This window comes from Marmota monax, unplaced genomic scaffold (genome assembly GCF_021218885.2).
Source record: "Marmota monax isolate L192 unplaced genomic scaffold, Marmota_monax_Labrador192_F-V1.1 WCK01_AAM20220418_F8-fsc00397, whole genome shotgun sequence".
Lineage (NCBI taxonomy): Eukaryota > Metazoa > Chordata > Mammalia > Rodentia > Sciuridae > Marmota > Marmota monax.
Window position 1 is genome coordinate 433,176 of NW_026692162.1, and position 270,526 is coordinate 703,701.

The 270,526-nt window shown below is 45.5% G+C and overlaps 6 protein-coding genes, 1 long non-coding RNA gene and 1 other non-coding gene across 17 annotated transcripts; 6 read left to right on the forward strand and 2 right to left on the reverse strand.

The window, feature by feature from the left end:
• Window positions 1-3,116: 3,116 nt before the first annotated feature.
• Mapk7 (mitogen-activated protein kinase 7) lies at window positions 3,117-8,115 on the forward strand. Of its 4 annotated transcripts, none has more exons than XM_046420709.1 (7): window positions 3,117-3,278; window positions 3,498-3,798; window positions 4,422-4,587; window positions 5,212-6,290; window positions 6,398-7,065; window positions 7,403-7,536; window positions 7,688-8,115. In XM_046420709.1, the coding sequence occupies exons 2-7, from the start codon at window positions 3,567-3,569 to the stop codon at window positions 7,839-7,841; spliced, it is 2,433 nt and encodes an 810-aa protein (XP_046276665.1). In that variant the 5' UTR covers window positions 3,117-3,278; window positions 3,498-3,566; the 3' UTR covers window positions 7,842-8,115. The 4 variants fall into 4 exon arrangements, with proteins under 4 accessions (XP_046276665.1, XP_046276672.1, XP_046276677.1 ...); XM_046420716.1 differs by having other exon boundaries at window positions 3,562-3,798; XM_046420721.1 differs by having other exon boundaries at window positions 3,117-3,263; window positions 3,562-3,798.
• Mfap4 (microfibril associated protein 4) lies at window positions 8,023-11,533 on the reverse strand. Of its 2 annotated transcripts, XM_046420749.2 has the most exons (6): window positions 11,395-11,528; window positions 11,004-11,085; window positions 10,569-10,723; window positions 9,889-9,985; window positions 9,631-9,813; window positions 8,023-9,283 (listed from the first exon to the last, which is right to left on the reverse strand). In XM_046420749.2, exons 1-6 carry the CDS (start codon window positions 11,398-11,400, stop codon window positions 9,036-9,038), a joined length of 771 nt encoding a protein of 256 aa, XP_046276705.1. In that variant the 5' UTR covers window positions 11,401-11,528; the 3' UTR covers window positions 8,023-9,035. The 2 variants fall into 2 exon arrangements, with proteins under 2 accessions (XP_046276705.1, XP_046276696.1); XM_046420740.2 differs by having other exon boundaries at window positions 9,631-9,985; window positions 11,395-11,533.
• A 19,379-nt stretch (window positions 11,534-30,912) lies between these two features.
• On the forward strand, window positions 30,913-38,693 carry Rnf112 (ring finger protein 112). Its single transcript, XM_046420809.2, has 15 exons — window positions 30,913-31,223; window positions 32,813-33,026; window positions 33,189-33,229; window positions 34,101-34,386; window positions 34,563-34,769; window positions 34,913-35,044; window positions 35,221-35,325; window positions 35,604-35,654; window positions 35,967-36,023; window positions 36,109-36,183; window positions 36,301-36,421; window positions 36,535-36,704; window positions 36,785-36,838; window positions 36,993-37,067; window positions 37,181-38,693. Exons 1-15 carry the CDS (start codon window positions 31,207-31,209, stop codon window positions 37,649-37,651), a joined length of 2,076 nt encoding a protein of 691 aa, XP_046276765.1. The 5' UTR covers window positions 30,913-31,206; the 3' UTR covers window positions 37,652-38,693.
• A 60,246-nt stretch (window positions 38,694-98,939) lies between these two features.
• Window positions 98,940-99,011, forward strand: Trnaw-cca (transfer RNA tryptophan (anticodon CCA)). The gene has a single exon. It is a non-coding gene; the product is annotated as a tRNA-Trp (tRNA).
• Window positions 99,012-123,489: 24,478 nt separating this feature from the next.
• LOC124076382 (large ribosomal subunit protein uL29-like) lies at window positions 123,490-123,831 on the forward strand. Its single transcript, XM_046420274.1, has one exon. The coding sequence runs from the start codon at window positions 123,490-123,492 to the stop codon at window positions 123,829-123,831; it is 342 nt and encodes a 113-aa protein (XP_046276230.1).
• A 1,380-nt stretch (window positions 123,832-125,211) lies between these two features.
• Window positions 125,212-164,478, forward strand: Slc47a1 (solute carrier family 47 member 1). 4 transcript variants are annotated; one of them, XM_058572206.1, is made up of 18 exons: window positions 125,266-125,398; window positions 128,325-128,492; window positions 133,345-133,446; window positions 133,965-134,033; window positions 135,365-135,513; window positions 136,621-136,663; window positions 138,354-138,398; window positions 142,068-142,165; window positions 142,413-142,510; window positions 142,624-142,737; window positions 142,833-142,900; window positions 145,630-145,738; window positions 145,867-145,942; window positions 150,890-150,959; window positions 152,490-152,622; window positions 158,509-158,603; window positions 159,426-159,504; window positions 163,474-164,478. In XM_058572206.1, exons 2-18 carry the CDS (start codon window positions 128,487-128,489, stop codon window positions 163,698-163,700), a joined length of 1,581 nt encoding a protein of 526 aa, XP_058428189.1. In that variant the 5' UTR covers window positions 125,266-125,398; window positions 128,325-128,486; the 3' UTR covers window positions 163,701-164,478. The 4 variants fall into 4 exon arrangements, with proteins under 4 accessions (XP_046276737.1, XP_046276710.1, XP_046276720.1 ...); XM_046420754.1 differs by lacking the exon at window positions 128,325-128,492 and having other exon boundaries at window positions 125,218-125,398; XM_046420764.1 differs by lacking the exons at window positions 128,325-128,492; window positions 142,624-142,737 and having other exon boundaries at window positions 125,218-125,398.
• Window positions 164,479-165,768: 1,290 nt separating this feature from the next.
• On the forward strand, window positions 165,769-238,041 carry LOC124076386 (MICAL-like protein 2). The gene is made up of 20 exons (XM_046420281.2): window positions 165,769-165,927; window positions 166,105-166,206; window positions 172,232-172,300; window positions 175,725-175,822; window positions 222,438-222,486; window positions 224,016-224,157; window positions 225,028-225,215; window positions 226,008-226,123; window positions 226,742-227,527; window positions 228,951-229,213; window positions 230,130-230,223; window positions 230,935-231,095; window positions 231,439-231,594; window positions 232,011-232,075; window positions 232,180-232,303; window positions 232,461-232,551; window positions 232,647-232,720; window positions 233,312-233,426; window positions 234,422-234,477; window positions 234,764-238,041. Exons 1-20 carry the CDS (start codon window positions 165,769-165,771, stop codon window positions 234,838-234,840), a joined length of 2,985 nt encoding a protein of 994 aa, XP_046276237.1. The 3' UTR covers window positions 234,841-238,041.
• Window positions 238,042-251,869: 13,828 nt separating this feature from the next.
• Window positions 251,870-257,060, reverse strand: LOC131423332 (uncharacterized). 3 transcript variants are annotated; one of them, XR_009224736.1, is made up of 5 exons: window positions 256,847-257,060; window positions 255,465-255,719; window positions 254,052-254,169; window positions 253,002-253,103; window positions 251,870-252,624 (listed from the first exon to the last, which is right to left on the reverse strand). It is a non-coding gene; the product is annotated as an uncharacterized LOC131423332 (long non-coding RNA). The 3 variants fall into 3 exon arrangements; XR_009224735.1 differs by having other exon boundaries at window positions 253,002-254,169; window positions 255,502-255,719; XR_009224733.1 differs by having other exon boundaries at window positions 253,002-254,169.
• Window positions 257,061-270,526: the final 13,466 nt, after the last annotated feature.

Sequence of the window (270,526 nt, forward strand, 5' to 3'; positions counted from 1 at the left end):
ACTAATCAGAACCAATTTAAAAATCTAAAAATAAGAAAAGGATCTCTTTAGTTATTGACAGGAAAACTGTATATGCTAAATTTTGTATGCAAAAGGGAAGTTGGGCAAGAATTTATATTTGTATTTCTTTTTTCTAATCTTGGAGTGGGACCAAGATTTTCCACTTTATTAATCTTTTTAGAATTTTGAAACTTATGAATGCATTATTAATAATTTACCCCTACACCAGTTTAATATTAACTCAATAGACTCAATTATTCTCATAAAGAAGTGGTAAGTTGTGGGCTAGGGTTGTGGCTCAGTGGTGGAGTGCCTACCTTGAATATGTGAGGCCCTGGGTTTGATTCTCAGCATTGCATATAAATAAAAAATAAAGACCCATCAACAACTAAAATAAATAAATAAATAAAATTAAAGAAAAAAAAAAGAAGTGGTAAGTTATGTCATATGCAACTGAGAGTTCCATGAGGCAAGGACTAAAGAATGTCCTTTGGGCTTGACTATAATTAGAGAAGATAATTGATGACTTTTCTAGGACAGAATCAGGGCCTAGTGCGGAGAGAAGCAAATTAGCTCATTGTGTTTTGAAAAGTAAATGGGAATCAGGGAGTTTTTACCAGGGAGTGTAGAACTGTTTGCCACTTGTATATCCAGGCTAGATGAAATATTTATTAAGTAGTTAAAGGATACCTGTTTATTAATTTCTTCTGGCATTTTACATTTTATTCTTGGGTCAGACAGGATCATCAGACAGATATCGTCTTGGTCCCCTGGAAAAAAATGTGTTTAATGTTTTCTGGTTTTGAATGCCCTCTACTTAAACAGAGAGACACATTTGGGCCTTGTACTGCACATATTTCAGAGTTAGGGAAGAGTGTCAAATTTCTCATCTAAAGGAAGACTGTCAAAGAAATATTGTCAGACCTTAGTGATAGAAATTGCCCATTTCCCATGGGCATGATTTATTAATGTTTAATGGAAATTAAGTAAGATAATTTGGCTTTTGTTATGCTGTCAGAAATAAATTTACAGTTTAATTTTTTTAGTGTTTTAGTTGTAGTTGGACACAATACCTTTATTTTATTTATTTACTATTATTATTTTTTAAAATATATTTTATTTTATTTTTTAGGTGTAGATGGACACAACACAATGCCTTTATTTTTTTATGTGGTAGTGAGGATTGAACCCAGGGCCTCGCACATGCTAGAGAAGGGTTTTACTGCTGAGCCGCAACCCCAGCCCTACAGTTTAATCTTAACTCAGAAGACCCATATGATAATTTATCCCTACAGTTTACATGTCTAAATACCAAATACTATTTACCCTGGGGCTTCCCAAATATTCCTAAATATACTTTCCCTGATGTTGTGTTATTAAAAAAAAATGCAATGTCTAAGTTTCTAGCTTAACACACAGATCTTGATAAGTCACTTAAAATTCAGTGCAAAAAAAACTCTCAAGCTGAGCAGGTTGGTGCACACCTGTAATCCCAGCTGCTTGGGATTACAATTGAGGCAGAAGGATTGGGAGTTCAATGCCAGCCTCAGCAACTTAGCTAGACTCTGTGTCTAAATAAAATATAAAAAGGAGCTGGGGAATGTGGCTCACTGGTTAAGTGCCTTGGGATCAATGGCTGGTACAAAAAACAACCAACCAACCAAACAAAAAAGCCAAATCACAAAAACAAGTACAGAACAGAAGTAATAACAATATTTTTCAGGACTAGAAATGAGAAGGGACTTCTGAAAGATTAGTAACGTTATTTTTTTTGTTTTTAAATCTGACTGCAATACAGAAGAGACTGGGGGTGAACCTCAGTGGTAAAGGGCTGGCCTAGCAGGCTTGAGGCCCTGGGTTTCACTCCCAGCACCAGGGGTTGGGGCGGTGGTGGGGAGGCCGGAATAAGTAAATGTGTTAACTCTGTGAAGTTTACTGAGTTGAACAATTATATGTGGAACTTTATGTATACTTTATGAAAAGTTAAAAAAAAAAAAAGTGGAGAATGTAAACAAATCACTCTGTTCTGGATCCACCTTTGGACCTTTCATTTGCGACCTAAGGAATAAGTGCTCAATCTGGCACTGACTCAGTTGGGTTCCATCCTTGTATCCGCTGCCTTCCATTTACCGGTCAAAGAATCTGTAAAAAGCTCGTGTCCCTCCACTCTTCGATCTCCACACTTTTACTATCTGCAGGGCCCTTCTATATCATTTCACTTGATGGAAACCAATCATCTCTGGAGTTCCAACTCCCAGATCGCTTCTTACAGCTCTACTCTGAGATCCCTGCTGAAAACCTTTCTCACATAGCCCCGCCTTTGTCTCCTCCGCCCAGAGCCGCAGAGAACCGTGCTCCGTACAGCTGCTCCGTGAAATGAATAAACCACCGGGTTCTGGTTACGCCTCTCCCAAAGCGCTGTCATCACCAGATGAGACAAACGCTCCAAAAGGACCCGAGAGCGGAGACGAGGTTCGCAGGAAGCGATGTGGAGACTAGCCACCGGAAGTCAGTGGAGACATCAGGCCCGTCACTCTAGAATCCCGGAGGACTGGGATCTCAGTGGTTGGACGAGATGGGTCACTCCCGGGACCAATAAAGTGGGGGCACAATGCCATAGGCTTGAGTACTGAGAAGGAAAAAGGGGCCAAAAGGAGAGGGATTTCGGGAGCTAGTTGTCAAGGTAACAGATCTAGCCTTCGCAGCCCCTCCTGGGGGACACGCTATTCCCAGAGTTTGCAGGACTAGCTGCGATTGGCCCGAGGAGGTCCAGCCGATTGACGGGAGCGCGCGCGCACACGTGCAGGGGCGTTGTCCTCCATTCACACGGCGCCCGAGGATCCAGCGCGCATGCGTTGGAGGACGGCGCGGGGAGGCGAGCGCACCCCTGCGAAGTGCAGAGCCCCCTTTGGGCGGCTCCCGCCGGCGAGCTGGACAGCGGCGGGCACGCGCGGGCGCGCGGGCGCGCGGGCGCGCAAGGATGGAGGCGTGGTTTCCTTAGCTGATAAACTCGATTGGGAGCAGCAAATTGAAGGGGTGGGAACCTCCTCGGAGGCTGCTTAGCGATTGGTCAGAGACTGGAGGGAGCGTGGTCTTGGGGGGCGGGGTCGGGGGGGCCCTGGCTGGGCAGCGGGCGACGCTGGTGTGGTGGTGGCGGCCCTTGAACAAGTGAGCGAGCGAGTCGTGGAGACCTCCTCCGCTGGGGACGGGAGGTCGGCGAGCCCCGGGACCTCCATAAGTCTAAGTCCTGAGGAGGCGTGAGGGTGAGGCGCCATTGGGTGAGTATGGCCCCGAGGAAACCCGAGTGCCCCGCCCCTCCCTTTCTTCCTGGACCGTACCGCACCCTCCCCCAACTCGGACCCCGAGCTGGGCTCTGGGCTTCGGGGTTCCAACTCCCGCTGCAGGATGCCTGCTACTTGCCAGCCTCTCTCTTTTGCCCCCTTTGCCGCCGTGCTCGGTTTGGGGAACTTAAGAGATTCTCCGGTTCTGCTTCCCAGCTCACAGAGGGGAAACTGAGGCCGACGGGGGGCGGACCTCTCCTCACCAAGCGTCTCCATATAGGCATCATGGCCGAGCCCCTAAAGGAGGAAGACGGCGAGGACGGCTCTGGGGAGCCCCCCGGGCCAGTGAAGGCAGAACCCGTCCATACCTCTGCCTCTGTTGCGGCCAAGAACCTAGCTCTGCTCAAAGCCCGCTCCTTTGATGTGACCTTTGACGTGGGGGATGAGTACGAGATCATCGAGACCATAGGCAATGGAGCCTACGGGGTGGTGTCCTCTGCTCGCCGCCGCCTCACGGGTGAGCTTCCTGAGCCTCTCACAGATGTGGAAACTGGTTCCCAGAAGTGGTGAGAAACCTGCCCGATCTCAGCCATCCAGGAAGGAAAGCTGGGCTGTGAATTTTTGTTCAATTCAGCACTTACTGACTAGGTGCCAGGATCCCAGTTAGGCACCATTTTCAGGAACTCTGGTTTTGCTATACTTTCAGCCCATTTCTACTGAGAAAAATGATAGTCCGGTTAGGTCAAGATGGAGAGCTTGTTCCTTGGTGTCTAAAAGAGAGCTGTGTTCCAGAGCAAGAGATTGCATGGTGGGAATGGTGAGCTCTGAGATGGAGAGAAAGTGTAGGGAGGGATAATGAGCCCAGGCATTAGAGCCAGCACTCCCACCAACTAACTGTACAATCTACAAGTTACTGGGCCAAATTTTCTCATCTGTAACTTTGAGCTATTAGTTCATGCCTGGTAAGATAGTTGTGAAGGTAAAATTTGATATTGTAAAGTACTTAGCAAGTTCTTTGCATATGGCAGGTACTCAGTATATGGTAGCTGTTGTTATTTGCATCCTAGAAGGGTGGTGTTGAGAGGGGTCTGTAGTTCCTCCAAGGTACCCTCTGGTATCTGTCTTTTCCCTGCTCTCCAGGCCAGCAGGTGGCCATCAAGAAGATCCCGAATGCTTTTGATGTGGTAACCAATGCCAAACGGACCCTCAGGGAGCTGAAGATCCTCAAACACTTCAAACATGACAATATCATTGCTATCAAGGACATCCTGAGGCCCACTGTACCCTATGGAGAATTCAAATCTGTGTAAGGAGTGGGATAGGAGAGGGAGGCATAATTGGGACTGTTTCAGAAGGCCAGGGACCTTATTGCTAAAATTCTGGAAGGACAGGCTAGAAAATTCCCATGGTTCCAGGACCAGTGCTCCTTTAGGGCATTTTGAGGGACTGCTGTTATTCTTCAAGAAGAGTACAAATGTTACAGTTTTATAGACTATATAGGAAGTCAGACATAAGATGTTCATACTACTATTTCATCTTCCTACCCCTGTAGCAGATTGATCACAGAATACTGTCTTACAGAAAATGGACAAATCTTCACAATTTTCAACATAATACTTCAAGCAGCCACTACCAAACAATGGAGTCATCTCCAAAATTAAACCTACTCTCCAGCCCTGATATAGTTGAACCCCATTTTTTGTGGGGAAACTGGAAGGTCTGGGGAGAAAAGTGATTTAACCAAGTTCATGGAAAAGTTGTAGAGTAATCCAAAACCTGGTGTGCTGCTGCTTCTTTACCATGCTGTCAGCTCTTTGGGGGTCCCAGGGTAACATGGTCTGTGTAGAATCAGGAGGGTCTAGTGAGGATGGGGCTTGTCCCTGTGGTGTGGGTAGGCTAGGACATGCCTCTTTCACCTTTTCCTTTTCAGCTATGTGGTCCTGGACCTGATGGAGAGCGACCTGCACCAGATCATCCACTCCTCACAGCCACTTACACTGGAGCATGTGCGCTACTTCCTGTACCAGCTGCTGCGGGGCCTTAAGTACATGCACTCAGCTCAGGTCATCCACCGTGACCTCAAGCCCTCTAACCTGTTGGTGAATGAGAACTGTGAGCTCAAGATTGGTGACTTTGGTATGGCCCGTGGCCTGTGTACCTCCCCTGCTGAACACCAGTACTTCATGACTGAGTATGTGGCTACTCGCTGGTACCGGGCCCCTGAGCTCATGCTGTCCCTGCATGAGTACACACAGGCTATCGACCTCTGGTCTGTGGGCTGTATCTTTGGCGAGATGCTTGCCCGGCGCCAGCTCTTCCCAGGCAAAAACTACGTGCACCAGCTTCAACTGATTATGATGGTGTTGGGTACCCCATCGCCAACTGTGATTCAAGCTGTCGGGGCTGAAAGGGTGCGGGCCTATATCCAGAGCCTGCCACCACGCCAGCCTGTGCCTTGGGAGACAGTGTACCCAGGTGCTGACCGCCAGGCTCTTTCACTGCTGGGTCGCATGCTGCGTTTCGAACCCAGTGCTCGCATCTCAGCAGCTGCTGCTCTTCGCCATCCTTTCCTGGCCAAGTACCATGACCCTGATGATGAGCCTGATTGTGCCCCACCCTTTGACTTTGCCTTTGACCGTGAAGCCCTTACCCGGGAACGCATTAAGGAGGCCATTGTGGCAGAGATTGAGGACTTCCATGCACGAAGGGAAGGCATCCGCCAACAGATCCGCTTCCAGCCTTCCTTGCAGCCTGTGGCCAGTGAGCCTGGCTGTCCAGATGTTGAGATGCCCAGTCCCTGGGCTCCCAGTGGGGACTGTGCCATGGAGTCACCCCCACCAGCCCCACCACCATGCCCTGGCCGTGCACCTGATACCATTGATCTGACCCTGCAGCCACCTCCACCAGCCAGTGAGCCTGCCCCACCGAAGAAAGAGGGCGCCATCTCAGACAATACCAAGGCAGCCCTCAAAGCTGCCCTGCTCAAGTCCTTGCGGAGCCGGCTGAAAGGTACCTTATGGGTTCAGTGACTGGCTGGGGAGTGGGGTGCTAGTGGGGGGCTCTGGCTTGAACATGGCTGCAGGCTCTTACCTCTTACCTGTTCAACTTCCCTGGAGATGGCCCTAGTGCACCCTTGGAGGCTCCTGAGCCACGGAAGCCAGTGACGGCCCAGGAGCGACAGCGAGAACGTGAGGAGAAGCGGCGGAGACGGCAAGAGAGAGCCAAGGAGCGGGAAAAGCGGCGGCAAGAGCGGGAGCGAAAGGAGCGAGGGGCTGGGACCTCAGGGGGCCCTTCCACTGACCCCCTGGCTGGACTGGTGCTTAGTGACAATGATCGAAGCCTGCTAGAGCGCTGGACTCGCATGGCCCAGCCCCCTGCTCCAGCCCCAGCCCCAGCCCCAGCAACAAGGCCATCCCCAGCCCAGCCCACCAGTCCACCCCCTGGCCCCATAGCCCAGCCCACGGGTCCTCCTCCACAACCTGTAGGCTCCACCACAGGTCCTGCACCCCAGCCTCCCTGCCCACCTCCTTGTCCTGCTTCCCATCCTGCTGGCCCTCCGGGACCCATACCTATTCCTGCTGCACTCCAGACTGCCACCTCCAGTAGCCTTCTGGCCCCCCAGTCACTTGTGCCACCCCCTGGGTTGCCTGGCTCTAGTGCTCCAGGAGTTCTGCCTTACTTCTCATCTGGCCCACCACCTCTAGACCCTGGGGGGGGACCTCAGCCTTCTACATCAGAATCACCCGATGTCAACTTGGTGACCCAGCAGCTGTCTAAGTCCCAGGTGAGGGGAAAGACCCAAGCCTTGGGGACACCTGGATCTGGGCCCAGGGAAAATGGGTTCAGGAAGTTGTCCTTGCTCCATGAAAACTGAGCAACAGGGGTTTTTATGTCTCTGAACTTGTCCTCTTGCTAGAAGAAGGAACAATACCAATGAAGAGGTTGTTGGGAGACAAAATACCTTCTGGGAAGTGCCTGGTCTTGAGATGGGCCTTAGCTGGCACTTGGTGATTACTGAAACTGGGATACCCAAACAGGGTGGTCTGCAGCCTCAGGACCAGGGTGCCCTGCACACCTCAGTCTGCCCTTGCTAGTTTGTAACCTGCCATCATCCCCCACAGGTGGAGGACCCCCTGCCCCCTGTGTTCTCAGGCACTCCAAAGGGCAGTGGGGCTGGCTATGGTGTTGGCTTTGACCTGGAGGAATTCTTAAACCAATCTTTCGACATGGGCGTGGCTGACGGGCCACAGGATGGGTAAGATGGCTGGATCCAGCTCTTGGAATGGGGTGGTGGGGAGGGGCTCCTGGTGTGGAAGAATTCACTTGTGGGATGGGGATGGGTGCAAAGCTGGCTGAGGCTAGCTGTAACCTTTCTCTTTTCCATCCCTGATTCCCTTTCCCTGCAGCCAGGCAGACTCTGCCTCCCTCTCAGCTTCTCTCCTTGCTGACTGGCTTGAGGGCCATGGCATGAACCCTGCTGATATCGAATCCCTGCAGCGTGAAATTCAGATGGACTCCCCGATGCTTCTGGCTGACCTGCCTGACCTCCAGGAGCCCTAAGGCCCATAGCCTTTGCCTTGCCACCAGCTCCGGGACCCAGATTCAGGGCCCATGGGAGCAGGTGAGGCTCAGCTTGGATTATTTTGTAGGTTCATCTCAGACCCACCCTTCAGCCTTAAGCAGCCACCTGAGCCATCACCGAGCCATGACAGGATTGGGAGACCCCTACTCCACCCAGCAATCCTTTTCAGTATGGTATTTTTATTATTGTAATATTATTACACAGTCTTTTTGACATCAAAATGAGGCCTGTGAAATACAAGGTTCCTTTTAATGCCTGACTCCAAGTGTCATTTTTGGAGATGGGGACAGTATACCACCAATAGGGGTATAAGGAGGAGCCAGTTGGGGACCCAAGCAATATTTTTTGTGCACAAAGCCAATTTGTTTAGGTCCATGACTGAGCCTTGCATGCCCTGCCCACTTTCAGCCCCACAGATTGTTTTCTGTGTTCTCACATGGCCAAACCTCAATCCCTGGGGGCAGTTGGGGGACTTCATTTCCATGCCTACCTTGCCCATGTCTACTTCAGGGTGACATACAGTACCTGTGGTGAATACTGTTTTGTCATTGAGCTTTGCAGGGGCTGGGACAGGCAGGTGGTAGAAGCAGTATGGTTGTGAGGTCCATGGTGTTCACCACAGGGGAGAACATTGGTGATAGGGAGGCCAAGGATGGAAGGTACTCTGCAAATAGCCAGAGGGGGTGCCAGGGTGTGGCAGTGGTCATGCATGAATGGCCTGGCATACACCCAGGGGTGGTCAGATTACACTGCTTGGTCTAGAGTATTCCCAGACACGGGCCCACAGTAGAGAAGCTGGCTAAAGTGGGACACACAAGTGCATTCCTGGGAGGTGGCTCCTGGCTCTCAGCTATTGGGACAGGGTGTAGGCAGCTCAGTCTCATGGAGGCTAGCCAGGTCCAGGCTGGGTGACTGTACCTCAGAAAAGGGCTGGGTGCTGCTGGTAGCTAGCTGCAGGTGGAAGGGAGCTCCCAGGGCCTGGCTTAGAAATGTTTGCCCCGGGGTGTGTGATAGGGATCAGCCATGGCTGAGAGTCAGAAGGCCTCTCGAGAAGCTGGTGCTCAGGGAGCAGCAGAAGCAACATAGTGGGGTCCCAGGGCATCAGAGGTCAGAGGGAGTATTCATAGTGATGGGGTTGCCAGGGAGGAATGGAGCCTGAGGGGGCCAGCCCCTCAGGTCCTGCGGATTTTCATCTCGGTGCGCTTGAGGGAGTAGTAGAAGCCCTTCCACTGGGCCCAGTTGATGCCGTTGGCATAGGAAAGGTGGGAGCCACCCAGGTAGAAGCCGTTGAGGTTGGCAAAGTGGCAGCTGCGGAACCAGAAGGCTCCTGAGGACAGGGCTGCACAGTTCTGCACAAAGAGGTCCTGGTCCCGGTCGAAGGTGGAGAACTTCTGGCCGCTGTGGTAGGACAGGGAGTCACCTGGCAGAGAGGAGGAAGTACGGGACTGCTGAGGCAGGGAGCTGAGCTCTGTGCTAGCAGGGAGAGGGTGACAACAGTGAGGGACATACGTGGCATTATGGTGGGACGGGGGCACCCTCTCTGAGCCAAATGTTGGGTAGATGGGCCTCTGCAGCACAGAGAAGCAGCTGCTCCTCCACAGGGTTGCCTGGAGCAGGGCCAGGGTGGCTGAAGCACACACTGGCTGGAGTTGGCTTGGAGCCTGCTGTGGCTCTTCCAAGCCCAGGAGGGCTGAAGGAGGGCCCTGGAGGGGGCCGGCCCAGCCATCTCCCCCAACAGTCCTTGCTAAAGCTTTCAGGAGGGAATACCTGCACCACCATCCTCAAAGCCCGACACATAGAGGGTGTAGCCATCCTCCTCAGCGCTGACCGCATTCGGGGAGATGGAGAAGTCGACATATTTGGCATAGGCTGTGTTATTCTCAAAGTCCTCCAAGTCTACCCGCAGCTCATACTTCTGCTTCAGGGTCAAGAGGTGCATGTTCTGCAGCCCTGTGGGGGATGGGAGCTGGTTAGCAAGGACCTGACTGTGGAGCAGTCCCCCCTCCCACCAGGGCCATGCCTTACCCAGCCAGTACTCCCCGTCTGCACGGCCAAAGCCCAACTTGTAGTCATTCCAGCCCCGGAAGAAACTCACTGAGCCATTGAATCTCTTCTGGAAAACCTGGAGCCGAGAGGACAGGGAAGGGGAATGATTTGAAGGTCCAGTGGGTAGGGGCCTTGTCCTACCCTGCCCACCCAGGCATGGACCCGGCAATGTGAGACTAGCTCATTAAAGGACTGAGAGTTGGAAAGGTTGTTAAAACAAGGTGCACACTGCCACCAGGCTCCTCTTTGAGGGAGGGCTGTGCACTGGCACCTACTTGGGCCCTTCACGCAGTCTCACGAGAGTCAGGAAAGGTAATCAGGGCTGGGGGTGTAGCTCAGTGGTCGAGCTCTTGCCTAGCGAGGGATGTGTGGGTTTAATCCCCAGCACTGCCTAAATAAATAAAGGGGGGTATTCTAGAATTCAAGTGCCTGGGTGTGAGTCCTGGTATTGGCTTCATGATCTAGGGCAAGTAACTTCACCTCTGGGCTTTAGTTCCTCATCTAGAAAAGCAACCACCAGGACTATTGTGATGGTCACATGTGTTAGTGTATCTTAAGCAATTGGTGACAGCTACTCACAAACTGTGCCTTGGGTATCATCATCCCCATTTTTAACAATGAAGAAACTGAGGCTCACACAACTGGGACCACCTACTCACCGTCCACTTGCCACCCTCAGTGGTCATGTCACAGAAGACAGGCACGGGCACGCTGGGGCCTGAGGGGTAGATGAGGTACACACCATCTGTCTGGTAGCCCTGGGCATAGATGTCATCGCAGTCCAGGGGCTGCTGAAGGCAAGACTTCTCCAAAGCTAGGGGGAGGAGTGTGGGAACAGTGAGGCTTACAGCATAGAGAATACCGTAGCACCCACAGCTTTTCCCAGTCCCTGGGGCTAGGGGGCTTTGTTAAATCATGAGATTTGTTTGAGGGGGGACTGCCCAAAGATCATTTCATCCACCTGCCCAACTTTGTGGAGAAGGAAACAACCTTGCAGAGCTGGGCCTCAGCGCTGAGGCCTGGCTTTCCGAACAGCCTCTTCTAGCCCAGCCTATTGGTCACGGTGCTGCATCTGTGACTGGGGGGCTGCTTACCATCTCCCCGGATCCCAGAGGCCTGGGGGGCGCAGGGAGGTGTGGAGAGCAGCAGCAGCAGCGGCGGCAGGGCCAGGAGGGCCTGGTGGCAGGAAACAGAGTCAGCTCAGCCCTGGCCCCAGCCCCAGGCACCCCCTGTTCTCTTTACATTTGCACCATTACACATGCCACTCCTTGCCTGAAACCTTTTCCTGTCCTTTGGTCCCTCTTTGTCTTCCCAAGCAACCCTACTCTCAGGAAAGGCTGTCTACCCTTTAAGCTTAAAGAATTTCTTGCAAGAGATTCTCCTCTGCTTTCACAGTCCCCTCTCTGGCATATGACTTCTTCCCACGAGTGGCCAAGTGGCTTTGGGCCCTCTGATGCCACGAACCCCCCACCCTGGTCCCAGTACCTTCATGCTGTCAGTTCGGCTCAGAGCTGCTGGTGTCTGCGTCCCAGACTGTTAGCTGCCTCGAGTTATGTGCTGGGCCCCTGGCCAGCCGCCCCAGCCCCGCCTCCCGAAGCTGCAGAACCACCCCCCTTCACACACACGACCAGCATCAGCTTACACTACCAGGGGCCAGGGGACCACCTGGGTCTCATTAGGCCTGTCGGCAGAGCACTGCAGACCAGACAGTCAACTCCCTCCTGGCTCGGGCTCAGACTGCTGCCTGGATCCCACTCCGCCAATGGCCGGCTGGACCTGTGGGCCCCTGGCACCCCCAGCTGGCCCCAGCCTGCCTCAGTCCACCCCGCTTCCTGACAGGCCCCCCTGCAGATGTCTGTTTATTCTCTCCCTCCTGTCCTGGGCTGTTTCATCAGCCATTCAGGGGGAGGACTGAGAGGGGAGGTTGGGGGTGTAGGTGTGCCTGGGTTCCAGGAGGGGCCCACTCTAGGGGAGCAGAAGACTGGGGGTGGGAGAGCTTCAGAGCTCCCTGATGTGGGAGTCAGCGTGGGCTGGTGGGGGACAGGGGTAGCAGGGGCCAGGCCGTCTCCTGGCAGGACTGGGACATTTCTAAGCCATGAGCACAAGATTGCAGGCGGCCAAATGCTCTGTCTGCGCCAGCTTGAGCCAGGGCCCCTCTCCAGCCCCACTCCCCTGCTCTGGCCACTTGGGCCCCCTCCTTTCCCCTTCCACAGTTCCCATCTGGGCCACTGTTGTTTCTCTTAGCCCCACCCCTCCTTCCTTTTTCCAAACCCTCACTTTGGTACCCACCCTGAGACCTCAGCCTTGCTCCCAGGCCCCTCTCAACCAGTTTTCTATTTCTTCCACCCAGAGAGCCCACCTCTTCTTTCTTGCCTTTCATCAAATCTCCATCTCTTTCTGCCTCCCAACCATCCTTGTCTCCCATTCCTTCCTCTCTGCTTATTGCTCCAGCTTCTTTACAGATCTCTGTGCTTTTACTTTTTTGTTCTCCTTCCCTCCTCTGCACACCAGAAGAGTTGCCCTAGATGGCTGCTCTGTGTTCCTCTGCTTAAGCCTTCGGTGGCTCCCTGTTGCCTCAGAACTGAGGCTAAATTTTTTACCTTGGGCTTGAAAGGAATGTCCAGTCTGGCTCTGACCTACAGCAGGCCTCCCTTCAGGACTTCAGGATCTTATCACTTATTGCTTATGACAACTAAACAACACGGGTCACACCCAAATCCTCATCATCAGGTCCCTGTGTCTTTGCCTACACTGTTTCTGTGCTCACCTGACTCCATTTCTTCTCCATGAGTAGCCATGGGCAGGATCTGTGTTTCTCATATGTGCATGCCCAGTACCCATCCTAGAGCCTGGCACAGAGTAGGGCTGATGCCAATTCACTCAGAACAAGTATTTTTTGAGCATCTACTATGTGCTGTGCTTTATACCCACTGTTGGGGGATACAGTTTCTGCCCCCCGCCCCAGCCAGTAGCAAACACAGGCTTCAGACAGTGGATTGCAAGTATAATATGTGTTATGAAAAAAATTAGTTGAGTATATGCACACATGAAATATTCAGAGCAAAGTGAGACAGCAGCTCTGACTTAGGTCTCCTCTCTACTCCTGAGTTAGTAGATAAGCCACTTAGAAGAACCTCAGTTGGCCTCATTAACTTGGTTCTCTGATTGTTGGTAGGAGATACCTCTGTTCGATATTGTGTCTTGACCTAGAGATTCTAGAGCCAGGCTACCTGTATTCAAATCCAGGTTCTGCCACCTGTTAGGGGTAGCCTTGGGCAAATTACCTAGCCTCTCTGTGCCCTGGCTTCTTCTCTGTGCAATGATAGTAATAGTATCTATCTCACAGGGGTGTGGTAGGGATTACATAATACATGTCAGGTGCCAAGAACAGTGCCCACAATTACTTGTCAAGAGGAAAAATCTTAAACTAATTAAACTCAACAGAGTTTATTTGAGCAATTAGAAATGAAAGAGAACAAAGCAACACAAAACAAAAATGATTTGTGAATTGGGCAGTTCCCAGAACCAAGGCAGATTCAGAAAACTCCCTCCAATAACATACTCTGACAACATTGATAGGAAACAAAAGTGTGGTGTAGAGACAGCTTAATTGGTTACAGCTCAATTGGTTAATTGGTTACAGAGCCTCTTGCAATTAACTAAAGCTCAGATATTGTGGTTAAACTCCATATTGATTTGGTCTGTTAAGCTTAGTGTAGGAGTTTAATTTGAATCAATGGCCTCCCACAGTATTTAACCTACTATAGTAATTATTTAGAAAAGATTAGCTAATCACTGTCATCATTATAAACATCATATTGTTCTCATATGAATGTCTTTCTTCTCTTAGTCCTAAAGAATAAGATCCTGATTTTTATCTGGCTCATGTCTAGCCTCCCGTGTGGCTAGATGAGGTCTCAGTTTGGGCCAATAAGATGCAAACTGAAGTGTTGTAAAGGTAGGTGGCTAGCTCCTCTTCTTCCTTCCCCCTGTCCCACAGCTTTGGCTGCCACCTTGGACAGTGGAGCTGAGTTCTCATCAGGATGACAGAAGTGATCAGGGAGGAGCTGGGTCCCTCCTGAATTTATGAAGTTGCTCCAAGACCAGCCCTGGGCTACCCTTCTCTAACCCTCTCTTTGTGGAAGAGAAAGAAACTTCTCTCTAGTTTAAGCTTCTGTTTTTTTTTTTTTTTTCCCTTGTAACGCAACTACAGCTAATCCTAATCTCTTCTTTCAGCAAATGCCAGATAATTTTAGTACAAGACTACAAAAAGAAAAATAATGAAAAAAAAAAAACATCGGTTATCAAAACATAATAAAATGTGTCCAAAGTCAAATATGAGAGAATTTTGGAGAATACAATAAAGTAAAAAGCACGGGGAAAATAAGAGAAAGAGAGCATGAGAATTAAGCTGTGAGTTATCCATCATATTCACTTATTAAACTAGTTTTAAAACTTTTCAGTGGTAATATATGCACACATGGAAAAGCAGACCCTTTGTTGGTTGTAATTAATTTAACTCTTTGGGGAAAGAAATTTGGCAGTACACAAGAACCAGTAATCCTGCTTTGAAGATACTGTTTAAAATCACGTACTTGAGCATATTGAAAAGGTCACGTGAATAGTGTGCAGACATTACTTGTTGGCTACTCAGCATGGCAAAGCTCCCAGGTTTGGGGGGGCTCCCCTCCTAATTAGAATGCTGATTCTCACTTCCCAGGTGTTCTTGCAGTTCCCCATAAGGCAGATGACCTTGGTATAGCCAGAGAAGTCACTGCCCTGGACTTCATTTTGGGCAATGATGATTTGAGAAGCAGAAGCAGGAAAAAAATCTATTCTTGTGGTGGTGATCCCAGTGGCCTGGATCTTAGGGTCTCTGGCTGATTGGTAGTGGCTTTGCATATGTACTACTAAGTGGTCCTGGCTTGGGGCTCAGATTGTAAAATCCTGCCTGAGCTTGGTTCTTAGTTTTCCTGACAATTGGTTTGCTCTGCCCATTATTATCATCATTTTTATTATTATTATTTTTGTGTGTGAAAGACTCCAACTCATGCATGAAATTATTTTGTTTTTTGTTGCTGGGGATTGGATCCTGGGTCTCAAGCATGCTAAGTACATACTCTACCACTGAGCTACACGGCTAGCCCCATGAAGATTTTTATCTCAGGTATTATAACAGGTTTAAATCAGAATTCTTTCATTGCTGGCAACAGATGCCCACCCTGACTTTGTTGGGAAGCTTTGCTGGGAGTTTGCACTGGGGCTGGATTTGCACTTGCTCTGGGAAGCAGCCCCTTGGTGGTGAGACAGTGTTAGGGTGATGCTGCTCCATGGACAGGCCTAGAACTTTGTTAGTCTGCCAGATTGCAGAACAGGAAAACACCCACCTCCTTGGCCTTGTTTGGGTTGTTTTGTGCACCACCCTGGCTAGGGATGCAGTTGGACAGCTTTCATTCACCTGTCCACCTTTCTCCATCCTGCTTTGTGCCCCAGGTGGCTGGCTGGTCTCAGCCCTCTGACTTCTGATTGGGTCAGGTCAATGAGAAGGCCCAGCAAGATTTGGAGGGAGGGAGGCGAGTAAAGTTATGTATTCATTGTCTCTTTTTGGGTCCCAGTAAGCTGGCTTGTTCCTCAGCTAGAGATCTCAGGTCCTGGAGAGTAACCTTTCTCCACAGTCCCCAGACCCAGTGTAGGCAACAGCTTCCTTCCTAGGCCCCTTCAGATCTATGGGTGGTGACAGCTCTGGTATTACCAGACTGGAGATAAGGGACTATCTCCTGTTATGACAATCTGCTTTTTGTCACTGTGACCAAAATACCTGACCAGAACCATTTAAAGGAAGAAAGTTTATTTGGGGTTTATGATTTTAGAGATTAAGTCCAAGGTTGGCTTACTCCATTGCTCTGGGCCTAAGGGGCGGGGTAGAAGGGAAGGGCATGGCTGAGGAAAGCAGTTCAGGACCTGGAGGCTGGACAGGAAGTGGAGAGAGAAAAGGCGGGACAAGGTATAATCCCTAAGGACATGGCCCCAGTGACCTACCTCCTCCAGCCACACTCCATATACACATATATCATTAGCATCCAGTTTGTTCTTTCAAATTATTAATCCATCCAATGGAACAATCTACTGATTAGGTTACAGCTCTCATAATCTAATCATTTCACTTTCTGCATGAACACAAGGATGCTTGGGGGATGCTTCGTAGTCGAACCATAACACCTGCTTTATGTTAGATTTCTGTTGCTGTGACAAAATGCTGGAAAAAATCAATTTATAGGAGGTTTATATTGGTTTATAGTTTCAGAAGTCTATGGTCATTTGGTCCCATTGCTTTGGGGATCTGTGGCAAGACTCATCACTCATCCTAGCAGACAGCACTTGGGGAGGGTAGAGGGTGTGTCCCTCCAACCCAGGCCAAACAAGGGGGCTCCAAGAGAGATGGGAGTATCTGCACTTGATGGAGGAAAATTATTTACCTCATGGAGTTGGGAAGCAAAGAGAGAGAGAGAGAAACAAGAAGGAGCTGGGGTCCAGTATCCACTACTAGGGCACATTCCCAGGGACCTAACATTTTTCTACCAGGCCCCATCTCCTAAAGGTTCTGCTACCTCCCAATAGTGCCACAGGCTGGTGGCCAAAACCTTTAACACATAAGCCTTTGAGGAACACTCTGTAGTGTCACACTATAGAGTGTTAACACCTCATTATATTGTCCTTTCATTAGGTACTGCTCAAATAGTTCTGATTTGACTTTTATGGGGAACTGGATTGATCCAGGGAGGGGGGGGGGGGCCCTGAGTATAGCACACACATTCTGATGCAGAAAATTAGTGTGAGATTAGGAGGGGAAGTGAATGTAAGGTTTACAAAAAGGACTTCACTAACTACCCTCCATAATATTTGTTATGTCATTTATGCATAGTAATGCCAAAGCCAGATGGATTAGGATATTCTGATGGCCCCTAATTTTTTTTTCTTTTTGTGGGACACCTGCTCAAGTTGGATGGCCCTTGTGCCTGGATTGGGCTTGTGCTGGTTGTTTCTTGCCTTCCTTGATTCACTCTCTACTCTGCTGGGGAGCCACCCTGTGTGGAGTGTACCACTGGGTTCATATGTGGCCAAGGGAAGTACTGGCAAGAAATGGGAAAAGAGAGGGATTGGGGTGTTTCTCCCTGGCTCCTGCCCCATCAGGCACTGCAGTTTTGGCAATAGTTCTCCCAGGCCCCACACCCATACCATCTCCTGCTTATAGCTCTGCCATAACCCCTTTCACTGGCTCTAGTGATCCTGTGTCCTCCCCTGATCCCTCCAGTCTGGCATGGTAATAGTCTCACTTTTGCTAGTCCCAAGATGCTTCAACACCCTGTGTTGCCCACACCCAAGTCAACAGTGCCTTCATTACATTTTCTTAAAAACAAAATAGGACAGCTGAGTTCATCTTCTGTTTCCTTCAAGGACCCTGATTGACATAAGATCTCCCTTTGGTTTATTCCAAAGCACATCAGCCTGTGGAATGGAACTTTTCTGTTGTCTCAGACAATAGCTAAGGGCACATCCCCCACATGTCTGCAGGTGCTGACAGCTCCCCATAGGTCTTGCTAGTAGGCAGCCAAACTCCTCCTTTGATGATCAGCTCACGTTCACCCAGAGTGGAAAGGCACTCATCCAGCAGAGAGCACTTGGGGAGGGTAGAGGGTGTGTCCCTCCAACCCAGGCCAAACAAGGGGGCTCCAAGAGAGATGAGAAGGTCTGCCAGGAAAGCCTTTGGCTGAGCTGCCCAAACCCAGGGGCCCCCTTCAGGAGGATGCAGCTGCGGCAAAATAAGAGACGATTTGAAAGATTGGGGCATGAATGCTGGGGCGGCCTGAGTTGGAGGGATGGAAGACGGCAGAGCAGGGGCCTGGGGCCTGCATGGTTATTGTTTTGGCTGGACAAGGATGTGGCATCCCCTGGGGCTTAGTGGGTGCTGTGGAATATCAGGTCAGATTGGATTTGGGCCCATCCTTGTGACCTCATTTTACCTTAATTTCCTTTTTAAAAGCTCTGTCTCCAAATATAGTATCCCTCTGCAGTCCTGGGGGTTACGGCTTCAACATGAATTTTGGAGGGAGTCAATTCAGCTCATAACAAGTACCTTCAATGCCCAGACACTTTTTAACCTCTACATAGGCGATAGAGAATAAAATACACACTTTGGCCCTCCTACAGCTAGAAAGAAAACACAAGAATAAGTAATGTTAATTTATAAGTACTGAAAAAATTTAAAATAGGGAGTTACAGTTTGGAGTATGGCAGCTAGAGAGGCTCATAGTAATGGTCAGCTCCTGGTCCAGGGCCAGGCACAGAATTTTTGTGGTGGGGAAAATACTCTCCTGTCCTGAGTTTTCCTTTTTCTAAATTGAGGGACGTTAGGAGAGAGTTGATATCTCTTCTCACTTTTTTGTTTTTTAATAGTTAGAAGCGAGGTTAGCTGACAAGAGTTCAGCGTGTGGGCCAGAGAAAAGGCAGGTTGGAGATGAGGAGAGTGTTATTTGCTAGGCTAAAATGTTTGAACTTGATCCTGAAGGCTTTTGGGGTGAAGGTTATGTTGAAATACATAATTTAGGTGCTTGATTTTACTTTGAAGTGTGGATGCTGCATATTGAGAAGAAAACATAGATTTTCTTAAAATAATCAAATTAATATATGTACATGGTTGGAGAGAAAGGAGGCATTCAAAGCTACTGTATTGAAAAAAACAGAGGTCTCCAGTCCTGGTGTTCTACAAACCTTGGATTGGGTCTTGTCTGTTTCACTGTGTTGGCCTTTTAGTAGAGACTTGTGCCCTTCAGTCAGTTCTGGGAAAATTCTTCCCTATTACTGTTTCTTTGGCTATTTCTTCCCGTCTGTTTTTTTTTTTTTTTTTTATGTTCTTGTTCTGATCATTTCATTTGTTAGATGCTGTGTCTCTCAAATTATCCCTTTGCCCCCATCCCTGACATTTCCCATCTCTTTTTAAATTCTAATTTCTAGAACACATCCTTAAATTCTAAGACTTCTGTTGACTTAAAAAATTAGCTATCATGTTATTCTAATTTCTCAGTTGCTCCTTTTAAAAGCCTGTATTGGGTGTGCTTTACATGTTGTAAAGTCTAGCTACTGTAAATGTATGGTTCAACAGTTAATCCTTTTAAAAAATAGACTATTTTCAGCACAGTTTTAGGTTCTAGTAAAATGGAGCAGAAGGTACAGAGATTTCCTATATGCACAGCCTACTCCACTGTCAACATGGTACATAATGGCACATTAGTTACAATAAATGAACCTACCTGGGCACATGGTTGTCACCCAGAGTTCATAGTTACATGAGGGTTCACTCTTGGTGGTGTACATTCTATGAGTTTGGAAAAGTATATAATAAAAATATATAATAACATGTGTGTGCTATTAATGTATACTGCTCTAAAAATCCTCCACTCTCTACCTATTCATCCTTTCTACTTCCTAACTCCTAGTAAGCACTGGTATTTTTAGTAGTTTTGCCTTTTTTTTTTTTTTTTTTTGAATGTCATGTATTTAGAGTCATATAGTATATAACCTCTTCATATTGGCTTCTTTAACTTAGTAATATGCATTTAAGATTTCTCCATGTCTTTTCATGACTTAATAGTCCACTTCTTTTTAGCACTGAGTAATATTTCATTGTCCGTACGTACCACAGTTTATCCATTCATCTGTATATCTTGTTTGCTTTCAAGTTTTGGTAAATGTGAATAAAGTTGTTATAAATATCCATGTACAGGTTTTGTGTGAACATATGGTATCAATTCATTTGCATAAATACCAAGAAGCACAATTGCTAGCTCATATGGAAAGAGTATGTTTAGTTTCGTAAGAAACTGTCACATAATCTTCCAAAGTGGCTATACCATTTTGCATTCCCAATCAGCAATGAGTGAACGTTCCTATTGCTCTGCATCCTTACCAGCATTTGGTATTGTCATTTTTTATATTAGCCATTCTCATTGGTGTATAACGGTGTCTCATCGTAACTTTAATTTGAATTTCTAATGGCTAATGATGTGAAACATCTTCTCATGTGCTTATTTGCCATCTATATATCTTCAGTGAATTACCTACTCATGTCTTTTGCCCATGAGCTAGCATTACTTGCTTTTGTATGGCTGGGATTTATTTTAGATACTAGTCCTTTGTCAAATAAATTATTTGCAAGTATTTTCTTTCACTCCGTGACTTGTCTTTTCATCTTCATAATGGGGTTGATCTTTCATACAGCACACATTTCATTTTGATTAAATATAATCTATGAATTTTTCCTTTTATAGATTGTGGTTTTTGTATAGTGTCTAAAAACTTTTTGTCTAGTCCTGGGCACTAAACTTTTTTTCTAAAAGTTTTATAATCCTACAAATTGTATTTTTGGTAGTGGTATTTTTTTTATATACTGTTGAACCCATCCACTGGACTTTTTATTTTGGTATTCATTTAGTATTTTTTAGCTCTAAAATTTCCATCTGGTTCTTCTTTATAGTGTCTGTACTTTTTTTGTGTGTGCTGAAGCTTTTTATATTTCTATATTTTCATTTGTTTCAGCTGTGTTTGCAGTTGCTCATTGAAGAATTTTTTTCATGACTGCTTTAAAATCTTTATCTGATTATCTGACATCTGTTCTCTCAATGTTGGTTATCTATTGATTGTCTTTTGTCTTTCAGTTTGAGATCTACCTGGTTCTTGATTTGATGAGGGTTTTTTGATTGAAACCTGGGCATTTTATGTTACGTTGGGAAACACTGGGTCTTATTTAAACCTGTTTTGGTTGTTTTCCTCTGACACCCTCTAACAGGAGAAGGGGTGGTATTTGGCTCAGTGCTGCCAGAGGAAGGCAGGCAGAAGTCCTTTGATACTCAATGGGGGGCTCCCTGGTACTGCTGGACGGTATGTGAATTTCAGCTCCCCACAGTCTCCTCCAACACTGTAGTTGGGGGGATCACTTGTCATTTCTGGGAGGAAAGTCTCTGCTCCCTACTTGGCTTCTTCTGATAGCCAACAAGGGGCGAGGGGTGTTTATCCCTTGTTCCTGCTTGCTGAAGGGAAGGTCTGGTTCCCTACCCAGCCTGTGGCATGGATAGGGTGGAGCTGCAGTCTTTCCTGCAGCATTTGACTGGGAGAGGGTATTTATTTTCAAAGGGTTTTTCTGCTTGTTGGGTCGTACTTTTCCTGGTCTCTGGGCTATATAGGAGCTTTTAAAAAATATTATTATTCCTGTCTGTGCCCATTGGTAGTCCCTGGTTGCTGAACCTGGTCTGGGATAATGAGATAAAAAGAAGCCTAAGGAAGTCTCTACCATGTCTATTTTTGGGTCCTGGGTCCCGGCCACTCTGCCTTCTTCTTTCCACCATTTAGTCTTATGTTTGTTTTATACATGACATCCAGGGCTTTTAGTTGCACTTAGCACAAGGAATAGGAAGAAATACACTTACTCTTATCTTCTTGCAAGTAGAATTCCCTTTTAAAATTGTAATTAGCTATAACTTACAAACAGTGCCATGGATCAATTTTCTATGTGTGTACCTGGGGACCATCACAGAGAGAGAAAACATTCCTGACACTCCAGCAGGCTCCCTTTTCCTGGGAGGGAGAGATGCATTATCATTTGCATCTTTAAAAAAGTCTGGCTGCCAAGAATTGGTAAGAGGCAGGAGAAAGGGCGGCAGCCAGAGATTCTTAGGACTGTGTCATCTGTCCCTGAGGTGTATGGGTGGCCTGGGCTTTGTGGATCACTTCCAAGTCTTCTCAGGCCTCTACAGACCATGTCCCTCCTCATTGGCTTGGGTCATCAGTTGGAGTCCAGCAGGCCAGCGCCATCTGATGCAGGTAGAGAGGTCCTATTCTTTCTGTTATCAGGTTCATGGTCAGGAAGCAGAAGCAAATTTCAGCCTTTGGACTTCTGGGATCAGCTCTTCTTTTCCTGTTGCCTAACCTCACTTCACAGTGACTCCACACTCATTTGGTCAACCAACATGCTGTGTAATAGGTTGCTAAGGGCATGGTTATTGCAGCTGCTAACCTCAGTTTCCTAATCTGTAAGATGGGGCCACTATTTCTTTTTTTTTTTTTTTATGTTAATCTTTTCCTCCTGCTCTTCCTCCCTGCTCTGTTCTTAGTTGCTCTCATTATATCAAAGAAGACATTTGGCATTTGTTTTTTAGGGATTGGCTAGCTTCACTTAGCATGGGGCCACTATTTCTACCTTTGGAAGAACAGGGCAGGGAAGGTTGAAGATTCTATCAGATGAAGAGCTTAGTACATAACAGGAGGCCAGTAAATACATGATAATCATTATCAGTGTAATAACCTAATGGGAAGTATGCTTCTTTTTCTGCTGGGCATCTGTCCTTAGACTAACTCCCTAAGGCCCTGCTGCTACAGAACTTTCTAGGGTTTTCCTTTAATAAAGAGGAAGAGGTAAAGTCTTGGGGAGGGAGGTCTGAGACACAAGGCAGGGCCTGCTGGTGACTGGGGAGATCTAGGCACAGTAAAGCAAGTGGTCCAGAAATAGCATGTTCTGAGCACCTGCTGTATACCCAGGCTTTGGCCATGCCCCTGCATGGGAGTAATCATATCTTCAGTTTTATTGCTGAGGAAACTGGGCTTAGCAATGGAAGCAGCTCCGCTCTGAAATGGGTAGCTCAGCTCAGTATTTGAACCGACGCTCTCTGGAGCCAAAGCCTGGGTGTTGCCTAGTGCCCCACGTAATCCTGCTGATCTGGTCTGCGTTGAAGGAGGGTGCAGGCCAGCTGGCTGGTGGAGGGCCATATGCAGAGGCCTGGACTGCAGCTGGCTCCCTGGCTCGAGACCTTCTGGCTATCTGCCCATTAGGCCAGCTGCATGGGACGCCTCTCACTTCAGAGGGGTTTAGAAGGCCTAGGTTCAGCTAGGCAGAATCTGGTGTGTGGGGGGGTGGGGGTGGGGTGTGTGTGTGTGTGGTTGCACCAGAGGGGTCAGCCAGCCATGTTTCTTAACTTCCTGGATGACTGCCTGGGTGTTCTGATCTAGGGTCATGGTGTGCAATGTGGGAGTTGGAATGGGGGGTGGTACTGAGGAGGGTTGGGGTCTGGAACCACATCTCAATTTTTTGGAAAGTGAGAGGTAATGTGTAAGGTTGGGTTGGCTGCCACAGCTTAGGACACCCTCTCCTACCCCTGCCACCAGCCAGTGGAACATCCAAAAAAGTACATAAGGTGGCTTCTAGCTTCACCCTTTTTACCTGCTGTCCCCAACATTAGCTAGTGCCCCCCAACTTGCACATCCGTCTTCTGTCTGCCTCAGAATCCCACTTACATGTCCTTGGTTCCTGGCTCAATTTCCCCATTCCCCATCCCCCATCCCCTGGGCTTTGCACCTCTGAAGGTGGGTACCCCCTATTTGAATTTTGTCTTCCCTACAGTTTTCAATACGCTTGGCAAGTGTTTGAAGGGCCACCCCAGGCTTGATTGTTTTAGCAGTTGAAACTTCAGTGTAAGAAACTGTTGTGAGCATTCGGAAAGTCACTTAAGCTCTCCAAGTCTCGTCATTGTAAAATGTAGGTGGTGAGAGTTATGGGTTGATCTTACCTCAGGGGATTGTGAGTCTTGCTGGGAGAAGGCTCCAGTCTCCTCTCCATATGCCTCCTGTCCCTCCCCCCATCCCTCATACACTGGTCCCCAGTTTTTCTTCTCACCTTCTGATCCCTCTTTCTTTGCAATTGCTACAGCAATTGCTCAAAAACTCTACTGTAATTCTGCTTTGGGGCTTACTGTCCCCTGCCCCCTCCCCCCAAGTAGTTTTAAGTTACAGAGCCAACTTTCTCAGCCTCCGGGGACTTTCTGTCCCTGACACCTCTCCAAGGATCCTTACCCTATCCTTACCGCCTCTCCACATTCAAATGCTAGTTGTCCACTTAGGGTCTACTGAGTACTGCCCTCCAAATCAATATGTTGAAATCCGATTTCCTAGTACCTTCAAATGCAACTCTCTTTGGAGATAGGTCTTTTTGAAGAGGAAATTAAGTTCAAATGAGGTGTTGAGGGTGGGTCCTAATCCAGCATGCTGTTGTGCATATAAAAGATCAGGACACAGACACACATAGAGGAAGGGCCACAGGTAGACTGCCACATCCAAGCAGAGAAAAAAAGGCGACACCTTGATCTTGGACTTCTGATCTCCAGAATTGTGAGAAAATAAATTCTTGTTTGATCCAGTCTGTGGTACTTTGCTATGCAGTCCTAGCAGACTCAAAAGGGTGGTGGTGGTGGGCACTCAGGGTCATAGTTCAAGAACACTGTCTTGGTCAGCTTTCCATACTGTGACAAAATACCTGAGAATAACAGCTTAAATTATCAGAGTTCACTAACCAAGGGCCCCAAATTTAGAGCTTAGACCTTTATTACCAGGCAAATTTTTTTGTTGGTTAAGACATCCATTATAAACTTAAAAATTTGGGGGCTTCTGCAACCTTGCTATGGCATTTATTACTTTATTTATTAATATTTTGGAAACTGTTCAAACTGAAAGCGTCCAAGATCTTCTTTCTGCCTGGAATCCCTATTGTCCCCTTTCTGTTTGTCCTCTTCTTTCCTGGAGATCCTCTATGGATATAGCTCCTTGTGGGGTCTTTCCTTCTCACTGCCTGCATGGCAGAGAACTCTGGTGTTGCAGTCAGCTCTGTGGGACAGGCTGTCAGAATGAGTCCCTGAAGCCTGGGCTGTGTCTGCTTCAAGCAAGGGGCTGGTGGCTGGCATTCAACAGAGATGCCCACATATTCTTCTGTATATGAGAATCAGGAACAGCCCTTTACTTCCAATCAGGAGTATATCTAATTGAATGAAAAAGCCTCTAGGTGTTCACCAAGAAGTTAATCGTAACCTATTTTTTTATAGTTAGACATTGAGGGTGCTTTAATTCTTTCCTTCTAGTTAAAAAACACCCCAACTTCTATTTTTTGGTAACATGGCCGTTAGAAAACCTCAAAACTAAAACAAACTAGAAATACTGAAGAAAATAGCAGAAATCAGCAATTTTCCTTGCTCGGTGATCATGCTTGGTGATGAGGTAGGTTGGCCAATCCTGGCCAATCCTGGAAATCATGCTTGGTGATGTTGTGTGTTGGTGAGGATATCCCTAAATTAGACTCGCCAGGTGGAAAATGGTGGAAGGAAAAGAATATTTATCAGAGCACTGTCTGCTATAGAAAAATGTTAGTGACACTCCTGGTGTCTGTCACTAGAGGACTGGCTGGAGGACTTAGTCAATACTGAAGATGCCTGATGCCAAGTGGTCTAGTCTGGTGGTGGTGGGCACTCAGGGTCATGGTTCAAGAACACTGTCTTGGTCAGCTTTCCATACTGTGACAAAATACCTGAGAATAACAACTTAAAGGAGGGAAGGTTTATTTTGGTTCACAGTTTGAGAAGTTTCAGTCCATGGTCACTTGGCTCTGTTGATTATGGACCTGTGGTAAAACAAAAACATCATGGTAGAAGGGCAGGGCGGAGAAAAACTGCTCTCCTTATGGTAGCCAGGAAGCAGAGAGAGAAGGGTCCCCAGTGACCCACCTTTTAACTAGGCTCCACCTCCTAAAGTCTCTACCATTTTTCAATGGTAGTGTTACCAGTTGGGAACCAAGCTTTCAACACATGAGACTTTGGGAGACATTCCAGGTTCAAACTAAAATAACCCCAAATCTGGTCATATGCATCCCTATTTAAAATTATGATTCCCACTGTTTTGAAAGTAAAATCCAAAGTCTGCCATGTGTGTCCCCATGATCTCTTCTCTGTTGATTGCAACCCCAGTCCCCTTGCCCTGCCTCTGCTCTTCCCTCTTACTAGCTTTGCCCCCTGGTACCTGAACTATATCCACACTGAACCTACTTTGGAGACTCACTGCCAGGCCCTTGTCCATGCTGTTCTGCCTAGAATCCCACCCCTGCACATTTCTCCCAGTTAGCCACCCCTCAACTGGCAAGGCTAAGCCACATGATTCCCAAGTCTGGGTGAAGAGTTCCTTTTGGGCTCCCACAGTTCCCTGGGCTTCCTCCATACCAGCCTGAGTCTCACTGAGGGGGGGCAGCTGATGCTTCCTCGTTTGCATATAGCCTTTGAGTTCCTGAGGTCGGGGTCCACCAAAAGACACAATTACAATATATTTAAAGATTGAATTGGCTTTTATTTGCCGTTTTAAAATCAAGCTGAGCTTGAGGTTGGCTTTATAAGGCAGAAAAGGGTTGAAGAAAGAATAAATGGAACCAAAAGTGGATTGGTTGTTTCAAAGTTAATTTTCTTTGAATGCTTAAAGCAGAAGAGGGGATGACGTTATTGTGTGTACTAAAACTGGCTCATTTGGAGATTTGGCTATTACCTCTCTCTCTCCTGATTTCTTGAAAGATCAGATAAATCTCTTAGTCTCAGCTTGGTGGCGTGAGTAACTCTATGTTTACTTGATTTGTTGGGCTTAGCGCAGAAGCTCAGTTCCGATCCATGGCCTCCTCTGAATTTTAATTGGCAGACAGTATCTTATTTATTGTAGCCCTCTGTGTTAGCTCTTCAGCACTGTGACTAAAATACCTGATTAGAAAAACTTAGAGGAGGAAATGTTTGCTTTTGGCTCCTGGGTTCGAAGGTTTCAGTCCATGGTCAGCCAACCCATAGTTCCAGACCTGACGTGAGGCACAGCATCATGTCAGAAGGGCATGGTGGAGGAGAGCTGCGCAATTCCTGGCAGCCACGAAGCAGAATGAGAGAAGGAAGAGTCAGGGAGACGAAATATAATCCCTAAGGGCGTGACCCCAGGAACCCACCTCCTCTAGCCACACTAAACCTGCCTATAGTTAACCATCTAGAACACTAGTCCTTTCAAGTTATTAACCCTCAAATGAATTAATTCTCTGATTGTCAGGTCGATGAAGGTGACTTAGGAACAAAGCACCAAGCAGCCCACTCAAAAGAACCATCAATCAGGCGTTGATGGAACCGCCTGTCAATCAGCGGGGTCTCCTGGCCAATCCTGGATCTTAGCCAGTTCCCCCTACCAACTCCAGTGGGACAAGGGACTCTAACATCCCCTTTTCCTGCCCCAAGCCCTCCCTTCCTGCCCTAAGCCCCATAAAATTCCAGTCCGGTTGAGCCCCCACGCGGTTTCTCTTCAGATCCTCTTCTTGCTCTGCCAGTCTGATAGAGTTCTGCCTGCGAGCAAAGTCTCAATAAAGCCTCTGTCACCGGCCTTTTAAAATCTGTCTCTTTTTGGTCGCTGCTACAGCCTGACCTTACACTGATCAGGTGATTGTTCTCATAATCGAATCATTTACCTCTGAACATTCCTGCATTAATGCAGGAGCTTTTGGGGGACACCTCATATTCAAATCATAATATCCCCGTGTCCAGCGCCATCTTCCATATATAGAAAAGCATTTTATAATTGAAAAACAAAGGGGAAGAGAGAGAGAGAAGAATCTAGAAGGTTCCCTGTGATACCTCCAGTTATCAGTGAGGAGTTCTGCTTCCTCACGTTGAAGTTTGAACATTAGAGGAGCACGCCGAGGCAAGCATATGAAGCAGGGTTTATTTAAAAAGGGGTAACATAGACTTCTCCTGGGAGGGGGAAGGGGGCCATAGCTGTATCCTGCTATCTCAAGAAGTTGTTCTGCCCTTTTCATATGTCCTAGGCTTCCTTTGTTCTCCTGCCTTTCCCCTCTTATCTTTCTCCTTCCTGAGTTGGTGACTAGGCCCAGGAATGCTGGGTGGGACACGGACCAAGGGTGGGAAACAGGTGGGCTGAAGGGGGAAGGGCAGGATGGAGTAGCCAAGGACATATTAATTAACAACTTTATAGCTCCATGTAGGGAGGGGCACTTCCTGGGATAGGTTACCTCAGCCACTAGTTGGAGCAGGGGGAGGTTCTTAATAAGGATGGAGGAAGGGCTCTGAAGGAATTAACACTTCAGTCCCTCAGGGGACAGTCTCCAACTTGCCAAACTCACTCAAAACTGGCCTCCTAGATCGACCTGACTACCAAAGCAATCATGGGAGCTATGACCTCAATTTTATCTACACCTGTCTATACTGACTGCCTGTCTAATTCTGGCTTCACCTGCAGGAAATCTGAGCCAAGCTGGGCCTGGAGGATGGGTCTCATGCAGGCAGGCAGAGAATAGTGAGGGCCTGCCAGGCATGGGGCGTGGCAGACAAAATGTCTCAGCACACAGTAGGCCAGGGGGAAGGGGACAGCACAGACCTAGGAGTCCAGGTGTCTGATTTTCTCCTTCCAGGACTGTGACCGGAAGGTTTGCTGAGTCTCTGAACCTCAGTTTCCTCATTGGATAAACAGGGATACCATTCTCTGCACTGTGAAAAGTGACTGAGGTCATAGCTCCCATGACAACACACTGTGAAACCTAAATTGCTAAGCGAATGTTGGAAAATCATGTGTTTTTTTTTTTTTTAATATTTATTTTTTAGGTGTAGATGGACACAACACAATGCCTTTTATTTTTATGTGGTGCTAAGGATCGAACCCGGGTCCTGCCCGTGCTAGGCGAGCGCTCTACCGCTGAGCCACAATCCCAGCCCTGTTATTTTTTTTAAATATGTATTTTTTAGTTGTAGATGGGCAAATATCTCTATTTGATTTTATTTATGTGGTGCTAAAGATCAAACCCAGTGCCTCACATGTGCTAGGTGAGCACTCCACCATGGAGCCACAACCCCAGCCCTTTATGTTATTATTATTAATAGTTATTTCGGGAAGTTCAAGACCAGATTGGTGTTGGGGAGCTTTGAAAGGAGATCTGGGGAAATCAAACTTTCCTCCAAATGCTGATGGATGTCCCGAGAAGCTGTAAGCTGGAGTTGGGTAGAAGACACACTTATGGGTGCACTGTCTAGAGCAGGAGCCTGGGCTCTCTACAGCTGTCTCTCGCCCAGCTGTAGAGTTCAGGGACTGACCTCAGTATCCCCTCTACTGATTGCTCCTACCAACTGCTGCAGCTTGAACACCATGATTGAAACTAGGTACCCTCTTGTCATCATGGCCCTTGAGGGTGCATTGTGAACATATGGCTTTATTTGTGAGGAGTCTGAGCTGACATCTGCCTTTCCTAAGTCATGAGGGTTTCAGATATTTGGACTGTGCCCAGGAATGGTCCTTTCAATTCCTGAAAGGGCTGTCCTATGGCAGGACTGGGGCCACCTGTGGTGGGAAGGGACTGAGGACCCCTGGCAGGGACTGTCAGAAGTTGAAACATTGCTTTCTCTTCTCACACACACCAGCAGGAATTCTATACCATACCCAGCTTATCTTGATCTGTATTTGAAATTAAAAATGCCAGCCAGATATGGCAGCCATTGGGATGGCTGGTGCCTACCTTGAATTCTGTTGTCCCTGATCCTAGATCTTGTCCTACTTCTCTAAAACCCACTCCTCATATGCCGGAAGGAGGTCTTATCCCTTTGCCCCCAGCTGCTTGGGCTGGCCTCTGTTGCTCACTTGTGGAGGCCTGGCCTGGACACAGCCATAGTAAAAGACAGGACAAGAACAGAAAAGGCCCCTGGATCTGGGAGCAAGAAGACTGCAGGCACTAGGAATAGACAGCTGCACCTCAGGGCCAGGGTGAGGGTTCAGGCTTGGAGGCAGCCATGTTGGCATGGGTGCTGGGGTGGTTGAGGGTCTTCAGCCCATCTTTCCTCTAGCTCACCACCTGCAATAGCACCTAGAGGCTGTTAGCTTGACAGGACAGTGGACTTCTGAACCCTGCAAAGAGCACTGTGGGCGCAGGGAATGAGGGATGATGCCTCATATATGCATCTATGAGAGGGTCCCCATTCCCTTACCTCTCCTCTCTTCACAAGCTACCCTCCCACTAGTTTATCTTATACTTCTGGGTTACTGCCTGGGCTCGTCTCTCACCAGAAATGTCTGCTCACCCCATGTCTTTGCCTGAACATGTTTTCATGTTCATCCTTCAGATGTGGCTTGGGTAGGAAGTCCTCCCAGTTGCCTGCATCTGAGCAAGATGCCTTTTCTTGATTCTCCTCCTTGTCTCTCCGCTCTCCCCCATCAGAGAGCTTATCACACACTACTTGCTGTTGGCCTTTCTGTCTTTTTTGGTAGACCAGAAGTTCTCTAAAGTTCATCAGTGTAATCCATGGCCTCATATGATACCTGGAGTAAGTGTTCAATAAATATCTGCAGCATGGATGGATGGCTGGAGAGAGAGAGAGAGAGAGAGAGAGAGAGAGAGAGAGAGAGAGAGAGAGCAAGCAATGAGTGCACTTGTGAGCACAGGGGACAAGATGCAGCCCAAAGCCACGCCCACAGTGACCTCTCTCCTTCAGCCACATCTCACCAGCCTGCATTTACCACCCAGTTTGAATTATTATCTAGGAAATGGATTCACCCACTGATGAGGTTACAGCTTTCATAATCTAGTTATCTTACCTCTGAACATTCCTGCAGTGCCTAATACGTAAACTGTTTAGGGGACATTAAAGATCCAAACCATAACAACAGATTTGTGTTTGTGAGTATGTATACAGGAGCGTGTGAGTGTATGTAGATGTGCAAGTGCAGTTGTGAGTCTGTGTGTGACTGTTCAGATGAGTATGTGAGTGCTGCAAGTTAGATACACACACGGTGTGGCGTAGGTGGAATGGTTTGTGTGATGTGAGAACTTACGTAGGATATTGGTGGGAGGTGACTAGGCACATGGATGCTTGTATTTGTGCGTGTGCGTGTGTGTGTGTGTGTGTGTGTGTGTGAGAGAGAGAGAGAGAGAGAGAGAGAGAGAGAGAGAGAGAGAAGCTTTCTCTTGCCCACCTCAGGGTCACATTCTGGGAGACTGTATTTTTGGCTTCTGAAGCTTATTTTTTCCAAAAATGACTCTGTCTCCTCACTTCCTCCCAGCCCGGAAGCTGGAGCCGGAGGTCATGAGGCCAAACGGTTACCAGCCTGGGCTATGCCACCAAGAAACTGTCTACCAGGAGGAAGGAGGCAGAAGGAGAGCAGGCACTGAGAGAGCTCCTCTTCAGGATCTGGAGACTGATTCTGGAGAGGTACCATGGGCCAGGTTGTGTGCTGTGGGCAGAAGGAAGAAGTACTGCATGAATGTGAGGCCTGCAGCAAGTGGCCTCTCCTGCCAGGGAGGAGTTCTGTCCTGCCAGCTGCTGAGCTGTGGACTAATGGGATACACAGCGGTTTGCTCCGGCCCTCCTTGGGCCCACCACACAGATGTGTGCAGGAACAGTGGATAACAAATAACGGCCAATGGGCAAACAATGGAGGTGAGTGGTATGGCTGGCCAAGCAGGCCCATATTTCTCGGAGTTAGTACAAGTTTTTGAGGGCAGTTGCTTATGGCCACATTCCTGGCACCTTGCACGACTCTAACCACTATTTGTTCGGTAAATGAATAAAAGAATGGATGAAATGATGAACAAGTCTATTTCTACAGCCTCAAATTCCCTCCCTCCTCATAGGTCAATCTGCCTTCTTGAAACCCAGGAGCTCCTTCCCACAATTCTCCCCATGGGTTCCATTCTCACTCAAGGCATCTCTTAGTCCTCAGTGGCCTGTGTACCTTGCAGGACCAGGCTTGGCTCAATGTGGCCCTTCCTGTGATTGTTTTTTTTTTTTTTTTTTTTGAGTTCCTGGGGCATCCCTGCCTGCTGGGGGTTGTCTCTACAGAATTTCTCCAGGTTCTGAATCCCACCCCACCCTAACTCCTCTGCATCCCAGCCCTTAGGAATTGCCAGTAACTCCCCTGCCTGGGCAAGTGATCTTAGAGCTCAGAGAGGCAGATTAAAATAACCAGGGCCTTCCAGCTGGTAATCTGGCTCAGATCAGGCAGCCTGGGCTGCACCAAACCTGTCCCAAGTTAGGTTTCCAAGTCATAACCACCTGAAGGCACATCACATCCAGTTGGGAGGCAAGAAGTCTCCAGGCACCTGAACTAAGTGTGGGCAGGATGTCTTAGGAGGGAAGAAGAAGAGCAGGCAGAGGGAACACGGAGCAAAGGTACCAGGGCAGGGTGAGAGGTGAGAGGATGAGAGAGAAGGCTAGAGAGGAAGATTCAGGCCTGGGGGTGCAGGCTGGGTAGTTTGAATTATAATCTGATGGTAGTAGGGAGCCATGGAAGATGTTTGAGCAGTGTGGGGTCACTGATGTTGGGAGCATCTGTGCTGGTTACGTACTGCCGAATGGATGGGAGAAGGTGAAGGGTCCAGTCCAGAGGCAGGTAGAAGGTCCAGAGGTGGCTCTTCACCAGCTTGAAGCAGAACAAAAAACACTGATAAGGAAAGACACAGAGAGGATACATGCAGCGTCCAAAGGTACTGAGGAAAGCTGCATCAGTGATGTAAGCTTGGAGGAGGGTGGTGGGATGTACAAGCCACATGCAGCGTGGTGGCACCGTGCAGCTCTGCACATAGTTGGTGCTCAGTGAAAGTAGGTTATACGAATGAATGGACCAATAGCCTCGCTGTCTCTATGTCGTTCTGGTTGCCCTCTCTCCTGTGTCTCTCAGCGGCATCTCTGGGCATCCCGCTCTGTGGCCCTGAAGGACCCCAACTGGCCCGGTAGGGGCAGTGCTGGCCCATGATCCCACTCCGAGCCCCTTTCCTTTTTGCCAGTGCACCCACATGGCTTCTCTCTCTCTCTCCGTCCCCCTCCCCCTCCCTGTCCTTATCTTTCCCTTCCGTCTCCATGGCGACTCACCACCTCGGCTCGCCTGCATCCCAGCCTCTGCCAGGGATTCTGAGCTGGGCTCTGTCCCTCCCTCCTCCAGAGCCCTGGTACCCGCAGCCCTGTCTCCTCCCCCTGGGGTGAGTCCAGCAGCAGCCTCCTCTTTCCGGACTGTCACATTTATTCTCCAGCTCTGACAGGGAGTCAGCTCCTCTGGGGAAACCATCCCTTGCCCCACCCTCCACCTGCCACCGCCCAGCAAGCCCTCCGGGAGAAAAGCCATCCTTGCCTCCGGTGAAGGTCTTGGTGGGCCTCTCTCTGCGTTGGACCCCCTCTCTGTTCCAGCCTCCCATGCCGAGGCCCACCTTGTCAGTCACTTCCTTTTGTCATCGGCTTGGCAAACGGGCAAGTCTTCAGTCCTAAAATCTGGGGAGATTGGGTGGGGGTGGGAAGCAGCCACCTGGGATGGGGGATGGGCCTGGGAGGGAGGGGGAGGGACATCCTGGAAACCCAGCATGAAGACAGGAGTCTGGATTCTGTCCTAATTTTTGCCCCCCTCTCTCCAAGGAGAGAAAACGGAGCTTCATGGGAAACAGCAGCAACAGTTGGTGAGTGCTGGGGCCTGCTGGGCAGGGGTTGGTGCAGTGGGCCTGGCAGGTCAGCTGGAAAAGGCTGGTCCAGGAGCATGGAGCCCTGCAGCTACCGGCTGAGGCTCCCACAGGGCTATCCCTAGGGAAGGAGTGCCAGGCTGGATCTACCAGGTTGTGGAGGGAGGGCAGGGAAAAGCAGATGGGTGCTGGGGAGGCAGATGCTCAGCTCAGAGAGGGGAAGAAATCTTGTGAGAACCAGATCCATCTGCTCAGCTGCAGAATGGGCTGCTTGGGTACCAGGACCTTGCCACTCTCTCTTGACTATCCCAGCAGCAGGGGCTTGTAGAGTTTCTTACTTCTTGGGGGGCTTGCTGACCTTCTTCGGGGGGGGGTCCCTGTTGCAAAAGGTCAGCAGAGAGGGTTTTCCTGAGCTTTGGCACCAGGCACGGAGCAGACTGCTGCTCACCTATCATCCTGGAGATTATCTCCACACCCCATGAGCTTGGGACTCCTAATCTCTCCATTGGGACAATTAGGAAATTGGGACTCAGAGACGGGAAGGACCCTGCCCACAGTTGCATGGCTGGGAACTGGCAGAGCCAGGGTTCCATTCAGGTTTTTTTTTTTTTTAATCTTGGGTGTTATTTTACGACTGTTCTGCTGTTCCCAGTTTGGGGCTGCCAGAACCTAGGGTACAAGTGAGTAAGGAACAGATAGATCTTGGCCTGTCTGGGAGCAGCTCCATAAGTCCATGGAGAACCCTGAGAGAAATGGAGGTGACACAGAGAAACCTTCACCCCAAGCTGTCAGCCTGCCCCCCCAAAATCTGTGCATCTGATAAAATATCCTGCTTTTGAATGTCATGTCCTGCCCCCCCCACCCTCCCCAGGTCCCATGCACCATTTCCCAAGTTGGAGCTGGGCCTGGGGCCCCGTCCCACGGCACCCCGGGAGCTGCCCGCCTGCTCCATCTGCCTGGAGAGACTTCGTGAGCCCATCTCACTGGACTGTGGCCACGACTTTTGCATTCGGTGCTTCAGCACACACCGGGTCCCAGGCTGTGAGCCGCCCTGCTGCCCCGAGTGCAGAAAGATCTGCAAGCAGAAGAAGGGACTCCGCAGTCTGGGGGAGAAGATGAAGCTCCTGCCACAGCGACCTCTACCCCCTGTGCTGCAGGTGTGGGGACTAGGCCTCATGGGTGGGCGGGGAGTATGGAGACCTCTGGATCAGATCCAAGAGGCATGGGTGGCTTTGACCCTATTTTAGAGTATCAGGATGAAGCACCAAGTTTTAAGCACTCCAGACTTGGGGTCCCATTAAGACTGCTCAGGGAGCCTTCTCTCCCTTCCCAGGAGAACTGTGCCGTGAGGGCGGAGCCACTTCTCCTTGTACGCATCAATGCTTCTGGAGGCCTCATCCTTAGGATGGGGGCCATCAACCGCTGCCTGAAGCACCCCCTGGCCAGGGACACCCCTGTGTGCCTCCTTGCTGTCCTGGGGGAGCAGCACTCAGGGAAGTCCTCTCTCCTTGATCACTTGCTCCGAGGCTTGCCGGGCTTGGTGAGGGCAGGGCTGGCAGGCAGGAGGTGGAGGGCGGCGAGGTGGGGGGTCCCAGGTTGGCTCTGGGAGAGGAGCTGAGTCTGGAGCCTCGTCTCTGGGGACATAGAATGGACCAGCTGATGCCCCCCCTTCTCTCCCTGCAGGAGTCCAGTGAGGGCAGCTGGCCCAGAGGAGGAGAGGGTTTCTTGCAGGGATTCAGGTGGGGTGCTAATGGCCTTACCAGGGGCATATGGATGTGGAGTCACCCCTTCCTGCTGGGGAAAGAAGGGAAGAAGGTAAGAGGAGAAAGGGCAGAAGGGGGTCAGGGAGGAACGAGGGGGATGGACAAAGAGGAGGGGAATAAAGACGGAAATCTTTGGAGGTGAGGACAAGAAGACTGGGTCAGGGGAAGAACGTGAGGGAGCGAGGCCAGGCTGAAGCCTTAGCTTGTCCTCCTCAACCCCCTGTGTAGGTGGCTGTGTTCCTCGTGGACACAGGGGATTCGATGAGCTCTGAACTGAGCAGGGAAACAAGGATCAAGCTCTGTGCTCTCACCATGATGCTGAGCTCCTACCAGGTGAGAGAGGTGCTGGGAGATCAGGTCTCCCCACCCCCATGTGCCTTTTCCAGCTCAGCCCCCTCCAAGCTGAGGGCATCTCTCAGGCTTTGGTGTCTGTGGTCCCTGCATGTTCTGGGGTTGCCCACGGAGAGGGGCAGATGTTCCCAAAGGGCTGACAGTCCCTGAGGGCAGCGGAAGGCTGGTGGAATCAAAAAGACTTGCTGGAAGATGTGAGATATCTGGAGGCAAACCCATTCTACAGGGCCCCTGGCATCTTATTGTGCCCTTGCTTGTAGATCCTGAATACCTCCCAGGAGCTGAGGGACACAGACCTGGATTACCTAGAGGTGAGGAGGCCTCCAGTATTGAAGGCGTCACCCATATTGCCCATGGAACCAGTGGCTGGACAAGAGGAAGTCAATGCCCTTTCATTCTGGTCTAGAATTTTATGACACAGAAACTAGGCCAAGAGGTTCGAGGGTAGGGGTGAAGCGCGAGATGCCTGCTTTGGAGAGAGGCAGGGGGATCTTGGATTGGGGAAGTGGCAAGATTGTTTCCGATAGCAGGGCAGCCCGGGGTGGGGGTGGAGTGAGAGGACCTGAGAACAGATGGGAGCTTTCAGAGAGTGCCAACCCTGGTGTTCTCTGTGCTTATCCCAGATGTTTGTACACGTGGCCGAAGTGATGGGCAAACATTATGGGATGGTGCCAATCCAGGTAAGACACCCTTTTCTGAACTCATCAGCCCAGCCCCCCCCCCCCCCACGCCCAGCTTGGGTGTCAAGGGTGTATTCTCTTCTAGCATCTGGACCTCTTAGTTCGTGACTCATCCATCTCCAATAAAGCAGGGCAGGGGCACGTGGGTGATATCCTGCAGGTGAGTGGTGCAGAGGGAGGGGATTGGAAGGGGCCACTACAGGGTGGAAGGCAAAGGGGCTCCAAGGGTCCTGGAAGGGAACTCACCGTGGAATGCTCTCCTCAATCCTTCTCTCAGAGATTGTCCAGCAAATACCCCAAGGTCCAGGAGCTGCTGCTAGGGAAACGAGCCCGTTGTTACCTCCTGCCCAAGCCAGGGAGGCAGTGGGTGAACAAAGGCCAAGGAAGCCCAGGAGGTGGTGAGTGTCCCGAGGGACAGAGACCTCTCAGGGGCTCCCAAGCTTTCCCAGCTCCCAACCTCTCTCCTTGCAAACTCCCCAATCTCCTAAGCATGAGGAATTTTCTTCCTCAGATGCAGATGAGGATTTCTGCCACCTTCTTCAGCCCTACGTTTCTGATGTTCTGAGCACAGCTCCCCAGCACGCAAAGAGCCGCTGCCAGGGATACTGGAGCGAGGGGCGCACAGTGGCCAGGGGGGACAGACGCCTGCTCACGGGGCAGCAGCTAGCTCAGGAGATCAAGGTGTGAAAACCCCCTCGAGACCCCAGCTCTCTCCGCAGGCCCCTGCTCTCCCTGACCCGGCGGTGGTGGTGTCTCTGCAGAACCTCTCAGGCTGGATGGGGAGAACGGGGCCAGGTTTCAGCTCTCCGGAGGAGGTACGGAGCCCGGGGTTGGATGGGGGGGGGGTCTGTGAGGGAGGATGGGCAAGGGGTGGGGGGACTCAGATGCCCTGGGAGTGGAGATGAGGAAACAGGTTGCACCCTGGCTGAGGAGGAAGGAGGGAGGCAGCCTGGGCTTTCCCGTGGACAGATGGCTGCTCAGCTGCATGACCTGAGGAAAGTGGAAGCTGCCAAGAAGGAATTTGAGGAGTATGTGAGGCAGCAGGTAAGCCCCTGGGGCTACAGGGGAAGCTGGGGGCTGGCCAGCAGGGCCCACAGAGGGGAGGGGGCACCTGGGTCTCCTGATTAGGACACCTTTTCTCCTCCCCATTGACACAGGACATAGCCACCAAGCGCATCTTTTCTGCTCTCCGGGTCCTGCCTGACACCATGCGGAACCTCCTCTCCACCCAGAAGGATGCCATCTTGGCCCGCCATGGCGTGGCCTTACTGTGCAAGGAGAGAGAGCAGACCTTGGAGGCTCTGGAGGCTGAGCTGCAAGCCAAGGCCAAGGCCTTCATGGACTCCTACACTATGCGCTTCTGTGGCCATCTGGCTGCCGTGGGGGGTGCCGTAGGGGCCGGGCTCATGGGCCTAGCAGGGGGTGTGGTAGGTGCCGGCATGGCTGCAGCTGCGTTAGCTGCAGAGGCTGGGATGGTGGCAGCCGGGGCGGCAGTGGGAGCTACAGGGGCTGCCGTGGTTGGGGGTGGTGTGGGCGCTGGGCTGGCTGCCACTGTGGGCTGCATGGAGAAGGAGGAGGATGAAAGGGTGCTCGGAGGGGACCGAGAGCCCCTTCTCCAGGAAGAGTGACCAGCCTAGGACATGTTAAAGGGCAGGAGAGATGTGAAGTGGGGGAAGAAAGTAGTGGGGGTGGGACCGATCCAGGGGTTCTGAGGGCCCCACAACTACCATCCTGCCCCTGTTGAATGCTCAGTGTCCAGGTAGCTGGCTGAGCTGGGGACTCAGGATGGTTCCAGGAATCTGGAGGTGCTTCCTGTGGGTCAGGAGGCAGTACTTGGAGGCAGTGAATAGAGCATCGTGCCTGTGTCTATAATGGTTGCTGATTTGCTGCCCTCCTAGTCCTAGGTAAACTTGACTCCTGTTTATTTCCTTGGACGATCCTGGATTATAGGAGGGTTGAGCAGATACCATCCTAGAAGTCTACCCCTGTCCTTTCCTAGATGGGAGAGGCCCCAGGATGATTGACCTTGATGTTCGGGAGGCAGGAGCACTAACAAGGGGCTGGGAGAGAGGAAGGGGATGCAGGACTGAGCCAAAGAGGCAGGGTATAAGAGAGAGGCCTAAACCCCTGAAGAGTCAGACTTGCTTTCAGGACTCTTCCCATAGCTGCTGCAGCTGGATTAAGGTGTCTGCCTGCCCTCTGCTCTGTGGCTGGATGTCTGTCTGTGCATCCTGAGCCACCCCTGCACCCAGCCCTCTCTGCAGGCCTCTCTTGGGCTTATGCCCTTTGTCAAGCCTATTCAGACGGAGAAGTGCCCATGTTCTTTGTGGACTGCCCTCACCACAATCGATTAAATGCCAAAGAATCACACTTCAATCGCATTCTGTGCTAATAAGTCTATGCCAGATTCTGTCAAAGTCTTGCAAAGGAAAACAAAGTGTGCAGATTCTATCCTTAAACAGACACTTTCTCCCCTGAGCTTGTGTGAGAGGCCACTTTATTCCATCTTTGCAACTCCCTCAATGTCAGGCCCCACAAGGAACATGAGAGCAGGAACTTCTCCCTGGGGGATGTAAAGTCCTACTAGGAAGACTTTTGGGCTATTAAGCTGTAACGAATGCTGAGAACATGACCCTCTATTTTATTAAAAATAAAATGTGTGTATCTGAATGTCAGCTTCCCAGTATGTTACTGAAATAAGAATTCAGATCCTAGAGCACTTCAGGGCAGAAGGAGGCAAACCAAGGAGTTCCATTATTGAAACTTGCGGATGGGAAAAGGGACACTAGAATTCAACAGCAATCTAACAAGTGTCGGGGGTCCCTGCTTGGTGGTGGCAGAAGTGCTCAGAACAAAGGCCAAATGCATTGGCCACACCTTCGTTGGCTTGTCACTAGGACTTAGGGTCCTGATCTTGTCTTTCTTCTGAGTAAAAGCCCCTCAAGACCCTGCCAATACGCAGTCAGTTGCCATCTGTCTTAGCAGAGGGCCAAATAGAGGCCACAGCAGGGAAACTCTGGTTAAGACCCTGGAGGAAAGAGGAGCCCAGGACCCATTCTGTAGGGCTCAGCCAATTGAGAGTTCGCTGGCCTGATTCTCCCAACTCCAGCTCTGCATCTCAGAATGACAACAGTGGTCACTGCAACCAAACCCTACATTTTATGGATGAAAACCCAGAGCTGGGGCATCTCAGATAAGACTGTCCAGCTGGCCAATGAAACAGCAGGGGAATCCTAAAAGTCCAATCTGGTGCTATCCTCAGAAATCAAAAGACAATGCTGTGCTGTTAAGATCAGCTCTGCTGAAATTGAGATGCTCCTATTCAGATTCTTTTTCTGACTGGTCAGGCGCAGCTCTGGGAAACTGCGGAGGTGGCAGAGGTGGAAGATACGGTCTGGGACAGATGGCTTAACAGTTGAAGTTGCAGTTAACGGGCTGGGGACAAAATATATCATGCCAAGAAATCCCAAAGCTTAGATGGGGGATGAGTGGGTAAAGACAGATGAGGGTGGAATCAGGCAGGGTGGGGACAGGGTCTAGACTTTGTGTTGTGTTTGTAGAGAAAGGCTTTCTGGAAGCTTCTCTCTGAGTCCTTTCATTGTCATCTGGTGGACATCTGGTGAGCTACTAAGCCTCCCAGACTTTGGGGCTGGCAGGCTCAGGACTTGAGGGCCTCCAAGGACTCACAGAGGGAGGGTGTTGTGGTGCTAGAATTCTCCTCCCCCAGAAGCACTGGAAGGAAGTTCCGTGGTCAACTTCTTGTTCTCTGAACAGATGGGGTGAGTTGGCTCAGCCAGAGAAGCTTCTGCAGTGATATGATGAGTAATATTCATTGGTATCTTCTGTCTTATGCCTTATACCTTTCAAAGCATTTTCCCAAGTATCATCTCCCTTAAGCCTTAATCATCTCATGCAGTATGGAGAAGACAGGTTTATACAGAGGAGGACACTGAATCCCAGAGAAATGACGTGTCTCTGTTGAAACAACTAGTCAGAGATAAGCCGGGACTTGAACCCAAGACTTCTGATACTAACTCTTTTTCTCAGCAGAGCCCTCTCCCTGATTCTGACCTTGAATATGTGGCTTCTTAGGTGTGTGATTGCATTTTTCCTTTCTATAATGAAACACCCATGACTAAAGAAAAGAAGCTTTTTTTAGCTCACAGTTTTGGAGGTTCAAGGGTATGCAACAGCATTGGTGATTGGCATAACATGATGGGAGGGAGTGCAAGATGGGGAGCTCACATAGCAGCCAGACAGGAAGCTGGGGAGAGACTGGGGTCCCATCAGAATTACATTAGTCACCTCTCTATTTTTGTGATGCTGGGTATTGAACCCAGGGCCTCACACATGAAGTGAGCACTCTTCCATTTAGCTATACTCTCGACCTCTTTCTAAAAAAATTATTTTGAGACAGGGTCTCACTAAGTTACCCAGGCTGCCCTTGAACTTGTGATCCTCTTGCATCAGCCTACCTGGGATTACAGGAATGTGTCACTATGCCTGGCTACATCAATCCTTTCTCAAGGCAGTGTCCCCAGGGCCCTATGCCTCACCTCTTAAAGGTCCCACCCCCTGATAACATCACCACACTGAGGACCAAGCCTCCAACACATGAACCTTTGGTGCCACACTTAAACCATATTAAAAAAATGGTATTGGGCTTTCATCTTTATATCTATAATTCACCAGGACTTCTATGATCGTAGTCTCCAAGATTCTCATGTGACAAGTTTCTGAATTAGAGATTTGGTGACTTACCTTGTAATCCTACTTCTGAGCCACCTTCATGTTGAAGATATCAGTTTCAAAAAGCAAACTAGACCAGCATCCTGAAATCCCTTGACCACACGGAGTGGGAGTCCCTATCTCCACTGACCTGCATCAAACCATGTGTTAAGCAAGAGAATATTCTCTCCATCAATGTGGAAAAGAAAGAAATAGTTCTGTTATTAAGCATGCATTTAGCCAGACCAGGATGTGTCACCCGCACTGTGCTAATGAGATTACAAAGACAAAAGAAGTCCCCTCATTCATGTGGCCAAGCAGATGCAGACTGTGACATTCATGTTCTCATGCAGGAGGACTTGTCCTCAGGTGAGAGGATTTCATAGAATTGTTTGCTGCACATGTTGTCGTAGTTCACCCTAAATCATCTGGTCACTGGGATGGCTTTCTGTGATAATTAACTGCCTATTTATGAAAAGAAAAATAAGACATTTTGTATTAGACAAGCAGGTAATCAAAAAACCTTCCTTGATATTTAGACTTAGAAGAGATGGCTCCTAGTCCTTTGGAAAAAGTTCTGGGTTTTAATTCTGGAAAGAGGTTTATTTATCTCTTAAAAGTTTGCATAAATATCAAAGAATCAGAAGAACTGGTATTGTCTTTATGGCTTGCACCTCCACATGATTACCTGCTTCAACACAGTCTGCCTTCTGTAACTGAATCTATACTTGCCTGTTTTGGTTCCTCTGATGATTGTATTGAATAAGCCTTTTAAAACAGTCCCCCTTAGTAAGCACACTCCATGATGGGAGATCCCAGGGGTCTCAGTTCCAATCATGAAGACGAGTAGCCCCTCAGGCATTTTGTGATACATTTAGGGCTTGAGTATTGGGATGCAATATTAGTTACATTCCCCCCAAATTATTTATGAAGATGGTCCCACCGTCATTCTGCCAACAATCAGATCATGGACTTTTGAGTCCAGACCACGTCCATCTAGGGAATACAATATGGCGTCAATAGGCACCATTTCTGGGAGTACAGAAAGAAAAAACAGTGTTATAAATAATTTTTTGTTTTCATAGAAAATCGTGAGTCTTAAAGTAATTGAAATCATTGCTTCTTGAATAAGTCATTCTAGGCTTTGGATAAATGTCCCCCAAAGCCCACTTTAAAGGCTTAGTCCTCAGCTTAGAGTGTTATTGGGAGGTCCTGAAACTTCTAAGAGATGGGTTCAACTGGGAGGAAGTTAGGTCGCTGGGGCTGTATACCCTTGAAGGGGATATCGGGAGACCCTCTGTTCCTCGGATTTTAATATCTCTGACCAAAATACCTGACACAAAGACCTTGGAGGAGGAAAGATTTATTTTGGCTCACAGTTTCAGAGATTTCAGCCCACAGTACAGTTTCCATTGCTGTGGTCTGCAGTGAGGCCGGACATTATGGGTGAAGGGCATGGCAGAGGACAGCTGCTCACCTCATGACAGTCAGGATGCAGAGAGAGAGAGAGAGAGGAAGCGACCAGGAAGAAGATAAACCCTTCTAGATCATGCCCCCAGTCATCTACTTCCTCCAGCGAGGTCCTGCCTTCTAGTAGTTCATTCAGTTATCATCACTGAGGTCAGCCACCATGATCCAATCACTTCCCAAAAGCCACACCTCTGAACACATGAAATTTGTGGGGGGGTGGCATTTCAGATCCAAATCACAACAGACTCCTACACCTTACTCTGTTTCACTTCCTGGCCTCCATGAGGGGAGAAGTTTTGCCTCACTACATGCTCTGCACTGATTGTATTGCTTTACCCCAGGCCCGAAAGCAAGGAGCCAACCACCTATGAACAGAAACCTCTGAAACTGTGAGCCAAAATAAAGATTTAAAAAAAAAACAGAAAAAAGCTTGCCATTTTTGCCTTCGTTTTTTTAAAAACAATTGTAGATGGACAAAATACCTGCACTTTATCCATTTATATGTGGTGCTAAGGATGGAACCTAGGGCCTCAGACATGCTAGGCCAGCTCTTCACCACTAGCTCCAAACTTTCTTTCTTATAAGTTGGTTTTTCTCAGAAATCATGTTACAATAATGGAAAGCTATCTAACCCTGGCTATGATAACAGTAAGTTCATTAGAATGGCTCTTTTTAGTTGAGTTCAGTTTTGATATTAGTTATTTGAGGAAAATACAAGTCTCAGGTCCTTTAGGGAAATCCAGTCCTGTCCTCCTGGGTTGTTTCATGGAAAGCATTAATCCAACAGAATTTTTCTTTCCATTTGATAGACACATCCAGACGCTTGAAAGAGTCCCTTTCAGTGTGATGACGGACCATCATTCCTCTGGAGCACCTTTATGTTCCTGAAATATCCCCATTGGTTGATAAGAGTGGCAGACTTCCCCTGGCCTGTCCTTCTGGGTCCTTCCGACTTGTCTCAGGGTTTCCAGGGAAGAGAGAAGCTCTTTGAAGTACTGAACATGATCATGAGAGGCTTTGGCTAAATTGGGCATAGGATATGATCTCAGACCCAAATTCATAGGCCTGCCAGACAAAAGTTCAAAGGATCAGACTGTGCTTGCTTGCAGGGCTCACTCTTATTTTTAACAAGGCTACTGGTCAAACGCTGGGCCATTTTAACCCAGGGAACATTTCTGAATGAACTTTTTAGAGTCCAATTTATCTGATCCAGAAGACAGAGGGTGACAGGAAGTGGATAACATGAGTTACATCGTTACTGAATGACAGTGAACCTCAGGCCACTTGGACACCCTACAGAAAACAAAGTCTCTCACCTTTCGTATGCCTTGAGTCTATGGAATCTACCTGTAACCCGGTCTCTGGTGCAGTTGGTCAAAGAAGAACTTTCTGCCTTGGACCTCAGGTAAAGAATCCTATACCTGAAGAATCCTGCTGACTAACAACATGTGTCTTGCGTAATTTGGATAATGCCATCTATTCAATAGGTATGATAGGGGTCCAGTGACTTTAAATTTCTTGTTAAGGATTATTTTGTTGATGATACAATATTACTAATCCAACAAATGTAAACCGCAGTACAGGTATTTTTAAAACTAATTCGCATGGTCCAGTTAAGATTTTTTTAGACCCTTTCTCGCCCTGTTTGTCCAATTCCTTTTGTGATGCACATTTTGAAAATGAACAAAAGTCAGTTGTATTTAAAGTGGGACTTCTACCTGTGGGGTCTTTCACATTCGAACAGCAGCAGTCTTTCCAGCTCTACAGCAAAATCCTCTCCTTTAGAAATGGCACCATTTTGTCCCATGTAAAAGCTGCTGCAGTGGGTGATGAATTGTTAGCCTGGAGACATTTAGCTCTTAATTTTCTATATATGTTAGCTCCTGTCAAAGTCAAGAATCCCCCCTTTCCCCCCAAATTTCCCCTGTTGCGTGACAGATTCTAAATAGATATCACCACTAGTATGCAGATTTGTGTTAAGCCCCGATCCTAGAGTAGCAGATCTAGTAACTGTTATCAATTAACTTGGTTTATGCTGATTTAATTTCAGGTAAAACCTAAGCATTTAGGATTTTATGGGGAGCCATTACAGTACAGGAAGACTTGAGTTGGCCATTTTCATCCTGTTCATGATCCATCATTTTACAAAAGTAAAATAAATGTAAAGCTCTCTATAGTTTTTTTTTTTTGTTATTCTAGAATCAGGCAACTCTTCATTCTATAAGATCATACACTTAACATTGTTCCAAAGATAAGTGTATGAAATTCAAATCTGAGGATTTAATCATTTTTCTTCACTCTTCTTTCTCTTTGTTCATAGATTTTGCATAAATTCTAAGAGATCACTAACTCTTTTTTCTGCCAATTCAAATCAGTTGAGGGCTGGGGATTTAGCTTAGCTGGAGAATACTTGCCTTAGCATATGGAAAGTCCTGGGCTCCATCACTAACACTACAAAAACAAAATAAAACAAAACAACAAAACAAATCTGTGGAGCTCATCTAGGAAGTTTTAAATTTCAGATACTGTACTTTTTAACTCCAGAGTTTCCATTATGGTTCTTTAAAAAATATTTCTATCTCTTTATTGATTATTTTTTATTTGATGCAACATTGTCATTATAGCATCCTTTGCTTATCTCCTACAATGGTCCTTCTTCCTGTGCCCAGTCAATGATAAGTTTTAGAGCTGAGCAAATTATCCAAGTGTGGAAATAGCTGAAGACCATATCTCATCTAATAGGATATCTTGCTTTTGGGGGACTAAGTGCATCTAAGATGTCGTTACATTCATAACCCTTTGGAGCTTTGAAACATCCAACGTTTAATGTATGGTTTATCTTTGTCGCCATGCTTCTACTTATAAAGTATTCTATCCTACTTGAAAGAGGAAATTCTAGCCATTTACTAGCACAAAATGCCAACTTCTTTCTTCTTTACTGAGAAAAGCTGCCTCTTTATTTTCTTTGATTTCTCCTCTCATCCTAAACTTTGGGATATGAATAGTCTCTTCAACAAATTGTGCTAGAACAACTAGATACCTACAAATGAAAGACTGCATGGGAGTTAAAGCTAAAAACTCTTAGAAGAAAAAGTAGGAAAACTTCATGACCATGAGTTTGGCAATGGGTTTGGAGAAAAGCCAGTGTGAATGTAACACATCATCTTGATTTCCTGTTCTCATGAACTGTAGCCTCATAAGCCCCATCCCAGCTGCTGTCCAAAGTCTAAAAACAGTGCTTTGTGATCATTTGTGTGCATTCATGAGTCATCTCAATAGAACCCATTCGGTACAAATAGAACCTACTTTTTTTAACCCTGAAATATTTAAACAAAGGAATGTTTTGACTCTATTTTTTTTTTTTTTTTTTTTTATGGTGCTAGGGATTGAACCCAGGGCCTTGCACATGCTAGGAAAGTGCTTTACCCCTGAACTTTACCCTCAGCCCCTTCACTCAATATTTATGTAGGAAAAGATTTGACTTGGAATTTCAACAGCAGTAATCCTTTCGGCAAGAATTCTCCATAATTAGCTATTAGTAATCACCTTAAATTCTTAATGCATTCTCAGTAGATTCAGATTAAAATATTTACATCTTTTCACTTCAATGTTTTTGCTGGTGAGTTTATGTCAGTAATCTTTCCTGCACCATTTCAGGTCTTCTGGGCATCTCATCTTGACTCATGTAGCTCTGCAGAGCTACTGTGCACTTAATGAATTTGGAATCTGAGAGCATCCACGTTTCATTCATGTATTTCATGCTTGTCCTGTCCCAGGACTGGGCTTCCACTTGATGCTGTGGAAATGCCCCATGATAAAGCCCACACAGTTACACCCATGCTCCTTATTGTGTGACTGAGTATGGTCAGCATTGTATGACTTGTGTGGGATCACAGAGTGGCTGGGCATCATGGGATCTGTGAGAATCTGTGGTGAATACGGGTAATCAGATTTTATGCATGTAATTAGAGTACTTTCAGATTATGGATTATCAGAATACATGTATGGTGGAAAGGTTCATGGGTTTTGGAATCTGAGTGTGTGTTATCAGCACTTGGTTGTGTTTGAAGTGTGTGTGATCATTGTGGGATGTGTGCACAAGCAGTCTGTGTACAGAAGTGGATTTGAGTAACAGAGTTGTTTAGTTTTTTTTTTTTAAACATGGTGCTGGGAATGGAACCCAGTGCCTCACACATGCTAGGTGAGCACTCTACCACTGAGCCACAACCCCAGCCCCTGCTAATTTTAATTTTAGAAGAAATACCTAAGTGTAGAGCTGCTAGCTCCAATAATTACAAGTTTTTACATTTGACGAATATAGCTACATTATCCTACAAAAAAATTTTTGCCAGCCAGTTGGCCATGGTACCATTGGGTGTGCTGGGCCTGGGACCCTGGCCCTTGTCAAGGCCTCTTTAGGCTTCGGGTTACAGTTAGAGACTCCAGTGGGACTAACAATGAAGATGGTGGTTCTGGGAGTGAAGTTGGACCAGTCTTTCAGTTGAAGATTTTCCTGGCCTCTCACTGATGCCTCCTCATTGGTAACTTTGACCTTGGGCACATTCCCATAGCCTTCTGTGGTCCTCAGTTTGCTCATTAGCAGATGCAATGTTGGTCTAGTCACTTCACTCCTTCAGCAGTCATTGAGTATGCAGGTGCTGAGCTCCTCTAGACATCAAGCTCTGTGTATCTTGCTACCTGGTACCATCTCTAGGTGCAAAGAGAGAAGGGAGAGAAAGGGGATATATGTTGTCTTTTACTGGGGTGTTGGTCATGACATGCATACAATGATATCATCTTTTTTTCAGGATGGGCTGATGTGTAGATGAGAGAGGCAAAAGTGGGGCAAGTCCTGGGGTCCCTTCATGGGTCTCTTTTTCCTGAGGTGGTATGATGATCCTTTTTGGAAGAAGGGAGGTCACTACTACTTTCTCATCAAGCCCCTGATCTTGTCGGGTTTGAGCTGGAATACTGGGAGCCGATATATTACAGAATACAGATTCACACTCTGGATTGAGAAGCCAAGGGTAAGCAGACTCTGTCTTACCTGGTGGCCAGGTCAAATCTAGGCAACTGAAAGAACCTGGGCAGGTGATAGCTCCACTGCAGACCAAAGATCTCGGCTCCAGTATTGATTTGGAGTGAGGTAGATGTTTTACATTCTGAACAGAATTCAGGTACTTGATTTCCTTCCGAATAAACCTCCTCCCCTGAAGCTCGCCCACAGGTAATGGTACAGATTTGTTTCTCCAGTGTAGAGTCCAATCTCTGAAAACCAGAATTGAAATAATCACCATTATATCTTCACTGTCAGCTGCCCGTGTAAGGCTGTGACCTATAAATGAGGACGTGTCTGTCCTGTTCTTCATTTTCCAACTCAGTTAATGTTGCTACTGCTCTGTCTTTTCTGAAATTCAGAAATTGAGGGTTTCCAGTAACACAGTTGACGCAAGGGATCAGCATTTACGATGCCCATGTTGGGGACACCTGGCTGTTGCCTCATGCACATATCTAGAGTTTCCCAGGGTCAATTTCTTCCCATTCAGTCATCAGCTCAATCAATGAATATAAATTGTATTGTCCACAGTCACATTCAACATCCCAACTTCCATTCAGTCATCAGCTCCATCAATGAATATAAATTGTATTGTCCACAGTCACATTCAACATCCTAACAGCAAAACATTGATTTCTCCCATCTCCTAGTTCCTTCCTTTCCTCTCTCCCCTTCTGCTGGAATTTTCCTTTATTGTGGTGGAAAACACATAAACATATCCTCTTAACAATTTTAAGTGTGCATTACAGTACTTTTAGCTACATTCACATTGTTATACAACAGATCTCTAGAATTTGTTCATCTTGCAAAACTGACACTCTGTACCCACTGGGTACACATTGAACAACTCCCCATTTCTCTCACTCCCCAGCTCCTGGCAATCACCATTTGACTTTCCATTTCTATGAATTTTACTCAAGATACCTCATATAAGTGGATTGCATAGTATGTGTCTTGCTGTGGTCGGTTTATTTCACTTAGCATAATATCCTTAAAGTTTATATGTGTTTTATTTATTTTACAGTAGAATGCATTTGACATATTGTACAGAAATGGAGCACAACTTCTCATTCCTCTGGCTATCCACGGTGCAGAGTCACTCCAGTAGTGTAGTCATACATGTATATAGGGTAATAATGTCTTGTCTCATTTTACCATTCTTCCCATCTCCATGTCTCCAATCCTCCACTCACTCCCCTCTACACAAACCAAAGTTCTTTCATTCTTCTATATCTCTCTGACCTACAATGAATCAGTATCACTTATTCCACTTATCAGAGAAAACATTCAGTATTTGTTTTTTTGTGATTGGCTTATTTCACTTATCATGATATTCTCTAGTTCCATCCATTTACCTGCAAATGCCATAATTTCATTCTTCTTTAAAACTGAGTAATATTCCATTATGTATATGTACCACATTTTCTGTATCCACTCATCTGTTGAAAGAGTATCTAGGTTGGTTCCATAGCTTGGCTATTGTGCATTGAGCTACTATAAACATTGATGTGGCTGCATCACTGTAGAATGCTGATTTTAAGTCCTTTGGGTATAAACTGAGGAGTAGGATAGCTGGATCAAATGGTGGATCCATTCCAAGTTTTCTGAAGTATCTCCATACTGTTTTTCATAGTGGTTGCACCAATTTGAAAGTCCCACCAGCAATCTATGAGTGTACCTTTTCCCCCACATCCTTGCCAACACTTATTATTGCTTGTATTCTTGATAATCACCATTACGACTGGAGTGAGATGAAATCTTAGAGTAGTTTTGGTTTGCATTTCTCTAATCGATAAAGATGACGAACATTTTTTCATATGTTTATCGATCAATTGTATTTCTTCTTCTGTTTAGTTCCTTACCCATTTATTGATTGGGTTATTTGTTTTTTTGGTGTTAGTTTTTTTGAGTTCTCTATATATCCTGTAGGAATATGTTCTCCTCCTGGGGAATGAGATTAATCAAATTACATTATTTGCATATGCAAATATATTGCAATGAATCCCACTATTATGCATAATTATAATGTGCCCCCAAAATAAAATAAATTTAAATAAATTTAAGATTCAAATAAATGGAAAAACATCCTGTATTCATGGGTTGGAATATAATATTGTTTAAAAATGCCCATACTACTCAACACAATCTATATAATTTATGCAGTTCCTATCAAAATCCCAACAGAATTAATGCTCTATCTGAGGTTCCTGCAGTAAATATTTTTAAAATTATGTTGTTTTTCTTTTTTTGCTATTGAGTTGTAGGAGTGTTTTATTCCACATATTAACCCTTTATCTTATATATGGTTTGCAAATATTTTCTCCCATTCCATAGGCCTCTTTGTTCCCTGCTGCATAGAAGTTCATAAATTGAGTGTAGTCCCAGTTGTCTATTTTTTTGCTTTTGTTATCTGAGCTTTTGGTGTCATATCCAAGAAATCAATGTTCATTCCAATGCCATGAAGCCTCTCCTGTTTTTTCCTAGGAGCTGAAAAAATATTTTTTATTTATGATGCTGGGGATTGAACCCAGGACCTTATGCGTACTAGGCAAATACTTTACCACTAAGTTACACTCCTAACTTTTCCTCAGGAATTATGTTTAGGTCTTTAATACACTTGGAATTGATTTTCACAATATAAGATATGGATCTGTCTTCCTTCGTTTTAAATATAGATTTCCAGGTTTCCCAGCACCATTTGTTAAAGGTACTATCTTTTCCTTATTATGCATTCTTGGTACTCCTTTGGAAGATGATTTGACCACATTTGAGAGGTTTTTTCTGGGCTCTCTATTCTGTTCATTTGGCTTTTTTGCCAATAACATTACTCTAGCTTTGTAATGTTTTGAATCAGGAATTGTGAAGCCACCAGCTTTAGCTTTCTTTTTCAAAGCTGTTTTGGTTGTTAAGGGTCCTTTGTAGTTCCACATGAATTTTAGGATTTTTTCCTATTTTTTTTTTAAAAATTCTGCTGGGATTTTATAGGAACTGCATAAATTATATAGATTGTTTTGAGTATTATGGGCATTTTAAACAATATTACCTTCCAACCCATGAATACAGAATGTTTTTCCACTTATTTGAATCTTTAATTTATTTAAATTTATTTTATTTTTTGGACACATTATAATTATGCATAATAATGGGATTCATTGCAATATATTTGCACATGCACATAACATAATTTGATCAATTTCATTCCCCAGAATCTTTTCTTTCCTTCCCCTCCTTCCTGTGTCTTTAATTCTTTCAGCAATATTTTGTAGTTTTCAGTGTATTAAGTCTCTTAACTCCTTGATTAAGTTTTTTCTTGAGGGGAAGGGAGGGGGCAGGGGGTTAGAAATGATGGTGGAATGAGATGGACATCATTATCCTAAGTACATGTATGAAGACACAAATGGTGTGAATATACTTTGTATACCACCAGAGATGTGAAAAGCTGTGCTCTATATGTGTAATATGAATTGCAATTCATTCTGCTGTCATCTATAACAAATTAGAATAAAAAATTTTTATAAAAATTTATTCTTAAGTACTTTATTATTTTTGATGTTATAGTAAATGAGATGGTTTTCTTGATTTCAGTTTTGGATTATTTGTTGCTAGTGCATAGACAAAACTGGTTTTTGAGTGTTGGTTTTATATTCTGCAACTTTATTCAATTTGTTAATTCATACAGGGTTTTTCATGTAATCTTTAGGGTTTTCTGCATATAAGATTAAACCATCTGTGAACAGAAATAATTTCACTTCCTTTCCAATTTGTATGTTCCATTCTCTTCTTTTTCTTTCCTTTTGCTCTGTCTAGAACTTCTAGTTATGTTGAACAGAAGTCGTGAGAATGGACACTGTTGCTTTCTTCAGGGTCTTAAAGGAAAACTTTCAGTTCTTCGCTATGGGGTATAAAGTTAGCTGTGGGTTTTTCATGTGCACCTTTCATTATGTTGGGATAGTTTCATTCTAGTCCTAGATTTTTGAGTGGGTTTATGGTGAGAAGGTATTGAATTTTGTCAAACTCTTTTTTTTTCCATCAGTTGAGATGATCACATTTTTGTTCTTCCTGTGTCAATGTTCTATATTACATTAATTGATTTTCATATGTTGAGCCATCCTTACATCCCAGGGATAAATTACACTTGATGGTTTGCATAACCAATTAATGTTCTATTGAATTCAGTTTGTTAGTATTTGGTGAGGATCTTTGCAACAATGTTCACTGGGTAGATTGGTCTGTACTTTTCTTTTTCTGAAGTATCTTTGGCTTTCATATCAGAGTAATGCTGGCCTCTAAAAATGAGTTTTGAATTATATCCATATCTTAAAAAAATTTTTTTTGCAAGAGTTTGAAAATGATTGGCCTGGATTTTTTAAATGTCTGGTAGAATTCTCTATTGAAGCCATCTAGTCCAGGGCTTTTCTTTGTTGGGGAATTTTTGATTATTTGATGATGTATCCTTCCTAGTTATAGGTCTGTTCAGATTTTTCTATCTTTTCATGATCCAGTCTCAGTAGGATTCATGTTTCTAGGAATTGATGCATTTCTTCTATGTTAGACAATTTGTTAGACTGTAATTGTTCAGAGTAGTTGCTATGGTTTCCACAAATGTCAGGTACTGGAAACATGTTTCCCAGTGCCACAGTATTGAGAGGTGGAATTTGTGATTGATTTAATTGAAGTACTTACTATGGAGATTACAGGAAATATTTTTTCGCAGTCCATTTTAAACTGTTAATAAGTTAACCACAACTACTTACAAAAACTTTACTCCTAGCTGGGTGTGGTGGCACACGCCTCTAATCCCAGCTACTTGGGAGACTCAGGCAGCAGGACTGGGAGTTCAAAGCCAGCCTCAGCAATTTAGGGAGAACCGGTCTCAGACTAAAAAACAAAAAGGGCTGGAGATGTGGCTCAGTCCTTAAGGGCCCCTGGCTTCAATCCCCAGTATAAAACAAATAAAACAAAACTCTACTCCTTTACATCTTCCCTACGCTATGTTATCAGTGTCACAAACTACATCTTTTTTATATTTTGTCTCTATTAACATAGTTTTGTAGTTTTAAAAAAATTCTTTTACCTTTTAAAATCTGTACTAGAATGAAAGATTATTTATTACAGTTTTGCAAGATCTTGTATTTGTCTTGTTTATTTACTTTTACTGAGACTTATGTTTTCATATGCTTTTATGTTGCTGTGTGGTATATTTTTATTTGAAGAGCTCTCATTAGCAATTTTTTTTTTTGTCAGAAAGATCTAGGGGTCATTAACTCCCTCAGGGTTTGTTTATCTGGCAAGGTCCTAATTTCTCTTCCAGTTTTTTGAAGGACAGTTTTGCTGGGCATAGTGTTTGTGATTGGCATTTTTATCCTCCTTGAGCATTTTGAATGTATCACTCTTCTTTTTTCTACTCGTAAAGTTTCTGCTGAGAAGCTCACTATGTTCTAATCAGAGTTTCCTTGTCTATGACATCACCTCTCTTTTTGACTTTTGAAAGTTCTCATCATAATGTGTTTTGGTGTAATCTCTTTGGGGTCATCCTGGTCGGAGTCCTTTGACCTTCTAAAATTTTGGCGTCCACTTCTTTTGTCAGATTTGGGAAGTTTTTAGCCATTATTTCTTCAGCTAAGATCACTCATGCTTTGTCCTTCTCTTCTGGGAATCCCGTTACATGTACATTGGCCTGCTTGATGATGTCCCTTAAGTCCTTTAGGCTTTCTTTACTTTTCTTTATTCATTTTTTTTCTCTCCCAACTCAGTAATTATCAAATGAGTTGTCTTTAAGTTTGCTGATTCTTTCTTTTGCTTGATCAAGTCTGTTCTTAAATCTGTATGGTGATTTTTTTTTTCTAATTCAGTTGTTGTATTTTTCAGCTCCAGAATTTCTGTCTGGTTCTTTTATATTGTTTTTGTTTCTTTGTTAATACTCTCATTTGTTCATGTATCATTTCCCTGATTTAAAAAAAATTTTTTTTAGTTGTAGTTGGACACAATACCTTTATTTATTTATTTTTATGTGGTGCTGAGGATTGAACCCAGGGCCTCACACATGCTAGGCGAGCACTCTACCACTGAACCACAACCCCAGCCCCCATTTCCCTGATTTTTAATTGTCTGAGTTTTCTTAAAGATCATGAAGCTTGAGACAATCAATTTGACGACTTTGTCAGGTAGTTCATAGATGGCCATTTCTTTGGGGTTGCCTTCTAGAGATTTATTTTTTCCCTTTGCATGGGCTAGGTTTCCCTGTGTGTGTGTGTGTGTGTGTGTATGTGCACACGCACATGGACATATGCACACCTTGTGATTTTTGCTGAGTTTTAAGCATTTGAAGAAACAACCACCTCTCCCAGTCTTTACAGAGAGTCTTGTACGGGGGGAAGACCTTCAATCAGCCTATCTAGAATTTTTAAAGGCAACTGAAATCTGTTTGGGGGATACAATTAAGTTTCCAATTAGATAAATTTGTCAATTTCTGCTTCTGGTGTTTGTCACGTAGTACTACAGATTCTGTGATATCATAGCAGCAAGCCACTTCTCTTTCTTTTGTTCTCAGGCATCAAAGTATGCCAACTCCCTATCAACTCTCCAAGTCAGGTGAGATATCAGTCCCTGGAACAGCTCTCCAGAAACAGACATTGGTCATTTGATCCACTCATCCACCTTTCTTCCAAAGAAGAAGCCATAAAGTTGGGCTTCTCCCAGCCACACACACTGAACCCTGCCAACCTCTGTCTGGATCACTACAGGCTCTATGGAAAGCAGTCAGTTTTCCCCGCTTCCCCTTGCTTTCAGGGGCCCCAGAATTTTCTAGTTTTTTTCATGATCCAGTCTCAGTAGGATTCATGTTTCTAGGAATTGATGCATTTCTTCTCTGTTATACAATTTGTTAGACTGTAATTTTCAGCTCCAGAATTTCAGCCTCAGGCATCCAAATTATGTGTCTTCCAGCAGTTCTTCAAATCAGGCAAGACAGAAACCAGTTCTCTGGAAAGTTGGATCACTGGATGCATATTCCAATCTTCTTTTCTCTTTCCTTGGAGAAGCCATGAACTGGCTTCCCCATGTTGGGCTGGGGAAGGAGCGATGTGAACAAAGAATAGTTTTTCTTACTGATCTTGATATGCTCTTCTTGGTTTGGTCTCAAATGGAGTACTGCCATTTCTTGACTGATTTTTCATAAGGGTATTTTGACCCATATATTTTTTAATTCAGAGTCTCTGTGGAAGAATAAGAACTGGGACTTCCCATTCTGCCATCTTGCCCTCAACTACTCTATTCTTTATCCCAAGATATCACATCTGGTGGCAACACAATGTCTACAAGATGTTTAAGACAAATGTATTCAATGAAAGGCTGGATAAATGAGGCAGATCAATCAAAGATTATATATCTCCTTTAACTAGTGAGGAAATTAAAAATCAGGAGTGTATCAGGTGATATTCAAAGTCAAAGTCCTCAGTAGCAGAGAAGGAATCAGAGACCCAGAGCATCTGCAAACTAGCAGTAGTCTTATATTGATTGAATAGTCATGGTTTGGATGTGGTGTGTCCCCCAAAAACTCATGTGTGAGACATTGGAAGAAGGTTCAGAGGAGGAATGATTGAGTTATGAAAACATTAAACTAATGAGTGAATTAATCCCCTGATGGGATTAACTGGGTGATAACTGGAGGTGGGTAAGATGAGGCTGGAGGAGGTGGGTCATTAGGGGTGTGCCTTTGGGCTATATATTTCCTATCTGGTGAATGGAAGATCTCTCTCTGCTTTCTGATCATCATGTGAGCCACTTCCCTCAACCACACTCCTCCGGTCATGATGTTCTGCCTCACCTTGAGCCCTGAGAAATGGAGCCAGCTGTCTATGAACAGAGACCTCTGAAACTGTGAGTCCCCCAATAAACTTTTCCTCCTTTACAATTGTTCTTGAGGTCTTTTTAGTCACAGCACTGAAAAGGCTGACTAAACAAATAGTGTCCCTCAAAAAGTAATGTAGACTAAGAAGGTGAGTGTACATTATTCCACCTTATTTGGAAATGGGTCCTTTGCAGACGTCATTAAGGATCTCAAATTAAATCATCCTAGACTTAAGGTTGGGCATAAATCCACTGACTGACTAATATTGTTATAAAAGAATAGGGAGCTTTGAGACAGATACTCAGGGAGAATGCTTCGTGAAAAGAAGGCAGAGGTTAGAGTGATGTGTCTCCATGCCACTCAATGCCAAAAGTTGCTGGAAAACACCAGAAGCTGGGAGAGAGGCATAAACAGATTTCACCTCAGACTCACCAGAAGGAGCCAGTCCTACTGACACCTTGATTTTTGAGCTGCTGGCCTCCAGAACTGTAAGAGAATAAATTTCTGTTGATGAAAGCCACTCAGTTTCTGGTTCTTTGTTAGAGCAGCCCAGTCTAACCTCCCTCACAGAACTGTAACTTCTATCCTAAGTCCCTGAAAAGGACTGAAGAAAGGAATGGGATCCCAAGCACCCCAAATTCATGTTGATGGAAGAACAAACTTGTAAAGATATTTTTAGGGCAAATCTGACTGTATCCATTACATGTAACTCTTGCTTTGTTTATTAGAACCAATAATTATATAATTTTTTTTTTTTACTCTGAGGAGTCAGGATGTGTTAGTCAGCTTTTGGGTAATAGGACCAAAATACCTGACATGTACAACATAGAGGAGTAAAAGTTTATTTTGGCTCATGCTGGGCATGGTGGCCCAAACCTGTATTCCCAGAGGCTAGGGAAGCTGAGGCAGGAGGATCACGAGTTCAAAGCCAGCCTCAGCAATGGTGAGCACTGAGCAACTCAAGTGGTACCCTGTCTCTAAAAATAAATACAAAATAAGGCTGGGTATGTGGCTCAGTGCCCCTGAGTTCAATCCCCGGTACAAAAAAAAAAAGTTCTGTTTTTTTTTTTTTTTTTTTTTGGCTCATGGCTTCCGGGTTCAGCTCTATAGGCATAACATCATGGAAGAAGGGTGTGACAGAAGAAAGCTGCTCAGTTCATTGCAGTTGGGAAAGAAAGAGAAAGGGGTGAGGGAAGGAATGGTCTGGGGAGAAGATAAGCCTTTTCAGGAAATGTCCCTAGTGACCTACATCCTCCAACTAGGTGCCACCTCCCAGTAATCCATCCTGCTATCAATGGGTTGAATGAATCCACTGATGCGGTAGGAGTCTCCATGATCCAATCATTGCCTAAAAGCCCACCTCTGAACCTTATTGCTTTGAAAACCATGTTTTTAACACATGAACTTTGCAGGGACCTTTCAGAGCCAAACCATAACATAGGATCTGCAGGAAAACACTTAAGAAATCACACTCCAAACCTAAGACTGCTGCTCAGTCTTAGTGGATCTGAGAGTTCCCTTCTTCCTAGATTTGCTTTTGGGGCCTGCTCTGTAATTTGGTCATTTTGAAAATAGAGACTGAATTTTGTCAAATGCAACAGAAACAAAACTAAAGAAAACTGTGAATCAACCCCTTCTCTACTCATTACAAGAGGAGGTGGTAAAGCCATGAAAGAAAAGAAGATTCAAAAACTGGGAGAGAAGCATAAGAAAAATTGGTGCCCAAAAAACTAATTCTATGTTCATTCATAGAATGAACCTGAAAACCAAGGACATGCCCTTCACAAAAGAATTGTTTCCATATTGGATTAAACGTCTTCAAATGTGTAAGACAAGAGATGTGGTCTTCTAGGTACAGTTTCCAATAGAAACTAACTAGAGGACTTTTCCTAACATAAGTAATGCACACATTTACTTCCTTATTAAGAATGAAATAAACAGAACTTTTTGGAAGAGTGGAAGTTCACCTTCCAGAATTTCATAATCTTTCCTAGACACATTGATCATTAACATTTTTGTATATATTATTATGATGTTGTCTTATTCATTTAATACACTCAAAACATGCCCAAATACATAGTTTAAAAGCAGAGTTTACAATTATTCCACTTAAAAATAGTTTTAAATTTTTGGTGGGATCCCTTAATAAGAAATCTACCCCCTTAAAAAAATTTAAGTGTACTATTGTATTGTAAAACCATAGGCAAAATGTGGTACAGCAGATCTATTACTAATTCATCTTTGTACTTGTTGAATAGCAACTCCCTGTTCTACTCTCTGCTTCATTGAATTTGAATACTTTAGATATTCCATTTAAGTGAAGTCATGCAACACTGGTCCATCAATAACAGGCTTATTTCATCTTACCTAATATTGTCGAGGCTTATTCACATTGTCACATATAACAGTGTTCCCAGAACAACCCATTTCTCGTGTGTGAGAACTATCCTCAAAGTGTCATGAGAACAAAGAAAGAGGAAATCGATCCAGGATTGCACATAATGCAATTTATTGGTTCATTTACTGATGGAAGTGTGGCCCTTGGGTGACAGCAAGACCAATTGGATCTCTGCAATTTGAGTTAAACAAAACTGACTACATCCTAGCTGCAGTACACTTGGTTTATCTTAATATCAAAGAGTTAGGCACAACCTTGGAGCTGAGGTCTGGTTGTCAAGCTCCACCTACCACACTAATGGTTTTGTCTATGTATAATTTGCTAGGAAACTATGCAGGAAAAACTAGGTAGGGTTACTCTGGGGTAATTGTGGTGGTTAAAACCCAAGATGGCTGTAATCATGTCTAGCTTAATCTATACAGACAATATTTTCTTCTTGTTTATAGCTGAATATTTCATTATACACAGGCACCACATTGATCCATTCATCCATTAATGAACACTTGGATTGCTTCCACCTCTTGGATATTATGAATAATGCTACAGAGAACATGGGAGTGCAAATATCTCTTCTAGACTTTGATTTTAATGCTTTGGGATATATATACCCAGAAGCGGGATTACTAAATCATATGGTAGTTCTATTTTTAACTTTTTGAGGAAATTCCATACTATATTCCATAGCAGTTTCACCATTTTACATTCTTAACAATAATGTGCAAGGGTTCCTACGTCTCCACCTTCTCACCAAAACTCAGTGTCTTTTGCGTTTTTGATAATAGCCATCCTACCATGTCTGAGGTGGTAGGTAGCTCATTGTGAATTCCCCTGATGGTTGGTGATGTTGAACATCTTCTCATATACCTGTTGGCTATTTGTATGTCTTCTTTGGAGGAATGTCTGTTCAAGTCCTTTGTCCAATTTTTTTAATTAGGTTTTTGTTTCGTTTTGACAACTGAATTGTGTGAGTTCTTTATAGATTCTGGATATTAAACCTTTACAAGATACAAGGTCTGCAAATATTTTCTTCCATTGGTAGGTTGCCTTTTCACTGTGGTTGATTGTGCAGAAGCTTTTGAGTTTGATGAGCCCCATTTGTCTATTTTCACATTCATTACTTGGGCTTTTTTCATATTCAAAAAAATCATTATCCATTTCAATGTCATGAAGTTTTTCCTCTGGATTTTCTTCTAGGACTTCTATAGTTTCTGGTCTTATGCTTATGTCTTTAATCTACTTTGAGTTCTTCATTCTTTAGCAGTATATATCTAGTTTTCCCAGCACCATTTGTTGAAGAGACTGCTTTCCCCTCTTTGTGTCTTCTTGGCACCTTTGCTGAAGATCAGTTGCCTGGGTTTATTTCTGGACTTTCTATTCAGTTCCATTGGTCATTATGTCTATTTTTATACCAGTACCATATTGTTTTAATTACTGTAGTTTTGTAATATATTTTGAAGTCAGGAAATTTGTTGACACCTGCTTTGTTATCTCTCTAGATTGATTTGGCTATTCAAGGCCCTTTGTGACTCCATACAAATTTTAGGATTTGTTTCTATTTTTGTAAAAAATGTCAGTTGGTATTTTGATAGGGATTACAGTGTATTTGAAGATTGCTTTGGTGACTATTGCTATCTTAACAAGGCTAAGTTTTCCAGTCCATGAACATAGAATGCCTTTTATTTATTTAGATCTTTAATTTCTTTTTCTGTAATATTTTTTAGTTTTCAATGTACATCTCTTTGGTTGTGCTTTAGTGTCATCTTATAAAACTGTAGTTTTATGCCCTTATACAAAAATTACTCCTTCTCTTTTTCCTCCAATTCCTGGAAACCATTATTCTACTTTCTGTCTCTACAAATTTGACAAAACTATAGGTACCTCATGGGTGAAATCATATATTATTTGTCATTTTGTGACTGCTTTTTTGGGGGGCAGAATAATATTCCATTATATGGATATAACACACTTTGCTTATCCATTCTTCTGAGGATGGTTGCTTGGATCACATTTTAGTTATTGTGAATAATGCTGTTATGAGCACAGACATACGCACACCTCTCTGAGACCCAAACATAACTGATTTTTGTATGTTGATTGCATATGCTGCAATTTTAGTGAATTAATTAGTTCTAATAGTCTTCTGTGTGTGTGTGGAGTCTTTAGGGTTTTCTATGTGTAATATCACATCATGTTCAAACAGAGATAATACCTTTCTGATTTGTTCCACTTGTTTATAAAAGTATATTAGGTTTTAAAGCTATTTTCGGGAAATAAAAGAGTTAATCTCAAAATTTTAAAGGTGAGGATGGGGGGGTGGTATAAAAGTTCAGTGGCAGAGCACATGCTTAGCATGAACAGGCCTGGGGTTCAATCTCCAGTCCCTGTTAGAATAAGTAAACTAATATTCACCTAAAAATTAAGAAAATCAAAAAAAGGAATGGTAAAAGAAAACATCAGGAATAAATCTAGAAGAGAAAGAGAAAAAAAAAAAAAGAAAAGCAGAATAATAGTATCTTTCCGGAGTAAAAATGGCTAGTGTCCCATTGAGGAGTTCTGCCCAGAGGAGTCCAAGCCACCCTAAATCTTAATGTCTCAAATAATCAACAAATAATAAAACACAAACACTCAGAAATATATTTACAGACAGTGAAGCCCCTGGTAGATCACCCACATGGGTTCTTGAACTAGACAAAGAGAAAATGGCTCTGGTGATTTATTTATGGGGGAACATCAAAGGCAGGGATAAAGTTTCAAGGACAGAGTCTTGCTTCGTGATGGATTGCAGTCAGCAGGTTGATTGACATCTCAGCAAGTTGCACTCATCTCAGGTGCTGTGTGGGATCTGAGGCAGAGCTTGAGGGGGGAGTTCACCTGTGTCAGGAGGTCAATCCCTGGGGGGTGGGTGGTGCCCCAGGGAGTTCCCAGTGCCAGACTTATCCCCTCAGGAGTCTAAGATGTGCAACATGGTCCATACACAGCCCACAGACAGCTCATGACAAGTATCCTAAGGAATAAAGATTGTGGGGGGCTGATATTTTCCATTGTTAAATTAACAGATGAGTTATAAACTCAATATATTTCTATCTCTGATAGCTAAATAAGTAAACACTAGTGATGCAACATAAGAAACTGCTAAATTAAAACAGAATATCGGAGAGATAAGGTACGACATAACCTCTAAATTTGTAGGTAACAGATGTCAACCTCTTTGTGATGACAAAGGTTCTACATAAAGAATTTGCTTACTGTCAGTGGGAATGTAAAAGGGTGCAGTCACTGTGGGAAGCAGTAGGAGGTTCCTCCAAAAATTAAAAATAGAACTACCATATGATCAAGCAATCCCACTTCTGGGTATATATCCAAAAGCATTGGAATCAGGATCTCAAAGAGATATTTACATATTCATAGGTATTAAAGCATTAGTCCCAACAGCCAAGAGGTACAGGCAACCCAACTGTTCATTACTGGATGAAGGGAAAATGAAAATGTGGTATATACATGCAGTGGAATATTATTAGCCTTCAAAAAAGAAAATTCTATGAGTCAGCCTCTGACTCATAGAGGGGTAGGGAGGGGGAGCATGAGAGGATTAGATGAATTCTAGATAGGGAAGAGGGGTGGGAGGGAAAGGGAGGGGGCAGGGGGTTAGCAAGGATGGTGTAATGTGATGGACATCATTATCCAAAGTACATGTGTGAAGACTCGTATTGGGTGTCAACATACTTTACATATAAACAGAGATATGAAAAATTGTGGTATATATGTGTAATAAGAATTGTAATGCAAAAAAAAAGTACATGTATAAAGGCATGAATTGGCATGAACATACTATATATACAAAGATATGAAAAATTATACTCTATGTATAATAAGAACTGTAATGTATTCCGTTGTCGTGTATTTAAAAAAATAAAATCAATAAAACTAAAAATAATTAGCAAACATTAAAAAAAAAAGAAAATTTTGTCAGATGCTACATGGGTAAACCTTGATGACATATGCTAGGAAAAATAAACCAGTCACAAAAGAAAGAAGGGCCTATGGCTAGCTCCCACTGAGGCCTAGCCACAGCATAGAGAATAGTACTTGGCACATGGCACCTATGAGTCATTGTATTTTGGAGGGAAGGGACATGTGAAAGTCAAGCATAATCATCCTCAAGCAGTTTGCAGGCTTTTCTGTGCCACAGAAACCCAGCTCCTCTGCAAAAGCATTTACTGAACTTTCTTGAAAGTGTGTTACTGGGAAAGGGGATCACTTGAAGTGGTGTTATGGGCCAGGCCATATGGGCAATGACCAAACAGATTCCATTTTACCCTGGGACTCCATATCCTGTAAGAAATGCTTCTCCCATGGGAAAGCCCCACCTCTGTACCCATTAATAGTCACTTAGCATAGAATATTTGGCAACACCAAATAGCAATTCTTATACAATGTAAAATTGTTCTCTTTGGTTTCCATTTTTCTTGGGCAGTGTAGCCTGTCAAAGATTGATTGTCTAGACGTTTGTAACCGTTCTCTAAAGTGGACTGACCTAGGGTCATTTTTATCCTCTCCCTTCTACTTGCTTGCTGCTATGCCAACCTGGAAAGTCCCGTGGGAAATTCCAAGGTACCCATTGCATTGTCTTGCTAACTGCCCAGTCCAGCTTCTGCACCTGCTTGCTGGCAGCTACGTCAACCCAGGTGTGGTTTTTGCCTTTAAATATCCTAAAATGCTCAGGCTCAGGCTATTCCTTGCAGAGGAAGTTATGGGTCCTGTGGGGAGCAGTCACCAGCTGATCGGCTAAATAACATTAATAACTGTGTTTGTGTTTCTTTCTAATGTTAATAACTCTTCAATTTGGACAAAACTGGGACTGGGTGTGTTTTCTGAACAATCTGCCCTACAATAAGTTTTTGCAGCTCATCTGATTCCTAGAATTACCCTCACATTTATCTGGGTAACTCAGAGACCAGTTTCCCTTTCCCTGGTCCATCGGCCTTGGTTGCTAAGATTTCCAAGGAGGAGAATTCATGACGATGGAACCATTTTAAGGCAGCTAGAGCTCAGATTAGGCCTCAGTCTGCACCCGGTGTGTCTCAAGTGCCCCAGTTCAAAGGAAATCAGTGTGCCAGAGCACTGTTTGGAGTGGCATTTCTTGCACTCAGGTAGTAGTTACCAGGAACAGCCCTTTCCCTGAGAAGGTCCTTTCACTAATGCAGATTTCCTTCACAGATGTAACTTTCTTTTGCAAAAAGAGGGCTTTTCGGGGGCTGGGGCTGTGACTCAGCAGTAACACACTTGCCCAACATGTGTGAGGCACTGGGTTTGATTCTCAGCACCACAGACAAATTTAAAAAATTAAAGGTCTATCAACAACTAAAAAATTAAAATTAAAATTTTTTAAAAAAAGGACAGCTTTTCAGAGGTACTCCTGTGTCTGAAGTTTCTCAGAATAACCAGCTCAAAACATGCCAGAGAAGGCTATTTTAGGGTGGCATATTCTAGTCTCCTACAGTCACGTTTGTTTTTTTTTTAATTTATTTTTTAGCTGCAGTTGGACACAATATCTGTATTTCGTTGATTTATTTTTGTGTGGTGCTGAGGATCGAACCCTGGGCCTCACACATGCTAGGCGAGTGCTCTACCGCTGAGCCACAATCCCAGCCCTACAGTCACGTTTTGACGTGTTTTGTCCTGTGACACCCAACATGAGCTTCCTGTGACACCCAAGTATTTCCTGGTCCCTCCAGTCTCCAAATCCTGGGCACTTCATTCATAGTTTTACTTTGATTTGAATATCCATTTTTTTAAAAATAAATCAGAGTTCACAGGCAATCCCATTTGGACACTGTGGATCTGACACCTGCTGAAATTAACATTGGCACATAGAACAGTGACACCCTGTTCCAAAGACCTTGCAGTGTAAGAGGGGCTCCTTTAAAATTGGGAGATTTAGAAAAAGCACCCAACCTTGTACTCTCTAAATTGGTTTTCCTTTGCCTGCTTCCTACAATCATCTCATCCTGAGACTGGAAGCTGAAAGGGAACTGCCCCCCAAACCTGGCATCAATAGAGCCCACAAAACCAGAATCGCTACATCCCTCCCTCCTGGCAGCCCTGAAACCTGACCCCATAAACATATGCATCTCTCTTGGCTCCTCACTTTTGTTCTGTGTTATTCTAAAGCTGTTTTTGGTTCAGGGAAAAGGAAGATTTCTAGACTGGCTGTCTTCCTGGTTTTGGCCAAACCACGAATAAATTCATTTCTTGCTTTGCCGTCATGGTCCTCTTTGTTAATTAAACTCTTAATGCAGCAGCTGATCAAACTTAGTCTGTTAGGACCCCCAGAGTCAAGCCTCTGGCCTGCGTTCCTGGAAAAGTAGTGCATCTCTCTCTAGTTCAAGAGGATGTCTGTGCAGGTTGCTTTGAACCAAAGCTGTGGTTTTCTTTGGTTCATAACTTGTGATGTTCTCTGGCTTTTTGCTTTAACTCTATTCAGCCCTGGATGGTTGACATTGCAGTGAAAGCTTAACCTTGATAAGAATATAGACAAAATGAAAAAAGGAAAACTAAATTCCAGTTTATTCACCCTGCAAGACTTCCTCTAAGATGTTATTATTATTATTTTGCACAACAGTATCCTGGATGCTGCCCGTAGTGAAACAAATTCACAGATGGCATTTTCTGTATGGTTCTCCAGGTTTTGAGGATAGTGGATCTGCAAGGTACAGGTGAGCAGAAAAGTGCTCCCAGTGGGGCTGGGACCCTCCCTCCACCAGATGACAAAAAATAAGGGATTAAGAAAAAAGGGCTGAGGGTGGAGCTTAATGGTAGAGCACATGTTTAGCACGTGGAAGACCCTTGGTTCCATCCCCAGCACAAAAAACAGATAAATAAAAATAAATCAGAAAGGAAGGGTTGGAGGCTTGTTTACTCTCACCATGGAAACAACACTCCAAATGGGGTGGGACTTTGAAGGCGCTGGTCAGAGAATGGTGCACAGAGCCTTGGTCCATAGAACTGCTTTTACCTGTGAACTTTTTAAGATCTGTATAAATTTTTTTTAAATGGCAGGTCTGTTAGATCAGACTCACATTGACTCAGGATAAACTTATGGTCCTGGCAGAGTCTTTTGTGATAGTTATTATTGATCCCTCATGCATAAGAATCCTTTCTTCATAACTTCCTGAAGGTTATTTAATTTTTGGTAGGGCTGACACAAGTGACTCCATCTTGATTCTAACAATTCTCATGCTTTCCTCGTATTTCCCTCATTTTCTTTGTGAGAGTCTCTCTGAAGATATTGCTGAGCAATCATCCTATAGTTAGGTTTTCATTGTTTCTCTTTGTCAGGATGTTGTTCCAATTGTTGGTCTTATCTGTTTCCACTTTGGAGGGTAAATGATTGGCAGTTGGGGGTCAGTGGCATAATCCTTTCAGCCATATCTGAGCAGCAGAGAGGATTAGGAGTGGCTCTTAGACCAAGTTTACCTAGAGTCTAATCTTGTGTGTTTTGTAGGTGATAACTAGCATCCTAAAACATTGGACCAGATCATTTTGTTAGGAACTTCTGCAGAATTTGGAGAGGCAATAGTTACAACATCTTAAAAGGAAAATATAAGGCTGTGGGTATAGCTCAGTGGTAGAGTGCTTGCATAGTATGTGTGAGGTCTAGGTTTAATCCCTGACACAACTACCTCCCTGCCCCCCAAAAAATAAAAAATAAAAAGGAAAATACAAGACGAAACCAACAAGAGCAATCAGTTTGCACCAAAGATAATCAAAGAAAAACCATTTCGTCTGTAAAATAAGTTTAGGTTTATCAGAAGGCTGCATTTGAGAGTATTCATTAGAGTCTTTTTCATGAATTTGGTTGCAAATGCTTCAGAGAATCAAAACTGTGGATGACAGAAGACTTAGAACAGCCATGGTTAGAATTTGATGAGAGCTTAGCAATTGACAAGACAATTCAACTATTTTCATTGCACACAACATTTTAGGATAATAATCATGACTGACAGCATTAGGCCAGGACAATCATACCTTTATAAATATTATACAATCTTTAGAATATTTATATCAATACCATATATCACATATTATTGTCAAATAATAGTTTTTTTTTTAGCTATAGTTATAAACCAAATTTTTAAAAAGTTACATAGTGACCATTTAAAAGATCTTAAGACAGCCAGGGATGGTAGTGCATGCCTGAAATCTTAGTGACTTGGGTGGCTGAGGCAGGAGGATTGCAAGTTCAAGGCCATTCTCAGGGATTTTAGTGAGAACCTGTCTCAAAAACAAAAAATAAAAAGGGCTTGAGATATGGCTCAGTGGTAAAGTGCCCCTGGGTTCAATGATGTCAAATAAACCTTAATTTTTGTAAGATGCAGTTTCCTAAGTTATCAAAACCCTAATAAAGACAGCAGAAAGCACAAGAAATGGTCTTGATAAAATGTAAAATCTTTGCTTCCTATGCCTGTTTTTTTGTAAATTTTACCAAGAGCAGGTTACTATCTTAAGAAAACCTTATTGCTTTAAACATAAAACATAAGATTTTGTTTCACATTAATGCATCAAAGTTTGATTTTTAGAAAACTCTTTATATAATTTTCTTTATTATAGCTAATCTTATCACACATACAAAATCTCTTTCATAAGCTTCATCCTCCACAAACCTTCTGCGACTTTCTCAGAACTCTCTGTGACTTGCTTTAACCTTCTGCTTTCGCTCTTATCTTTATTTTTCCATTTTGGAACTATCCAGTCTTTCACTTTAGGACAAAGTCTTATTTTATCGTGCAAGATCATTTCTCATCCAAAAATATTCTCTTTTCTTTTAAATCTTCCTTACCAAAAACATGTTCTCATATCCATAACTTTCTTCATCTCTCTTTCTCCTACTTACTGGTTCCTTTCTGTTGTGTATCCTTTCTAAAGTTTATATATATATATATATATATATATATATATATATATATATATATATATATAAAATATTTTATTTTTTAGTTGTAGTTGGACACAATACCTTTATTTCATTTATTTATTTTTATGTGGTGCTGAGGATCCAACCCAGGGCCTCACACGTGCCAGGCAAGCACTCTACCATTGAGCCACAACCTCAGCCCCTCTAAAGTTTATATTTTTAATGAATTCTTACAAAATTATGAATGTAAATGATTGTTTTTCAATATTTATAGTCTTTGTATAAGAACATGTATATAGAATATGTATAAGATAATGTATATAGACTTACACATATTAACTAGAATTTAGCCCTTAGTGACCTTACATTTCAGTGAGGACCCAGGAAGTTCAATCTTGAATTCTTTTAGATATATCTATAATCTATTAAAAACACCTATAGTAGACTCAAATATATTTGTATTTTTATAGGATTTCATAAATCATCATTATTTGAATTTTAATTTAGAAACTGGTGTTTTGTATTTGTATTTTAACTTACTTACAGATGATGTAGATGTTTTATCTCTGTTGTATAACTTTAGACTTTACATTAAAAAGGACTCTGATAAGCATTTCTTTCATTACATTTACCTAATTATTTTTAAAATTTTAAAAATATTCTTAAAGATTTTTATTCTTAAGTTTTAGGTGGACACAATGTCTTTATTTTACATTTATGTGGTGCTGAGGATCGAACCCAGTGCCTCGTACATGCTAGGCGAGGACTTTACCAGCCCCTTACCTAATTTATTTTTAATATTTATTTTTAGGTTTCCCTTGAAAATCAAGATATCAGATAAGAACAATCATCATTTAAGTTTTTGTTTTATGTTGTTAGAGAAATCCTGAGTCTAGTGTGGATTAGGACTATAGGCTTGAAAGGGACAATAGCTTCATTTATAGCCCTAACATCCTGTACGAAGTGATATTCTCCAAAGATTTCTTTACAAGGAGTAGCGGTGTTACATTATGATTTGTGTGGCTTGAGCAGAGTGATATTCAAGAATTTTTGCAGTAGAGGCCATATTCCCCAAAGGGCTAAAGCTTTGGAATACTGCCTTTCCAAGGGTATCTGACTCCAGGCTTTAATTTTATTGGATGTGGTCAGAGGTATATTAATGGCATTTCTTGGGGTTGCAGTATCCCCAACTGAGGGTTTTTCTGACTCCAGCACCCTTTGAGGGACACTAGAAGGAGGGACATAATCCTTGTTTAAAAGGGCTAGCAAAAGAATGCCCTGTTCTGGGGGTACTTCTTTCTACCTGAATTTGATTCCCAGCTAATGAGATGCTTCCTCCCAATTTCATCAGCAGGTCCCTCCCTAACAAAGGCATAGGACATTTGGGGACAGACATGAAGAAAGTCATGGGGGGCTGTTTGGGAACCAATTTCATAAGGGAAAAAAATTAAATCATCTTGCTTTAGGCCTAGCATCTACTCCTGGATACAGAACACCCAGCGGATTGAGTCAGGACAGAATAGGGAGCTCTGGTATCCCAAAGAAATTTTGTTTTCTTACTTGCCACATTGAGAGTGACTCAAGGCTCCTCCAAAGTGGTGATGATCTGGGTCCCTAGAGCCAGGTAGGAAGTTGGGCCCCATAATTCCATGGAGTAATCATCTCCCACTGGGGCCAAGAAGAGCCTTTGGCTTGGTCATCTCAAATGGTGATGATGAGGGTATTCCTTATGTCAGTGATCATCCTTGTGACAGCACATTGATTAAGCTTCAGGGGCAGGTGCCTCTCGAACTTCTGAGAGGGTTTTTTCTCTAAGGTCACCTTGAGAAGGCTGGATCAAGGCAGAAAAAAAAGTGTGTTTTTTTTTTTTTAGCCAACCATTTATCCTGGCTAGTCTCCTATGTCCTGTGTCTATCTATTTTTAAATATTTTAAAGGCCTCATTAACAAGGGGAGCCATGAGATTTAGGTGGCCCTGTTTCAGTTGTTGTAATTTTCTCCTGATGTCTAGACTGATGAGTAATAAAATCCATGGCTGTTAGTGTCCCTCCTTCTGCTGAATTAGGGCCTATATTTGTGTATTGTATAGAAGTTTCTGTCAGTCTATTTAGAAATACTCCTGGATTTTCATCTCTTTCCTGGGTGATCTCTTGGGCTTTGTCACAATTGACTGGCTTAACTGTGCACTTTTTTTTATTCCCTCAGCTAAGCAGGTGAAGTGTTCCCTCTGATCTCTACCCCATGACTAATCCTGTTTGGAGTCCCTGGGGCTGCCATTGTGGCTCAATGGTACAGCACTTGGCTACCATTGGAATCCTTGTCCAGGATGGCCTCACTCCCAGTTTTGCCCACATTACTATCTGGATGGGTGATTGTATACCCATTAACTACTTCTCTTGCCTTAGCAATTATTCTAGTTTTCTCATCTGCTGTGCAGCGGTGAAAGACTATCATTCCTTTTCCCAGGTAAGGGAAAGAGACAAGCTTGGATTTATGAATTCATCCCAGAACTTATCAGGGTTTTCTGAAAATGTTCCAAATTTCTCCTTGTGGAGTCCCAGATCTGTCATGGAGAAGGGAGCAGAGCATACACCTTCACAGGGGACCCCCTTTTCCCACTGGGTATTTCCCTCCAAGGCAAGACCCAGCTCTGGCTTCTAATTTTTATCTCAGAGTGGAGCACCATAGAAGTTAAGGCTGCTCTATTGGGATAGGGCAGTGGGGCAGAAAACAGAGGTGCTGGGGAGGCAGAAGAAGGATCAGGAAGTGGCTGCCTGAATCTGGCCTTGGATATGGGGGTCCTCACAAAAGTGGGTCATCTAGAATATCTGTCTTACCTGACAAAAGGGTTTTGTAATCAGCAGAAGCCATACAGACTCTGCAGGAGTTCCTAGGTTTAAGATTTCAATAAAGGTCATAAAAACCTGTGTGTGTCAGGGATCTCTCTCCATTTTCCTTGGCCTTTGCAGTGTGAAATTAAGGGAACCACTGAGAGACTACTCCACTTGGCCATCAGGAGCGTATTAAGTCCCAGTGGTATTAAAGAAGAAAATAAGCTTTTTTTCCTTTCAGGCTATCTAATTTGAATTTTTCCTAATTAGACAACAGATATCCTAAGAGAGAATCTCTTGGAATACTTTTGGTGATTCTAGAATTTTCTATAAATCTGGTATTCCACAATAAGTGGTCCTGTGGAGGGGTGGATAGCTCAGTAGCAGGCATCTGATGATACTCCCCATCTCACAGCCACCCAAGGAGGGGAGCCATGGCAAGTTGGTAAGATGGAAGTTGTGCCTCTTGGTATTTGAAAGTAAAGTAGGTGAGGAAGGGAAAAAAGAGAGAGGGGGCAGAGTGTGTCTAATGACATTTGTTACAAAATGAAACAAATTAAGGTCACCTGTTCAAGTTTTACAGCAGCTTGAATTTAAAATAAAACAAACACCCTGTACCTCTTTTCTCCCGTTTTGGTATTTCTCTCAAATGAGCCTAAGATACCAACTCACAGATGCTTACATTCTGGCTAAGGGTAGCTAGAATAGCACACTCCCAAGTAAATTTGAATAACAAAATTACCTTAATGCTGTTGTAGGGACAGACGAGGCAAGGCACCAAAGATAGCAGGAAACAGTTTTATTTGGCCGCAGCCAGGTTCAGAGGGCACAGCTTTTGCTGTAATCAGTCAATCCCCTGAACCCTGAGTTTAGGGAGTTTCAGAGTTTTATACCCAGCATGTAAGGGGAGGAGCTCAGAAGTTCACAGTCTGCAGAAGTTCATGTAAAAGCAGCTTTTTCTTTCACTGTTTTGGGCAAGTTAATCCTTCAAGGACAACACCTAAGAAGGGGAGAGCTTCTTCTCCCCTTTCTTTCCTCCCCCTGCCAGCTGTTACCATGGAGCCCAATTGGTCACTTCTCTTATCTTAGAAATGGAGACATCTCTGTGAAGCCCAGCTCAAGGTCAGAGACCTTGTTTACACATTTCTACAAACTACTACACTGGATACATGATTGTGAGAAACTAGTAAGGGGGTGTTCAGCACCTGGAGTGCCGATTTCTTCCAGGCTAATGGCCAAATAAAATAGGGCAACATGAAAATAGGAAGTTTATCTACATTGAACTCTTTTGTAAAGACTCATTTGCTGACAGTCCTAAAATCAGCCACGGTGAAGATTTCTGGAGAGGCCCAGTTAAAATTGTTTTGTGAAGAAGGTGCCACTACAGTGTAAGCCAAAGGCAGAAGAGAAAAAACAGAACCATAAACCTTTACATGTTAACCCTGTAATTATAACTTCAGAATGAATCAACAACTGTCTCTAAGAAATGTTAAATTAAGCGTGTCCATCAAACACAAATATCTATTGAGAATAATTTTTGAAATAGACCTCTTAGGGAGGAGAGTCAACTGTGTCCGGTCAAAAAAAAAAAAAAGGGCCAGTCTAAAGCAGGAAGGAGTGGGGACATTGTTATGCTGAGATCAGGGGAAAAGATAGGTTATAAGAACACTGAAAACCAGGGTGCCTACCAGGTATTCTTGGTTTAGTGACCTGGCTATAGAAACTTCTTTCTATTCCCTCAAAAGCTGGAGCTACTGCCAGAGGGCTTTGAGAGTTTCTTTCAATTCCTATGAAGCCAGAACCAGTTTTCCTTGTTAACCTCTAGGTCAATAATCCCAGATGGTAAGAACCTACACAAGATTCAAGAGGAAGAGACAGAGTAGAAAGTCCCTCTCCCATGATTGCACAAAAATATGGCCAAGAACTAAGACTGAGATTTTTTTTTTTTTTTTGGAGGAAAAACAGGTGCACAAATCACTTTTCTGGAACTATGCCCCTCACTAGTGGAAATTACCAGACCCTCGTCCACCCCAACAAGTCAATAAAAGTCGGCAGCTCCATTACCCAATTTTCTCCAAGCCAAATTTCAGTTTTTTTTTTTTTTAACCCTCTGAGACAGAGTCAATAATCCATGCCAGCGGTTGCTTGCACAGAGGGCAATGAAGGGTTGGAGCTAGGAGTTAGGTTCTTAGATCAGTTCTAATTGTCCCCTCCATATAAAACCCCCAGTAGGTGAAAGACATGAGCTCATGTTTTCTTTAGTTTGGAAGGGCCAGATGGTTTAGTAAGTGTTGGCTAGAATCAGAGACCAGAAAGGAGAAAAAAAAAAAAAACATTCCAGAGGAAAGAAGACCAGTGGGATCCTGTGTGGCTGGGGTTTCAGAGATTCCACCAGGTCCCAAGGACAGAGTCAGCCATCACTTAAGTGCCACTTGAAGCTTCACAGCTTGGGGAGTTCCCATCCACCCTAAAAGGGGAGCCATGGTGTATGTTGGGTCAATGGAACTTATGTCCTTGGGCCTTTGAAAGTGAGAAGAGGTTAAAGAAAGGATGAAGAAAAGAGAAAGAAGAAAAGTAGAATAGATCCATGAGGATAACAGATCCATGACCTGTAGGACAGGAAATTCAAGTGGATGAAGGGAAGCTCAAGATTCACCTACTGCAATGATTCTAGTAAAAGGAGGTCCGTACAGCTGTGTGGTTGCATGCATAGAGTGTGCTCCTGATGTTCCAAGCCCAGAAGGTCCTGTCCTATATCCATCTCACACTCTTCCAGTGGAGTTACCAGATGATATTGGAGGTGAGTACTATGGACTCAGTGGTGACAGAAAAGAAATTAAGTCAATTGAGCATGAATATACAGGCAATTCTTCAGCCAAAGTGGGCAATGGGCTCTCTAGCTGAAGGTAGACAGCACAAATCAAGATGGAGACCAGGCTGTCCTCCACACAAAGGAAAATGCAAACTTTTATTGACTAGTCAGGGTGGACGAGGGTCAGGTAATTTCCACTGGTGAGGGGCATAGTTCCAAAAGACATTTCTTCTCGTATGAGCCTTAAACCACCAGGTGGTCACGCTCAACCTGTACTCTTGTAGTAGGTACCATTGTTCTATGCAGACATCCTGGCCTGGTGGTTTGATCTGGGCCATACGACAGAGTGGAAGGACTTTGGATGCTTGGGCTGCTACAGAATATGTTTGGGGTTGAAGAAAACAAACCAGCCCCAACAGGCAATCCACATGCGTACATTAGGGCTGGGTAGAATCCAACCCAAGAGTTAAGGCAGCAAAAGAGACAGACATAAAAAGAAGACAGAGATCCTATTTCAGTCACCCATCAGATATCTGTGGGCCCACGTGAAATTATTCAGCAAAAGCAACATTCGAGTCTCTGAAAAATAACCCAGGCAATCATTATCATCATAACCCACATGTCAGACATGGTATTATCCACAAAGCTAGTGGGACACTAACATGTACTGCCCAGCTGTGTGATGTCAACATTAGTGAATATCTTTTGCCCTACTGGGGATGAAACCCAGGTACTTGCATATGCTAAACAAGCACTGAACCACTGTGCTACACTCCTCAACCCATTTTTTTTTTTTTAATTTATAGACAGGGTCTTGCTAAGTTGCCTAGGTTGGCCTCAAATTTGTGATCCTCCTGCCTCAGCCTCCTGAATAGCTGGGATTACAGGTATGCCCCATCACACCCAGTGAAATTGGTGTTTATTTTTTTAAAGTTGGCTAAAAATAAGTGAAGCCAGAAGGTTTTCTCCTGGTAATAATTTCATCTTGTGCAAACATTCTGCTTCTGTGGTTTTATCAGAGTCTCATGACAGGTCTGGGAAAAGAGCACAAGGGTAGAGAAGCCAATGATTTATTATAAGCAGGGGTTTACTTCAGTGCCCCAGCCTCTGTCCCACCATAGTGCTCCCTAACTATAGTACTTCACATGGCCATATCCATGCTTCTGTGTTTTGTGACTCCTCTCTGATCTAGGTTAAGACTTCTCTCAAAGACCAGTCCTATTCTGATTTTCTTCCACCCTCCATAAGCTTTGACTGTTCTAGAACTTCCTGTTTGTGGACTCATGCCTGTGTTCTCTGTTGTGGAAATCTTTTTTTTTTTTAATTAGCATAAAGGTGCTGCATGTTTCAGTGGTATTTTTTATTGCTGAGCAGTATTCCATCGTGTGGAGGACCGTAGATTGCTTTCCATTCTCTAGTTGGTGGAAAACTGAGATATTTCCATTTGGTGGATGTGAATAAAATTTGGAGACTAAGCACTTTCCGTCATTTATCAGGAGTTTTAAGGACTGGAAGAAAAATCCACACAGGGTCACACTACATGGCTGGACAGCCTAGAAAAGCAGCCTCTAGTATCAGTGACTCACGTCTCTCCCAAGTCTTTCGGTCTTCACAGTCACTTGCAGAGAGTCGGGGTTGTTGGGTTTTCTTACCCCATCATCTCAGGTTCCTCATCTCATTTCCAACATTGGGATCAGCTCCCAAGCCTCTGAGGGGTAGAGAAACGGGACTGGTCTTGTTACTGAGTTCCAAAGGCAGATTTGTGAACAGATGAGCAGCAAACACTGAACATGATGCTTAAAGCAGATAAAGTTCAATTGAGAAGGTACCCCCCCACCCAAAAAAAAAGCCTCAAATCTCTGCCTGACCCCAGCAACATGACTATGAGTTACAGAAGGGAAAAGAGCAAAAGGGGTAAAACTAGTGGTTTCATATATAACTTTTGGTAAAAATCAAAAGTTTTTAGACTTCTTGAAGCTAGGGCATATCAGGTGGGTCATTAAGCCGCCTACAGGTTTTCAAATCAAACTTATAAATCAAATGGTGACACTGTTAATTCATGCTTCTGTAACAAAGATAGCAAGGTTGGCAATTTGTACTTATAGAACAGGAACAAGGAGCCTGGTCAGCTTGATCAGGAGGAAAAGAAAGAATGTGCTAATTTTTTTTTTTTAACTTTAGGGTGGAAGAACGGTTCAAGCTTCTTACAAGGGAAAATAATAATAATTATTGTTATGGGGGCTTGGTTACAGTTTTTCTATTTCACCTTTAGCCTGCCTTAGGCTGTGAACAGGATGGAGAGAGGAAATGAGGTTGAATATCTGACTCATTATGTGAACAGCGGTATACCCCTTCCCTTCTGAGCCTCATTTTTCCCTGTGGAAGTCAACTCCATTTTGGAGTTCAGGATGGACCCAACGGCTTGTGGGTCAACTACACCTAATTAGTGATGGTTAAAGTGGGGGTGTCCCAAGTTTTCTGGTCCCTGGGTGCAGGGGGAGACTGCAGAAGCAGCTCACTAACCTCCTGTCAGGGCTTCCCCTAGGCACTCCTCATTTTCTCTCCAGGGCTTCCCTTCCAATGACCATGTGGTTCTCAGAGAATGTGAGGGAGAATCTGCATAGACCCATCTTGAACTGCTTGTGGTCTTCCACAAAACAGTCACTTTACTGGAGACCATGTTTGAGTATGGGTTTGAGGGGGTCTGAGAGAAAAATGACAGTGACACATTTTTTTTTTTTCATCAAGAAATTTTTCTTAGTTGCTCAGAGACAGAAAAAAGGAAGGATCCATACTAAAGTGAGTTCCTGGGTGCTTTGGCCATGCGTGATTCCCTGAGCAGAATGGACAGGCCAAGAGTAGACACCACCTCAGGATGTAGACAGAGCTTCGTAACTTAGCACCATGGGTGGCCAAGGGCTCTGGGGATGCCCTGGGGTGCTGGCAGATTGTTGAGCCTGGAAATACATGGAGAGAGAGAGAGAGAGAGAGAGAGAGAGAGAGAGAGAGAGAGAGAGAGAGACCTAGACCCCATTACTTTTATCTTGTTTTAAAAATCTCAAACTGCTGGGAAACTTTACCAAGTAGCATGACAGAGTTTCCTCCTTCAAGCAACTGTGTGAACCCCATAAAGTTTGATCCAGAAGTGATCTTCCACACTAACCACCCCAAATGTCTGTTCTACAGAGAAGGAGGCTGTGGTCCAAAGAACAAAAGGTGGTCCAAGATCAAACCATGGCTCAGAATTTAGAAGTAGGAACAAAAGCCTAGGTAAATATTGGATGCTTGTCTTCCATTATAACTTCAGTACAAGACCAGGGGAGAATACTCTTTTTTACTAGAATGTGAAGTACTTTATTTGGTGGCTTCCTTGCTTCGGCTCACCTAGGAGAAAGAAGTGGCAGACCTTCCTGCTCAAAGCTCTGAATTGCTGGACTCAAATTCTGAGTCTCTAATTTCAGAAACTGAAACATCAGGCACAAGATTTAAAAAAAATTTTCCTGCTTCTGGACTGCCCCCTGATGGCTAATTCAATAATAACCACCTCTAATGTTTTATTTTTATTTTTATTTTTGTCTTATTTCCTTCAAGTAGTTTTTCCACATATATTTATTGGTGCATTATAGTTGTACTCAATGGTGGAATCTGTTGTTACACATTTATACATGCACACAATATAACAATATAATTTGGTTAATATTGCTCCCCTTCCCTTCCCTCCTCCTTCCCTTTTTGTCTATTTTACTGATCTCCCTTCAATTTTCATAAGATCCCCCCAACTTTTCTTTTTCCTCTCTAGCTTACACCTATAAGAGAAAACATATGACCCTGAACCTTCTGAATTTGGTTTATTTCACTTAATATAATGTTCTTGGTCTCATCATTTTCCGGCAAATGACATAATTTCAATTTTCTTTGTGGCTGAATAAAACTCCATTGTGTATATACACATTTTCTTTATCCACTCTTCATCCACTGATGGACACCTAGGTTGGTTCCATAGTTTGGACTGTTGTGAATTGTGCTGCTATAAACATGGGTATGCATGGATCACTACAGCATGCTGACTTTCATTCTTCAAGACAGGAAGAATGAAAGTCGGCATGCTGTAGTGCTCCAGCTGGATCATAAGGTGGTTCTGTTCCTCATTTTTTGAGGAACCTCCATACTGATTTCCATAGTGGTTGTACCAATTTACAATCCCACCAACAGTGTAAAATTGTTCTTTTTTTCTCTACATCCTCTCCATCATTTATTATTGTTCATATTCTTTTTTTTAATTTTTAAGCTTTAGGTGGACACAATATCTTTATTTTTATTTATTTTTTTTAATGTGGTGCTGAAGATCGAACCCAGTGCCTCACGCATGCCAGGTGAGCACACTACCACTTGAGCCACATCCCCAGCCTTTATTGTTTGTATTCTTGATGACTGCCATTCTGACTGGTGTGAGATGAAATCTCAGAGTAGTTTTGATTTCCCTAATTGCTAACGATGTTGAACATTTTTTCATATATTTGTTGGCCATTTCTATTTCTTATTTTGAGAAGTGTCTGTTTAATTCATTTGCTATTATGAATTATGGTTTAGATGTGGTGTCCCCCAAAAGCTCACATGTGAAACAAAGCAAGGTTTGGAGGAGAAATGATTGGGCTACATCCTTAATCTAATCAGTGAATTAATCCCCAATGGGATCAACTGAGTGGTACTTGGAGGGAACTGGAGGAAGTGATACACTGGGGGCGTGGCTATGGGGTATATATTTGTATCTGGCTAGTGGAGTCTCTCTGCTTCCTGATCACCAGATGAACTGCTTCCTACTGCCACACTCTTCTGCCATGATGTTCTGCCTCACCTTGAGCCCCGAGGAATGGAGCCAGCCTTCTATGGACTAAGACCTCTGAAACCATGAGCCCTCAAATATACTTTTCCTCTTTTAAAATTGTTCTGGTCAGATCTTTTAATCACAACAATGAAAAAGCTGACTAAAACATTTGTCCATTTATTAATTAGGTTGTTTGCTTTTTTGGTGTTAAAATTTTTGAGTTTTTAAAAATATATTCTATATATTAAGCCTTTGTCAGAAAAGTAGCTAGCAAAGATTTTCTACCATTCTGTGTCAGTTCTCTCTTCACATTCTTAATTGTTTCCTTTGCTTATAGAAGCTTTTTAATTTGACGCCAATCCCATATATTAGCTCTTGGCATTATTTTCTGAGCTTTAGGGATGCTATTGAAAAAGCGTTACCTGTGTCTATGTGCCATAGTGTCGACCCTACTTTTTCCTCTAGTAGCTGCATAGTTTCTGGTATCATTCCTCTTCGATCCATGGATCCATTTGAATTGATTTTGGTGCAAGGTGAGAGATAAGGGTCTAATCTCATTCTTCTACACCAGTTTTCCTAGCATCATTTGTTAAAAACACCAAGGGAGGAGGGAACAAACAGCAACAATAAAAATGGGGAGAAAAAAGATTCTTAATGAAAAAGGAAGAAATTGTCTTCACTGAGGGTTGTCAAAATCATCGACAAGAATGAATAGTCAGTGTCCTTCTTTTGGCTTCTTATTGGGCTACGTACTGAGAAAGCAAGGTCTGGAGGTTGTTAACCCTTTCCTCTTTCTGTGTTGCTCACCAAGCTGACAGTTGGAGTGGCCTAAGACTGAAGCTGGTTGAAATAGCTCTCAGCTTCCCTTCTTGTTGAGAGCCACAGCCGAAGGGGCCCCAGCAAACTTCCAGCTGCCAGCTGATGATTGGCTCACAGGGGCCCCAGCAAACTTCTAGCTGCCAACTGATTGGCTCCTCTGCAGTGATGCTCATTGGGCTGTTTCCCCGCCCTTTCAGACCACTGAGCTGCTCATTGGGGGACTTTTTTTGGCTCCGCCCACGCAACCCAGCCAATAGGCCTCAAGAGCAGGAGGAGTGGGGGAGGTGGGAAGCTGGTGGTGGCAGTTGGGCTCTGAGAGTTGTCCTGAAGAGCTGTGTGGTGTGGTGTGTGTGTTCTAAAAATAAAGTTCGTTTCTTTTGACAAGTGGCTCCTGAATTGTGCCCAGCCCGACTCTGGCACCTTCTCACCATTGTAAAGTAGGAAAATGCTATAGATTGGAGTTTTGTCTGCACAGACCCAAAATCAATGCACTCCCAGATGGGACTGCTGCAGAGTTCTGTGGTGGGAGTTCTAGAGCATAGGGCTCAGGTCTAATGAGTCCTCAGGTGCTTTGTTGGGCGGTGTCTACTCTGGAGAGATTAGATCAACATACCTGTGGGGCCAGGCAGATGCTGATCTCTGCTGGGAGTAGGCATCTTAGGAGCCTTCCAAGACTTCTATCCATGGGACCTGAGAGCCAATCCTCCACATGCTCTCCTACCACGAACACAGACTTCTCAGGATTAGTCCCTGAGTGTATTCATACCCTCCTGTTCAGATTCCTGACCCTCTCCAACTGGTCATTTGAGCTGCCAGACTCAAAGAAAAAGCAAGTTGGGCTCCCCTCCATTTTTCCACCAGGAATCTCCCTGGGTACGATCTTCCCTGTGCCTGTCTCACTCACATGCTGCTAGGTATCCCCTAGGCCCCACGGTAGGCACTTGCCAAGATAGTGTGACAGTGTTTGCTATGATCTTCTGGGCTCTGCAGCAGCAAGCTGCAGCATGACCTCTTCAACATCAGCTTTCTCCTCAGCTCTCCATGGTCAGTAGAAATACAGAGCACTTCTCAAACACCGGTATTTGGTGCGGACTCTGGATCAGCCAAGTTCAGGCAGCTTTTCTGACGTATGGGTTTTTCATGCCAAATTTGCCTGTTGTGTTTCTGTCTGTGTCATCAACAACCAGCTTGGCTCCAGTGTATTCTTTCTTCTTTGTTCAATGCACCTGAACTCCTGCCTCTCTAAGACACTCGGACTATCCAATATGGAATTTTAGGGAAATCCTTCTTTCACCCATCTTGCTAAGAAGCAGTTCACCCGATTCTTGAATCCCAAGCCACAAAACAGCAAGGGAATGTAGCCTTCCTCTAATCCACCATCTTTTTTTTTTTTTTTTTTGAGAGAATTTTTAATATTTATTTTTTAGTTTTTGGCAGACACAACATCTTTGTTTGTATGTGGTGCTGAGAATCGAACCCGGGCCGCACGCATGCCAGGCGAACGCGCTACCGCTTGAGCCACATCCCCAGCCCTCTAATCCACCATCTTGAATCTCACCTCTAATGTGTTAATGGAAGGTGTGCTATTTCACAACATTTAGGGTTCTTCATTATTCTCTGGGAACCTCCTCTTCCTCATTAATGAAGAAAATGTGTGTGTGTATATATATACGTATGTGTGTATCACTAAATGTAATTGCAAATCAATAGATATAAACCATATGTCGCTAAAATTTGCCATGGGAATTAACATTTTTGTCATTTTTTTTTTCAGAGTAGTAGTCTCTGTACGGGTACCAGCAAACCGTGGTGCATAATAGATGATGAATAAATAATCATTGAATGGCTCTATTTCTGAGGTGCTTCAATTAATAAACATTTATGAGTGGATTTCTATGTGTAATATGCCATGATGAGAACACTGCGGATCAAAAACATTGAAGACACTGTTCTAATGGAATTGCTATTTATTATTGCACAAGACAGACCATGTTAGAGATGAGGGGGGTTTAAGCGAAGACATAGGCAAGAGTCAGGGAAGGAAGGTAACGTGTCTTAGTCCATATTGAGCTACTGGGAGAGAACACCACAGACTGGGTAATTTGTCATAAACAGAAATGCATTTGACTCACAGCTCTGGAGGCTGAGAAATGCAAGACAAAATGTTCAGCATCTGGCAAGGTCCTTCTTGCTGCGTCATCCCATGGCAGAAGAGCACAGAAGGAGAGAAAATATGAGAGGATGAGAGTACGTGCTAGGGTGAGATGGGACAAATTCACTTTTATAACAAACCCATTCTTGCAATGATGACATTGACACATTCATGATGCATTCATCCCCTCTCAACACTGCTGCCCTGGGGATCACGATTCCAATGTATGGAATTTGGGGGACATACCATAGCAGTGTGTGAGGTGAGGTGGAAGAAGAAAAGAAGTTTCAGAAGTGGAGGAGGAAGGAAAGCCCCATTTCATCTCTTGATGCTTCATCCCACCCTTGTACCCTCATACCCAGCCCCCAAGGTGGGACTCAGTTGGCTGAGACTTTTACTGGAACATTTAACAGGAAGCAGTCCAAAGGCATGCCACCCAACCTGTGCCTTTAGAAAAAACACTGAGACGAGGGCAATAGAAATAAGATTCAGTTAAGGACCAAATGAGCCCTTGTTGAATCTGAGCTGCTGAGAGAGAGAGAAGGATGCAAAGTGAACTGATCTGCATGAGTCAGGGAGAGAGGTCCTAGGCTAGTGGGCTTTTGAGAAGGAGATTGATCTCAGGGTGGAAGATAGAGTACTTTAAGTGTGGCAGACAGAGGGTGACCTGGTTCAGCAGGACCCTGGGGGGTTCTAGATCATGTCACAGTTTTATTAAGATGTAAGTCATATACTACACAATTCATCAACATAAAGTACACGGTCAACAGTTTTTAATACATTCACAGAGAGAAGTGCAACACCATCACAAGCAAGTTTAGAACATTTGTATTGCCTTGAATAGAAAAGCTGTAAACCTTTAGTTGTCTCCCCAAAGCCCACTCCCACCACATCCCTAAGCACGGCATATCTACTTTCTGTCTTGTTAAGGTTTGGATGTGAGGTGATCCTCAAATCTCCCATGTAAGACAATGAGAGAGGGTTCAGAAATGATTGGGTTGTGAGAGCCTTAACCAAATCAGTGAATTAATCACCTGATGAGATTGAAGGCGGGGAGGGTGTGGCTGGGGCATTGGGGGCGTGGCTTTGGGGTATATATTTGTATCTGGCAAGTGGAGTCTCTCTGCTTCCTGATCATCATGTGAGCTGCTTCCCTCCACCACACTCTTCCACCATGATGTTCAGCCTCACCTCGAGCCCCAAGGAATGGAGCCAGCCTCCTGTGGACCAAGACCTCTGAAACCGGGAGCCTTCAAATAAACTTTTCTTCCCTCAAAATGTACTGGTCAGATCTTTTAGTCACAGCAGTGAAAAAAAAAAGCAGACTAAAACGTGTCTCTATGGATTTGCCGCTGATGGACTTTTGGAGTCATGTACATGTGATCCTCTGTGATTGACAGCCTCCTTTCCTTGGCATAACCTTTTCAAGGATCGTTCATATTGTCCTGTGTGTCAGCACTTCATTCCTTTCTATGTCTGATTGACATTTCTTGTGTGGATAGATCCCCTTTGGTTCATTTTGTCAGCTGATGGACATTTGGGTGGTTTTTAACCTTTGGATATTATGAACAGTGACATTAAGAATGTTCATGGACAAGGTTTTTGTGGGCACATTCTCATTTCTTTCAGGTGGGATCTAAGTGGAATTACCTGACAGGCCTGCGGTGCTGGGATCTCTCCCCGGCAAACTCCTGGCGGTGTTGGTAAGTGGCAAATCTTCTGAGACCTCTGGGGAGCAACAGCGTCTGGAGCTTTCCAGCCTCATGTGGTGTTGTTCACAGGAACATGCCCATGTCACTGAGACTTTTAACTCCTTCTTCCACCACCTGACTTGGCCACTGGGGCCTTTTTACCTCCTTCAGATTGGGGGATCACTTCTTTAATGCTTCTAGGTACCAAGGTAGCGACATGTGGGCACCATAGCCTAGGGGTCCTTCAGGATGGATAATCTTATCTCCAGAAAAGTGTTTGCACCCTGTTTTTGTTCAACTTTGTTCTCCCAGCCCTTGACATGGGCCCTCAGATCCTGTTGTACAAATCTTTCCCAGTTCCTATTGGTCCCTGTGGAGTAGGTCTTGTAGCTCCTTTGAGTCATAGTCCCATTTCAGACTAGCACACGCCCAGTTGGGTGCTATTGTGACTTAATCCTAATTACTGGCCCCCTGGCTGGGTTGCAAAGTGAGGGAAGATCTGAGATGGGTGCTTTCGAGAGGGAGTGGTCTCTGCAAGAAAGAATGGGGATCCAGTTCTGCAAGCTCCGAGGGTTCAGAGAAATCTGATGATTCGAGGTTTTGAGGTCCATCCAGTTCCATCCACGTGTCACAGTTGTATTGTTTCTCAATTGGCACACAAGCTTGGTGTGGCAGACCTGTCTGGAGGAGGAATCCTTCTTTGGGCTCTTTTATTCATGATTAAGTCCTGGTCCTAGTCCTCGGCCTTCTCTGTCTTCTAGTCACTTTACATGCTATCAAGGAGATCCCCTAGCTTTCTCACTTAGTTTTAAATTGTCGGTTAATTATTCTCAGTTTAGTTAGGGTCACCCTCATCCCACTCTCCCGACTTTTCCAATTGTGCATCTATCACCAGTGACTTCTTAACGACTGTACATGTGCCAGGGCGTGTACAGACTCCATCTATTTCCAGTGATGGGTCTCTCTACCAGCCAGGCAATCAGTGATCCAAAGCCAAAAATCCTATCTTAGTCTTTTCCTTCTCAAACTACTAGCACCATCAGTCACAGATCGGGTTTCCCAGAAACACTTTCTGAGACGGAGGTTAGTTGGTGTGCAGGTTTATTAAGGGGCATTCTGGGGTCATCACCCGTTGAAGGGAAAGGATGGAAGCAGGAGATATGGAAAAGGCAATGTGTTATTCAGCTTTGTGTGTGACTGTGGCAAAATACCCGAGATAAACAATCTAAAATGAAGAAAGGTTCATTTGGCTCATAGTTTCAGATTATGATCAACTGACTCCATTGCTTTTGGGCCTGTGAGGAAGGAAGCACAATGTGATGGAGAACACATGGGGAGCACATGGCAGAGCAAAGTTGTTTACTTCATGGTGGCAGGAAAGCAGAGAGAAAGAAGAAGAGACCAGGGTCCCAATGCCCTTTTCAAGGAAATACACCCAATGGCCTCACTTCTTCTACCAGGATCTTGCTCCAAAAGATTCTATCACCTGCCAAGAGCACATCAGCTAGAGGCCAAACCTCCAACACGTGGGCCTTTGTGGGACATTTAAGATACAAATAACAACAGGGAGGAATTGGCAGCATGACAATGAAGGCCCGAACCCCAACCCAAGGATTCCTCTGATGCTGGGAAGGCCCTTCAGAGTTGGCCTGAGTTGGAGGAAGAGGGTTGTACAAACCCCGTGTTAGCTTTCTGTTACTAAAACAAACACCTGAGATGTCAACTTATAGAGTGAAAAGGTTTATTTTGGCTCACAGTTTTAGAGGATTGACTTCATGTTCAGTGGACCCTACTACTTTGGGGCAGTAATAGCACATCATGGCAGAAGTACATGGTAGAGCAAAACCACTCACCTCACCGTCGGGAAGCAAAAGACAGAAAGAAAAAAAAAATCCGCATCCCACCAACCCTTTCAAGGACATACCTGCAATGACCCGAAGACCTCCAACGAGGCCCCACCTCACAAGTTCCATTGTGTCCCAGTAGTACCAAACTGGGAACCAAGCCTTTAACACATAGGTCTTTGGGAGACTTTCTAGATCCAAACTAGAGCAGTCTCCCACTGGATGGGTGTTGCTGAAGGAAATGAGAATACAGTCAGGTGGGTTGACAGATGAAGGCCATAAGCCAAAAAATATTCGCCGCATCTCAGGCAGGAAATCATTTTCCCTTTCCCCTTCCTCCCTCCCTCTCTCCCTTCCTCCCTCCCTCCCTTCTTCCCTCCTTCCCTCCCTTCCTTCTTTCCTCCCACCCTCTCTGTCAGTCTCCCTCCCTCCCTGCCTGTCTCCCTTCCTCCCTCCTTCCCTCCCTGTCTCTTTCCTTCCTTCCTTCTGGGAAATCCTTTTGCACAGGGGATATGGGTGTCCACTTCAGAGGAGGTGAAAGAAGAAGTGGGAGTGGCAGCCATGAGAAACTGGATTCTCATTAACCTCATTAACATGGTGCTACTAGAAGTGCTTCGGGGATTTTGCTATCTGCATGGGGCTACGTTGTCTCCAGGAGTTAGCAATGAGTAAGATTGAGTCTTCCTGAAAATTAACAGGGACCTCCTGATCAGCTGGCCTCCTCAACAAAGATGTTGACCAGAGGACCACAGAATCTGGAAGAATCATGGAGAGTCTCTATGTCAAAACAATAGGCAGGTGGGGCATGGCTGGAGGCAGTAGGTCACTAAAGGTGTGGCCTTGGACTATATTTGATTCCTGGCACCTTCCTCCCGCTCTGCTTCCCAGTTTTCCTCTGCCATACCTTTCCATTATGATGTCCTGCCTCATGTTGAGCTCAGAGTAATGGAGTTGGCTGACCTTGGACTGAGATCTTTGAAGCCCCGAGCCAAAATAAATTTCTCCTCCTCTGAATCGTTCTTGTCAAGTATTTTGATCACAGCATATGAAAAACGGACTAACTCATGAAATCAAAAGAGAAGGAAACAGTTGTTCGAGAACACAGAGAAATCAGTGGGATGAACCAAACCAGAACCCTAAAGGCCAGCTCCTTTTGGATTCTCCTCTGACCATCGAAAGCTGAGTTGGACCTGGTCACACACTGAGCAGAAGTCACATGATATGACAGTCAGAAAGCTTCCCCCTCATATCAGTACAGGCTGACTGGTCTTTATCCAAAATACTTGGGGCCAGAAGTATTTGGATTTCAGATGTTTTCAGATTTGGGAATATCTGCCTATATATAACGAAATGTCTTGGGGGATAGCACCCAAGTCCAAACACAAAAATCCATCTGTTTCACATACATCTCATATACACAGCCTGAAAGTAAGTTTATATAATAATTTTAGTGCACTTGCATTTGAATGCAACCTAACACATGAAAGCAGGTGTGGGATTTTTCCACTGTGGAATCTTACCAGTATTCAAATTGTACTGGACTTTGGAGCATTTGGGATTTTTGGATTTGGAAATGAGGATGCTACTTGTGCTTAGTTGTGGAAATCTCAGGGGGTTCTACATATAATCCTAGGCTCCAGAAATTCCCAGTGAGTAAAAGCTCCTGGACATGGGTGCTGGGGGATGAGGTGTCAGGACTTCAGCTGAGGCTAGGGTCAAGGAAGAAAGGGGACTTATTGGAGGTGCCTGGAGACTAGCAAGGTTGGTATAGGCAAAGCATGGGAGCAGTGGTGGCAATGCTGAGCTGAGAGGCAGAAGCCAGGCAGTGACCATGAGCTTCCAACAGAGTCACCAAGGTTGCAAATGTGTCTGCAACTCGGGTTAGAGTCAGCAGAGAACTGAAAGCTGCCTGAGCCCAGGAGGGTCAGGAATGGGCTTAGAGCACATGGCTTCTGGAGGAAGGTGGGGATCATTGGGTGGAGTGCAGACTGAGTTCTGGAGTAAGGAGGAGGCCACAGAATCATTCTGGAGTTCTCTGAGGGTGGGGTTCAAGAGCCACACATCTCAGGGCCCCCATACTTGTCAGAGGTGTCCCCAAGGTGTGCTTTATTAAACTGAGTTGAACACACCAAGAAGAGGCTTGTATCTTCCCAGTGTGGAGCACTAGCAGAAACTGCTGCCTGTGTCCATACAATCTCCTTTTCCTCTCCACCTGTGAGCTCCTGAAATCAAACAAATGTGTTTGGTTTTTATGTGTTTCTAAACTACCATGGTGGAACAAGCTTAGGCACAGTATTCCCATTCTGAAAGGGAGAAACCAGAAGGAAGAGTGGGCTAATGGGTCCCGAGCAACTCTCAAACCTAGCAAGACACAGTCTGTTAGACTTCAAGGTGGGAGAATAATCATCTTTGGCCCAATGCTTCATCCTCCACATCCTCCAAACCGACTGGTGGTTCATCACCCCCAGGGAGAGAAAAATGAGCTCGAGGACACCAAGCAGCCCAACTCCCTCCAAATACAATGTCTGGACAGCATATGGTATGGGTAGAACAAAACTTAGAATGGTTAGATCAAAACCATAAAACAAATACGAGAGTGAAGGGATGGTTAATGGGAAACACTGCAGGGGTGGGGAATCACTGCAGAGCTGAATTATCAAGTAAGAATATATTTTTCTACATTTTCAAAGCTCTCAGTACTTTTCCATGTATGCATTTATACATGCTTCCCCCCTCCCATTTCTATTCCAATCAGATTAAAATGAAGTTAGGAAAAATAACTAGAAAAATGTATGAACTTGAGTGCTTTTTAAGTATAAATCAGCATCATTACTCAACAACCTATGCAGTTGGATACTTTTTACTCTTTATTTCTTTTACATTGTAATCAAATTTTTAAAGAGTATAAAAGAGTATAAAAATAAAATTAAACTATAACCTTCATTGAGACGGATGATGTCCTGTCTCTATCCTCTCCCCCTCATCTCTGCCATCCACACACAACTTCCTTGGCAGATCCTTTGGAGGTACTTTCTCCACATTTCTTAATCAAATGCATTTTGGTGGCAAACCACTGCACGCCTGTGACCTTCTCCTCCCATCTTCCCGGCATAATTTGGCATGGGGTTAACTTTCTGAGACCAGGCGAATGTTCCTGTATAGTTTTGTTCTTGAGTTGGTGTCTTTCAGAGAAGCTGAGGTGTCGTGGTTCTTGGTGAGAACACAGAGCTGATTGGACGCTTTGAATATGTGAAGCTTTCAGTGTGTGAATTTCACCCTGCTGCAGTCTTATCTGGACCATTTCCTCAAGGCTCCTCCAACGCAACTGTACAGTGAGTCCTCCATGTTCTCCAGTTTTGCGTGTGAGAAGTTAACCAACTGTAGATAGAAAATATTCAGGGAAAAAGTTATTTTACAGATTATTTTCCTTGTCATTATTCCCTAAACAATGCAGTGTCATATTATTTACATAACCTTTACATTATATGAGAGTGTGTAAGTAATCTAGAGATGATTTAAAGTAGACGGGAGGAGTTCATGAGTTATATGCAATTAGGCAGGCACATCTCTGTGGGTACAGGAGAATTGTGGAGGTGTCTGGAGACTAGCAGATTTTAGTATCCTGGGGACAGGATCCTGGAACCAACCCACCCAGATACTGACAGACAATTTTAATTAAGTTTTAGGTCACAGAGCCACTCTGGAAAGTTTATGAATTGTTATCCCCCACTGCTGCTGGTATCAAGCTTGAGTTATAATCCATTTTAGGCAGGATTCTACAGGAGCATGCTCAAGTCACAAGGGATTCCTTTTCATGAGACAGGAAGTGAATAAATGAGAAGAAATGAATAATCCTAAGTAGAATTTCAGGTGCCAAAAAGATAGCAAGAAGATAAACAAGTTATAAGCATGAGTTAGAAGATGGATTTGAGTTCAAGTCTCAACACTGGTTATACATATACTAAAAAACAAGTTTTCTATGTTATGGACTGACTTGTGTTTCCCTCAAATTCATATATTGAAACCCCTAATCCCCAGTACCTCGGAGTGATAGTGTGTTTGGAGGCAGAGGTTTTATATGGGTGTGCCCTAACTGGGCTCTTTAAAGGCATAAATTAAATTAAATGGTGAAATTAAGACCTAATACTGGCCCTAATGTGATAAAAATTCAATAAATGAATCTAGACTCACATGACACAAATGCTCATATTTCACATGGCCAGCATCATCTTGCCACCCACAGAATCCCTGTTGGAAAACCAGAAATGTATCAGAATTGGTGACAGAAAATATGAATCAGAATAGTGAAGGTGTTTTTTATTACTTTATTCCCACCTGCAGTGAAAAAAAGAGCCAAGTAGGAGACTTCTGATTATTCAGTGAACATTTCACTCAAGAAAATATATTATCTATAAAAGGATAATTTAACATAAGAGCAAAATTATTTGAGTCGCTGAAAATAGATTACAAACCAGACTTCAGATACAGAATGAGAAATACATCCCCTAAGGAATTCTGAAAGATGAAGCAAGACTCACCTGCATACAAAAATGGCTGGAGAAGACCTTGAGAATGTAAATAAGTTTCCTAACGCATTGTGATCAGTTGAATAATGATCCCCCCAAAATTCAAAGTGTAATCCCCAGAATTTGAGAATGTTATTTTATATGGCAAAAGGGAATTTGCAGATGCGATTAAGTTAGGATCTTGAGATTTTCCTGCATCATCCCAGAAAACATGTTAGAAGAGGTCACCACAGAAGCAAGCCATTCCAATGATGTGAGGAAGGGCCCACAAACTAAGGAATGCAGCGCCCTCTAGAGTCTCTAGGTTCACTTTCCAGCACAAAACAGGGTTTCTAGTTAAGGGGTGGTTTTCTGTTTGTTTGTTTTTTAATTTATTTTTTAATTGTAGTTGGACACAATATCTTTATTTTATTTATTTTCATGTGGTGCTAAGGATCAAACCTGGAGCCTAGAACTTGCTAGGCAAGTGCTCTACCGCTGAGCCACAACCCAGCCCTAGTTAAGGGGTTGTTAAACTTGGCTTTACACTTGGGAAAGCTTTTTTAAAAATAACACAGAGCTGCATTTGGAAGCCTACCCTTAGTAGGCTTAGGATTAGACTGACAAGCCACATTTAAAAAAAATGTTTTCCAAGGTATTCTGGCTTGCAGGTGGTAAGCATAAATTTGACATTTCCACTTCTTTTCTTCAAAATTCAATGAAGGCAACAAGGAAAAAAATGAGAAACAAATGCAGATCCATGAACTAAGCAATAAAGACTGAGTAAAGATGTGGGGAAGGTGGGAGAGAAGATGTGGAGGAGACAGCTCAAAACAGCCTCCATTATTCCAAGAGAGGGTGGCATCCCTAGTGACACAAGCAAAACTCTGCTCTTCAAGGAGTCTTGACAAGTTGCACATATTGGGGTGGGTATGTCTTTGGGCTCTGACCTGAGAGGGGAAAAAGGGTGTAAGATGGGAAAGGTACGAATCGAATCGTGCTATCATTTCCTAGATTAGGAAACAGATGTAGAAAACTGTGTGACTCAGGAGAAAGAAGAAAGTGCTCAGCGCCCCCGACTGGGTAAGACGTCAATAAACATCTGCGAGAGAGTGAAGAAGGCTGTCTTACATTCAGATTGAAGCCGTGACTATTGCAAATGTGTTGGAAGGCACTTACATGTGATCTACTGTGTAGGCATGCCCGCTGACCCAGCAATCCCAGTCCTTGCACATGTGCCAGAGGAGATCTGGACCAATTGTGTTTAGAGAAGCACTGCTTGTACTTACCCCAAAATAGAAACCAACAAAGTGTTCATCAGAAAAAATGGAGAAATACTGGCACATGTAAAACAGCAAAAAAAGAAAAAAGAATCTCCCAAATCTAACCTTGAGCTATAGAAACAAGGCCCGGAAATCATAAAGCATGAAACCATTTATGTGTAAGATTGAAGGCTTATTTAAAAATTCAATGTATTGTTGGATATTTCAAAGCAATAATTTTTTTTTTAAAGGCAGTAGTTGATCATTACAAAAGCAAGGATAATGATCACCTACACGCGGAAAGTATCCCAGAAACTGATGTTCTAGTTCTTAAGACCAGCGTTTGAAGGAATTGGCCCTCAATATTACCCTTCATACATTCCCTTGAAATACAGCTGAGGTTTGGGGGAGCAGGCTGTGACTTTGGCGGCTGTTTTTTTTTTTGCCACCAGCAAAACCCAAGCGTTGGGAGGGCAGGGGTCTGGAAGGGACGTAGTCAGGAGAGCTAGGGGAATGCAGGTGTGACCCATTGGGTGCAGGGATTCCGGGCCTCTAAGCTGTGTGCTGGACCTCTTGGAAGCCCCAGGCTGTGGGAGGCAGCTCGGGGCTCCTCCACCAGGTTTGAGGAGCTTTTCCTCCTCTGACGGGTGGAGTAATGATGGACAGATCACTCCCTCGACTCTAATATTCTCTCCTGTAAGTCGTAAGTCATCTGATTCCGGAATGGAGGAAGGATAGGTGTTACAGGACGAGAGAGGGAGGCCAGAGCTGGAAGGATCAGTCACTCCTAGGGACAAAGGGATTTCTAGACCAGCACGTGGGGCGGTGCCAGCACTAAAGACACCCCCTTGTGACTCCCTAGGAGCCTCAGCCAGGATTGTCTGGTTAGGTGCGGGGCGGGGCTAAGGCCGGAATTGTACAGAGTCCACCTAGAGGAGGCTCAGCCACTGCCTCTGTTTCTGCGAGGACCAACCCCAACCACCTGTGCTAGGTCACCTGGGTCCGAGGCGTAGACTTGGCCTCATCACATATATGGCCAGGACCGCGTCTTCCCTCCTGCACAAGGGCCGACTCTTGAGAACCTGTCTACCCATCAGGGTATCTCCCCTGCGTTTTTCTCTTTTCACAGCTATGTACCTCTTGGCCCAAGTAGCCACAGTGGTATGGCAGCCTCAAGGAGCTGACATACTGCGGGAAGGACAGATGCCATGTAGCAGTGCCTCATTTAATGCAAAGCCTCCGTCCAGTTCAGGGGCAAACGGCCTTGATAAAGGTCTTTATGTAGCTGAGCATCTCCAAAGCTTCTGGAACATATAGTCTGAAATCATGGAACCTCTGGAAACATCTGTTAGAGAAATAGAACTGGGAATACAAGAACCAAAATAAATAAGGGCCATGCTCTGCAGAGGAAAACAATGGAAAGGGAGAAGGCGGAACTAGACAGGTCTTGGAATACCAGCGTTCCCAGACCCTTTGGACAGACCAGAGAGGCAGCCTTCTTGACTTCAAGCAAAGAGACATTAAAACCTCAAAATATTTGACCCAGCTGTCCCTCTCCCCAAAGACTTAAAAACAGCATACTATAGGGACACAGCCACATCAGTGTTTATAGCAGCACAATTCACAATAGCTAAACTGTGGAGCCAACCTAGATGCCCTTCAGTGGATGAATGGATAAAAAAATGTGGCATATATGCACAATGGAATTTTACTCAGCATTAAAAGAGAATAAAATCAGTGCATTTGTAGGTAAATGGATGGCGTTGGAGAAGATAATGGTAAGTGAAGTTAGCCAATCCCAAAAAAACAAATGCTGACTGTTTTCTCTGATATAAGGAGGCTGACACATAGTGGGGTAGGGAGGGAGAGCATGGGAGGATAAACGAATTCTAGATAGGGCAGAGGAGTGGGAGGGAAAGGGAGGGGGCAGGGGATTAGCAAGGATGGTGGAATGTGATGGACATCATTATCCAAAGTACATCTATGAAGACACGAATGGTGTCAACATACTTTATATACAACCAGAGATATGAAAAATTGTGCTGTATACGTGTAATAAGAATTGTAATGCATTCTGCTGTCATTTATTTTTTTTTAATCAATAAAAAAAAAACTCAAAATAGGGCTCAGAAGAATCTCCAGATCCTAGAGGTGTATGTAGAGAGTGAACCTTTTTACCTTAAAGAACTGCTGTGGTTTCCAGGCCATGCAATAGATTCACGAATCATTTTGTAGAGAAGATGCCTCAATTTACACATCTATCAACTACCACAAGGAATCTACACGATCTGCTGCGGCTCAGTGGTCGAGTACCCCTGAGTTCAATTCCAGGTACCCCCTACCACTGCTGGACCGGCTGTAGTTGGGAGGGTCATGGATTCCTAAATACTGGGTCAGATTTTCATGAAGTGTTTTGGAGAGCCTATACGATTACTATTATCACTTGTAATAGTATTATTATTACTTCAAGTACTTTGGGGAATCTATACTATTCCTATTATTACTGGTAATAAGAATAGTTTTTGGGCTGGTGAGGTAGCTCAGTGGTGGAGCACCTGTCTAGCTTGTGCCAGACCCTGGGATCAATCCCCAGCATAATAATTTATTATTACTATTTTATTCTTAGGAACACTTCCTCCCAGAAAAAGAAGATATTAGTTGTCGGAACAAGAGATTTAAAATTGTTCAAAAATATCCCCATAAAGATGCAAGAGTCCTTGAATATTGTCAAGATGTGAATGGAGCTGGGAGCGGTGGTGAACACCTGTAATCTCAGCAGCAGAGGCAGGAGGATTGCAAGTTCAAAGCCAGCCTCAGCAATGGCAAGGTACTAAGCAACTCAGTGAGATCCTGTCTCCAAATAAGAAAATACAAAATAGGGCTGGGGATGTGGCTCAGTGGTCGAATGCCCCTGAGTTTAATCCCTGGTACCATCCCCCACCAAAAAAAAAAAAAAAAGGTGTGAATGGAAGCCCAAAGCAAAAAACCGTATGGAGGGAGGAGGGGGACAGCAAAAGGCTCTTCAAAGGAAGTTATTCCATACAGAATGGAGACAAATAAAGACCATCAAAGAAGTTAAAACTACATTGAGAGAACTCAAGAATAGATTGGTTGTGAAGATTAAATAAAGTAATGTATGTAAAATATAATGCCAGGGGCATGGTATGTTATCAGTAAAAGGGAATTAACAAATGACAAAGATTCGAGTTTCTAGGCCATGCAGTAGATTCATGAATCATTTTGTAGAGATGATTCCCCAATTTACACATCCACCAACTACTCCAAGGAATCTATATGATCTTGATATAAAAGGGCAGGCAATTAAAGTAGTTAGTCTGGACCCCATATGACCTAATCAGAGAAAAAACAAATATGTGTTAGAGAAAGAAATATAAGGAAGGGGAGAAGAAAACCAACAGTATAAGAAAGTAACCTAGAAAAGGGATCACCTCCACCATGGTTGTCCTGGGCTTATGTGACTCCACTGTAAGCATTAACAGCAAATTTAGTCATGCTTGGAGAGAATGTAGGTTAAAGTACACACCCTACTCCTATATCCTAAGGCAGCTTGAAGTCCTAAAATTGGACATATCTGTGAGTGCCTGATAGTCACACTGATTAGGAAACAAATAATTGTTCTCTCTGCAACCCATGCATTTCCTTAATCATCATAACAAGTTAGATTTGAGAAAATTGTAAGGAAAAAAAACAACAACAAAACATTGAGTGACCTATCCAAAGTCACATAGCCAGTAGGAGGAAGGACAGATTTGAACCCCTGTCCTGACATCTTCCACTCTGGATACTTGCTACCACATTTTTTGGGGAAAGTGGGTCTTCTCATAGTGGCCCTTGTGTATATGGCTGAAGATATTCTAGGTCCTTCAGTTCTGACAAAAAAATAAGGAAAAGTCTGCCCCTATTTTATAGTTAAAATCATTTATCAGGTTGAAAGACAGCGTGTGGGTTCAAAAAAGCATCATGTTCCTCATGGAATTACCGAGTTCCGTCTGCCACGGAGGCCTCTCTGCATGTAGCCCCCACCCATTCAACCACACCATCAGCTGTAATGTGCGGGCATTAGGAAGTATGGCCTTCTGGGCTTAATGAAGTGCTGAGCCCAGATCTCCAGTCTGAAAAACATCTCCAGAGACAAAGTTCAGCCAAAATAATCACATGGATGGGGCAAAGACAAATGGAGTCACATTGTCATATAAGGACTGGCTGAATAGGACCCTTGTCCCTGCTGGCTGTACCCACAGCTGTTTCTGCAACACAGAATTCTGTTTCCCACATTCCATTTCTCCAGTGTAAAAGGCATCCAGGCTGCTCCAGTGTCGCAAGACCACGGAACATACACGACAATCTTCTAATCAGATAGCCTCTTAGCTTTCCGTTGCTGTAACAAATACCTGACATAATCAAGGTGAAAGGAGGAAAGTTTAGTTTTGGATTTTGGTTTCAGAGCCTTCAGCTCATGGTCACTTGGACCCGTTGCCTTGGGCCTGTGGTGGCTTGCTACATCACAGTGGAAGTATGTGGCAGAGGAGGCCTGTTTACCTCATGGAAACCTGAGAGCAAAGAGAGACAGAGGAAGAGAATAGGAAGGGTCCCAATAGCTCCTTCAACTTTGTCCCCGGTGACCTAACTTCCTTCCACAAGGCTGTACCTCCTGAAGGCTCCACTACTTCCCAGGAGTGCCCACAGTTGGGGACCAAGCCCGTAACACAGGAGCCTTTGGAAAATAGTCTAGATCCAAAATACAGCACAGATAAATTTATGTGGGTTTAAATTGAACCATGAACTCAGAAAAAAACAAAGCCCAATAGGTCACAGGAGCTTTAAAAGGCTGACGGACTGAGAAGGAAAATGGAGCGACATTTTTGGATTTCCCCATTTTTTTTTTAAGAGCAGAACACAACCCCAGGAATGAATATTTCTGGCATCCAATAAAAACATCATGAAAATATAAATGCCTAAAGTTCACAAAGTCCTCAAATCTGCATTTTTTAAACCTCTTTAGAGCAGCCAAACTCAGCTTCCATCTCCCTATGGGTTTCTGAGTGGGCTTTTTGTCGGTTTATAAGGAGGTGTAACTTGGTGGAGACTCTCTGCCTGGGGCTGCCACAAAATCCACATCAACTTTCCATTTGTGATAAAAATTAAATATGTTTGGGGTTGGAGTGTTGCTCAGTGGTAGAGCACATGGTGTGTGTGTGTGTGTGTGGGGGGAATGTTGGCTTCCCTCTGAGCAGCAAAAAATAAAAAATGTTCCACCAGTTTCAAAGGTCTTTTCCCTTCTGAAAGTGGAAGTTGTCCTCTGTTGGAACTTAGAAGAAAGATTTTTTTTTTTTTCTGTCACAATGTAAACAGGAGTTTCTTTTATTTCCTTTGGGCTACATTTCCACCCATAAGGAGGTTAGCAGGGAGAAGGGAGGGCAGGAGAAGCTGATCTCAAGACTTGACTTCCAGGAACCTGTGGGGGTTTGACGTACTCATAGGTGAGACTTCAAGTGGGTGCTTCCAGGAGGACACTAAGGATGGGTGAAAAACAAGGAAAGGGGACAATCGGAAAATGGAATGGATATTGCATGCTGTGGGAGACTCCGGAAATACTGCTCAGATCTTCCTCCAAGGAAGAATTTGCTGTCCAACCACAGGAGGGCAGTAAGTGGACAGTCTCCAGCTGTTAAGTAAGGTCACCAGTATCCAGGAGTGACCCTTTTGTGAGCAAGGTGGTGGTGACACAAGGTGAGTCACTTCTATGGAACACTGGATTCCTCTAACAAGCTCCTACCAGCCAGCAGAGACTGGACCAGTTGTGCCTCACAGCCTGACAGTTCCCCGTCTACTCATCCTCTTGCATGCTATGATCCCTAAATATACTAGCTGTTCCAGCAGATGTTTCCAGGGGATTCAGCCTGCAATAGCAACGCTAGGGATATAGCTCAGAGATGAAGTACCTACCTAGCAGGGGCAAGGCCCTGGGCTCCATCCCCAGCATGGGAGGGAAAAAAACAGGCTTTTCTCCAGTTCTTCATGTTGTTGGTATAAACCCACACCACACGGCTTCTTCCCTCATGGTTCACTGGCTGAAATTTGTTAGGTAAGGATTGTGTGAATGTGAAAGATGACATCTTCATGAGCTTTGGGTAGGATGAATAGTTCAGCCTTTTAGAAAACAGGAGCACAGTGGAAAGTTTTTGTTGCTAACAAATACAGCAGTTGCCCAGGTCTGAGATGATACAAAGCAGAGACAGAGAGGCCAATATTTGTGTTTTTCTATGTGATGGGGCAGCCCACTCATAATGTGCCGGATGACATCATCCCATCATCCGTCTTGAGTTTTCACGACTACACCCCTGTATTCCAGGCTCCTTGTGCAATCATACAGTCACGCATTGAGGTAAGTGCTCATCAGGATCAGCTTCTGTGCCTCACTGTCCTGGAAATCTAGGTGGAACTTGAACAGAGCTGTGAAGAATGACTCCGGTGCTTTATTATAGCACAATTTTGATGAAAACAACCTTGGGAGATTCATCTTTGCATTAATCCTCAGCTGTCCCTTTAGTACCTACCCTCTAGAACAATGCTTGGCTTAAAAAAAAGTTGTCACATTACAATCCAAAAAGCAAGTACAGGTTGGCATCCTTTTCCAGTCTGGTGTGAGAATATCTATTTCCCCACACCTCTGCAATGTTGCTAATTATCATCCTTTTTCTGTATTTAATTGGACATGGACTGATCTTAATTTTGGAATTTTCCATATTCTACAGAAATTTTTCTTCTTTGAAAATAAGATTCGGTGTTGTCATATACAAGTTGTGCAATAAGAAAACAGTTCTTAACAATTTCTAGGCTGAGGTGGAACTGTGGGAAGCTACAGAGGTTACAGGGTAGGCCTTAAGATACTCTCCAATGGGCAGAATATATGGGGCTACTAAAAACCCCAGCAATTGATTTAAATTTAAAGGGATGTATTAATTTTTTAATATTTATTTTTTAGTTGTAGTTGGACATAATACCTTTATTTTATTTATTTTTTTTAGTGGTGCTGAGGATCCAATCAGGGCCTCGCATGTGCTAGGCGAACACTCTACCACTGAGCCACAACCCAGCCTGGAATGCAGTAGTTTTAAAAAATAAGTGCAAAAATCCCTGATGAACAAGATACTATACTAAAATTTTAATTAAAACAGGATTTGAGCCAAATGCAGTGGCGCACACCTGTAATCCCAGCAGCTCATGAGGCTGAGGCAGGAGGAGCCTAAGTTCAACGCTAGCCTCAGCAACTCAGTGAGGACTTGTCTCAAAATAAAAAAAATAAAAAATTAAATTAAAAGGGCTGGGGTGTGGCTCAGTGGTCAAGTACCTCTAGGTTCAACTCCTGGTACCTCCCTCAAAAACAAAACAATACAAAACAAAAAACCACACCAGAATTTGACCCTGCATAACTGCAGGCCTATCTCACTTCCCTCTAGTCCTGGTAAGCAGAATTCTACCCTTGAAAGGGACACTTTGGCAAGTCACTTGATCTAATAATTATTCATTTGATGACATCATCGTACTACAGTTTAATGGCATGTCCACATCATAGAACACAAAATAGTTTTTGGTTCCATATTTGAGAATAGAGGCCAAGACATTACAAGTGTATCTACAACCTGAGCAGGAGTTTAAAATTAGAGCATCAGTGATCTTTCCCTGGGTGTTGGGCATCCCTTCCAGGAGATTCTGAACTCCTGACTTTGTGGGAGAGGCACTGGCTCTTCTTCAGTGATTTTGCTGTGTGGTGGATGCTGGAGGCCTTCAAAGGGAAGAGCGGGGAGAAGTCTGAGAGTAACCAGCCCAGATATGATTCCAATACACTCCCCCTACTCCCTGCACCCACAAGAGTCCAATTCGCTCTGGGCCATCAAATGCAATGAGGAGATGACTTAGGTCTTTGGTTACCTGGAGATAGAATCAGTAATCACACAGAGGGCTGGGCTGAATCTTTCGGCCCTAAGGACAGAGATAGAGTCCTCTGGACCCTGCTTTTCTAGACTCTCAGCTAATCCTAAATGCCTGCTCTTCTCATACCTGGACAAAAACAACAAAAATTTGCCACCATTCCTTTTTCCCTTTCCTCTCTGCCTGACAGAGGCAACCTGGGAACACACCCAGAAACTCTGAAATCAGGTGGCAGACACCCCTCCACCCTACAAGCTTCACTGAGAACACTGGTTAGCACGTTTCCTCTTTTCCTTCCAAAAAAACTACCATTCCAGATCTTTCCTCCTCTAAAAGGCATAGGGTCCTGTGAGTGTTATATTTGCTGAATTAAGACTGATGCTTCGTGTTCTTGAACAGACCAGAACAGTGCTTCATCTTTCTTATTTAATAGATTGTTTACTTTAGCAGTTGATTTGCTCACTTATTTAATAGGGAAAAGAAAGTACTGTCCAAATGCGGAGAAATTTAGGACTCCCAACAAGGTGGACAATGAGCCCTTTAAAATATTAACATAATATTAACATAATGTTGTAAAAAATTAACATAATGTTGTGTACAATATAATCCCATCTTAAAAACGAATTTGAAGTGACTAGAAGGGGGATGCCAATGTTCCTCTTTCTTGATTTGGGTGCTGGTTATGTGCTGGCACTTGGTGAAAAATTAAACGTAACTTTTCTGTATGTATGCGAGCCATCCATTGGGGTCATCCATATTTGGTATAAGTGGAAGGTAAAAATCTGGAAGAAGAAACAGCAATGGAAATAGTAGCAGAAGACACTCTGGTGGGATTGTCCATGATTTTAATTTTCTTCCCAATACGTTCTGACTTTCCTCAAAGAAATGTTTATATATATACACATATGTATATATATGAAATATATATGTGTATATATGTGGGTGTGTGATCTTTTTAGGGTGGGTACCAATGACTGAATCCAGGGACACTTAACCACTGAGCCACATCCCCAAACCATTTTTATATTTTTTATTTTGAGACAAGTTCTGAGTTGCTGAGAGCCTCGTTAAACTGCTGAGGCTGGCTTTGAACTCACAATCCTCCTGTCTCGGCCTCCCCAGCCTCTGGGATTAGCGGGGTGCACCGCCACACCCGGCATCTTCTTGGTCCCAGCTGTCTGCCAGCTATGAGCGTCGTCTTCTGCTGTCCCAGCGTTTCTTTCCTCCTAAGGGGACAACGGAGGAGGTGGCCCGGGCCGCCGGAAGCCCCGCATCCGGGCCTCTGAACGTCGTCGGGTCTTGGCGGCCTCGCCGCAGGGTCCTTTGACCCGCACGACAGTGGCCGTCGCCATTTTACAAGACGGGAACGCGGCGAGTGACCACTCATGACTGCCCCCGCCCCCAGGCCGCCTCCCTTCTGCCTCAGGCCCGGACGTCGCCCCGCCAAAGCCCCAGCTACTGCGCGTTCCCGGAGTCCCCTGGGCCCGGGGTTCCCTTCGTGCCCAAAGCGTCCCCGAGTTCCTCCCCCGCCCCCGGCGTCCCTTCGCTTGTCACTCGGAGACGCCGAGGAGGCGGAGCCGAATGTCGGCCGCCAGGTGACGGCTTTGCTGCGGCGCCGCAGTTCAGACCCCGCTGCCTCCGAGGTGTCCAGTTTCCATCCCTCGGGAGGCGACGCTCCTGAGCTCCGCTCTTCCTGACCTGGCCCAGGAGTCCGGGAGGCAACGCGCGTTCCATCCCGAACTTTCACAACCCGGGAGCCGAGCCGGCAGAGCGAGGCCTTTAACGACGCTGAGTCCCCAGCTCACTGTGACCTCGTGGCGCAATGGTAGCGCGTCTGACTCCAGATCAGAAGGTTGCGTGTTCAAGTCACGTCGGGGTCAAGGTTGGCTTTTTTTCCTCGCTAAAAGAGCTGCAGAATGGGACGATTGGGGTTAGTGTCATAAAGCACAAATTAGGCTGGGCAAGAACAGTCGTCCCTTCTACGCCACGAAAAGTCTCGCTTCTTTTTCTTTTTGTTTAGAATATAAATACCAGACTGAGAAAGACAGTGTTTCCTTCTGGTCACCGACAGGAGGCGCTGCCACAAGCCGCAGAGAGACTCTTGAGGGAGGGCTAGCTGACCCAGCCCTGCTCCCACGCAGGCCCCGCCCTCATCTTGCAAGGCCACCACCCACTTATCTCCTCCCCCCTAAGCCACTTGGGCCAGTCTTGGAGAAGGTCTAGGCCCCAGAAGTGGACTGTCCACCCTAGTGTTACTGTGTTTATACGTTTCCTCCCTGTTTGCTTTGAACTTCTTTTTTTCTGCTCCACTTGAAGGGACTCTGATCTCTCAGTCAAAGTCCCTCGGGTGGTCATTTCTCTCCCACCTGGATTTTGACCCCATTCTCAGAAGGCCACAGCCGACATGTCTGGATAGTCACTTCAACATTGTTTGTTAGTAGGTTTGTCAGGACCCATGGGTAAGTTGATGTAGAGAAAAAAAGCAAGTTGCATAGACATTTTAAACATAAAAATAAACCATGTATGTTAATACAGATTGAGTATCCTTCATCCAAAATACTTAGGACCAGAAATGTTTCAGATTTCATATTTTTTCTTAATATTTGCATTTACATAACAGTATATCTTGGAGATGGGACCGAAGTCTGAACATGAAAAATCCATTTATTCATATATATCTCACATACAGCCTGAAAATAATTTTATACAGCATTCTTAATCACCTGTGTTTTGATTTCCATCCCTTCTGTGAAATCAGGTGTGAAATTTTCCACTGTGGCAGGCATCAAAAAGTTTTGGGTTAGGGAGTATTTCAGATTTTTGGATTAGGAATGCTCAACCTATACATATAGATAGTACTTAATATGTATTTATATTAAAAATATGGATGAAAATTATACACACCAACTCTAGGATAATGAGGAAGAAGGGATGAAGGCAAATTCTTCCCTTAAAACTACATTATGTGTACATACTTACATCTGTGTGTATGTGTATGTATAACCAAAAATGTTAACATTTATTAAGTTTGGTTAAGAGTTCGTGATGTTTATTCTTATCAAACATAACTTGCAGCTTTAAATTCAGTCCACCTTTATGACCCAACAAATTATAATTGGTCAACAAATTATAATATTCATATAATATATAATATGTATATAATATATGTATTATATAATATATATATAATATATTATATATATATATATATTATATGGTCAACAAATTATAATTTCCCAGATTAGTAGGACCCATAGTATGCTAGCACAGGTGGAGATAAATTTTTACAGAAAGAAATATACCCTCACATTAGGCCTTCCAAGTTTCCCACTACAAATTCCAAAAGTTCATTCACAAGAAGTTTTAAAAGGAAACAAATTAAGAGGGAAGACCTTATAAATGAGGAATAGCAAAAACAGTAGACAACAATATCAGAACTAAGGACTTCAGATATGGCGATATCAGAAACAAAATACTAAAAGGATATATTTCATCCTGGGGAAAAAAAAGGCAGAACAAAAGCTTGACTGCAGAACAATAGACAATAAAATGTCAAGGTGCATTTTTTTAATATTTATTTTTTTAGCTGTAGTTGGACATAATATCTTTATTTATTTATTTATTTTTATGTGGTGCTGAGGATTGAACACAGGGCCTTGCCCATGCTAGGCAAGCACTCTACAGCTAAGCCACAACCCCAGCCCTCAAGGTGCATTTTAAGTAATTAAAAATTTTAGTAATAAAAGATTTAATATTTGGAATTAGAAACAGAACAGGTATATTAAATAGCAGATTAGATACAGCTGAAAAAAGTACTAATTAAATATAATATTGTGGTGGTTCAAAGTAGGTCCACAAATTTTTAATTCTCTTTGCCTTGAATGTGAGTTGTACTTAATGGCTTGTATGCAAGAAGAATCAGAAATTATGGTGTGTGGGCTGGGTTGTAACTCAGTGGTAAAGCGCTTGCTTAGCTCGTGTGAGGCACTTGGGTTTGATCCTCAGCACCACATAAAAATAAATAACTAAAACAAAGGTATTGTGTCCATCTGCAACTAAACATATGTATATAAAATATAAAAATATAAAATATAAAAATATAAAATATATATATATATATAAAACATATATAAAAGAAATTATGATGTCTGATTCGGACACCAGTTCATAAAGAATACTGTTGCTTCCTGCTTGCTTTCTGCCTGGGTTGCTGGCTGACAAGCTATTATAACACTTAAGTCCTACTGGAAGTTCTCTTTATGAGAAGCTAAAGCCCCCAGTCAATGACCACATGAATAAGCCCCTATGAAGCTTTCAGATAATTGCATCTCTAGTCAACAACTTGACTATGCACCAGAGAGACCACGGACCAGAAGCAACCAGATAAACCACACCCACATTTCTGACCCTCAGAAACTGTGTGAATGGCCGGTGTGGTGGTACACACTGTAGTCCCAGCTACTCTGGAGAGTTGAGCCCAGGATTTTGAAAGCAGCCTGGGCAAAATGGTGAGACCCTGTTGAATGGAAGGAAGAGAGGGAGGGAGGGAGGAAGGGAGGAAGGGAGGGAAGAGAAGTCAAGGAAGGAAAGAAGGGAGGAAGGGACCGGGTGAGAATAACAAATATTTGATGATTTACAATATTGTGTTTAGGGGAAGTCATTTGTTACGCAGCAATAGATAACTAATACAAAATATCAGTTCCCTAATTGTTGTTCATACTGTTCTATACATGTCCTTTTAATTATCCCTGTCCATTTTATGGTTCAATTTTTTTTTCCTTATGAACTTACAAACTGTAGAAGTTTTTAAATTCATTCTGTATTAGTTATCTATTGCTACGTAACAAGGAACTATCAAATGGATATGCTTCAGGAAGAAGCAAAATGATCCCAGACAGAAGGTCTGAGATGCAAGAAGAACTGGTAAACAATAACATGGTGACCATAAGGACATAGGTAACAAACCTTAACCACATATGAATAATAATAATAATAATATTAAAAATTTACGTAGTTATAAAATAGAACTGAAATACTGGACAACAATGACTTGCAAATCAAAGTAAACATATTTTGGGAGTAGCACCTTGTAAGGTGGTTATATTATTTGAAAGGAAGAACAGACTATATTGATCTGAGACCCCATTAAGTATGTTAAAATGTAGGGTAATAGGAGGTGGAATACGAGGGGGGTGTAGCTCAGTGGTACAGTGTCCATGCAAAATGCCCTGGGTTCAATCCCCAGAACTGGAAAGAGGGGGGAAAAGAGGGATAGTATTAGTAACTGATTGATTTGCAGACTAAACAATCAGTTAAAGAGATCAAAATCTGAGTAAGGGCTGTGGGTGAGCTCAGGGGTAGAGTGTGTGGATAACATGTGAGAGGCCCTCATTCACTTTCCATTACCAAAAAAGGAAAAAAAAAAAATGAACAAGAAAATGGACAGGGTTGATTAAAAGGACATGTATAGAACTTCATGAACAACAATTAGGGAACAATATTCTTGGAATATTTTATGAAAACTTGATCATACAGTAGATACAAGGTAAATCTCAACATGAATTTCAAAATGTAAGTCAGGCCAGTTTCTCTGATCAAACTAGAAATCAATAGACTGCTGAACTTAGTCTCTTATATTAAGATTAAAAAAAAAAAAAAAACCTTTTTTTTTGTCAGTGCTAAGGATTGAACCCAGGCCCTTGCTCATGCTAGGCAAGCACTCTACCACTAGCTATACCTCAAGCCTCTTGGAGGGGGATAACACTCCTAAATTACTTCATAGATCAGAGACAAAATCAAATACTTAGATACTTGTATTAGTCCCATTTCCAATACTATAACAAATATCGGAGGCTGGATACTTTTAATGGAAAGAAGTGTATTTAGCTCATAGTTTTTTTGTTTGTTTGTTTTTTGTACCCGGGATTGAACTCAGGGGCACTTGACCACTGAGCCACATCCCCAGCCCTATTTTGTATTTTATTTGGAGACAGGGTCTCACTGAGTTGCTTAGTGCCTTGCCATTGCTGAGGCTGCTTTGAACTCGAGATCCTCCTGCCTTGGCCTCCTGAGCCACTGGGATTACAGGCGTGCGCCACTGTGCCTGGATTAGCTCACAGTTTTGGAGGTGGAAAATCCAAATAGCGTGGCATTGGCTCTGACAAGGACACCCCTGGTCCTATCATATCAGAGGAGGGATGTGTGTGAGAGGAAGAGATCACATGGTGACCCAGGAAGTCAGAGGGACAGTCAAGGATCAGTCTTGCTCTTTTTATAATAACCTCTTCAGAACTAACCAAGATCACGGAAGAATTACATCAATTTCTTCCAAGGGCAGCATGCAGTGACCCAGTGACCTTCTACGAGGTCCTACTTCTTAAAAGTTTCACCACCTCTCAATATCACCGCACTGAGGACCTCCCTTCCAACACCTGAACCCTTAAGGGACATGCTCAAGCCATATCCCAATCATAAGACAATAGAAAAACAGCAGGGGTATAGATATTGCAAAGATGGAGATAGAACTACCACTCCTTGCAGATGATATGATCACATCATTGGAAACCCTAAAAGAATCACCTGTAAATTAAAAAAAAAATGAAAAAGAGAAATCAGTCTGAGGTACAAAATTAATGTACAGAATAGTTTTGTGTAAAATTAACCATTAGGAGTATGATAGCGAAAAAGTAGAAATGGGAACAAAATCTTTCATAGGATATTTTTAATGTAGCTTTGAGATTTTTGTCACAGTATGAATGGATACTGTTCTCCTTGAAGATCTGAAAAGATCTTCCAGCGTACACTTGAGCATAGCTTTTTTCTTTTCTTTTTTTTTGAGTGCAGGGGTAGTTGAATAGGGTCTCACCCCATTTCCCAGCTGCTCTTGAACTCCAGAACTGGATCCTCCTGTCTCAACCTCCCAAATAGCTGGGACACCACTAAGTCCAACTGGCATGGATTGTTTTTAAGGGAAAAGTTTTGAACAGACACAAAGTGCATAAGGGATACAGAAAACCTGAATGAGATAGAGAGAGTACGTTTCTAGAACAAAATCTCTGTCATTAGTATCTAAGGGTGTGATGTGTCCACGGGGCTTGTGTAGGAACTGGCCACAGTCAGGAAGGATGAGGCAGAACAGAGAGGGGCTCCACTAAAGGGCCCTGGGTGACTTTACATGTCAGGCATGTGACCTACATCCCTGACCTTGACCTTCATTATGTGACACCTCTCAGGGGTCCTCCCATTTGTGACATCCCCAGATACAGTTCTCCTGCACATTTGACCCAGGGTGTGACCTGCCCACAAGACTCCTCTGTGAACCTGTCAGTGTCACTCTTGCCCTCTCTGTTTTCTGATTTGACCAGTGTGGAGTGCCAATGAGGGCGTGTGTGGAAATAAATGAAGACCACCCAAATGAGAAAAGCATAGAACTTGTTGTTGCAAGCAGTCAGCCTCCAGCACTTGGGTTTGGCAGAAACTTGACAGTGGAGAGAGGATTGGGAAAGCTTTATGGTGGAGTAAGAGATGGTTTTTGATGTTCCCTAATTGGATGCTGTTGACCAGAAGTGGGGCATCCTATTTGATTAGTTAGGGCGAACATATTTGGCTTCCTCTGGGTGGCCCCAAGTTGGGAGCAGGGATATAAATTAGCCGAATGGGCTGGCATAAGCCTGTAATCCCAGTGGCTCGGGAAGCTGAGGCAAGAGGATCACAAGTCCAAAGCCAGTCTTAGCAACTTAACGAGACCCTGTCTCAAAATAAAATATAAAAAGGGTCTGGGATGTGGCTCAGTGGTTGAGTGCCCCTGTGTTCAATCCCTGGTACAAAAAAAAAAAAAAAAAAAAAAAAAAAAGGCAGCTGTTTCTTGTTAACCAATTCCTGGACATTTCAGGTTTGATTGCTACAGGTTGTTGTCATTGCTGTTCTTCCAGGATTGCCACCAGACTTCCTACAAGTCATATGACTTCCTATGAGGCTGACTTTCTGGGCTGGATCCTGGATGAGGGGTTGGTTTCCTAGACTGCTTGCTCCAGACGGTGGATCAGTGTTCTATTTTTATATCTGATCTGTCCGTTCCTATATTTAGTTGTTCAAAGGGAATTCCCCACTGTCTTCCTATAGGGTCTCTGCAAACTGTGGCCATCACAGACTCATGAGTGACTCTCTCCACAGGACTCTCTTGTCTCCAGGTGCTGGTAACTCCTGCCAGCTCTCAGGTCTGCAGACCCCAGTATGGCCAAGCACCCTCCCCTGGCTAGCCCCAGGGCGCTTCACCAGCCTGGACTGTCCCTGAAGGGTGTTCCCTTAAAGGATCTATCCCATGAGGCCATGCACCACAGGATTCCTGCCTTGAAGCACCCAGTAGGACTGTCAAGAGGGACTCATGACCACATGCTCTCATCCTCACCTCCAAAGAGCTGGAATGAGATTGGTCTTCAGAATTAAGAGTGTTCCTATTGGAATCTGCTCCTCCAACGGGCTATAGTCTGGGTGTATGTTGCTAAAGCTGCAAGAGTGAAGCAGAACAAGCCAAGATGCCGAAGCTGCCTCTGATTCCTCCTACCTACATGCCATCGGTATTTGGTGTTCAGCATGGACATCTCTTGACTAGCAGCCTCAGCCCTGCCTCTCAGGAAGGGCACCCTTCCTTGAGGAGTGACTACAGCCCTGGAGGACTTTCCCTGGCCAGACCTGGGTGGAGGGGTCTCCACAACCTCATATACTTGAGCCACTCATGGGAGAGAAAATTCTAGAAGGTAGATGTCAGAATGAAATGGAGCTACCACATGTCCCTGGAAATACACAGAACTGACAGTGGCTGAGAATAGGAACAACAAGTGACCTAGAGGAAATTGGATATCTTCTTTAAATGTCCGAAGCACATTACAAAACTAGAAGGTAGCATTTGTATAAAATAAACAGAATAATACAGACTCCCAAGCACACATAGGACTGAAGAGGAACATGTCTAATGTTAGAGTGGTTATCTCTGGGTGGCAAGATGACATTTTTTGGGGGGGGAGGGGCAGGTCTTTTTGCCTGTGCTTTTTCATTTTTCTGCAAGGGACAATAAAGAATTGTGTGCTAACAATAAAGAATAGTGTCCTGGTTCTAAATTCTAACTACACATATTATTAATTGTGTGATCTTGGACAATATATTTAACTTCTGAATGCCCATTTTCCTCGAATATAAATAGAAATAATAATAGTTCCTCCCTCACAGGGCAAATGAAAGAATTCAGGGAATGAATTATGTAAAGCATTTTGAACAGTGTGAGGCATGTAGTAAACACAGACACTGGTGTTGTGATTATTATTACTCTTCTTAAGTCACTGATATTTCCAAGGCTAAGACACAGCTCATTTGATCAGTCAGTGAAGGAAGAGAGCATACATTCAGAACGTGGATTAAGAGCCAGACTCCGGGGCATATACCTGTAGTCTCTCAGGAGATTGAGGGCAGGAGGATCATTTGAACCTAGGAATTTAAAATCAACCTGGGCAACATTGTGAGACTCCCAACCCCAAAACAAAACTAAACGAAAAACAGCCAACCAAACAAAAATCTCCCTAAAACTTAGATTAAGTGTTCTGCTGTCACCCAGATTTTTTGTCCCTGAGATTTTGTGTTTGGTACTGTGGACAGATTTTTCAGATTGTCACCAAATTCATCCACTGAAGCCATTACAGGCAGCTTTGGTCTTGTCAGGACTTCCTGGGTCTGAGATTTTGACCGCAATTACAAAAAGACAACAAAGGAAAAGAGTTTTACCAGCTTAAAAAAAAATTCAGATTACCAGCAGAGGGCACAAGTGGTAAACCCAGGAAAAAACAGGAGGCCACCTGGAACATCTTTTTTTCTCTAATGGTGCTAGTAAACTTTCTTGCTTGAGTTACACCTAAAAGATTTTTTTAGAAAACTGTGTAGCCATGTGAGCATATAAAATGGTCACCATAATTAAAAATAGTTTCAAGGGCTGGCACATTGCAAGTAGTAACATTTTATTTATTTTTTAAATTTTTAATTTTTTTTCAAAATATTTATTTTTTAGTTTTTCCGCGGACACAACATCTTTGTTTGTATGTGGTGCTGAGGATTGAACCCGGGCTGCACGCATGCCAGGCGAGCGCGCTACCGCTTGAGCCACATCCCCAGCCCTGCAAGTAGTAACATTTTAAAATAAAACGGTTACATCACTCTTTTAAATATATCCAATGAAGTGTAAACACCACAATAATTTGATACTGCCATCCATTTAAAAAATATAAGAAGAAACTCTTCTTTAACAGTCAGAAAATTTGCTTCAAGTCACTTATTTACCACGCTATCATGCTTCTTGCCACAAAAATACAAATACAAACTGGAAATTATAATGTGCTCCTTCCTGAGACCTTCAAAATCAGGGATAGAACTCAGGGGCACTCAACTACTGACATCCCCAGCCCTTTTTATTTTGAGATAGGGTCTTGCTAAGTTGCTTAGGGCCTTCCTAAATTGCTGAGGCTGGCCTTGAACTCGTGATCCTCCTGCCTCAGCCTCCTGAGCTGCTGGGATTATAGATGTGTACCATCACAGCTTGTGTTAGCAATTTTTCTTTGGGATGAATTATTAGTACCGTGTTGATACAAACAGCACAATTATACTGCAAGGTTTTCACATTGTCAAATTGCCCCTTTTCTTTGGTGCTTGAGAAGTCTTTACACCCTGGGTAATATTCTCTAGTGAGATGCCATGTGGTTGAGAAGGTGGCTTTTTTGGTGACAATAAGAGAATGCAAAAGAAACCAAAAAGAAGGCTCAACTGAAGGTTCTTTCTGAGGCAGGGCAGTTTTAACAAGAATTTTGAGGATCCAGGTACATCAGTTTCTTTTAAGAATTATTTTAATGATTCTCGTCACCTGGAGAACCTTCCCATGTTGGAATACATCTACTCCAGTTTGAAAATGCCATCAAAACTTGCTATGGAGAGAATGGAGAATGAAAAAGCTGAGCTAATTATCCACAGCAGAGCAAAGATGGAAAAGGGATGAATAGAAATTTTTTTTTCAAAATTGTTACCAAATAACATCAATATTTTATGGATAGGAATCACAGGGCAATCATCAGGTAATATTTTAGTTTTGAATGTTATATATTATGTTAAACTGTTTATAAGTGTTATACCTGTCTACATGCTATTTGATTGCCTTATTTTGCACACTGGAAGCATTACACCTCTTTAAATTCCATTTTTTAGCAAGCCTTGGAAGTAAAATTTGAATGGGAGGAAAAAATAATATCTGAAAACCATCTAATTGTTTTTTAATTAAAAAATAGGAATGATTTATCATTGAATGTAGCCTGAGTCCTCTGCCTTTTGAAGATCTTACCCAGTGCCTCTTCTTAGATGTTTTGCAATGGGATAATATATATGTTTATTTTATATATATATATATATATATATTTTTTAACTATAATGAAATACCTGAGGCTGGGAACTTAAAAAGAAAAGAAGTCTACAGCTCACAGTTTTGGAAGCTGAAAAATCCAAACAGCGTCTCCCTGGCTATGGTGAGGTCTCTCTTGGTTCCATTATCTCCTGGCAGCCACCATAATGTTAGGAGTATGAATGTAAGGGGAGATCATATGGCCAGACAGGAAGCCAGAGAACCATTCAGGGATCAGGCTCAGGTTTTATAACAACCTGCTTTCTCCTGAAGTAACTCAGGGTCCCACAAAAACTGCCTTAATCCCTTCTGAGGTTAGTGCCCTCAATGACCTCCTACTAGGTCACCTCACTTCTTATATCACCACACTGAGGACCAAACTTCCAATACATGAATCTTTGGGTTACAAACCACATCAAGACCATAGCAATGTGCATTCTAACAGAAGGAACAGGCTGAATTTTTATTTTTATTTTTGAGATAGAGTCTCATTAAAACGAGGGATGAAGCTGCTTCTGGAGATTCAGAGATGGTATTCTTCATCTATGACCTCTCCCATCTTGAAAATATAGAATTTATTCAATCTGAACGTTTTGTTCCTGAGGGCAGCAGGTGCTCACGGTGCATTTATGGGGCATGCAGAGAGCAACTGCACAGAGTTGGGTATTCCTGTCTCTTAAGTATCTGATATTAAATTATGATTTTTTATTTCCTCTCTGCCTCTAGAATCAGGCAGAAGTAATTTCCAGTCACCTCTCTGCCACTTTGCCATTTAGCCTTGGGCAAGTTATTTAACCCTTTGAATCTAAACTACCCCATCTACAGAAAGACAGTAATAATTCCCTGTCAGATATTGTGAGCGTGGAGTTAATGGCTGAGAGCTCTCGGCACAGCCATGGAATAAGGCAAAGTTAATGCTATTACAAAAGGGAAATGCTATTACGTAAAAATGGGTAATGGTATCGTAATATTATGGATGTCATTATTATTAATAATCCTGGAGACAGGATCAAATAGAGCAATGGTGAGCTATGCACTATGGAAATCTCAGAGAACTCCACGGGTATTGCTGGTTATTTTTACTAATGTGGATAGATGTAAAAAAATTATTTTAATGAAGAACAGCTTTTCAGAGCCATTCCTGTGTCTGCAGAGGTCTGCATGTTCTCTGAAGAACCTATTCAAAATATCCCCAATAGGTATACTTGAGATGGGGTCTTTTGCTCTTCCCCATAGGCATTATCTGGCCAATCCAACAGACATATAAACAAAAGATTTGGATTTGGATTTTAAAAAAAAAAGGATATTCAAGTGACAAAATACATCCATGAAAAGATGACTCCTCATTAGCCCTCAGGGAAATGCAAATTAAAATTACAATATAATACCCCCCGCCTCTTTCACACACATACACACACCTGGAAAGCTAAAATGAAAAAATACCATGCATGTTGGTCAAGAAGTACACAAATGGAAACTTCCTACAATTTCCTGGTAGGTCATAAATGGGTACTAACACTTCGGAAAAATTGATCAAAAAACGTTGGGACCCCAGGGATGTACTTCTTCATACATAGTCAACAGACATGTGTACGTGCATTCACTAAAAGATGTGGACCAGAGTGCTCATGAGGCACTATTCATAATAGATACAAACTGGAAAGAGGCCAAATGTTGCTTTGCAGAAAAGTGAATGAATTAGTTGTGGCATTATCCATAAGGTGGATGACAATGCAGTAGTGAGAATTAATAAACTATAACTACACAGCAGTGTGGGTGAATCTCACCACTGGGATAATGCTGGATGTCAGATGCCACACACACAAAACACGAGTAGTGCGTATTTCCACTTACATAAAATAGAGAATTAGGTATAGCAGAGCCATCTGTGTTATTTTCTGAGGTCACTTTAACAAATGATTGCCATCTTGATAACACAAATTTATTCTTTCACATTTCTGGAATCCAGGGCTCTGCAAACAAAGTGTCCACAAGGCCACATTCCCTCCAAAGGCTCTAAGGGAGGATCCTTCCTTACCTTTTCCAGTGGCTCCACGAATTCCTTGGCTTGTGGCCCCATCACTCCAGTCTTTGCTTCTGTCTTCACGTGGCCTTCTCTTCTGGGTCTGTGTCTTCACTTCTGTCTCCTTTAGGAACACCAGTCACTGGATTTAAGACTCACTTGGTTAATTCATGATAATCTCATCTCAAGACCCCTTAAACTTAATTCCATCTGCAAAGGTGATGTTTCCAAACAAGGTTGCATTCACAAGGTCCAGGAGTTAAGATACAGACATATCTGTTGGGGGGGTGGAGAGTGGGTACCGTTCAACTCTTTTCAATGCTGCTAAAAGTCAGGATGTTGGGCTGGGGACGTGGCTCAAGCGGTAGTGTGCTCGCCTGGCATGCGTGTGGCCCGGGTTCGATCCTCAGCACCACATACAAACAAAGATGTTGTGTCCACCAAAAACTAGAAAATAAATATTAAAAAATTCTCTCTCTTTAAAAAAAAATAAAAGTCAGGATGTTGGTTGCATTGGGGGAGGTTAATGACAGACATGTCACAAGGAAGCCTTTGGGGGTGATGATGTTTTTAATCTGGGTACTGGTTTTTGCAGGTATGTTAACTCTGAAAAATTCATCCAACTATATAATCCGTGTGATGTTATTTATATATGTTAAACTACATATAGAACCCAGGGCCTCATGCATGTGTTCTACCACTAGCTATACCCCCAATTCCAACAATTCTTTTTTTTTAAACAAAATTCATTGAAGGGATTGCTAAAAATTTTCCACATTTCCTATTCTTCCTACCTTCCTAATGAGGATAATCTTGGTATCTCAGAGTAGACCACACACAGGGAAACATGACCAGTTCTGAACACTTTCATTTTTTTCAGAGTGTGGGAGTTTCAGTATAAGAGGGATCACTGAAAAATTATGTACCCCAAGAAGAAAACTTATAGAAATTTCCTTTTGGATGGAAAGAAATATGAAGATTCCTACTTCAGAGCATTCCAGAGCTATCACGGGGAAACAGAGACGACTTAGTATGTACCACTAAGAGCTAAGACTGGCAGAAGGAGGTTTCAGATTTCGCTTAGCATGATAAGCTTCCTGACCATCGGAGATGCATGGAAATGACATGAAGCATTAAGGCAGGCAGAATAGCGCAGTTCTATCAGTTTCTGTCTCATAGATTTTGTTAGATGCACACATTCTCAGGACCACCATATCTTCTTGGAGCATTGGCTCCTTTACCATTAGGTATGCATTCATACCCCACTTCCCTCCATGGGGAATGGAAACCAGAGCCCCATGCATGCTAGGCAAAGTTCTACCACTGAGCCACAGCCCAGCCCTCCACAACGCTTCTCTTTATCTCTGATAACTTTCCTTGTTCTGAAGTCTACTTTGTCTGAAATTAATATAGCTCTCCTCCTTTCTTTTGATTACTGTTAGCATGACAGATCATTCTCCGTCTCTTTAATTGGTATGTCTTTACATTTAAAGTGGGCTTCTTTTAGACAATCGATAGTTGGTTCTTGTTTTTTAATCTACTCTGACAATCCCTTTAATCACTTTAATCACATTCAGAGTGACGACTGATAGTTGGTTTAATATCTACTATATTTGTTACCTTTGCTCTTTGTTCCTATTTTTATATCCCATTCCCTATTCTGCAGTTTATGGCTTTAACAACATGTTCATTATATAATCCCGTTTTCTCTCCTTTCTTAATAAATCAGCTATTCTTCTTATATTCTCTTTCTCCTTAATTTTTTAGTTGCCCTAGTAGTTTGCCATATGCATTATCATTTTCAAATAATAATCACTTCACAGGTAGTTCAAGTACTTTATAACAACAAAATAATCCTAATTCCTCTATCCTATCCTTTGTGTCATTTCACTTACACATTAGCATACTTATTGGCTACATGGTCAAATACATTGTTGCTATTTATTTATTTTTTTTGCATGCTGTGGTCTAACCCCCAGCCTTGTGCATGCTAGGCATTGCTGCAATTTTTTTAATAAATGAAAAATAAGCTTTTCTATAAGATTTTTTTATAAACCCTTATCTGTTTCATTAATTAAGAAAAAGCTTTTATTTTACCTTCATATATACATATATATGTATATGTGTATATATGTGTGTGTGTGTGTGTGTGTATATATATCTTCTCCATTGTTCTTCTTTTTTTTTAATGTAGATCTGAATTTCTAACCTATATCCATTTCCTTCTCTCTGAAGAACTTCTTTTAACATATCTTGTAAGGCAAGTTTACTTGCAACAAATTCCCTTTTTTTTTTTTGTTTGTGTGAGAGACTTTTTATTTTTCCTTCACTTGTGAGTATTATTTTTTTCAGGGTATAGAATCCTAGTTTGGTGTGTTTTTTCCCCCTCAACATTTAAATATTTCTCTTTAAAATCTATTTTCTTCTTGCTTGCATGGTTTCTGAGAAGTCAGATATCATTCTTATTTTTCCTCTCCATAGGAAAGATTAATTTCCAATTGCTTGGTATTTTCTGAGCTTCCTGGATCTGTAGTTCAATGTCTCACATTAATCTGGAGGAAATTCTTAGTCATTATTGTATCAAATATTGCTTCTGTTCCTTTCTGTTTGGTGTTCCCATTACAGGCATGTTACATTTTTTGTAGCTCTTCTACTGGTCTTAGATATTATTCTATTGTTTTCTTTCTGGCCTTATTTGCTTTTTTTTTTTCTTTTCTTTTTTGTAATAATACAAAAAAGTTTCTAGTGTCACAGTCTCAAGCTCAGAGATTCCTCACTCCATTTAGACTATTGATGACTGGAGAGGAATTCCACATCTCTGTTCTAGTGTTGTTGATTTGTCTGTTTTTAAATCACTAGCATTTCCCCCTTCCCCGATTACCCTTTCTTAGAATTTCCACCTGTCGGCTTACAGTGCCCATCTGTTCTTATATGTTGTCTACTTTGTTCCTCAAGGTCTTTAGTATATTAATCATGATCTTAAAAAGTTTCTAGTCGGTTCATTCCAAAGTTCTTGCCACATTTCCTGAAGTCAGGCTTTGTGTAGAACAGAATTGCCTTGGAATTATCAAGATTGTTCATCTTCCCCTCCATCTTCCAGGAACACACAGGAATCTTTCTTTTTATTTATCTATTTATTTATGTGTCTTTTACATACAAGACAATAGTGGAATGCATTACACTCATTATTACCCATTTACAGCACAAGTTTTCGTAACTCTCTATATAAAGTATGTTCATGCCAAATTATGCCATTATACATGTACTCTTTTTTTTTGCATTACAATTCTTAATACATATATACCACAATTTTTCATATCTCTGTTTGTATATAAGGTATGTTGACACCAACTTCAGATCTTCATACATATATTTTGTATAATGATGACCATCACATTCCCCCATCTTTGCTATTCCCCTTCTCCCTCCCTTTCCCTCCCACCCCTCTTCCCTATCTAGAATAATCACCATGAGAACCGAGTGAGGCTCTTGGAGGTAAAACTCATGAAAGTATGGGGCAGGGGCATGCCTGTGTCCCTGTGGAGGTCTCTAAACTAAGCCTCTAGCTACTTGTGAGATACAGCTCTGGTTTCCCTCCCTGATGCTGGTTCCCATAAATTTTTCTGTTTGTGGGTTTTTCCTCTGGTAAATTGTGATTCTCTGTGTCTGCCAGTCTGCCTCATCTTTCAGGGGGTCAGTGTTTGGTCCTGTGACCTCACATGTCTGATACATTAAAAAAAGATTTGTTGAATTTTTAGTTTGTTCAACTTTTCCCTTAAAGATTAAGTGGTGATTTCTAAGTTCCTGGCATGAATTAGAATTAAGAAGTCCATAATGATTTTTTTTAAAGTATTCCTCCCTCCCATCCCCTTCCCTCTGGCAGCCCCCTGCTTCATCCTCAGATTCAAGGGGTGGAACATGAACCAATCACCAACACACATTCTCCAACCCAGTCCACAAGACCATTTGAAGACATCAAGACGTTCAGGGCAAAGGTATTGGCTTTCTCACTATAATCAAGCTGGTTGTCAGCTTGGGACATCCAGGTTGCTAGACTTACCTGCTCATGAACTAGATTTGTGTTGATTTAGCCACTTTGCATTATTTATGCTTCCCTTGGGAGGCAATCATGTTTTTAGGAATGTATGTCACATGGTTATTAATCTCCAAAGAGAAGGAAGGAGATAAGATTGAAATTCAAATTCCCCTCTACTTAAACCCTAACACACAGGAGTACCACAGTATCACAATATATATTGCAGAAAGCCATTTCAGTGCATGATAGATGCTTAAAGTGCAGTTTATTAAAAATATAATATAGCAGGCTGGGGTTGTAGCTCAGTGGTAGAGTGCTGGCCTCCTCCACATGAGGCCCTGGGTTTGATCCTCAGCACCACATAAAAATAAATAAAATTAAAATGAAGATATATATATATATATATATATATATATATATATATATATATATATATATATTTTTTTTTAAATATAAAATAGCACCCAAAGTAGCTAAACAGCTTGTTCACCCTTATAAAACAAAAGTTTATAGTGACATTGTGAACAACATAGGTGTTACAGTTTGGGTAAGGATGCCCGGAAGGCCCATATGTTGGAAGCTTGATCCCCAGCTTCCTGCTATTAAGGAGATAGTAGAAACTAAGAGGTGGGGCCTAGTGGGAGGTCTTCCAGTCATTAAGAGTGTGCCCTTGAAGTGGATGGTGGGACCAGCACCGTAGCATCTTCCTTTTTATCTTTCATATCCTAGCCATGAAGGGAGGGAAATATTCTGCCACATGCTCCACCATGATGTGCTCCCTCATCACAGTCCCAAAAGCGTGGGGCCAATTGACCACGGGCTAGAACCTCCCAAACTGAGCCAAAACCAATCTTTTCACTTTATAATATGATTATATCAGGTATTTGCGAGAGCGCCATCTCCAATAATATAACATAATTAATGACTAACATAATAGGAAACTTGGCCCAGCGGTAGGTGAGTTTGAAAGGACTTTGGCAAGTTATTCTATCAATGCTTGTTTCCTAGTCAGAGAAGATGATTTCGCTCAGCAGAGTGCAGATAAAAGGCTCAGCAGATTCAGGGAAGAAGTGAAGGAAAACCTCTTGGTCAAAATTTAGGGGAATATTTAAGTTCCAAGAATAAAGAGAATATCAGTCAAGTGTTCATGAAGGGAGGGGGAGGCAGGTTTTTTTTTTTTTTTTTGTATCATTTAGGATCCCTTCCTCAGCAAGAAGTAGGTACTGGGCCAAAGATAAGAACTCAGTGGGAAGGAAGGCCCAGGGTATGGTCATCCAGGGCTGTGGCTGTACTCTCCTTTGTGAAATAAATCTGACTCTTGGGTGGTGATTAAAAGCACATGCCACATTCCACAGGTAGAAGACTACAAACAACACTTTGGACCCTGAGATAAAACAAACTAAACCAAACCAAAACCCAGGGTCACTGTGTGAGTTCTGGAGACCCAAAGCAGTGAAACTTGAATTGTTTCTAGAAATTGTTGACTCCCTGACCTAAGCTCCTTCTCCTTAACTTTTTAATCCAAAGATGTGTTAAAATCTATATGAATATGATTTTCATACAAAAATTTTGCTGTTTTTTTTTCTGTCATATCATGGACAGATCATTTTTAATTTTTTTTTTTAGTTATAGGTGGATACAATACCTTGATTTTTATTTATATGTATGTGGTGCTGAGGATTGAACTTAGTGCCTCACATGTTCTAGGCAAGTGCTCTACCACTGAGCCACAACCCTGGTCTAAACAGATAGAATTTTGAACCTTATTAATCTTGTTTGTCTCACTTTCCCTCCAAAAACGTATAATAGTTCCTTATTTGGCAATCCTTTCTCTGAAATTGATCTCACAATCTGTTATGTAAATAACATTCTCCTCTTCTCTAAAATGCATCTATCTGGCTCTTCCCTCCATAGCTGATGGTTGAAATGTCCACCAAGAGAGCAGCTAGAGGTACTTACTTACCAGAGCCAAGAAAACTGCCCTTCAGGGTCTCTCTGCCTAGACAGAGATGAATTTCATAAAGCAATTCAGCTGGATATTCGGTGATTCTGTTTTTTTGACTATGTATTTGCTGGCTCTGATTCTGGTTTACTTTCTAGATTAGATCTGGTTCTTGGCCAAGTCGGTTTCTGGTTTTGGTTCTGACTTGTATACAGAGATTTATTTTCCCATCAGTGGGGTTTTGACCATGTCAGGTCCATTTAGTGGTTGCTATTGAGAGTGGACAACAGGAATTCTGGTTCTTAAGGGTTTTTTGCTTGTTTATTTATCTTGGGGGATCCTGATACCTCCTGGGATCCTCAGTTTTGTTTTTATTGTTTGGATACCAGTAGGAGCTCAAGTCACAAAATACAAAAAAGTGTTTTTCTCTCCCTAGAATGGAGAACAGCCCTTTGATACCTGCCGCTCAACCAACTGGTTAGTTTTGAGGGTTTTAGTTTCCTTTACTACCTGTGGGTAAAGTTAGTAAAACTGAAAAAGTTGGTTCTCTTGGGCTGGGGATGTAGGGGTAAAGTACTTGTTTATCATATATGAGGCCCTGGGTTCAATCCTCGACACTTACTGCCCAAAGGGGGAGAAAAAGTTGGTTCTTTTGATATGTGCATTAAAAAAAAAAAACTTTCACTTTTACCAGCAATAGAAAATTGCCTTTTACTATGGTCTGTTCATAGCTTCTCTATAATGTTCTCTCTCTTTCATTGGCTGGTGGGCGTGTATGAGGCAGAGCTCTACCTCTTTAAGTTCCACTGCTTCTCACACCATCACACTAAGGACAGGCCCCCAACATATGAACCCTTGGGGGATACCCTCAAATTATATCCAGATCCTAGGAAGAAGCGATACATTTTGAAGATGGAGGAAGAGGCCGCAAGCCAAGGAATACTGGTCCTTCTAGAAGCTAGAAAAGGAAGGGAAACAGATTCTCCCCTATGACCTCCAGAAATCCACAGAAAATGAATTAATACATTCAAATCTCTGCTCTGTCATCACATTTCTTCTTTCTGACTTTGACCTTTTGGGTCCCTCAAGAGAGTAAGTGTATGTTGTTTCAAGGTCTAAGTTTGTGGTAGTTTATTATAGCAGTCTATAAACATTAATCAAAAAAAAAAAAAGGCACCAAAACAAACAAACAAACAAAGGCCTTCACAAAACCCTGAACAGACCAGCATGTTAGTCTACTTTCCATTTCCATTTCTGTGACAAAATAACAGAGACTGGGCACTTTACCAAGAAAAGAGGTATACTTAGCTCACCATTCTGGGGATTCAAGAGTATGATGTCTGCACCATTCTGCTCTGGTAAGAACTTTCTGGGTATATCACGATATAGCATCCTGTTGGAAGCGCACGTAAGGGGGGAGATTGTACAGTGAGATATGATGCCTGAGGGATTCAGGGGTCAGGCTTGCTTTTTAAAACCACCTTCTTTTGCAGAAACTAACCATTAATTCCTTCCCAGGGCAATGCCCCATGACCTCCACTAGGCCCCATCTTTTAAAGATTTCATTACCTCAAAACTGCCACAGATTTGGGTCCACTGAGAACCCAAACTCCAACACATGAACATCTGGGGGACATGCTCCAGCCATATCCAAAGTATAGCAACCAAAAACTCCAGAAGAAACAGAAAATTTGCTTTTTTTCCCTTCTTAATTTGAACCAAAATAAACCTCTCCTAAAAATCATCAGATGAGCTTTGACAACCTTCCGTCATTCAAGGAATAAATCATTCTTATGGTCTTTGAATAAATAGTGAGTATAAAAACAGAAATCTTTTTTAAAAAAATTTTTTATTAGTTGCTCAAAAACATTACAATGATCTTGACATATCATACATTTGATTCAAATGGGGTACGTAATCTTAATCTTATTTTTCCACGTGTACAGATTGCAGGATCACATTGGTTATACAGCCACGTTTATACATAGGGCCATACTAGTGTCTATCATATTGTGCTTCCTTCTATCCCCCCTCCCCTCCCCTCCCCCTTTCTACCCAATCTACTGTGACACGTTTCTCTCTTTCTCTTTTTTCTTTCCCCTCACACCATCTTATATGTAATTTTGCATAACAATGAGGGTCTCCTACCATCTTCTGTGCAATTCCCCTTCTCTCTCCCATTCCCACGCACCTCTCGTCCCTATTTAATGGTAGTCTTCTTCTCATGCTCTTCCTCCCTGTTCTGAGTCGCCCCCCTTATATCAAAGAAGACATTCTGCATTTGTTTTTTAGGGATTGGCTAGCTTCACTTAGCATAATCTGCTCTAATACCATTCATTTCCCTGCAAATGCTGTGATTTTGTTGTTTTTTTAATGCTGAGTAATATTCCATTGTGTATAAATGCCACATTTTTTTTATCCATTCATCTAGTGAAGGGCATCTATGTTGGTTCCACAGTCTAGCTATTGTGAATTGTGCTGCTATGAACATTGATGTAGCTGTGTCCCTGTTGTATGCTCTTTTTAGGTCTTTTGGGTATAGTCCGAGAAGGGGAATAGTTGGGTCAAATGGTAGTTCCATTCCCAGCTTTCCAAGGAATCTCCATACTGCTTTCCAAATTGGCTGAACCAATTTGCAGTCCCACCAGCAATGTAAAAGTGTACCCTTTTCCCCACATCCTCACCAGCACTTGTTGTTGTTTGACTTCATAATGGCTGCCATTCTTACTGGAGTGAAATGGTATCTTTTTTTTTTTTTTAAAGAGAGAGGGGAGAGAGAGAGAGAGAGAGAGAGAATTTTAATATTTATTTTTTAGTTATCGGCGGATACAACATCTTTGTTTTGTATGTGGTGCTGAGGCTCGAACCCGGGCCGCACGCATGCCAGGCGAGCGCGCTACCGCTTGAGCCACATCCCCAGCCCTGAAATGGTATCTTAGAGTGGTTTTAATTTGCATTTCTCTGATTGCTAGAGATGGTGAGCATTTTTTCGTGTATTTGTTGATTGATTGTATGTCCTCCTCTGAGAAGTGTCTGTTCAGATCCTTGGCCCATTTGTTGATTGGGTTATTTGTTTTCTTGTTGTTTAATTTTTTGAGTTCTTTGTATACTCTGGAGATTAGAGCTCTATCTGAAGTGTGAGGGGTAAATATTTGTTCCCAGGATGTAGGCTCCCTATTTACCTCTCATTAAAAACAGAAATCTTTATGACTGAATCTACGAGGTTATATATGACTTCACTAACCTGAGCTGAAAAAATAGAATGAGTACATATTCAAAGAGGCTTGCCTGTGAGCACAGATTCTTCTATGTCTAATAAAATATGAGCCATTAATCCAAAATGTTTGTCCTAAATCCTGAATAAGCATTAGCCAGAAATCCAACATCACATGTCATTGTGATCAAGGGAAGTCTCTTCCAGGAATTGGTGATGCTTAAATCCTAGGAATCTAAACTGAACTTAAATTGACATACTAAATGAAAAGAAAACTGGGATCATATAAAAAAAACCTGATAAAATTCATTTCAAACATGAATTTTAAAACGTTTCTTAGTAAGAGTCACATATGAATGTAATAATGATGATTTATCAAATATCATCAGCAAAGTCAATCAATTACCCATCTAAGGGAGTAGGATATAGCTTGGGACAAGGGTATGATTAACTAGAAGACTTGGTTTTAAAATTTTTATTTTATTTTAATGTATTTACTTGTTTTGTAGAGACAAGGTCTTGCTAGATGGCCCAGGCTGAACTCCAACTCCTGGGATCTAGTCATCCTTCTGCTTCAGCCTCCCAAGTACCTAGGACTATAGGCAAATCCAGTTGGCTTAGTATTTTAATGAAGTGCAGACTTTCTGAATAAATCTGCAGATACAATGTATTGTCAATCAACACCCCAATATTTTCCAAGTCAAATAGTCTTCTTTTTTTTTTTTTTTTACAAACTTTTATGAATGAATCCTTTCTTTCTTCATTGATTTCAAAGGTTCTTCAACACAATTTAGATTCTAATTAGAAGTGAGGCCTGTGGATAAAATCTGTTTATTGGATGTGTATCATTCCTTTGTTATAATTGTTCTACTCTTGTGCTAATTGCACATTGTTTTAAAAACAATTTATTACCCAATAGAGTTATTGCCCTCTTTATCACTTTCCTTTTTGAAGTTTTTTTTCCTACTCCTACTTGTTTATACTCTTTGAATCATTGAATATACCCTCTTAGAATCATTTTATTAAATTTTAAAAGGATATGATAAATTGAAGTGGACTAAAACCCAATATATTAATTGAAAAGACTGGCTGTCTTCAAGAACATCATGCACTCCTAATTCAAGTCTTCTCGAAAATTTATAAATAAGTACCATGTACGTTTCTTCTTAAAATTATCTGAAGACCTTATTTTGGGTGTCTGCCTGTGTTGTGGCCTGATTCCACTCAGCTTTCATTCTTTCAATCCTAATGAAATGAAAATCTAAGAACACCAAACACAGAGACGGGTCACACAGTTTCACATGCATTTTATTTCCTCTTAAATGTAGTCCCCAGATGACATTCATAAGCTACAAGTACGCAGGGGATGAGGCTCAGTGGTTGAGAGCTTGCCCAGCATGTGTGAGGACCTGGATTCTACCCCCAGCACTGCAACAAAACCAAATCAAACCAAACCAACCAACAAACAACAAAAATAGAAAAGAAGGGAGTGAAAGAAAAGCTATAAGCATGGTTCTCAGCCCTCTGCAAGTAAAAACATGAAAGTGTTCCAAAAAACCCATTTCTATATTAATTTTACCTGCTGCCAAGAATAGGATTTTCTAGCTAATTGTTTTAAACTGTTTGTTCCAGCAATTGGAAGACGTTCTCTGGTTGTATTGAAAGAATAACTTTCAGGATTTGAATTGATACTGACACATTAATACTAACTAAAGCCCATATTTAATTTGAATTTCCTTAATTCTTATTAAAATCCTTTTTCTGTTTTAAGATTTCTTCTAAAATACTATCCTACATTTTATTATTTTATTTCTTTAGACTCCCTTTTGCTGCGACAGTTTTTCAAATGTCCTTGTTTTTGATGCCTTGACCAATTGAGGAATGCTGGTCACTTAAAAAAAATTTTTTTTTAGATGGACACAATACCTTTATTTTATTTATTTATTTTTATGAGGTGCTGAGGATTGAACCCAGGGCCTCACATGTGCTAGATGAGCACTCTACCACTGAGCCACAACCCCAGTCCTGAATTCTGTTCATTTTGTAGGCTGTTTCTTAGTTGGGATTTGTCTGATATTTTTCTGTTGATTAGATTGGAGTTATGAATTTTGGGGAAGAAGACCATATAAGCCAAGTATTATTTTCTATATATCCTACCAAGAATACTGTACTTGGTTGATTATTGTCCCCTTCCCCCAATTTATCTCTATCTGGAAACTCAGAATGTGACTTTATTAGAAGTGGGTCTTTTCAGATGTAATCAAGTTAAGATGAGGTCATATGGATTAGGGTGGGCTCTTGATTCAATGACTGATGTCCTGCTGTGACGAGAAAACAGATGCAGAGACAAATACAGAAAAGATAGCACATCATGCCAGAGGCAGCAATTGGAATTATGCTGCTGCAAAATAAGGAATTGCAAGAGTTGCAGGCAAGCACCAGCCCCCCAGAGAAGCATGGAACAAACTCTCTCCCTGAGCCTCCAAGAAGGAGCCCAGTCTGCCAACTCCTTGATCTCAGATTTCTGGTCTCCAGAAGTGTGTGAGAATAAAATTCTGTTGATTCAAGCACTGTCTGTGGTGATTTGTTGCAGCAGCCCTAGGAAACTAAGCCGGGGACATGGTAATAATATTATGCATAACTGTTGATATTAACTTTGATCATCTGGCTGAAGTTATGTCTGTCAGTTTTCTCTGTTGTGAAGTTGCTATTTACTCCCTTTCTGTACCATACTCTTTGGAAGGAAGTCACTGTGTACAGCCCACATTTAAGGCTTGAGGGCCGGGAATTTTTGTTGTAAAAGAGATTCCCTTTAAAAATGTTTTTACATAAGTGTTATTGCCAACAAATAAAAGGCTGATAATATTTGTTTTTATAATATTTGTTGAAGAACTTGTAAGTAGCTTTATTAAACACCTTTGTTAATGTTGTTGGTGTTATTATTATTATTTATTTATTTTGCCAGTGCTAGGGATTGATCCAAGAGTTTTCGCATGCTAAGCAAATGCCACTGAACTACATCCCCAATCTCCTTTATTAATTCTATTAGCCTTTTTCCCCCTATTGGGTGTCTTTGGATTGTCTGTAAGTAAGGCTTTTGCTTCTTCTTTTGCTATATTTATACATTACATTTCTGTTTCATGACTTATTACATTGGCCAGGATTTCCCAGAGATGATTTGTGTTAGTCAGCTTTCATCACTGTGATAAAATACCCGAGAAAAACCAATTTACAAAGGAAAAGACTTATTTTGGCTTATGATTTCATCCCATGAGTGGATGGCTTCATTGCTTTGGGCCTGGGGTGAGGTAGAACATCACGGTGGAAGGGCCTGGCTGAACAAAGCTATTCACCCTATGCTGGCTAGGAAGGAGAAGGAGGGTGGGGAGAGAGGACCAGGAACAAGTATTGCCTGCAAGGGCATGCCCCCAAGGACCCATTCCTTTCAACTAGGTCCCACCTCCTACAGTTTGTGTTACCTCCCAATATGTCCATTCAGCTATGAATGCCTCAATGGTTTAATCCATTGATGAGGTTAGATTCCTAACAATGCAATCACTTCCCACAAGTTCCTCCACTGCATGAGGGATCAAGCCCTCAATACATGAGTCTTTGGGGGGGGGGTTATTCCAGATCCAAAATCTGATGCTATTGAACAATAGCAGTGGTTGTTTTGTGCAGAGGGTAGCAGGCAGCAGCAGTGGCTTGTGCAGCCATGGGCAAGATGAAGGCTCAGGATCTTCTCAGCAAGGAGGAAGAGGAGCTGTTGAAACAGCTGGATGACTTGAAGGCAGAATTGTCCCAGCTGCACATCCCCAAAGTGACAGGCAGCATTGAGTCCAAGCTCTCCAAGATGAGAGCAGTCCACAAACACATTGCTTATATTCTCTCCATCATTAACCAGACTCAGAAAGAAAACCTCAGGAGATTCTACAAGGGCAAGAAGTTTAAACCCCAGGATCTACACCAAAAAGATGTGTGTCCTGTGCCTCAGAGTCATGAAGCAGGAGGACCTGAAACTGAGAAGCAGCTGTGGAGGTACCTGGTCAAGGTCTGAGCACCACAGCAGTAATAAAATATAAAACCAGAAGAGCAAACAAAAATACAATAGCAGTGACCAAAGATCTAGTCTATATCCTAACATTTTTATCTATGAGGTCTCATAGCTTTTGGGAAACTTCTCTACTCCATGAAATTCTGGTGGGACGCTTAACTAGTTGTGAATAGCATTCAACCCTTTGGTACAGAGTTCAGTGCATGTTTCAGTTGCTGCCAAACATTAGATCCTATTTTCCTGGCCACAGCGATTGTTCCAGAAGTGGGTAAGAAATCTAAGCAGGGTTGATTAAGTTTTCTCCAAGTTTTGTGTTTGTTACTTTGGAGCTAGAAGAAAAGCAGGAAGGGTCTTACTTTCTGGCCCACAGGGTGGGTAAGTTAGGAATGTGGGCACTAGAGGCCACCATCACCTGCCGAGAAGGGAAAGGCACCGGTTCAGGAAGAAAGAAACTAAAGAGTGAATCACAGTTGGTGTGGAGAGCAAGGGAGAGGAAGAGAGGTGGCTAAAGGGAAAATACTACTGATCTTGTTTTTAAATCCCTGAATCCAAACTTTCTGGTTCCCTGAGCCAACATATTTCTGTTTTCCTAGTTTCACTGCTTAAGATGGATCACTTAGAACAGAAGGAATTTTGCCTGTTAACAGAAATCATCCTGGACTTGGTAGCTAAGGTTTGTTAGGCAGCGACTGAGTGCCAGGCTGGGATCACGTGGTACTGGATCGGGCCCTCCACCCACACGATCCCAATCATTTCTCCTAACTGGCAGGTACATATCATTTTGAGGAAACTGAGGTTCTACGAGGCAAGTTGCCTATGTTTTCTAAGGCAGCAGCCTCTCTTACTCCCACGTCTGCCAGATGGATAAGCATCTAAGACCAGCGAACTCAAACTGGAAAATGTCAACTTGCAGCTTTATCCTGATAGTTTCTAAGTTCTTTAAGAGAACTACTGGTGGTAGAAAAGAAGTAGGTAGAATCCAAATGGGAAATGGTATGCGCTGAGAGCAAGCCGCACAGCAACCACCCAAAGCGCCCAACCCGGACAACTGGCTGTCCGCCAGCCCGATCTTCCACTCTACAAACTTCAGACTCTGAAACCCCCAGGAGAGACGCAGGGCCACAGCGAGTCCCAATGTCCGAGCCTCGGAGGATCTGCCCTCCCATCCCCGGAGCGCTTTCCGTTAGTTGGAGAGCTTTTCAAACTCGGATCTCCAAAAAGTGCCGGAGTTCACAGCCTTCCTAGGACTGGGGGCCTACGACCCCGGTTTTGGGGTGTAAGGTGCCGGTCCAAGGTCGCGGCTGGCTGGCCGCGCACTCAGTAAGGCGCTGGGAGGGCTGGGGGCGGTGGTCAAGGGCGGGGACTGGAGTTGGGGCGGGCCCAGTGCGGTCCTGCGGCCAGTGTCCGCGCTCCCCGGCAGCACCGCGCCAGGCACATGGAGGCTCCCCTGGAACCCGCGCCCGGGCGGGTAGGCCCGGAGACCACCTCTGATCGCCGCGGGCTGCGCTGCCTGCTGTTTTCCGACTTCCGAGAGGAGCTGCGGGCCCTCCTGATCCTGGCGGGCCCCGCGGTGAGTCAGGTGGCCCCAGTTGCAGGCTAGTCCAGGCAGGTTGGGGGCCCCGTGACCCATGTTGCCGCGTAAGTCTTGGGAGAGGTGGGGACCGAGGGAACTTGCCGCAGGAAGGGGAACGGGTGGGCGCTACCTTCCCAGGGTGCGGAGATCCGGGAGGGCGCCTGTGCGCCTCCTCGTCTCCGCGTGTGTCCTGGTTGCCAACTGCTCTGCACCGTCCCACTGGGCACAGCTGGCTCCTGGGCGAGCAGCAGGCACCGCAAGGCCGGCGGCTCCCGCCTCCTGCGTTAGTATCTCCTGGGAAGCGGGAACCTGTGCCCCTAAAGAAACTGTCATCCCCCCGCCCACCACCACCACTGGGTGCCTTCAGTGAGCGCGGATTTTCAGAGAACTAAGCAAAAGTTACTAGAACTTCAAAGTACCCAAAACTTGGCTTCTTTGCAACTAGCGGCTAAGTCCGGTAGTTCCGGTATCCAGATAATTATCCTGAGGCATGGAAGAGGAAGGCGAATTGTCCCTGTTGCATTTAGGCTTCTGAAAATATTTGGAAATCGGAATCAACCTCTGCAAAGGCATCCTGCACCAGCTTCCCTTCCCCACCAGTAATTGTGTTAAAAAAAAAAAAAGTTTTTAACATGGTTCTGTTTGGAGTTGAAGTTCTTATCTGTGGGTTTTTTTGGTTTGTTCGTTTGTTTTATTTTGCTTTTTGCTTACTCCTCTTTCTGCCTTGCCTTTTAAAGGTAATGTGTGTGCGCGCGCGTGTGTTTTAAATCTTAAGAACCACAAAACATGTAATCCTGTTCATATTCTGCCAGTTCCAGTTGTGGGGTAGGATAGCCACTTCAACTAGACCAGAAGCTGTCAGTGTATGTTTAAAGAGAATACACTTTTGGTTAAGGCATAGACATTCTGCACCTGCTCTGGCTAAGATGGAAAGGTGTGGCCTCCAGCAATGGTACTTGCCTCGGTTTGTGGGATATAGTGACAGCATTGTGGAGTGCAGGCAGTAAGAATCATGAGGAGGATAAAGCTATGAAATGAAAATCCACCCAGTGTGTAGGAGGCTGTGATGCTCCTGGTAGATAGGAAAGAACTCCTACTTTGGAATCTCCAGTCCTGGGCTTTACTTCCCTGTGTTGAGGGAATTAATGGTCCAGGTTACCTGCCCCTGGAAGGCCAATATTAGAGAGCTGAGAGTTGGTAGAATGGATTCAGGCTTACTCAAGGGCTGGCATTCTTGAGAAAATAGAGAAGCTATCCCCTCAAAGATCCATCTAGGAGTTCTCAGGGGTCACAAAGGGTTTTTTTATAGGGAGGAGAAAGGAGAAGCAGGGCAGAAAAGCTAGGTGCTGATCGGGGTCCTCTTCGTCTGTGTGCTCTTTTTTCTTTTTTGGAACATTGCAGCAGATTTCCAATCCTGGGGGCCAGTGAGCTGCTACCATTCTTTTTCTTTTGAATTTACATGCTCCCTGTTAGTTGATACATAGATCCAAACAGAAGGAGCACTACAAAGGTCATCAGATGTTCAGCGTTCTAGAATTCTAAAGAAATATTTAGAGGACATGGTGGTGCGGGCCTGTAATCTGAGAGCCTGAGGCAGGAGGATCGCAAGTTTGAGGCAATTTAGCATGACTCTGTCTCAAAATAAAAAAATACAGGGATACAGGGATGTAGCCTAGTGTTAGAGAGCCCTTGGCTTCAATCTCGGTACTGCAAGGGGGCAGGGGATGGGGATTTAGCAGTTAACATTGGTTAACATTGTAACCATCTAGGTGGGCTTTCTTTTCTCTAAAAGGATTATGGAGGGATAGAAGGGCAAAGGGAGGAGGAAATCAGGGCAACTTCAAAAGAGGATCCCTGTTACACCTGCTTCCATCTCTTCCAAAGTATGTTAGGAAATGGATTTGTGAATTTGAGCATTTCTAGTTTCCACTTATCCATCCATAAAGTGAGGATGAGCCCAGCCGGTTGGATTGGGCCACCCCCCTGTGTAAAAAATATGCACAGGATGGAAAAAAAGAAAAGTGAACTTTTTGCAGTTTGATCAAATTGGGGAGAAGCAGCTAGATTCCTTCTCCCTTCAGGTCCCATTAAAGCCCTTAAAATTTATAGAAACCAAAGCCAGGTAGTATACATACGTAGAATTAGTTGGCCTCAAGAGGGGGCAGAATGGGAGGAAAGGAAGGAAATACACATATGCAGATTTAGTTAGCCTGTGCTAGACAGGCCAGGGCAGGGGGCAGTCTCCATCCTCAGCTTCTTTGGCCACCCTGGTTAGGCCATGGGGAGGCAGACCCATGGCTTCCATTCTCATCATGAGGAAGTTGAACTCCATTCCAGAAGGCATCCCCCAAATTCAATCTGTTTCAATGCCCTGGGTGTAGGAGACATCCTTGGATCTCCAGGGATGAGCATTAGACTGATCTGAAGGGGGGCTCCCCTTTCTGTCTGTGTGCATGTACACCTATACATGTGCATGATTGTGTTTATTACAAATACAATACATACTCATTGCAGGGGGGGGGGAACCCCAGGACCAACAGAAGAAAAATACTCTAAGATCACACTGTCAAGAGATAATTTGGGATTTCCCCTTCCAGTCTCTTGTGTACATGCCCATGAATGCTTTGCAAAAATGAGATTGGAGACCGCTGGTACCAGTATATGGATCCTGTCTTGAAGCCTCTCCATCTCTATTCCCATCTGCTGTTAAGTTTCCTATTTTCTAAGGGGCAAGGGATAGGAGATCAAAACCTTTTTCCCCTGTGGTCAATGTCCAATACTGTCTTCTCCAAGACTCTACCATAAAATAGGTAGAATGGCCAGTGTGTGGCACGCCTCTCTCTCTCTCTCTCTCTCTCTCTCTCTCTCTCTGTGTGTGTGTGTGTGTGTGTTTCCTCTTTCTTATTCACCATCTCCCTTCCAGACCTCTCATGTTTCCTGACACTTGGGAGCATTAGGATTCACCATGATACTCTCCTATTGATCTGAAGAGAGAATAATCCAGAAGGCCAAGGAGAGAGTGGGAGATGAACAGGTTCACCTCTCAAAAGATGCTCTTCATTTTATCCTGCTGAAAACTTTAGGAATGCAGGTATTTGCCCAGGGATGGAAAGTGGTAGTCTGCAAATACCTAGCCTCAGGCCGTTTCAACTATGCTCTCCTTTTGTGATTAGCATCTTCCAACCAAGATGAATTGTTAGAGTCCTCAAAAAATAACCCCAAAGATGGATTTCCCTGTGGGCATGGACTGTGATGTAAGAGAGGTAGGATGCCTAGGTCCAAACTTCTGGGAAAGAGCTCTGGAAACTTCTAGGGCTTCAGGGCAGAAGATACAGGGATAGCTCGGGCAGAGGGGTGACATCAGATGTAACTGGAGTCAAGACAAAAAAACAAACAAATGCAGGCTGAAAGTGTGAATTGTCATGGGGGTATAGGGAAATACTTGACAGGGAGTGATTAGTGACATATGTCAGATTCAGCGGGGAAGGTTGCAAGGGACAGGAGACAATCCAGGCCAAAGGAGAGGAAAACCAGGAAGGGGAAGATGGTTCCTCTTCCAGACAGGTCAAAGGATGAGTGAAAGGATGTGGGGAAGTATTGAGTGTTGGTGGGAGCTAAACAGACAGAACCCCAGAGGGGCCCAGGACCTTCCCTCTCTCCTTTCCAGTTCCCCTTCCAACCCATCCTCCTGAAGACTTCTGGTTTTAGCACTCTGAATGGCCCTCAGAGAGATCTACTTCACGTTCCTACTCTCTCAGTGGACCACTATAGCTCCAAGCAGTGTTTCTAGCTCATGGTGCCCCAAATATTCCACATGGAGCTCTGAAATCCCTTTCAAATGCATATCTGAGCTCTGAGCCCCAGCTCAAACCCCTGAACTTGATCCTGTAAGTCCCTCTGAGCTCTGATCTCTATGGAACCCTCCTGCCTTAGCTTTTTCACTGTCTTCCATTGCCTTTCTCCTAGGAAGCCTCAGCACCCCCTCCCACTACCTATACTCGGTCCCTCTGCCTAAAAATTCATCATTCAAATGTTAACTCATTGCCTCCAGGGACCTTTCCTGACTACTTGCTGTGTCCCTACAGCTCACCATGCAAATCCCACTTAGCTGAGTTCCTGCATCTGCAACATCTTTTCCTTTTCTACCATGGGTTCCATTGGGTAGGAATGAAGCAATGGTGTTTGGTTAATGCACACCCAGGCACTTTGAGTTCCAGAGACGTTTTCCTGAAAAGACATTCTGCATTCGGTCAGGTGACTTTGGACTGAAGCTTCCTCATGTATAAGGAGGCTGTCTGGGGTGACTTCGCAGATTCTTTTCTGTGCTGACCTTTTGCTCTAAGAGTGGACTTTCAGGCCCACTGGGAAGGGGTAAGAAAAGTCCTTCTGGGGGACTTGTACAGTTCACTGAGCAGTTCACTGAGATTGAGCCCAGGGCCTGGAACATGCTAAGCACGAGGTCTGTAACTGAGCTACACACATTCAGCCCCTACTCTTCACAATTTGTATTGTCCATTTGGCTCCATCTGAGCCACTGCCAGTTCAGTTCACCGTTTTTCAGGCAGCATTGAGATATCTTAGGGCAACAAAACTTTGTCCAGGATTGGTGAATTCCCTGGCATAGCAACATGCTTTTTTTTTTTCCCCCAAGGGTCTAGAACATTCTCAAAGTGTTATCCTTGAGCACCTATGTATAGGCTATATATGGGGGTAGGGTGGAGGATATGTTAAAATGCAGATTTGTCAGCCCCCCTTATCTCCTAAATCAGTTTGTCAAAATCAGCCAGAACACAAGCATTTTTATCACCTTGCTCCCTGGGTGACCTTTGTGTACATAAAGCACATTCTGTGACTAGGAGTCACCCAAAGGGCTTGAAACCAGAATCTGAGGAGTAGTTAGTAAATCTAAGTTCCAGAACTCTGTCCCTCCTGGGACTGAGGCTCAGGATGGGCTGGCTGGGTTTGGCTGTCTGACCTGGGTAATGAGAACAGGGTTGTTACCATAACCCCAGCAAAATTGCAGCTGCCTTCACAAAGGAACAGTTTTAGCTGGCATTGACATTGAAGGTGTGTCTCACTGGATCAGTTGAACTGTGCTCAACTTTCTTTGACTTTTGTATAAGAGACATCTGAACTATTCCTACCCTTGGACTGGGCGCTCACCCTAAGAAAATGCCTCATCCCACCCAGCTGAAAAGATGTTCGGAGCAGTATGGTTTATAATAGCAAAATCTCGGCTACACTCCAGAGGCCTGTTGATAGGCGAGAATGAGCCTTTTTCACATGAAGACATGAAAAATAGCTTATGTGTCACCTGTAAGGAGGCAGGGAATGGTGCAGTGGAAACATGAAGTTCTGTGGGAAAGGAGAAAACAGAAAACATTCTGTGAACCTGACAGTTTGCTATGGTTTCTGGGCAACCCAACACCTCACGAACAGCCATCTGAAAAGATTGGGAAATGATTCTGGGTGACCTAAGACCTTTGAAGTTATCTGAATTCATAATTTAAAGAGCCACCAGCCACCACTGAATGAAACCACAGAAAACATCTGTAAGGGAAATGACAACACCTAAATCATGTCACTATGTCCTGGCAAGAGGCTATGGAAATCCATTGGCTCAAGCTTTAGATTCTACAGAATCAGATTATTCACGTCTTTTCCTTTCTTTGTTCTGTGGTGCTGGAGATTGAATTTAGGACTTGTGCTAGGTAAGCCCCCTATCCCAGAGCCAAACCCTTTGTCCCCACTTCTTGGTCCCCATCACCACTCCTCCATTTCCATTTCCCTCCTGTCTTATTTTGTCTTTCTTGTGCAATACCAAAGTCTTCCTTCTGCTCAGTAGAAAGAGGCCCTGTTGGAAATTAAATTCACATTTGATTTCTGGTGTAGTGAGAGAGGGTCTGGGTTTGGGAGCTGATGCAAGAAAGATATGTTCCTAAGACTTGGGTGCGCGTGCGCGCGCGCGCACACACACACACACACACACACACAGTTAGAAGATGGCCATTCATATTTTGAAGGTCTGGCCAATCACTGGAGTTGGAAATGGTCTCTCTAGATGTGGTTTCTAGGGATGAAAGGAGAGTAGTCACCTTGTTACAGCTCTGGACCTGATCAGGTACTAATACAGCAATTTTGGGATGGCTAAAGGGCTGGCACAGTTTGTGTGGAGACCAGAAATAAAAGCTGTGTCACTGGAAGCCCTTGAAAGGCTATAAGAGGTAGCATTGGAGCTGAACCAACACTGTCACCATCCTTGGCATCAGTTTTTGGAAGGGCTTCTGTGAGGCAGGCAAGCAAATCCTTAGATGCCTGTTCTCTTCTTCTAGGGAGGGGGTTCAAATGAACCTCCCTCTTGGAGAGACATAAGACATGAATAATCTGATACTGGACTGCTTGGGTCTAGCATGAACTGGTTTTAAATTAACCTCAAGATATAAGTGATCAAGCATTGTGCGATTCTTAATAGTCACTGGAATTTTGAGGAAGAATAGCTTAATAGTCCCGAAACTGAATTTGCTTTCATATCTGAGCCTTGTAGAATTACGGAATTATAGGTAGCTGGGTCTCAGTGGCATGTGCCCATGATCCCAGAGACTCAGGATGCTGAGGCAGGAGAATTGCAAGTTCAAGGCCAGCCTCAGCAACTTAGAGGGACTCTAAGCAACTTGGTGAGACCCTGTCTCAAAATAAAAATGAAAAACACAGGTAAAGTGCCTGTGGGTTCAATCCCCAGTGCAGAGAGAGAGAGAGAGAGAGAGAGAGAGAGAGAGAGAGAGAGGGAGAGAGAGGCATAGACATAGACATAGAGAGACAGAGACAGAGACAGAGACACTCGGGTGCAACCAGTAGCATTTCACCCAGGGATCCCAGATCATACTGGCCTTTTAGTGAATGATCTCACTCCTACCTTAGGCCCTGCTGATTGTGGAATGTCATACTGACTGGAGTGAGTTCTTGCCATTGAAAGCTATATTCTCTTCAGGAGAATTCTCATTTAGGAATCTGGAATAACAAGGAACAAAGAGGTTATCCAAGAAAGCAACCTCTAAAAACTTCTGAAGAAATTTAATGTGATCTGTGCATGAGCAACTGAAGTGAAAAATAACACCAAAAAGACTGGGATGTTCTTAAAAATGTGATTCTGGGGGAATGGAAAGAGGATGTTGGTACAGGGGTGCTGTTGGATAGGAGGTAAACTTCTAACGTTTTATAGCACAGTAGGGTAACTACAGTTGACAACAATTAAATGCATATTTCAAAATGACTAGTGTAGAGAATTTTGAATGTTCCCAATACAAAGGAATGATAAGGGTTGAAGGTAATGGGTGCACCACTTACCCTGATCTAATCATTACATGGTAATGTAATACTATATTAAATATCATACTGTACCCCATAAGTATGTATCATTATTATGTGTCAATTAAAAACATTTTTTTTCTGGTACTTGGAATTGAACCCCAGGGCCTGCATGAGAATCATCTCAAGGGTTTGTCAAAACACAGGGTGCTGGGCCCTATCTAGGGGTGTGGGTAAATAATGCACCACTGAGCTACATCCCCAGCCCTTTTTTATTTCTTGTTTTGTGAAAGGATCTTGCTGAGTTATCCAGGTTGGCCTCATACTTGGAATCCTCCTGCCTCCGCCTTCCGAGTCACTAGTATCACAGGCATGTACTAGCAAGTTCGGCTTCAATTAAAATTTTTAGAAATAAAAAAAAATTTTTAATGGGTTTTTGACCCAGTGATTGCAAATAAACATTTGGCTATTTCAAAAAGGCCCTCAGAAATCATACATTGGACTATGGAAGCTAGCAGTGGTTCTCTAAAAGTTGGGTGCCTTTACCTCCCATTGGAGCTGGTTGGGGGAGGGCACCAAGCCACCTTGGACTGTGATGGCTGGCATTCATCTCTCCTCCTCTTCCCCTCTGTTCCCAGTTCTTGGCCCAGCTGATGATGTTCCTGATCAGTTTCATAAGCTCTGTGTTTTGCGGCCATCTGGGCAAGCTGGAACTGGATGCAGTCACACTTGCAATTGCAGTACGTACAAGACTTCCTAGCAGAGGTTTATGAAAACCCTCAGTGTTCATTTTCTCCTGCTGCGATAACACATGACCACTTTTTGAGCATCCTGTCAGTCCGGAAGCTTCAGATTTTAGAGTATTGCAGATTGTGGATTTCTGGATTGTAGGGGGTGGGGGGGCTCAACCAACAGTTTTGAGCAAGGGACTGATCCAAAATGGCTAGTGCCCCATTCCGTTCCCATAAGAAGGGTTCATGACTCCCTGAAGTTAGAGAGCAAAATATCTAAGACTTAAAATACAAAAACACTGGGTAATGACCTCTGACCTAGATTTTTCATCCCTCTCTGATCTTGTGTGTATGTCCTTTAATCTGGCCCAATAGATTGGAGCAGGGGTTCCGGGGAGTTAACAAGGTGATTAGATTGGCATGTTAATGCTGAAGGAGGAGCTTGGCTGGCTTTGATCATCAAGATAGAAAATTTACCTTTCTTTCCTCTTTAACAATGTCTGGTCTTATCCTTGGTTTATTTCCAGGTTATCAATGTCACTGGCATTTCAGTGGGACATGGCTTATCTTCTGCATGTGACACCCTCATCTCCCAGGTATGGAAGTGGTCACATTTTCTCAGTGCCCCCAACATCTTCTCTTAAATATAGATGGCAGAACCCCATCAGCAAGAAGGAGAGTCATGTGTGCCCACAGATGAGAAAATTTGCGACAGTAGATACCTGTGGCATTCTCACTCAATTGACTCCAGTTCTCCTTGCCTGCTCTATTTGAAATGTGGCTGGGTTCCTTTCCGCATTGTGAACTAGTGTTCACTGTATAACTACCTTATTTGTTTTGACCAAACAGTGAATATTTTGCAAAAGTCCCTTCTATCATGTACACGTTTGAGTTAATGGTCCTGTAGTTTTCAAACCTGGGCCTGCATCAGAATCACCTCAAGGGTTTGTCAAGACACAGGTTTCTGGGCCCTATCTGGGGGTGTAGGTTAATATTCACATTCTCTTTGGGAAAGAGGGAGGAGGTGGAGGGGAACGTTCTGACTCATATATAGATATTTTAAATTTATTGTGCTATTATATCCCAATAAACCCATCAAATTGGAAACATTTGAAGTTGAAAATGCATTTAGCACGCTAACCTACCAAATATCCTAGCTTAGCCACATAACACACTGTATTCAGTTGTTTCCCCTCATGATTGTGGGGCTGACCGGGAGCTGTGGCTAGCGGCCACTGCCCAGCACCAAGAGAGAGGATCATACCTCATATTACAAACCTAGGGAAGGATCCAAAATCAAAATTCAAAGCATGGTTTCCACGGACTGACCCCATATCCCCTTTGTACCATCTTAAAGTTGAAAAATTAGATTGATCCATTCCTAAACTGAGGACCATGTGTATTTGTGTAAACATTCCCTCTGACTAATCTGAAGGTGCCACGGAGATGGCACTGAACATGAAACTGGAAGAGACGCGCACAACTTGGCTTCTGTAAGTCAGTAGGAACTGGCTCCTCATACCACTGGCCCTGACCCCAGAGTTTCCACTTTAGTAGGTCTGGAATGGAGCCCGAGAATTTGCATTTTTAACAAGTTTCCAGGTTATGCAACTCTGACTGCACATTAGAATCACACGGAGAGCTTTTAAACATTATTATTACTTGGTATCCTACCTTGGACCAGTTAAATCTAGAGTAACTTTAGTGGGATCCTGTCATCAGTTTAAAAATATCCCCCAGGATGGTTCTCATGGGCAGTGACATTCTAAAATTACCCATTTTTCTCACCATGGTCACCTTATCCCTAAAGAATATGACAGAGTCTGCTGGCATGTTTGTTTATGAGGTAGGATAGGAGGCTTTTGGGGGACAGCGAAGATGTGCCATTTCTGTGCTAATGGGTTTGTTTTGGATGTGCATACTCTAGACATACGGGAGCCAGAACTTGAAATATGTGGGGGTCATCCTACAGAGGGGCATGCTCATTCTGCTCCTCTGCTGCTTTCCCTGCTGGGCACTTTTCCTCAACACTCAGCACATCTTGCTGCTCTTCAGGCAGGACCCGGATGTGTCCAGGTAAGATGAGATATGTCGTGGTGGCATGGGCATCCTCCCCAGCAGAAGGACTATCTATCCAGGCAGGCTCACCCTCTGGGAATTACAAAAGGCAGGGGGGACAAGGCTGAATATCAAGATGAGCATCCAGCCCTCCTTGGCTGACGCCTCCCACCTTAGTTCCTTCCACACCTGGCTTCTAAGATCTAAGACCCCCTTCTCTCCTGGCGACTTCCAGGGTAAAGAGTTTTGATTGGAATTCGCTTTACAAACATCCTCCGTGAGGCATGGTAGTCAATGATCTGTGACTTGTGACTGAGGGTGGTATTAAAATCACCTGGGTACTTTAACCCTCAACCCAGGCATCTGGTCCCCAGCTCCAGGACTCTTAATTGGTCCAGGGTGAGGTCGGGGCCTCAGTAGTTTTCAAAGCTTCCCAGGGGGGGCTGGGGTTGTGCCTCAGCGGTAGAGCACTTGCCTAGCATGTGCGAGGCCCTGGGTTCGATCTTCAGCACCACATTAAAAAAATAATAATAATAAGTAAAATAAAGGTATGTGTCCAACTACAACTAAAAAATAAATATTAAATAAAAAAGCTTCCTAGGTGATGCCAATGAGCTGCCATGTTTGAGACCCACAGGTTTAAAGGATAATGACTGCTCAGATCATGGTGGCTGAGAAGGAGGAGCCAGGTGGACCAGATATAATCCCTCAGGGCACCCCTCGGGAGATTTATTTCCTCCAGCCACACCACACCTCCTACAGTTGCTATCCAGTACAGGATTCCTTTCAAATCATAAATCCATCAAGTGGATGGATCTCCTGATTAGGTTACAACTCTCATCATCTAGTCATTTCACCTCTGAACAGCCTCACAGGAGCTTTGGGGGGGCCAGCTCACACCCAAACCATAACACACCTATCCTAGACTTAGGCTTGAAAGAAGCAAGAAAGGTAATTTGGGTTATAAGATGACAAGATCTATGTATCAATTTTCCCATTCTCTGCAGTGGTTTGAGTCCATTTATTTAGGAAGAACCAAGGATGCAAAAAGTAGCTTGAGTTATTCTATTCTGCCTCTCCTGAAATACAGGCCTCTCTTATTGTTTCTTATTTTTCATGATATAGGCTTACACAGACCTATGTGATGATCTTCATTCCAGCTCTTCCTGTAAGTTTTCAAGGGCTCAAAAGCTCCATCCTTGAGGTCCAGGGGTGAACAGTAGCTGGGACATCTGTGAACCCCATGTGTTGGCTCAGTCAGTCTTGTGAGTCTCATGGGAGACGTAGGCTCCTCTGCAGAAGTGTGCTTTTAATCCCACCCATTAAGGACGCAGCCAATGTTAACTTCATCTCAAAGAAACACCAGGGTTGGGGGGGGGGGTGACTCCATTCCAGGAGGCCACCTTCTTGAATTCCAATAGCTTCAGGGCCTTGTGGGATCATCCAGAGAGAAGAATTCAGACTTTCTTCCCCCCACCCCCAGAGGTCTTACCCACCTCATAACCTCTGAGAGCATCACTTTGACCTTTAGACCTTTTGTGGAGACACACTCAGGAGACAGAGTGTGATCCCACCGAGCTCTTAGGTAGGTGTTAATGTTTGACACCCATTTGTCTGTGGTCAATGAACAATCAAAGCTAAGGTCATTTAAGTTGGAGAGTGTGGATGGATTCATTTGCTGGGGCCGTCACAACATAATATCACAGACTGGGGGACTTAAACAACAAAAATGTATTTTCTCACCGTTCTGGGAGCTGCAAGTCCAAGGTAACGGTATCAGCAGGGTTGTGGCCTCTCTCCTTGGCTTGTAGACGGCCCCTCTTTTGCTGCCAAGTCACTTAGTCATCCTCTTGTGTACAGAGCTCCTAGTGCCTTCTTATAAGGTCACTGATCCTGTTGGATTAGGGCATCACTATTATACCCTCAATCATCTCTTTAAAGACCTCCAAATATAGTCACATGGGGAATAGGGCTTCAGTGTGAGTTTGGGGGACACAGTTCAGCCTGTAATAGTATCCATTGGTCCTCATAACTAACTCTGTGCTCTTTAGTTTATCTGCTTTTATTTTATTTATTTTTATTTTTTTTTAAGATTTTTTTAGTTGTTGATGGACCTTTATTTTGTTTATTTATATGTGGTGCTGAGAATCAAACCCAGTGCCTCACACATGCAGGCAAGCGCTCCACCACTGAGCTACAATCCCAGCCCGATTGATTGATTGTTTCTTTCTTTTCTTTTTCTTTTTTCTTTTTTTTTTTTTTTTTTTTTGTGGTGCTAGGGGTTAAACCCATGGCCTTGTGCAGGCAAGGCAAGCACTCTACCAACTGAGCTATATCCCCAGCCCTTTATTTTATTTTTATGTCACTTTTTTGGGGGGGAGGGGCAGGAGTTGGGGGTGGGGCGGGAGTTGCTGGGCATTGAACCAGGACCTAAAATGTTAGTCAAATGCTTTACCACTGAGGTGCACCTCCAGTTCTACCCTAAAATCTTTAAAAATGTGATTTTTTTTTCATCGTTCCACTGAGTGGGACAACAGCCTTGTCCACAAGGAGGGGGCCCTCCAAGTTACCTCCCAATATCCCCAGAATATCTTTGCCATGTACCAAGAAAACTGCATTTCCTTTTTTTCAGATGGGGGTTTGCTTGGATCATATGAATCCATAAGAGAGATGTGTGGAAACTCCTTGGCCACACAAATGCCCTGCTCCTGACCCTGTGCTTAGAGGGAGGCTTGGTGGGTCCCTGTGGGGGCAGAGGGCAGCTGGGTCTTGGTTACAGCACAAGCCAGCCGTGGCTCCCCGCTCACTGATGTGTGGCCAGACCACAACGTTAACATCCACCTCTGGTTCTCTTGCAGGCAACCTTTCTTTATATATTACAAGTTAAATACTTGCTCAACCAGGTAATGTGGACAGTTCTTTTCCTTTGGGAGGCTAATGGGATGGGGGCCCTGTGCATACTCAGAGACCCCAGAGTGGGGGACATTTTCAAGGTTGTGCGCTCAGGACTTTGATGTGGAGAGGGGTGTGAAGTGATATCAAGGAAATAAAACATTATTTTTGGCTCTGGAAAATTCACATCCAGTTCCCACTGGGAAATATTGTCATTGGCAAAATAGGGTTGGACCCTCTGTGTTCTTTGGCTCTTACATTTTAAACTGGCTCCTTGGAAGGAAGAGTGCAGTCCTGTCTGCTCTCTGGAGAGAAATGAGGGTCAAATGACCTGCCTGGTTCCAGAGAGCCAGCTTCTCTGCTTGATTCTGTCTGAAAGCCCCCAGTTTTCCCAGTGGGGACATATAAGCTTCAATTTTAATGACATCTAATGTTAGTCAGGACTTTTCATATGTGGCTAACAGAAGTGGCCAAAGGTCCCAGAATGGTTGCCTGATTTGGTAGTTGTGGATTCATGATGCCAGTGTTTGATGTACGACCATGGACTTGCTTCTAGAACAATCCAGGTAAATGGGGGCTGGGATGTGGATCCCCATCACACAGGCAGGCTTTCCTAGCATGAGGAACGTGAAGAATGAGGGAAAGGAGAAGGAAAAGTGTAAGTTGCCTACCTTCTTCATGATCTCAATTGAACATTACTGCATTAAAAAAAAAATAAAGACTCTTCCAATCTTTAAATGTTAGAATTATATACTCAAACTATCTTTAGACTGAGGGGCTGGAACCCAGGGCCTTGTGCATGCTGGGCAAATGCTCTACTACTGAGTTCCATCCCCAACCCAGAAGTCAGCATTCTTGGTGGCCTTAACCTCAGGCCCTAATTTGGTCAAGTGAGGACAGTGGGTAGGAAAACACCATTTTCCAGAAATATGTGGGATCTAGAAGTAGGAGCCCTGAGCTGAGGAGGGTCAGAGGTGTGAACAGAGTTATGGTGAGCATGAGCGGTTTCTAAGGAGAAAGCAAGGGAAGGGTACCCCAGATAGTGGGGCTGCAGTGCTGGGGGACACTGTGGGTGATGGCGTTAGAAGGGTGCGCTGGCCCAGGGGCTGCTGGAGCAGAGCCTCATGTTCTCTGATGAGGGCTTTAGTTGGTGGGAAACAAGCTAATTAGCAGAGCAGAGATGAGGTAGTTGTGGAGGTAGTGGGATGATGAAGGTCCTCGAGGAAGGAAGCATTGCCTTGTGGGAGCAGCAGGACATGCGATCGATCGTGGTGAGCGCAATAGAATGAGAGGGCAGGTGGACTGGAGGGACCATCGGAGAGGAGGGAGTGGCACTTTACCCCAAAGTTTCTTTCTCAGGGGCCCTCCCTAGTGAGAAGCCTGGTCAGTAGTTGAGTGTAGAGCAAAAAGAAGCAACTGGCTGTGATGGAGAGACTTCGTAATCTGCAAGAGGGGGCATAGGGGAGGAAGAGAACAGAGGAGCCTAGGCAATCCTTAAATGTTCAGGTAGGAAAGTGACCTCCCTGGGTCTCCTGTGACTTTCTCTGAGGGAGCTACCTCTTTGAGTATTTGTGTGCACTTAACTTCCACATCTGTCTCTGAGTATTTGTGTGCACTTAACTTCCACATCTGTCTCTGACCTCCAGGTGATATTTCCAGCTGTCTTTGGGAGACTCATGCATGTAGCATATAAGACCTCTTCATCCTGCCCACAAGCCTGCTCCTCCCCTGCCTGGATACCATCTCAATCCATGGCCTCCACCACTTTCTCTCCTTGTAATCTGTCTTTCATAGGCCCTGTCACACCTTTAACAACTTCTTTTTTTTTTTCCCGTACCAGGGATTGAACTCAGGGGCACTGGACCACTGAGCCACATCCCCAGCTCTATTTTGTATTTTATTTAGAGACAGGGTCTCACTGAGTTGCTTAGGCCTTGCTTTTGCGGAGGTTGGCTTTGAACTCGCAATCCTCCTGCCCCAGCCTCCCAAGCCGCTGGCATTACAGGTGTGCGCCACCACGCCTGGCTGTAACTTCTTCTTTTTTCTTCCTCCTACATCTGTCTGCTCAGTCACCTGGTCCCATAGGTGCTACCTGCCCCTCCCCCTCCTCGATGCCACCGCCTAATTCATTTCTTGCCATTTGTTCTCTGTCATTTCTGTAGAATCTAAGTGTTCCTGCTGCCAGTCTTTCTCTGAGTCCATCCAACACCACAATGCTGATTTTATCTTCAGACTCAAATGTAAATCTGATCGTAAGCTCCCCGGCTAAAAAACTAACCAGGGGCTTTTTGATAAATAAGTGGTTTATGTAAGTGGTTGTCAAAGAAGACTCTTGTCCTGGCCCCTTCTGCCTGAGCCATCAGAGATGAACCTGTTAGGTTTTTCCAATCATTATTGAGAGAAAAATCAGAGGAGTCATGGAGAGTCTCATCAGATGAAGAAGAGGAGTTAGAATGAGTTTGAAGAAGGCTGGGGTTCAGGTGAAATTTAAATGAAGCGGTGATTGGTGGGCTTAGAACAGAATAGGGCTCTGAGTGAAGGACCAGCATCAAGTCTACACTGTAACATGGACCCAGGTCCTCTTCCTTCTGAAACTGTGAAGCTATGGTGGATGTAGGAGGCAGGTGGATGTAATCCACTACATCCAGGGACTCATGTGAAGTTCTGCACGTGGGGTGGAAATTGAAGCTACTTTCTTTTTCCTTTTATGGTGCAGGGGGTGGAACCCAGGGTCTTGTACATGCTAGGGAGTGCTCTACCCCTGGGCTTCACCCTCAGCCCCGAAAGATGCTTTTGTGTTAAAGTCAAAAGGAAGAGTGGGATGTTTTCTTTTTACTGAGATCATTTCAAACAGCAACATTTCTTACAGACTTTGATTTTGAGAAGAAAATTTCTCAGTGTGTAAGAAAGCAGCAGTCATTCAAAGAAAAAAAAAAGAAGAAGAAAGACATGTTTATGGGAGCAATGAGACTTTGGGAGCAATAGTGTTCCCTCTTGTCTTTGCAGCCTACGTATTCTGTTCTTCTATCCTTATGTGGCAGGACAGATTTTGCCATCCATAAAATGTTATTTTATGTCCATGTGCTAAGACTTCATTTGATTTGCTACTTTCCCCATAGGAACTGAACCCAGGGCTTCAAACATGCTAGGCAAGTGCTCCCCCACTGAGCTACACCCTAGCCCCTAAGTCTGCATTTGAAATACCCAAATAGACTGGACATTTTTCCTGCCCCTGTTTCTCAGAGTCAGCTATGATATAGTCTGTTCTACACACCTCCAGAAAGAAACACTAGTTTCACAAGATCTTCTTTGGTCGATTTTTCTGAATTCCCATTTTGGTTGAGAGAGTATTGCACTTTCACACACCGTCCAGTGTAGAAGTGCCTTTTCTAAACCTGTCAGCTCCTGCATCCTGGAACCTTTGGAGATGAGCCATTTCTCTTCTCTCTGCTTTCTCCACATTTCTTGCCCGTACGTCTCTCTGTGGTCAGAGCTCTTCACTTCATGCTTTAGAAAGAGAAGCAAGAGGAGGGACTGGGAGAGTGGGGAGGTAGGAGTAGCAGGGACCTAATACTGCACCCCAGTTAACCCCTCCTGCTACACCAGAGATAAACACCCAACTGAGCAGGCTAGCTGGAGAGTGTCTGGTAAGTGTGGCCTGTGTCATCTCCTTGTTCCAGGGAATTGTTCTGCCCCAGATCCTGACGGGAGTTGCCGCTAACCTTGTCAATGCCCTTGCCAACTACCTGTTTCTCCATCAACTGCATCTTGGGGTGATGTGAGTCCAGCCTCCCCTTGGGACTTCTCCAAGGGGAAGAAGGGTGGGCACTTGCTGTTCCTTGTGTAGCCTCCTTCTGCTACTCTGGAAAACCCTATTGGGGATGGAGGGATGTACTGTCCTGGGAAGATAATCTTGGAACCTGCTGAAGAGAGTACAACAAGGGGAATTGCTTCCCTCCTCACTGAGGAAGGCTTGGACAAGTTGAAGCACAGGTGCCTGCCCTTACAAGGACTGTCTTTTCCAGGGGTTCTGCATTGGCCAATATGATTGCTCAGTTCACCCTGGCTCTCCTTCTCTTTCTCTACATCCTTGGGAGGAAACTGCATCAAGCTACATGGGGAGGTACGACTGCCTTTTGTCTTCTAATGTGGATGAGCCTTTGCCTTGGGCTGAGTTCAGCCCAATGGCCAGATAATGCTGGAAATGTGTGTGTGTGTGTGTGTGTGTGCCTGCAGGGTGGTCCCTCGAGTGCCTGCAGGACTGGGCCTCCTTCCTGCGCCTGGCTATCCCAAGCATGCTCATGCTGTGCATCGAGTGGTGGGCCTACGAGATTGGGAGCTTCCTGAGTGGTCTGTATAAGGATGATTTGTGAAAATGGGGGTAGGGTTCAGGGGATTGGGGAGATCGGTCCAAAAGCAAGGTGTCAGCTTTCTTGATTCACCAGGTATCCTTGGCATGGTGGAGCTGGGAGCTCAGTCCATCGTGTATGAGCTAGCCATCATCGTGTACATGGTAAGTGAGTGCCACCATGTGGACATGCTAGGTGTTCCCCTTGCTTGGTATTCTGCAAGTGGCGTTCTTTGATGGGCACAGCATTTGTGGCGTAAGTAATTTGTGAAATGATTGATGAATGTTATCCGAAAGCCCAGGAGGGTCCTTATGGTATGGCTGGATCTTCCCGGTGAGCTGAAGCCGGAGTTAGGCAGAAACTCCAAATGATCTATGTGTTCGCTTTTCATTGCTGTGACCAAAAACCTGACAAGAAGAACTTAGAGGAGGAAAAGTTTATTTTGGGTTCATGGTTTCAGGGGTTCAGTCCACGGACAGCCGATTCCATTGCTCTGGGCCCACAAGCATCATGGTAGAGGGCGTGATGAAGGAAGGCTGCCTCATGGGACCAGAAAAAGAAGGGGGAGCCAGGGGACAAGATATAATCCTTAAGGGCATGCTTCCAGTGACCCTCCTTCTCTAGCCATGGTCCAGCTGCTTACAGTTACCACCCAGTGTGGTAGTCTTTTCAAGTTCTTAATCCATCAAATGGATTAATCCACTGATTGGGTTACAGCTCCCATAACCTCTAGCATTAACACAGGAGCTTTGGGGAGACACCTCATATCCAAATCATAACAATCTTCTAGCTTTCTGTCTCTATCACAATTCAAGTTGGACAGGTTTGATTGTATTTTCACACATTTAGAATCTTTTCAGTTGTCACAACATAAATGCCTTGAGGGGTCAGGTGAGATGAAACAGGGTATGTGGCCATAAAGGCTAAGTTACTTACCATGCCCAACTGCTTGGTTCTGAAGCCTCCTAAATCATAATGGGTCCTCCTAAGAATGGGAAGCAGGATTTCCATTCATTTGAGGAACTCCACTCATTTGAGGATTTTCTGTGACTTTGATTTACGGAAAACATCCATTGCATATTCTGAAGGACTCTCTTCTATAGCAAGTTATCACTTTAGAAATATATAATTAAAGACAGGGTTTGGGGGTGTAGCTCCATTGGTAGGGTGCTTGCCTAGCATGTGCTAGTTCCTGGGTTCCATCGCCGGCATACCACACACACACACACACACACACACACACACACACACACGCGCGCGCGCGCGTGTGATGGAAAGGGGCATTTGTAATGTGGAAAGAGACTAAAATCAGCAAAGATGCTCTGAGTTTTTTTGTGGCATTAGGGTTACATTCTCTCCTCCATTTGGCTATGTATAAAATGGACACCTCAATGAACATCCTAGGATGAACGTCTCTGTGTACTTGCTCGATTGTTTCTTTAAATTTGTACCAAGTGACATTTAATGTACAATTTCAAGTCCTTTGTATGTGTTGCATATACCTTCCAACAGGCTTGTAAGAATTTACATTTCTACTTCTCTCTCTTCAAAAAGAAGGACCCCTTTCTGCAGATTCAACAACTGCTCACATTTTGCTCCGTTTGCTGGCTCTGCCTATCTGTCTACCTACCTGCCTGTTTATTTATCTGCAAGGTCCATAATTAAATGCCACCAATTGTCCCAATAATCTCCTCTATAACTGTTTATTTCCTTTGACATTAGGGTGACATATCTCTTTAGAGTTCTTTAATCTGGAACAAATCCTTAGACTGTCTCTGTCTTCCTTGACTGTGTGTTCTACCTATTTTCTCATAAATAGATTCAGACTAATATCTATTTTTGGCAGGAATATTATAGAAGCAATGCCATGTGCTTCTTCTCAGGGCCTTGTATCAGGAGGCACATGATATTGATGGTTCTATCATTGGTGATGTTAATTTGGGTTGCTTAGTTAAGGTGGTTCCTGCCAGATTTCTCCCTCTCATGTCCCTATATCTTCCTTTATGGTGAAGAAATCATTTGTTGCAAGATCTCTGTCCCTTTCATGAGCTTGTAGGTGGGGACTAAGTCTTCCATTTCTTTTACATCTCTCAATCCTTCCTCAATCTGTGTATTAGATTTTCTTTAACCCCATCCTTAGTTATCCTGACTATATAGCAACTTTTATAGAGTGATGAATCTTTTTTCTTTATTAATATTTGCCAAGTGGAAAATTTATAGATAATAGTCATGGTAAATTGTATTGAGCAATTACTAACTGTGAGACACTGTCTTAAGCAGTAAGCAGGTATGGACTCAGTAAAGACCCACAGTATCCCTGTCCAGTAGGCTCCATGACTGAAACCTTTTTACAGATAAAATAATGAAGGTCCAGAAAGTCGAAGTAACTTGAGATCGCAAAGCATAGGTCTAGAGAGGTGAAGTAACTTGCTCAGGGTCACAGAGATTTGAACGCAGGCTGTCTGACTTCAGAATCCTGATTCGTTAACTACAGTGCCAATTCGGTTTCCTTATACTTCCTTTGGTACCAAGTTTCTGTCTTCTAAACTTAATCCCTTGATGATCTTTCAGAATAGACACTAGCGTGGGCTCTGGGTAGCTCATCCCCTTCCCCTTCCCCCATACCCAGAGGAGGATTGTGATTGTGGGATCCTCCTCTGGCAGAGGTTCAGAAACTCACAGAAAAGTCCAGAGTGTGATGAGCATCGTTATCTTGAGGATCCAGGTTCCACATAAGCCCTGGGCATCCCAGCAGGACCAAGGCCATTTGCAAATTAGGTTACAGAACTTATAGGACCAAGTTTTGCCTTGGAGATATGAGGCACCAAGTTGCTTCTCTGTTTCTTGTTCTCATTTTGCAGTTTTGTTGTTGTAGGCTTCCTTTTCATTTTAGATCCCTGCGGGCTTCAGTGTGGCTGCCAACGTCCGGGTAGGAAATGCTTTGGGTGCTGGCAACATTGAGCAGGCAAAGAAGTCCTCTGTGGTTTCCCTGCTGGTCACAGGTGCTTAGACCCATTGGCCCGGTGCATGAGCCTCATAGTGCCTGTAGCCTCTGTACATGAAACCCAGGTGCCCCTGTGTCCTTCGGACCTCCTTGTTCACTGTGCTGTTTTTTCCCTCTCACCTCCAGAGCTCTTTGCTATAACATTTTGTGTCCTGCTGTTAAGCTGTAAGGACCTCGTGGGATACATTTTCACTACTGACCGGTGAGTGCCAGGATTTTCTTGAAAGGTAAAATCTGTGCGAAAGAGTTGCTGTCATGAGGGGTGGGAGCCTGGGATAGATGCATCTCAGGATGGGTCTGAGTCTTTTGCAAGATCAGAAACTCTACTAATTAGATGTGGGAATTTTTTTATATTCTAGAATGTCAGTTTGATGGCTATTGGTAGTGGTATTACCCTTCTGATGGTCATGTCTTTTTTTTTTTAAATGTTTTTTTGTTACTATTGAATACATTTTCAGGTGATTATAGCATTCCAAAATTTAAATCAGACATATTCCAGAGTCTGAAACCTTTGGAGCACCAGCATGATGCCACAAGTGGAAAATTCTACACCTCACCTCACGTGACAGCTAGCAGGCAAAATCTAGGCACTCTAAAATATTGCATAAAATTATTTTCAGGCCAGGTGTGGTGGCACATGCCTATAATCCCAGTGACTCCAGAGGCTGTGGCAGGGGGATCACAAATTCAAGGCCAGCCTCAGCAAATTTGTAAGGCCCTAAGCAACTTAGTGAGACCCTGTCCCAAAATAAAAAAATAAAAAGAACTGAGAATGTAGCTTAGTGGTTAAGGGTACAAAATAAAAAAATAAAAAATTACCTTCAGCCTATGTGTATGAGGTATCTATGAAACATCAATGAATTTTGTGTTTAAATTTAAGTCCCATACCAAGATGCCTCATTATTTATATGCAAATATTTTAAAATCTGGAAAAAAATCTGGAACAATTCTGGTGTAATATTTCTGATTAGGGCTACTCAACAATTATCTTGGCTCCAATGACACGAATCATTTTATATCTGCCAAACTGCCTGGTTTATAGAGTATGCATAATATTTTTCCCAAATCAGATGGAAGTCAAAATTTCACTCATAAGCTGTCTCAGAAGTATTGGCCGGGTGTGGCAGGAGGTTCATGAGTTCAAAGCCAGCCTCAGCAACGGCAAGGCACTGAGCAACTCAGTAAGACCTTGTCTCTAAATAAAATACAAAATAGGGCTGAGGATAAAAGGAATCACAGTATTAGATTGATTGCTGAAGAATTCTGGAGTGTGATAAATACCCTTCTGCTTTGCAAATTTTTCTTTTCTTCTTCATTGATGAGGCTAGCTGGTACATTCTAACTATACAGAAATACCATGGGAATACTTCTTATTTGGGATCCCTTGTTAGCAATTCCAAATGGCAAATTGGCTTTTGCTTCATGGTTTCAAAAAGCTATTGGAGTGGGCAGAATAAACTTTCAGTTTACTCTTCAGATATTTATCTTCTATATTCAGATAGTTTTTTTTTCATCCTCTGCCATTGTATTACAGATTTTCCATTTTGGGATGAGTAGGGAAGGCAATCATAAATAGTTCTCATTTTTCTCAAAGGAAATCAGAATTAACTTTATTGGAAATTCAGGATACATTGATGGTTCCATTGGGAATGTGGGAGATTGCATTCTGTCCACTTCTGAAAACCACACAGAGCAGGAAAAAGGATGAAAAAAAAAAGACTTAAAAACTGTATCTTTGAGATTAGGAGACATAGGAAACGCAAATATCAAAATACATCATGTGCAACATGATGACATTTTGGTCAATGATGGACTGAATATATGACCTGTCAGATTATAAAAGAGCTGAAAATTCCTGTTCTGTGGCCTCTTGATGCCACAGCTGTCACCACTCACATGTTTGTGGTGATGCTCTGCCGCTTGTATAAAAGTATAACATGAACATGTATATATTACATAATACTTGATCTATATTACATAATACTTGATAATTATAATAACTGACTTTATATTATTGGTTTATGTATTTATCGCACTGCACTTTTAATCATTATTTTAGAGTGCACTCCTCCTTATAAAGGTTTCCCATGAAGCAGTATTATGTCTGCAGAGCCCCATGCACCACCTAGGACCTGCTTCTCTTGATTGCATTCTTTTATCTTGCGTTTGACTTAACCTCATGCTGTTGTCTTTATCATGGCCCTAGGAGCCATAGGAATAATAGGCTATACTGCACGTGCGTGCATACACACACACACACACACACACACACACTATTTAACCAAGGTGTGTAGTAGGGTACACCATCAGGTTTGTGTAAGTTTGTTCATTCTGAGATGTTCGCACAATGGCGACATCAGCTAACAATAGTGTTTCTCAGAATGTTTTGCTGTCACTAAGGAGCCAAGAAGCAACTGAAATGAGCAAAATCCATGATATAAATGAAGCAGGGCCTGTTTACTCTCAGGGGAGAGAAGGAGAAAGTCCCTCTACACAAAGTAGTAAGAAAGGAGTGAATTACTGCAAATCATCATCTTTAAAAAAAAAAAAATCCATGAGAGAAATCAGTTTGTACGTTTTTATTTTTGCAAGAGAATTTTTAAGAACTGGAAGAAATAGACAATTCTCTAAGAAAATAATTGATCAAAATTTACTCAAGAAGAGTAGGGGTTGTGGCTCAGTGTAGAGCACTTGCCTAGCATGTGTGAGGCACTGGGTTCGATTTTCAGCACCACATATAAAATAAATTAAAGGTCCATCAACAACTAGAAAAATATATACATTAAAAAATTACCCAAAAAAGGGATTGAAAGTCTAAACATAGTGATTTCCTTATGAGAAATTAGAGACAGTAACTCAAAATGCCAAAAAAGCAGTAGTTCCAGAGGGTCCCAAAGGAGAATTTTATCCAATCTCTACAATGTAGATAAAATTCCAGTCATGTTTAAACTATTCCTCAGCACAGAAAAATGGAATTTCAGCATTCTGTTTATGAAACAAACATAACAGTGGCTCCAGAATCTACAAAATTTGCACATTAAAAAAAAAAAGAAAATCAAACCATTCTCACTTATTAATATGGATTTAAAACTCCAAAATAAAGAGCCAGGGGTGTGCTCCTTGGGTGTGCCCAGCATGCAAGCTTAGGCTGCACAGCACCCTGGATTCAATCCCCAGCACCCAAAAGAAAAAGAAATAAAAATCCAAAATAAAGTATTAGTAGGCAAGAATTGAACAACACATTGGAAATAATATATTTTGGTAGAATAGGAAAGGTGAAGATCATAGGTGGAAACGGCAAGATGCAGATCATGTACAGAATGCCTTTTTGTGAAGTGATAGTGTACAGAAATCAAGAATATCCATTTGTATTTGCTTATATTTTCATTAAAACTGGACAAATACAGAAAGTAGAAAAAATTGTTACCTGGGAGGACAGGGTAGTAATGGGGTGGACCGGAAGACTGTGGCCATAAGGCTTCTCACCCTCCTTTTCCTGTTGTTTGATTTCTTTAATCATTTGCAAATTTTCCCTATTCAGACATTAAATTTTAGTAAATGAACTATGTTCCTGTCCTTTCTGAGGAAGTGATCATCTTGTTCGTTTATTCATTCATTTAACAAATATTTATTGTCGTGCAATAATATGGGCTTATTTGTGACCAGTCCACTGAAGGGTATGATGAATTTCTTGCCTCCCTAGGTCAGTGATAGAATTTCTCTTGCTTCCTATCACATGTGGGCTTTTAAATCTGTCTCTCTAGGGGGCACGGTGGCACATGTCTGTCATTCCAGTGACTCAGGAGGATCACAAGTTTGGGACCAGTCTCAGCAACTTAGCTGAGACAATGTCTCAAAAATAAATAAATAAAATAAAATAAAAAGGGGTGTAACTGAGTGGTAAAGAGCACTTGGGTTAAATCCCAAATGACTCCTCCTTCCCTGAGGGCGGGGGAATCATCTAGTCTAGCATTAGAAATTAGAGCCCACTTGTAGGTCTATGGTTGTAAAACTTACTAACCTTGGTTCCATAGAAAGCACTTTTTTGTTCATTTTTTGGTGATACTTGGGATCAAACTCATAGCCTCATACATGCTGGGTAGATGCTGTACCACTGAACTATACCTTCAGCTCCCATAGAGAGCACCTTAACTCTTAACTCTGCAATGCTTTATCCACTGTGGGATTGAACCCAGAAGTGTTCTGCCTCTGAGACACATCCTCAGCACACACTTTTAAATTTTTAAATTTTATTTATTTACTTTTAAAATTTATTTTGGTGTTGGGTGACCAAAATTCAGGGATGGGGCTTTACTACTGAGCTACATCCCTAGCCCTTTTTACTTTTAATTTTGAGACAAGATCTTGCTAAGTTGCTTAGAGCCTCACTCTATTGCTGAAGCTGGCCTCGAACTTGTAATCCTCCTGCCTCAGAACCCACCAAGTCACAAGGATTACGGTTGTGCACCAACATACCGAGCTCTTTCTTTCTTTCTTTCTTTCTTTCTTTTCTTTTCTTTTTCTTTTTTTGCATTAGGGTTTTGCTGAGTTGCCCAGGCTGGCTTTGAACTTAGGATCCTCCTGCCTCAGCCTCCTGAGTAGCTGGGAACACAGGGGTGCGCCATAGTGCCTGGTCTAAGGAATTATTTTAGAAGGATGACAGTAAAATGTAAGCTTCAGTTTTTGCAGGCAGTGGAGTACCAAGTCATTGAATTGGTTTATGTGGTCCATTTGGTCAACCACATTCAATTACATTTGCCTGCTTTCAAAGGACTTTTATTTAGCAATGATATACATATATGTATATTTTTTTCCCCTAAAAGTTATAAGATAGAGCTAGGCGTATAGCTTAGTGGTAAAACATTTGCCTAGCATGTGCAAGATCCTGAGTTGGATCTCTAGCATTGGGGAGAAAAAAAATCATGTCCTACAACATGCAGTTCGTTTCTTCTTTGGGCCAAGCACCTGTATCATTGTCCCTGCATAGAAGCTATTGGCTAGGACGCATGGGCCATGTCTGCAAGACAAAGGCTGAACTGTGCTCCTGAACTGAGACAGGAGCAAAGTCCCACCACCTGGGAACTGCATAGTTCTCCTTTCCCACATATTTGTGTTCCACTAATCACCATGTGCTTTATTTTCTGAACAGAGACATCGTTGCTCTGGTGGCTCAGGTGGTCCCAATTTATGCTGTGTCCCACCTCTTTGAAGGACTTGCTGTGAGTGTTATGCCCTTAAGAACTTTCATGATCTACATTATGTTTCTTCTTCTGATGGTAAATTTTTTTTGAAGGGTTTTTTTTTTCTTTTCTTTTTTTTTTATTGGTTGTTCAAAACATTACAAAGCTCTTGACATATCATATTTCATACATTTGATTCAAGTGGGTTATGAACTACCATTTTTACCCTGTATACAGATTGCAGAATCACATCGGTTACACATCCACGTTTTTACATACTGCCATACTAGTGTCTGTTGTATTCTGCTACCTTTCCTATCCTCTACTATCCCCCCTCCCCTCCCCTTGCATCTTCTCTCTCTACCCCGTCTACTGTAATTAATTTCTCTCCCTTGATTTTTTTTCCCTTTCCCCTCACATCCTCTTATATGTAATTTTGTATAACAATGAGGGTCTCCTTCCATTTCCATGCAATTTCCCTTCTCTCTCCCTTTCCCTCCCACCTCTCGTCCCAGTTTAATATTAATCTTCTTCTCATGCTCTTCCTCCCTGCTCTGTTTTTAGTTGCTCTCCTTATATCAAAGAAGACATTTGGCATTTGTTTTTTAGGGATTGACTAGCTTCACTTAGCATAATCTGCTCTAATGCCATCCATTTCCCTGCAAATTCCAAGATTTTGTCATTTTTTAGTGCTGAGTAATACTCCATTGTGTATAAATGCCACATTTTTTTTTTTATCCATTCATCTATTGAAGGACATCTAAGTTGGTTCCACAGTCTAGCTATTGTGAATTGTGCTGCTATGAACATCGATGTAGCAGTATCCCTATAGTACGCTCTTTTAAGGTCTTCAGGGAATAGTCCGAGAAGGGCAATAGCTGGGTCAAATGGTGGTTCCATTCCCAGCTTTCCCAGGAATCTCCATACTGCTTTCCAAATTGGCTGCACCAATTTGCAGCCCCACCAGCAATGTACAAGTGTACCCTTTTCCCCACATCCTCACCAGCACTTGTTGTTGTTTGACTTCAGAATGGCTGCCAATCTTACTGGAGTGAGATGGTATCTTAGGGTGGTTTTGATTTGCATTTCTCTGACTGCTAGAGATGGTGAGCATTTTTTCATGTACTTGTTGATTGATTGTATGTCCTCCTCTGTGAAGTGTCTGTTCAGGTCCTTGGCCCATTTGTTGATTGGGTTATTTGTTATCTTATTGTTTAATTTTTTGAGTTCTTTGTATACTCTGGATATTAGGGCTCTATCTGAAGTGTGAGGAGTAAAGATTTGTTCCCAGGATGTAGGCTCCCTATTTACCTCTCTTATTGTTTCTCTTGCTGAGAAAAAACTTTTTAGTTTGAGTAAGTCCCATTTGTTGATGATGGTAAATTTCAACTGAGAAGAGGAGTTAGGGTAGGAAGTACTATTGCCATGGTTACTTCTGCAGGATATTGCCACATGTTCAGGGATTTTTAATTCTGAGCGGCATGAAATATCTGGTCCATGCTTGGGAGGTGGGGAGTCTTTCAAAAGCACCAGTAGTGTTCACACTGATGAGGTGTTACCTGCCCACAGTGTACGAGTGGTGGCATTCTGCGGGGAACTGGAAGTCAGAAGGTGGGAGCCATTGTTAACGCCATTGGGTATTACGTGATTGGTCTACCCATTGGGATCGCACTGATGTTTGCGGCCAAGCTTGGAGTGATTGGTAAGCTTTATTTAAAAAATAATGATTGGGAATATACTGGTAGTCAATAAATGATTATATCAAAACTTGAAGGTTGTCTTTGGGTGAAGTATAACTGATTTAAGTATGGTTTGTTTTAATCCTTCAGATCTGGGCAGGCAGAGCAGTTACCGACCAGGAAATGACCCTCAAAGAACACTGAAACTTGACTCTGGAATTCTGGAGTTTTCCACTTCAGTTCTACCCTTGGTTAGAGAAAGCAAGGGCTGGACACACAGTAGCCTCCAGCTCCAGCCCCAGCCCCAGCCTCAGCCAGGAGCCCAAGGCTGCCTGGTCATGCCCCTCTTGCCCATGCAGGTGATGGTCCCCATTGCGATACCCAGCACAACAAAATGTCCTTTCTACTCCTCTCCCTGATTTACCTGTCCAGTTTTCACTTCTTCAGAGGAGTGACAGCAAGGACTACCGAAGAAGCATTTGGAAACGTCCCTTTTGTAGATCTGTTCTGTTCTTTTAGTGATAGCCCCTTGCGTCGGCAAGACCCTGACAGTGAAACTGCAATAGGAAGGTCATCCTCCTGTGGCCATCCTGGAGAGATTGGGGTGAAGTGGGAAAGTGGCCGGTCAGCAACATGGCACCTGGACCCAGTAGGACATAGAATAGCACCCTTCTGTGCTCACCAAGGGGCATGGCAACTGGCCAGCGCTCTCCTTATCATCCTACCTTCTTCTGTAGCCTCTGCCTCCCACCTGCCATAATCTTTGGTATATCTTATCCATATCTTGTGGGTATTCCCATAGGGTATGGGAGGGGGGATCAATGTGGACAGTGCAGAAGGAAGGTGGGGCAAGACATCTCTTTGTCCCTTTTTTTAGTCTTTTTTTTTTTTTTTCCCACTATGACCAAAAGACCTGACAAGAACAATTAAAGGAGGAAAAGCTTATTTGGGGGCTTTTCAGTTTCAGAGGTCTCCGTGTATAGACGGCCAGCTCCATTGCTCTGAGCCACAGGTGAGGTAGAACATCATGATAGAATGGTGTGGTAGAGGGAAGCAGTTCAGGGCATGATATCAGGAAACAGAGACAAAACTCCACTTAACAAGGGCAAAATATAAACCCCAAAGGCACACACCCAGTGATCCACCTCCTCTAGCCACTCCCTACATGCCTACAGTTACCACCCAGTTAATCCATTCAAGTGGATTAATGCATTGATAAGGCTAAGGCTTTTGTAACCCAATCAGTTCACCTCTAAAAGTTCTTGTTTTGTCTCACACATGAGCTTTTGGGGGATACCTCCTATCTAAACCATAACATCCTCTTACTGAATTTGGAGGAAAGAACTGAATCCACATGATCTGAAATTACCAGAGCTATTTTTTTTTTTAAAGTAGGGAAATATATGACTGCCTAGCTTTGGTTTCTAAAATAATAATTGGGAATGTATTGGCAGTGAATACATGATGATATTAAAACCTGAACACTGTCTTTGGGGTGAAGTGGTAACTGACTTAAGCATGGATTGTTTTAATCTATTAGTATTTGGCGGGCTCAGAGGTGGTGAGAAGTCATCTGATACCCACAGAGAACTTCCAGTCCAATGTGCTTCATTGTGTTGCACATTTTTCTCAAGTTCAATGATGTTTTAATTAAAAATACAGAAGATGGTCAAAGGACAGAATTTTCAGAACCCATTGGTGCAGAAAATTATTTAGCTGAGTTTCTGGCATTATTCAGGCTTTGACTTCACTGATGAAAATGTTAATGGAAATTAAACAGAAGAACCTATTTTTTTTTTACTGATATTTTATTTAACACTATCTATCTAAAATATTATCATTGAAACATTCAATAAGTATAAAATACTAAAGATAACTTATATTCTTTTTATATTGTATCATTTTATAAAAATTATTTTAATTGAAAAAGCATACATATATGTATGAAAATGCTACAAATAAACCCATTATTTTGTACAATTACTATGCATGCACTAATTATAATTTTAAAAACGAATCACAATTGTATACATATGTGGGGCACAATGTGGTATTTTCATGTGCATACAATGTGGAATGCTTAGATCAAAGTAATTAACATACCTGTCATCTTGCTTATTTTTCATGGTGAGACATCTGAAATTCACTCATATGCAGTATGGTATGATTGACTATAGTCATCCTGCTGTGCAGTAGATCTCAAAACTCATTCTTCTTGTCAGTCTACAACATTGTGTCCTTTTGTGTTTCTTGGAATCAAATCCAGGGCTTCATGCATACTAGGCAAACACTTTACCACAGAGCCACACACTTTGGCCCAAGAAACCTTGTACCCTTTGACCAACAATTCCCCATACTCTCCCACCCCATCCCCCCCCCCCCCCCCGCCACCCCAGCCTCTGGTAACCGTCATTCTACTCTCTCTTCAGTTCAACTTTTCAGGAAGAGGAGGAATTTACTTTAAAATATAGATCCCTCTATATCCTAAGGGCTGTACTTGTCCCACTTCATTCATTTAGTAAAAACATACCTACTGTGTGCAAAGTAGAGGGATTTGAGAATTTATAAAGGGGACATTGTGAAAGGACTGTAGTCAATTCTTCCCACCTACCATTTAGATGGAAGTATAGCATGAATTGGTTCAGAATGTCATATTGCTCCCAGTAGGGTGCGCAGTATAACTGTACAAAATGCCCAGATGAATATCAAAATGCTACAGATTCTTCTGAGCAACCTAACACATTGTAACAGCCTCAGAATTCCCTTGGAGGTCTTTCTAATATGCAAATTCCTACGTCCTGCCCAGGATATTCTAATAATTATCCTGTTTGGCTGGGTGCAGTGGTGCACACCTGTCATCTCAGTGGTGAGGGAGGCTGAGGCAGGAGGATTGTGAGTTCAAAGGCAGCCTCAGCAATTTAGCAAACCCTATCTCATTAAAAAAAAAAAAAAGGCTGGGGATGTGGCTCAGTGGTTAAGTGGGTTCAATCCCTGGTACCCTCCCCTCCCCCAAACCAAAACAAAACCAAAATCCTGTGTGGGGTTCCTAGTTGAGTCAAACAGAAATCTTGTAATATGTATTGTGAAATTACTAGAAATCAAGTTCATAATTTTCAAATTATGACTGGAGCTAGCTAGTTATTCTCTGTTAAAGATAAGGTGAACTTGTAATTTCTGTGTACTAGGAACTCTGGATTTGGAAGAGGAAGGAGGGACTTGCTTTTACTAATCTATTACAGGAATAGTAGGTGGTCACTAACTTCACTATTGTGAATGAAGAGCGACTGGCCACTCCTGACAAATGTGATGGGAATGTGATTGGTGAAGAGGAGTAGAGGAGCTGTAAACCTTGCATGGAGTCTCCCCACCCGAACCTGGGAACCCAGTCTAGCCCCCTTAATCCTTACATGGATATGAACAGCTGTGGAAATAAACCGAGAACAGGCAAAGGAGAAAAGTAAAGACTTTGTGTTCTGAACCTGCCACTCGGGGAAGTCAGCTCCTGGTAGTGGGAGAGCTTTATTTATAGCGGGTAAGAAGATGGCTCAGGTGGCCCTGATTGGAGGCTCTTGGCCTGGGGGAGCTAGAGGTGGCTGACTAGACGTGGGGCCACTACATGAATGGCTCGGGGTATGTATTTGTCTGAAGGTGGAAGTGGGGACCCAAATTAGGGAAGCTGTCAGTTATGAGCCAAGCCTGGCCATTTGGCATTGATTGTTGTAGAAGTTATGGTTTGGCTTTCTGATTTATCACTAGAGATGCCAATGTGGCTTCCAGCAAGTCTGGTTTCTAGCACGCTGCCTTCCTGGGTTGCTTATTGTGGATAAAAGGTTGGTTTCCTGGGCTGGTTGCTGCATGTGGGTCAGAGTTCTATTTTTATGTCCAGTCTGGCAATTGTCTGTCTGTACCTTCATCCTCCCATGGACTGCCTTAGAGCTTTTGATTCTATCATTAGTTCATTATTGACAAAGCCTCTCATTATTTGCATCTCCTCAATGCCCTATATAGGGTTTTAAATTTATTTATTCATTCATTTATTTGATACCAGAGATTGAACCCAGGAGTGTTCTACCTCTGAGCTACAACCCATTCCCTCTTTACAAAAATGTTTATTTTGAGACTGCATATTGCTAAGTTGCTCAGTCTGGTCTCAGACTGGCCATCCTCCTGCCTCAGCCTCCTGAGCAGCTAGAATTGCAGATGTGTGCTACTGTGCCTGGCCCTGTGTAGGTTCATTAGGCAGAATCTGTATAATACTTTGAGAGATCTAACAAGCTTTCTCTATCATTCATTTCCACTCAACTTCTCCTCTTTGTTTCTAATCATCTCTGGGTGCATAACCCTCCCCTGCAAGCTTCCAGAAAAATCTGTAGAGGTCAAGTAGGAAACTCTGGGGTAGAGAATATCATTAATTCTTAATGTGTGGTGAATTTTGCTATGAAAATCATTTTATTTTTTAACTGTTAAAATGTTTTAACACCAATGTAAAATGGGATCCAGGTGTTACAAGCACCTTTTTGAATACAAACATTGATTTCTAAAATGGTTTCTCAGCTGGGGGTGTAACTTAATGGTAGAACATATGTTTAGCATGCACAGGGCTCTGGACTCAATCCCCAGCATGCCCCCCCCCCCCAATAAAAAGCTTTCTTTCCCTTTCAGAAGCCTGAATACTGAGGTATAGTCAGGGATCCCCCATAGAAAGTAGCATCCCTAAGGTTAAGTGGTAAAAACTTTGAGAGGGGAGGGGATGAGATAATCAGAGCCCCACAGGAGCAAATGAATTCCAGGGAGCCCAGTATGTCTCTTTCCCTCCCCACTCACTCTCAAACCGTCTTATAGGTCTCCAAAAACCAGATTCATCACTAAAGTCAGGATACCTTTGCCATGACTCTCCAAGAACAAACAACAAAACTGTTGAGGCATCATTGAAATAGCAAATTTCAAGGACCCTGAACTTGTTACTTTCATGATTTATGTTTTTCTCCATCTGCATGTGTTTTCTCCACAGTTCCAGCAATTCATCCTTATCACAAGGCAGAAGTGATTATTTAGGGAAAGATGTAACATTTGCTCCAGACTGAAGGTCCCTCACTCAAGGTTGAAGGACCCCCCCCCACACACACACACACACACAAAATACCTTAGAAAATATGCCCAAAGCCAATTAAAATTCCTAGACTCTAGCCTACCCTTGCCATCCTTGCACAGGAATGAAAACTTAGCTCCCTTTGTTTGAAGAGCTAGCTCGACAGTCTCTAATGCTGTGTCTCCCTTCTGCTGGAGCAAGAAATCCCAATAGTCTTGTTTCTGTTGCCGTTGATCCTTCCTCGGATTCATTTGATGGAGCACAAGAATTTCCAGGACTAATACTATGAACAAATAATTCTTAGGTTTTTCTTACATTTTTTTTTCCTTTTTAATACATCTCTCCAGGTGACCAACATGCAAACTAACTAATATCCAAAATCAAAAGCTTCTACTAGAAGCAGCCAAATTAAAAATGAAATATTTTAATTCATTTATTGACCATGATGATTTCTGCTTTTTTTTTTTTAAATGTTCATCTCTTTTGAGGAACATAGAGCAGAAGGAGTTTTGTCCTGGGAAATTTAATTTTCTTGTCACTGGCACTATTATTAATATCCAATCATTATAATAAAAATGGCCAGCGATAACCTCTGAACCTTTGCTGTGACAATCACAGAATATGGTCTCAGGGGGTGCTGGCCTTCTGGAAACCCAAGAATAGAGCAAGTAGAGCCCTACGGTCCACTATGGACCCCATCTCAGCCATGGAAGCAGATTCCCAGCATGGTCTGCAGAAGTAACAGGAGATGCATACATCCTCTCAGGGGTGGCCATTTTCCACTGAGCTAACTACCTCTGTTAAATATTTCCACATCCAGGTCTGTGGGCAGGGATCATCATCTGTACTGTCGCTCAAGCTGTGTGTTTTATAGTCTTTATTGCTCGGCTCAACTGGAAACAAGTCTGTCAACAGGTAACTATGCTCATGGATGTCCCAGCAAAAGTTCTTCCCTAGGGGCTGGGGATGTGGCTCAAGTGGTAGCGTGCTCGCCTAGCATGCAGTGAGGCACTGGGTTTGATTCTCAGCAAATAAACAAAAACAAAAAAACAAAATAAAGATCTTGTGTCTATCTAAAAAACTAAAAAAATTTTTTAAAAAGTTCCTTCTCTAGAAAACAAGCAGGATCTGGTGGGGTGCTCTCTTTTGCTTTGGGAGGTTCTTTTCTCTTTGATGCTATTTTTAGGTTATAACTGGATTTTCAGATGCGAAGGACTCCATGACCCTGGCTTTATCTGTGGAGTCAATGAATAGAAACATACAAGCCTCCTTTTACTTATTTATTTATTTTTGTACCTCCTGCTAGAATCTCACCTTTGGCCAATTTCAGGATAGAATTGGAAACTGAGAGAAAGCGTCCAAGTTCATCCTAACACTGTGTACTGTTTTCTCAAAATATTTTGCTAAGATCCTGTGGGTCTCCTTCTCTTCACCTTTCCAGGGTCAATGTGAGATCTGGAAATAGGAGGTTAAAAAAAGGAGATGAAGTAAGAAGGTGAAGAAAAAGGGCAGGTTCTAAATGATCTTGGTCCTTCATCTCACCCTGCACCATGTCCATTCAACCTTCCCCCTCTCACTGACTCCATTTCAGTTCTTATGAAAGCGGATTCTATAGCCATGACCTAGAGAAGATTCAACTTTACATGTCCATTGAGGAACAGGGCTTGGCTTTTCCTAAACTGGGTATCAAACCTACACGATCTAACAACTAGTGAACTCTGAATTTCATTTTTCTAGGCTCAAGTACATGCCAATTTGAAGGTCAATGTGGCCCCAGATGAGAATTCTGCTGTCCCTCAAGATCCAGTTTACCCAGGTATGATATAATGCTGTCAGCTCTTAGGCCTGTCTAGGTAGGACTGGAGGGGTCATTTGCTCAATTTACTGCTGTGTACTCTCATTGATATAGGGTACTAATGTTTCAGAAATAAATGATAGAGTCAGTTAACACCCACTTTGGGGTAAATTAAAGTTTGTTGGCTTCAATTCCATACATTAACATACGGCTATAGTGATTAAAGGGCCCTCAGTTCCTTTGCTAATCTGTGGTATTTCTGTAACTATTCTATACGCAGTTTTTTCTCTTTTAAAATATATTTTTACTTGACATAATAATTGTACGTATTTGTGGGTCACGGCGTGACATCTCAATACATGTGTACAAATGTGTAATGATCAGTTTGGGGGTAATTGGCTTATCCATCACTTCAAACATTTATCATTTCTTTGTGTTTGAGCTACAGATATTTCTAATACTTGGAGATCCCATGCATGGGCCATATCTTGGAAACTGACATTTGTGTTTATTTTAGTGAGATTTCTAGTGTCTATTAGAGACACCTGCTTTAAGTAAGTTATTGTTTAGACAATTGCTTCTGATGAACATTCTACAAATGTATTTTTTTCCCTGTCATTTTTGTAATTCTTTTTTTTTCCTCTCTCTTTTTTGGTTTATTATATTCTGTTAACCATTTTTTTTAATTCTTTTTTAAAATTTGTTTTAATTAGTTACACATGACAGTACATGATCTTGACATAGCATACATTTGAATCAGATGGGATATAATTTCTCATTTTTCTGAATGTATTTGCAGAATTACATTGGTCATGCAGTCACGTATATACCCACAACAAAAATAATGTCTATTTTACTCTGCTGTCCATCTTTGTAATTCTTCTACATTCCCGTTTCTTAGGCAGGTAGTCATTTTAGTCCTTTGTTACTGTAAAGGAGGTAACTGTGGTTTCCCTCTGCACACCTAGGTTCTACAGCTAGGCCAAGAATGGAATTGACACAGGGCAGATTAACAGGAGAAAAAAATATATTTAATTACATGCACAGGCTTGGGAATCCCACAAAATGAGACTCAAAGAAGGGTCCGATGGGTATAGTTAATATTGCTTCCTGAACAACAGAAAGGAGTAGGGGTGTGAGGCTTCTGGGGCGGGTTGGCTACACAAGAGAAGGTGAGAGGAATAAATGCATGGTAAATAAAGATGGTCTTCTTATATAGACAGTTTCTCAGATGATAAAGTTGTTCAGGAGCAGCCCTCTTCCTGACATAGACACTTTTACTAATGTAAGTTTTCTTTTTTTTTTTCTAGTTTCTTTTCTTTTTTATTCTAATTTGTTATATATGACAGAAGAATGCATTACAGTTCATATTATACATATAGAGCACAATTTTTCATATCTCTGGTTGTATACAAAGTATATTCACACCATTTGTGTCCTCATGCAGCTACTTAGGGTAATGGTGTCCATCTCATTCCACCGTCTTTCCTACCCCTATGCCTCCTCCCTTCCCTCCCTCCCCTTTGCCCTATCTAGAGTTCGTCTAATCCTCCCTTCTTTTATTAAAGGATAGCCTTTCAGAGGTACTCCCCTTCTGCAGTTTAAAATAGCTTGAAACGTGGGGTGGCATATTCTGATCTTCTACAGTCACATTTTGGGGGTGGTATGTCCTGAGCTCCAACACTCCTTTATAATTTAACCCTTTGGACTTTGTGATGGTTAAATGTCTGCCAGGGATCAGTTCTGGTTTTTGGCTTCATTTTCCTCAGTTCTCATGCATATTGTCTAGTCTGTGTGTCTGCTTATCTTTGATTATGTCACAGACTTTATATTTGGACATCGTTTTGGAAGTCATTTGAGGTCTAAAACTGTTACCGGGGCTCAGGTCTGGATGCTCACCACTCAAAAGCCAATACTCAGGAGATAAGAGTTTACTGGAAGGAAATCAGTTTTATTCAAGGGCTGGCATCCTGGAAGACAGAGAGAGTGATTGTCTTCAAAGCTTCATCTTGGGGAACTTGAGTGCAAAGGAGGAGCAGGGCAAGAAGGTTCTGTGCTGAGTGGGGTCTTTCTCACCCAGGCCTGTGTCTTCTTTTTCCTTCGTCTCTGGCAGGAACATCACAATGTACCTCAACATACTGAGGTTAGTTCCTATAGTTCTTTATCCAAACGTATTACTTTTCTTCAAGTTAAACCTCATGACAGAGTACATATTTGTGTTAGTTGATGGACAGAACTAAAGACTGAGGAGTGGTGTTATACAATCTGATGTTATTTGAAGGTCACCAGATGTTCAGGGTTCCGGAAATCTAAATAAACATTATTGAGCAGGTAACATCTTACTTATTTAGGTACAGTCTCTCTTCAGAATTCAGAATACTAGGTACCTTGGCATAGGGAAGTAAAGTGACCCTGCAAAGGGCAAATAGAGGGCAAAGGGCAACTTGAAAAGGAGCAGCCACTGTTAAAGTTTTCTGGTTCCAGATAGGATTTTATTTTGCTTTTGTCAGATGCTGGATTTCATAAGCAATCCAGGGCACTTTGACAGATTGAGGTTTCTGGACTACCCAGCTGACCTGAACATGAGAGGCAGCCAGTGTGAGGCTGGCTTACTTCTGTTTTGTCCTTAATTGCAGCGCTTTGGTGAGGAGTTCAAGTCCAAGCAGAGAGGCTTACCGCAGCCCACTGTTGCTCTGTATTGCCTCAGCCTCTGAGCCACATGTTCCAGATGGAAAACTCACAGTGCAAAAGCAGCCCCAAAGGCCAGGCTTGTGCCTCTGGGTTTACAGCCTCCTCATGATCTTGCCCCGGTATCTCTTTATTACACTGTTAGCTCTCTGATGCCTTCAAGATGATCTTCTTGTTTTATCCAGACTTTATAATTATCTTGAGAGTTGGCCTGAGTTTTCTACCATCAATGAAATCTTCCTCAAATTATAAAGTTGGGATCATAATTGTACTTAACTTACACTATTATTGTGAGGGTCAAGTGAATGCTGAGAACTACCCGACACAGAGTAAGCATTTTGTAGATGTGAGCTGGTATTATTGTGTTCAAAATTATTTTCTTTCAGAACTCTGAGGGGATATAACATTCCAATACAGGGTGAGCATCCCTAATCTGAAATCTGAAACACTTCTGGTTCTAATCATCTCAGAAAAGGAATATTTAACCTTTATCTACTTACGTTTATTAAGAAGTTGGATGCCAGCCAGGCATGTAGGCACAGGCCTATAATCCCAGCTATTCAGAGGGCTGAGACAGGAGGATAACAAGTTCAAGACCTACCTAGACAAGTTAGAAAGACCCTGTTTCAAAATAAAAAAACAAAAGGGCTGGGAGGTGCAGCTCAGGACTTTCTTCACATGTGCAAAGCCTTGGGTTCAACTTCCTAGCACATTTTATGCAACCCTCAGTACTGCAAAAATAAAGAAATGAGTAAAAGATAAGTTGCATACTAGTCTTACTCTTGTGCCATTAGATTTTACTTTTCTCTTGGGAAGTTTTTAGGATATTCTTATTCTGCAGCATCATGAGAGTAAGTCAAAGTGTGAGTCCTTACCCTGGTACCTCATAGGTCCTTAGATATGAAGATTCCCATCTTTAGTTCTGTGAACAGCCTCAATTTTTTCTCTTAGTTTATTTCCCCCTCATTTGCTTTGCTCTCTTTTTGAAATGCTTATTAGGTGGGTGTTGGAACCTTGAAAATTCCCCCAAACAAACAAAAAGACACCAACTTGAAGAACTATTAATAGTCATTTAAAGGGGCAGCAGCTTCCATACCCTCCATCTTGCCCACACACACAGGAACTTGCCTCTAAACATTCTTGCCCAGCAGCTAAAATGTGATTTCTTTTATTTATTCTGGGTAGTAACTGCTTCCTGAATTAACTTTCTCCCAGCTATTACCACAGGTACACATCACCTTTTATACAAACAAAAAAGAAAAAAAAAATCCCTTTGAAGCTAAGTTTCTTTTTCTCCCACAGTGGGTCCTGAAAACCATGGAGAAATTTTAATGAGAGATGTTGGAAAAAAAGATGAGACTCAATTGGACCAGCAGATGCCCCAAGAACAACCTTCACCTGTCCATCCAAAGAACAATGATAAATTGTCTGTGCAACAGTTGATTCTACGTCGAGGACTCCTGCTCGTGGGCGTCATTTTAATCTTGCTATTGGGGATTTTAGTGAGAGTATATGTCAGAATTCAGTGATGTGCCAAGAGAGAGATGGTCAGGTCAAGGGATACAGATGTTCCTCAACTTACAACGGGGCTGCCTCCTGACAAACCCATTGTAAATTGAAACTGTCACAAGCTGGGGCTGGGGTTGCAGCTCAGTAATAGAACTCATGCTTAGCTTGAGGGTCTAGGTTCAATCCCCAACCCCACGTGTATGTAAGTTGACAGTGCATTGAATCCACCTATCCTACCATTCAGTGTGAGTATCACAGCACACGGTGGCACGTGATTGTGGGGCTGTGGGAGCTGCAACTTGCTGCTACAGCCCAGCATCTCAGAGAGGATCATACTGCGTTATCGCTAACCTGGGAAAAACTCCAAAGTACAGTTTCTACTGAATGCGTATCATTTTTGAAGCATCATAAATGGAACCAGTGTTAAGTCAGGGACTACCTGTACTTTTGAGCTTACATACAAATAATTCATAGGCTTAGCAGCGGCAGTTCATTTTCAAATCATGTAATTTAATTGTGTCTGTGGATTTTAAGAATGGAGAATTCAAAGATATATTTTTCTAATGAAGCAGAGAGACTAAGAAGATAAACGGTTTATTTTGGTTCAAGACGATGTCTGAAAGATGATGCTTGAGAAAAATTCACTGTCTTAACTAAGGACCACGGTGTACCATATTCACCTGAGGCTTCCATGTTTCTTCTGCCCACTGTTTTCTAAGATACAACTCCATATAAAAAGTGCTTTAGGATTCTTACTGTGTGAATTATTTAAAAAAATATATTTTACAGTACATCTTTCTTTGTGTCTTACATTTTTATTCAATGGCAGATGGCAAATTGTTAATCTTCAGTTGGGGGCCCAGATCTTGGGCACTGTGGGTGCATAATTGAGGCAAGTCTTTAGAGCTGTTAATTATAATTCCTAGTGGTGGTGGTGTCAGAGGACAAAGTTTTAATAAAGGCCTTAGATTAAGTAGTAACCCTACTTCTTACAGCCTTCACAGTGTTAAGTACATACTGCTAATTCAGCAAACCTCTACATACTAAGTAAGGACAGTGCTCAAATGGATACATGACTAGGCTTGGCCTGTGCCCTGAAAGAACAGATAATGAACAAAATCAGAAAAGTTCGCTACTGTTAATAAAAACCACCCAGCTGCTGATTTTTTTTTCCCCACTTTGCATTGCTGGGGATGAACCCAGGATCTTGCACTTGCATGTGCTCTACCACATGGCTACACCCCAAGCCCTCCAACTTGCCTGCTTTGGTTGGAATTATCAAAAGGGATCTCTGCCTTCAGGACTTCATTCTTCCTGGGTCCCTAAATTGATCCTCGTTCTCCAGCCACCAAGGTGAAGAAGATGTGCAGTGTATGTGGCCTTCCAGGTGGAGCCTGGGGGGCCTGAGGCATCCACAGGGCCGACCCTCCCCCAGCTCTTTATTAGAAAGCCCTCAACTCTCTCCTTGTGCCCCCCAACCTGATACCCCTGGAGCTCTAGAGGTGTCTCACACCCCTGCCCTTTTCCTTGGCCCCATAACAGGTTCCTCTAGCTGCAGGTGCCATGGCTACACTGACTAGAAGCCACACTGGCCGCAGGTTCAGTACCTTGCCCCTGCAGAGCCAAGACACTGGGGAACAGTAGGGTGGAGGTGGATGAGGATAGGGGAATGCCTGAACATCCCTTCAGCTGCGGCCTGGAGAAAGGTGTCCCCCGAAAGTGTTCTGTGGGTGTGGAGGATGAGGGAATTACAAAGTCCACTCTCCCTCCTCACACCTTTTGCAATCTGTCTTGACGCCTTATAGAAACTCATCATCCTAGAGCTGCCCTCCTGGGCAAGCACCCCCTCCCTCCCCCCCCCCGGGGTTCTGGGTGATGACGGTTGGACTGGGCGCCCTGGGCGTGGTGGGGGGTTGGTTGCTGGTCTCCGCGGCAGTGGACCATCGGCCGGCTGGGCTGGGCGGGGCGGGGCGGGGCGGAGCAGGGAAGGGAAGGGCCGTGCCGGGCGGTGTAGGTGTAGGGCCGGGCAGCCTCGGCCTCGCGCGCTCGCATTCCGTGAGCCGGCTTGGAGCCCCATCCAGAGCCGGCATGGAGGTCCCCGCTGCTGCCACCGAGTCCCCCGCGGACCAAGCCCTCCAACCGCCAGGCGTCCTCTGGCGGCGCGGCTGCCTGCGGGGCTTGCGGGGCGCGTTGCCCTCGGACCTGCGGCGGGAGGCGGCGGAGCTGGCGGCGCTCGCGGGCCCCGTGGTGAGTGCGGCGGCCCCCCGCTGCGCCCGCCCGACGGCCGCCGCAGCCGCAGTCGCGAGGCTTGGGCGCTCCTTGGGGCTGCTTTAGCGCCGTCCAGCGCGTTCCCACCTGGCTGCGCGAAGCCCGGGGAGGGAGGGTGGGTGTAAAACTCCACTTTCCTTTCTGTTCCCCGGGCAGTTCCTTGCACAGTTGATGATCTTTCTCATTAGCATCGTCAGTTCCATATTCTGCGGACATCTGGGCAAAGTCGAGCTGGATGCTGTTACACTTGCTGTCTCGGTGGGTGTTTACATTTTTTTTTTTTTTTTTTGAGCTGATAGCAGCAAAGTCTCAGCATTTTTATTTATTTGTTTTGTTTTATTTATTTTTTTTTAATTTTTTTTTTTGGTGGTGCGGGGGTTGCGTATACTGGGCTGATGCTCTCCCACGGAGCTTCTACCCTCCCCGCTGCCCCCCCACCCCAGCCCCAGCCCCAGCACCAAGCTTCAGAATTTAAATTGTGTCATGTCCTCCGTGTCTTTTTTAGAGGATCTGGGTCTTGCTTACAGATACTGTTACCTGATCTGTAGATTTGAAGTAGATGGTGTCAGCTACCTAGACAAAGCTTTCTGAGCAGATCTCTAATTATAGAGGCACCAGGTCTTGTGAGGAATGTAACAAGTAGATAAATTGGGCATATCTACTAAAATGAAAAGAACCGAATTCTTTTTTTTTAAATTTATGAAATCAAACCAAAGCTATTTTCACAGTTCATTGGATCACACCGTCTCACCCCTAGGAAATGTGTCCCTTCCTCTCTGGCTTGAAATTACACCTCTTTAGATGTCTTCCTGGGTCTGTTAGTGAGAGTGGAAAACTGCTTCTCTTGTGTTTAATCCAGGTTTTCAAAGAAGGTGAAGACCCATCCTTCCTCCTCCCCCCCCCCCCCCCGTCCTCCCTAGGAGATGGGGATGCACAGTGGGATTGTGGAGGGTCATAGACGTTTCTCATTCAGTCTCACTGGAGGAACCCTGGATGCGTGGAATCACATTTTATTTACGGGATTTTTTACTGTATTTGGTGAACTGATCTGTTGTGCAGAACATCTGTTCTGCTTTCTTTGAAAGTTTAGATTGGCCCTTCAGAAAGTTAAGAAGGAAGATGGGTTTTTATATATGTCCCTGTGTCCTCTTCAGGAAAGATGAGCTTGGCTCCTGCATGGCACAGGGCAGCAGAGCCTTGGCTCATTCTGTGCTCCTGGTCACCCATGGGATGTGAATGTGTATTAATGGGGTGATGATCAGAGGCTAGGATTGAGGTCTGCTTTTTTCCTGTCTCTGCTTCCCAACCTGCAGTGCATCCTACACTTTTCCCTGTTCGTGATATCTCATGGCCGGCAGTGATCTCAGCCCCTGAATGCTCTCTCTTCTCTCTGCTGGAAGTGTGCCTTGACCTCCCTGCATCGATTTCACTGTCTCCAGGACCTCCGAGTCATCTTGGGGTGCCCCTTTCTGCACATTTTCATCCCTCAGTGTGGACCACAGTAGGAACTTTCAACTTTACTTTTTCAGTCTCTTTTTAGCCCTTGAACTGTGTAGCCACCAAGTCTCCATGCCCATCCTACTTACCCTTGACCTCATGAAGTTGTCCTTGCCAGGGTCCCTTCATCTTCTCTCATTCCTCTGGTTTCACCTGGCCCCCTGCCCTGCACACTTTGCCAAACAGGCAGCACTTGACCTCTCAACCTCCCATTTCACAACCCCCCACACCTTTTTGTCACCCCCTCCCCTTCAAGACCCACCTTTCATTGTGTTCTGGAACCTTCCTTTCTCCTCCAACCTCTTAAGCTTTATATATTACCACCCCATTAGGATAAACCTATCAAGATCCTCTTTTTTCAATAAATACATCCCTGTCCATCCATCTTCCTCTGGCCCAGCCTGCTCTCTGACCTTTATTACCTATGTTCTTTGCCAGAAAGCTGACACTCTGTCTTCATTTCCTTCTTTCCCATTACAGTCCAGCCTCTGTTCTCCCACTTCTCCATTTAACTTGCTCTGACAGTTGTCAGGGACTCCTTCCCACCCCTTTGTCAGGACAGAGGACTCACCTTGTACTCTTCTCCCCTCGCCCTCCAGGAACCTGCCATCTGTATTTCATCCTGGTCCACCTTGGCTCACCTGTGGCCTCTCTGATAGTTGCACTCTACTTCCTCTCCTCTCCCCTCTCCCTTCCTTTTTCAGTGCCCCCTGTTTATTGATGTCTCCCAAATTGGTACCTCCACCCTTGACTTGGGCTTCCAGCACTGCACTGCTTGCAGGATGGATCAACTGGAAGACACAGGGACTTTTGGAACACAGAGAGTTTGAATCTACTCCCTGGAGTTGCTAAGTACTGCCTTTCTTATTTAAAAAAAAATTTTTTGTGGTCCTGGGATGGAACTCAGGACCTCATACATGCTATGCAAATGCTCCACCACTGAACTGCACCCCCTACACTGCCATCACCCCTCTTTTATTTTTTTAATACCCACAACTTGCATTAGAAGAGAGCCCTCCTAACTTTATTTCCATCACTCCTTAGAATTCCTGTCTTTCTTCTGTTTTACATTCCCCTCTTCTGGACCCTTCTCCGTCCTTCCTACTCCCCTCCATCTGCCAGACTCTGTGCCGACCTCCCAAGACTAGAGACCCTCTCTCATGTTCCCATATTCTGTGGTTGCTGGGTCTTGGCCCTGGAGCACTGTGCTGACTGTCTCTGTCTCTAGTCTCTTTCTTGCTGATCCATCTGAGAACTTACATTCATTTTTGCTCAGCTTGGTTCCTCATACAGATTTGGTTCAACCAAATATTTCAGAGAAACACATAGCTCAGGTGTCCTGCCCTGAGAATTACTCTCATCTGGGCATCTCCTGCTTTGTCTTTTCTTCTCACCTTCAATCCCATCCTTTTATGATTTCCATAAAAGGTGAGGATTTAAAGCATTATTGTATATTTATATAGAATTCTGTGATTCCTGTTCTTTCATTTGTCTTATTAAAATGATTTTAAAATATACATGGGGGGGGAAACACTAAACTAAAATGTTGTATGTAGTTGGTGAAAGTTTTCTTCTCTCTTTCTGTGTAACCCCAAATCCTACCCAATGATAAAGGAGATAGAAAAGATTTCCTAGTTTTTGATGTAAAAATAAAAAGAATAGACTAAATACAGATCTACAATTTTAGAGAAAGGTCTGAAGATGGCTGACAACCGTGGGAAGGTTGGTATGTTCCACAGACAGGAATTTTTGCAGATAAGGTGGTAGATTGGGAGCTCTGCTGTCAGCTCTTGACAACTGGGTGGGGATTCTTTGCTTTTAATCAGTTATTAAATTGTAACTAACTTCTGGGAAGACAGTATACAATGACTTTATTTATGAAAACCAGATACATTTTTTTAAAAATTGGCTGGGGCTGGGAGTGTGGCTCAGTGGTAGAGGGTTTGCCTAGTATGTATAAGGCCCTGGGTTCAATTATCAGCACCACAAAAGGGAAAAAAAATGACCTTATGAACAATAAGGTCAAAAATAAGGCCAAACTTTTGTAGTACAAAAGTATTTACATCAGTAAATTCTTTTAAGTGAAAGAACATTTGTTTATGTTCCAACGTGTTCCACAAAGACTTTGAGCTGATTGACATAAATACATTCACTATGGAAAGATAAATAAATAGCTGGTAGCAGTGGAGTGAAGGAACATGGATGGAGGGAGACTGGAGCCAGGGGCAAGGGCAGCCCAAGACCGGCTGCAGGTCTACTCTCAGCTCCTTGCTTATGTGATTCTCAGTGAAGCAAATATTTTATTTGCTATGATCACTTTTGGATAAGCTGAGTTACAAAGTTTCTGACACTTGCTTACTCAGATGGTATGACCTGGACCATTTATTCAAGGGAAGGAGGGTTTCTCTGGAGACTGAGGCATAGAGGCATTTATTTCTCTTATAGATTCTAATACATTGCCACTATATTTGTGTCCTAGACAACTTGCCATGAGAGACACTGTAGCAATTTTTGTCCCGTCTTTTGTTATAAAGTTGTGCATGATAGGGAAGAGGCATAATAATAGTTTAAAATAGTAAAAGCTGGTAACAAATGAAGCAAAGGGGTTCTGACTGTAGTTCTATGGCCAGCTGTCTTGACCAGGGATGAGCCATGAGCCGTGAAAGAAGAATATTATCCTAAGCCAACAAAGTTTGCCTGCTTACCAAAAACTAAAACTAAACCGAAGGAAAAAACTCCACAACCTTTTCAGAAATTAGCACACTTCACCTTTTCCTTTTACGGAAGGCTGAAGTGGCTTTAGAGGAATTCAGCATTGTGGCATCGATGCCTCACATCCAAGTCTTCATTGTGTCATAAGCCCTCTGGATCTCATTTGGATCCTGGCTCTTGCCTTGTCGGGTAAGCACTGGGTATTCCATGTGTATGGCCTGTTACTGGCCTCCTGGGGTTAGTGTTTCAGTCTGTTTTCTTTTGCTATAACAAAATACCGAAGGCTGGGAATTTTAGAAAGGAAAGAGGTTTATTTAGATCACCATGCTGGAAATTCAAGAACATTCACTGACTTCTGCTTGGCTCCAGTGAGGCCCTTCTGGCTACAACCCAATAAAGTCTATGACTTCATGGTCAGAGCACTGTGAGAAGGAGAGTTCACGTGGTATGTCAGGAAGCCAAAGCTGGGCATAGTGACACACACCTGTAATCCCAGCGACTTGGGAGACTGAGGCAGGTGGATTGCAAGTTCACAGCCAGCCTCAGCAACTTGGGTGAGGCCCTAAGCAACTTAGTGAGGCCCTGTTTCAAAATAAAAAGATTAAAAAAAGGGTTGGGGATGTGGCTCAGTGATTATTCGCCACCTCTGGGCTCAATCCCTGGTACCAAAAAAAAAAAAGAACAGGGCCAGGCTTTCACTGCATGACGCCCCCCCCCCCCCACATTTCTTTGTTTACTTCTTTTTAAAAAATTTATTTATTTATTCTAATTTGTTATACATAACAGCAGAGTGCATTTCAATTCTTACTACACACATAGAGCACAATTTTTCTTGTCTCTGGTTGTACACAAAGTAGAGTCACACCATTTGTGTCTTCATACAGGTACTTGGGGTAATGATGTCCATCTCATTCCACCATCTTTCCTACTCCCGTCCCCTTCTTTTCCCCTCCCTCCTCTTTGCCCCATTTAAAGTACCACACACCTAAGCTCCTCCCCTCATCTGTGGGTTACTCTCTGTGCACTGGGTTGTGGGGGGACTGGGTAAAGTCCTGTTTCTCACTGGAGGACTAAAGCCTGGAGTTTGAGTCAGACTTCCCAGCTCCAGGTCACACCATCTGAGTAAGCAAGTATCAGAAACTTTGTAACTCAGCTTATCCAAAAATTAGGAAAAGTGATCATAACATCATATATGCGAAGGGTTTAGGACTGCTTGGCACATGGCCCATGTTCAGCAATGTTTGCTATTGTTATTTTTATTATTTTATTATTTTTGTGTGTGCATGTGGTGCTGGGAATGGAACCCAGGGCCTTGCACATACATATAAGGCCAGCACTCTGCCACTGAGCCACACCCTCAGGCCTATTTTTTTATATTGAAATGTACACCTTTACTGGCAGATCACGGGCATGGCCTTTAGACACTAACCACAACTTTTATTTTATTTTTACTTCATAAATTTTTATTTGTGCATTATGATTATATGCAAGAGTGGAATTCACTATGCCATATTTGCTCACGATCATAATATAATTTGCTCAATCTGCTTCCTAGTACCTTCCCTTTCCCTCTCTTTTTTCCCTTCCCCATCCACTTGCTCTATTCTACTGATCTCCCTTCTGTGATTTTTATTTTAATTACTGCACTAACAACTTTTCAATATGGAAATGGTAATGTGCTGCATAAAAAAAAAAAAACTTATTTTCTAGGTTTTATTTATTTATCTTTTTAAAAATCCTTTATTTATTTATTTGTTTATATGCAGTGCTGAGAATTATACCCAGTGCCTCACACATGCTAGGCAAGTGCTCTACCACTGAGCCACAGTCCCAGCCCATTTTCTAGGTTTTAGATTTTCCAAATCAATGCAGGGGTGATCATAGTCCTTTGGTTAGAAGGTCCATTTTTGTTTAGTTGACAGGGACCCAGGTGTACATCCATTTGATCTGAAATGAAGAACCTTAAGTATACAACTATGAATTGTTGTCTAAAATTGAGCCCACTGTGGTTCCTTGGTGTAAAGGGAGCTGTTTGGTGGTGACACTGCTGCAACTGTCCTGTTGTGTCTTGCAGGTTGTGAATGTTACAGGGATTTCGGTTGGAACTGGCTTGGCCTCTGCTTGTGACACATTGATGTCTCAGGTGAGGACCCCCTTGCCCACAGAATTTTTTGGGCAATTAATTACCTTTTCTAATAGAGACTGCCTGGGGAGAACTATCCATCTATGGTTTGTGGCCCTTTATGTGTCAAATGCAATGCTGCTAATGATGGTAAATATGGCACACTTGGCTTCAATATGTCAAAAGACAAAATTACAACAAATTTAGTTTGTGACCTAAGTGGCCTTTATTTGCTGTTTGTGAGTGGGGACCACAACCTTCTGCAAAATAGAGAGTAAGAGCTCTCACCAGGCCATATCAGAATAGTGGATTTTATAAGGCGGGTAATAGTCTCAGTACCTGGGAGCAGGGACCAGTTGTCCCATGAGGTATAGAAGGCCACAGAGGCCATCTAGCTCACTGACTGGCTGTGCTCGGAAACTTTGCCTACACTGCTGGGCTGAGGGGGCCACTGGAAGTATGGCCTTGGCCGGTGGCATTCGGTGGCACTCTTTCTGTTTTCTCCAAGTCCTTTGGAGGCAAGAACCTAAAACGTGTTGGGATCATACTTCAAAGAGGAATCCTCATCTTGCTGCTGTGTTGCTTCCCTTGCTGGGCCATCTTCATCAATACCGAGAACCTCCTCCTGCTCCTGAAACAAGACCCTGAAGTGGCCAGGTCAGCAGTATCTCCATTTCAGAATCCTAGGTTAAGAGTTAGTGGCTGTCTAGGCTGGGGGTGTAACTCAGGTAGAATGCCCACTCATCATGTGCAAGGCAAAACAAGAAAAAAGTGTCCATTGGCCATTGTACCTGTGTTGGTATTTTTAGTCCATTAGATGGACTTGAACCCTTTGGGATTGGAAGCTGTGACTGTGGACCCTAGAGTCCCAGGGTGCAGGGACTGCCTGACCCAGAGATAAGAAGCAGCATAAGGGTGCCATGCCCCTGGCTCCATTTCCCTTTATGTTGTCCCTCTATTTTGGTGTCCTGCAAATGCACAGAATATGTTTCCCCTGACAAAAGTAGAATACCACATGGTTGTCTTCATTTTCATATTTGGAGTTGGGTTTTTTTTTAAACATACAATTTAACATAAATTCCAGCATGGCCTCTGGTGTTGTCCTGGATTGTGTCATCCTTTCTAGAGGATTCTCGCTCATTGTGAGGTGGTCTTGATGCTTTCAGAAGGCTTCTGAATTGTGCTCAAGTTTGAGTTCATTTTGATCTGTTCAGTACCCCCTTATGGCTGAGAAGGAGCTGGAAACTGTCAAGTTTTCAGGCTTCCCCTGAGAAAGTAGACTTCTAACAGGCCTCAAGCACTATTATTGGTGTAGGTTGCAGAAAACTAATCCAAGTTGTGATTAAATTTCTCCCATATAAATTATTTTTAGTTTTAAATTTTAGAAAATACTCTGTGGATTCAATTTGAAGACAGTATGACCAGAAATCATTATTAATTAATATTAATTATTAATATTATTAATATTAACAGAAGACTCTTTGGTTGTTTATTCCAGGATAGCCCAAATTTATGTGATGATTTTCATTCCTGCTCTTCCTGTAAGTTTCAATGCTGTTGTGTTTGATTTGAAGCAACTCATGGGTGTCACCCTGCACGTGCCTCTTCCTCCTCCACCTCTTGTTTATTTATCAAAGAACTGTTAACACAGAAGTTCAACATTTATTTCTTGGGCCTGCCTTCCCTACCTTGCTGATTCTCAGAACTTGTGCCACTCTAAGTCCAACAGTTTAGGTTTAAATCAAGAACTGAAGGAAAAACAAATTCCTCCTTGATTCCTTATTCCATGGTTACTTTTGATCTCATATTATTCAAGAATGTTTCCTGAGCTCCCTGGGGAGCCACGCAGAATGTCAAGGTTGTAGCTTCTTCTTCAGCCAGTTACAATTTACGTTCCTGCTCTTTAGGAAGTAAACTTTCATCTACTCTGGAAAATTCTAAATAGCATTGGGTGTCCTAGCATTTAATTAGAGTAGTTCTAATTTTCTGAGTTTGAGATCACATAATCAGGAGGAAATATCTTATTAGAAACCAAATCTGGAACTGGGGATATGGCTCAGTGGTAGAGCCAAGCATACATGAGGCCCTGGCTTTAATCCCTAGCACTGCAAAAACAATAAATGAAGTAAATAATGTGGGTACTGAATAGTGATTGTATTTGTTTTTTAATTTAATCTTGTAGGCAGCATTCCTGTTCCAACTGCAGACAAGATATTTACAAAGTCAGGTATTGATTCTTCTCATATTTTCACTCTATAGTACTGGAAATGTATATTAAATATCTTCAATAAAAGTAATTCATATTTTTCCTATATTGTTTTCCATATCTCCTGGAGTTTTCTATCAGAGAGATGTGGGTCCTTGTATCATCTAGCCCAAGAGAGAGATACCTATGTCAATCTGTCTAGTTCCTCTGGGTCATTTCTTATTTCTTTCTGTAGCTCCCACAGCCACCCACTCTTCTAGGGGCTGGTGCTGGTTTTGCATCTGATGTGGGATCTGGCCCTAAGCTTCTGAGTTAGAGGGTGAGGACCTGGATTTATTATGGCTGCCTTCCTGAGAGTACATGGAGTCCACCATGCTTTGGGTACACCAGAGACAGAAGAGGGGAGCAAAACAGAAGGCCAAGGGTGGGAGGTGGGTGGGTAGGGACAGAGGCTGAGTTCCCCCTCATTGTCTCCTCCAAGTCTATCCATAGGCAAGCAACCTGCTTGCCATTAATCATAAAGTCAAGGTCTGGCAGGAGTGGGAGGTGGCTCAGTGGTAGAGCTGTTGCCTAGTATGTATATGACCGTACTTTCAATCCCCAGCACCACACAAAAATAAATAAATAAATAAATAAATAAACATAGAGGCAAAATTGTCTGAAGCCAGAATCCTTGCTGCTTTGATAGCAGTCTACTCTGTTTAAATACAGAGGTAGTAGGGATTTAAGGAAGTTTTACCTAAAGAAAATGCTTATCTGAGTACTAGCATGGAGTAAACAAAGAAATGAGCAACTGGCACCATAAAACAAAGGGATGAACATTTTCTGCACACCTGCTATGCAGCAGGCATTGCTGGGTGCTTTGCACCTGAGAACTTAATACTCGCCTGGGGAGCAATCCAGCAGCTTGGCCCCAGCGTCTCCCAGATGCTCTCTCTTTTACATGTCTTGCGGGGGCCTGTTTGCTCTTCGTGTGAATATTCCCTCTTTTCTCTCTCTGCCTCTGATATGAAAACTGACCTACCAGGGCTTTTAGAAGCATTTAAAAACTTCCATTGGCTTGGCCAGAAGCTGCACTAATAGAGGAGACACTTCTGCTTGTTTCTGCCTCTGGCCATTCCAGTCTTGTGTGACTTTACCATCATTTAAAATTGGCACCTGTTTAACTCTGATTGTTTACTTAACAGCCTCGATAACTAGCTTTTGAAAAACTAATGATTTTCTGTTTGGGGATTTCAGGGCATCATCATGCCCCAAGTTATTACTGGGATTGCAGCGAATATTGTCAACGTGGGCATGAATGCCCTCCTGATGTATGCCCTGGACCTTGGAGTGGTGTAAGTTGCAACTTATTCATTCAGCAAAGACTGTGTGCTGGCTCCCCTCCTAGGGGCTGGAGATACAGGGAGTGAAGCAGTCATTAGAGGGAATATGGTCAGGTAAGCAAGCACCTAGTGGTCATTGTTCATACCTGTATGACAGGTAAGAGCTTGCTGTGTGAGATCCCCAAGGAGGAGCAGTCAGCTCTGGAAGTTGGAAGGGGGAGTGGTAGAGATTATTTAGGTGGAGAGATAGGGAGGGGTCTTGGAGGAATAGATGTGTAAACTGATACCTGTGTGTGGAAGTCGTGTTAGCTTGGAGGGAGTTGCTACGTGAAAGGCTGAGGCAGAGGGAGACAGGTGCCTACAGGGATTCTCTCAGTATTTCTGAGTGTTAAGAGATTGAGCCGAATTCCATCTTACCAAGCTTGAGGAAATGAGGGCTCCACAAAGAAAAGGTGGTCAGTTTGAGCTTCCCTTGGTAGGCATCCTGGTGGCCCACCTCTAGCCCAGAATCAGCCTTGGCACTTGTGTCTATTGAGTGGTCATGCCACCGTGTGCAGACCAAGCCCCAATATTTTTGAGGTACTTCAGGGTAGTGTGTTCCTTTATAAAGAAAAATGATTTTAATGGATCATGGCCAGTACTTTTTAAAAAGGGAAATATTAAGAATTAAACAGAATAAAGTGCAATAGACTAGAAAGTATGAAGTGCATCAACTATTATGGGGGTGTTTTTTATGAGACTCTTTTCAGTTCTGTATGGGTAGGTGAGTGCACAGATGCTAATAATGTGGGTACTGAACAGCGATGGGAACTACTTATTACTGCTAAAAGCTATCAGTTAAAGAATAGCAGAGGACTGGAACACAAGAACACAGTAGTGAAAACCCATATGTGATAACTTCCTTATGCTCAAAAGCTGAATGAGGCATTGACTGTGGGGGAGTCGGAGTCCAGCAGGCAAGCGTGAGGACAGTGGATTAGCCACCCAGACAGCTTCTCCTATGAGGTGAACCTCAGAGACTGTCTCCTAGGAGTTCCGAAAGAGACATAGTCAATGCAGTTTGAGGATCGGGAAAGGGAAGAAGAAATATAGGAATAGGTTAACAATGATTAAAGGTGACACTTTGAATGAAATTCAAAAATAGACAAGGCAGCAGAGTTCCTGTGCTAGCACAGGGCATTTTTATTTATCACAGTCGGTGATAAAATGTCACCTATTGAAGATGCCCCAAGGTTGGCTTCTAATGGGAAAACAAGCTTATTATCCTGGGAAATAAAATTCTATGACCTGGATCAGTGTTTTGAACACAGTCACTGGTTGATATATCCTTTCTGATTACTTATATCTTAGAAATTATATGACAGTTTTTTTTAAATCAAGGCTGTTACCACAAGGAATGGCGGTAAGTCTTTATCTCCTTTTATTTTCCAATTGATGGCTAGTAACATTGGGTCATTCCACAAAACTCAAATCTTGCTGCAAAGAAAACGAGTCTATCATAAATGAATTTAGTGTTTAAAACATCCAAAGAAGATAGCCCAAGAACTCCAGGCTTATCTAGTAACGGTCACCAGAGAGCAAAACTGGTCAGGGGCCACCTGGTGGTGTATACTTGGAAAGATACACTCAGTGGTAATGATGGCTTTTTCTCCTTCAGAGGATCTGCTTGGGCCAACACCACCTCCCAGTTCTTCCTGTCTGCTCTTCTTTTCCTCTATGTGTGGTGGAAAAAAATCTACATCGACACCTGGGGAGGTATGGTGACATTGCTTTCTTACCTTATGTCACTTGATATTCAGGTAGATGTAATTCTGGTTTCCAATTTTTTTTTTTCCCACAAGGAGTTCCGGTTTTTATCTTTTGGGAAATCTAAAATATTACATAAATGTTTTAAGTTATTGAAAATATAAAAGTTTCAGGGTGATGTGTGATTTTTTTAGGTGGCTTTGTTCATAGAAGACTATTTATAGCTATTGAGTTTTGAGAACTAATATTTAAGTCGGGCATGGTGGTGCACGCCTATCATCCCAGTGGCTTGGGAGGCTGAGGCAGGAGGATCGAGAGTTTAAAGGTAGCCTTAGTGAAAGCAAGGTGCTAAGTAACTCAGTGAGACCCTGTCTCTAAATAAAATACAAAATAGGGCTGGGGATGTGGCTCAGTGGTCGAGTGTTCCTGGGTTTAATCCCTGGTATGCCCCCCCAAAAGAATTAATATAGAATGAATTAAAATTACTAATACAAAATCCTAGTTTTTTCTTGCAAATTATCCTGTTGTATGAAAGTGAAATTTGATTTTTGTCTTATTAACTCAAGTGAGTAGACTAATCTCTATGAAATAATCAGAACCATTTGTGACTTAGCTAAATTCCCTTGGGCATTTAGCAATGCATTGGTAAGCATAATGTTAGATTTGTTTTTATTTCTGTTTTTCTATTTTCTCATCTTTATTAAGCTGCAATTAACAAAGTGTACACATTTAAGGTGTACAACATAATGTTTTGATATACATGTATTTTGTGAGATGATTGCTGGTGTATCTTCATCACCTCATACAGCTACCCTTCTGTGTGTGGCAAGAATATGCAAGATCTATTCTCTGGGAAAACTTCAACTGCACAGTAGATCATTATTAACTGTACTCACCATGTTGTACCTGTAGTCTCCAGAACTTATTCATTTTATAACTGAATGTTTGAACCTTTTGAACAACATGATTCCCTTTCCCCTACCACCTAACCCTTGGTAACTCCCCTCCTGCTGTTTCTGTTAGTTCAACTTTTTCAGGTTCCACACATAAATGAGATCATGCAATATTTATTTTTCTGTGTCTGGCTTATTTCACTTAAAATAATGTCCCCTGGATTCATCTGTATAGTCACAGATGCTAAATTTTTAAATAATATTCCTGTGTGTGTGCACTACATTTTCTTTATCTCTTCATCTCTCGATGGACACTTAGGTGGTTTCCATGTCTTGGTTATTGTGAAAAATACTGCAGTGGACATGGGAGGTCAGATAGCTCTTTGAGATCCTGATTTCATTTCCTTTTAGTTTTCATTCATTGCCTTTTATTCTTCTTGCCTCATTGCTTTGGTTGTTATTTTTAGTACTATATTGAATAGAAGTGGCAAGGGTGAGCACCTGTCTTGTGCTCGACTTTAGAGGAAAAGCTCTCAACTTTTCACATCTGAATATGATTTTGCTTTTCATGTGTAGGCTTTATTGTGTTAATACATATTCCTTCTACACTTAATCTATTGAGTTTTTATAATGAAAGGATATTGACTTTTATCAAATCTTTTCTGGATCTATTGGGGTAATAATGTGGTGTCACTTGTATTTATCATATCCAGGGATAAACCCCACTTCATTATGGGTGAGCACCTGTTAATGTGCTGTTGAATTTGGTTTGCTAGTATTTTGTTAAGAATTTTTTTATCTATATTCACCAGGGATATTCACCTGTATTTTTATAGTAATGTATTTATTTGAATTTGGTATCAGGATTATTCTAACCTCATAAAATGAAGTATGGAACTATTCCCTCCTCTTCAGTTTTTGGAAGAATTTAAGAAGAATTCTTAAAGGGTATCTTCTTAAGGGTAGCTGTATGAGGTGATGAAGATATTCCCTCCTCTTCAGTTTTTGGAAGAATTTAAGAAGAATCCTAAATGTTTGATAGAATTCATCAATAAAGCCATCAGATCCTGGGCTTTGCTTTGATGGTACGTTTTGAATTACTGATTCAGTCTTCTTACAGGTTATTGGTCTGTTCAGATATTCTGAGTTTTCATGATTCCATCTTAGTGGGTTTTATGTTTTTAGGAATTTGTCCATTTCTTTTCAGTTATTCAACTTTCAAATAATTGTTCTTAGAGGTCTCTTTATGTTTCAGTGGTATGTGTCTCCTCTTTCATTTCTGATTTTATTTATTTGAGTCTTGTGTTTTCTTAGTCTAGCTAAAGCTTGTCGGTTCTGTTTCTTTTCAAAAAACAAAGTCTTAGTTTCATTGATCTTTTCTATTGTGTTTGTGTGTGTGTGTGTTGTGTTTCGTTCATTTCTGTTCTCATCTTTGTTATTCCTTTTACTAACTTTGGGTATAGTTTGTTCTTTTTTTCTAGTTCCTTGAGATGTAAAGCTTAGGGTGTTTATTTGAGGTCTTTGTGTAGGACTTCACATCAATAAACTTTCCTCTTAGAATTGCTTTTGCAGCATCATGTTTTTGTACATTGTATTTTCATTTTCATTTGTTTCAAGATAATTTTGATTCCCTTTTGGGTTTCTTTGGTTGTTCAGGAGTGTGTCATTTAATTTCTACAATTTTTTTATTTTTCTAGTTTCTCCTATTATTGATTTCTAGTTTGCTACCATTGTGGTCAGAAAAGACACTGATATGATTTCAAGCCTCTTAAATTAGTTTTGTAGTTTAACATGTGGTCTATCCTGACATGTGGTCTATCCTGGATAATATTCCATGTGTGCTTAAGCAAAATTTATATTCTTTGGTTGTGGGATGGAATGTTCTTTATGTATTAGGTCTGTTTGATCTAAAGTGTAGTTCAAGTCCAGTGGCTTCATTATTGATTTTCTGGGTGAATGATCTACCCATTGTTGGGAGTATGGTCCTGAAGTGCCCTTCTATTTATTCTTGTATTGCCATCAATTTCTCCCTTTTTATATGTTAATATTTGCTTTATATATTTAGGTACCCCAGTGTTGAGTTCATATATACTTATAATTGTTATATCCTCTTGATGAATTGATACCTTTATGTAGTGACCTAGTCTCTTTATATATTACTTAAAACTACTTTGTTTGATATAAGTATTACTACCTCATCTCTTTTTTTTTTTTTTCACACAGGTGGCACAACTTTTTCTTCCTGTCAGTTTCAATCTCTTGGTGTTTCTAAAGGTGAAATGAGTTTCTTGTTATCAACATATAGTTGGATCATAGAGCATAGTCACTCTGTGTCTTTTTATTGGAGATTTTAATCCATTTACATTTAAAGTAATTCTTGGTAGGTTAAGAACCTATGGTTGCCATTCTGTTAATTATTTTTTGGCTTTTTGTAGACCATTGTTCGTTTTTTGCTCTCTGGCTGTCTTCTTTTGTGCTTCGATGATTCTTTTCTCTCATTTTTTTTTTTTGTTTTGTTTATCTACTATAGGTTTTTGCTTGGTTGTCACCATGAGATTAACATGAAACATTTTAGTTATAACAGCCTGTTTTGAACTGATAACAACTTCAATCACACCTCTCTTCCATTTTACCACTCCCACTCATGTTTCCAAGTTACTATTGTATCTTTTCATATTGTAATATTCATTAACAAATGACTGTAGCTATTTGTCTTTTAACCCTTATTCTAGAGTTTGCGCATCACCTTTACAATACTAGACCATTCTGAATCTGACCACAGTCTTACCTGTTCTAGGGAGTTCCCTTTCTTATCACTGCTCCAGCTCCCTGTTTGGCTCTAAGGACACCTTCCTTCATGCCATTCCATTGGGTGCCCTGCACCCTTATGCAGTTCTTATTTTCCCCGCTTTATCCTTGTTGCTCAGTTGGAATGTGTGGTCTTTAAACATCCTTCCTGTCCATCTGGATACCAATTAATTATTTTTTAAAAAATTTGTTACATTATTTTTAATTGACAAATAATACTTACATTACATTTATGGAGTACACTTTGAGCCTATGGTGTATGTATGCAATGTGAAGTGATTAAATCAAGCTGATTAACAAATCTTATCACCTTACATTTTTGTGGTAAGACATTTAAAATTTACTTTTAGTTATTTTGAAACATAGTAGATTATCATTCACTACTTCTTAGTTATTTTGAAAGATACAATGCATTGTTATTGACCAGTCACCCTGCTCTGCAGTAGATCCCAAAGCTTATTCCTCCTGAAATCTGAAACTTTGTGGTCTCCAAACCAATAACTTCCTCCTCTCTCCCTCCCGCTTCCTAACCTTGGTAGCCATCATTTTGCTATCTACTTCTCTGAATTTAGTTTTTTGAGATTCCACATATAAGTGAGATCATGTGGTGTTTGTTTTTCTGTCTGGCTTTTTTACTTAGCATAATGTCCTTTATTCATGTTGTTCCAAATGACAGACTTTTATTCCTTTTTAAGGAAGAATAGTATTCTATTCTGAGTACACCCCCTCCCCACACACACACACACACACACATTGCTTTATTCATTGGTCCATTGATGGATGTGTAGGTTGAAGACATGAAGATATGATTCCATATCTTGGCTATTGTCAATAAATTACAGTGAACATGGGGTACAGATATTCTTTTGACATATTTATTTAAATTTCATTGGATATATTCTCAGTAGTAAAATTGCTGGATCATATGTTAGTTTTATTTTTAGTTTTTTTAGGAACCTCCCTCTTGTTTTCCATAATGACTGCATTAACATTTCCGCCAACAGCATACAAATATTTGTCCCCTTTTCTCTGCACTCTTGCCAATACTTGTTGTCTTTCATTTTTTTAAATAAAAGGTATTCTCATGGTTTTAATTTACATTTTCCTAATAATGAGTGATGCTGAGCATTTTCTCATGAACCTGTTGGCCATTTGTATGTCTTCTTATGAAAAGTGTTCAGATGGGACACAAATTTAAATGGCATCTGATTTTATTCTATGTCTTGTGTCTTTGGTCCCAAGGATGCATCATTAAAGTCATAAATTACTGATATTTAAAAGCCATGTAGGGCTGGGAGTGTAGCTCAGCAGTAGACTCTGTGCCTTGCATGTGCAAGGTCCTGTATTCTATGCCAGTGCATGCACATTCACATGTGCACCACGCGCACAGACATGCACACACCCACACACACACCGCCCCCCACACACCCCATAGAGAAGTATAAAGAATAATATAACAAACATCCATAATTTGCACCACCAGTTTTAACAGATGTTAAAATTCTGTTTTTTATCTGCCATTTTTGAAAGATATTAAACATTACACATAGAGTTTGTGTTAGAACTAAATTCTACCTAAAATATCAGAAAAAAAAACCAAACAATTTCTTAAAGATTTGTGTTAATTTTTCTCATACCTCCAAGAAATCCAGAGGTATTTGTCTAGGGTTGTTATGTGTCTCCACAATTTCAAGGTCCTCGGCTGAGCACACAGAGGTTCCTAGTTGGAGTGGGAGTAGGGAGCCAGCCTTATTCCATGGCCACACCCTGCACCTAACACAGGGCTGCTTCCTTTACCAATCACAAAGGTGCACATTCTGGCCACATTGCACACCAGGGGTTGTGTGCACCTGTGAGGGGCACTGTATAGATTAGTGGAAATCTTGATTTGAGGTTCATTTTATTTTGTTTTATAGTTATTTTGAAATATAGTATATTATCATTATATGTTGTTTCACCCACACTTTCCATTCCCAAGGTCATGGACTAAGATGGCACCAGCATTACTATCACATTTCATTTGGTGGGAAGGAAGAAGAAATAGGACACCCACATACTCTAAGTACATTCCCTGAACTTTGCCTAAGCCAATTTTGATTTTATCCCTTTGGCCCATGCTTAGCCTTAAGGCCATCCCAAATTGCAAGAAATGTATAAGTGGTCTCTAAAACTTGATGTCTTTGTTTCTGTAAAAGATGAGGAAATGGATTTTGGTAGAAAAATAGTGGCCTTGTGTCACATTTGAAAACTAAGGAGCACTGAGGAAATGCTAACGGTTTTGACTCCTTAATTTGTACACATTCACCTCAGATACTAATTTATCTTGCCAGATTTTAAGCATCTATGAGAAGGATGTTCTTTTTATCATGTTACCAATGGAAGTAATACTTCTCAATTAAGGATTATACAGCTTTGCTTTGTGGTTTCAGGTATCCTCAACTAGAGGGGTGAGTACAGTATAATAAGATATTCAAGGGAGAAAGAGACAACACTCACACAACTTTTATTACAATACATTGTCATAATTATTAGTTATTATTATTAATCTCACTGCACCTAATTTATAAATTAAAGTTTATCCTAGGTATGTATAGGAGAAAGCATGGTATATTGATTGGTACTATCTGCAGTTTCAGGTACCTCCTTGGGACCTTGGAATGTATTCCCTGTGCATAAGGGTGGTCTACTATACTCTGAAATATGCTAATTTCTCTTTTGTGGTGCTGTGGATTGAACTCAGGGTCTCATGCATGCTAGGCAAGCACTCTACCAATAAACAACACCCCTAGCCCTTTTTATTTTATTTTAAGATGGGATTGCTTTGATTATTCTTGAACTTGTGGTCCTACTACTTCATTCTCCTAAGTAGCTAGAATGATAGTTAAGTGCTATTGCACCCAGCTGAGGGGTACTAATCCGAGTGTTCTTGCAGCAAGAATAGTTTTGTACACCCTCATTTAAAACAAAGCTAATCTGTTATAAAATAAGAACAAGCTTGGGTCCTTAAACCTCAGGTTTTTCAGTGCTAGAGATCGAGCCCAGGGTCTCATGCGTACCAAGTGAGCACCCCCACCACTGAGCTGTATCACAGCCTTCTTATCTCTTTTAAAAGCAGATTTGGGAGAAAGGGGTGGGGAGGGAGCATGGGGGCAGGAAAGATGGTGGAATGAGATGGACATCATTACCCTAGGTACATGTATGACTGTACATATTGTGTGACACTACATTGTGTACAACCAGAGAAATTAAAAGTTGTGCTGCAGTTGGGTTCAATGAATCAAAATGCATTCTGCTGTCATATATACATAATTAAAATTAACTAATTAATTGATAAAAAAATCAGATGTGGATAAGTGAAAGCTTAGGAAATTTCTCAGCTTCACTATGCTCAGCCTCCACATTTGAACATGAGGAGCCTTCAACCGTATTCTGTTGTTGTTTCAGATTATTTATGTTTCACAATCAAAATTAGGAAAATTATCTGTTTATTTTTTAACAGCTACACTGAAGCAAAATTTACATATATAAACTTCACTCATGTAAAGTGAATTTTTTGCAAATTTGCAGGGTTGTACAGCCATTGTCAGAATCCAGTTTCAGGACATCTATCACACAAAACAACTACTTCTTAAAAGTATGCAGCCAAACCATTTCCCCACCTCAGCCCAGGATAACCACTAACCTACTCTGAATCTCTACAAATCAGCTTTTTTTGGGCACCATTTCAATTATTTTATGTTGTAAGTAAACCATCCAGCTGTGAGACAGATTAATGGCTTCTTCAGAGATGGCCAATTACCAATAATTAAATAAGAAGGGATGAATTAAATTACTGTTCAAAGGTGGTTTTCATCTTCTTGATCAATTTATGTCTTTTTTACCCTCTCCCAGTTCTTGGTTTCAGTGGCACAGGAAGAAAAGTCATATGGAAATAGTTTTTGAAAAACAAATACATATTTTAAGGATCCTCTGCAAATCCAGTTAATTATGCCAGATTAATAGATCCTTTGGTTTTAGTGAGCTTTTGGAGTGGTTGGTGTATTTGACTTGTTTACTAACCATTTAACATTCTTTAAATAATTAGCATTCTTGTAAAATTCACACAGCACTTGCACAGCTAAAAATAAAAACTCGAGAATTAACAATTTAGATTTCCCTAAATATCTAAACATTGACTTCAAATGTATCACTTTTAAACATTCAATTAAAATCTTAAGTCTACTATATCAGTCTTAAAAATGCTTTAAGCTACCTTAAAAACAGTTTTTAAAATGCAGTACATAATTAAAAATAGTTTTAAAATACAACACATACAAAATGTATAATGATTATAAAATGAATCAAATATTTTCACACTACAAATAAATACATAAGTGTGAATATAACAAACTATAAGTTTGTTTCTTTACTGTCTTTTCTCTTTCTTCCCCCCTTCCACTCAACCTGGGGATGGGACCCAGGACCTTGCTAGGCAAGTACTTTAAGTCCTCATGAGTAGATTCAGGTTGAAGTTTTATGGCAAGTACACCACATAGGGAATGATGAGTTCTTGTTACATCACCCTGGAGGCATATAATTTCAAGTAATCCTGGGTTTGATCATTTGGCTGAGGCAGTAACAGCCAGAGTTCTCCACTGGAAATATGCATTTTGTCCTTTGTAACTAGAATATAATCTGTAGGGTGGTGGAGATCATTTGACTAATTGGTTCTCCAATAACTTTTCATCCAATGGTCTTAGTATCCACTGATGGTTCTTAATTCAATCAATGATTACATTGGGGGTTGTGATTGTTCTTAAACTTCTCATATGCATATTATATCAGGATGCATTCAATAATAGGTAATAAAAGGAAATAAAAGGAAAAAAAAGTTCAACTGAGCTTAACCATTAAAGGTTTACTTAACTGGCTCATATAACTGGAAATCCAAAGGTAGGTGTCTCAGTATTGGTGTCCAAGGAAGTTCATGCCCCGAAAGAAAATCAGGAGTTTCCAAGAAAAGGAGGCATGGTGGTTGGGCAGACAACCACAATGCTCACTATAACATATTAAAATATGCATTTTTCATCTCTGTTCTCTTCCTAGATGTCAAACCCTTTTTTCCCCTTCTCCCCAGCCTTATATTCAATGTTATAGTTAACTAATGCTTATGTCCTGTGTCTTACCTAATTTAGATTCATTTATTGTTTTTAATTTGGACAAATTATATTTTTAATTCTCATATTTATTTTTATTTGGTTCGTTTTCATATCTACCTGTCCCTTATTTTAAAAATCTTTTGCCTCTGAACATGTGAAGAATGCTTATTTTAAAATTTATTTCCGGTTGTATTTCTACTTCATTAGGTATGAAATCTCTTCTTTGTTGGTTTTGTGTCACTTTTTCCTGGCATGAGATTTCTTATTTGTTTATATCTTGGGCCATGGAACATACTTCTTATACTTGTAACTTACTGACTCTCAGACTCACATATTTTATATCTTAATATCTCTAAAATGGACTTTATTTTTCAATGGATGTGTTAAAATGTTATAATTCAATTGGCAGATTCTTTCGGACACATAATGACTCCTTATATGTGTTGAGATACAGTACTTGATCTTACTGCCCAGTGTCTGGTTGAGGCCTGCCATCTCAAACTGTGATTTTGTCCGATTTCCTCATGATGTTTTTTGTGAACTTATCTTCCAAGGGGCTGTCTTCCTTGTGAGTCATACGCAATGTCCTGATCATTGGTGGAAGGGCTGTGCCTGCCCAGGTCTAATGGGCTATGCCTGAGCAGTCTCTTGGCTCAGGGTGTCCTCACTATGACTGTACTTCAGGTTCTTCTATATGTGGTGACCCTTTCTGTGGAATTAAGTGGAATTAAGTCTCTTCACACTGTTCATAGCTTAGGACAGTCAGTCAGCTTGTTTGTGCCCATGACACCAGCCCTGGCGAGCTGCCTTGTCTTTATTTGCAGATAGGGAACTGTGTTTTCCTGGCTCCTGACTCTCTTTGATCACTAGGGCCAATGCCTTGACCCCCCTACCCTTCTCACCATCCATAGCCACCAGCAATCTATGCGGCTCCTTTTCTATCAGTTCATTGTATTGTTCTTCCATCAAACTACCATATTCAAATGTGGGGCATGGGGTAGGGTTCCAGGCTCGTGCTTTTTTTTTTTTTTTTTCCCTGAGAAGACCATATTGTTTTTGGATGTGGTGATTGGCAAGTTGGATCTTGGTACCTTTTTTTGATCTTATGTTTCAGAAATTCCTTGGTGTGTTTAATGCTGCCTTATCCTCTCCCCCTTCTCTCCCTCTCCTGCTCTGAACCTCAGTTGCAAAGTGCTAAGTTTCTCATGTTCAAATTTATGGGACACCAATGTCATATTCCTCTGTCCCTCCCACATTAGGACATTTCTCCCTTCATGTCTCAGTTCCCACTTTCTTCTCCTAAGGCACTCTCTCTGTGTTTGATATTTGTTTCAATGTATATTTTTGAAAACTGTGCCACATTCTTTTGACCTGCATACACATTTGTATTTACCTGATAATGTTATAGTTCAGATTTCTTTCTTAACCTAAACTTTTTTTTACTTAGTACAGAGGTTGGCAAACCCATAAACCAAATCTAGCCTGTAACCTATTTTCATAAATGCAGTTTTATTGGAACATAGCCACAGCTGATCTTTTATGCATTGCCTGTGGCTGCTCTTGTGCTTCTAGAGCAGAGTTGAATAGTTGTGACAGGGACCATCTGGCCCGTGATGTGACGTGTCTTTGCCACATGACCCTTAACAGAAAATTTTGTAAGTTTGTTGGCTTCTGATTTAGCAGTTTTCGTTTTGCTTATATTTTTAGTTATGGTAAAATATATATAACAAAATTGACCACTTAGCCATTTTTAAGTGTGCAGATCAGTGGAATTAAGTCCATTCACACTGTTGTGAAACCATCAACACCATATGTTTTGGTTCATTTTCTTTTGCTCTAATTGCATACTATAGACTGGATGATTCATAATGAACAGTTCCAGAGGCTTGCAAGTTCAAGAGCATGGTGCTGGCATGTGCTCAGCATCTGGTGCGGGCCTTCTTCCTGCATTATAATATGGTGGAGGGCATCACAGGATAGCACAGAGCAAGAATGCCAGAGAGAGCTTGCTTTTATGACAAAGCCTCTCCCAAGATAAACCATGTGTCCACTAACCCATTAGTCCATTAACCCACTAGAGCTCTGCCCTGAGGACCCAATCACCTTCCAAAGGACCCACCTCAGATTACCACTAAGGTAAACAATAGAACCATCCGTCTCTAGACATTTTTCATCTTGAAAAACTGAAACTCTGTACCCATTGAACAACTCCCCATTCCTCCCTTCCTGTGCCCCAGGTCCTGGAAACCACCATTTATGCTTTTTGTCTCTATGAATTTGATTACTCTCGCTCGATATCTTATATAAATGAAATCAGATGATATTGATCTTTTTTTTGTGACTGGCTTATTTCATTTAGCATAATGTCCACAGGGTTCATCATGTTGTAGTACATGTCAGAATTTCCTTCCTATTAAAGGATGAATACTATTCCATTGTATGTGTAAACTACATTTCCTTGTCCATTCATCAGTCAGTCAGTGGACATCTGGGTTGCTTCCACCTCTTGGCTATTGTGGAAAATGCTGCTAGGAACATGGGTATACAGATATCCCTTCATGACATTAATTTCAATTCGTTGGGGTGAAATTACCAAAATTACCCCAAAGTGAAATTACTGAATCATACGGTCATTAATTTTTTCAATTAATTAACTTTATAGTATTTAATTCACTTAATTTTTTTGAGAATCCTGCATATTATTCTTCCATGGTTTATTACACTTTTTAACATGCCCACCAACAGTACACAAGGGTTCCAATTTCTGTACATTTTTGCTAATCTTTGTTTTTGGTTCCTTCTTTCTTTCCTTATTCCTTCCTTTCTCCTTCCCTCTCACTCTCCCTCCCTTTCTTCCTTTCTTTTTGATAATAGACATCCTAATGAGTATTAGGTAACAACTCATTTTGATTTGCACTTCTCTAATTACTAGTGATGTTGAACATCTTTTCATGTACTTGTCCATTTGTATATTTTCTTTTTAAAAATATTTTTATTAGTTATTGATGGACCTCTATTTATTTGTATGTGGTGCTGAGAATCGAACCCAGGGCCTCACACATGCTAGGCAAGCACTCTACCTCTGAGCCACAGCCCCAGCCCTCATTTGTATATTTTCTTTGGAGAAATGTCTATTCTAATCCTTTGCCCATTTTTAAATTGGTTTTTTTTTTCATTGCTGGGTTGCAGAAGTTATTTTTGAGTTATGGATTTTATGACATCCAGCTATCTTTACGAGGTATATGATTTGAAAATATTTTCTCCCATTCTGGGGGTTACCTTTTCATCCTGCTGATTGTGTCCCTTCATGCACAGAAAGTTTTAATTTGGGCATTCTATTTTGTCTATTTTCACTTTTATTGCTTGTGAGCACAATATATTTTAAGATCTACTGTCGCGACCCCTCGCCGGCAAGGGAAAACACGACACAGGATTCTTCTTTCAGCAGTTTATTCAGGCCTTGATTCAAGTATCATCTTCTAGCGACCCCCTGCCGAGCGCCCAAGCACAGCCTAATAAAGCCTCCCGCATACCAATCCCAAGCTGCCACGTGGATCTCTCTTATAGGGTGGTAAGGGATTGCGCGCCAACTCTCCAAAAAAGGAGTTGTTTATCACAGGCCACAGTGGAAGCCGGCGCCATCTTCTAATGGCGGCCACGGTCTATAAGAATGGCTTACCACAATCTACTAAAAACTGGGTGCACTGGTGTTGCACCCAGTCCCAGTTAGTTGGGAGGCTGAAACAGGAGGGCTCCTTGTGCTCAGGACCTCCTCTCAGAAAAAGAGGGATCTGTCCATATTCTCTCTCTCTCTCTCTCTCTCTCTCTCACACACACACACACACACACACGCACACACACACGCACACATACACAAATATATAAATATGTACATATATGTGTGCATATTTGTATGCAGTGTTTTGCTCTCAACCACAGTGTGCATCTATTGAATTTTACCTCTCTAGTTCTCTCTTGATGGTCTCCTTGTTGTCTCTCACACTCCATGGCCACAGTCTTCACAATGTGTAGCCTACATTTTTTATGGAGTACCACAAAACTTTCTTTGCCATTTATATCCAGGAATGGCACGTATGGGTGATAGTCCCACCAGCTGGCTGGGCTGATGAGATGAACTGGGTTCAAAGGATCTGGCTGTTTTGACCTAAGAAAACAGCAAAGAAATCACACAAAACACAGACATGAGTTTCTGAGCTCTAGGGCAGGACAGCTCTGCGACTTTAAGGGGTCAGCTTCCATGCAAGACAGTGCTAGAAAGAGAGCGTGCACTCGGGATCTCGTTATTTTATAGGGGGGACACACAAAGGAACTTCAATGGAATGTTCTTCACCAAATTAAGGCAGGAGATAGGATTTTGAAAGGTGGAGTCTTGCTTGGTGATGTCTTGTGGTCAGCAGATTGATTGACATCTTGGCAAGTCACACCCATCTCAGGTGCTGCGTGGGATCACAAGCAGAGTGCACAGGGTGTGCACACTGTGTTGCACACCCCAATCATGCAACGCCCCTCATATAACTCAAATACACATAGCTCACACACACAGCCCGTGGATGGCTCATGACATGATAGGGCATAAACATACTTTAGTCTCACTAAACATTGACAGTTTAGTGCCTGCCATCTTAAACCCTGGTCCTCTTTGACATCTTTATGTTTTGCTGGAGACTACTCAGAAGCTACTTACAGCCTCTGACCATGTGGAAGAGGCCGGTATCTGAATAGAATGGTTATTATCAGAGAATACAATAAATATCTGTTTTGTTCCCTGATCTGCAGGTTGGACGAGGGAGTGCTTCCAAGAGTGGGGCGCCTACATCCACTTGGCTATTCCCAGTATGTTCATGCTGTGCATCGAGTGGTGGACCTTCGAGATCGGAACCTTCCTCGCAGGTCTGTCAGCAGTCCAGTGGACACCTATGCCCAGCCTGGCGAGTGACCTCTCCAAAGCTTTTCTAGAAATTAAAGTGTTGCTTCTCCATCCTGCACCATCTTATCAGGCTCTCGTGGAGGTTTTTAATACAGGCATAAACTTTTCACCAACCAAATTTGGATTGGATGGGACTGTAGCACTACTGACCCACCCTATATTTTGTAAATAAGGAAAAGGAGGCGGCTGGCAAGGGGTTTGCCAAGAGTCATGGAGTGGGAAAACAAAACCTCAAACCCAGGTCTCCTGACTCGGCCTGCCTTGTGTTTCATTTGACTTTTCCTAAGCATCTGGCTATTTTGTTGTTGTTGAAGTCTCTCTTTGTTGCCTAGGCTGACCTTGAAATCCTGGGCTCAAGCCATCCTCCTGCCTTGGCCTCCTGAGTACTGATGTGCACTAGCTCACCTGACTTCCAGTCAAAATTTTAAGACTTAATAAATGCAGAGTCATTGATTTGGCTCTGTTTTAGCTATGACCTGCATGTTTACTGAATTGTGATGATTTGAGCCGTTGGTATTCATTTTAGCCATCTGATCACTAGTAACATGATAGATCAAATAGAGGACAAGGTAACAGGGCAGGTTGTGCCCAGTGATACACGGTAGTGATCCTATCAGCTATGCATAGAGTTTGCCCTTCTGCCTTCCCCTCCCACACTGTGACCCCACATCTCCTAGGAATGACCTGCAACCCTAGGAGCCTTTTCTACTTTGAACCCGATGTTTTATTCCCTGGTGGAGCAGGGGCTTGTAAAATGAATGTGTCAATCTTAGCTGCCAGAAATCTTGGCAACTTCTCGAGGAAAAGATGTCTGGGGTTCTTCTCGGAACAATCGGACAGTGAATTCTACCTTCAAATGATGCTTCTGGGGCATGGTTGGCTTCTCTCAAATTAAAATGTGTCCTAGTTTTCTAAGGAAAATGCTTGTTTTAATTGAAGTTTTGAATGTCTTCTGCATGTGTCAACCTTTCAGGGCTGATTAATGTGACTGAGCTTGGAGCCCAGGCTGTCATTTATGAACTGGCCTCTGCAGCCTATATGGTAAGACCTTACGGGGTGAGATGTCATCATTGCTTTGAGAGAGAGAGAGAGAGAGAGAGAGAGAGAGAGAGAGAGAGAGAGAGAGAGAGAGAGAGAATTGCATTATGGAGACAGCATGGATGGATTGGGGACCAGAAACAATTGGAGTTGAGTCCTAGCCATAGCATTCCCTGACTACGTGGTATGGGCTCCTTACTGAACCTTACTGACATTTAGTCTCCTCCTATACAAAATGGGGGGAAATACCTACTTTTCAGGTGAAGATTGAATGAGATACTGCATATGATACTTAACATGATACCTGGCATATACATTCAACCAATATGGAGTTAGTGCTGGAATAGGATGGTGAGTGAGATGGAGACAGCTTCTGTTTTCTTGTAGCTGTGGCTCAGAGAGGAGACAGAGATAAAGAAGAAAATAAATAAATAAAGACAGACAAATATGAGCATTGCAAATATCATATATGTATGATAAGCACCATAAAAAAGCAAAAAATGGTCTGAGATGCATGAAAACAGAGGCAGATGCCTTTTAGGTCAGGTAGTGAGGGAGGGTCTCTGTGTGTCACTGTTTAAGCTGGGACATGAAGGATAACAGAAGCTGGCCTGGGGAACCCACAGGTGGGAGTCAACTGTGCAGCCTGAGCCAAAGCCCCATGATGGAACTGTACCTGGCACTGCTGAGGGCTTATTGAGGGTTATTGAGAGAAAGTTGGAGGGAGCACACAGGGCCTGTGGTCCCAGGTCAAGGAACAATCATTCTTCGCCTGTGTAAGCCATTCTTCGCTGGCTTCAGGGTAAGAATTGTAGGTGGGAGTGGAAAGGACAGAAGAGGCTGCTAGAATGGCCCAGGTAAAGGAGAAGAGAAGTGGAAGAATTAGGTCTGTGGGGAGGCAGAATGTCAAAGCCAGGGTCAGAGTTTGGTTGTGGCATGCAAGGCAGGGAGTGAGAAGAATCACACAGCTGTGCAGGGTAATGCCTCTTATCTTCTGATGCTCTTTTGAAATTCCCACCCCATACAGACATGGGAAACTGGGAAACTCCCATTGTTTTGTCTGTTTCTTTTTGTGTGTGTGTGTTTGCTGGTGCTTGAACCCAGAGGAGCCAAATACCCAATCTTTTTTATTTTTTATTGTGAGACAGGGTCTTGTTAAGTTGCTGAGTCTTGGCTTGAACTTGTGAACCTCTGTTTCAGCAACCTGTCCCATGCTGACTGGCCCAGTCACTGGGATTACAGGTGTGAGCAGCTGCTTCTTGTTTTTAAAAGATTAAGAGGCTCTACTGGGCAGTTGGACTACAGATCGTTTTTGTTTCCTTGTGTTTTTCTTTAATCTTAAAAGTGAAACAAATTTTAATGGTTATTCAAGTGATCAGCTGGGAATAAAAATAAAGAGTTTCAGGAGCCAGCCCAACATGGAGAGGGCAGGAACAGAAGGAAACTCGGCAAAGAGACGGAGGAGCCGGCTGAGAGAGACAGGGATGTAGTGTAGTGGGAGGTTGGAAAACATCCACTGGGTTTAGGGGTAAGGCCATTAGGGACCTCATGGAGCAATGAAGAGGTACAGCCAGATTTGAATGAATGACTTTCAAGGCAGGTAAAGGAATAGAGAGAGGCTCCTTGGGTAGACAGTTCTGCATAAATGTTAACCTTGGTTGTCAGAGTTGGGACGTGTGGTTATCAGGGGAGGGCTTTGATTTTGCTTCTGTACATATGTATGTGTGTATGTATTTTGGTACTGGGGATTGAACCCAGGGGCACTTAACCACTGAGGTCACATACCTGTCCCTTTTTATTTTTTATTTTGAGACAGAGACTCACTAGGTCATGTAGGGCCTTGCTAAGTTTCTGAGGCTGGCTTTGAACATCATGATCCTCTTATCTCCCCAGTTGCTAGGATTACAGGCATGCGCCCCTATGCCCTGCTATTTCTGATTTTAAATGGTGATAGTAGAGCTGTTTGATAAACAGGAGACATCTACTAATTCTGTCTTCAGATCTGTTTTTCTATCTGATCTGTCACACACTTCCCGTTTCTTTACATTTTTATTTTTAATTGTGGTAAAATATATCTAACATAAAATACTATCTTAATTGTTAAGTGTTACATCTCAGAATGTTAATTACACTCACACTATTATGTGACCATTTACAGACTTTTCATATCGCAGCGTGGAAACTATGCATCCACCATCAAGCTCCCCACCTCTTGTCCCCAGCCCCAGTTCCTGGCACCCACCACCTACTTTCTGTTTGTCACAGACTTCCTTTTGTGAGAGACAGGAAGGTAATAATTCTTCATTATTCCCAGGGGAAAGCAAGCTTTCTTAGTGGTGAGTTCACAATAAAATTATATATAAAAAAAGACAAAAGCAAGAGTTAACAGATAAAACAGGAAAACTAGAGTTCAGATTTTGAGATAATGATGTAGTAGTAAGAAAAAGACTAGAAAATTATTATGTTACAAATAATTAGACATAAAAGAAAGAATTGAAACAAAAAAACAATATTTGCAAAAGAACCAAGTAGAACTTTGAGAATTAGAAAATAAAGTCATTGAAATCTAATATTGGATATGAAAAATAGCTGGTTAGTCACAGCTAAAAAGAATCAATAATGAACTTGATAGATGTAGAGACATTCCTCAGAATAAAACAAAGGCGTGTAGAGAGAGAGAATGTATAAAAGGTGTAGGTCAATATATATGTGTAGGAATTCCAGGGGGAGAGAGTAGGAGGCTGGTATAGACACAGTATTCAGGGACGTAAGACAAGAGACAGAGCAAGATGATTAAAGATATGATTCTAAATATTTTAAAAATCTAATGATCATTATGCTGGAGATTTTAGCTTAGAAAATGAGGCAAGAAAAAAAAAAACCATCCAGATTGGAAAGGAAAAAAAAAGATTAGGAAAAAAAAAGTAAAATTATTCCCATTTGCAAATGACATGATCTTTTATATAGAAAACTACAAGGAATCTGCATACAAACACACACACCTTAAACTACTAGAGTTAATAAATGATTTCAGCAAAGTTGTAAGATATAAGATCAATACACACTCTTCTGTTGCATTTCTACATATTAGCAGTGAATAATCTGAAAATGAAGAAAACAATTCAATTTATTTAAAAATATTTAGTAACTTGATATACGAAAATGGGAATTTTGTCTTAATTTTTGTCAGTAAGGTAGCCTATATTTATGTTTAACTAGGTATGAAGTCTGTATAACCAGAAGATTATCAGTTTTCTGTCAATTGCATCTGTAACAAATTATTCACATTATTTTAATTAACTGATTAATTATTTTTGTGGAAATGAAAGCCAGGAATCGGTAGTTTTCTTCCCCCGTAGATTTTAATTTATATATATTCTTAAAACCATCTTTTTTCCCCCCTGTGGTGCTGGGGATTGAACCTGGGGCCTTGTGCATGCAAGGAAAGCACTCTACCAACTGAGCTATATCCCCAGCCCCTTTCTTGGAACCATATTAATATAAAAGCAATTCATACTAAGGAACACATAATATATTCACCTAGTTCAGAAATTTACAAAAGTGAGAGTAAACTTACGTCCTCTCTTTTTAGTCTGTTCCCCTGAGCCATCCCACTTAACCATTTTCTGATCATTGTTACCAGACCTTTGGACCTACATTTCTTAATACCTTTACCCAATAACTATAGACTCTGTTGAGAAAGATGAGGAATATAGCTCATTTTCCACAGCATCTCCCTCTACATTATGGTTTTTCTTCTAGTTCTCTTAGTGGTTACTTTTATGACTTTAATAATAAACATAGGCTTCTTTTTCTTGATCTATCAACTTTATAGATGCTGCATCTTGACTCCCTGAATTGTAAGATGAGGAATATTTTGTAATTGTGTTTCTTTCTATATCTCTTCTCATTTGCCTTCCAAATTTCACAAGCTACTTAACAACCAGCCACAAGTTATGAGATGGGTACTGATCTAAATTACAAATAGTAACTCATGGAATCCTTATATTTATAGATGAGGAAGAGGGACCCTAGTTCAAGGAAGTAATTGGCTGGGATTTGAACCCAGGGACCTGGCTCCAGAGTTCATGGTCTCAATCACAATGTTGTGCTACTATATTCTTGTTTTTATTTTGTGATGGTTATAATCTTTGAATTATGTCTTATATTATACTTGTATGTTTTAATATTTTAGGGGTCATCTGAAAAAACCAACATTAATAACAATATGATTCTTATAAATATGATAATTCGCATGTCCAAGTGATGGTTCTTGCAACACATGAGAAGGAAATGCTGTCCAAATAGTTACCAAAACTGTGTAAAGAGAACTTTATGAGCAAAAAATTAAATTGATGATTTTTTTCTTGTTTTTATCAGTTGGTTAAAATCATGTCATATTTTAGTTTGTTTACTATTTAAGATAGGACTTTATTTTGAATTTTTAAAAATGTTTTTATTAGTTGTTGAGGGACCTTTAATTAATTAATTGATTGATTGACTTGTATGCAGTGCTGAGAATCCAACCCAGGGCCTCACACATGCCAGGCAAGCACACTACCACTGAGCCACAACCCTAGCCTGCAGGATAGGACTTTTCTTGTACAGCTTTTTATTTATTTCTCTGGCATTTCTAATAGCCTTTTTCTCTTACTGATAGGAGCAGCACATGCCTTCATCATCTTACTAATATCATATGGGGTTTAAACAAACCGTTACCTGTGAATCCATTTTTCTTCCTTAAACACCTCAGGACCCTTTGGTTCCTTGTTTTCATTTGTATACACTGATTTCTAGACTTTTTTCTATCACGCTACACAGCTGTCATTCCAGAATTTATTTCTTTTTCTTCATGACTTAAATCTACAGTCTACCTTTAAATATCTGAGGATATTAAATTGAACTTTTAAATATTCTTTTCTGCTCCTTAAGTTATCAATTTTGTTTCCTCTGAGGTCAAGTAGCCTTTTATTTATCCTGATCTTTTTGGAGGAATGTGTGTTTCAATTTCCCTCAAAGCTCTGGTGATCTTAATGACCCATTTATACTTATGAATGAGCGAATACAATGGATTCATAAAATAAATGGCTGGCATTGAATTCCCATTCTGTGACTTGGAGATTTTTCTCCAACAGGTCTTTGTCCTGAATGGGATGGACCAGTGGGAAGCTAGGTGCAAAGGTGATCTCTCTCAAGTGACATCTTCATTTTTAATTGATTGATTGATTGTGGTACTGAGCAGTGTCCCTAAGCCTTTTTATTTTTTATTTTGAGACATGGTCTCACTAAGTTTTCCAGGTGGGCCTTGACCTTGTGATCCTCCTCCCTTAGCCTCCCATGTTGCTGGGATTTCAGGCATATGCTGCTGTGTCTGGCTAGGGGTTATGAATGCGTGGATATGAGGCAGAAGTAGTCTGACCTTCACCTTCCTGTCCTACCCTGGCCCCATATCCACCCACTCCCTAAAACAAAAGAGAAAGGCTTGATTTTGGGTACACAGAGCCCACAGGGAGCTCACACACAGCTCCTCTCTGTGTTATCCCAGTCCTTCTGTGTGGAGAGTATGAGGGAGCTCAGATAGGCCTCGTTGGCATCTCCCTGGATACTGCTTTCCTTGCCTTGATGATGAACCTGGGACTTCAAAACCTGAGGGATCCACTGGGAAGGAGGAGCATGATCCAGCCTTCTGTTGTATTCTGGGCTGTGGATCCCCACGGTTCTACCCCAGGATCATGGCACTAGTACCAGTTTCCAAAAGCTGTTTTGCTATTCACAGTGTTGTCAATAAATTTCTCTCTACACAGCATGGAAATTAATTTTCTATGAATAATGTCTGGGGAGGGAAGGGAGTCAAGCATGTAAGCCTGACATTCATCTTGAACTGAAAAGTCAATGGTGCATACTTTGGGCACAGGTCTTACATGGTTTTATGTAGCAAAATCTATTGTTTCTCAAGTTCTTAATCTTAACAATAATATATACACATAATTGATATATATATAACTGTATAATTAATATATATATTTATATATATAGTTAATATATAAATTAATTGTATATATAATTAATTTAGGCTAGTTTTCAAAACATTAACAAATTAGAAGGTTGTTGGGAGGATGCTGCTTGTGGCAGAAACAAGAAGTTAAAGCTGATATGTAAATTCTTAAAGTAGACATGAGAGCCAAAATCAAAGCTGTCTATACAACTCATGTTACACATTCAGCCTAAAGCTGCACTGTGTTGCAAGATAATGACTGAAGATCGAATGGTCTATGTGAGAAGCAAAGAAACTTATAGCTTTAGATTTCCATAATTGATAATCACAATAAAGTTTTGGCCTTTGAAGGGGCATATTCTAGCTGTCTGGATGGTCAGACATGGAGTGTTTCCTCTGTCCCACCATCAATGGGGGGCTATGGAGTCAGATTTCGTCAACATTTGTTGAGTTCCTGCAGTGTGCCAGGCTCTGTCCTAAGTGTTTTTCACATGGTTCTTTCCATTCTATAAATAACTCATGATTTATATTAAGTTAAATCTTACTTTTAAGAGCATAGCTAGCTTAAATTAAGTCATGATGATGAAGGTGTTGTGCCAGTAAAGGAGGGGCTTTGCACCCAAATCCGGCTTCCTTAAGAGGTCCTCGTCTGGTACTTGTGAAGATGCAGTGAGGAAATCAAGTGTCAAGGAGGCTGAGCCTTTATCACTCACCACACAGACAGGATGAAATAGAGTTATTTCTAGAGCCCAGAATGCTGAGTCCAGATGGACCCTAGTGTGCTAATGTGTGAACTTTCGGGGTTTTTTAAATTATGATTTATGTTTGTTAATTCCTAGGTGCCTTTTGGCTTTGGTGTGGCCGCCAGTGTCCGAGTGGGCAATGCATTGGGAGCAGGGAATGCTGAGCAGGCTCGGTGCTCCTGTACCTCTGTTCTGTTGTGTGCGAGTGAGTAAAGCACTTCTAACCTCCTGGTGTCTTTAAGGAATTTAGTGTGATAAGTGAAAATCAATGTATCAGAATATCTTGAGTCTTGAACGAATTGAGTCATATATATATATACACTCAACTATGCTCTTTCCGATTTACTGAGTTAAGTCAATCTTCTAATTATAATTTTCTGTTACTACATGCCAAGTAAATAATGTTCTGCTTGATTCTACTGAAATAATTTCCAAGGCAATTATCATATGCAGTCAGACTTTATGAGGATAGTATAGTCCAAGTGACTAACTCTCCATGTTCCTGGACCATCACCTCTTCTGGCTATTCCAGTGTCCTAAAATCTCAGCAGTTGGAAAAGATTCTGATGCACTGATGGCCTGGCCTGTTTGTGCTGCTGTAAGAGAGTGCAGACTGGGAAGTCCAAGGTCAAGGCTCCAGCAGGTTTGGCTGTCTAGTGAAGGATGCTTTTTGCTTCCAAGGTGGAGACTTGATTTTCATTCTCCTATGGCAGAAGGGACGGAAGGGTGAAAAGGGGTCCAAAGAGACCTAATCCATTCATCAGGTCACAGCTCTCATGATCCAGTCACCTCCCAGAGAGCACACCTCCCAATACAGTTTCATTGGAGATTAAATTTCAACATGAATTTTGAAGAGGACAAAGCCATTCAAACTATTGCAGTTGAAATCTTATCGAGGATCAGTCTCCCTTAGAAAAGGGAGTCAGAATTGCCAGAGCTTAGTTATCCTTTTCATAGACAGCAAAATGACACATTATTTACCTTATAAAAATTTATTTTGAGTTGGGGTCTTGCTATGTTACCTCAAACTTGTGGGCTCAGGCAATCCTCCTGCTTCAGCTTTGCAAATCATTGATGAGAGTCTTCCATGAGATGTCAGCTCTAGGATTTATCACACTTTGGAGAATTGTCACTTCCTGTTGGCTTCTTCCATGCTTTCCAGGTGTTTGTGCACTTGCACTGGGAGTTCTGCTAGCAGCTTTGAAGGATGTGGTTGCCTACATTTTCACCAGTGACAAGTATGTACTCATGGATAAAAATGTCATTGCTTTTAGGTTTTCTTTCTTCACTATATTTTTCTGATTATGAGAGATGAATAGCAGTTTACTTCATAGGAAAGCTCTTCATGCAGCCAGGAATGAGAAACAGAATTATGTGAATGAGTTTGAATGAAGAAAGCCCAAGAAAACCATTCCCAATCCTCCCATACCCAGTTCATTTACTCATCAGACCTGAGTGGAGTTTTGCTCAGATGTACACAGGAAGAGTACATGTAACATCCTCATCCCCAGAGAGAGGCACCTTACAGTCCAGGGCATGCTGACAGTACCCATGCCTGATTCTTTCTGGGCAGTATTTGCAAAAATGACTGACTTTGTCTTAGGCTCAATTGTATTGCATTTTCTGTAACAATGTGCTTGAATATTTTTTTTTTAGGTATGCTGGTGTGTCTTTTCAGTAAAAAAAAAAAAATCTTCATGGGCAGCAGGTGTGGCTCAGTGGTAGAGTACATGCCTAGCATTCTTGTAGTCCTGAGTTTCATCCCCATCTGAAAAAAAAATTCTTTTTTCATGGAGACTTTGAATAATTTGTACCAGTTGCCTCAAGTTCCGGTTGGGAAGAAATTCAGTCTTATTTTTTACAAGTTGTGCTCTCCCAGTTTCATCCAACTTCACTGGTTTTAAACAAAAGCATAAATGTATTCTCATAAAATCTTAGGCCTAAGGAGGTGGTCAGGTGGAGAAACAGGGACTGGTTTTATCTTCATGCCTTAAACAACAAAAAACTAGACAAAAAAGTAGGTATTTTAAAAATGTGTTTTATGCATTAGACAGCACAGAAGAGTTATTCCTGAGAGGGAAATGTAATGAAGAGAAGCCGCGATCAGCTCAGCTCACTGGAAGAGGGTTTTCAAGCCAGGAAGGGGAAGCCCTGGTGTATCAGACAGCTTTTCTTTGCTGTGACAAATACCTGAGAAAAGCAACTTAGGGTAGGAAAGGTTCATTTTGGCTCACAGTTTCAGAGTTCTCAGTCTATGGTCATTTGGCTCTATTGCTTTGGGCCTGAGTGGGGTGGGACATCGTGGCAGAAGGATGCTGCTCAGGTCATGGTAGCCAGGAAAAGAAAGAGGGAGAGAGGGAGACAAGCAGAAAAACCAACCGAACTACAGACAGACAGACAGACACACACACACATTCAGAGAAGGGGGCTGAGGATAAGAAATACCTTTCAGGGCAAGTCTCCAGTAACTGCTTTCCTTCATCTGGTTCCACTTCCTAGTTTCCATTGCCTTGCAGTAATTCATTCAGCTACCAAAGGATTAATACACGGGTGAATCCATAGTCTTTGTGACCCATTTACTTTCCAAAAGCTCCACCTCTGCACTGGGGACCAAGTCTCCAACACATGAGTTTTTGTGGGACATTTCATGTCCTGGCAAAGCTCCTCTGTCCCCCTCGGGTTGAAGAAACACAGTTGGGAGTTCAAGGGGGCAGTGTGATTGGAGTTCACAAAGCATCAGAGAGAAGAGAGCTCCTCGGAGAGCACTTTCAAGATCCTCAGAGGTCTTTCTAGATCTTGAGCTGAATTGTGTATGTAGGTAATTTAGGGAAAATGGGGCCAAAAGGAGCAGGCAGAATAATCCCTGGAGTTTATAAAGGATTAGGAAGAGTTTGTGTTACCGCCAGCTGAATGAAACAACCCCAATACATAGGACATCTATCTGGTAGAGTTTTCAGAAGGGTGTTGCCTAGAAAAGAAATTTAGTCCTAGGTGTCAAGGGTGCTCCGATCTTGCCTACCCAAGCCTAAGTACCTTGAAAGTATCAGACTGTTTCTAGGAAACTTAACCACGTTAAAGCTCAAGGGTATATAAAATGGTAGCTTTGAATAGATGTGATGGTCCCAACAAAGTAAAATTCACAACACCTAGCAGACAATTAAAAATGACCAGGCAGGGCTGGGGCTGGGGCTCAGCGGTAGAGCACTGGCCCAGCATGGCTGAGGTACTGGGTTTAATCCTCAGCACCACATAAAAATAAATAAATAAAAATAAAAGCATTGTGTGCATCTACAACTAAAAAAAAAAATCTAAAAAAATGACCAGACCAGGCAAACATAGAAGCAAGAAACTAAAATCTGTAATGAAGGGAGGTATCAGTCAATGGAAAATGACCCAGAAATGAAACAGAGAACTGAATTACTCCTATACAAGGATATTAGAACAGCTTTTAAAACTATGATTCATATCTTCAAGAAGGTAGGGCTGGGGTTGTGGCTCAGTGGCAGAGCGCTTGCCTCACACATATGACATACTGGGTTCGATCCTCAGCATCACATAAAAATAAATAAAATAGAGGTATTGTGTCCATCTATAACTAAAAAAAATTTTTTTAAAAAGAAGGTAGAAGAGGAACAACAAAATGAAACAAAGAAGATAGGAGAGAAATATATGAGCATGTTGAAGTGAGACATCAAAGATATAAAAAACAAAATAAAACCAAATTGAACAGAATATTAGATGATATCAACAGCACATTAGATACCATAGAAGAAAAAAATAAGGAATTTAAATATACAGCAATAGTAAATATCTTAAATAAAATGTAGATAGAAAAGACTGGAAAGAAAAATGAATAGATAGTATCTGCAGGCTGTGAATGGCCTTAAAACCAAGTATTAGAATTCCCCAAACAGACGCTCTCCTCTATTGACAGAAGAAAATTTTAAAACATAATGTCAAAAAACCTAGACAGATTTGAAAAAAATCTTAGAATTAAAGAGATCCAAAGAGCTATTTAATGTAAATACCCATCCGATGCTGGGATTCCTCCAAAATATATTTGTAGACCCTGCAGCTTATACTTATATAACTTCAGTGATGAAGAACTTGCTAGCAATGATTGTCAGGGTATCATCCTTATTTTGAGTTAAAATCTTCCTTTCTCACCTATAACCCAAACTGTTATCCTCTGCCTGAGGCAGAGTCAGCTAAAACATTTGCCTGCACAGGTTTCCAACATGTAAAATCCCTCAAAGATTGAATTTAGCCCTGGGCAGGTCTGAATCAGGTGAAATAAAGACGGCCTTCCAAGTAGGGTTTTCTAGGAAACCACCAGACATGTGGTCTGTCTGGAATATAATAATTGTGCTTTGTGAACAAGGCTTCAAAAGAGCCAGCCTGTTCTTCCTCAGGTCATGGAACGTAAACTGTTAATGTTCAAGGTTACCAGTTAATGTTCAAGGTGTCCTTGTTGGCAGGAAACATTAGGATAAGTTACAACATCACAAAGCTTGCTGTTCTCACCAATATTCAGCCACTTTTGTTAAACATTTGTTTTAGTCGTAGATAGACACAATACCTTTATTTTATTTTTTATGTGATGCCGAGGATTGAGCCTAGTGCCTCACAAGTACTAGGCAAATGCTCTACCACTGAGCCATGACCCCAGCCCCTCAGCTGCTTGTCTTGAATAAGTGCCCCAGACACCTAAAGCGCCTTTGGTTCATTTCTACAGTTTGGAAAAAAAAAAATGGGGTCTGATAATATTTGCCAGATTCTACTTTTCTTTCTTCCTTTCTCTTTGTATGCTTCACAATTGTTTTGTTGTTGATAACTAGACATTTTGAATACTATAATAAGTGACTGTGGCAATCAGATTGTCTTTTTTCCCCAGGCATTGCTGTTCTTGCTTGTAGAGGGCTACAGTCCTTTTGTTTGGTAACCTTCCAAACTAGCTTTTATACAGTCTCTATGACCTCATAAGAGATTTCTATAAATTCTTTGATCTGATGAGGATTTTTTTTGAAAGCTCTCTTTAAAAAGATTTTTTTATCCCCAATACTGGGAATTGAACGAAGGGATGCTTTCTTTGCCACCGAGCTACATCCCCAACCCTTTTTACTTTTCTTGAGACAAGAGTTTCAGCTAAGTTGCTGAGACTAGTTTTGAATTTGTGACCCTCCTTCCTCAGCCTCCTGAGTCTCTGAAATTACAGGCATGTGCCACTGCACCCAGCCTCTTTAAATTCTTTGACAAGCACTGCCTGGGAAGGCACAGCAGTCCAAAGGGCCTCTACGCTAGTCCCTCAGTTAACCTGATAGATCAAAACATTCAACTCTGACTTTTGGAGGACAAGGCCCTTATTATCCAACCTGGCAGCAGAAAGCTACCCAAGAATGCTGAGTTATAACCCCAGGCCCTCAGCCACTTGTCTTGAATAAGTGCACCCATAGGACACCTAAAGTGCTACGAGTTCTAAAAAAATGGGGTCTGATAATATTTGCCAGATTCTACTGGGAGAATGGGAAAACACAGCTGCTCTGTTGAATGCCAGACTTAACCAGCTCTCACCAGCCTCTTCACCAAGCACTCTCCTTATATTGCAAGTGTTTGACTGGACTCCAGAGTTCAGAAGTGGCTGATTCTGACATTTCTTACCAGTTCAGTGGTAGCTTGGGAAGAGGCTGATTCTTAAGCTTCCTTCTCTGCCATCTTCCATGATGTCACTGGGATAGCGTAGACTTTCCAATGCTAATATGGCTCTCATTCTCTTGTAGGAGAAGTCTTTTTTTTTTTTTTTTTTAAGTCTTTCAGATATTTTTGTCCTTGGCTGTGCACTTTTTTTTTTTAAATTTACTCCCTCCTGTGCATTTTTCTGTTCTTCTTTTGGAATTCTTTTCAGACAAATGATAGAACTTACTCATTAATCCAAAACATCTCTTTTCCCTTATCTCTCTTTGTGTTTTGGGACATTCCCCAACTTTATCTTCCAAGTTGGAATTGAGTCTTTAGCCATGACCATTCATTATTTGGTCTGTAAGTAAAATTTTATTGTTCACATTTTTCATCTCCAATTAACTTTTGCCCAATGGCTCCCTTTTCCTTAACTCCCTGCTGTTAGCTCCTGAATGTCACTAAGAATAGTAATGACAATTTAAAATTTTTTCTCAATTTCCTTACATTTTTCCTGCTTCCTTTTGTGTCATCATACTTATTTTGATTTTTCCTTTTTAAAAAAAAATATGCTATTGATTTTCCTTAGTTCCTGGTGGGCATTAATTCCATGTTTGTATTTTTTAAATGAAAAACCATATCATTGTGATCAGTGGAGGGAGTGCACATTTAGGTGGCTGCAGTCCTACCAGTCTGTTCCAAAGAGGTCACTCCTCTGAGTGAGAGAAGTGACTGCAGGCTTTGCCTAATTTGGTGGCTCTGGATGACCATTAGGCTTCCTGTGAAGGTTCATGGGAGAGAGTAGGAAATCTTTTCTCTGGGAGAGGATACTGTGGCCTGTTCCATGAATTTCATTCATAATGACCCTGTCCTTGCTGTGCCTTCTCCAGAGCTCCAAGATGTCCTCTGCAGAAGCTGTAGGCAGATCTTTCATAAATGAAGAATCCAGGGTATCCCTGAAGAGAGAAATGTTACCTATATGAATACTGCTTTCAACTCCATTTTTGAGGAAGACTCCTTTATACAGAGGAGGCTTTCTATACACAGACTGGAACCTGCTTTTTCTTCCCAACCCCCATATTTACTTCCTCATAAATGGAGCTTTTAGAATTATGCTCTAAAACCAAATGCCAAATGTTTTCTCTGATATAAGGAGGCTGATTCATAGTGAGATAGGGAGAGGCAGCATGGGGGGAATAGACCAACTCTAGATAGGGCAGAGGGGTTGGAGGGGAAGGGAGGGGGCATGGAGTTATTAATGATGGTGGAACCTGATGATCATTACTATCCAAAGTACATGTATGAAGACACGAATTGGTGTGAATATACTATGTATACAACCAGAGATATAAAAAATTATGCTGTATATGTGTAATAAGAATTGAATTGCAAAAAAAAAAAAAAAAGAATTATGCTCTAATGGCAGCTTAGTCCATGTCCCTTTTAACCTAAATTCCATGTAGTAAAATTTGAATTAATGAGGTTTTATTATGTACTTAATTTGTCAAAAAGAATTTTTTTTTACTTGAATTGTCAGGTTTGTGATTTTTAGGTCACTGACTACTTTCTTTTCCTCCAACAGGGATATTATTTCCCTTGTGAGCCAAGTGATGCCGATTTTTGCTCCCTTTCATTTATTTGATGCACTTGCAGTGAGTATTTGGAGTGATTTTACTCTAATATACATAACAAAATGTGTTTTGTGTTTCTAAGTTTTTAAATTAAAAATAAATGTCTGCTATTTCATTTTTAAAAAGAGTGAGCTCTTGCTTCAAGCAGTCTGGGCCACTTGAGGGAAAGATGAGTTACTTGAGTGTGTAGCCTCACAAGGTGGAGGAGATTGAGTTCTCTGTCTCCTCCTCTGCCCTAAGTGACATCCAGCCAAGGGGTGGGGTGACCCCTGCTTGAGTCCTCTCAGGCCTGCCATGATGCCTTTAAATTAATTCTGACCACTAGAAAGTCTTTCTCTAGTTTGGTCTTTTTTGGATCTATGGTTATCTGAAGACCCTATGGCTGTACTGCAGAATCACCCCTGAAGGCTTCTTCTCAGTTTGAACAATTATTCTTCATGGTTCCTAGGCCCTTTTTTCATCTTGCTTTTTCCCCCCATGGAATTCCTTGAATTTTTCCCATATTACTCTGAAGATGTGATGCCTGTGACTGAACACAGCAAGTAGTAAGAAGAGTATGGAACAACAGTTACTAATATGGCATTATGTAAAAACGTGGATGTGTAACCGATGTGATTCTGCAATCTGAATTTGGGGTAAAAATGGGAGTTCATAACCCACTTGAATCTAATGTATGAAATATGATATGTCAAGAGCTTTGTAATGTTTTGAACAACCAATAAAAAAAAGAAGAGTATGGAAAAGAAGCTCACAATTGCATTAATATTTTTTGGCGATAATTTTAGACCAATTTCTGCTGAGATACCATCAATGAAGTCCATAAATCCTTTTTTTTTTTGTATATGATTTTACAAAATATTATTTTAAAAAAATTTTGGGTACTGAGAATTAAATTCAGGTGCTGAGCCACAGCCCCAGTCCTTTTAATTTTTTATTTTGAGATAGGATCTTGTTAAGTTGGTTAGGCCTTGCTAAGTTACTGAGGTTGGCCTCAAACTTGTGATCCTTCTGAGTCACTGGGATTACAGATGTGCATCACTATGCCTGACTACAAAATATTTTTATTTTTATTTATTTTTTTCCTTTACAGAACAGATGTTTTTCAATTTTTAAATTAGAGCATTATAGTTGGGTTCATTTGGACAAAATCATACATGCATGGAATTTGATTTCAGCTCCTGTTCCCCTGCCTTTTCCTCCCCTTCTCCCTTCCTCTATTCTTTTTCTACTGATCTTCTTCACTTGTTTATTTATTTATTTTTGACTGGTACTTTCTACATACACAAAAAGGTGAAATTCCCAGTGTTATATTTATATATGCATATAACATAATTTTGTTAAATTCATTCCATATTCCTGTCCCCCTTTCCTATTCCTGAACCCTCCCTCTCGATCTTCTTCCACTCCATCATCTTCCCTGTATCTTTATGATGTCTCTCACCCCCACCTCCTTATACCCCCTCCTCACCTTTCTTCCCTTATTTTGCTCTAGCTGACACATATGAGAAAACATTTTTCTGAGTCTGGCTTATTTCAATTAGCATGATATTGTCCATTTCCACCCATTTACCAGCAAATATCATAATTTCATTCTTCTTTGTGGCTGAGTAAAACTCCATTGGGTATATATACCACACTTTCTTGATCCATTCATCGATTGATGGCATCTGGGCAATTATATAATTTGGCTATTGTGAGTAGCCAGATTCGCAAGATAGTCAAGTAGTCAAGATAAAAAGAAATTTAAATTATGTTACCTGATGATTTTTCTGAGTAAAGTTTTTGTGGTTTTATTTTTGTTGTTGTTGTTGTTGTTGCTGCTGCTGTTAACATAACTTAAATTTATTTATTTCTTTTATTTATTCTTTATTTTTGTGGTGCTGAGGATGGAATCCAGGGCCCCTTGCAAGCTAGGCAAGTGCTCTGTCACTGAGCTACATCCCCAGTCTGTTCTCATAATTTTAGAAGCGAAGTGTTTTCCTTTATCTCTTACATAAAGGTCTGCGAGGTCTGCTTTGAGACAGACTATTTGAGCACGACAGACTTGTGAGATACTAATGCACTACTCTGTACTTGATGACGGCTGCGTGACTGCAAAGTTGGTGTTGGTTCTCCTCCCCTTAGGGCACCTGCGGAGGAGTGCTGAGAGGTATAGGAAAACAGAAGATTGGTGCTATCTTGAATGTCATTGGTTACTACATTTTTGGTTTTCCAGTTGGAGTGTCTCTGATGTTTGCTGCTAAACTTGGGATAATAGGTATGTGATTCAGTCCTCAGGGACTTAACTTTGAATCTCACTTTGTCATATTAAGATAAACTGCTTGAAATATAAAGCAATTGATTAGAAAGATGTCCTGTGGAATAGGAAAAAATATCCCCCCATTTATATTCAGTGCCTCCTTTGTACAAATACACTGGAAATGCAGTATTGGACAAAATAAACATGCTTCTGTCCTCAAAATGAGCCCAAGATTAAATGATTAATTATACAACTAGTCAATTTCTGTTGGGCTAAGTACGTCAGAAGAGAAGGACAGAGGACCTGTGAGAAGCTACAGGGAACATCTGTGCACTTCTGGCTTGACAGAACAGCCCCCTAGATGATGAGCTAGTTAGATCAGGCCTGAAACTCAGGTAGAATCACCTAGAAAAAATGAGCAGCTTTTGTTAAAAGGACTGTTCTTTCTCCACTGAATGACCTTAGTTGTCAATCTTGTTGAAAATCACTTAGCTATACATATATGGGCTTTTTTCCTGGACTGTCATATCTGTTTTTTGGCCTGTATGTCTGTCTTTAGGACTATACCACACTGCCTCGATTGCTGTAACTTTGTAGTAAGGATTGAAATTAGGAAGTGTGAATTCTCTGACTTTGTTCTTTTTAAATATTATTTTGGCTGTTTGAGGCTTTATTTCATATGAATTTGATCATTACGTTTTCCATTTCTGCATGAAAGATCATTAGCATTTGAACCAGAATTGCAATTGAATCTGTAAGACTGCTTTGAAGAGTATGGCCACCTTAACAATATTAAGTCTTCCCATTTATGAAAATGAATACCTTTCTATTTATTTAGGTCTTCAGTTTTTTATAGTAATGATAGCAGTTTTAAAGGTACAATTCTTTTACTTTTTTGGCTAAATTTATTCCTAGGTATTGTATTCTTTTGGATGCTGCTATAATTAGACTTATTTTCTCAACTTTCTCTGCAGATTGCCCATTGACAGTATATCAAAGCATGGATGATTTTTGTATCTTCTTGTATCTTGATCTTGTATTTTACAATTCTATTGGATTCATTTATTACATCTAAGTTTTTTTAGGAGAAGGTCCAATATATATATGATTGTGTCATCTGCAAAGAGATAATTTTACTCCTTTTCTAATCTTCATACCTTTTTGTTTCTTCTTTTGCATTATTATTCTGGGAAGAACTTCTACAGGGGGCTGGGGATGTGGCTCAAGTGGTAGCGCACTCGCCTGGCATGCGTGCGGCCCGGGTTTGATCCTCAGCACCACATACAAACAAAGATGTTGTGACCGCCGAGAACTAAAAAATAAATATTAAAAATTCTCTCTCTCTCTCTCTCTCTAAAAAAAAAAAAGAACTTCTACAGTAGAATTTAACAACTTTTCTATATTTTTAAGTATATTTGTTTTCAGTATAAGACGATGTAATAGCTAAAATTTATAGAACATGAGATAATAATCATAAAAAACATCAAAATTATGAGTACGCTCTTTGTGTATTTTATGTTACTTAAATATACGATATCCCATTAGTTCACTTTATGCATGAAAAACCTAAAGCCTGAAGAAGTTAAGTAATTTTTTCAAAAGTTCCACAGACAGTAAGGGGTGAGGCTGGATTTGAATTCAGGTCATAGGGCTTCAGATCTGCCCTCCTTGCTCCCATGTATTTCCCTCATTTACATTTCATTATTCCATCATTCATTCAATAAGCATTCCTTGAGTACCTGTATGTCAGGCCCTGAGCTCTGTTAGTATCTAGGGATATAAAAAGAAATGAGCGAGGTCCCTATCTCTTATAATTTCATACTCTCTGCTCTTCGCTTTCACTCCTCTCTTGTGTTTTGGCAGTTTTTCCACTTTCTGCTCTTGGATGTTGGTCTTCATTAGGAGCCAGGAGATAGATGGCTTGCTTCTGTTCTCTCCCCCTTAGAAGTCTTGGCTTTATTCCCAGCTGCTGATATGTAAGTCATTCAGATTCAAGGACTCTGCACCACCCATGCTCCCAAACCTGAAGAGTCGTGCCACTATATCCTTCATATCTGCAAAGGGTTCATCCCACTTGCAAGAAAGAAAGAGTTGGGAGTTTACCATGGCTGTGGCAATAGCATTCATCTTAGCGTCTATTATTTCCCACACCCTGTTATTACCCTCTTTAGATGTTACCTCTCAGCACCTGTTTTCTTGCAAAGGAAGGGAAGGGTGGTATACAGCTCAAGAAAACTTCTGTTTTTTTACAGACACCTCATTTCTTTTTTTTAATATTTATTTTTTTAGTTTTAGGTGGATACAAAATCTTTATTTTATTTTTATGTGGTGCTGAGGATCGAACCCAGTGCCTCATGCATGCCAGGCGAGCGCGCTACCACTTGAGCCACATCCCCAGCCCCCAGACACCTCATTTCTTCCTTGAGGAAATTCTTCTCTCTAGAGATTCATCTCAAGATGGTACCAATAGATCTCTGTCTGTACAGAATAAATACAGTCTCACCAAAGATTTAGAAACTAACTTTGAAATCCACCTGCCAGTTCATCCAATACTTGGAAGTCACCTGTGTTTTCATGAAATAGGTGCTTCTCTGATACTCATAGCTTCGGTGTTCCATTATCTGATGAACATTTTAGAAATGTTTGCTTCTGCTCAGGTGCATTTTTCATCAAGTTTGGGTCATCATTCCATGAAAAAGAGAGAGCTATGTGATAGTGTGAGAAAGCCAAATTCTGGTTAGGGTTTGGTCATGTAATACAGCATGTAACCACGTGTGGTGGCATGTGTCTGTAATTCCAGCTTCTTAGGATTAAAGACGGGGCAGGAGGGCCACAAGTTTGAGGTCACATGTATGACATAATGAGACCTCCCCCCATCTCAAAAAAAAAAAAAGCCATTTGTCATTATTGGCATTCCCTCTAGCTGATGGAATTCCAGGAGCTTTTAATGACTTGCCACATTTGCCTGAAGAAGCCAGCAAAATTAGTGACTTGTTAAAAAATAATTATGTGCACCATTGGAATAGAAGACAATTACCCAACAGTTGTTGCTGTTCTGTCACCAGTTCTTTCCTACCAAATTTGTGGTCTGTCTGTACAAGAGTGCATGTAGAGGACTCCTGGGTCCTCCACACAACACAGAAGCATGGCCAGAAGTCAGGAAAATCTGATAAGGAATGCTTATGTCATACAGACAGATGACACATTTGTCATTCCAAATGTGGCCAACCCCTTCCTCAAAATTTAATTTTCTACCCCTTTCCAACAGCCTTTTTTTTTTTTTTTTTTAAATCTTGGCAATTGTGGTTTGGGGGGGTTTCAGATTTCAGGATTTTAACATTTAAGCAGAAGCTGAGCATATGCTTGGATCTTGCTTGAGAACCACGAGCCAAAATAAACCTCTTTCTTTTATAAATTACCCAGTTCCAGGAATTTTATTATACCAAGAGAAAACAGACTTCTCCTTCATTATAAACCTCCTTCATTATAAAATCTGTTAGTTGTTGTGTATGTGAAGTCTGTTAATAACTGCATGTAGATGTTGGACCTTGTTACTCTTCTGAATTCCTCTTGTTGTGTACAGTATTTTTCAGTTTATCCTCAAGGGCTTTCCAGGCATCACATCATCAGCAAATGATTTCAATTTTATAGTCTCCTCTCCAACTTTCATTCCACTGATTCCTTTTTCCTGTGTAATTCCTCTAGTAGTATAATCAATTTTTATGCTAACAGTGGAACGTCTTGTTTTATTTGTGACTTTAGCGATCATGCTTCAATGTTTCTGTACTAATAGCATTCTGTATTTGGGGCTGAAGTACACATGTTTTGTGTATGTTTGTGTGTGTGTTTTATTATGTTCAGGAAGTACCTATGGAGTCTATTTTATTGAATGTTTTCAACAAATATTCAATAATTTTGTCAAATACTTTTTTATTGCCATTAGAAATGATACTGTAATATTTATCCTTGGATCTATTATGAAGGTAAATAATATTAGGTTCTTCATATTGAACTCTCATGACTATAAGTTGTCTTTTTAAATTTTTTTTTACTATTTATTTTTTATTTGTATCAATACATTTATTTTGTTTATTTACTTCTATGTGGTGCTGAGGATCAAACCCAGGGCCTTGCATGTGCTAGGTGAGCACTCTACCGCTGAGCCACAATCCCAGCCCCTAAATTTTTTTTTGATGTTGCTGGACTTCATTTTATTCATTTATTTATATGCAGTGCTGAGAATCAAACCCCCAGTGTCTCGCAAATGCTAGGCAAGAAGCTCTGCCCCTGAGCCACATCCCTAGCCCTAAGTTGTCTTTTATTGAGCTGATAAATTCCTTTCTGTTAATATTTAAGAAATTTGTAGGGAGAAAGCTGGGCACCCTGAAAGCCAGGAAATAAATGCATGGCAGTGTGAAGAGCTCCATGAATGCACTCCCCAGCAAAACTAATGAAAATCGTGAATAAAATGAAACAACTACAACAAAAACCCAACTTAACAGTCATTGGCTGCAGGAATACAGAGCAAGAAAATACAGGGTACCAGTAAAGGAACCATTGACATTCAAGGATATGGCTATTGATTTCTCTCAAAAAGAATGGGAATGCCTAGACCTGGCTCAGCAGAATTTATATAGAGATGTGATGTGAGAAACCTATAGAAACCCTAGCTTCCTGGGTACTGATGTCTCTGAGCCATTCCTGGCCACCTCTCTAGAGTAGAGGAAAAAGCCCTGGAGTATGAAGCGACAAGGAACGGTAGCCATATACCCAGCCATATGGTCTCATCAAACCCAAGACTTTTCACAGAGCAGGGATTAATACACTTATTCCAAAAAATGATAAAGGGCAGATATAGTGTTGAAAATTTACACATAAGGAAAGAATGGGAAAGTGTGGGAGAGAGTGGAGGTCAGAAAGCTTGTGATAATGAACTTGACAAATACATAATGACAACCCATAATGAAAATCTGTCAACAGGCATAAAGAACTTATAACATCTCAGAATACAATACATTTTATGCCAGTCACTTTTGAGGAGCTATGCATGTCTTTAAATATGTATCCAGAAAAATTTTTGAAACATACTATTCCTTTGAAAGGAAATTTGAAATGGAGTCTAGTCCATGCTTCAATTAATAATTTGAACAATTTCAAATGTAGCATTGTGTTAAACTTCTACTCAAACATTTCTATAGATAAGAGATTTAAAAATAAAGAAAAAATTTCTAAATGTGATCAATTTGTTACTTTACAAAAATCCATTATTCTGCAATTAACAGTTTCTCCTTGTGCCAACACACACAGTTTTAACAAATATGGGTGCAGTTTCTTGGGTCCCCATTAGATTGAGAATAAACCCTGGATCTTCCCATGGTAGCTTGCTTCTCTGACCTCCTCTCCTGTACACTTACATCCTTGCCACCAGCCTCCTTCCTAACTGACTTTCAAGCTGACCTTCTCCTGTGGCCCTGAACCCTGCAGTGCCCATCCTGAACCATCTCTCTTCCTGCTCCTCACTCTTCAGGTCCCCATCTCAGAGAGCCCTGGGACACTCATTCAGGCTCTGTCTGCAGGACATTATTACATGGCTTTGCCCAATGTCTGTCACGGTACTTGCCATTCTTAAAATCACCACATTTTACTCCTTGTTTATTATCTTATTTCCACCACTACAGTGTAAGCTCCTTGAGGGCCTTGACCTTGTCTGCCTGTTGGATTCTGTGTCTCTAGCCCTTAAAACAATACGTGGTACCAAAAAAAAAAAAAAAAAAAAAGCCAGTTAGTATCAGTATTTGTTAGCTCAGCACATAAAACTGCAAACAGTTTTGGAGGCGTTTTGCATTGTTAATTGGTTGACTGCCATTAATAGCTCAGTGGTTGATTTGCTTCTAATCCAGGGCCTGTGCTCATGTAAAATTTTAGGGAAGTTAATTTAAGTTGAAATTTTGGCCTATGGATTATGGACTATTATTGGAAGAATTTTAATGATCACAGGAACAGCCTTGAAGAAAACCTCAATTCTTATACTCATTTTATACCCACAGGTCTCTGGTCTGGACTGATAGTTTGTGTCTTCTTTCAAGCCCTTTTCTACTTGATATACATCCTGAGGACAAACTGGAATAGAGTTGCAGAACAGGTAAGAGTCTGTGTGTGGTTTTAGATATGTAGATCTAGTTGATCCCATGCTGTGGTAAGGAATCTATAAGGTTGAAAATGAAAAAAATGGCACTGGTACCAGGACTCACAGAGTCAGGAAATGCATGTGGCATGCTGGGGGGGGGGCGGGGGATGGAGAGGACAGAAGAAAGGTCTACTTCAGCACAGTTCTCTCAATTCAGAGCGGAATTGGGATCCACTCTACCAACCAGGGGATTAACCTTTAAAAAACAAAGGGAATTTGCTTGGACATATTCTTATTTTGGTATAATAGACTTAGTAATATGGTTTCCTATTTATACCAATGAGCTCTTTTTTAGCCTTCTCTTAAAATACTTTTTGTCCATTTTTTACCCCAAAGCAGGATGTTGAGTATAGTGATCTGTGGGAAGTAATTGGGGGCAGAGGGTTGTAATGTTGACCCACGTGAGTATCTGTAGATTGAACAGGGAGGTCTTTTTATTGTGTCAAGGCTTGAGATGAGGTGGTGGCTGGCTTAGGGGAGGGACTTTTAGAAAGGAGACACAAGGATAAGCCTAGATGTACCAGCTGTTGCACAAAGGGTTTCAGATCCCTTTGGATTCGCCTAATAATGATGTAGTATATCTTTCCTATGCTCAGTTTGATTATATTGAATGAATAGAGCATATAGACATGAAATTGGACCATACACTAACTTTTAGACAGTGATGTACACATTTACCTTTATCTTTTATTCATTTTATCTTTGTGTAGGAACACAAGAGGCACAATGTGTAAATAGTCTATTATGTTTGCAACTGTAGTCACAATCAGCTTTTTATTTTATGATGGTGAGCTGAACAATGTGGAGAAAACCTGTGGTTTCCTGATGTTATGTTCTTTGGGAAAATGGCATTTTTTGGACCAAGAAAGACTATACTAGATATTGTAATACTTTAGCAGTAGTTTCAGTAGTATCTGTTTTTGTTTCTTTTTTTAATTTGTTTTTTTCAGATGTACATGACAATAGAGTGTATTTTGATACTTTATGCATACATGGAGTATAACTTATTCTAATTAGGATCCCAGTCTTGTGGATGTACTTGATGGTGAGAATCACTGTGGGGTATTCATATATGAAGATAGGAAAGTTATGTCTAATCGATTCTATTGTTTTTCCTATTCCTATCCCCCTCTCTTCCCTTCATTCCCCTTTGCCTAATCCAGTGAACTTTTATTCTTCCCTTTACCCCTTGTTGTGTTAGCACCCACATATCAAAGAGAATATTTGACCTTTGGTATTTGGGATTGGCTTATTTTACCTTAGCATGATAGTCTCCAGATCCATCCATTTACTGGCAAAAATCAGAAGGTCATTCTTTTTATGGCCGAGTAAGAGTTCATAGTGTATATATACTACATTTTCTTTATCCATTTATCTGTTGAAGGGCACTTAGGTTGGTTCCATAGCTTAGCTATTGTGAACTGAGCTGCTATAAACATTGATGAGGCTCAGCAGTATCTTTAAATTGAAATTTTAATCAGACTACCAGCTTGAATTGATTTGTACTTCATGTACTCATGTGATTTTTGTTTTTAGGCACAGATTCGTGCTGGGCTAAAAGGTACTAAAGAGACTCTACCGACCACAACAGGTAGTAGAGGCCATTTTCTATTATACTCTATTTCTGCCTTACAGAGACTGAAACTTAATGTGGCCAGAGTTGTTTAGTTTATGAGATTCTACTCTCTTACTAAATATAATTTGTCTCAGCCATAACAATTGGCCTGATCAACTCTGGACTTTCCTTTGAAATGCTTTGTAAAGTAATTTCACATATACTAACCCACATCCCCAGCCATTTTTTTATATTTTATTTTGAGACTGGGTCTTGTTAAGTTACTTAGGATATCATCTCAAAGTTGCTGAGGCTCACTTTGAACTTGAGATCCTTATGTCTCTGCCTCCTGAGCTGCTGGGATTATAGGTGTACACCACCATGCCAGGCTCAATGGTCATTTTTTTTTTTTTAAACACTCTGTTCTCAACCTGTGCTATGTAACTCCACTAATGACCTTTTCCTTAACTCAGTAGTTAAGTGAATGCCCAACTGTTCTCTTCAAATAGATCTCCCAAACCTTGAAAGAGAAACAACTGATGGAGTGATTTTGCCTGATATCATCAGACCAGAGAGCCAGATCAGCCAACTCATGTCACTGGAAGAAAACAACCAGTATGCAGTGCCAACCATTGGGGATGTCTTGACAGTGAAACAGTTGATACTCTATCGTGGAATGGCTTTAGCTGTGGCTATTGCTGTCCTTTTAGCAGGAATTTTAGTAAGAATTTTCAATGACCGTGGATAAAATAGAAGAATTATCACCTGTCTACAAACTTGAAATGATAATCACATGTCATTTGTTATGTAGACAGTGGTTTCATTCTTCATGGTGTGTAGAAAGGATATCTTGGTTATTCCAAGAAATCCCACCATCGTATTGGAGATCAAGAAAGGGGCTACAATTTTTGTTTGTTGGTTGGTTTCTTTTGGTGTTGGGGATTGAAACCAGGCCTTGTGCCTGCTTCCACATGCATTCTACCACGGCGATATACCCTTTGCCCCAAGGAGCTATATAGTTTATAGTTTTCTCTGTTAACTTTATCATGGTTTCTAAATCTGTAAATGATTTTTCCTACTGTGAATGTTCTTTTCTCTTTCTTATATTGAATATCCTCCTTCTTTCGGGAAAGTGATTCATTGTCATATAAAATATTATTATTGATCTTTTTTGTATATTTAGGTTAATACACTTTGTATTTATAGTGAGTATCTATCTCAGGTATTTATTTTACAAAACAAATACCTCAAAATTTAAAATGTATGCTGACAGTATTTGGGGCAATAATGTCAATATAAAAAGGTAACTTTTAGTTTTTGTCTTTTAATAGATATTTGTGTCAGCTTTCATATTAACAACTAAATCTCTGTTCTTTTTATGACTCAGCTTCCACAGTACTGACAGCTACGGTTTCAACTTCTAGGCCAGAGATTTTTAGAATCTGAACAAACCAAAAAGAAAGAATTTGACCAATTCAAAAAGAAAATTATTTAAAATTCCAGTATTGGTTATTTCCTAACACAAAGTCCACCAAGTACTCGCAACAGAGCTCCTCGTTCAAAGCCCTGCTGGTTAGTCAACTTTCTGTTACTATAAAAAATACTGGGCATGTTGGCACACGCCCGCAATTCCAGCCACTGGGAAGACTGAAGCAGGAGGATCACAAGTTCAAGGTCAGCCTTGGCAACTTAGTGAAACCCTGTCTCAAAAAAATAAAAAGGTCTGGGGGGTGTAGCTCGGTGGTAGAGCACCCTGGGTTCAATCCTCAGTACAAAACAATAACAAATGCTGGGATAATCAACTCATAAAGAGGAAAGGCTTTTTTTGCTCAGGGTTTTGGAGGTTTCAGTCCATGATTGGTTGACCCCTGTTGCTTTTGGGCTTGTGGCAGCACATCAAGCTGCTCGCCGCATAGCCCAGATATGAAAGAGGAAGAAGAAGGAGCTTGGGCCCCACTATTCCCCTAAAGGGCACAACCCCAATGAACTAAAGACCCCACAAGGTCCTCCTCTTAAAAGTTCCACCACTTCCCAAAACTGCCAAGCCAGGAACCAAGCCTTTAATACTTGGGCCTTTGGGGACTATTCTAGAACCAAACCAGAGCGCCACCCAGTGACCAGCACTTGCCTTAGCTTATTGTCTCCCTCTCTTGGAGGAAGACAAGCTATTTAGGATTATTGGATATCCCGGAAATGCCAATTATGTGAGAAAGCAACTAGACAGAAACTGTGAGTTTACAGGGACAAAAACATCTTCTTCAAAGAGTTCATATAAAATATAACAACCACGAGGCAGAATAGGGTGCTATAGAACAAAACATTCGAAAAAAAAAAATTTTGAGGCAAAATTTACATAACATAAAGGTAAACATTCTGGTTAAATTGGTGCACTCACTGTAGAAAATAGTATGTGGAATCTTTAATAAATATGGAATTATCATATGCTGCAGCAATTCCACTTTAGGTATACGCTGAGAAGAACTGAAAGCAGGGACCAGGTACACAGATAACCTATACACCAAAGTTCACTGCGGCAACAATAGCCAAAAGGTTGAAATAATCCAAATGGCCATCAACAGCTAAGTGGATGAACAAAATTTGTTATATACTTACAAATGAGTATTATTCAGTCTTAAAAAAAAAAGATGAAATTCTGATATATGTTACAACATGAATGAAGCTTGAAACATTATGTTAAGGAAAATAAATCAGATGCAGGTTTATACAAGGATATTTGTACAAAAGGGCAAATACAGTGTGATTTCGTTTACATAAGGTACCTAGGATAGTCAAGTTCATAGGGAAAGTAGAATAGGTGTTATCAGGGAGAGGAAAAGCAGGGAGTTATTGTTAATGGACACAGTTTCTCTTTGGGATGATGAAGTTCTGGAACTGTATTGCATGGTGAACGATTGTACAATATTGTGAATATACTTAGTGCCATTGAACTAATGCTTCAAAATGGTTAAAATGGTCAATTTATGTTATACGTATATATTTCATGATAATAAAAAGATGGAAGGCAGAAAAAGTAATTCAAATGAATATAATGTTGTCCTTCAGGAAAAAGGAAGAGAATGAATGGATGAAAATGAATTTGAACAAATAACGGCATGAGGTCTGACAACTGAATGGGTACTCTGTATTAGGGGGGAAAATCAATACTAAGATAAAACCTGGTTACATTTCTTTTCCCCAATAATAAGGCATTTTCTTGAATTTCAGGCAGAAATAGCAAATCATCTCCGAAGGAGAAAAAAGGTTGGTTACAGGGTTTCTTCTACACTGTGATATTTCTTTCTAGAAGGGAATATAGCAATGTATACAGACTTCTGAAGGGATCCAAAAGCCCCAAACTATTTTTTCCTTCAGATAACAAATAAAGGCAATGGATAGATATCCTTAAGCATGCAATAACCTGGCAGATGTAACAACCCTGATTATTTTTTGAAAAACAAACAAGCAAAAAAAAAAAAAAAAAAGAACACAAGATGTTCTAGAACATGAATCAAGATTTCTGAATTAAACTAATTCAGGATTGTGAAGATATTGCAACATATAAGTAAGAAACAAAATCAATTGTTTTATTTGTTCTAATTATATGTAACAGTAGAAAAATCAATTGTGATTACAGAATAGAATATAAATGTCAGTGAACTTTGACAATATAAAAATAATTATTTTTTAAGTGGGCAAGGGCTCCCCCTTGGGATAAAGTTTAAGTGCTCTAATTTCCTGTTTTCCTATCTATAGAAGCCATTTAAGGTTACAATTTGTAGTGTATGGGGCTACAGGTGTAACTCAGTGGCAAATCACTTGTTTTATATGTGTGCCTTGAGTTTGATCCCCAGCATCTTAAGAAACAGAAACTTGGAGTGTAAGCAGGACTCTAATTTCTGTCGGAGACAAGCTCCAACAGGGGGTCTCAGGAGACGAACGGATGGTGAGGAGTCGGCGAAAGAGGGGTGGAGAAACAACACAGACACCAAAGTGAAGGTGTTGATCCCAATCTTTACTTGTGAAGCTGATCATATATACTTTTCATTTTGGCAGGCTCACAGTACTTTGTGGTTACAAAACAGGAATCATTATTCAAAGAAACAAAATATTACGTAGCTACAATTAGAATAGAAGAATGTATCTTGGCTTATGCATAAGCAAGCATTTGTACTTTCAGTTTGCATTTTGCTTTGAGCTGTTTCTGCTTAGTTAACATTTAATAATAGTTACAAATGTCCCAAACTATTGGCCTATACCTTGACTATTCTTTCTTGACTTACTGACTGGAACCGGTGGCATGGTTATGGCAAGTGTAATCAAACAAGAGTAAGAGCACGAAGAGAAGCGGGCAGGGTGGACCTGGGGAGCTGGGCCTCCACCCACATGCTCCTGGACATGCTTGGGGCCCACTGGGTGGGGATGGACCCCGTGGACAGTGCCCAGGCAGACTGGACAGAGGCCACCCAGCCTTGCAGGTGCCGAAACCCCCCCTCCTGCTGTCATCTGTCCAGCCGTCTCCTCACCGAAAGCCCCTGTGCTCGTGGGTGGTCTTGACATCTGTGACGCATCACCTGGGGGGTGGTCCTCGCCACAAGGGCTGGAGGCCTCTCCAGCGCTGGGCAGATTGATGGCTGGCTGGGACCCTGTGGTGTGGGTGGCCCGCGGCCTGCCTGGCCCGCTTGCTCATCCGAACAATGGGCACAGCCTGGCTCTCTGAGGGTTAGCAGGGCCTGACCTCTGCTGCCGACTGGGCTGGGAGACAGGCTGTCCCAGCCAGGTGGCCCCAGGTGACCAGCGCCTCCTCTCCTCCACCTGACCTGCCAGCCTTGCTGTTACACGGCTCTTGTCTTCTTGGGGCCAGGGGAGCTGAGGGCCCCAGCGAGGAGGCCTTGCAGGTCAGGTGTGGGGCCTGAGCCTCTCTCATGTGCCAGGAGGCTTCTGGAACAATGCAGTTCCTGACAGTGGTCACTGACAGCCACTGGACGGGTCACAGTTTAACCAGATCACCCCGGCTCAGAGTGTCCCCCAGGCGTGGGGTGGGCTGTGGTGTGTGGTCCTGGGCATGTTGGGGAGGGCGCGTGCAGTCCTGGAGTTGGCCAGAGGTGTGCCTGTGTCCAGGCTGGCCAGGGCCTTGCCTCCAGGAGGCAGGAAGGGCTCTGATGGCCTCATTCCTGAGGGTCTGCCCTCCCTGGAAGAGTTGGAGTGCCTGGTGGGCACTTGGTCACGCCACTCCATCCTGGAAGAGGGAGCACCTAGACTCTGGAGCCATGGCTTGGTCCACCTCCCGCCTCCTGCTGTGTGATCTGAGCATGTCCTGCAGCCTCTCTGTGCCCAGTTTCCTCATCTGTGAGATGCAGACATGCCCAGGGTCCACTCTGTAGGACAGGCAAGGGTGGGGAGAGCAGGTGTTGGTGGAGAACAGAACGGCACCCCTCTCGTGAAAACAGGAGCAAATAATGGGACTGACAGGCGGGCAGTGTGGCGGCCTGGCCTCCTGACTTTCCATCCCTCTCTTGTCTCGGTCCCTGGCCCTGGGACCTCTCATGTCCACCCCATCTTTCTGTCCTTGAGAACATTGTCCTCTCTGGCCCACCATATCACCATGTCACTGAACTTGGTATTGGAAGCAACCTTATTCTGAGCTGTGTTTTTAGCTGGGCTGCCCCAGGCTGGTGGCTTTGCCTCTCTGGTCCTGTCTTCTGCCACCTCTGATTGGGGCAGGAGTGGTGGCAAAGGGCTCAGCCTCCCCAGGGACTGGAGGTGAAGGCTGAGCTGTAAAGACCACCCTGGGCTGTCTGCCCAGGTGAGGGGTGGCAGCAGTATCGTAGGTGCTGGGTAGCTTCACTGGCCAAAGCAGGCCGGTAGCCCAGCTTGGTGCCCCCTGCAGCCCCGAGTTCTCTCTGCTCTGGAGCCTGTCTGTTCCTGCCCATCTCCTGGCCTTGGCTTCTGCATCTGGGGAAGCCCCGCTGGCCCCTGCCCTCCGGACTCTGAGCTGCTTTGGATACGAGTTTTTTTTTTTTTCCAATCTTCTAGAAACTTCAGTGCCCTCCGGAAGGAGAACATATATGAGAACAACAAACTGGTGAGTCCCCCACCTTGTCCTGCCCTCCCAGCCGAGCCTCAAAGCTGGTCCTGACCCCAGCCAGTCTTCCCCTGGCTGCACGGGTCCCCTGAGGGCCCGACATAGCTGTCCAGCTCAGTGGCCAGCCCTCCGCTGGGTGACCCGGCATTCCAGGAGTGGCATCTGATCTTGGAGCCCAACCTCTCTGGTCCTCTCTCTTCCTCAGTAGGGTGGTCAGGGGGCAGGGAGTGGCCAGGGAGCATCCTTCCCTGAAGGGGACCTGGTCCAGCCACCCAAGATGGAGAGGGGTCCCAGGAGACTGTGGGAGGGCCAGGCTTGGTGGTCCTGGGTAGGCCTCGTGGAGGTCAGCAGGAAGGGCGTCCCAAGGCAAGGGACCAGAGGGGCAAAGGCCCTGAGCTGGAGGGCGCCTGGCTGGGCGGGCAGGCCGAGCAGGGTGTGGGGAGGACCTGGGCCTCCCCTCCCAGCCAGATGGGACCCCGGGAGACGAGCTGGGAGCTGCTCCTGTGGGCTGCTAAGGAGGGGCAGGGATGGCCCATGGTGGTGGCCGCAGATGGGACTGGATCCTGGCCTGTTTGGAGGAGGGGTCAGAGGAGATGGGAGCCTCGGGTTTGAGGGCAGCAGGACGCCCTCACTGGGCAGCAGGTCTGCGAGGGGCAGGCGCCCTGTTTGGGGTTCGCATGGGGGTTGTGTAGGCAGTGGCAGATGGAGCCTGCCACACAGGGCGGCCGGGGACAGGGTCTGGGGCCTGTGGGTGGATCATCAGGGTAGACAGAGCCCTCCTGTCTGGGGCCCTGGCCTGGACTAAGTGAGGCCTGTGAGCCCAGAGGAGCTTTTGTGCGGCCACCTTTGGTGGGTTGGTGCTGGCCCTGGGGGTGGGAGCCACCTGCGGCCACGCCTGGGGGACTTGATTTCCAAGTGAGCCCAGGAGTTCAGGGTGGCAGTCAGCAGGTGCTTGGGGACAGCCCCTGGGGGGTTGTCTGCTGGAGGGAGGCAGTGGACGCTGCAGAGCCGGCCAGGGTGGCACTGAAGCTAAGATTGGCCCTGTTCAGTATGCTGCAGGTGCTCTACAATGCACATTTCCCGGCCCTCCCCAGTCCAGTTTCTTAGCCTCAAATGTCTCCTCCCCATGGTTCAGGCTGCTAGGACACAGGCTGCTCTTGTGTCCCTTCTTGGCCCTGGAGGCCCCGGATGGGTGTTGGCCGTGCCCACAGAGAGGCTCCTCCCTGACTGGACAGGGTCTGGTGTCACAGGGCCGAGGGGCCACAAGGCGCTCAGGGGAGGCTCCAGGAAGATGTGAGGTCCCCCAGCAGAGCCCACCAAGTCTGGTTCCCTTGAGCAGCTTCAGGAACCTGGAATCCTGGTCCCTTACCCAGGTGGGCGGGCAGAGCCCCCGGTCTCCCAGGCGGGCAGGGCTTTCTGGGCTCAAAGCCTGTGTCCTGCCTTGCTTGGGCCTTGGCTCCCGGGTGGACTGGGGCCAAGGACAGGGGCTCTCTTGGCCTGCTTCCTGCTGACCCCTGCCCACCTTCCAGGCCTTCCGTGTGGCTGAGGAGCAGCTGGGGATCCCAGCCTTGCTGGACGCTGAGGACATGGTGGCCCTGAAAGTGCCTGACCGGCTGAGCATCCTGACCTACGTGTCCCAGTACTACAACTATTTCCAGGGCCGCTCCCCCAGTGAGTCCCTGCCCCCTGGCCTGGGCCTGGCCGCAGGAAGGAGACCAAGGCCTGGTCGGGCCTGGGTCTCCTTGGGATGCCCTTCTTGGGGCCACCAGATCCATTTATGCTGTAGCCATGTGGCTGTCCCAGCCCCCCAGTGTCCTGACATCCCACATTGTCCCACATTGGGTGGGGGGCTGTGTTATTGCCCTGACACAGGGAGGAGGCCTTTCTGGGGGTCACATTGTGTGGGGCCCCCGAGGCTGTGATTTCCTCTAAAGAGACTGTGGGCTTGTCCCAGTGGAGCGCCCTGGGTCCCCCAGTCCCCAACTGCTGTGCTGGGGGGGGGTGGCGTGGCTCCTGCTCACCCCTGTTCCCAGTTTGTCCTCCACCCCGGGCCACTCTGCCCATTCAGACCCCTGTGCTTCCATGCCCATGGTCCAGTGGCCCATCAGACCCCCCCGTGTCGTCCCGACTCCGGGGCCTGGGGAGGCTGGGCTGGCCCAGACAGGGTGGCAGGCCGGGCCTTTCCCCGGCCCTTCACATGTGGCGCTGCTCCGTCCTTCGCCCCCACATTCCTCCTCTAGGCTCCAGAAATCCCCGGAATTGCTCTGGGCCCAGGGCCAGCCCTGCCTGGTGAAGAAAAGAAAAGTCCCTTTTGCCTGACCCCAAATTGAGCTCTCAGTGGGGACGGGGTGTGGGCCAGGCTGTCCTGGGAAGAATGTGCCCCAGGCCACCCCACCCAGCCAGGGCCCCAGGAGGTCCACCCCACTCCTCCCTGGCACCCAGCCCTGTGCTGGACACCAGAGCCTCTGGGGGGACCCAGGACCTTTCAGAGCCAGGGTGGCAGCTGCTGGGAACCCCTGACCCCTGTGTGTCTTGTGTCAGTTGGGGGCATGGCTGGGGTGAAGAGGCCCTCGTCAGACTCCGAAGAGGAACCTTCTGGGAAGGCCCCATGCCAGCCGGCCAAGCTGCCCGCGCATGCCCCAGCCCGGGGGCCACCACTCTCTCCTGCTAGGACAAACCCCGTGGTCCAGAGGAAGGACGGGGGCTCCGAGGCCCCGTCCCCGAAGACTGTAAGCACCCAACCAGGCCTCCCTCTGGTTTCCCGCCAGCGCTTGTGGGGCTGTGTGTGGCCCAAAACCACAAGGCCCGTGGGGGGCGGCTCCCCGGGGTCCAGAGCACAGACAGCTGCTGCTGTATCTGTGGCACCTCCTGGGGCTGGCTTCCTGTCCCCCGCCGCCCCCCTCCCCGACTCCTTTAAGTCTGCACAGCTGAGATGATCACCCCCATTATACAGACAGGTAAACTGAGGCCCAGAGAGGCCATGCAGGTGGAGCAGAGTCCAAATCCAGACCTTTCTGGGCTCACGCAGGCTTCTTGCTTCCCTGCGGGGATGGGAGGGCCCCGGCTGGCCCTTCATTCCCAGGCCAGCTGGGCTCTGTGAATGGGCTCCACTCCCAAAGGTGGAGCCGAGGGATGGGTGTGGGCGCCCCCTGCTGTCCCTGGGTGATCCCTCGGGCTCTGAAGAGCTGGAGCCCCACATACTGGAAATGGGCTTGGACCCCTGTGCCCCAGCTGGGAAAAGGAGGGACTGGTCTGGTCTGTCCCCTGGTCCCTGTCTCTTCCCCAGGACCACTGAAGCCAGGTGTCCGCTCCCTCCCAGGGCTGGGCTGGAGGCCCTGAACTTGGATCCTTGACCGGCCCCTTGCTAGCCGCTCTTCAGGGGGCTTCCCTTTCTGCTCTGTAAATGGCATCTCCAGATGCCAGGGGCAGCTGGCGCAGGGACGGGAGGGTCAACGTGCCCTGGCTGAGTCGGGAGCCTGGAGAGATTCGGCCGAGGCTCAGCAGCTCCTGCACCTCCCCAGGGCCCCGCGGTGGCAGGAAGCTCGGTCAGCAGCACCTGTGGGGTCTGCGGCAAGCACGTGCACCTGGTGCAGCGGCACCTGGCTGACGGGCGGCTGTACCACCGCAGCTGCTTCAGGTAGGCCCTGCCCCGTGCCCAGGTGTGCACCGCCCTCCTCCCACACCTCCCTGGCTCCTGTCCCTCCCACCCGGCCACATCCTCCTGCTCAGTCTCATCAGTGCCTGGTGGCCAGAGGTGCCCAACTGCTCCGGGGCACCCAGGGTCTGATGTAGTCCCCCCGGTGTCCCCTGGGAGATACCCTTTGACTGCCCTTGCAGACAGGCTGACTCCATCTCCCTAGACCCTCGCAGACCTTCACACTGGGGCTTTCTGCCATGTGGCCGTTGACAGCGCCCTCTGCAGCCACCCTGTGGCTCTCAGGCTAGGGATTCCCAGCAGGCAAGCCCCAGGGGCCTCCATCTGCAAGATTGGGGATGGGTCAGCCCCCAAAGTGGGGCATAGGGTGGCTTGTGTGTGTGCTGACAGGAACACTCTCTGGGGCTCCCACACGCCCCCAGGGAGATTCTCAGTGGAGCCTATGACTCACGGTGGTTACGGACATGAGAAGAGGGTTTGTTGAATGACTCAGTGACCTCATGTGTAGACATGTGGAGTACATCTGTGTTTGCTCTTGGGAAAGCATGAACAGTGAGCAGCTGAAGGAGTGATCAGAGCCCCTGTGACCTTCTCCTGCAGGTGCCAGCAGTGTTCCAACACACTGCACTCAGGGGCCTACCGAGCCACAGGGGAGCCGTGCGTCTTCGTCTGTACCAGCCACCTCCCCAGAGCTGCCTGTGCACAGCCCACGTTGCCAGGCCCAACCTCCAGACAAACGGGGGCCGTCCCTGGGCACGCCTGGCCCCCCAGTGCCCCACAGAAGGCCCAGGAGACAAATGGGCTGAGAGAGGCAGCCCCAAAGGCCAGGCCAGTGGCCCAGGGGCCTGTAATAGGCAATGCGACTGCCAAAGGTTTTGTTCCCGCTACACGGGACCCTCCAGCCCCCTCCGCTCCCATCCATGGGAGGAGCCCAGCGGGGCCCAGGCTGTCCACGAGCCGAGTGACCTCCTCTGTGGACGGCAGAGTCAGCACATGTGTGACCAACAGCTCCCCAGTGGGGTGGTCATCTCCTGCTCAGGGTGCAGTGGCAGCCAGCTCGCGTCCTACTGTGTCCCCAAGTGCCCCGGACCTTCGTCCTGCCACACCGCAAGGCCGGGGAAGCCCCCAAGTGGCATCAGCCCAGACCAAGCTGCTTTCGAGCTCAGGGTCCCCAGGCACAGCGGACGCTCCAGCCTGGACCCCCTCGGCCTCCAGGACCCAGCAGGCCCGGGAGAAGTTCCTCCAGACGCCAGTGTCCCCCAGCAGTGGCCCAGCAAGCAAGGGCCCCGCTGCAGCAGATGCCTCTCCCTGCAGAGAGCAGGCCCTGAGCTTCCTCAGGAAGGCCCTCCCGGGGCTGGAGCAGGCTGGCACCCAGGCACCCAGCAGGTAGGTGGAGGAGGGGACCTAGGGCACAGTCACTGCTGTCCACGGAGGCCAGAGGGGTTGGAGGGCCGCTGGGGGTTCTGGGCCCCGCCCTTCCTGGCCTTGTGATCACAACAGCTGCATTCCCCAGCCTCAGTTTTCTCTTCTGGGAAATGGGGAGAGAATTCCAGGAGCGGCTGGGCTTGGTGATGGGCTGTCATTGGCACATGCTCAGGGTCTTCCATGCGATGACATTGCCACCAGCGTCTGCTGTGCGGCACACACAGGTCGGTTCAGAGGACCCTGCACCTTTGTAGATGAGAAAACAGGTTGGGTCCAGGGTGTCCCACTGGCCGGTCTGAACTGGCCGTCTGACTGGCGCATGTGCAGTGCCTTCCCCAGGACCTTGAGCAGATGGCAGAATGTGGACGGTCACTGTTAGTGTCTGGAGTTGCTCACTGGGCAGCTTTAATGGCACAAGTGTCCTCTCAGTCCTGGAGGCCAGCAGTCTGGCTTTGGGCTGTCGGCAGGCTGTGGTCCCCGGGAGGCCCCAGGGCAGGAGCCTCTGGTCTTTGGGTGCAGGAGGCTCTAGGTGTGCCTTGGCCTGCGGCCACATCTCTCCATCCTGCCCGCATGTCTCCTCTGTCTCTCAAAGGACCCCACTCCCGCCAGACCATATCATAATGTGACCACATCCACAAGGCCCTTTGTGCACATAAGGTCCCCCTCTGAGCGTCCCTTTTGGACGTGAACTCCACCCAGCACAGTCTCCCAGCGAGTAAGGAGACCCCTCCCAGCTGGTGACATGCTGTGCCTGCCGCCTGTGTGACCCCTTTATGCATTTTTGGCCTAGACCTGCTTGGTTGCAGCCCACACTGGTGCCCAGACTCCCAGGGTGGTCACGGGGATGGGAGGAGGGTGGGTCCACCTGCCTTTCCTGGGGACACCTCAGCGGAATGGAGCTCCAGGCTCGGGGAGGTGCCTGTGTCCCCACCCTGGGCTCTGCATGCCAGCAGCCTGGGCTTCCTGCATGTGTCTGCGTCCGAGGCAGGGCACGGTGGCCCCAGGCCATGCAGCCCGTGTGAAGGCCTTGTGCCCCTCTGGCCCACGCAGCTCTGAGTGTGCAGCTGGGTAGCCCAGGCCAGCTGTGGCTCTGGGCAGGGCCTCCACAGGGCAGTCCCTGGTGCTCCTGGGTCCTGGCCTCCATGTGGGGTGTGTTTGGGAACATTTTTAATCTCAGCCAATGCTGGCTTTAGTGGCAGATCAGCCACCAATGTATACGAGTGCCAGAAATCGATGCCTGTGGCCCATCCTTTGCCGGGTGGACTGTGCTCTCGGGGGTGGACGCTGGGAATTAGCTTTGGGAGAGGCTGTGCAGCTTCTGCCTGGGACACTGAGAGAGGATCCTGGATCCTCCCCTGCCTGAGGCCTAATCTCTTACCCACAGGCCGTCCCCAGTCACCACTCCTGCCTGCAATCCCCATCCCCAAACTGAAGGGCCACAAGCGATTCCCGCAGCCCGAGCCTCACATTCAGCGGCTCCCCAGGCTCGTAGCCCCCCTTCAAGGACGGAGCTGCCTCCCCCATTGAGTGTGGGCAGCACGTCAAGGCCATCGCCCCAGGCTGGCAGAAGGAACTTGACTGTATCCTCTGGGGTCAGCTGGACAAGTGCTGTCTCTAGGCCGAAGCCGGAGGCCCCACCTGCAAAGGGTAAGAGCCTTTTTAATGTGGGGTGCGGAGTCGAGGGGTGAGGGCTGCTGGACCCCCTGCCCTTCTCCCTGAGCTGCATCCTGTGTTTCTGCTGTTGCACAGCCCGGCCCTTGCTCTTGCTCCTGGACCCTGTGATTCTCTTGTGACACCAGCCTCATAGCTCCCCTGGGTCCTTGCTTGCTCCCATGTGGCTGTGACACGTGTCTGCAGGGCCTCACTATCTGTCACCATGTGCCACCCAGTGTCTGCTTCTCCTTGCAGGTGCCCAGCCCAGTCCCTATGCTTCTGTCCTCAGTCGAGATTCTGGGTGGTGCCCAGTGCCGGCTCTGTCCCTAGTGTGAGGCTCGTACCTGTCATGATGTCCCCCATGAAGATCTGCTGCCCCAGGCCCAGCCCTTCCTGGAGGCTCGGGGACACGCACTGCTTCCTGTCTCAGGGCCGTGAGACTCTGGTCCCGGAGCGTTTTCCAGACATCTGGGTGGATCTCGGAGGTTCCTGTGCCACCATCAGGCAGGCTCAGAGCTTTCGGATTGCACTGTGCAAATTGTTTTTCTGGATCTTTCCATCCCTTTGGCTGAGCCCCCCTGATAAAGCCACCGTCAGGTCAGAGCCAGGAGAGCCGATAGATGGACAGCTCAGCTCAGCTGTTCCCTTCCATGGGCACATGAGTGACCAGGGCTCCCCCCACACACCCCTGCCCCGATGGCAGAAGAGGAGGCGAGGCTCGGGGTGGCCAGGCTGGAGCCCCACTTCTAGATTCCAGCCCAGGGCTCTTCCTGAATGCCTGGTGGCTCTGGGGGCCTTGGAGGGTGGGTGGCTGCAGGAAGACAGGAGGGGGAGGCCCTGTGTTCCCAGGACAGGGCAGACCCCTCTTATGAATTGTCTCCTTGGCCCTTGACCCCCTTTGTCTGCCCAGGCCCAGGTGCCAGCCCCCAGGAAGGCCAGGAGGACAGGCCAGAAGAATGGAGGGCCCGCCTGAAGCCTGTGGACAAGAAGACCCCCGCTAGCAGGTGAGGGGCTGGTGGGCGGGGCTCAGCCTGCCTGGACCCGCTCCTGTGCCCGGTGTCTGCAGCATGGGACCGAGTGGGCACAGGGTCTGGGCCAAGGTGCTTGAGGGCACACGCCAGCAGATGCACGCACCATGGCACCAACAAACACACGTCACTTGTGCCCCTCAGGTGTACGTAGCAAAAGCCGACTCACACCAGACAAATGACAGGCACCATTTCACACCACCTGAGCCACAGAGACCGCTCACACCAGTTGAGTGACAGGGAACAACTCACACCAGCTGAGTGACAGGGGTCTGTTCACACCAGCTGGCTTACACCTGCTGAGTGACAGGGGACAACTCATGCCATCTTGAGTGTCATAGAATAACTCACACCAGCAGAATGACATGGGGACACATCCCAGATATCAGGCAACGGGGCAGATGTCCACTCCTGGACAGGGCAGCTCACGTGCGCGTGCACACGGGGTCCTGGGCTCGTGTCTGGTCACCCGTGACTACCTGAGCCTGTGCTCACATCTGGGGGGTTCACAGGTGAGTGTGCCCCTAGGGGTCTTGAGGTGGGAGGCAGGTGATCACCCAGAACATTCCAGGCGCCCTCTCTCCAGGCTTCCTGCCTCTCTCCTGTCCACCTGTCCTTTGGGAGGCTCTCCCAGGGGCCCAGGCCTGTGCTGATGGGGCGGTGGCTGACCCTGAGCCTTCTGCCCAGGTCTTTGGATCTGAGGGAGCCGCGGATCCCGACAGAGCTGAGGGTGGGAGAGGCCCTCAGGAAGGTCTCAGGCGACTCCACTGGGGGTGTCTGCATCACCCTGACCCCTGTGCGGCCTGAGGGGACACCAAGACCAGTCAGCCCCAGGTCTGGCATCTCAGGTAATGCCAGAGGGACCCCGGGGCTCCAGGCGCTTTGGGGGTGGGGTCCGTGGACTGTGGCGGGAAGGGCAATGGTGTCCTCAGCTGGAGGAGGGCAGGCACGGGCGCGTGTGTGTTCTAGATGGGACTCGGGTGCACGGCTCGGGTGTGGGGAGCGCGTGCGTGTTAGTCAGGATGCTGCCCTCTGTGGGTGGACGTGGCCAGTCTGGGTAGCATGCGGTGGTCCTGAAGGTCTCTGTGTCTGTCGGAGGGGCCCAGGGTGTTGTGATGTCAGCGCTCCTGGTGGCTCAGGAGTGGCGGCCTTCTGGCCTGACACGCGGCTCTGTCCCCTGCCTGCGGGCAGCCCCTCCCCCCTCCCCCACCCTCGTCCACCGCAGGAGACTGGCCATCCCTGCCAATCTTGATGTTTCTGCTGACTGGCTGCAGTCGGAGCCCTCTGGGCAGGAAGCCCTGGCCGGGAGCTGGAAGGAGGAGAAGCCCCATCCTGGGGGCAAACCAGGTCAGCCCCAGAGCCGTGCTCCTATTTGGGGTGTAGACCAAGGAGGCTTCCTGGGGAGGACACGCTTCCTGGGGCTCTGGAGGATGTGTAGGAGCTCACTGGGCCAAGGCGGCCTGGAGGACCAAGTCTTTTTTGTGAATAGGGTGGCAGCACTGTCCTGGCAGCCTGAGAGTCTGGGGGGGCCAGGGGTGCTAGAGGGGTGTGTCTGTCACTGCTGATCCAGAGGAAGGTGGGGACATGGCGGGATGGGTTCTGGGTTGGCCTGTGCGAGCTCTTGACCTTTGGGCACCAGCAGGGACTGCCCAGGTACCTGTGGCTGGGGTAGGCAGCCCTGGGTCAGACCAGTCCAGGCCACGTCCAGGTCTCCCTGGGCCTGGTGCCCTATGGCCCAGGAGTTCAGCCTGCCCCTTCTCTAGGGAGGCCCTTGGGCCCGGCCGCTGTGCCCACTCAGCCCGGCAAGAAGGTGACCTCCCCCGTCAGGGTGAGTGGACTCTCAGTGGTGGCCTGGAGCCTGGACCCCACGTCCCCCACTGCACTTGGTCCTTAGCTGCACCCAACTGTCCCCCTCCCTCCCTCGGTCCCCAGCTGCACCCTGACTACATCCCCCAAGAGGAGATCCAGAGGCAGGTGCAGGACATCGAGAGGCAGCTGGACGCCCTGGAGCTCAGGGGCGTGGAGCTGGAGCAGCGTCTGCGGGCAGCAGAGGGAGGTGAGCGGGCCCCGTCCCTCCTGAGTGCCCGCCTGGCGGCCAGCTCTCCCCTGGGGGATGTCCTGGCCCTGGGACCTGAACCAGACGGAGACCCCTGGTGCTGGGCGGGGGCTGGGAGCCGGCAGTCCCTCCGCGTGCAGCCAGCTTCTGTCCCCAGATGACACGGAGGACGGCCTCATGGTGGACTGGTTCCAGCTCATCCACGAGAAGCAGCTGCTGCTGAGGCTGGAGTTGGAGCTGATGTACAAGTGAGCGCCCCGCAGCCCGGGGCCAGGGGCCTGTCCCAGAAGGCGCCGGTGGGGCAGCCAGGTCAGGCCAGGCCTCAGACCTCTGTGTCCGGCAGGTCCAAGGACCAGCGCCTGGAGGAGCAGCAGCTGGACCTCGAGGGTGAACTGCGACGGCTGATGGCCAAGCCCGGTGCGTCCTGTGTCCCTCCTGCCAGGAAGGCCAGCCTGGGGGCCCCAGGGCGCGGGCCAGCAGGGGTGGGAGGCCTCAGCCCCAGGCCGGCAGGAGGGGTGCGGGCTCCCCAAGCCGCCCTGCTGCCCCCGTGGGAGGCCGGTGGTGTTGCGAAGGGGCCCGAGCAGGCAGGGCTGGCTTTGAGTCCCCTGTCCTTCCCTTCCTGGCCGTGTGTCCTTGGCCACGTCGCTTGGCTCTGCGCCTGACTTCCATCCTCCCCAAACGCGGCCGCATGGCACCCTTCACAGCTGGTGTGGACAAAAAGAGGGCAGTGGTGAGGCGCGTCCCCCAGCGGCCATGACTGCCCTCCCTGTCCTTGCCGTGGCTGTGGCCTGCGCCTGCCTCTGTGTCCCACTGTGGCCAGCACTGGGGGAGGAGGCTCAAGGGACAGGGTCCAGCATGCAGACTGGTCGGTCCCTTCTCCCACTCGCTGGCCTGGAGCCTGCTTGGGGGCTTAGCACCCACCTTCCCTCGAGGGAAGAAGCCCACAGCTGGGCAGGTGACACTGTCCCCCAGCGGGGTGGGGATGCCTCTGACCGGCTGTCCCTGCAGAGGCTCTGAAGTCACCCCAGGACCGGCAGCGGGAGCAGGAGCTGCTGAGCCAGTATGTGAACACGGTGAATGACCGCAGTGACATCGTGGACTTCCTCGACGAGGACCGGCTCCGGTGAGGCAGGATGTGCCCAGGGGAGGGCAGGGCTGAGGGGCCGGGGAGCGTCGCCCCCCGAGTGCCAGGCCCCTCCCAGCCAGGCTGCCCTCACTTGCACCTTCTGCCCCCCAGGGAGGAGGGAGGCCTGTGCGCTCAGGCGCGTCCCTCAGGCGCGTCCCTCACGCGGGCCCCTCACGCCACACAGGCCTCCCAGGCCACCGCCTCAGTTCCTGGCCACAGAGCTCCTTCCTGCTCCAGGTCCCCGGCCTTCAGGGTCAGCGTTGTCCAGAGGAACTTTCTGCTGTGAGGGAAATGTCCCCTTACCAGAGCTGTCCCTCATGAGCCCCTGGCCGCGTGGTCATTGGTCGCTTGTCCTGTGGCCTGCGCAGTTGGGAGCTGGATCTGAAGTTTTGTTTTTGATGTGAATTTTCACAGCCGTGTGTCTTCTGGCAACAGCGCTGGGTCGTGTGGCCTCGGGGCTGTCCCCAAGGACCTTTCCTGTCTCATGTCCCAGATGAGGGCCTTGTCCGGTCCACACAGGGTCAGCAGCCCAGGCTGAGCCCATGAGGGAGCCTGAAGGCACCTTCCCAGGCCCCCCTGCTGTCCCTGTGTCAAAGTTGGGGTCAGCCTAGGGCCCCTGCTGTTCCCAAGCCACTGGTGTGGTCAGCCCAAGGCATCCTGCCATCCCAGGTCACTGGTTTGGTCAGCCCAAAGCCCCTTGCTGTCTCCAGGTCACTGATGTGGTTAGCCCAGGGCCCCTCTGCCCTAGATCACTGGTGTGGTCAGCTCAAGTCCCCTGCTGTCCCAGGTCACTATTAAGGGGCTAGGCCTGGAGAGGGCAGGGGTCCACCTGGTGGGGAGAGGGGTGTCAAGCTCCGGCCTCTTGGTCTGAAGAAGGCAGGTGGCCCCAGTCAGGTGGGGCCAGGGCTCTGGTAGGAGGGGACCAGAGACAGTGTGCCTCCCCTGCCCTGTCCAGGGCCTGTCCCCTCATGGCCACCCCATCTGTGTTCCAGGGAGCAAGAGGAAGACCAGATGCTACAGAACATGATCCAGAAGCTGGGTACCTCAGGTCAGCAGTGTGGGCGCAGGGGCTGCCGGGACTGGGGGCTGGGTCCAGACGGCAGCCTGGCCAGGCCGACTCCCCAGGGAGCTGAGCGGCTGATGGCTGGGGATCTGTGTGGGGCACTGGCCGGGGCTTTCACCGTGCTCAGTGGGGTGGGCACGCTGAGGATGGGGTGCAGTTCTCCTCTGGGCCCTGGAAGACCCTGGTGGGTGGGAGGGAAGGACTTCCCACAGGGACTCGTGTGGGCAGCGGCCAGCATGGAGCACAACCTCACTCTCCTTCTTCTCCTCAGGTCTCCAGAGGAAAAAGTCCAAGTTCCGCTTTCCTAAGATCTGGTCCCCTAAGAGCAAGACTGGTCACCCTGAGTGAGCTGCCCGGCAGGCCCAGACCTTGCATCTAGGCTGGAGGAGGGACTGACTGGAGGGGCACTCTGGCCACAGGGCCTGTGCCTCCCTTTCCTCGTGCCTTCAAAAAAGAAACTAGATGGGTGCAGTGGCGCATGCCTGTCATCCCAGAGACATGGGAGGCTGAGGCAGGAGGATCGCAAGTTCAAAACCAGCCTCAGCAAAAAGCGAGGCTCTAAGTAACTCAGGGAGACCCTGTCTCTAATTAAAATACAAAACAGGGCTGGGGAGGTGGCTCAGTGGTCGAGTGCCCCTGAGTTCAATCCCTGGTACCAAAAAAAGAAACTGACGGATGTCCCTGATGTCCTCCTCCACATTCCTTAGGTGAGCTGGGGGCCCAGCACCAGGCCCAGGGGCTCTACCTCAGTCCAGCTCTACCCAGAGGGGATGAGCTCTGTGGCCTTGAGTAGCAGCTGACCCTCTCTGGGCCTTGCCTGCGCTCACTGAGAAGGGTGCTCTGCCTCCTGGCTGCATGGAGAGGCTGGACATGAACTTCGTGGGGGGGGGGGGCGCTGTGGAACTGAACTCAGATGTGGCCCCCAGGAGACGTGCATCTCAGTGGCCTGACATCTGAGACCTTGGCTGTTCCAAACACTGGTGGCCGGGCCCAGGAATGGAAGACCCCTGGGTAGGGCAGGGTGTGACTGGCCAAAGGAACCTCAGGACCACGGTCTGGGAGCTTAAAGATGCCCAGTGTGGGCAGAGAGGCCAGAGGGAAGAGTCGGGAGGCAGACTGCCCGAGTGGTCACCAGGCCTGGGCCAGGTGCTCCAGCGTGGCCTGGTGCCCTGGGCCCTGGGCATCTGGGAGCAGTTCTGAGCAGAGGCCCCGGAGCCTCTGTGTATTAGGGGGAAGCAGGAGGGGCTTGGGCGGTGGGCTGACGGTGCAGCTGAGCCTCTGGGGCTCCCCAGACCAATGTCCTTAGATCTGACCCACCAGGGGACTTGTGGCAGTGTGGCATCTTGGCCACCAGGGGGAGGCAGAGTGCCACGCAGCAGGGATGGGGCAGCCTGGCGCACCCCCAAAGCGGCTCCATTTTTCAGATAAGGAAATCGAGGCTCAGAGAGGTGATACGGTGTCCTGAAGCTGCACAGCACATTATATGCAGGCTGAGGACTAGAACCTGGGGTCAACCTCTGGGCTTCTGGACTGTGCCCTTGAGGGGCCGTGAGTGCTCCTGGGGGGTGAGTCAGGAGGGGAGCCATGGGGCTTTTGTACAGGGAAGGCAAGGGTGTCCAGCTACTACCTTGGCCACCTGGGCTGGACCTGCTGGGGCCACACAGCTCCAAGGTTCCCCACAGGGCAATACTCAGGATCCAGCCATCAGGGGACCCCAGGAGCATCTGTGGGGTGCCTGGTGGCACTGGCTGGACACCCCAATGCTCAATAAATGGGGCCCTGAAAGTCAAGTCCCCCAAGCACTGACCAGCACTGACCAGCAGGACATATACATTGCTGCCTGCCAGGGGCCCGGCACCTGCAGCCCCATGTGACACTGGCCATTGGGATGCAGAGTTAAGGTGCCCGACCTGGCCAGATGCTAGGCTCTAGCAGCCACTGTTGGAGCAGTGAGGCCTGTGGGGCCCTGGGGTGGCCCCTTGGGGACGGGGTGGCGCTGGTTCACCCTGCTTGCCCCCAACTTGGAAGTGAACCGGCCCCCCCACAGCTGACCGGACAACTTGCCCTGCACCCCAGACTGGACTTGGGGCTTGGGCAATCTCCAGAGGTGCCCCAGGGCCACCCTCTCCTGCCTGTGTACACAGGAGGCACTTAATGTGTGCTCAGTCCTCTCTATTCCCAGAGTGGCCTGGAACAGCAGTGTTCATGCGTGGATATAGGGTGGGGGATAATTAGGGAGGGGCTGCCTCTGTCCCAACCCAGCCCTGTGTCCATGGGTCCCCAGGCCTGCAGCCTCCAGGGGTCTGAGACAGAGGCTGGGTTGAAGGACAGTCCAGGCCTGGGCTCAGCCAGGTGGCCCATCTTCCCAGGGCCCTGTGGGGACTCCAGCCTCACCCCTCTCCACTGCTCCCAGCTCCCTGGCCTCTGTGTTGCAGGCCCCTCTGCCTGAACCCCCAAGTCCCCCGTCCAGGTCCCTGTGCCCTCCTGGGAGAGGGGCCCTGGTCCCTCAGCCCCTGGAGCTCACCTGGCTTTGGCTGTTGTCCGGTCCCTCTCTCAGGTGGAGGTTCTTGATGTCAGGGGTTGCCTGTCCCCGCACTGTGTGTGTGTCCCCTGCTCTAGTATGGTGCCTGACCCCGAGCAGAGCTTGGCCGACATCCCCTGGGGGGTGGGTGAAGGAGCGAGCAAACCAGGTTCCACCTGTGACGCAGGTTGTCCGCGCCCTGTGGCCTCCAGTTTGTCACCTGTGCACCAGCAATGGAGACTGACACTGCCTGAACCCGACTCAGCGCCCTGGTGAGGGCTTGAGGTCCCTTGGGGGGCCTTCTGGGGTGTCCCAGAGCTGAGGGCCACACCTCTACTTGGGCCAGACCCCCACCCCCAGTCTCTGCAGCAGTGTGTGTAGGGCTCAGGGTGGGAGTTGAACCCACAGCCCACCCCTGTTCCTGAGGGCCAGGGCCTGGTCACCCACACCTCCATGTAGGCCTGGGTGTCCTCAGGGGGGTCAGGAAGACCCCAAGGGACTCAGGGGCCGGGGAATGTGGAGCAAGGTGTGGGAGTGGACACAGCTCTGGGTGGCCCCCTCCCCCTTCCCTGGAGATTCCTAACCCTGCAGGAGGGGTACAGCCAGAGGACAGGGGCGGGGCGGGGCGGGGCCCTCTCACCACCGCACCTGGTCACCGCCTTCCAGGGCCCTGCTAGCAGAAGCCTTTGACCAGGTGCGGTGGTCAAAGCACATCTGTCTGCTGGTCCACCTAGGGGTCTCCCCCGGGCTGGCCTTTCCGGAGGAAGCCCAGCCTGGAGTTTGGGGTTCTGCACTAACGAGGCCTCCCAGGCGGCCAGGAAGCCCTTGATGAAGACGGATAGAGCGAACGCGGCCCATTAAATTGTTAATAAAGAATATCCCACACACACCTTCATCCGCAGCCGTCCTGACACTTTATAAAGCACATTAGGATGTAATCCAATTGAAACCGCAATATCGAGAACATCTTATCACAAATTGAAATTATATCATATTCCTCTTTTCTTAAATTAAAAAGCTAAAACCTTTTTGTTTGCTCTCACGCGGTTGTGTAAAACTTAATCAGTGGTTTTAACAACATTACGTATCCATATGGGCCATTTCTAGTCTCATTTATTTACGAGGGAGAACTTTCCAGAAAGTGGCGATTGGATTTGTGAGCGGAGGCACCGGGCAATGGGGCTGCTTCCCTGGGGAGATGTCCTTGGTCTTGTCAGCGGGTGGCTGGGGTCAGGGTCCAAGGGACACTGGGACGATTTTGGTGTATGTGTGTTGGCCTTTGAAGAATCTCTGCTGGGCAGAGAGAAGGCAGAAGGGGCTGGTGGCCGGGTCCAGCGGTGTGGGAGGTAGCGTGGGCCCGGGTCTAGGGTGCCCCCAGGGCTGGAGGCCCAGGTGTGGGCCCAGGGGCAAAGCTCAAATGGCCACGTGAGACCTTGAGGACAGGGACCAGAGCCCACTGGACTGACTCGGAACTAAATTTCCTGCTTCAGCTCAGGGTACCATGAGGCCCTGGCAGCCAGGGCAGCTGGCCAGGCTTTCAAGGGACGATAGATGAAGAGGGACATTCAGGTGAACAGCTGCTGGTGGGGAATGGGATCCTGTGACGTGGGCACATGCTACAGTAGCCACTGGCCACAGGTGGCTGTCCAGCACCTGAAACAAAACACACCGGGGTTTCCAAAGGACCTGTGGCATCTCCCTACCAATATTTTGTACTGATTCCTTATTGAGATGGCAACACTTTAGGAATATTGGGTTCGATAAAATGTCATTAAATAGGGGCTGGGGTTGTGGCTCAGCGGTAGAGCGCTCGCCTAGCACAGCGGGGCCCTGGGTTGGATCCTCGACATCACATACAAATAAAATAAAGATGTTGTGTCCATCAAAAACTAAAAATAAATATAATAAATAAATAAATAAATAAATAAATAAATAAAAGTATTGTGTCCAACAACAACTAAAACAAAATACATTTTTTTAAAATGTCATTAAATGAACTTCACCTTCACCTCTTTTTCCTCTTTTTCGTACTGGGATCGAACCTGGGGCTGCTTAACTGCTGAGCTACATCCACAGCCTTGTTTGGATTTTGATGAGAGTCAGGATTTCGCTAAGTTGCTTAAGGCCTCACAAGTTGTTGAGGCTGGCTTTCAACCTGCAGTCCTCCTGCCTCGGCCTCCCGAGCTGCTGGGACCGCGGGTGTGCGTCACCGCGCCCGGCAAAGCCTCTTTCTTTTTTGCTGATTTTTAAAAAACATGTCAACTAGAAAGCTCTGAATGAGGCACATGGCCCCTGCATTCACAGATGGCCTTGTGATCTGTGGTCGGGTGGCTCATTGGGATCCCACTGGTGTCCTCTTGGTGTCTCCTGAGGGCATGGGCACCACTCCCCTGCCCTGTCCACTTTCTGTCCACTCTCTCTCTCCTGGGGCCGTGCTTTCCTGTTCCGCATCCTCCTTCCCCTTCCTGGCCACCGTGTGTCTGGGCTGGTGTCCCCCACCCTGCTGGAAACCCTCAGGGTTCTCCTCTGTTACGTGCAAGGCTAAGTCCTGTGTCACCTTGGACACCCCCCACCACCACCACGTGCCCAGCTGTGGGAGAAAGCTGTCAGGTGCTTGTCAGAGGGAACATTTGTCCTAGGACGCTGTTTCCAGTGACATCATCGGGGGAAGCACCCGGTGACGTCGACAGTCTCCCTAGACTGCTTGTTCCTTCCATCACCTCTGTCCACTCATCAAGCGCCTACTGACCGCTCCTGGGGGCGGGGCTGCTTGCTGGGTGCTGAGGGTCCCACAGCGGACAAGATGCCCACAGGTCCCGTCCTCAGGTTCTCAGGGGCAGGGGACAAACAAGCAGGCAGAGAACTGCAGCTGGGGAGGGGCTCTGTGGGGGGGGGTCTCAGAGGAGGGTTAGCCGGACTGGGGGCAGTCGGGGTGCAGCACCTGCAAAGGCCCTGTGGCAGGGGCAGGCACGGGATCTGGCTAGAACTAGACTCTGATGGCGCATGGGGTGGCCGGGTGGACAATCAGGACAGGGGCCATGGTCAGCCTCCAGGGGAGGACCACCTTCACAGTCTGCTCTGGCTGTGGTGTGGAGGGTCACAGGGGGCAGAGGCGTGGGGCAGCAGGAACTTGGATACATAGCCCAGGGCCAGGTGGGCCTGCTCTCCCCTCCTTGGCCAGAATTTAGTCACATGGCCCCACAGAGCTCCAAAGGACACTGGTGCGGGTGGCCTCTCTCTGGTCCTCCCAGTAGGCCTTGCCCTAGAGGAGGATGAGGGATGGACACTGGGGATATGAGTGTCCTGTGGCTGCCGTAACCAAGTGCCCCAGACTGGGGCTTAAACTAGCACATCTCGGTTCCCCCCAGACCAGAGGTCCGAGACCGAGGTTCAGGGACAGGCTCCCCGTGACGGTATCAGGGGACAATCCTTCTGGCCTCTTTTAGCTTCTGGTGACTGCCAGGGTTCCTGGGCCTGTGGCCACATCCCTCTAGTCTCTCCCCCCATGTCCCCGTGGCCACCTCCCCTGGGCCTGTGTGTCCAGATTTTCCTCTTGCTGTAAGGTCACCAGCCGTGGAATCAGGGCCACTCCCTGCTGGACGAGCTCCTCTCGCGATCTTCAACCGGTGACGTCTGCAGAGACCCGGTTTCCACACCAGGTGACGCTCCGAGGTTCTGAGTTTGGAGCACTGTTGGCCCCACCTCTTGGGGTCTTGGTCTCCTGCTGGTCTTTCTGTTTGCAGATGGCAGAGCCCTACCTGAGTGGGGCTTGGGGCCAGGAGGGGACACAGGGCCACCAAAAGGTCACCAATGCTGGGGTCAGGGCCCCACATTCTTTGAGGGCGTTGGTCACTGCTATGAGTAGACTCAGCTGCATGGGTGGCCTCGCATCCCAGAGGCGCGTTTGTCCAGGCTGGGGACACGGGGACTGGTACAAGGCTGGCAGAGGTCTGCTCCTTATTGTGGCTTTTGGTAAGGACTCAGAGAGTGATGAGACTCTGTGCAAGGCAGCCACTCTGAGAGCGAGAGGCAAGATCAGGGATCTGCCAGGATGATGTTCTGTCAGAAGCCGTCACCTGCACTAACCAAGGGCTCTGTGCTGGGTTGAGAAAGCCAGTTGTCGTGGCCCAACCGGAACTAGTACCAAAGGAAGTAAGCAGTTGAAGGCCCAAGAGGAGTATGTCCTGAGACTCTAAGTCTCCCCTTAAGGAAACAGTCTGATTATTATCTTTGCTGGATGTGGGGTGGGGCACAGGGTGGCATGTGGAATGTGAGACTTATAGAGCCACAGCAGCCAGTTTGGGACCCTGAGGGATGAGACTGGCAGGTCAGAAAAGAAAGGCTCCTGGGTCTTCGTTGATGTTTTGTTGAGCCCTGAATTTGCCAATCTAGAACCTTCTGGTACAGAGGGTAAAGAAACCCAGGATTCTTTGACTTGAGCATTTGGACAGTCGAGTCAGAGTCCTAACAGATTTCACCTGCACCGTGTAGTCCTTTCTCCCCACTCCCCAAGGATGTGAGCTCCTTGGAGATGTGGCCCTCAGCCTGACGGATAATCCCACAGGGATTTGGGGACCAGTGAGACCATCTTGGGTGCCCTCATCATCTAAGCTTGCCTTGGGTGGCAGGGGCACCATCCTGTCCACTCCTTGAAGCAGGGGACACCAGGGCTTGCGAGCAGGGTTGTGTCCCAATCCCATCCAGGATGAGGCCGGCTCAGCTGCCCCCAGCTCCTCGGTCCTCTGAGGGGCTGGCATTGGGTCATGTGACCTCCAGCAGGGCCCTGGCTTCCTCGTCATGGAAGGGGGACACCGTGAGGGTGATGTGCGGCTCCTGGTTATTTCGTGGGCAGGAAACTCTGAGGGCCACTGGCCCAGGGACAGGCTCTCTGTGGGTGGGCAGAGAGCGGTCTTGGGTCCTTCCCTGGGTGGGAAGCAGGACTCTGAGGGCTCCAATGTAGCCCCCCATCAACATCAAATGCCCCAGAAGGACAGACTCTCAGCCCTCCTGCTCCCAGAATCCACCCCCACACGACTTTTTTTTTCTTTTTTGGTCCTGGGGGTTGAACCCAGGGGCGCTTAACCACTGAGCCACACCCCCAGCCCTTTTTCACATTTTATTTAGAGACAGGGTCTCGCTGAACTGCTTAGGGCCTTGCAAGTTGCTGAGGCTGGCTTTGAACTCGCCATCCTCCTGCCTCAGCCTCCCCAGACCCTGGGATCACAGGCGTGCACCACTGTGCCCTTTATTATTTATCTATTTATTTTTTAGTTGTATCTGGACACATACCTTTATTTATTTATTTTTATGTAGTGCCGAGGATCGAACCCAGGGCCTCGCTCGTGCTGGGTGAGCGCTGTACCGCGGAGCCACAACCCCAGCTCATCCTCCACCCTTTTTTAAAGAGGTTTATTTTGGATCACGGTTTTGGAGGTCCAAGGTCCAGGGAGTGTGACTTCTCAGCAGAGGCGGTTCAGGGCATCACCTGGGAAGAGTCAGGGAGGACACGTGTGTGTATGCCTCTCTGGTCTTTCTCCCATTATTTTTTCCTATGTGGGATCATCGATTCTGGCTTCCAACAGGCCCAAGAAGTTCCACTTCTTATCTGACCACTTGCAAAAGGCTTGGGTGCTGCCCCTTGACCCCTTGGGCTTGCATGCTGGACCTGCAAGGGGTTCCCTCCTCCTTTGCATGACCCCAGGCTACAGCTCTCAGGTAAGGCTGGGAGGGTCCCCAGAAGCCAGCGGGACTGTCACTGCTCCAAGAAGTAGGAACTGAAGGGCCCCATCAGCCAGCAGCGCTTGGCGAGGCTCCAGACTGCAGCCAGGTAGCAGGCTGCGCTGTCTCCCTCCCCTGGAAGTGGGGGGCCCTCGGGGGGACCCTGAGTCACATGACCCATCAGCTGACAAAACAGGATGACTCAGCCGGCAGCTGTCGGCCCCTGAAATAATGACAAAAACAATTAGCAATCCAAGCAGTAGCCTTTCCTTAATTATCTCCTCCGAGTTTAATTAACTAGCTAAATTATCAGCAGTAATGTAGGCATTAATTATGTCAAATTACAGTGTAAAACTCACAAAGTGTGGAAATGTCAATTCAGCTCGGCTCACCTGCCAAGCGGGGCGGGGAGCGGGTGCGCGTTACCTGGGCGCGTTCCCGGGTGCCTACCTGTCTGTGCGGAGGGCTGAGGGGGCCCCGGGGGCCAGGGAGGAACCCAGACAGGGGCCAGCGTCCTCGGGGCCACAGTGGGAAGGCGCAGGGGACAGGGAGGCTGGGGCCCGGGGATGCTGATGGGGGTGGTGGGGTTGCTTTGGCTTGGACTAAGGGAGGCAAAGAGCTGACTGCCCGACCAGATGGCCAGGCTGCTGAATTATTAAATTATGAATATTAATACGAATCAGACACAAAAGAGGTAATAATTTTGCTGCCCTACAGAAATAATTAACATAATTTTGATAAATTACATGATAAGAGAATCTCAAAATTGAGGTAGATTTATCTTAATTAATATCTTGGACCAGCTCTGAAAGGTAAATTGTTCCTTGGGGGTTTTGGGGCAGGGTGAGGCCAGGGTGGGATGTGGCCTGGACCCAGGACCTGGGTTTCTTGCTGTCATAGACCTGGGGGGCAAAATGTGAGGTCCCCGTTGGATCTGGAGGTGCCACTGTGTCCTAGGCCAGGGGACAGGGCTCGCCGTGCCTCGGTCTCCCTTTCTCAAAACCTGGTTGGTGTCCCAATGCCTTTAGCTCCTACCAAAGCACTCTGGCCCTGTCGTGGGCCACCTGCCCAGCAGGTGAGCCACACCTGCCTACTACCTACCTGGATACCCCTGGCTGGGGAGGCGGGGCCCAAGAGCTATTCCAGACACTTGTCCCGAGATTCTAAGGGTCTGAGCCAGGTTTCGCCCTCCCTGGGCCTCAGTTTCCCTGAGGTGTGATGGCCCTGGGCAGACCACACAGACTTCCAAGACTCTTGGTCCCTCCTGCCCTGCTCCTGGCCCTCTCATCTCCCTAGTGTCAACCAGTCTGTGGGGGACATTTGCCAAACCTCTCTGAAGTTGGTGGGCCAGCGTTGTGTGGTTGGCACCAGGACCCCAGGGCTCCCCCCAGCCCTGGCCAGTTACCTGACTCCCAGAAGCCTGGCCCTCTGTGGCCTGGGACTGTGGGTGTCCCATTAGGGAGCTGGTCACCTGGAGGCCCAGGACTGAGTAGGGTCACATGGAGCCCAGGTAGGCCCTCGAGACCCCTTTTTACTCTCTCACTCTTCTGTAGTGACTCTTCTGTGGTGTCAGGCAGGTCCCCAGGGGCTCCAGCCTCCCGAGGCCTTGGCTTTCCAGTGGGCTTGCCTGGCTGTCCCCATGGTGTCCCCTCTGCTCTGTCCATGATGTGATCAGCGCTGTGATCAGATGCCTGCTCACTGTCAACTCCCTCCCAGAGCATGAGCCCCACATGGTCAGGGACTCTACCTGTTCTGTCCACTGCTGAATTCCCAGGTTCCAGCACATAGTAGGTGCTCAGTAAAGCCTTGCTGAATTCATCAACTAACACATCCTTCACGTGATGGATCCGTCACCTCCAATGCATTGGGCACAGTGCATGGTGCACCCGGCACAACCTCGGCACGCTTCAGGTTCTGCAGTGAAGACTGGCCACACCCTCATGTCCAGCGCCACACCCTGGCCACCAGGCATTTTATAGCATGGATGCAGCAGGAGATGGCTCACTGTGCCACACAGAGGTGACACAGAGCATGTCACCTTCAGGCATGAGGGTACGTCTCGCTGTGACTCCTGGCTCAGGACACTGTGGGACACACCTCACACATGTGCGTGATAAGCCAAGGAGGCCTGGCTCCCCCCGCCCTGGTGTGTGTGTGTGCACTTCAGGACACGTGTGCCTGCCTCCGTGTGTTCACACGTGTGGGCTTTTAACCTCCCGGGGTCCCTGTGAGGCTCTTCCTGCTCCCTGGGCCTCGGTTTCCCTGCCTGGGTCACCCCGGGAGGGCCTGGGTGGCGGTCACCCTGGTCTGCAAAGCAGGGGGTGATGACGTCTCTGGATCTGTCCTTCAGCCCAGCGAGCTCTTTCCAGGCCTGTGCTAGAAGTCAAGGCTCTGGGAAGATGTGGGGACCCTCCAAGGCCACAGGGAGCCAGGAGCCAGGCTGTGGGCAGGTGACATCCGTGTGTCCCCTGGGGTCTGGCCAGCTCTGGCACTACAGCTGGGATCGGGCCACAAAAGCTGAGGCAGTGGCCTGGCCAGAGAAGGAGACCTGCCCAGCCCTCGGCCACCATGGGGCATCTTGGGCTTGGTTTCTCCCAAGAATGGGGTGCTCCAGGAATGGGGTGCTCCAGGAATGGGGCGCTCCGGGCAGCTGCAGCAGTGGACAACAGGCCTCAGTTCACTCAAGAGCAAGGCCAGCTTCTGTCCCAGCACTGGGGACGGCTGATGACAGACACTCAAGTAGGCAGGACGTGAGGTACCACCCAGGGCTCCAAGCCAAGGTGGCCCATCAGGGACAGCGCCATGCACGGGTCAGGGATGCTTTGAGGATAGAGCATGTGATGCCAAGACCCGGGGACAAGAGTCAGCAGGGCCACCAGGGCCACAGGGGGCAAGGGGGGTGTCCAGACGGGAACACAAGGGGGCTTGAGGGTGCGTCCCATCCGGGTTGGGTGCACGGTGGGATGGGAGGGCAGCCCAGGACACAGCTAAGCTCAGGGCTCGGGTCCAGACGCTTCCCAGCTCCAGTTGGCTCTCTGAGAAGCCTCGGTTTCCTCATCTGTGAAATGGACGAGCAAAGCCCTGCTCACAGGTGGGCCCAGGCCTTTGTGGGGGTGGAGGCGGCCTCCTGAACCCCAGGGCAGATATCTGGTGGGACAAGCAATGGTGACTCCCTCCCTGCGGGGGACCTTCAGGAGTGGCAGACAGAGAGGGCCCCAGCTCAGGATGATGTCAGAAGTGGCAGAGCGCCAGGTGCTAGGGATTGGCCAGGCTGGGTGATGTCAGAGGGCACAGGCAGTGGGCAAGGTCAGCTTGGAACGTGGCACTCAGGGCCGTGCCTCTGGGGGGTGCCAGACCACTCTTCCCTCCCTCCTCCCCCCCCCCTCCCCCTCCCTCCTCCCTCCCTCTCCTTCCCTCCTCCCACCCTCCTCCCTCCTGCCTCCCTCCCTGCTCCCCAGTCCCCCTTTTGTTTCATATCTTATTTTGAGACAGGGTCTCGCCAGGCTGGCCTTGAACTTGCCGTGCTACTGGGACCGCAGCATGCGCCACCACACCTGGCTAAGCGTTTTCTGAAGTGCCTCCCTCGGGGACACTGCAAGCACAGAAACCAGCATGAGACAGGCGTCGGGCGTCTTACCCACCACCAAGCTGAAGCACGTGCTAGCCTTCTGCTGGGGTCTAATGGGACCGGCTAGGGAACCCTCCATGTCCAAAGTGACCTCTGATTATAGAACTTTTAGCTTCACAGAAAAGTTGCAAACAGAGTCCTCGTCCCCCGCAGTGTGCCCCCCCCCCCCGTGTTCCTGTCTTCTGGGATTTGGACTGAGGGTCTGGCATCTGCACACTGTATTCAGTTTCCCAGGTCCCCTGGTGTGTTTTTTCTGTTCCAGGATCTCACCTGACTGTCATCGACTTGCCGCTCTGTCTTGGCCGCTCTGAGGGGTAGCAGTCGGGGAATTTTTGCAGATTGGGGTTCGTCTGAGTTTTTTTCTGGTTATGCTGAGGCTCTGGGTCAGGGAGCCGAGGCCGGGGTGAAGCGCCCTCTGTGCTGGGCTTTGGGATCAATGTGGCTGCCTGGGGAGGGTGGTCACATCTGGGAGGGGCAGGACGTGGGCACGGGAGAGGCCAGTGAAGGGAAGGGGTGCCACCAGGTGGGTGGGGGACGGTGCTGGGTGTGGCTGAGATGGTTGACCTGGACCATGTGGAGTTGGAGTCTGCAGCTCCTGGGGAGTGGGGATGTGGGGAGGAGGCTGGGTGCTTGGGGTGGGGGCCCGGAGGAGGGCCAGGGGAGGGCTGTGGGCAGGAGGCGGCGGTGGCTGGGTCTACTCCGTCCTCCCCACACGGAGGCTCGGGGCCACCCCTGCACGCTCAGTGAGGACGCAGACCTGAGGGTCTGGCATCCTCGTAATTAATTCATCAGGCGTCATGCTGGGATGTCTGACGATGCTCAAGTGTTTAATTACAAACTTCTCCATAACCATGCACTTTAATTACCTCGGGCTGGGAGAGCTCGAGGGCATCAACCCGCCGCCCTACCTCGGCGCCGTGTCCAGCCCAAGACGTGAGGGAGGTCTGGACCATAAGTGGAGCAGGTGGGGACTGAGAGGTGGGCCTGGGGCAGGATCAGCAGCAGCAGCCGCAGGATGACCTGGATGGGACAGCAGGAGGGGCCGGGCAGATGCCTCAACACCAAAACTGGGGTAGCACCTGCGTATGAGCGGTCTGAGCCCAGAGCCCCATCTCAGGTCCTTGAGGTGTGTTGACAACCCTGTGCCTCCTGAAGACGGGGTCCTGGTTTCAGGAATGAGAACTTGATGTGTGATCCCACATCTGTCACTGCTCACCCCTGCCTCAGTCTCGTCGTCTGTAAAACGGGGCACACAGCAGGCCTTAGCATGATCCATCTCCATACCGAACATCAGAGGGTGCACTTCATCACTTGTCTGTCTGTCCCTCCGTACAGCTGTCATTCATCCCTCCACCTGCCCATCCGCCCACTCCTCCACTCACTCATCTGTCTCTCCATCCACCCTTCCAGCAGGGGATTCTTCGAGAGTTAAATGGCCCGCCGGGCATCTGGGCATGCACAATCAACGGGTTAGCTCAGCCTGGCACACACCTGCCCAAGTCAGGGCAGATGGGCAGGTGGGAGGTTGGAACATCTGTGCGTGTGTGGGGAGGACGATCAGGCAAAACCAAAGGGACACTGCTGTCGGATCAGAGCTCCCTAGTCTCAGGCCTCCTCGCCCTGGTCACAGTTGACACCCCTCTTGATTCAGGCTCTTGACTCCTGTGTCTGCTGTGACCTCAGAGGGGCACGTGTGTGCGTCAGTGCAGGGAGAGAGAGGGGTAGTGGGTAGGGCTGCCCACCCTGGCATGTCTGCCCTGAAATGTCTTTGGAGGTGGACATTCCAGCCACCCAGCTCTCCCTCAGCCTCAGGCTGTGTCTGTCCCTGGGGGCATGGGACAGTCTGCAGGTCAGTGAAGACACTGCACTTTCTTCCTACAGCTACATGACTGGGGCCCTGGGCCTGAGGATGGGATGAAATTGACCACTTCCGTCCCGGTCCATGCCGACTCATCAGTTGGAAGTCTGTTTCTACCGAAGTTAGGTGTGGTGGCAGACACCTGTAATCCCAGCAGCTCAGGAGGCTGAGGCAGGAGGATTGCGAGTTCAAAGTCAGCCTCAGCAATGGCGAGGTGCTAAGCAACTCAGTGACACCCTGTCTCTAAATAAAATACAGGGGCCAGGGTTGTGGCTCAGTGACAGAGCACTTGCCTAGCATGCGTGAGGCACTGGGTTCCATCCCCGGCACCACATAAAAATAAAAACAAAATAAAGGTATTGTGTCCATCTACAACTAAAAAGAAAAGACTTTTAAAAAATAAATAAAATACAAAATGACCTGCTACCTGGTACCAGCACACCACTAGTCTCCAAGGTCCTGCTGGGGGGCGGGTCCCAGACTGCAGATTCCCTCTCTTCTGCCCTGAGCTCTGTTCTAGCTCCACACCCGGGCCAGAGACAGCACACGGTGTCAGCCCATTTTCCAGATGAGGCTAAGGAGGCTCAGAGAGGTAAAGGAATTTGCTGAAGGCCACACAGCCCATCGGTGGTGGTGAGAATGGAGCTGTGTATCACTGGGTTCTGGGGTCACGTGGTAGAAGATGAATGGAAATCATGACAGCAAGAGACCTGGGAGCCTGGAGAGGAAGAGGCCAGACAGAGACGGGGAGGGACTTGTCCAAGGTCACGCTTGTCAAAGACATTGCTGTGCCAGGCTGCTTCTTCCACCAGGTCCCCCCAGCACAACCTCCTGCCTACCAGGTGCAGCCCGAGTTCAGGGCCTGCCACTGTGCTTGGCAGAGGCCCTGGACAGCAGCAGGTTCTGCCCGGCTCTTGCTGGGTTGGCACCCGGGCCAGTGCCATCTGTCCCTGGCAGCCCCTTACCCTCCGCCCAAGATGCCTCCCACTCGGAGGGAGACCCTGGAGGAGGTGGAGTGGGTCATGGCTGGAGGTGCTGGAAGTGGCCAGCAGAAGCACTCGGCTTTCCATTGGGGAGGGCCACAGGCATGGGAGGGCCCGACACAGGGTTGGGACACCCAAACCCCCACTCTGTGCCAGAGCAGTGCTCAGGAATTCCTGGCACCCTGTACTGTCTGGGGAGGGGGAAGAACTGAAGAAAATGCCTGTTCTAGCTTCCCCCCAGCACACACAGGGAAACCAAGGCCCAGAGGGGTCAAGAACTTGCTGAAGGCTGCTCAGTGGGGTGGCAGGGGCCGCCCAGAGCCCTGGGAGGGCAGACCCTACTCACTTGCCCTCCCCCCACCCCCTCCCCCACCATCCTCCCGCCTCCCTACTCACTTGGCCTTGAAGTCCTCTCCTACTCCAGATTCCTGTCCTTGGAAGAAGCTGGTGACCCCTCAGAACCCTGGGGGTGGAGTTCTGCCCGGACACCTACTCAAGGCTGCGAGGGTTGAATGGGTTTAGACTCATAAATAACTATTAATTAATCGTTGACTAAATATGAGTGTACTGGCCACTGAAAGGTGTTGAGTGTGCCCGGGGTGCTGTGCCACTTCCTTCTCTCGTGACCTTGAGCAGGTTACTTGCATTTTTCTCCCCTCAGTTTTCTCCTCTGTAAAATGGGGCCACACAAAGGTAGGCTTAAGTGACCCAGGGAAAGCTCTTGGGGCCCTCCTGGAATGTGGTCAATTGGGCCTGTGGGCTCTGGCTCCGGGTACCTGCACCATTGGCCACGCCCTAATGGAGGGCGGGCCCCGGAACGGGACGGGGCCACGGCGGGTGGGGCCTCAGGCCTGCTCTCTCCAACTGCCCGCGGTGAACTCGCAGCGCACGGCCGGCAGGTGGCGCTCCGGCGTTTCTGAGCGCGCTGGGAGGGCGCGAGCCCGGGGTGCTGGGGGCAGATGCGGACACCGGTGCGCACGGATTCCGAGTGGACACGACTCCACGTGCGCCCGGCTGCACAAATGCTGGCGCATCCAAGGCACACGTGCACATGCGCGCAGACCCTTCCGGCCCGGGGGTCACTCCTCGCCCAAACCTGGAATTCCGGCTTCAGCCTGTGTCCGGGTCTTTCTCACCATTTCCTGCTACCAAGACTCCCGGCACCCCCCCACCCCGACCCTGCACCCCGGCCCAGAGCTTTCCCCAGTGGGCGTTCAGCACCTCACCCCTGGTGCTCAGCCCAGGGACATTAGGGGCAGAATCACCCTGCAAGGCCTGGTGGGAGCGCACTGATGATGGCATGGTCTGGTGCCACTGACCTTGGAGCTGAGGGCACAGCGTCCTGTTATTTCCCAGGGAGGTCACTGAAGTTGGAGAGGGACACTTGTCAAGGTTCCCCTTGGGTGAGGCCAGGACCTAGGTCTAGGGGTTCCTGTGGCTGCCTGGACATCTGGACCTTCAGAATGAAGGACACTCATCCTTGGCTTCTTGGTCCCTCCTGGCCCGAGTGATCCCCTCTGGAGGCTCCAGGGTCAGGAAGGGCCCAGCTCTGCCCGCCAGCCTCCACCTGTGCTGGGCAAGTGCCTACCTACTCCTGTCCTCAATTTTCTGTCTTCCCAGGGGATGACAGCTATCCTGGCCTACCCGTGAGGACAGACTGCAGGCTCTGTCCCTGTCATTATCTGGGGTGAGCCCAGCACCTCCCAGGTGTGGCTTTTGTCTATTGCCCAATGACTGCTCAGAGACCCCCACCCCACACAGCACGGGTCCTCCGCAGGCACCAGAGGCCTCAATCCCCAATCTGTGCAGTTGGGCATCTCTGCTGGCTTCTCAGGGTGTGGAGAGGGAAGACAGACACTAGGGCAAGGGCAGCGGGGACAGGAGCCGCTGCCCAGGGAGGCCTGGCGCATGCGTACTTGTGTATATACAGAGGTGCCCAAAAAGAATCGCTGCTACCACCCCCTCACCCCAGCCAAGATGCCCATACTGCCAGGTATGGGCCACACGCAGGCGGGCAATGCCTGGTACCCCAGCAGAAAAGAGCAGTTGGGGCACCCCCACCCGTTGCCACCCCCGAATCCATAAGCACAGTTTATCTGTGCAGGTCAACAGCGCGCGCGGTCTGCTCGGCGGAATTGTTGGAACACCCTGGATACGCCGAGAACACTCCTTAATTAGATTCCGCAGAACCCTGACACACAAACAAAAGATATTAATATCAAGCGGCGCAGCTTCAATTGCAGTTTACACAGATCAGAGAACATTTTGGGTGCAAAGAGGTTGTGTGTGTGACAGGTTGTTACTTTACAAGTTGGGGATGCGGGGCACGTGACAGGCCTGAGTGCCACCGATTCCAAGCAGGATGGGGGGGGGGTTGGGTGGCCAAAAGACATTCGAGGTCAGAGCTGAGGGTTGGAACTGGGCTGGCCTAGATAGGGGCCTGGGTCATTCAGGGCCGGAGGGATAAAGGCTCAGCCCTGGGAGGTCACCGGGGGTTTTGCTCCCTCAAACATTATTCCAGTGCTGGTTATAGGAGCAGAGGGGGTGACAAAGAATTGGGTCTTCTCCAAGGTCACTGTGCTCCTGACTGTGGGGTCTGTTTCCTCCATCTCTTTTTTTTTTAATATATATATATATATATATATATATATATATATATATTGCTCAAATGTGATGGATTGAGGGGTGTCCCTCAAAAGATGGTTCTAATCCCATGGGCCAGTGTGACCTTATTTGGACCAAGATCTTTGCAGATATCATCATGTGGAACTCATTCAGGTGGGTGACCCAACACCTCTCGTCCCCCGCCAGCTCCTCCACGGCAGACCTCTGGCCTCTGCAACTGTAAAATGATACATTTTTGTTGCTGAAAGCCAACCCCCCCAGCCCCAGTCCTGCCACCAACCCTACCCCGTTTGTGGCACTTGGTTAAAGGCAACCCCGGAAAAGTAACGCGAGGTTTTCCAGCAAACTCGCCCCTTCCCGGGCACGGTTCAGTATCTTCCCAGATTGTGTGACTTACCACCCATAGTAGCTGTTTCCAGAAGGTTCTCATCACCTCCCAACAAGGAAATCACAACGATCACCACTCACCTCCTGGTTTCCCCTCCCAAGGTTCAGCCCTCTCTGTTGCTATGATTTATTTGCCTTTTCCAGACACTCCACAGAAGTGGGGTCCTCAAGGTCCATAGGCCCTCCATTCCTTCATGGGGTTGTGAGGCGTTCTGTTGAACCCATGGACCACATTTGGTCGATATGTTCATCCACTGATGGACATTTCTGTGGCTTTCAATCTTTCTTTGACTGTTGTGAATAACACTGCAGTCACTGGGCGCAGTGGTGCACACCTGGAATCCCAGCGGCTGGGGAGGCTGAGTCGGGAGGATCGTAAGTTCAAGGCCAACCTCAGCAACTTAGCAAGACCCTGTCTCAAAATTAAAAAAAAAAAAAAAAAAGTCCTGGGGATGTAGCTCAGTGGTTGAGTGTCTGTGGGTTCAAAAAACAAAAAGAGTAATGCAACTATCAATATTCGTATGTAGGTTTTTGTGTGCACGGTTTAGTTTTTCCTTGGGTATGTATGCCCACAAGTGCTTAAAACCTTTTTCTAAAGCGAGGGCTAGGGGTGTAGCTTAGTGGCAGAGCATATGCTTAAGACTAAGTGCAAGGCCCTGGGTTCCATCCCCAGCACCACAATAAACAAACAAACAAACAAACAGCTAGATAGATGAGTGAATGAATAGGTAAATAGTTACATAGATGAATAAATACAAATACACAGTTTAAAAAATGTCTCTTCCTCACATGGTACAAAAGGGATGAGCACACACAGGTCGACCCAGCAACTCAGGAGGCTGAGTCAGGAGGATAGCAGGTTCCAGGCCAGCCTGGGAGACTTATCCAGACCTGTTGTCAAAATCAAAAAGGACTCGGGGTTGGCTCCAGCCAGTGCCTGCCCAGTAGGGGTGAGGGCCTGGGTTCAATCCCCAGCCCTGAAGGAAAGGCTGAGCCGTGAACCCAGAGCTTCCTGTGGCTGCCGCTCAGCCTTCCCCGTGGTGATGTCAGGCCACGGCTGCTCCTGTCCCTCCTTCCATGTGACGTGTGGCTTTGCCAGCTGTGCGGTGGCCCCAGCAGCCCCCTGTGTGCATGTGTCCCCCCTGGTGGACACAGGATGTCTCTGGGTGTTTACTGTGCTGCTTTGGCACACCCTGTCTCTGGAGCATTCGAGCATCAGTCGGGTGAGTTTCCCCAAGTTCAGTGGCCAGAGCTCTCCTTGCTGTACAAATGGGGACACTGGGGCCTAGAGGCGGGGGCAGGGGCCCCTCTGGCTCACCCAAGAGTGCTGCTTACTGGGCACCTATTAAGTGCTGATGCTCCCCAGGTACAACCTCATTAGACTCTGACATAGCCCAGGAGCCACCCCATGTCCGATCCACTGGTCGCCCCCTCTTCTGGTCTTCAGGAGCCCACAGTTCCTAACCTTGTACCGAGGGGACCTCGACCTGGGCCCTGCGTGTCACTCCAGGCTGGTCTTCACCCTGGCCCTGTCCCTGTGTGGCCTCGGGAAGGGGGTTTCCTTTCTGGGCCTCAGTTTCCTTGTCAACACTGCAGGGTGGGCACACCCAGCCCAGCCCCAGTGGGCAACTGTGGCCATCAAGCAAGGTCACAAAAATGCCCAGTGCCTACCGGCAGGACCAGAGCCTGAGCCGGCAGCTGGTGTCCGTCGGATTCCTGTTTCGTCCGCTGCTCTGACATTTGGGGTGGGATGCCTACTTCCCTTTCCCAGGTCAGTGACAATGATGAAAACGTGTCCCTTCGTGACAGTCACTGCTATGTCTGTGTGTCTTACCATACCTGGTTACAATGCATCTCAGGCCCCCTTCAATCACCATGTCCTCTGTCCCTGCTCTGGGCTGAGCGAATCCACCTGGTGGATGAAGACGCTCCAGGGCACTACCTGGAGGGCATCAGCCTGTGACGCAAAACAGAGACTCAGAGAGGTTAGGCAACTTCTCAGAGGGCACACAGTACACCCATGGCACCCCAAACCAACTGCTTTCAAAGTCTCTTGTCCCCTCTTTGGGTGGAGAGATCAGTGTAACCCAGAGGCCTCTCTCTTCCTCTCAGGGTCAGGACATTTCCCCATTGCAATACTGAGCAGAATTATTAGGGGACAGTGGCCCCGTCGTCGGGGAAGGGAAAACATGATTGTTTAGAAAAAAAACTGCCTCCAATGTATTAAATTAGACGTAATTTATATAATGGCTGCTGGAGTTTCCAAAATAATAATAATAATAATAATTGCATGACTTTCCTTCCAAGGCTCCAGAGACAAATTAAAATAATGTAAAGTAAGTTCCTAATTGGTGTGGGCTGTGGGCGTCTGGGCAGCCTCCAGGTGTGTGCCTGACACGGTGGTGGCCGGCTCCCCAGGGCCCAGCCTGCCCACCCCTCCCCGCTGGGTCCTCGTGCCTGTGCACCTGTCCACGTGCATTCTGTGTGCGATGGCCTGCCACAGCCACAGGCTGGGCTGTCCCCGCCCGGCCCCCTCCTGAGTTGGGGGCCAGAGGCTGAGGGCCTGGTGATGGCTGCCAGGTGCAAGGTGGCTGGAGAAGGAGACCATTCTTCCAGTCTCCTCCCAGCCCCTCCCACCTGTTGTGGGCCCCTGGGACCCCGGGCTCCTCGCTCAGGGACCACAGCGCTCCCTGGGGCATCTGCCAGAGCAAAACAATCCTTTCTTCCTGTGGGGAAATAAAAGCCTGTGACAACATCCAGGGTGGCCGCCCTGGCATTCGGGAAGTGAGCGGAGAGGCCTGTGCTGACCGGTGGGATCCTGAGCCCCAGCCCCAGGCCCCGCCCTCGGCCCTGGCCTCCCTCTCCCCATCTCTACAGAGCAGAGTGTGTCCCCGGAAGGTCAACGCCTGGTGGCCTTGGGTGGCTGCAAGGCTCTCCTGGGCGTGAACACCTTGGGCCTTTTCCTTCTCTAGAAGCTCAGTTTATGATGTCCCCATTTCTCAGATTTAACCCTGGAGGTCCCACAGAATTTACAGCTGATTCTGGCACGTGGGGTTAGGGTAGACCCCGAAGCCCCAGGCAGGGGTCTGATTGGTGCCCTGGCACCTCCCTTAGGATTCCTCAGCCCCCAGTGCTAAGGGAACGTGGGGTGCCAGTCCTGGGGTGCGGTGGCATGGCTCAGGGTACATCAGCCCCAGGGCTCCTGCACCTCAGCTGTCCCGCCTCAGAACGTCCCTGCACCCCAGCTCCCACCTGAGCGCCCATCTGCAACCTCCCCAGCCAGAGCCACCTCTGGGACTCTCCTCTGATCCTCTGGTGTTGCTTGGTGGTGTCCCCTGCAGCGCCCACATCATTGGTCAGGTGTCACAGGCTGTCACGGTGCACGGTAGCTCTCTCTCTGCAAGGCAGGGACAGTGACCCATCATCTCCGTGTCCCTGGGAGTGGTGCCCAGCTTGAGGTACCAAACTCATGGCCAGTGGATTAGCGAGGTGGCGACACGTTGCTTCCTGTTAGCAACCAGGATGGGAACAGACATATTTCAACTGAATCACAAGTTAAAAAGCCAAATGCAGGAAGACATCTGCACCTTGGGGAAGAAATGCACCCTGAGACTGAGGAAGGGAGGAGAGGGGAGGGGTGGGGGTTGTTGGAGGAGGACAAGAGGGTGGCCTGGCCTCCTTGTCCCCTCTGGGAGAGGCACCCGCCACAGAGCTGAGGCTCCTGGGTGGCTGGGCTGGGAGGGACAGAGATGGTCACCTCCTTCTCTCCAGAGTCAATAGCCCAATCTGAAATGAACAAAATCACCCTTCACTTGGGGGACTGGCCTGATCGTGGGGTGCAGGCAGGCTCCCTGTCCCAGGGCCTCCTGGGCCTCTCCACCTGTCCAGACTCCTGTCCACGGGAGCAGCCACTCTAGCCCCTGTGTTGGTGCTGACTGACCAGCTCTGGCCTGCTCCTGCCCCCTGGGCTCTGGGTCAGAGTTAGTGATGGGGACTGCCCCACTTACAGACAGGAGGGGCAGACTCCCTGGAAGTGGTACTGCCTGGCTGTAGAGGCCACTCGGGTGGGGGTCCTCAGGGAGGACAGTCCATGGCTGGCCAGCTGGATAGCCTCTGATTTGCCCCCTTCCTGCCCCTGCCTGGTGCTGGGCGCCTCCCTCAGCCTCAGCTCACCTGGTCTCCCTCTGACTCCATGCCAGGCCCCCAGCCTTCGTCCTCCCCCACCCTCCTCCTCCGCTGTCCTCACCCCCTGCTCATCTCGAGCTGCAATTACAGCTAATCAGATACCTGAGCCGCTTGCGAAGCTATTAGCAGTTCTCCATGCCCGGTGGGAAATCAGCCGGGCTGGACAATTAGCTTTTTAGTTCCAACTCGGATTCTGATGCAAGCAATAAACAACTGGCTGCTCCCTGCCCCCTCCCGCCCACACCCCCTCCTGCTCCTCCTCCGCGGGGGCCTCCCCACCCAGATGCCCAGTGGTCCCGGGGATCCCGCAGCCTCCCTGCAGCCTGCGGGCCTGGTCCAGCGCCCTGGCCATCACCCACAGCGATGGACCCTCCCAAGCCAAGCGCCCTCGATCGCTTTCAATCATGAGGTTTTGAAAAAAAAAAAAATCGGAGAGGAGGGGCAGTGACCTGGGCTATTTTCAGGGGGTCTGCAGCCCCTGCACCCCCAGGCTAACTCCTCCTGCCTGCTGAATTCCTCGCCATGTGTGTGAGTGCGTGCAAGCCTGCGAGTGTGTGTGTGCGCGCGCGTGCGTGGGTGTGCGCCCGCGCGCGCGCGCGCCTGTTTGTAATTAAGCAGTTAATTGCCCCGGGTTCTTGATTAGCTTTGGGGGATGGTAATGTTCTAGCGAGAGGAGGTGTTGTGTACAGTTCAGAATCATTTAGAGAAATTGGAGCTAATTTTGCTGTCTGCGCTTATTACTGCATTAATTTAATTTGGGTTGCTTTTAGCTCATTAACACATCTAATTAATTTGTTGACATCACTATTAAGATGTCTCTTTGAAATTGGCGTCTCCAGATAATCAGGATGGAAAGGCTGACACGCCAGCGCGGAGCTGCCTGGGAACATGGAGAAGGGGCGGGAAGGAGACCAGACCACTAATGAATTTTCCATCAGCAGCGCGCGCGGCTCGTCGGAGGGGGTGTGAGGCGGGCGGCGGCGGGAGCTGTAAGACAAAGGAAGGGGGAGCCCGCGAGCTCGCGGCCGGCCGGGTCTTAAATATTGAATTGCTTAGGAAAACAAACAGACCGGCCCGGAGCTGCAGAGTGGGGGCGAGGCTGCCCGCTACCCGCCCCCGCTGCGCTGCTCCGGGCACTTCCTGGGTGACCCTGGAGGGGCTGCCCATCTGGAAGGGGCATGGCAGAGGCCTGGGGGGGAGGCAAACCTGCCACCGGGAGATCACATGAACTGGGAGGGCATCTGTGGACCCTCTTGTTGGACAGATGGGGAAACTGAGGCTCAGAGATGGGAGCTGTGTGGTTCAAGGTCACAAGAAGTTTGGGGGCTGTCCACGGAGACAGGCACAGCCCAATGCATGCTGTGCATCATTCCCGTCTCCCTGGGGCTCCTGTGGGGCACTGGGAGAGGTGACTCTCCGGCTCTCAGGGTGGCGAGGCTGGGGCTGCCAGGCCAGCTGCAGCTTCTCAGCATGCGTCCGCCAGGATTGGGGTCCCCTGGATCCCTTTAGGTCCTGGGCCTCACAGGCTCACTTCCTCTGGAAGGTCCCCTGTCCTTCTCTTGGGCAGAGTCACCTATCTGTGTGTCCAATGGAGTCCTCAGGCCGCCCCTCCTCCAGAGGAGCCCCTGGATTCCTACCTGGAGGCAAAGCTGGCCGGCACGTGCCTGCAGCTGGACCAGAACGTGAGGACCCCCTTGTCTCCTGAAGTGCAAGTTCAGTTCCCTGGGACTGAACCCACAAGGTCAAACTCTGCCTCCGTTCAGCAGATTCTGCTCCAGCACCTGCCATATTTAAGGTCCAGGCTGGTCAAGAAGACGCCTGCTCTGCATCCACAGAGAAGCAAGGCTCCCAGGGTCTCACGCTTCCTGGGAGGGGTCCATGCTTCCTGGGAGGACCTCCTGTTACTCTGTCACTCTATTTGGGTGGCAAATAAGAGGATGCCCAAGGGCTTAGGTCCTGCAGGGTGATGGTCTCACACTCTTTCTGGGACTTGAGGCAAGGAAGCCTTCAAGGAGGAGGTGAACTCAAGTTGAAGGACGAGTAGGAGTTCGTCACCCGTCATGTTGGAGAGCAGGGGGTCCAGGTCCAAGGAGCCCCGGGGGCTGCTCTAACAAAGCTCTGCCCACCCAACCCCTGCCCTGTTCTAACCTTCAACATGCGGTTGGGGCAGGGCTCCAAGGGAGGCTCTGGTGGGAGCCAGAGAGTCCACTGCAGTCAGCTTGCCCGTGCGGCGGTCCCCAGCCCTGGACCCTCTCCACCGGGCTTCTCCACTGGATGCCTGGGCTTCCTAAAGCCTGGCACCAGGATCCAAGAGCAAACTTCCCAGGAGAATGAGCAGAAGTTCCCGGCATTTTTATGACCCAACCTTGGAAATTTCTCAGGCTCTGAGTGGAGGCAGTCACTGAGGTCTGTCCAGTTTCCAGGGGAGGGGGGACCTGGTCTCATTTCTTGATGGGGAATGTCTTGGAAGAACACGGGATGGCAGGTGCAGCTGCACCTCTCCTTGGACAATGCAGTCGGCCACCTTGGCTCTCCTCTTTGTCCACTCTGCCCTGCCGTGTTCCCTAAGACTCATATGCTGAATAACCCCCCAGAACCTCAGCATGTAGCTGGATTTGGAGACAGGTTTTGTGCAGAGGAAATTACTAAGCCTTCCCCCTCATCTGTGGAGGATGCCTCCCAAGACCCCCAGTGGAGGACTAGAACCATAGATAGTATCGAAAAACCGTACAGACTGTTTTGTTTTGGGTAGTGGGGATTGAACCCAGGTGTGGTGGTTTACCACCAAGCTGCATCCCCAGCCCTTTTAATTTTTAAATTTTGAGACAGGGTCTCACTAGCTTGCTCAGGGCCTCACTAATTTGCTGAGGCTGGCCTCCAACTTGTCATCCTCCTGCCTCAGCCTCCTAATTTGCTGGGATTACAGGCATGCACCACCCCTCCTGGCTATATACTGCTTTTTTCCCCTTCCTATACACATATGCCTGAGACTGAGTTTAATTTTAGGCACAGTAAGATACTAACAATGATAATTAAAAATAAAATAGAACAATCATAACAATACACTGTAACAAAAGTTATATGAATGTGGTTTTGCTCTCTCAAAATATCTTATGTCCTGTAGATCTTAGCAAGCTCTCCAGACGATTCGTTTCCTTATGCTTTCCCTTTCATTTTATTTTTGTGCTGGGGACTTAATCCAGGGGTGTCCTACCACTGAGCTTCATCCCCAGGACCCCGTTTTGAAATCAGAGCTCCCAGCCCTTTTAATGCCTTGAACTTGGGATCCTCCTGCCTCAGCTTCTCGAGTGGCTAGGACGATAGTCATGGGCCCCATGACTAGCTTCTTTTTCACTTTTAAAGGAAGCACTTCATGGCTTCTCTTTGGCATATCTGAATTGCCAGCATCGTGACTCCTGTGCTTTGGCCATGGATTAAGATCAGGGAGGGTCACCTGACACCCACCGCAGTGATGAGCCTGATAACCAGGATGGCTGCTGAGTGCCTCATGGGAGGGTAGCACATACAGCACGGACACGCTGCACAAAGGGATGCTTCCCAGCCTGGGCAGAGCAGGAGGGTGAGAGATTTCACGGCGCTACTCAGAATGGCGTGCATTTAAAACACGAATCACTTATTTCTGGAATTTTCCATTTAATGTTTTCAGACGTGGTTGACCATGGGTGACAGAAAGGGGTGGTTGTAAGGTGGATGAGGTCACGGGTGGCCCTATACCATCTGAGCTGTAGAAGTAGAAGGGATCCGTGCACAGATGTGGAGGGACGGTCCTGTGGGGACTTGGGGACAGGGCAGTCTGCAAGCGGCCTCAGGAGGAGCCAGCCTGCTGCAGCTGACCTTGGACTCCAGTCCCCTGAACAGTGAGGAATCGGTGTCTGAGCTGAGCTGCCAGCAGGCTGTGCCTCGTCACGCGGCTCGAGCAGATGAAGGCAGAGGCTCTGCTGTCCTGTGACTTTGCGCACCGTTCTGGCTCCTGGGCCCATCCTTGTCAGCCCCTGAGTTAGGCTGACACGGGGTTGGTGAGCTCCCTTGCCCTCTGTCTCCCCAGGAGGTGAGTCCTGAGGGGACTAATCCTTGTCTTTGGTCCACAGCTGTCTCTGTGGCTGGGGCCTCAACCAGTTGGAACTGGGAGCAGGGCCTGGGAGGCCCTTTGGGGGGCTGGAGCATGGGGGAAAGGATGGGGGGTCCTAGGAAAGGGGTCGAGGCAGCTAGGGTGGGGGGTGGCACTCAGTGGCCACGGGCCTGCATGGCATCACCTCACCGGTTTAATAGCCAGTGCTGCTGCATGGATGCAGCCTGTGCATGGTGCATAATAGGTGCTCATTTAAAACCCAGTGAATGAACCAAGATTTTGCTGTAAAGCCAGGGCAGGTCTTCACCAGGACCAGGCGTCCAGGCCCATCCCTTCTGGCACAGGACCCGGGGTTCGCCCTTGCCTAAGACTCAGCCCTCCTGTTTTGCAGCCTGGTCCAACCATTCCTCACCCCTCACCTCTACCAGCCAGCGGGCACTTATGGAGCACCTACTGTGTACCTCACTGTGAAGGGCTCCTGGTCTCCCCAACACCCCTCTCCCAGGCCACCAGGGTCTGTCAGTGTGAGCCCCCAGGACATCCCCACTTACCTCCCGGCACCAGTGAACAAGGGCTTGCGGAGGGAGTGGCTCAGCCCTGGCCGTGGGGAGCAGGCCTCTGGGTCTCGGCCCTTGGCCCAGGGCCAGGATGCAGAGCTCTGCCCAGGCCTCTCTCCACGGCCAGGCTCATCTTCTCAGGAGGTCCCGGGCCTGGCCTGCTGTCTCACCTCAAGTCCTCTGGGTTGTCCCCTTCCCTGGGGTGTCCTTCTGTGCCCGCCTCAGTCAGAAAGGCAGAGGGACCCAAGTCCCTGGCAGAGCTGGGTGATCCTGAGCCTCCCGTTGGTCTGGGCTGTGTCCCCCGAGGGCAGGCCAGGTGGGCGGCCGGGCAGCCTCCCCAGCCAGGGAAGCTCTGGAGAAGGGCGGGCGGGGCCGGGCAGAGGTTGTCCCTGGATATCTCCCATGGTGCACCTGGCCACAGGGGGCCGTGGGGAGGAGGGACAGGCAAGGCCAGTCTCACAGGCAGGGGCCACGCAGGCACCCTGCACCCTGAGCTCAGAAGGGCCCTGAGCCTGGCTTAATGCTCAGCCCTCGGGGCCTTGAACTTCCTGATAATGGTGGCTCGAAGCTCATGTTTTGGAAGCAAAATTTGAAGGTGAGGATCAGCAGGTGAGCAGAGGTGTGAGCCTGGCTCCTGTATCTGCATTCAAAATGGACACCGTCATCCGGGAGGGGTGGCCACGCCTGTCATCCGAGCTACTTGGAAGACCAAGTCAGGGGCAACCCAAGTTCAAGACCAAACTGGCAGCATGGTGAGACCCCCTCCCATCTCAAAAAATAAAAAAAAAATTGATATCGCATGACATCCTTCATGGCCATAATTTAAATTAGATTTCTTTTCTTCACTTAAAATTACATTAAGTAGCACATAGAAAACTCTATGGTGCTGGGCACAACGGCGTACGCCTGTAATCCAGCAGCTTGGGAGGCTGAGGCAGGAGGATCTCAAGTTCAAAGCCGGCCTCAGCAAAAGCGAGGTGCTAAGCAACCCAGTGAGACCCTGTCTCTAAATAAAATACAAAATAGGGCTGGGGATGGGGCTCAGTGGTCGAGTGCCCCTGAGTTCAATCCCTGGTACCCAAATAAAACAAAACTCTATGGTGCCAAGACCACTCCATGGGAAAAGGATAGTCTTCTGAACAAATAGTGCTGGGCAAGTGGAGACCCACATGCAAGAGAACCAGGTTGGACCCCTACCTCACACCACATACAAACAGCAGCTTAAACTGGCCCAAAGTCCCAAACATAAGAGCAGATCCATAGTTCGCTTAGAAGAAAGCTTGGGGGAAAGCTCTGTGACCTTGGATGTGGTGGTGATTTCTTGGCCATGACTCTGGGTAAAAGAAGAATTGACAAATCGGACTTCTCCAAAATCTAAGACTTTTGTACAGCAAAAAGATACTATCAAGAGACTGGAAAGGTCACCCACAGAATGGAAGAAAATATCTGCAAATCACATATCCGGTAAGGAGTTAATATCCGGGATATATAAAGTCCCTTACGACTCTTGACAACAGCAGAACTCGATTAACAAGGGGGCAAAGGACTCCAGAGAGAGTTCTCCAAAGAAGACATGAGAATGGACAACCGACACTGGATCCTCGGGGAAATGCAAATCAGCACCTCTGTGAGAGAGTACTTCGCAGACATTCAAATGGCTATTGTCAAAACAAAAAAAACCCAGAAAAGAGCCCAGTGAGTGGCACAAGCCTGTAATCCCATTGGCTCTGGAGGCTGGGGCAGGAGAATAGAGCTCAGAGCCAGCCTCAGCAACGGCGAGGCGCTGAGCAACTTAGAGAGACCCTGTGTCTAAATAAAATACAAAACAGGGCTGGGGATGGGGCTCAGTGGTCGAGTGCCCCTGAGTTCAATTCCTGGTACCCCCCCCCAAAAAAAAAAACCCAAACAAACAAACAAAAAACAGAAGTGTCTGCAAGGTGTGGAGAAATTGGAACCCTGTGCACCGTTGGTGGGATAAGGTGGTGAAGCCACTGTGGGCATCAGTGTGCAGGTTCCTCAAAGGTCAAACATACCATTACCCTAAACTATAGCAGAATTGGAAGCAGGCACTCAAGAGATATTTGCACACCCCTACTCACCGTGGTGTCATTCACAGCACCCAGAAAATGGAAGTGAGCCATGTGGCCATGGATGAGAGAATGAGTAAGGAAAAAAAAAAAAAAAGGTCTGGACACACAATGGAATATTATGCAGCTGTCAAGAAGGATGTTGTGACATGTGCTGCAATGTGGATGAGCCCCAAGGACAAGGTGTTGTTGAGTGGAATAAGCCAGACACAAAAGGAGAGACACTGTGATTTCACTGGCAGGATGTCCTTGGAGCATCCGATCCATGGAGACAGAACATAGGATGGCGGGGATCATGGCTGGGGAGGGGCTGGGGAGGGTGTTCAGTTTGGGAAGATGAAAGCGTCCTGTGGATGGTGGATGACCTGGTGATACAGCAACGTGTGTATGCTGAATGTCATGAGCCGTCAACTTAAAGATAGTCAAAACGGTAGATTTTTGTACCTCTATTTTACCACGACAAACATTTAAAAGAAAAAACAATTTAGTTGAAAAACTATGAATAACTGACAGTACTTCTAGGGAGGCTGAGGTGGGAGGATCACAAATTTGAGGCCAGCCTCAGCAAATTAGGGAGGTCCTAAGCAAGTTAGTGAGTCCCTGTCTCTAAATAAAAATAATAATAAAATAAAAAGGGCTGGGGATGTGGCCCATTGGTAAAGCACCCCTGGGCTCAATCCCCAGGACCACAAAGAAAAGAAATTTATTGTCCTGAGACCCCTTGACTTTCTTTCCTACTTTTCTGCCCTTCTTAGAAATCCTATTTTTCCCTCTGTTCCTTGACTCCGTTTACCAATGGCTCCACACGTGGGGACACAGGTGTTTTGTGTGTCAGGACATCTCTGGAAGGACTCCCAGCAAACCGTGACATTGACCTTGTCTGTCAGAGAGAAGCTGGGTGCTGGGACAGTGGAAGAGGAACTTTGCCTCATTAACCCTTTAGAAATTCAGGCGCCCTGGAGAAGGGCGCGCATCCCCGGAAGTGCAGCTCAGTGACCATGAAGTCAGCACAGCCTGGTGGCCTGTCTGTCAGAGCAGGGGCCCATCTGCAGCCCACACGCTCTGGGAGACGTCGCCCTCTGGACCCCTCCTGCAGCCCTGGGTGCTCGGGGTCTTCCTAAGCAGGACATGCAGCGCGTGCTCCTCTGCTTCTGAATCCCTGTCCCGTGCTGTCCCAGGGGTCCCTGGTGGAGGGGCCTCTGGTGCTCTCCGCCCCATCCTGCAGACCACCAGACGTCTGCTCTCTCCCGTGACCCCCGGGACTCATGTCCAGTTACTGTGGACACCCGAGCGCGGGCATTTGCTCTTTGGGGTGCGAGGCGAGGCCCTCCCTACGTTACAGACCCTAAATATTAGGGGCACGTTGCTGTTTAACAAATAAATTGAAAAATATAACGGTCGAGGCCCAGGCCTCTGGACTTGGAGGTTCTGGACCCCGGAACTCACTTCCCGGGGGGTCAGGGTCTGGGAAGCCACCCTGGGGGACGGCCCAGGGCGGAACTGGCCCGTGGTGGGTCCTCTGGGGTCCTCGGGCAGCCCCGCCCTCCAGCAGAGGCCCACCCAGGACCCAACCCAAAAGCAGCCAGATGGGGACCTGGGTGGGCTCAGCATCAAGGGGCACCGGGCAGGCCTGTGGGCAGCACCGACCCGCATGGTCTCCGCATGGGTCCCCGGGCTCCAGGGGGCATCCCGCAGCTCTGGGCCCACTCTTGTCCCGTGATTTGGATCCTTGGGGCGCTCGTTGGAAACGGTGTCTTTAGCACTTCATTAAACACTTCAGTTTAGCGACACCTTGGGGGGATTCCCAGCCCGGGTCCGGTGGGCGGGGGACAAACAGCGGCATCCATTAACCCAGCTCCCTCCCCGGGGTGCAGTTGGATGGCAGAGCCCCTCAGAAAGCGCATGTGCCACAATTAGACACCAGGCTCTCGCTGCCGTGGGTACCCGCCATTCCTCCCGGTGGGTACGGCTGCCCCCCAAGCCACGCAGAGCTGTGCTCCGTGAGGTGGATCAAGGATGGCACAGACCCCACCTCCCGAGCTGATCTGTCTCCCTGGAGCTCACGTCCTCGTGGGACCCCTCCCCCAATTGTGGGCAGGACCCTGATGCTTCTGACAATCGGAGGTGGCACAGGCGAGGTGTGGCACTCCAATGATCTTGGGAGTCCCACGGGGACCTCGCCTTTGGTGTCTTTGAGAGGCGGCTCCCCTGTCCCCAGAGGCCAGTGTGGTGGAGTCACCACCTCCAGCACAGCAGCCGGGCACCCGGCCTGAAGGAACAGCTGGGGCAGAGGCTCCCCGGGGAGCTGCAGGTGAGAACTCGGCCCAGCACCAGGACTGCAGCCCGAGAGAGAGCCTGCAGAGGACCCTCAGCCCTGACCCTCAGAGACTGAGACCTCAGGTGTGTGTCACGCTGGGCAGCCTTAGAAAACCAATGCGATCCCATGGGGTGGCACACACCTGCAATCCCAGCAGCTCGGGAGGCTGAGGCAGGAGGATCGTGAGCTCAAAGCCAGCCTCAGCAAAAGCGAGGCGCTAAGCAACTCAGTGAGACCCTGTCTCTAATAAAATACAAAATGGGGGTGTGTGTGTGTGGCTCAGTGGTCGAGTGCCCCTGAATTCAATCTTCGGTACCCTCCCTCCAAGCCCCCCCCCCCCCCCGCATCTGTAAAACAGAAAGCGCATGTGCCACAATTAGACGCCACTTCCCGGGGGGTCAGGGTCTGGGAAGCCAGAATGAGCACAGGACCCGGTGCCTGTCATCAGTCTCTCTTCTCAGACGCAGCCAAAACGTCACCTCCTGGAGGAAGTCTTCCCAGATTGCCCTCACCGCACAAGGCAGAATGATCAGGCCTCTTGAAGGCAGGGCAGGCCTGCACCGCCCCTGGCTCAGCCCCGGCTGGGGGCCTACAGAAATGAGCTGACGGGGTTGGAGGATGGGCGTGGACTTGGCAGCTGGGTGCCCTCGGGGGCGTCTGCAGAGCTTCCCTAGGGCAGAGTCTTAGCTGGTAAAGTGCAGGGCTGGAGGAGGACTGTCCCCAGCTTGAGCTCAGGTGGCTCCCTGCAGGTCTGCCCAGCTTTAGGGACACCCCCCCCTCTGCAGGAGCCCCAGCCCACTCGCAGCAGAAATTGTGTGAGCCAGGGCTACTTGAGTCTGCCGGGGACCCAGTGGCATTTCCTGAGGACCCATATGACTCCATTTCTTCCCCTGCAATATGGCAAGCAGCTGAACAGCCCGAATCTGAGCACTCAAACTCCAAAATGCCCCCAAATCTGAAGGTTTGGCGTGTTATGTCAGCGCTAAGACATTTTGGATTTCTGAACATTTTTGGATTTCCAGATAAGGGATGCCCAACTGGTCTATGCAAAAATCTAAAAAAAAAAACTCTGAAATCTGAAACACTTCTGGTTCCAAGCATTTTGAATAAAGGATAATCAACTTGTACTAGGATTTTTTTTTTTTAATAGTTGAGAAAAACATAGGCTCAGAGGAGTTAGGCAGCTTTACTAGAGACACACAGCAGGGCCAGGATCTAAACTCTGATCTTGCCTGACCCCTTGCCTGTCTCACGCTATGGCCCCTGGGGCCTCAGGACCATTGACTGGGGCCCCATTTCCCACTAATAGGCTGGAGTGGAGGGAGATTTCAATCCAATAATGCAAAACTGCAATAACCATTATAATTAATTTATACAAAAGACATTATAAAATTACACTCTGTGCATTCCAATCCCATCCATGAGGTGCACGGGCTTCCCAGTTAAGCTACCGGGCCTCATGAAGACAGACGGGAAAGAGGTATTTCAATATTTCTTATAATTTTATATTCTCTCTAATATCTCTCATGCTAATTTCATTATGCAACGCAGTCGGCACGGTGATGTAATTATTGAAAAGTAATTTTGCAATAAATGGATTTAAATGTGTTGGAGTCCGTTGTAAATTCAATCTCGCAGTGAGGGTGACGGGTGCAGGCGAGAGGTGGTGAGGGGGCCGGGCCGGGGGTGGAATCGGAGATGTCCTGCGGGACCCTGGCCAGCCTGGAGTCTCCTTACACCTGCGAAGACCAGGACTGACACCTACCTAGGTATTGAGAACCCTAAGCCTGGCCCACCATGCCCTAAGCCCCCTGGCCTCAGGGCCCTCAGCTCCCTGTGACCCTCTCTGTAGCCCCAGGGACTGAACTCAGGGACACTCAACCACAGAGCCCCATCCCCAGCCCTATTTTGTGTTTTATTTAGAGTCAGGGTCTCACTGAGTTGCTTAGGGCCTCACTTTTGCTGAGGCTGGCTTTGAACTCACGATCCTCCTGCCTCAGCCTCCTGAGCCTCTGGATTACAGATGTGCACCACCATGCCCAGCTCTGTGGTCCCTCTTGTGTCCCCTCCCAGACAGATTCACATGGCAGCCAATGGGCCCAGGCCACATCATCCATACCTTGCATGAGACCCTGGGATAAACTCCAGCTCGGCCCAACTGACCTCCCCTCCTGCCTTCTGACCTTTCCACTTTGACCTGTGCCCCCTCCCATCCCACCTCAAGGTCATCTTATAGGCTGGTCCCTCTGCCAGGACAGCTATCCCTCCCCATATGCCCTCAGCCCCGAGTGCCTTGCTGAGACTGGCCCAGCCATGGGACAATGACACTCATGAAGTCGCTGCTCGGAGTCTCTGGACCTCTCTGCTCCCCTGAAGGACTTTCCTCATGAAGGGACACAGCACCTTCTGGCTTGAGGCAAGCTGAGCCAAGTTGGGGGAGGATTGGGGGGACCGTGGCAAAGCCTGGTCTATGGGGAATGCTCAGACGGGACCTCCCCCAGGGAGCCTTCTGTGCCTGGCAGGGACCACAGTGGCTAATAAGCGGAGATGCCCACTGGGCAGGAGAGAGGGCGACTGGGGAGCTGGATGGGATCCCAGTGTGCAGAGCCGGGAGGTGCCGCTTGGTGTCCTCACCTGTCAAGTGGGGAACCCCTGTGCCAAGTTGGAGGAAAGGAAGAAGTGTGCATACAGAAGGTGCTCAGTAATTGCCCCGCTTGCTCCACAAAGGCCAAGAAGAAAAGGTTGGTCCATCTCCTCGGCTCATGCACGGCTCATGGGTCAGGCATCCTGTTTCTACCTGCTGACCACTGACCGGCCTCTCAGCTGTGCTTCCGAGGGGACATGTGTCAGCTCAGGCACCACTTGAGACCACCCAGAGCCATCCCTGTTGGAGGGGCCCCACTGAGGGGTGCTGCCTGGGTCCTGCTGCGACCATCTCACATATGGGGAAGAACGAGGCCAGGCCCCTGTGGTCACTGGCCCTCCCAGGCGGGGACACCTTTGTCCTCTGACAGGTGTCTGCACCTCCCCACCCACTCTGCTCCAGCCACCCCTCCTGTCACTCCTGGAGCTCTCTCTGCTCCCCAGGCTGGCACCAGGGCCCTCCCTGCCACAGCCAAACCCGATCTGCAATTTGTTCTTGGGCGATGTGTAAATTGGCACCTCATTGATTATTAATGAAGTGCTAATTGCTCTTTGCAACCGATTCTGATGCGCAGGCAGCTGGGGCTGTTTGTACAGGTTTCAGGAGTCCCTGTCCCTTCCACAGCTGCGGGGACCCGTAGCACCGGACAGGGGCAGGACCCCGGGCAGCGTGCCGAACCCCCACCCTGTCCCCACAGAGGGGCCTGAGGGCAGAACAGAAAGCCCACGCAGAAACCAGCTGTGTGTCTTCCAGAGAGGGACAGCCAGGTCACAGTGCGTGTTCCGGTGGCCTTGGGCCCCGGGGCCTGGCTGGGGTCTGGGTGGCCTTTGACCTCACCGTCTCACTGCCCGGATGCTGCAGGCCCCTCCCATGAACTGTGGCCTGGGGAGAGGTGGCCACGCCATGTCACTCTTGGCTTCCACCCTGGGGTCTGGCTGGGAGGCTGAGGACTGAGGTGGTGCTGGCCCAGGTGGCCTGGTCAGGAGGGCCTGTCCAGGGGCAGAGGCTCTGACGCAGTGGAAACGCCAGCCGCCTGGAGACTCAAGATGGCTGTTGCCCAGTTGCACCAGGCGGTTGCCTGGCAACAGGGGCTCAGGGACGTCCCCAGCCGAGCTGGCTGCTCTGGGGACCAGGTCCCTTGGGACGGGGCAGGAAGTGTGATCTGGTGATGCTCTGGAATCGGGAGTGAAGCCTCCCCAGGGCCTGGTCATCGCAGGACCCCCCGGGTCTCCTACCTCCTGGCAGGAGCTGAGGTCCCAGGCCTGACGACTGAGGAGCGGCCGTCCCTCTGCCCCACGTGCAGACAGTGTCAGGGAGACGTGCACGAGGAGCTTCCTGAGGGGACCCGGCACCTGCGCCAGGTGGGCGGGGAGGCAGTTATGGAGGCTTCTTCCCAGGCTGGAGCTCGGCTTGCTCCCCAGTTCCCTGCGGGGCTTGTGGGGTTCTGGTCTGTCCCTTGATGTGGGCGGTGGGCCCTGCTGGCCTGGGAACAGCTCCCCCCAGCAGCCCTCGTGCCTTGGGGTCCAAGGCTGGGGTGGGGAGGTGGTGGGGCTCTGAGACTGACCTGTCCCCCGGGGGGACTTCGGCTGGGTTGACCTCCTGGGTGACATCCCCTGGGGATGTGGGGAAAGTCTATGCAGCCCTGGTGTAGACCTGTCCCATGTCAGGCCAGGAAAGAGCTGCCACCTCCCCTGTCCCATAGACCGAGAGGCCACACAGTGAGGTCAGCACTTGTCTGTTGAGCTCTGTAAGGTGGAGACCCTCAAGCCCGAACATACAGCCGCCCAGCATGCCACAGCTCTGGAGGGAGACAGCAGGAGGGTCCCCCATGTGGCCTCATGCAGGAGGGAACAGGGACAGCAGGGATCAGGAACAGGGACAGTAGAGATCAGGATTGGAACCCCGCCCTGCCCTGCTGAATTCTGGACTTGAGGCCTGCTTTACTTCTGTCCATGAGGGGACTTCTGAGGTCCCCTCCACCCTTCTGAGAAAGGTCTCCCCAGCGTATTTCCCACAGGCAGCCTGGGGCAGTTGGGACCCCCGGCACCTCTGTCCTACAGTGCCCTGCTGCAACCTCGTCCTGCCCGAGTCCCCAACCTCCCAACAGCAAGGGCCCTTCCAAGAGGTGTCCCCGCCAGGTCCCTGTGGCCCCGGGTTCCTGGCCTTCCCCCAGGCCTGTCGTGCCTCAGCCGGACCTTCTGGTCCTGAGCCTTCATGCCCGAGCTCAGGGCTGGGGGTGAGAGGGACCTTGGAGCTCCTCTCATGGACAGAAGTAAAGCAGGCCTGAGTCCAGAATTCAGCAGGGCAGGGCCCGTTCCAACCCTGATCCCTAGATCAGGCGAGAGGGAGTCTCCTGCCTTCCCTGTCCTGCAGGTCAGGCTGAGCATCTCCCAGGACACCTCAGGGCACCTGTGGCGGCAGGACGGGGGTCTCT

Excerpts from the sequence above, each read along its gene's own strand:
- LOC124076382 (XM_046420274.1), top strand. The coding sequence starts at position 123,490 with ATGGGCAAGATGAAGGCTCAGGATCTTCTCAGCAAGGAGGAAGAGGAG.
- Mfap4 (XM_046420740.2), bottom strand. Across the intron at positions 9,986-10,568 it reads CTGAGGGTGGCAAGTGGACG|GTTTTCCAGAAGAGATTCAA; the intron begins GTGAGTAGGTGG and ends TCTCGGCTCCAG. Across the intron at positions 9,284-9,630 it reads CTTTGAGGATGGTGGTGCAG|GTGACTCCCTGTCCTACCAC; the intron begins GTATTCCCTCCT and ends CCTCTCTGCCAG.
- Slc47a1 (XM_046420754.1), top strand. The coding sequence starts at position 125,264 with ATGGAGGCTCCCCTGGAACCCGCGCCCGGGCGGGTAGGCCCGGAGACC. Across the intron at positions 135,514-136,620 it reads CAGGACCCGGATGTGTCCAG|GCTTACACAGACCTATGTGA; the intron begins GTAAGATGAGAT and ends TTCATGATATAG. Across the intron at positions 138,399-142,067 it reads TTAAATACTTGCTCAACCAG|GGAATTGTTCTGCCCCAGAT; the intron begins GTAATGTGGACA and ends TCCTTGTTCCAG.
- Rnf112 (XM_046420809.2), top strand. Across the intron at positions 34,387-34,562 it reads CTCTACCCCCTGTGCTGCAG|GAGAACTGTGCCGTGAGGGC; the intron begins GTGTGGGGACTA and ends CTCCCTTCCCAG. Across the intron at positions 36,839-36,992 it reads GTTTCAGCTCTCCGGAGGAG|ATGGCTGCTCAGCTGCATGA; the intron begins GTACGGAGCCCG and ends TCCCGTGGACAG.
- LOC124076386 (XM_046420281.2), top strand. The coding sequence starts at position 165,769 with ATGGAGGTCCCCGCTGCTGCCACCGAGTCCCCCGCGGACCAAGCCCTC. Across the intron at positions 230,224-230,934 it reads AAGAAGACCCCCGCTAGCAG|GTCTTTGGATCTGAGGGAGC; the intron begins GTGAGGGGCTGG and ends CCTTCTGCCCAG. Across the intron at positions 232,721-233,311 it reads ACGGCTGATGGCCAAGCCCG|AGGCTCTGAAGTCACCCCAG; the intron begins GTGCGTCCTGTG and ends CTGTCCCTGCAG.
- Mapk7 (XM_046420709.1), top strand. The coding sequence starts at position 3,567 with ATGGCCGAGCCCCTAAAGGAGGAAGACGGCGAGGACGGCTCTGGGGAG. Across the intron at positions 3,799-4,421 it reads TGCTCGCCGCCGCCTCACGG|GCCAGCAGGTGGCCATCAAG; the intron begins GTGAGCTTCCTG and ends CCTGCTCTCCAG. Across the intron at positions 4,588-5,211 it reads TATGGAGAATTCAAATCTGT|CTATGTGGTCCTGGACCTGA; the intron begins GTAAGGAGTGGG and ends TTTCCTTTTCAG.